Source organism: Poromitra crassiceps (assembly GCF_964638095.1).
Source record: "Poromitra crassiceps genome assembly, chromosome: 25".
Classification (NCBI taxonomy): domain Eukaryota; kingdom Metazoa; phylum Chordata; class Actinopteri; order Beryciformes; family Melamphaidae; genus Poromitra; species Poromitra crassiceps.
In genome coordinates this window covers 8,226,130-8,501,129 of record NC_139649.1, presented here as the reverse complement: position 1 = coordinate 8,501,129, position 275,000 = coordinate 8,226,130, and the positions used below count along the sequence as shown (strand labels likewise).

At 44.0% G+C, this 275,000-nt stretch overlaps 12 protein-coding genes across 13 annotated transcripts in view; 4 read left to right on the top strand and 8 right to left on the bottom strand.

Moving 5' to 3' along the window:
* Positions 1–1,703: 1,703 nt before the first annotated feature.
* zmat1 (zinc finger matrin-type 1) lies at positions 1,704–8,677 on the bottom strand (the record flags this gene model as incomplete). Its single annotated transcript, XM_083661031.1, has 7 exons — positions 1,704–3,312; positions 3,477–3,567; positions 4,619–4,918; positions 5,156–5,294; positions 5,872–5,955; positions 6,068–6,174; positions 8,539–8,677. 7 exons carry the CDS (start codon positions 8,675–8,677, stop codon positions 2,322–2,324), a joined length of 1,851 nt encoding a protein of 616 aa, XP_083517157.1. The 3' UTR covers positions 1,704–2,321.
* Positions 8,678–9,622: 945 nt separating this feature from the next.
* gnrh2 (gonadotropin-releasing hormone 2) lies at positions 9,623–10,138 on the bottom strand (the record flags this gene model as incomplete). Its single annotated transcript, XM_083661123.1, has 3 exons — positions 9,623–9,661; positions 9,805–9,888; positions 10,004–10,138. The coding sequence occupies 3 exons, from the start codon at positions 10,136–10,138 to the stop codon at positions 9,623–9,625; spliced, it is 258 nt and encodes an 85-aa protein (XP_083517249.1).
* Positions 10,139–18,344: 8,206 nt separating this feature from the next.
* ptpra (protein tyrosine phosphatase receptor type A) lies at positions 18,345–36,402 on the bottom strand. Its single transcript, XM_083660672.1, has 20 exons — positions 36,316–36,402; positions 35,584–35,598; positions 32,708–32,804; positions 28,880–28,953; positions 28,142–28,278; positions 27,268–27,358; positions 26,621–26,697; positions 26,472–26,508; positions 26,249–26,346; positions 25,623–25,742; positions 24,124–24,290; positions 23,852–23,987; positions 23,570–23,719; positions 23,122–23,215; positions 22,909–22,985; positions 22,626–22,760; positions 21,712–21,837; positions 21,219–21,370; positions 20,500–20,635; positions 18,345–18,594 (listed from the first exon to the last, which is right to left on the bottom strand). The coding sequence occupies exons 3-20, from the start codon at positions 32,785–32,787 to the stop codon at positions 18,520–18,522; spliced, it is 1,962 nt and encodes a 653-aa protein (XP_083516798.1). The 5' UTR covers positions 32,788–32,804; positions 35,584–35,598; positions 36,316–36,402; the 3' UTR covers positions 18,345–18,519.
* Positions 36,403–52,963: 16,561 nt separating this feature from the next.
* idh3b (isocitrate dehydrogenase (NAD(+)) 3 non-catalytic subunit beta) lies at positions 52,964–64,292 on the bottom strand. Of its 2 annotated transcripts, none has more exons than XM_083660773.1 (11): positions 64,242–64,292; positions 63,079–63,252; positions 62,357–62,477; positions 61,852–61,912; positions 61,598–61,730; positions 60,389–60,522; positions 60,132–60,234; positions 58,960–59,106; positions 58,485–58,579; positions 58,227–58,287; positions 52,964–53,519 (listed from the first exon to the last, which is right to left on the bottom strand). In XM_083660773.1, the coding sequence occupies exons 1-11, from the start codon at positions 64,281–64,283 to the stop codon at positions 53,442–53,444; spliced, it is 1,149 nt and encodes a 382-aa protein (XP_083516899.1). In that variant the 5' UTR covers positions 64,284–64,292; the 3' UTR covers positions 52,964–53,441. The 2 variants fall into 2 exon arrangements, with proteins under 2 accessions (XP_083516899.1, XP_083516898.1); XM_083660772.1 differs by lacking the exon at positions 52,964–53,519 and adding an exon at positions 53,937–55,842.
* A 2,651-nt stretch (positions 64,293–66,943) lies between these two features.
* Positions 66,944–80,332, top strand: wdr1 (WD repeat domain 1). Its single transcript, XM_083661129.1, has 15 exons — positions 66,944–67,075; positions 68,173–68,294; positions 68,423–68,513; positions 68,604–68,751; positions 69,628–69,808; positions 72,146–72,223; positions 73,029–73,109; positions 74,311–74,544; positions 75,629–75,716; positions 76,275–76,431; positions 77,113–77,200; positions 77,389–77,499; positions 78,068–78,241; positions 78,399–78,543; positions 79,393–80,332. Exons 1-15 carry the CDS (start codon positions 67,060–67,062, stop codon positions 79,497–79,499), a joined length of 1,821 nt encoding a protein of 606 aa, XP_083517255.1. The 5' UTR covers positions 66,944–67,059; the 3' UTR covers positions 79,500–80,332.
* Positions 80,333–93,018: 12,686 nt separating this feature from the next.
* Positions 93,019–176,459, top strand: slc2a9l2 (solute carrier family 2 member 9, like 2; the record flags this gene model as incomplete). The annotated part of the gene is made up of 13 exons (XM_083661029.1): positions 93,019–93,037; positions 95,442–95,497; positions 96,213–96,317; positions 104,225–104,385; positions 112,247–112,371; positions 112,729–112,874; positions 127,496–127,628; positions 134,370–134,557; positions 138,494–138,604; positions 153,685–153,786; positions 154,369–154,444; positions 167,517–167,644; positions 176,208–176,459. The coding sequence occupies 13 exons, from the start codon at positions 93,019–93,021 to the stop codon at positions 176,457–176,459; spliced, it is 1,602 nt and encodes a 533-aa protein (XP_083517155.1).
* A 39,187-nt stretch (positions 176,460–215,646) lies between these two features.
* On the bottom strand, positions 215,647–217,035 carry drd5a (dopamine receptor D5a; the record flags this gene model as incomplete). Its single annotated transcript, XM_083660698.1, has 1 exon — positions 215,647–217,035. One exon carries the CDS (start codon positions 217,033–217,035, stop codon positions 215,647–215,649), a length of 1,389 nt encoding a protein of 462 aa, XP_083516824.1.
* Positions 217,036–223,441: 6,406 nt separating this feature from the next.
* otop1 (otopetrin 1) lies at positions 223,442–231,502 on the bottom strand (the record flags this gene model as incomplete). The annotated part of the gene is made up of 6 exons (XM_083661142.1): positions 230,989–231,502; positions 230,487–230,623; positions 230,061–230,119; positions 229,360–229,490; positions 225,464–226,371; positions 223,442–223,612 (listed from the first exon to the last, which is right to left on the bottom strand). Exons 1-6 carry the CDS (start codon positions 231,374–231,376, stop codon positions 223,442–223,444), a joined length of 1,794 nt encoding a protein of 597 aa, XP_083517268.1. The 5' UTR covers positions 231,377–231,502.
* A 2,427-nt stretch (positions 231,503–233,929) lies between these two features.
* Positions 233,930–241,666, bottom strand: tmem128 (transmembrane protein 128). Its single transcript, XM_083660690.1, has 5 exons — positions 241,521–241,666; positions 240,062–240,194; positions 239,661–239,822; positions 238,297–238,405; positions 233,930–238,042 (listed from the first exon to the last, which is right to left on the bottom strand). The coding sequence occupies exons 1-4, from the start codon at positions 241,618–241,620 to the stop codon at positions 238,306–238,308; spliced, it is 495 nt and encodes a 164-aa protein (XP_083516816.1). The 5' UTR covers positions 241,621–241,666; the 3' UTR covers positions 233,930–238,042; positions 238,297–238,305.
* A 4,163-nt stretch (positions 241,667–245,829) lies between these two features.
* On the bottom strand, positions 245,830–250,569 carry lyar (Ly1 antibody reactive homolog (mouse)). The gene is made up of 8 exons (XM_083660849.1): positions 250,074–250,569; positions 249,837–249,951; positions 249,391–249,498; positions 248,755–248,838; positions 247,363–247,708; positions 246,607–246,672; positions 246,328–246,413; positions 245,830–246,087 (listed from the first exon to the last, which is right to left on the bottom strand). The coding sequence occupies exons 1-8, from the start codon at positions 250,193–250,195 to the stop codon at positions 245,950–245,952; spliced, it is 1,065 nt and encodes a 354-aa protein (XP_083516975.1). The 5' UTR covers positions 250,196–250,569; the 3' UTR covers positions 245,830–245,949.
* Positions 250,570–250,849: 280 nt separating this feature from the next.
* zbtb49 (zinc finger and BTB domain containing 49) lies at positions 250,850–255,846 on the top strand. Its single transcript, XM_083660576.1, has 8 exons — positions 250,850–250,905; positions 251,410–251,605; positions 251,713–252,833; positions 252,947–252,993; positions 253,090–253,163; positions 253,345–253,427; positions 253,648–253,809; positions 254,700–255,846. The coding sequence occupies exons 2-8, from the start codon at positions 251,454–251,456 to the stop codon at positions 255,431–255,433; spliced, it is 2,373 nt and encodes a 790-aa protein (XP_083516702.1). The 5' UTR covers positions 250,850–250,905; positions 251,410–251,453; the 3' UTR covers positions 255,434–255,846.
* Positions 255,847–263,437: 7,591 nt separating this feature from the next.
* synpra (synaptoporin a) overlaps positions 263,438–275,000 on the top strand; it is a gene marked incomplete at both ends in the record, with an annotated part of 20,882 nt that continues 9,319 nt past the window's right edge. Inside the window, 2 exons of the mRNA XM_083660702.1 lie at positions 263,438–263,455; positions 263,585–263,650. Of these exons, the coding sequence (XP_083516828.1) occupies positions 263,438–263,455; positions 263,585–263,650 (84 nt within the window). The remainder of the gene's footprint in view (positions 263,456–263,584; positions 263,651–275,000) is intronic.

The following is a 275,000-nucleotide window of genomic DNA, read 5'->3' as shown; positions in this document are numbered from 1 at the left end:
CACAAAAGGTTGACATGCTGAGAAGCTGTTTGCCCTTTCATGTCTCAACTTTTATCACTCAATTTTGTTAAAACGTATTATTTTCAGACAAAACACTTTATTTTAGCACTTACTATATTTTAGCAATATACAACGTATATTGCAAATTTTAGTATTCATTTGGACCTGCTTCACAGTGGTTTAATAAGCAAATCCAATATACTGTAACTACAACTGAAAAGATTTTCATTTTGGTAGAATGTCTTCACCTTACAGCATGCAAGCCTACAGGACTCCAGTGTAGACTACATTAGCCGCACTGGGGATTGTCACTTCTCTCCTTTAGGTCTCCCCCTCCACCCCCTGCAATCAACACTGATCATTGTAAAGAAACAATGTTGATTGGCATGTATATCTAAGAATTCTGATCATTGATCTTGGACTCATGTTTAAGTTTCAAACAACACATGGTTCAGACATGTCTTCATGTCTTTTATCATCAGTGAGCTACACTGCTCTCTGTCATATTGGTTTGAATACTGTACTACCTGTTCTCCAGTTTCAACAAGCCACGGTATGAGTCTGGATCTGCACAATTCTGCTGCCAGCCGTGCCAGGATCCCATGAGATCAGATCAGCCTTATTTCAACTTCTCTATACTGGTTGCCGATCAGTTTTATAGCCGAGCTTATTTGAATAAATATGGAAATGTATGAATATGAAAGATATATGGATTTTAAGGACTATAGGCCCACCTGCTAGCTACATCTCAGATATTTGAACCCCCTTCTGAACACGGAGCACTGCCTGAGATAACAGAGGTCATAACAAAGTCTAAATACTGTGTCAATGTGCTGTATAAAATCCATAAGCACGTGAGTCTGGATGCATACTGAAATATTGCCATGGTCTAGTTTGCCGTTTGTGTTTTTGTTACAACTTGATTTCTAGTCTGTTTTAATATAAAGCAAGTTGAAGGCACTATGGATCCCCAGAAGCACCAAAATTAGTCAAACATTTACAGTCATATAGAGCTACATTATCGTAAAAAAAAGTGAAATTTCACTTTACATAAGTAATTACTGAAAGGTACTTGCTATTTTTATCTTCATTATATTGCAACAGAAGTAGGCAATGTTACTTTTGAAATAATTGATGCTTTTCAGTTGTATTGACATTAAATGCATGTGAACATGGATTTGTAAAGAGCTGTCCTCATTTTCTACTTTTGCACCTGTCTGACCCCAAACACAAATACATCCAAACATGCGCGCGTGCGCGTGCGCACACACACACACACACACGCACACACACACTACCACTGCACTGCAGATTACGTTTTTTTTCATGTTATGTACTGCAGTATGTGACAGCTCAGATTTGTTTCATTGCCAGCAATACTTTTGTCATTCCACTATATCCAACATACCAAAACTATTAACTGAGAGTAACTGAAATCAGCCCAACTTCTCCAATAACGTTACTTGACCCTGTGTGCCTATTAAGTGAAAGCACACATAGTTTCAGGAGAAAAGAAATGACTAAGCTTCTAACATCCATGGGCTTTCATTTGGCTCACTGATGCTCTGAATAAAGTTCAACAGCACCAACCACAGGCTGTGAAAGGGACCTCAACCTCTCAAATCATAGTCAGGAACACAGATGTATCATTCAAATAGTTTAACTTAAGAGGACTAAATCATTTCAAACAATAGGTTAGAACATGTGAAGACGTTTGGATATTACAACCAACCATTCCTAAGTGTGCGCAGGAATACAATCAAATACATTAACGAGTATCAAAGTGAAAAATAAAGCAGATAAATGTACATTTTAGGTTTGAATGGGAAATGTGATTGCCCTTCCCCTCAAACACACTGCTCAAATATGACAGAGAGATAAACTCCACCAAGGAGGTAATGTTTTCGGTGCAGTTTGTCTGTTTGTCAGCATGATTACGGAAAAACTGCCAGGCCGATTCTCATGAAAGTTCATGGAACGGTGTAGCATGGGCCAAGGAAGAACCCGCTAAAATGTGAAGTGGATCTGGATCTGACTCACATTTACATAATTATCATAGCATAGTGGAGTATTGGCCTTGGTGGAGGTGTGCGCCCTGCGAGTGTCCTTCCAGTTGCCTATAAAAACAAGTGAACTAAACATGGCTAGCCAGCTAGCATGCCTATGCAAAATAACACTGTTGGGTTATCAAGCTAGAGTTAAGATAGCTTTAACTGTTACTTGCCATGGGTTTATGTGGATTAACATTGGGTATGAGATATGCAATACGTAGGATTGTATCTATAGGCCTAAATGACAACAGTTAAGAAAGCCTCTTAAATTCACAAGCCCAGGATGGACTCATCCCACAGCCTCTCCTCTTCCGTCCTAGTGTCTACTTTCTCCTTCGTTTTCTTCTTCTCTTTCCTGTTTTTGCCTTTGGACGGCTTGGCCTGCTCTCCCTCCCCCTGCTGGATGTTACTCTCTGCCCGCATATGCACCTCAGTGCCTTCTCTTTTCTCCATCAGATCTTCTGGCTTTAAATCTTTCATTGCCCTTTCCCCATCTTCCTCCTCGCGGCATCTCTTCTCGGGTCTCCTCCCCTTGCCGTGACTTTTATGCCTTTTGCTCCTCCGCTCCTTTTCTGACTCGGCGTCCTCCTCTGTTCTTCTCCTCTCCTCCGAGTCGTCACCTCTAACCCCACTCTGTCGCTTTCCCCTCCTCTCCTCGCCCGAATCCTCCTCTCGCACCCTCCTCCCTCTCTCAGCCCTGTTCCTCCTGATCCTCCTCTTCCTCTCTCTGTGCCTGTGCTCGCTGTCGTCACTGTCGCTGCTACTGCTGTAGGAGGACGACGAAGGCCAGGATGAGGAGGAGCTAGTATAGGAGGAGGAGCTTGACTGGTTTCTGCGCCTCCTCTTCGCCATGGGTCGACCAGTGAACTGTGGCGAGCCGGCGCCGGCGACGGGCGCAGGAGGGAAGTTGTGCTCCCAGCCACAGGACATTCCTCTGTAGTTAGCTGGGTTGCCTTGATATGGAGGACGCCACCCTGCAGCGGGGTAGTAAGAACCAGGATGGGGGTGGTGAGGGGGTTTCGATGGGGGAGGAAGGTTGGGCCTAGATTGCTTCAGTTGCACACTGTCCGCCGTGCTGGTTCCTTCCTCTTCCTCACCCTCCATCTCTCTCTGGCCTTCCGTGTCTCTCTGAGGGAGAGCGTGGCTGGTGTTTGGGTTGATTCCGCGGGCCTTTTGGACCTGGACGTAATCGGCCAGTTCGTCTGCAAACGTGCTGTAGACCTTCTGCTGGGACTTGCACAGGTCAACGACCTTCTTCTCCCTGGTCAATAACAAACAATAATAACAACAACCGTGAAAAACAGCAATACATGTCAAGTTGTTGCAGTGTGTAGTGTTGCACAGACTGAATTCTGAAAGTGCTGTATGCATGATGGAACAGTAATAGGGTACTTGGTGTGTTTGTGGGAATTCTCCTGATCTTACTTAGTCTGGTGCTTGTTCCCCTGCATGTGGGCCTGGTACATCTCCACCGAGTCAAACTTCACACTACAAATTGGACAGGTCAGGGAGTTGTCTGCAAACAGGCACAGGGTGAGGTAGGGAGAGAAAACCAGCATAAAATGAAATAATGGTGAGAAATTCATGTAAATCCACTGCACATGTAATGCCTATTTAACTTAGCCTGTAAATTTCATGTACAATCAATGTAAACTCTTATTTGACTCCGACTGTAAATTCATGTAAATCCACTGCCTATTTAACGCCTATTTAACTCAGTCTGTAAATCTCATGTAAATTCAACGTAAATTCATATTTATTATCCACAGAACACTTCACCACTCATGTACATATTGTATATATTTACCCGATTTGATTGCACTTGCAACTTTGCGATTGTCTTTAGTTATCTTCCTACTTCCTTCTGTATATTGATGTGACCGCTACGCTGCATACAGACACTAAGACAAATTCCTCGTATGTAACTTGCATACTGTGGCAATAAAAGTGATTCTGATTCTGATTCTGAAATGACGTAATGGCTTACAACCATTCAGACATATGGCTCACTTTTACTTTTTTCCATATCAACTGTTGGAGAAAAATATAAGTTCCATGGGCATTTCCTAAGCTATAAGCTATAATTGCATACGCATAATTATGCTATGAGTTACCATGACATGACATCTCATACATATAGATTCACCCGGACTTCTCTCTTTTGCTGAAGCCTTGGACAGTGCATCGAGTTCCATAACAACTGATAACAGTTTCCCTGTCAGACTCAAGTGGACGCACACACATTTCCAAAGTTCATCCCCCTCCTCTCTGCTTTTCCTCCTTACAGTATAAAGCATATGTCAAACTGTCATGTATGACATATCAGAATGTATACATTGAGATTCAGTCTCTTCTATAACACAGTGTATAGGAGAATGTATGGTTATTAAATATACTTTTATAAGACATCTTTCTGGCTCCTGGTTTCGATTCATTTGGTTTATATCAGCTGTTATATATATTGCGGATGAGGAGTGGTAATTCCATTCTCTAACATCAACTAACGTCTAAATAATGGCTATAGCGTCAGTTCTGTAAGTGAACCAGGCGTAGCCACAGCTGTATACCTTGTTGGGCGTCCTCTCCCAGCTCTTTGAGCAGCTCCTGCCTGGCCTGGTTCCTTTGGTGTTTGCGTCCGTTGTAGTGCTGCAGAGCCATGTGGGGGTTGTTGAAGGAGGCGGCACACAGGGCACAGTACTTGTTCGGGTCCCTCAGATCCACCTCTGTGCTGGCCGTGATGCTGGTGGCTGCTGGCTCCGGGGGCTCCGTGTCGTCCTCTCTGGCTGATGACGTCTGATCAACATTAGTTGAGGCCTGGGCCAGGTTTGGTAAAGTAGGCATCTCAGCTCCCTTTCGATATGAGATGTCTAATCAATGAAAAGAAAGATGGTCAGTTAGAGGCACATGTATGCACGATGACCTGAAGCTTTACTAGAAGAGTAGAAGGGCAGCTATGCCTAACTTTGCCATCACGTGTGCTGCAACTATAGGGTGCATATAAGAATGGAAATATTGTATTGTTATAAAACGGAACAATAATGCAATATAATATGATTCAACTTCGACTATAAATCAGTTCAAATGATTTGTGAACCTGTACTTGCCTGTGGGCTGAAGGCCTTGTTTGCGCAGACTTTTGGCATGGACTTTGCCCTCGTAATGCGAGCGGGCCACCACTGGGGAACTGAACACCATGCTACACAGCTCACAGAAACGCTCCTTATCCACAGTCATCGCTCTCTGCTGAAAACATAGGCACAGCAAGAAGGGTTTGTCAACAGACTAATACATGATGCTTCCCGTCATCAAATATATAAACTGATGAGAATTAACAAGGTGCAAAAGAGGACATTAAGTTGAGTAATGTGGAAAAGAGGAAATTAAGTTGAGCAATGTGCCAACTAAGCCTCGTCTTCGGCCCACGACTCCCCTCCCACACACACACACACACACACACACACACACACACACACACACACACACACACAAACAAACAAACAAACAATGTATTGCAGTTCAACACCCTGGTGCTGGCCCACAGGGCTGCAGAGGCTCTGCACCTCCATACCTACACACCAGCCTGCACTCTGCGTTCTACTCCCTTCTAAGTTGCACCTGGTTCATTTTGTTTCTTTTGCAAATGCCTCTCTCTTACAAGATCATTATATGATGAGAGAGATCGGCACGAAGTACAGCACAAAGGCCCCTGATGCTGATCTGGTTTATATTGATTCTACTGTTCCACTCATATTGTAAGTTGTTCTGGATAAAGGGTGTCACCTAAATACCTCAGATGTAAAATCCCTAAATGAAAGCTAACCTGCGGGCCACTGGACTCTTTGTTCATCTTCTCGTCTCGCTTGGCCTGCAGGAACAGCTTGAGTTTCTGGGTGTGCTTCTTTCCCTACAGTCGCAGGATACAGGAGACGTTGTTATAAAGGATCCATCCACAGAAAATCAAGACAACTGTAACATAGCTCATGGTGAACAGTGAGTGCTCGGGAAGCAGCACGCACCTCATAGTGGGACAGCCTCTGAGATTCAAACAGCAGCACGGCGTCACACACATGGCAGTAGTCGTCAGTGAGGAGACCCTTCAGGAGCTGTTCCTTGCCCAGGGCTCCTGTGGTGGCAGAATATGCTGTGTCAGTCACCATTATGTCATACTGATTAAAATGTGAGATGAATATCTGTTAAATAGAACAAAGAATATACCACACAAACCAATTAGTAATTTAACACAATTCACAGAAATACATTTTATTTTGTACTTGGAAAGACGAGGGGTATAAAAATGAAATGCTACAATTTGTAGATTTGCACGGTTTGAATATGATTGAAGATTTTCTCCAACATGCATGTTCACTTACAGGCCAGGGATTCTGCACACAGCACAATAAAACACTGGGGAAAAACACTTCTCCCTCAAATAAATAATGTTAACTCCCTGTATTTTGGAAAATGCAGTAGACTATATGATTGTGATTGTCTTTTTTGATTAATTGTGCAAACCTATTCTGGGTTCCAGCGCCCAAACCAGGTGAAAATGATAAATCCAATTTAATTACAAGTTACATGATATCCGATGATCCGAAACAAGCCTCTCTCCCACTACAAAAAAAAAAAAAAAAAACCTTGCATGCTCGATTCCTAGGGTGGAGACTCTGGAGATGATGCTCCGTGGCTGCAGTTATGGAAATCACCTGCTCCGTGGGGTCGTAAAATCGTGACTAACAGACAGACCCACCTAGGCACTATCATGCAACTGTGAGCCATCGGCTCATACTACATCACAGTTGCTCGAGTGACATCACTGATGACATCAATCACAGTTGCTCGAGTGACCTCTCTGATGACATCACAATTACTCAAGTGACATCACTGATGACATCACTTCCGTCACAAATCGTGACTGACAACACCACAGACAGACACCACTTACTTAGCCAATTCTAACTAAGACTAGGACATTCAATCAATCAATTCATCAATGTTTGAGCCTTGATTTGTTTAGGCAGGTAGCATTTTTGCGGGCTAGTTTCCCAGATACTCATTGTGTTATTGATTAATGAACATGCTGTGTTGATGGTGACTGAGATTGATAATTTGTAACTTTGTAACTGGTAAGTGCCAAATTGGTGGGAATAAAAACAAACTTGTGAAACAGACTATGCAATCCTTTCAAGTATTAAACTATGCAAAATAATATTGGGAGTAATATTCTGAAAAGCCTATATAATGTTCTCACAGGTATTTCAGCTTAGCAGCTTCACCAATTTAATGCCGTGTAAAACTACATACCCTTCTATATGCAAGTACAATAATTGATTTATAGAAAAAAGTTAAAGATTGCCATTAAAGTATTTTGATTATTTGATTATAAATTACCAGAATTACCCTGTCTGACTATGCAATATATATATATTTCAAACAGTGTACAGTACTTACCAAATGATTATCACAGTAGTAGTTAACATGAGAACAGAGACTGAAGAGCTCTTTAAGTATGTGTACACCAATGACAATTAACAGACTATACAACAGTTTCAGAATGATTTAGATGCTTTTCAGCAGACTCAGGCTATTTTGCAATTTCAGGCTAAAGGAATAAAAGTTCTGATTTTCTATTATATTTTTTCTAGCATTAGGCCTAGATGTAGCTAAACTCATTGTTATGACGTAGATCTAAATTTTGAAAGCAAGCAAACACCATTGATATCTTAACAATGGTATGAATACCATTTTGAATACCATTTCTGTCATCCTACACACACCCATATTGGGAAGGGATATCAGCCTATAGTGAATTACAAAGTAAGGTTAGGTTAGTGAGTGAGGGGATTGCTGATTTATGACATTTGCTTCTAAGACCATACTGATTAATTTAAGACGGTTAAGCGGATGAGATCTGTCATCCCTGAAAAACAAAGCAACCCGTACAGATACTGACCAACCCTTTTTAGATTACTAATTTTGTGATTCCATAAGATATATCTCACTGAATAACAATGTAACTATATTGCCAATTAACTGCTTGGCACTTCCTGACTACCAGGCTAGACTACCCTGTATTGCCTGGCTACTATCCACCACCTGGTGTAAAGGTTTTACTTTACATGGTAATACCTGACTATTTTTGTGGCGCTGCCCTGGTACCCTCAGATGGGAGCTCAGCTGGCTATTTGGGGTGGGGACGGCAGAGATTAGCTTGCAAGCTACTTAGCAAATTGGCTAGCAGCTACTTCCGGGCCCGGATATTTTAATGTTTCCCCCTTCTAGTTTGGAGAAATAAACATTTTCGCGACTCGGGTACGCACGGACTTGTAAACAAATTCAACAACTCCTACAGCTAACTGACATTAGCGTATTAGCTAAGGAGCTAGCTAACTGGCTTGTGAGGTGGCTAGCCAGTTAGCTAGAAAGCTAACGTTAGCTTTGCTAGTTGGACAGCCAAACGACTGAATTTTCACGTTCCAGACACACTCACCTTCACTCTGAGCACTATCTATTTTAGTGTTTACTACTTTGTCAGCATCTGTTACAGAAGCCGCGTTAGGGGCACTAGCAGTGTTAATTTCAGCGTCTGACTCCGCAAATTGCGGAGTACAGACACTTCTGTCCTCCATCTTTTTCCTAGCTAGCTCAGCTCTGTGGGTGTGTGAGCATGCGCAGTTCTGACAATCGATAATGCGATATCATTGGCCAATGGCCAAGGTCAAGTGTAATCAAATGTCAATACATCAAATCAAAAAGCCCACACATTTTGACCATAATTCGGGGTTTTGGCCCCTAACTCATGCTCTTCTAATCTAAGTTTGTGTGTTTAGTTATTTCCCATTAGTTTTAGTTAATAAATTGTTTTATCTTTTACTTTGGTGTATGACTCCCCTCATTTGTTACAACCCAGCTCAAGGAAGTAACAAATAAGGGAAGCATACAACAAAGTAAACGTTAAATTAACAATAATTTATTAACTAGAGCTAAGGGAAAATAACTAGACAAGTTATACAATTTACAAACTACATTAAACAAACAAAACCGAAAGAAAGGTGCATCGGTGAGGAGGGAGAGAGGCCGAATGGTCTGAATGGCCCAGGTGCACCCAATCAGCCTAATCACGACTCAAGGGTCCTGCAAGACAGAGTCAGGAGAGTAGTCACAAAAGCTAACATCTTATCAGATGGGGGACGCTGGGATAAAATCTTATCAAATGGGGCTCTGTGGTCTAATTTGTGTCAGTTTAGGCCGGGGGTCCTTGACGTGAAAAAGTTTGAGAACCACTGTTATAGACATTTTTGACATTGACTCCACCCATTCAAATCAATTTAGGAGAACAAAAATGAAACATTGATAACAAAATAGATACTTTATTACAGGACATTATATTTGCAACATGTGTTTACTACAGCGAGCATCCATAATGCTGGAAAACATTTATTGACACAAATGAATCATCATAGACCAGATGAGAGGACCAAGACAAATTTGCCATAATATGAGACAAGGAAACTGATTAGGAGGATCCATCAAATCATTTGCACTTGGTAGAAAAGCAGTTGCGAGGAAGCCTGTCACTTTCTCTTCTGGAGCTCTCTGGCTAAGGCATCCAACTGTGAAGAGAGTTATAGAGTGCAGTGTAGAGTACAACATTAGATTGGGACGACAGACCGTACTCAATACAGTTACACTTATTGTTGTTAGAATGTTTGGTTGCTGACTGTAATATGGTTTATACTGGTATCGCTTCACTTACAAGAATGTTTCTGAGAATGCTCCTCCGCTGGGGTCTCAAGTAACTGCATTCCCCGGCCTCACACAACTTAATCTCCTCTGAAATCTGAGGGGAAAAAAAGGAGACGGAATGAAAACTCTTTATTCTAGAAAATGTATGATGTATGAATGTGTCTAAGAAAACGCTGCACACTGGCTCACACGGCGACGTTGGTCCTTACCTCTGAGGTGGCGAATGAATCCAGCTCCCTCTTGCCTCCAGGGTACCAACCATGAGACCAGTGCTGGGCGCTGGACAGCTGAGCCCCCGCACATAGGAGCAGGCCCAGCAGCAACACCAGCCGAGATACGCACATGATATTCCCACCTAGGCAGAGGGACACTTCAAGCATGAGACACATGTTGTAGAATGGATTTTAACAGATAAACAGTGAACCACTTGAGATTAGAAGTAATCTTAAATGATGTATTAACATATATCTCAGCCAAGAGATGCACTCATATATTCACGAATGGATACACAGGCTTACATACAATGAACAGAAAGTCTTATAGGACACACATCAGATTACATCTGTCAATTTTGTCATGGTAATTGAGCTGAGATACAACAATGCAATGATTCTTATTGTTTGGAAAAACATACTGATTGTGATATACTGCAATATATTGTATTTCTTGCTAATTATCTTACTTTTTTCTGTTTGACTGTAGTAAAAGACTAAAATAACTGATTCTCTTAGTGGATAAATTGCCAAAATCATTTATGAGTGAGAGGCCATGAATCAATGAGTTAACTGTATTCAAGGCAGTTTTGCATTTTCAAGATCTTTCATACAACACATGATCTTTCATTCATAACCTAAACAGAAAGTTTCCCCCCCACCTCTAAAGATACTAAATATGTTGAGACTCAGGTGTGGAACAAAGTGATTAGACCAAATGTTAAACTGCCGAACAATATTGAAGCCCAAAAATAAAGCCAATTTATATTGAAAACTACAGGTTTCAGCTTATACACAGGGATGCAAACTCATGGAGAGCGAACAAAGTGACAGACACCAGGGCAGACACAAAACCACTCAGAAATCATTCACTTACAGTAACTGCCCTATTTTTGGGATCAAAGCGGTGACTGTCACCTAAAAGTGACTAGTTTGCATCCCTGTAAAAGTAACATTCCCCCACTATGGAGCCCGTGGTTCCATTCCAATAGCAACACCATTGTCTCTAACATCTACTCTAATATCAACTACATGGATTTGATAGATGAATAGAATAGGCCTACAGTACAACTTTTTAAAATCTCAAGCGTCCTTACCTTAGTCCCAACTTCTGCTTGTCTCTGATAATTGTATGACTATAGGTGTCCCGAGGCTCACTTCACTTCTGTCTCTCAGCCGGTCTGTAGCCGAAGGTGTCTCACAGTTTATCAGTGTCGACGTCTCGTGATTTTCATGAGCCTCCTCATCCTCCATATATGTACCCTTCCATAATGCCCCCCTCTGCCCCTACGTCACCCTATCCTTCCATCCCTGCCCTGCCCATCGTTGACCCCTGTGGCCCTTTCATTCCCCATGGTGAAATGAGTGGTCTTGGGGCCAATCCCAATTATCATCTGCAAACAGCAGTGACACCCCTGACCCTTGGGATGCTCATCTCCTCACATGAGTCACCTCCCCCTCCCCTCCCAAACACTATCACCTCAACCGCTGGCCATACAATCAGATCCACGTCACAATAACTTTATTGGTATAGTGATAATACCCAGTATATTTAATATACAGTATACTTCTCAAAGAACATCACAGCACGCGGGCTTACTAAAACTTCTCAGCGGGCCTATCACATCTTAACATATATATATATATATATATATATATATATATATATATATATATATATATATATATATATATATATATATATAACTTTGTTCTCTCTCTTTCACAAAAAAAAAAAAAAAACTAAACTTGTACCACTGTTCCTTCAGAAGTTGTAGTTGTCATAGACTGTGCTCCATAGTTGATTGCTCTATTGCTGACAAAAAATGTGTTATTGTAAGTCGCTTTGGATAAAAGCGTCTGCCAAATGACGTAATGTAATGTAATGTAATTAACACATCTCAACAGATGTGCAGTGTGGGACTGGGACATCACCACATTCATTCTTCAGAGTAGAGGAAGTCCAAAGGGGGGTCACATTGTCAACTCAAAATTTTGACAGAAGACCTGACACTATTTGGGATGTGTCGTAAAGAATCGTATGAGGTTCGATTCTTGGGTGCAAACATGCACCAGTTCATAATAACAGTTGCAAATCCCAAGAGGCCAAATCTACAAGTGATACGCAGATCAATATGTCCTCCTTGTCCGAATGAATAGTTCCCATTTCCTCTCTTTTTGCACCTGTTGTGACATCACTCTGACCTGTCACACATCGTCCACGTCAGACCAGCTTAACCCCGTTGGTCAGGGCAACCCCCCGGAGCATCTGAAGACAAGGCGAGCAAACACACCGACTTCCTGGCCAGGCCACCGACGACATCCCTCTCAATTACGGGGTGACATACCGTGACAAGCATTTTCTGGTGTAGTTGCAGATGCGGGTCCAGTGCCCGTTCAAGAAGTGCTTGACAGGGTGGCACTGTTCTGGTCGACATTGCTGATCTGTCAGGGTCCAGAGTTCTGATACAGGCCCATTGGATGCAAAGGGATCGGTTGAGGCAAGATAACCCCCTACCCCCCCACTCCCTCCCTCCTCCTCCCAGACACATCTGTCAATGAGGTGAGAGAGTTTTAGAGCAAACAGCCTTTTGAGAAGTCAATGCATGAGCATTTTAAAATGGGCTGCCTTTGGCTTTTACACACTGATGCTGTCGTCATATTAGCCTCTTTATACTGTTTTGCCCAGCACACCTTTTTGGGAGATGCAACTCAATTGCATTTCATGCTATCAATGCTGCTCATGTTGGTTTGGTTGTGTGACAAAAACCCTTTGCTTTTCAGATTGGAATTCTACAACTATTGCAGTTAGCGCACACAGTTTTCGGAGCACAAGATAGCAAACTGGCAAACTTGGATAGCAAAGAAGGAACTCAAGTCAAAAAGCATGTTTTTCTTTCATTCATCAATGACCATGGCATATCTTGGAAGGTCAGCTGGCTAGCTAACTACATAGATAGCTAGGTTAGTATGGCTAGGTTGATCTCGGAAAGGTCAGTAATGCTAAACTAGCTAATAGAGTATGGCTAGATATATTTCTTTTCCCCCACAAGAGTGCTTGGTTTTATAATATTAGCTACATAATCCCTTATATTACCTCTTGTCTTTTTACCTGGGCGTCAGTGATTCTAATGTGACAGAAAAAGTCTTGGGTTGCAGCAGCTATATATCACCAAGAAATACTCCAATCTGCCTTTGTCTAGCAGCTGTATCACAGATGTGCAGTGAGTGCACACATTAATCATATTGTAATATCCTGTCATATTTTTTTTAACGTATAGCCTATTCCACTCAACTCAGCATGTTACAGTGATTGCACGTTTTTGTTGATAGAACTTCACAAGGATTTTAAACTCTAGCTGTGAAGCTCTTGTGTACATGCCAAACGAACCCTCTCTTTATGCCTCGTCTCTAAACGATGCATTATTTCATGAAAGAAAGAAGCTGATCGAATGTTTTCCTCACCCCCTGACTTTCCATCTTCTTGATGCACTGAACAGCAAGGCTATGAATTTCCTCAGTGGACCCTGGACATACAAAACAGAGAAATATCAATTCTACCATTAACAAAAATGTGTTCCATACACGTTCCTGTTCAGTTTTCCATTCGCACAACTGTTAACACCGAATGACTCCATGATTAATAATTGAGAGGTGACGTACAAAAGGCACGTCAATATTTAATAATTAAGGGGATGAGGGTTAAACACTGATTGAGGAGCCTTCCAAGACAGAGGCATGTCTGATGTGAGGGATGGGCAATTATTTTCAACCACTGTACCATTCGTCTTCATTGAGAAGAACCGCTATAATGAGCATCAGATGGTCACGATGACTTGAAACAAGCAAAGACAGCACATGGAGGCGTTTGACAATACTGGACCTCTGCCATGTTATCAGCGTGGACAGGCAAGATATATAGCACTCTCACTGTCACGCACACTCTGGCATAAAATATATAGACAGAGAAATGATAAAATCTCAAGCAACTTTATTAAGTTTGAACAGTATCTTGCTTAGAAAGGCCATTTGGCATTATATAATTATATATAATTTTATCATATATATAATTATATATACATATATTCAAATGTTGAATAACAAAACACTAGAAACAAACGGATGCAAATTAAAAAATAGGATTTGCTTAAGACAAGACCAAATTAAAAATGGCCAAAACATCTCTAAATACATTTCAAAATGGTCCCGATACAGTTCAATATACATCTTTAAAAAATAAAAGGGAGAAGAAAATAAAATAAAAATAAAAAGCAAGGCAGCAGACAGGAATAAAATATAAATAACCTTACAGTATGTACAAAGGGGGAGTGGGCAGTGACCACTGGAAAACTGGTCCAAGGGCAAAGTGAAAAGGAAAGGAGGTGGTGAGGAGTGAGGGGAAAGCAGTGAGAGTGCAGGTGGACATAAAAGACACATACGGTGGAGAGAAGAAGAGACTGGTTGAACCTTCTGAACCCTTCTTCTTCCTCCTCCAGCCTCCTCCTCTCTGGCTGTGGAGACTTGTATCAATGCTCATTCAAAACGATCTACTGGGGCGATGCTCACGGTTTTCAACAGGTAGCCAGGAGGAAAGGGCTTTAAAAAAACGGGGACACCTGGCCTCCCTTTGTGACAGTCGGTAAATGATGCAACCGTCATTTTTGTTCTGGGGCTAAAATAATCAGCCAATGAACATTTAGGGACCCACGATGGATTATTTGTCGTGGGTCCGGTATTCAAGTGAAATCAAATGGAATGAAACGAAGCCTTGACGTCGAGATGGAATGGAATTAGAAAGGGAACTGAACTCTGTGTCATTTTGAAGTAGAAGAAGAAAGCGGCGACTAGAGGGAATGTGAATGGAAGGATGATTGACCCAGTCTTGGCTTTGGCTTGCTTGATTTGCGATGTCACATAGAGGCTTTGTCATATAGGTCTGGATTGTGATGGTATAGAAAATGCATGTGGGTGGGGGCATAATGCATGGGAACCATCATCATATGCATCAACCATATAGCTAAAGGAAAGAGAATACAGTTAATTGAAAACCTACACGAGGCACTTTTCTTATTTAACTACCATAGCAAAATCATGGGTCTCACAGGTTGGCACAGTGTCATTTGTTTTGTCAAGGTGAGGCGGTGCCATTCACCAAACACACACAATACACCCATGCAATTTAAACATAACCCAGCTGATATTAATAGCCAAACAAAAAAAGCATGGCCGTGTCACCTCACTCTAGTGTGCACACCCACTACGCTCTGAGGACCAGATTGGTGACAAAATAATTCAGGAACAAAAATGGCACCTAACTAATAGTAGGCTATGGGCACTTGTGACGCTTTGGAATGAAGGTTGACCTGAAATGACAATGACAAATACAGTGACAGACAATTTTTTTTTCAGTGACTGGTCAAGTGAAATGTCCGCTACTCGTAGTCCCTGCGCTTTCAAAATGAAATGTCCGCTACTCGTAGTCCCTGCGCTTTCAAAATAAAGGGCTCAATCAAGAGGCCTACCCTGAGGCCATGAGAAGAGACCTGAAAGAGCTTCTGATATCAAGGCCATATTATCTGCGTGAGCTCTTCTCTCTTTTGGTTCCAATATTTCTAAAATGTCAAGGGCTTTTGTTTTGGTGCAAATAGTGCATGAGTGTTCAAACGATCAACATCAACCACAATTTCAGAAAATTAAGTATTTACTTCTGATGACTCTGTCCAATATGAATAACTTACAATTGATTGTACTCCATCCTTTAGTAGTAAAAGTAATATATGGGACCATTAGTGAGTGTGATGTAGGTGTCTGGTTTTCACTTGAAACATTATAGACGAGGGTTAAATTGCTTGTAAACTTCGAATCAGAAACTTCTTGTTGATGTCTGTATGGACATTCTGCTGAAATCCATATCGATGATGACACATCACAGGCCGTCATGTGATTTAAAGATGAACCAAAAATCAGTTTCTTTTTTTTACTCATCTAAAACCGTTTCACAGAAACCACGTTGGGGAGAGGTAATTGATATTCCAATACTGGTGGGAGTTAAAACGATCCGCAACGCAAGTCAACTCTGGAAATTAACTCAAGTTGAATTTGTTGAATTTGTAAATTGAAACAACCCGTCGTCAGTCATTTCCTGAGTTGAAATAGGACTGACCTTAAACCCTGCGGCTAACTGACATCATTTATCTTTCATTACAATCATAAAGGGCATGGCCTCAATGGTGGTCTCATCTAAAACACATGGTATATTTCAAGCCTGAGTGTCCTCATAGGACAGCCATGAGAGAGAAAAAAAAAATCACAGCAAACATTGCATGGCACACTTCCACGATTAAAGTAACAATGTATCCATTTTGAGGAATATCAAAGCAACAGCATTGTAATAAAAAAAATGAAACATTCTTCGGCATCAGTGATGTGATCGTGGTAGGAAAAAAAAGTGGAATCGTTGTTAATAAGAAAAAGAAAAGAAAAACACAATACAGCGTTGTGAGGTGAGGACAGTCTAAGAAAATAGGAAATAATTCATGCTGATTCTAAGGTAACCCATACAGAAAAGAAATGCATTTGAAGAAGGTTCTCACTACAATCTACAATACTGACATGTGCTGAATGTCCGTAAACAAAGCCTGAAACACACTGGGTATCAGAAATTGGTTTATTTCTATGATGCAATAACCTACTGGAATTCATTATGATTGTGTCATCTCTGCTTTGGCATGTCGACACGATCAACAGTGTTGTTGATACTGCAACCTAGTTTGAAATAAATAACATTTTAGAGGTTCAACCTAAAAGGTAGACCAATGCTATACCTACCAACCTATACCTTATTTCTTTTCTGTATGGGAGAGAAAAACTATTTACATAAATTTACTACTTTCCCATTTTCTTGTCGGAGTCCTGTACGCATTGGTGCAAGAAAGATATCGGCGGAGAGTAAAACAGGTGTGTTGCACTGGATGTCTAAACATGCTGGTTGGTGAATTTCTGATTGGATCCAGAAGCTGAACATCTAAGAGGGCTTTGGCACTCGGCAGAGATGAAACAGTGACGTCGCGCCGTGTCCCTCCGCGAGTTCATGCTGCAAATCAAACACACACTGGTGTGTCCCAAGATGTGTGTCTTGGGACCAGGAGCTACGTCACAGTGATCCTGATCTTCAATCATGGCTGACCTTTGAACCCCTGACCCTTGCGACTCAATAGGGGGCAGAGTCATTGAAGAGAGTCGCGCCGATGGAAGTCCAAAATGATTGATCGTCACGTGACTCTCGCAGCCATGAGCTCCATTCTAGCTAGTTCCTAGGATAGTTCCAGGAAGTATGTGGTGGGCCATTTGAATGCATCAAATAATGCTGATAATATACAATTTGATCCTTAAAGTCTTACCCCTTCAAAGTACATCACAAACGGCACATTCTGCTGCAACTCTAACTAGTGCTGCTTAATCCAGAACCTTACTTCCGGGAACTATCGCAAAGTAAAAAAAACTGGTCCATTGGAGTGAATGGAGATGACGCAACTCTTACTATCTGAATGGCTGTGAAATTCTGTCATCTACTCTCCCTCACGCCAGTTGAAACACAGGTGGGCAGCATAACCCGAGAGAAAACCAGTCTCCATTGATTGATCCCTGTGTGTTATATGGACACATTTCACCTGTTTCCACTGGCGTGAGGGTAATGACAAGAGTTTTTTTTTTTTTTTTTTGGTGAACTGTTCCTTTAAAGGGCTCGGCTGATGCATTCGACAAGTAAATACGACCGCTACTGTGTACAGAAAAATAGCTCTGCAGTCTGTGTGTGTGTGTGCGTGCACGCGTGTGTCTGTAGGAGTGTCTAAAAGCAATCCAGGCTGGCTCTGCAATATCGACTTCTGGATTCTGCTGACCAGTCACAAGAAGCTACAGCGTGGATCCGGAGAGGCCAACAACTTTTTAAGTCTCGGTCCTTAAAAAAAAATAAAAAAAAATAAACAAAAAACACAAAATAGCCCCAAGCACCATTCCCTCGACTCTGGATTTTTGACATTAGCCTCTAAAGCATTAGATTTTATATTCATATATATTTATATATATTTATATATACCAATAAAATACATTACAAATACCACCCTAAAATGTAGCCAAACTCAAAACTGTGTCTGAAACCAAAGTAAAAAGATGCAACGCAGTAAGTATATATACATTTGGGGGGGGGAAGCGATGGGAAGGGGGTGAAGGGCTGTATTAACAAGACCAATATTACAAAATATTCAAGAGGGCATCTCAGTTATTTCCTCTGTCCCGACTGCCCTTCGCTTTTCTCTGTGCAGAGAGCTCTGTTCCCTTTTCCGCCGGGCAGTTCACCCAATCCACGCATCAAGTTGCGATGAGTTCTATATCCATCGGATGGGAATATGCAGCCGTGTCCTTGTTAATGTATGCATGTGTGTGTGTGTGTGTGTGTGTGTGTGCGCGCGCACACGTGTGTGTTTTTGTGACGTCCCATCCATGGCAGGTCCCTACTTGAAGTTGGCGTAGTCAGAAAAGGCGTCGATATATTCCTGGACCACTTTGTAGCAGAACTCGTACTGCTCCTGAGGAGGGAGGGAGGGAGAGGACACACGGCTTCATCAATTTGCAAATGTAACAAATATGCACAACTATTTTATGCCATTGCAGTACTTTGTTATTTGCATTCACATCATTTTGCCAGAACCATGCCCCAAAAAAAGGTTTTTTTTGGGCCCCTGAGACCAAACGGCCCCCGAGTTGAAGGTGGACCTTATGCACTTCATGATGGCCCAAGCCAAGGTATAGGCTAACAGGAAATAATAGTGGAAAAAAAGCTAGCAGAAAACATCCTGGGTTGGGGATCTGGCTCCCGGCCTATGCTGTAATTGCACAACAATCTGTGACTGCAGTACAGCAGCCTCCGTTGAAACTGTTGCCTCACTGGCCCATTTATTCTGATACATTAAGATAGTTCTTAAAAAAATATTTTCCACTTACAAGTCAAACTTTTCAGGCACACAGCTGAATGCAGCATACACTACATTTGGAAGAAACTGCTGATTGTATTTCTCCGATCCAAGCAATTAAACTTCCGACTAGATGGCTTTACGAGAGAGCAAACCTCCCCCAGTGCTAAACGATTTCCCCAACTTGCTGCTACATGCGAAGGCATCATTCCTATCACTTAACATTTTAAGTTAACTCAATTTGTTGACCCTAAACATACCCATAGGTTTTGGAATGAAGCATCTATCATCATTAGTTTCATAGTTATTGCTAAAAAGCGCTGTTTATTGGTGGAAATCCTAGATCACCAGCAGAATTACACAGACACACACACAAATTGTTCCTTGACTCAAGGCCGATCTGTCCACCAAATTAAATGGAAATTGGTTCAGACATTTTTTGAGATATCCTGTTGACAAACAAACTAATAGGGCCGAAAACAAAGCCTCCTTGTGAAGTAATAAATCAAATCTGTTGTTGATCTCTAAAGCCAACCTACAACCAGCTGTTGCATATTAAGAGAAACAAGACTAGGTCAAACCTAGTATATGCTGGACGGTGTGTGATAACACTAAGGCCAGAGGCGATGCATTCACGTGCGTATCCTGCATCCGTTTTGAGCGTCGGTCGTGCATGGCCTATCAAAATTCAGCCCAATCCGACCTGGGATGTGGGCGTGAGGTGGTTTCCAGGACATTCCAGGTGGTCCCAGCACTGTACAATCTTCCCCCGGATCATAGCACACTGCCATGCAAATCTTCAGCCCAATCCGACTGGGGGTGTGGGCGTGTACACAGACATACATTTTATTATATAGATTAATAATAATTATTATTATTAATATTGTGTTAGTTATGGATGGAATTATATTGAAAATAAATGATCCTCCTTTTTGCTGGGGAGCCACTGCAAGCCTCTCAAATATTAGGTTTGGACCTAGTCTTGTTTCGGGAAGGGGGAAAAACAAGGAATTTCACGTCATTTGCCATTTGAGACGTAGCGTTTCAGAGGCTGCAACACACGAAGCAGCACCTAATTCCATAAAATATCCACCGTTACTGGATCGCCTGTCATTCCCAGTCATTTTGCATGCAGCGGAGAGCTCGCTGTCTTGCTATAGGGACATTTGCAGGTTATGATTGAAGCGTACGCACACGCACACTTGGAGAAAAAAGTGGCGGAGGATCGTGTGCGTGAGCAATTGTGCGCCGGTATGCATGCGCCCTTCTCTCTGTCGCTCTCTGTTCCCAACCAATCATCACGCGGACCAAGCTGCCAAGTGACAAAGCCACAGCTGGCCCGGCCGTCTCCATTGTTAGAAATGATTATTAAATGGTTCCGCTTGTTAATTCTAAGTTTGAGAGCAAATGTGAGTCAAACAAACGGTTCACTTGTTAAAACAGGAGGCCAACTGGGGCACGTCGACAAACCCAGGAATGATCCCTATAAATGCTCAGCGAGGCATGCGGAGTCCTCCTCACCAGTGTCTGCACCATGTGTGGTCTCTGCAATCTGAGGCTCTTGACTGTCTGGAAAACATCCAGGATGCCCTCCGCCTTCACGCGCTCCAGGACTGTGCTCAACGCACAGAAGGTCCCCGTCCGGCCTGCACCCGCACTGTACACACACACACACACACACACACACACACACATTATCCGTCATCATACATGAACGTACACAAATAACTGCATTGTTCGAGCACAAGAACAGCAAAGCACACAGAGAAAAAGCCCATAACGTTGCGTGTGCACCTTTGAAAAGAAGCTCGAGGCACGGCAGCAGTTCTGATAGCAGTTAGAATGTCTCAAGGAAGAAGAGAACAATTCTACTGAGCAGCGTCTTCCTGTGACTTAAATAGCCTCAACATTTCCCCCCACACACACACACACACACGCACACACCCACACAGTAGTTTCCCACAAGTACAAATACAACAATCCATGTCAGGTTCGGGTGAAGTCGGTAAGAATGCCCTTCCATGTCGAGTGTTTTTGTGGAGCGATTTTAGGGGGAAAACGCAGATCCATGACCCACCATCATTTAGGTTAAAACACATTTTCTCTTCCATCGGTAAACATAAGCAGCGATATAGTGGCTGGACCAGGCTGCATCTGCAGGCTTACCTGCAGTGCACAGTGATGGGGTGGTTGTCAGGCTTACCTGCAGTGCACAGTGATGGGGTGGTTGTCAGGCTTACCTGCAGTGCACAGTGATGGGGTGGTTGCCAGACTGCTGCTGTTGCTTTTGCACCGCGGCGATGATGTTGATCATGCCTTTGCCGTCCGTGGGGATGCCCACCTCGGGCCAGCCGTGGAAATGGAACTGACGCACCACCCGAGCCTTGTTCTCCTGGACGGATGGAGAGGGGTGAGGGGGCGAGGAGGAGAGATTGGTGTGAGCCGATTTGGGCTTTGAAAAGCACAATTTAAAATCGGTCTGATTTTATTTGAGCTAAGCCAACTCTTTCCAAGAGGAAGGGCGGGCGGTCTTTTACCCAGCCTTGAGGAGAGTGAGTTATGCCTAGAACATGTCTGCAGTGTAGGATTTCTACAAACTGTCCAATAAAAACATAACAATATTTACACTTGATAATTTGAGATAGGCATGTCTGAAAAGATGCGACTGATGTGGAATGGGACTGAAAGAAGTATATAAATTAATTTAAATGAGGATGGCTCATCCTTCCTTACCCTGTTGTTGGTGACCAGGAGGTCTCGCACCGTGTAGCTCTCGCTCTCCTCCTCTCGTTTCAGCTCGATGGAGATGTCCCCGTGCACCATCACTCCGTCACTGGGCCAGTACTGAGCACACTTCTCCTGCAGGAACCAGAGGAGGAGACGTGGAAAATCACGCAACGAGAGATGGTGAGATAAAATGACCGGATACTTTCGAGATCTCAAAGTCCAGATGGTCTGGAGTTTTACTGTGTGTAGGCCGAGGTGAGTTCAAATCCATTGACAATTGTCCAAACAATAGCGATGAGCAGGAAACGAATCATTAAATGCGATAACAAAGAAGAAGAATGACACTGAGGCCAGAGGTCACTTGCTGCAATAGTTTTCTGAACATCCCATTCGGACAATGAACAATGAGTGATTGGTATGAGTGTGCAGTGCTAACAAAGACAAAGGTACCACTTTGTTTGGATAGTCCGCCTACAGAGCATTTGTCACATTTCAACAGCTTATTAGTTGACATTCAACTGTTTCACTTTTGGCCAATACTAATCCCGAATCCCGACCATTTATTTTCCTCAGTGTGGTGTCGACTTCAGCCATTTGGGCCAACGGATGGACCAAAAATTATTTATGTGCAATACATTTTGCTCCATTAGAGAGATCTAATATCCATATATTATGTGAGGAAAAATGCATTGATTTCATGATATGTTACACTGAACTATTGTAGTATACCGAGTAAATTCTCCAATATCAATATTCTAATTTTAGCCAGTTATCAGCCGGATACCCGATACCAGTGTTGGTATCCATGCATCCCTAGAGCTGACGCACGCACGCACGCGCACACGCACGCGCACACACACACACACACACACATATACGTATGCACATACGTACGCACACACACAAACGAGCAAACCTACCTGCCCCCTCTCTTCTAGCTCAGTGAGCATGACTATGGAGCAGCTTCTCCATTCCCAGATCATCCTCCAGAAGTCCTCTATGGTGTGCTGCAGGGGGCCCTGGCTGGCCATGTACGAGTCCTTCTGACGGTAGCCCTGTGACCAGCAGGAGACAGGAGAAGGGACGGGAGGTATGGAAGATACAGAGAGAGAGCGGGCAAAGGAGATATTTTAACACCTAATGGATCGACTGCACGGCTAAAATAATCTGCTCTCGTCTATAGGAAGATGCGTTGTCACTCACATCGATGAACGAGGAGTTAACGTAATCCGTGTTCTCCTCTCCTCGTTTGACGGGAATGATCACTCTGTTGAACTCGTCTGCAGGAGAAAGGCGTTTGTTTAAGACAGAGGGTTGGCACAGAGAAACCTCCTGTGGAAGTTCATCAACATGGCATCGATCACTATGTGTGCACACAATCAGCACCTCAGTCACACCCACATCGGCACCACTCACATGGAATGATCTGCAGGACTCGGTTCTTCTTCATGTTGGCGGGCAGGTTGCCTGTTCGCATCTTGTCGTTCTGGATCTTGATGGATGTCAATTTCTAGAAGAAAAGGTTACGAAAGTCACTATAGATTTTGTTTACTTTGTATCACAAAAAAAGTAATATTTTGGACAATAGATGCATTTGTGGTTAAATGAATAAAAGACAATAATGGATGTTTGTTACTAGACTAGGTAGAAGACTAAAAGGTGAAACGGTTGATCCTGTGGAGTCAAGCCAAAAAGTACTCCGGCACGTGATCGGCAAAGGACAAAAAAGCTGGAAAATATATAGTGCAGAGCATGACTCATCATATTATGGACCTGCATGATTGACGTGATGTTCAGGTCGGAAAGCAGGATTTCCTGATTAATCAGGAAGAATCACATCTCCGAGTACTATCCACACACACACCTTGAATTCAGTCTCCAGCCCCCCACATCCCGCTGCAGGCGAGGGGGCGTAGAGTTTGGCCAGGTGGGTCTCCAGAGAGGTCACCTCCAGCTCCGTGTCTCCATACAGGTAGTGCTCTAACAACGCCTGGAAGATGAACACATACTGCATCTGTGGGAGGGAGGGAGGGAGGGAGGAGAACAAGAGAGATCATTACATTGAATGCATGACATTATGGCAGTGCTTAATGCTAAATCTGGTAAGTGAATGATGGCTTCAGTGCTGTGTGGACTGTGGACATACGTCCGTCTGCACCATCTGACAGCGCTGGGCTCTGATCCTGGTGACGAAGCCAAACACGTCCACCTTCCTCTCCGTGTTCATCATGTCCAACATGGCGTCGATCACGATGAAGGTCCCCGTCCGCCCCACGCCCGCACTGACCGGGGGGGGGAAGACAGAAAGAGGTGAGTGGTCCCACATGTATGACCACAGACACCACAAATACAGTGAGCCAGGTGGAGGAGGTTGTCTCACACACACACACACACACACACAGACAGACAGACACTTACCTGCAGTGGACCACGATGGGCCCGGCATACTGGGGGTTGCAGTTCTTGACCTTCTTCAGGAACTTGAGCATGCCGATGGGGGTGAAGGGCACCCCGAAGTCCGGCCAGCTGGTGAAGTGGAACTGGGTGACGAGCCTCTGGGGCTTCTTCCCCGACACATCGCCCACCTGCGGAGACGCGATCAAAGCAGCTGGTAGAACGACGGCGACTGGTCAAACAGTGATGTGTGGCTACTGGCTATTCATTTGGCTCACTAGACTTTATTTCATGTTTGAATAACGGCATGTCCACAATCCAAATCTGTTTGAATGCAGCCAGTGTCTGCAGTGTGTACACTTAACGCTCCACACTCCACCAGTGCTTCCTCTCTATTCACTCAGCAGCAGTGTTGCATCACCGCAGCAGGAACACTACCACCACTGCTAGAGGAAATGGGAAACTAAAGTAACAGTATAGTTTAGACCAGGGGTTTTCAAAGTCTGAGACTGTGGGCCTCCCCCCCAGACCAAGCTTGGAATAAGGAGCCCCCCCCCCCCCCTCGCTCGATTCCTGGACGCCAATGGGATCATGATTGTTATTTGATCCCATAGGCTCTCGGCGATTGAGCCAAGATAGCCTGATATTGCTATTTGACATGCTTTAAGGTCCTTACACACCGAGCACGTTTTTTTCGTGCGATTATTTCGCACGTCAATAATATCTTCCGAACCTATATCAGTCAATGCAACCGTACACACCAACGGCGAAGGTTCGCCGAGCATTATTGCGGTGTTTATTTTTTCGAACCACGTCGACTTTTCAGAAATTCGCTTCCGACGTGTACACATCTGTGGCTGTGATTGACAGGTGGGTCAAAACCCGCATCGCAATTTCGTGCCGTATATTCGCATCGCTCTTGATGTGTAAGGACCTTTAGACTACACCAAATAATTTACATAAAAAGGTCTGTCTGAAGGCATTTATTTGTTTGTTTCTGTCAAATTCCCAAATTCAAAAATCTCTTTAACCAAATCACACACATTTAGGCTATTCTATGAGATCTACTTTTAATAACGAATGTAATACTATATTGTCACTTCCATTCACTGAGCCTCCCCTGAAACTGCTTGCAGCCCCCCTGAGGAGACCTGCCTCCCACTTTGAAAACCTCTGGTTTAGACTGTAGAGACTGAATGATAGTATAGTTTATGTATGGTTTTTTATGCTGCTGGGTACCCCCATGTGAAATAATAAAGTATATCTGTCTGTCTGTTTGTCTAAGACACAAAAGTGTCATCCTCATGTTTTATATGTAATTTTCTGATAAAATAATACAAATTAAAACACATTTTAGCACTCTGGCCTGCACTAGTATGACTGGGACAAGTCAGATAATTTGCAGGAACTGCTGATTCTTCTGTCCTAAATGCTCCGTCACCTTTTGTGTCGTCCACATTTCTTCTGAGGTCAAAATGAGAGTTAGAGTTCGGACACTGAGTCACATGGGGGAGTAACGGTACCTGCTGGATGCAGAACTTGCGGATGGTGTAGTCCACCAGAACCATCATGTCCTCTACAGACACGCGGATGTTCCCGTATGTCCAACAGCCCTGGTCCGGCCAGTACTGGGCACACTTACACTGCAACACAGAGGGCGGTTTAGTCTGCGGAGTATACACAGGGAAATAACAGCATCGTTTTATTTCAGTTTTTGGAACTACAGGAAGAGAACAATTCAAAATGTAAATATTGAGAACCCTTAATTTGCGCCAATCTTTGACAGAATGAGCGAGGAGCAGAAAACTGATTAAGGCAAAGTTATGATCTGTGCAGTGGCCTGTGCCGAAACGTCAACCCTGCTCGCACTGGTCACCATACGAGGATTCACACTTGAGTTTAAAAAGTGGACTGCTCCACAAACTGTACAGATGACACATTAACTGACATGTGTTAATGATAAAACGAACACACTGAAAGGTTGAGATAGTTTACTCATGCTTTACAAACTGTGTCATCCAGTCTTTCCCTCTCAATTTTACACACAAAATCTACAGGCAGTACAACAAATACATATGTTTTGATACTGTCCATACATCCTACAGGGTATATAAACACAATCATCCATGCTCCCTGTAGGCTTTCCTACCTCTTTTCTCTCCTTCAGATTGGTCACCATGACGATGGTGGCTGTGTTCTGCTCCCAGATCATCCGCCAGTAGTCGTTTACCGTTTCCTCTTTCGGCCCTGACAAAAAGACAGACGAGACAGTTAATAACTAATTAGTTTAGTTATTTAACAACTAAGTAGTTTAGTTATTAAATGGTCTGAAACTAGAGCACACAATTTTTCCTATGCCGGTTTTTTTTTACCTTGAGCTGCAATAAACTTATTCTTCTCTTGGTAACCCTATGAATGAAAGAGGATAGGTGAACAAAGATGTACACCAAGAGTTAGTGAGTGGCACCATTTGGGCTCAAGCTAGCACACAGTGTGGAGAAGATGCTGTATTCATACTAACATTTATAAAGGAGGCGTTGATGAAGTCGGAGTCGGGCACTCCCTCCAGAGATGAGAGGTGCACCCTGGAATGATCATCTGAAAGAGAGTGTTTCATTTTTACGTCTCATTTTCTTTTATTTATTTATTTATTTAGGAAGACCAAGAGTAGATGTTGACATCTTTAGATATACAAGTTGTATAAGTAAATCTATATAAGATTATATGGAGATATGTTGACAGATGTCAAATGGACAGTATTTATAGAATTTGGTCTTCCATTGTGATAATTTGTAAAATAAAAATGAAATAATAATAATAATAATAATGTACCAGATAATATAATTACAGGACTAAGTGATTTTTATCAATGTGTCAATAAAAATACATTTGAAAAAATAATTGAAAGAAAGTGCATGAAAAATGGAGAGAGAAAGCAAAGGAGGAGGAGGATGTGATGAGATCTGGAATTTTAATCACACTTTGGAGAATAAGATTTTTTTTTTTAGTTATTCATCACATTCATAAACTATGATAAGCCTAAGTACACCTCTTTGTAAAGTGGCTTTTGCTGCCAACGACAGCGTTTGATGTTTGCTCTGAGGCCCACTGATAAGTGGTGGTAAATGGCTTAATTGGCTGATAAGCCGTATCAAGAGTGTCACTCACATGGCAGGATGTTGACGTATCTGTTCTTTTCCTTGTTCTCCTCCTTGGACGCAGCGTCACACGATGCCTGGATGGGGCAGACCGGCAGTGCCTGGACACACAGACCAAAACATCGAGATAAGCGCAGAGCGGAGATACGTCCGGCCGCCTCGGTCTGAGGCGAGGAGGGAGATCTGAGGTTCCTCAGATCTCTCCTTTTTGATCCTACGCATCATTTCCTCCTTCCTCCATCTTTCTTTCCTCCATGTGGGACTCATGCAGGTGCTGCAGAAATAGGCTGATTAACTGACAAATGGAATAGGGTGAGATATCGGTCCTTTTTACACCAAAGGACCACAATGGAAATAAGCCCTGGGCTGCTTTGTGTTATCCTTGACGGCTTGTACATATGCTTTTGTGTATGCTTATTTATTTTGCCTCCTTTGAGCTGATGAAATGTATACCTGTGGCATTTAAGACGTGTCAAATAAATTCATTCATTCAGACATGCCTTTATCCTAAGCAAGTTTAAAGAGTCTGGGAAGCTACTGATCGAGGTTGATGTTGTTCTGATTGGAGGTTTAGGGCCTTGATTGATTGTAATAAAAATAGAGTCCGCACACTGGCAGCTGCTCCCAAATATTTATTTGACCACAAAAAATTGTGACGTTTCGGGCAAAGCCCTTCCTCAGACAATTGATTGATTGTGTCTCATTTTGAATGTTATTTTTCTTGGTTTTGTCCACTAGACCACTTATTTACTAACCAGTTAGCTAGCTTGGAATCAAGAACTGGACATGCCTCGCTGCAAAGGTATGATACAACTATTCAGGTCTAGGGTGAATCTCAGGCTGACTGATATCACAGAGGGTGCGGGGGTATGCGTGCGCCATACATTAAACTCCTCCCTGAAGAGCTTGTTGTCGTCAGCCATGCGACGGTTCATCTCCTCCTCCAGCTTGTCGACAGGAAGGGGCGGGTACTTCCTGTTTGTGCTGGGCGAACGGGCCAATAGTGGCACACTCTGGAGTTCTGGAGCCAGCAAGCAGTCGGGGAAGGGAGGCAAAAGGAGAGGAAAGAGAGGAGGGAAGGAACGGGAGGAGAGAGATAGGTGGAGATACAAACATGAGGGGTGGGTGGGAGGTGAGAAAGTGAGAGTGAGAGAGAGAGAGACACACACACACACACACACACACACACACACACAGACAGACAGACAGACAGAGAGAGAGAGGGTGTCAAAGATCCACTACTAAATAGACTACTAGTAGATCTGATCATTCACTGTCTTTAAAGAAAATGCCCACCAGAGGGCGATATGGTCCAGCGCTGCCACATGCAGTATTGCTGCAGCTAACTTCAGCTGTGTTGGTTAGGTAATCAAACTGAACAAAAGCCTTCTGTCAACAGTCAACCAGTGATGTTATCATTTAGAAGAGCAAGATCAATCCAATCTTATCGGAAAGAAAAACCCCTGGTGTGACAAGTCGGATCAGGCCAGGCTGCGCTACAGAAGAACCGCACACACTTGTTGCTATGACGCAGAATAAACAAAAATGAGGAAATGCATGAATATGTACGGTCACATCTGCCCCGACACGCGTAATCACACCGACACACGTGGGTGTTTTACCTGTGTCATCTGATCTGCCGTTGGTCAGTCTGAAGGAGTTGGAATGGCTGCCCGCCTGCTTGTACTTTTTAAACCTGTCAACAGAGATGGGAAAAGTATAAAGTACACACATTCTTTACTTAAGTAGAAGTACAGTTACTTGTCTAAATGAAGACTCTGGTAAAAGTACTACTGATTCAACTTGTTTAATCAAGTAAAAGTACAAAATTACAAGCTCTGAAATGTAATCAAGTATAAAAGTGAAAAGTACTTCTCCCGGCTGTTTCTGTGCAAAGCTAACTGAACCTCACGTCATATTAAGATAAACAGAATTTCTGGGGTGGAGACTGGAGATGATGAACCGAGCACACACGGACACACTCCAAAGTAGTAGGATTGGCTACAGGTGGTGTCTGCTGATGATGTATAATCTCTGGTCCTGGATTTGTTTGAAACACAGTCACTGAAGAACTAAATCTAGGAAATGAAAATAAATAAACTGACTCCCTTCAAGCTTCAAATCGGTTTTGGTGGCGCACAAAGTCCATCATCAATTGTGTTAGTGGTAGGGAGTGGAGTTGGTTCAGGTGATGTGTGCCCAGCACTTGGCGGATCCGGATCCGACACACGTGGGGCCAGACTGCGAGGACATCTCCTGGCCTGCAGAAAGACACAGAGCGTTGGGATCCGCCCTCTGCTCCAGCTGTGCCTGCACTGTGGTCAACAGGGCGGGGTCAGCGCCATGGTCCAGCAGCAGCTGGACGAAGGCCGTGTTGCACCTGTAATGCAGCACCACCTCCAGCAGGAGAGAAGCCACGTCACGGGTCAGAACGCCAGTGGCCTGGAGCAGCAGGCGGAAGCAGTCCAGGTGGTTGCGTTCAGCACTGATGTAGAGAGGGGTGCCTGAGTCGTGTATGCTTCTGTTGGGGTCGGCTCCGGCTTCCAGGAGGACCCAGACACAGTCCAGGTGACCGTGGTACACGGCCCAGGTGAGAGGCGTAAAGACACCCTCATCAGCTAGGTCTGCCTTAGTCTCGGCTCCCAGACGTTTGATGAGCTGCGCCACCAAACGTCTGGGAATTTCACTGTCAGAAACTGTCTGTCCGAGCCCGGCGAGAACCGCCGGCAGCAGACACGCCTACATTTATTATTAGAATTTTATTTGGTAGCGGCAATGCCATTTATCATAGTCCTAACACAGAGCATGAAGCTGATATGCTCCAAACAAAATTTATAGCTGTGGTTTATTTTACAATCATTTTTCCTACCCGGAAGTGGTCCGCTTGATACTGTGAACTTGTGTGAAGTCATCAGCAGCTCTGTAACGTTAGCCTCGGGAGTCGGGTTTATCGCTGGGGGAAAGACCTCTAGCCGCCGGGGCCGGATGAAACACGTCCTATTAACAGGTTATGTTTGTTTCTAAGTGATTAATATGTTTCTCCGCAAATGCATTCTGCATGAGAACTGCCCCCAGAAAGCAGGCCCGCCCACAGCACTCATGATTGGTTCTCCGATGCAAGGCTTCCAACAGCGCCACCTAACGTTATGCAAAGATTTAAATAGTAATATTCTCAGTCTTACAGGAGTGAAACGGATTAAGACTGAGGGCTGAGTCTAGGTCTGCCTGGGCTCCCTGTGTGATCAGGTAGTCCACACAGGCAGCATGTCCCCACCAGGCTGCCAACACCAGAGGGGTCCAACAACACCCATAAAAACACTGCTCATTGATCTGCCTTCTGAAGTGGTCTTCCTGCAGCAGGCTCCTCAGGGTGTCCAGGTCTCCTGACCTGCCTTCTGAAGCGGTCTTCCTGCAGCAGGCTCCTCAGTGTGTCCAGGTCTCCTGCACTGATGGCATCGTGGAGCCGCCTGTCGTCATGCCCTGCTCCAACAGCCATTCCTTCAGATCTGTCACTGTGCCACACCCACTTGTATGCTATGTCTCAAACAGAAGACACTGCCAGGTGGGAAATGTTGAATTATCGTACCCGAGGGTCAAAATTATCGTTTTTGGAGGGAAATTATTCTACGTGTGCCTTCTTCTTTTTGGTGTTTTATGGCAGTTGGCATCCTCAATGTTGCAGTACCACCCTCTGACATCACTATTGCTTGAGGGACATCACTGATGACATCACAATTGCTCGAGTGACATCACTGATGACATCACAATTGCTCAAGTGACATCACTGATGACAACACAATCCCTATGACATCACCGATGATGTTACAAACAGACACAGCCCGCAAAATCGTGACTACCCACCGCCCGCCCACTTAGGCAATTTTAATTATGAAGATGATGAAGATGATCATGATGATGATTTAAACCTAATTTTTAAAATCACACCAAAACAACCTTCAACTTTCCATGTTAAATTAGGTGCTTTTTACTTTTAAAGTACATTTTACACCAGTAAGTACTAAAGGAACAGCAAAGCACTCTATGCATGTACCACTGAACTAAAATTACTTCGTCCTAGGGGACATGAATGCATGATTGGCTGCAAAGACGTTGTGAGAAGATGTCAGACAGACATAGGATTCATATTAATATTGATTACAACTAAGTGTCACAAGATGATCAAATTATCGTACATTTTGGGGAATTTGGCATTATTGATCGTACATCGTAGAGGGCAAAATTATCGTACAAATACGATAATCTATCTACGGTATATCAATTTGGCAATGTGGGCTCTGTTCTCTGTCTGTTCTGTTTACATTTTTGTCCGACTGATGAAGTAATCACTTCAGTGATGTCATAAATCACTGATGATGTCATAAGTGATGTCATCATCAGTGATACCACTTGAGTAATTGTGCATTGAGACACTCATAATGCACTTCACTTCACAGTCTTCAGCTTGGCCAGGTTTATTGGGAGAGCTTGGAAACTCAGAATGGATACAGTAAGTTGTTTATCTGAATATATGACTCTGTCTTGTTTATGTTTTGGTTGAACTTGTAACTTGCTTCTTAATTTGTTTGTATTGTTGGAAAGTACAGTAATACAGACATCTCTGCCTTTCAAACAACATGCAAAGACATTCAGTGTATGTTCTCACACAGATAGATACACACACACACACACAGTCACACACACCTTGCCCCAGTCTCCCAGCAGAATGTCAATCAATCATTGTAACAGCAGCACATTAGGCATTCGCCGCAGGGCTCTTTTTTTCCATTTCTCCAACTTTATTTTTGGCAAGTCTGCACAGTGTTGTGGCGCACGCATCCCTGGGTATGAGTCTGCACAGTGTTGTGGCGCACGCATCCCTGGGTATGGACTACAACTGATTTTTCTCCCCAATTGTACCCAATTTCCCCCCCCTGCGGCCCGGTCGCTGCTCCACCCTCTGCCGATCTGGGGAGAGCCGTAGACTAGCACCATGCTTCCCCGACACATGCGCAAGCCGCTTCTTCACCTGACAGCGGGTAGCTTCACCGACAGGACGTAGCACGCGGGAGGATCACGCACCAGTTCCCTTCCGCCCCGACCGACCAGAGGTCAGTCGACCGGGAACACAGACATACCCCTAATCTGGCTTCCCACCCGCGGACACAGCCAATCGTGCCTGTATGGACGCCCGACCAAGCCTGATGTAACACGGGGGCGCGAACCTGCGACCCTCGTGTTGGTAGGCAGGAAAACTACTAGAACTTATATTAATTATGAATCTGAAATGTGGATCGTTAGTTAATGAGACATCGATATCGGCCTTGGTTTGTCTTGAATTCGGACTTTGCTTCTGCTGCTGCAGTGACGAAGCTTCCCCACACACAGATCATTCAAGTTTCCCTCTCATCTCATTTCCATAATTATATGACATCGTCCAGACATTTCCCCACCTGAGCATGTAGAGGATGATGATGATGAAGACGATGACCAGCAGGGAGGACAGGGCCACCATCACCGCTATGATTGGCATCTCATCAGACGGGTTGTCTTCTTGGTCAGAGACAGAGAGAGAGAAGGGTGATTGGGGGGGGATTTAATGGTTTATACTGTAACGGAGCACAAAGCAGTCAGGTCAAATCACAAAGGTATCAGTAGTAGGGGGTGAGTAGTTTAGGGGGTGAGTAGTTGAGTACAGCGTTCATTGTACAAATGTGTAACACATTTTAGCAGATTTTTTTTTTTTATACAATATGTCTCTGAGCTGCAGAATGAATATTAGCAAAGTTGACAAAATACTGCGGTGCCCAATCTCAAAGGTCCAGCAGCTGTTCAATGTCCAGAAACCACAGAGTTTTCAAATTACGCCCAGTCAGACAGAACTTAAGACAGCTAGGCATATTTTTTTTTAATTTTGTAAAAACATCGCGATGTAGGTATGAAACAAAAAAGACTTCCAAGGTCATCAGGTGACCTCTGCTTCTGCCAACGAACGGCAGCGTGCGACGTTCTTCTCCGGCGGACCAGTAATGGTTTTCCATGTTAATATTTCATTGGCTGTGTGAGGAAAAAGGCTAAATGGAGATGGAGCGAGGGCGACAGGCTGTGTGCAGATACATCACTTTTTAACCGATAGGGTCAACCCTCTGCCTCCATCTGCTTATACCCAGCGCACGGCAACGCACGCAGTATGACAGCCATAAGACGCTACCCATGTGCGTTTGTGCTGTTAGTTGTGAAGTCAATGTGAATTATTCAGAATGTCAACATTACATACACTCTTGTCTTACTGGTCACGAAGAACCCAGAAACCATGGAGGCCTACAGATCTTTTTCCTTAGAGTAGCCCTGCTCATTGGTGACAGAGTCTTATGTGTCATGCACGGAGCCAAGGTGTGTAGGCATAGGCTTAATTAACATTATAAATTAGGGCATTAGATGGAGCAAAGTGATCAATTATTTGGGATACGATACAGCGGATTACAATGGCTGATCAATTGGTATACATTTCCACTGTGGTCACGAGCTACTGATTGCTAGTAGTCGTGGTTGTCCGGGTAACATTTCACTACTGTAGTTAGTTATAACAGTTAGATATAACACATGCCCAAACAGCAGCGTGCCATTTATGGAAAAGAAGCTGTCTGTCACATGGTTGTTGTTACTAGGGCTGCAACGAACGATTATTTTCATAATCGATTAATCAGTCGATTATTTTCTCGATTAATCGATTTGTTGTTTTGGTCTATATAATGTCAGAAAATGGTAGCAAATGACGATCAGTGTTGTTTCCCAAAGGCCAAGATGACGCTCTCAAATGTCTTGTTTTGTCCACAACTCAAAGATAATATCAGTTTACTGTCATGATACAGGAGTAAAGAAACCAGAAAATATTCACATTTAAGAAGCTGGAATTCGAGAATTTAGACCTTTTCTCTTAAAATTGCACTCAAAACGATGATCAAAATAGTTGTCGATTAATTTTTCGTCGATCGACTAATCGATTGATCGATTAAATCGTTGCAGCTCTCGTCGTTACATCGTTGGTGTTGAGAGGCGATGAAAAAAAAATGGTGCCGGCTGTGGATCTACTTTAAAAAGAAAATCGAGCTAGCTGTGGCATTCCGAAGCAAACATGCCGGCCGTTCCCAAAGAATGCATCATTTGACTGCATGCTCCCCGTGCGCTTTCTGAGCAAAGTCGTCTGGAATGCTGCCCGGTTATGTTGCATGTTTCACGCACAATTCCCAAGGAGTTTTCAGTGTTCTCGCTTGGACAATGTGCACATTGAGCAGCGCATCAGCACAACAGGCTGTGGGCATCATGAGGAACTGACGCAGCAGCAGTGACGGCTCTAATGCCATCGAGCACAGCTCATAGCTGGCCACAGAAGGTCCACACAAGACATCCAGCGGGAGACAATGGAGCAACTACATAACACCTATGAACTGACAAGAGATTATGTTATAGAATGGACTATATAGCGATGACGTCCCAATTGTTGCATTTTTGTTTTTTTTACCCGCAATGTATAGTGAGTGTTTGCCCCTCCATAGTTTCCCTAATCTTCTTCAAAATCCAATCTTATTGGAGGAAAAGGTCAAAGGGGAGGAGTCACCCGGGCCTTCTGATGAGTTTGAAAGCAAAGCTGAGACCAAGGACCAATGTTGCACATGGCAGCATTATATTAGACAAATTGAAAATGATGGAGTTATGTAGGACTGGACAATATATCGATATTAAATCGATATCGTGCTATGAGACTAGATATCGTCTGAGACTTGGGATATTGTAATATGGCATACGTGTTGTCTTTTCCTGGGTTTAAAGGCTGTATTACAGTAAAGTGATGTGATTTTCTCAACTTACCAGACTGTTCTAGCTGTTCCATTATTTGCCTTTACCCACTTAGTCATTATAGCCAGATTACTGATTTTTTTTTTTTAAATCTCATTGTGTCAATATTTTGTGAAAGCACCAATAGTCATCCCTACAATAGGTCGCCATGGTAAATAAGAATTTGTTCTTAATGACTTACCTGGTTAAATAAAAGGTTAAATAAATAAATAAATAAATAAATAAAACAATATTGTCGCAATATCGATATTGAGGTACTACTAGTATTTGGTAAAAAAATAAATAATTGGTATTTGATTTTGTCCAATGTCCATATCGCCCAACCCTTGAGTTATGATGACATTTGTGAAGTGAATGGTACAGCTCCCATGTTCCTTAGTGTGTCATAGACCTCCACTTTAAGTATGTGTTCAGAAACCTGGCTTGCATGCATACAAAACTCCTCAATAGAAACACAGTTTTGGTTTCTTACCTGGATCCTCATAACCTGTGAAAGAGATCAAAAGACCAGTGTTACAATCATGTTTATATATACACATAATAGCTCCACCAGATGCACTTTACATTGACTTGACATGGGTGCACAATGTAATCACAATGTAATCACAACAATGTAACAATGTAACAACAATGTAATCATAATCACTCTCACACAAGCGTGTATTATGATACTCGTGGGACCTTCACTGACACCATTGATTCTCCACTACATAGTACACACCAACCATAACCTAACCCTTAATTCTGACCTTAAAAAGGACAAATCCACCATAAAACACTGTTAAAAACACAGCTACTGGCCATGGCCCCTGCATTTCTGGGTCAAGTTTGCCGTTTGGTGTGTATGTCGGTGGAGGGCAAAATGATGAGTCTAGAAAGAAGCCCCCTGCTCTTTCATTCTGACTGACATCAAAAGGTGATATTTATGTTTGATGTTTTAGATCACTGAAAGATGTTCTGCTATCAAACTCCAGTTTGGCTTCTGGAAATATCTGAATGAGATTGCCCAGAAATGCAAGCTACATCGCCAAAAGCAGTTTTTTTTGGGGGGTGGATTTTTACTTTGAAGATGTGGGGGCTGGCAAAGATTCCTCTCTTTAGACAATTTTTCTCATATGTCTATCCCTGAGTTGACAGTATTGGGTCCTCATAAGTGTAGAAAAACTAGACACACACACACACACGCACACACATGCACGCTCACCCGGGGTGCTAGCGTCTGGTGTGTATTCTGTGGTGACCTCCAGGCGGTAGTCTGGGTCTGTCTCCTCATCAGTACTGGGGTCTGGAGTGGGCGTGTCAGGAGACGAGGCTTCCGTCCTGTTCTCCCCTCCTCCTCCTCCTCCCCTCGCCCTCCCCCCGCCCTGCGTGGTGGGGGGAGGGGGAGGCTCAGTGCCCGGTGGCACCTGAGGGCCATCGGTAGGGGGCGGGGGAGGAGGGAGGGGTGTCACGGTGGGACCCGCCGGCGGCACGACCGCCGGGGCGGTTGTTGTGGTCGTCGTCGCCGGGGGGGTTGGTGGCGGGGCGAGCGTTGTGGGCGGGTCTGTGGGGGCGGGCGCGGGCGCGACTGTGACGTTGAGGGAGGGAGCGATGGGAGGGTCCGTGGGTTTGACGGTGACGATTGGGGGGTCTGGAAAGAGGAAAGACAACATGGGGAATCCTTAGTGGGCCAAGGAGAGCATTTTACAATTTTAGACTTTGAGCATTCCAAAGTGCTGAAGGCATTCGATTTGAGTGGACGTGCTTCGTACTTGTGATGGGGGGAGGGTCCTGGGCAGAAGCCCCCAGGGCTAGACCAAGCAGCAGGAGCAGGGGAGACACACCCATTCTGCCCTGCAGGGAGGACACACAACACAAGGGACAAGATTTGTATTAGGCAAAGACAACGTCCAATCTCAATTAGATTAAGAAAAAGACAATTAACCCCCCCCCCCCAATAACAACAACAACAACAAACAAACAAACCAACCAGGGTTTGTCTATTTTATAATCAAATTATTTTTTAGCTGGGGAAGGGGGCAAATTTCAAAATGCAGGATGGCAGAGGGCCGACATTTGGCATGTAGCTTGTGTGTGTGTGTGTGTGTGTGTGTGTGTGTGTGTGGGGGGGGGGGGGGGGGGGTCAATTTCAATTGCAGTGTGGCAGAGGTAGATTAGGGTGTGATTTGCATATGTGGCACAGATTTGCATAATGTGGTTGCAGGCAGCTATTGCGAAATCGCCTATCTTGATCCCACATGCTCAATTATGGAAGGTAACACTTATAAATGTAGTTTTTAAATATAAATGGAGTACTTGCATAGTGTAGTTTGTATGTGTAGTTTGCATAGTGTAGTTTGTATGTGTAGTTTGTTTGTATAGTGTAGTTTGCATAGTGTATTTTGTATGTGTAGTTTGTACGTGTAGTTTGTATGTGTAGTTTGTACGTGTAGTTTGTATGTGTAGTTTGTATGTGTAGTTTGTATATGTAGTTTGTACGTGTAGTTTGTACGTGTAGTTTGTATGTGTAGTTTGCATGTGTAGTTTGTATGTGTAGTTTGCATGTGTACTTTGTGTAGTTTGTATGTGTAGTTTGTATGTGTAGTTTGTATGTGTAGTTTGCATGTGTACTTTGTGTAGTTTGCATGTGTACTTTGTGTAGTTTGTATGTGTACCGTAGTTTGTATGTGTGTAACGTACCTTAAGGAGCGAAGTTGGCATCAATCACTCATTCGCACAGCGTGGTCCTACACAGCAAACAGAAAAAAAGTCATTTAGTATCGGGGAAAGGTTCTAATTTTTTCTTCCGCTTCAACTTTTTATTCATCTTTATTGAAACGACTGGAAATTTGACAACAATATTTCCCGATCGCACCGTCTGTCCACCAAACTGTAAAGAACGTTGCTCAGTCAGTGCTCACTCTTTGTCTGTACTGTCCCTCATATCCAGGCGGTGCTCAGTCAGTATGGATATGAAGAATACAGGACAGTATTATTCAGAGACATGCTGAGGGCGAGCAGAATATAGATATGGTCCAAAAATCCATAGGAAGCAGGGAGAGATTGTGACGAAAAAGCAAGCTGCATAGAAAGCAGAGCATTTCCTTAAAGTCAAAAGAGGACGATCACATGTGTTTTTCTGGACTGGTTAAAGGAGACTGGAAAATATAAAGATACAAAGAAGAAAAAATGAAGAAAAAACACGTAATAACGTGTTATGCGTTTTGCTCCAAGTTTCTCCAACAACACTTCAGTTTGCGTTATTGAACACCCATCAGTGTTTCCGAACGCACCACCAAGGCCTAACAGAATTAGTGTCACACTGAAATTCCTGAAGTGACTGAATACATGAATCAGCGTTTAGCCTACTCTTCAGTCACCCACTGCCATGGTGAGGACTGAGGAGGCAGGACAGAGAGACTTGAGGAAAGAGTGAGGAAGGTGACATGGTGATGAGGCAGGACAGAGAGACTTGAGGAAAGAGTGAGGAAGGTGACATGGTGATGAGCCAGGACACAGAGACTTGAGGAAAGAGTGAGGAAGGTGACATGGTGATGATGAGGCAGGACAGAGAGACTTGAGGAAAGAGTGAGGAAGGTGACATGGTGATGAGGCAGGACAGAGAGACTTGAGGAAAGAGTGAGGAAGGTGACGTGGTGATGATGCAGGACAGAGAGACTTGAGGAAAGAGTGAGGAAGGTGACATGGTGATGAGGCAGGACAGAGAGACTTGAGGAAAGAGTGAGGAAGGTGACATGGTGATGAGGCAGGACAGAGAGACTTGAGGAAAGAGTGAGGAAGGTGACATGGTGATGAGGCAGGACAGAGAGACTTGAGGAAAGTGACATGGTGATGAGGCAGGACAGAGAGACTTGAGGAAAGAGTGAGGAAGGTGACATGGTGATGAGGCAGGACAGAGAGACTTGAGGAAAGAGTGAGGAAGGTGACATGGTGATGATGAGGCAGGACAGAGAGACTTGAGGACAGAGTGAGGAAGGTGATGAGGCAGGACAGAGAGACTTGAGGATGGCTGGGTGGTCTGTCAGTCTTTGGTGTAATCCCAGAAGCCACCGAGCCTGTCTCACTGTCTGAGCTGTGATAATCCCTGGGCCTAATTCCACGGTCCTCCTGACCCGGCCGGGAATAATCTGGCCCGTGTGGCTCTGCTCAGAGAGCGACTCCAGCGCTTCACAGAGCTAGCCACAGGAGCGCTAGCAGCTAGTAGCACACACACAAACTGCTGCTGTGCATCAGGGATTATTACATCAGGGGGCAGCGGACAAACTGGGCGCTGAAAGCCGTAACAGTGCCAGATGCCCCTCTCGTCTAAGGCACACTAACAAACATCGGCGGTTCTGAACGGTGCTGCTCGTTCATTCTGGTACTCGTATTCTGTTTTAGCGTGGTGCCGTTCTGCGTTGGTTGCAGCCTAAATTGGAGCAGGATCAGCAAGTTATATGATCGATGAGCAGAGCGTACCATTAACCTACAAAACAAACTGATGTTCTCCCTCTCTGTCACACATCCATTCACTCAACAAATGTCTGTTTCCAAAAATTAATTCAGAATGAGAGATTCTGAAAGTTAATGGCCCATGAAAAACCAAAGTATGTCTGACACAGAAGAAGATCGACGAAAGGCTAGATGTGTGTAACAATTTGAATATGGTAATTGAAATCTTTTTGCAGCAGCAAATCAGATTTTTGCTTTTAATAAAAGGTTTTTCCTTCTAATAATACACTACTGGAATATGAATATACATGTCTGCTGGTTCTTTTTTAAGAGCAAATAAAAGGCAGGATGTGTCTCTGTCCTATTCATCTAAATGAGACAGGATGGCCTCCCTTATTTGCGAGTGTCTCTATTTCCCTTATAGCAGACTAATTAACATGATTATGTCTGTGCCGAGCCGAAGACACAAAGATGAGGACACGGCTTATAGTTATACACATCCATGGCACTTTAATTTTCACAGCTTCCTAATGTGAATAAAATGGAGCCAATTCCATATCCCTGGCAAAAAATAAAATAAAACAAATACAATAAAAGTTAAGTGAAAACTAGGGTCAAAAAGACAGGGAGCCGGCCTGTTTCTCTGTAGCTGCAGAGTTGGTTCAGGCTCCAGGAAACTGGAGCACATTGCTTCCTTCCCCCGACGCCTGATCCCACAGACGCACCCCCCCCCCCCACCACCCAACAAATCGGCTAATCCAAGAATGACAGTGTGAACTTTGACCCCTACCTGTCCTGTGTGTGAGACCTGTCGCTGATCCTGCCCTTCAGTAAGAAGTAGTGACTCAGCAGCAATCACGTCGGATCGGACCTCAGTGATTGTTACCATTTGTTTGAATTGATTGACTCTGTCTCGGCCATCGATTAGGTTCAGTTGAGCTTGATAGTATACGTTTACTTGTCAGCAGGTTTGCAATTCTCATCATGATTTTTTTAATGGCCGTTCTTAATGAGGCGCGACTCATTGTTGTCAGACTCAGCATGTCATCTACTTGGGCTGTCCCTGAACCCAAGATCACTAGTCCCCGGGCGACCGGTCTGGAAAAATGCAGGGTTTTCCACCTGTCTTTAGGCCTACCTAGTCTCGGCTCCCAGACGTTTGGTGAGCTGCGCCACCAAACGTCTGGGAATTTCACTGTCAGAAACTGTCTCTTCGAGCCCGGCGAGAACCGCCGGCAGCAGACACGCCTACATTTATTATTAGAATTTTATTTGGTAGCGGCAATGGCATTTATCATAGTCCTAACACAGAGCATGAAGCTGATATGCTCCAAACAAAATTTATAGCTGTGGTTTATTTTACAATCATTTTTCCTACCCAGAAGTGGTCCGCTTGATACTGTGAGTCATCAGCAGGCTCTGTAACGTTAGCCTCGGGACTCGGGTTTATCGCTGGGGGAAAGACCTCTAGCCGCCGGGGCCGGATGAAACACGTCCTATTAACAGGTTATGTTTGTTTCTAAGTGATTAATATGTTTATCCGCAAATGCGACGATGTTTTGCGAGACACCGGTTCTGCATGAGAACTGCCCCCAGAAAGCAGCAACACTCATGATTGGTTCTCCGATGCAAGGCTTCCAACAGCGCCACCTAACGTTATGCAAAGATTTAAATAGTAATATTCTCAGTCTTACAGGAGTGAAACGGATTAAGACTGAGGGCTGAGTCTAAGGCCTACCCAACAAGTTGATCAACCAACTAAACTTCCTGCATATAGCTGTCCTTGTGCTTGTGGACGTGACATAGTTCAAGATTGTATTACAATGTTTACAATGATTACTGTTGTCTGTTTGGCTGTAATTCTCCCACACTGGACTTTCTGTCTGCCAGCTTGGCTTTCTTCTTCCTCTGTATGAGCAGTGAAAGTTACATTTCGCCCCTTGTGGTGTTAAATCATTTCAGCAAAGAAAATAAAAATTAGGAAATAGCACAAAATAACCTACATTGTGGATTAATCGGTATAGTTTGATCGATGGTGTTGGTGTGATTTGTTATGTTTTTTTTTGCACCCAAATTCCAACGTAGTTTCTACTGCAAATGGTAAAGAAACTGACACAATGGCAGAATATATGACTTATTTTGATCATGGGTTTCATAAAAGCAATAATCTTATCAGATGGCGGACCCTGGTAGCCTGGTATCCAGCCCCATATGAATCGCATGTTGTCATCACTCTTCATATGAAGGATTCATTGCGGCTGGTTATCAGGCTAGGATCCTGGGACAAAATCATATCATATGGGGGTGCGTCATGCGTGGTCTAATTTCGGTCACTTTAGGGGTCCTTGACGTGAAAAGCTTTGAGAGAGTACCCAAGTCACCACGAACGCAATGTCATTTTGGGCCTCCTAAAAAGCAGCAGTCTTTCAGTGTGCTTGTGTGTAGGTGTGTCAGGGTGTGCACTATATGCTGGTACAGGACATTATTAATTAATTATATTACATTCATAATTATTTATTATTAATTTACTGGGCGCAAGTGCTTTGACTTTTGCCACTCTTGGCTTCCGCGCTCCATCGGTGTCATTCACACCCAGCATGACACATGATGAATCACCACAAATAAATGGCTTATTATGACTGCTGTCTAGTTATTACAACCATGACTGTCAGCTGTCTGGCATGAACACTGAGCAGTTACCATCTGATAGGACTTTCCATCAGCATCCCAACTCCTGGTGGCTCTGATGAGGTTCTCGCAACAACAGAGAACAATTCCCCTCTTGCTCAAAATAGTTTCCCATTACAACAGCTTTGTTGACAGCAGAACCAAAGACATCTTCCTTTATTGAAAGAACAAAGAAATAAGCTCAACACGTTCAAATGATAAATACAGCAGCCCTGTGACCACCTTCTGTCCTATTCTGCAACAATCCAGGCTGCAGCTGTTAAGTTATCCTTTATTTATCCCCATGGGGAAATTCATCCTCTGCATTTGACCCATCCTCTACTAGGAACCTTCCTAGAACTAGGAGCAGTGGGGCAGCCGCAGTGCAGCGCCTGGGGACCAACTCCAGTTCTTTTTGCCAGTGCCTTGGTCAGGGGCACTGACAGGAGTATCAACACTAACATACATGTCTGTGATGGTGGGAGGAAACCGGAGCACCCGGAGAAAACCCACACGAACATGGGGAGAACATGCAAACTCCTCACAGAAAGGACCTGGGACGGAACAGGGTTCGAACCCGGGACCTTCTTGCTGTGAGGCAACGGTGCTAACCACTGAACCACCGTGCCGTGTGTTGTGATATAGGCAGGCATTAGGCAAATGTTCTAAGGAGAGTAGATATATTTTCAACATTTTCATCAGATCACGCTATCCCTCCAGAGGAAATAATGTGCACAGGCCAATCTATGAAGGTCCTAACGTGCTCAGAAGGTAGTCACGCTCTCCTGACGTGGGATGGTGTGGTGCAGCCATGTGGACATGTTTCGGATGAGGCAGAGCACTTTACAGCAGCCACAGCCAGGAGGAGCGTTCCTATGGCCACAGCCAGGAGGAGCGTTCCTATGGCCACGTGCAGCGCGACCACAGCTAGTTAGCGAGTATATTAGCAACACAGGCTATTCACAACAACAACAACAACACCAACATGACAACCAACACCTTGGCCAGAGGCCAGACACACAACAACAACAACATAGAGATGTGACATCATAGGGATGGTCTCTACTTTCTCTCTTTTCTCCTTCTAAGTATCCTCATTACAGGAGTTCCTATTAGAAGTCACTGCCTTGGCTTGGCATGACATGACAGTGAGATAACAATGACAACCTGAAAAGAGTACGACCACCACATCAGCCAATGTCCAGAGTAGGGATGTTCATTTTGAACAATTTCCATAATCGAAATTCGGGAAAATTAACGATCAATTATCGATAGCGTAATAATAATAATTTTATATATATATATTTCTTTTTACTCTGGTCTGGTAATAAGTTGCGCGTTCTCGGCCAGCTATAATGGAGATGCCGCTGTGTTAGTAAGAATATCAGACACTAGCGCTGTGGCCAGGTAAACAAACATGTCAGGTTACATGATGTAAGGCAATCGGCGTCTTCCAGCTTAGCTGACAGCAGAGTCAAACCCGCGGTAACGTTGACAACCGCAGTCAGTTTTGTTGGCACAAAGGCCCCCGCCCAGCCAGAAAACTAGAGACTATATGAAGCTCCACCTCACGTTAGTCGGCTGTGCGATGGAGTGGGGCGAGGAGGAACGAATTCCACCCAAGCCTAGCCCGCAAAAAAAAAAAAAAAAAATCCACGTGATCGAATTCATTCTTTAACGATCAATTATCGATTATCGATAATTGATGAACATCCCTAGTCCAGAGATCCTGTTCGCGCATGTGAGAAGTAAAACCACTTCAACACACTGCATCGTCCGTCCGTCGCCATCTGTCCGTCCGTCCGCAAGATATCTCAAAACGTTACGAAACTTTGTCTCACAGTAGGCCATGGGCCAACTTAGAAGTGATTAACTTTGCATGCCCACTGGCCGAAAGGGGGTGTGGCAATGGGCGTGGCCAATCACAAAAAGGTGATTAACGGAATTACGTAACACCACAAAACTTTGTAGAAAAGTTGCCGGAGGTACATGCACTCTACCTAGTGCAGTCTAGTTTAAAGCTACTTTATCCAACTCGATTTGATCAAAGACGCCAATTAGCAACGACCGGTACAAGGTAAAAAACCTCGCAAAATTGCGATAATGTTTTAAATTCAGTGAAAACAAAGGATAAATGATCATTCTCTCGCAACTTTGGCAAAATCTATACTTGTTCTCAGAAATAATAATACGTTGGAAGAGAGACAGATTTCAATTATAGTTGCAAAATTTGGTTTTGAGTTTTGAGGCCTTGGGGGTAGCAGCAATAATGTAATTCATTCATGGATACAGCGCTAAAAAAAATTCCATCAAATCATTTATTTCGGCAGCCACTTCATCTTCGTGGTAGAGAGCTAAAACACCTCCAACCAAATGAGGTGAGAAAACAAAATTGAAGCTGATGATAATCCTGCGTGTTGTACATTTCAGAGTGGACATGACTGTACTGTGCAGGTCTTCAAGCTGAATGTGCATGCAAAGAAAGTGGTGAGGTCCAGCCTGACCAATGAAGACATTGTGTTGTGCCTCGCCGCCTGTGGCCAAACGTAGAGAGACCACACACATAAGAGTGTAATCAAACAGTGTGTGAATGGGCTGGGCTGTTCCCACGCCATTTCATTCACACACGGTGAAAGCAACACTTATAGGTTAGAATAGAAAAGGAAGTCCAATTACATCGCCATGACGACCAAAAGACCAAAGATGCGAGATCAATGAAAGGTGCCACTTTATTACGGAGAAGTTCCCACACGACTCTATGATGGATTTTGTGCGGCGCTTTTCTATTTTGATGCAATATAGCCTAACGTATGTTTTCCGCACGGACGTGAATTTTAACGAATAGTTGTAATCGAATATGTATTTTTTTTCAACGGAGACCTCCGCGAGGATGAAAATACTTTATGATCAATACGCAACGTGAACCACAGGCTCTCCTGGAAATGTTGATCCCCATTAAATCACCCGCAGAAAACAGATCCATGCAGACTCCAGCATGCCCAATTAATTCACCTCTGCTGTGTCTCTTCTATTACCCGTCTACAGTTAGATACAAGACCTTCACAGAGGATTTATCACAGGGGTGGGCACATTCTTTTTCCAGAGGGCCATGCTGACTTACATCAAGTAAGCGAAGAAAGGGCCACACATTGGACTGATAAACTGCCAACACTCCTGATTTTCGTGGGGGGGGGTCTCTATTTTTAACCCTCTCTCCCGTTGTGATTGGTCGTTTCTCCTGTTAATCTCCTGATATCATCATAGTAGTGATACAAATCAAGTGGCTGTAGCGGATGAGATTTATTAACGTAATGCTGTCTTTTATTGACTTTTTGTGGGTTGTTTTGTTTTCCTCTGAGGACGTTGGGGGGCCGGATTGAGATGGTCCAGGGGCCGGGGCCGGCCCTGGGGCCGCATTTTGCCCATGTGTGATTTCTCATCATGCCATAACTGAAAATGTGGCCAGGTGATCAAACACACAGCAGAGGTCAATCTCGTATGCGGGAAGTTTCATTTGTTTCTATGGAGGAAAACATTTGAGTGTGAGAATGAATTCATGAGCAGCATGCAAAGTATTGCAAAGTTTAGACTACCCCATATTAGTCCTCAGCGACAGTTTTTTGGAGGCAAATCAGCGCTCAATTTGCTATAGCTGAACTACGGTATTCATATACGCGAGCCGAGCGCAGTGCCGATAAGTCACGGACACCTGACAGATATATCTAGTCTGCTAAATATCTGCTCGTGTCAGGAGGAGGAGCCATCAACGTGCTACAGCCAATGAGAGCGCAGTGAGGCAGACACACGGTCATCTGCAGCAGACTGCAGGCTGCAGGCAAGTGGTCTGACGGAGAAAGTATATTATGCAAAGTATGGAAATGTTAGGTTGACCAAGATCATTCAATTATAGGCTATTTGAAAATCAGAATAGTATTTGAGTTAGTAATAAAAACTGAACTCTGACTTTTGAACCGATTCTGTAGAACGGCCCATAATGTTGTGCAAGCGTGTGTTAAGTTTGTTTAGAAATCAAGCCGTGGAGCAGACGTGTGTGAGAGTGCGTTATCGGGGATTCTCCTGGTGAAATATCTTGTAATGTGTGATCCCCTGTCGCCACTCAGTCATATAGTGTGAAAACCAAAATGACACAAAGACTCCCGGTTACAACACAGCGAGCTGTGTACAGAACAGCGACTGACAACCGTCGGCCAGGTAGTCTGTCCCGCACCACAAGCATTGCAGGCAACGCGGTTATATCTTGGCGTTGTTATATCTTGATTTTTTTAAGAAAAGCAGCGTCAAATGAGGCTTTATAATATCAACCACCAAAACTGCAGCTGAATGTTCTTCTAAGTAATAACGCAGAAAAAAACAATTCTCTTGGTTCTCAGAGGGTTACCCCAGAACAGCCAGCGGGCGAGCTGTCCAGCCAACAGATAGAACCCCCCCCCCCCCCCCCCCCTGACAGGCCTAGCTGACGGCGGTTAGCATCGGGCCAGGAGAGATCTCACCCTCCATACAGTGAAAAACGTCCCCCTGGCTTTCCGCTAGGCACCCTGGCCCACTAGTGGTTGCAGCGAGCGCTAGATAATGCTTGTCTGTCTGTCTCCATTCATGGCATATTAATACAGTTTCTATGTCTTGGGGTAGGGGGGGGGGAGGGAGAGTGAGAGAGAGGGAGACAGGAATACTGTGTGAATGCTTCTCTTCATGGGAGACTGGAGTAGGCCTAAAACCAGGGCCGGCCAGGACTCTTGCTCTGAAACAGACCACAGATTATATGTCCCCAATGCCACATACAACAGCCGCAATCCTCTGGACTTCCCTTTCTGAGGGCTACTACTCCTGCCTGCCCTGCTGCTGCGGTTTCTCTTCCACGTTGGCTTCCAGGTTCATTCATGAGCTTGGTTGAGCCGGATGAGAAGACGAGATGAGAAGAAGCGTGGGATTAGCATGGCGGCTAATCGCACTAGCACGGGCGGGCGACCGCTATGTCTGTTATTAAGCCCGTGTATCGATGATGATGGTGGTGGTTGCATCCAGCTTCAAGGACCGAGAGAGAAGTCACTCACTCGTCTCAATGAGTGTGTGGAAGTGGTGAGTCAGTCAGTCAGCGAACCTCTGCTCTCTGTCTGACTTTATTGTGGGGTTTCTCACAGAGGATGCCAGGGGCCTCTCTCAAGTCTGCCCACATTAAGACACCAAAGAGGATGTGGAGGCGTTGGTTGCGGCCTCCCCACAGCAGCCGCTGTGACCCTGGGGTGTGGTGTGTGTGTGTGTGGGGGGGCCACACGGCCGGCTAAAAGGGCCACGAAACTCGACTCACTATTACTTTGTCAATCTATCGGTGTAGGAAATTAGCCAGGGGCGAGGGCAAAAATGCCCCAAGAAATCTCAGAATGCCCCTAAAAACTGTGATCGAGGGGCAAAGGTTGCCCCCAAGATTCAGATCCTTTTATATCCGTTCAATTCATCTTCATCAATTTCCATCTGTAACACATAATCAGCACCTGCAAGCTGGTTGCCAGAAGAAGATGAAGAACACACACAAAGTAACAGCGCTGTTGTTCCCACTACGCTTTAGCAACTTTATCCACTAATTACTTTTTTTAAGTGCCCCCAAAATTGTATAAATGCCCACATTTTTTAGACAGTGGGGGGGCAAAAGTCGCCCCCCAAATATTTTTCAAATTTCCTTCACCGTTGTTAATGGATATATCGGCCACTGAAACTTGGTTAGGAGGAGACAATTTTGCCTAGTCGTGAAGCCTGAGAATTCTCTTATTGCAAAAATATGTAGTAATTAATATCTCTCAACTTACAATAGCTGTGTTGTCTCTTATCTCCACTGAAGCTGACGTGTAGGTCCGGCATGCAGCAAACGCCGGCCCAAATCCCCCAAACTGCCACAACTTCTAATCTGTGCTTAGGGCCATTTGGCTCCTTTTGTAACAATAAGAAGCCAAACAAACGTTGGGTTCTTATATCTGCAGTGACCATCCCACTGCACTCGTCCCCTCCTCTTCCTCTGAAAGATAAGAAGCCCCGTCCAAGACAGCAGAGACAAGCAACTGAGACTCAACTGTCGTGTGACGGTGCGTTCCCCAGACTCCCTTGCTCTCTCTCGCCTGTCCGTTCTGAGCGGGCGCGTGGAAAGACTACTCAGGTTTGCTTACATGGTCATGGGCCACTTTCCCACTGCAGGGCCAAGGAGAGGGGCTTGTCAGCTGGAGAATCAGTGCCAAGGGCAAATATCAATATTTAGAACAGTGGCTCTCTCTCTCTCTCTCCTGCTTTTGAATCCGGGACCCAGATTTGACCCCGTCTACGGAGCCGGGAGCCATTGTATTCAATAACACGGCGTCAAAGTTCTCTAAGAGAAGGTTTTTTTTTTTTTACTTAAATAAAACAACAAAACGTGATTGAAATCATCTCCGTCAAATCATTTGATGACAATAGCTTAGACTTCTTTTGTCCCTGCCTGTAGTAGACAAACCGGTGTCTGGAAGTATCTTGAGACAAATCACTAGTTATGAGTATATAGAGGAGTGGCCTGTAGCATGGGTGTGGCTGTGGAGGTGGTAATATAGTGCTTGTCTCAAATCCACGTGCCCTTTAGCAAACATCCGACATCCCCTCAACAACTCCAACGTGTTGTGCTGTCACGCACCTTGTGGTAAAGGGTGATTTAAAACTCACGTCACCATGTCCATGAGACCTACTGACCTGGATCAGTGTTAGGCTGCAACCAAGACAAGATGAAACTTCTCTTACAAGCTCACATAGACTTTTACCACCAAGACTGCATGAGCCCTACAAGTCGTCAAGGAGTGATTATTTCTGAAGCCCTAAACTACCACACCACAGTATCCCACAGAAAGCAAACAACATGTAGTGTGCAGCATTGAAATGAAATCAAAACTACTTTTATCCATTTATGGATAATCATAACCATCAATCTTCCTATATGGGGAGGATGTATTGTAACGAGGATGATTTGAATGAATTACATAATTGCCATGACACATTTACAGAATGATTCGTTGAACAAAAGCAGGACGATCCTGTCATGTTCAGCCAATTAGGCAAGGTTTCTGATCTGTGAAAGTGTGAATGTTGCCTCAGACCACTTCATCATTTCCTGTATTGTGAAATAAACAAGACACCAACACCGACATAGCACACACGTGGCTGAAATCAAACTCCATAATTGTACATAATCCCCTCTAAATGTTGCTGTGTTCACCCTGACAGAGAGAATTACTGTGTTCTTCCACAGTCAAATATTTAGGTCTACAGGTGGAAACAAAAATACACCTCCTGCCTGCCCCACCCAAACAGCCGACTCATAATATTGTGTCAGCAGCACCCTGAAATTGTGAAATTTCCCCACAATGTGGAGGCGATTGAAAACATCCACCCATGAAAACATCAGACGAGTTGTTACCCACAAAGGCATTTTTTCAAGCAATGCTTTCCACTTATTTGAGAAACTAGGCCAATCACGAAAAGTGTGATGTCGTGAGAAAGAAATCAAGTCTTAACCGCCACATCGCTTTCAAGGTTCCACCAAACAGAAATAGGCCTAACGTTTCTCCTTAAAATAGGTTTTTGAGAAGACGATAATAGCTCTGCCTCTCTCCCTGTGATACGCTCAAAGCATGAACACGCAGAGACCTTTGGGCGAGATGGGAATTGCTCATCATCACAGCCAGAGGTGGTTTGGGGAGCAGCTTTGAGGGAAAGGAGCTTGACATGTCCAGGCCTGACAAGCGGAGGTCAAGGTAGTTCCTGCTGGCAGGCGGGGAGGAAGTGTCAAATAATTCATAGAGAAGGAGCAGCTTGCGCTTTTTGCACACGGACGGTCCTGACATGACATGACGACCTGGGCGAAGTGGAAAGTGCATTCTGGAAAGGGGTGGATATACTAGTGAGGCCATGTTGGATGTATGCAGCTGTGCAGCTGGTCCACCAGACGGGATGACTCAAGCTTCCAGGCAGACAAGAGCAGAGGCTCTCTTCAGTCCAGATAGGACATGCCACACACACTCCTGCCATGCCTCCTCCTCACAGTGTGTATGATGATGCTTCTTCTGTCTGATCGCACTTTTTAAGTGCTCCAACTAGCGCTCCTCTAGTCTAGTCTGGTCTATAGTCTCATCTTTGGTTTGAACAAAAGCTGTGAGTGTGAACATTGCATACTTTACTACTTTTTCTGTATCTAATCACCATTAGAAATGACAGAGCTGCAGCCTCCAAATCGGTGTTCAGAAGTTCTGCAAGATCAGTAAAACTTACAAAACTACATTATATGTCAGGCTGATGATTGGGGGGTGGGGGGGAGGGGGGACTCAACATCCTCAAGATGTGAATGGCATGCTTGGTTACACCCAGAATTCAGTAACGGCAGCAGAATGACAGCTTACTAATCATTTAAAAAAAAGATTAGAAGTTTGGCAGAGGTGGTAAATATGCATGCAGCACACCCATGAGACTTGTTAAGTTTGTCATAGAATAAAAAAGTGAGGAAAAACACAAGCCATCTGCTGTGGATTTGACGGGGGTAAGCTGTTCATGTTTTAGGGCGACCTAATTCCTGGTCTGGGGGTCGCATCATGAAGCCCCCCTGTTCCGACCTCGGCCCAGCAGGCAGGCAGGGTCGCTCCCCGGCCCACCCTCTCTAAACATGTAATAAACAAAGCGTTGATCCATAAAGTGGACTTTCCAGCGAGTCAGGAGGGACCTGGAACCCCCTTTTGTTGTTCCATTCAGTGCAACATCTGTGTTGGCTTCAACATATAGGGGAGTTAGAATCCCTCTCTGCCTTCTAGTCAATTATGTCGTCGCACTCATCCATATAACCCCCTTCTCCTGAGCCCCCTTCGCCAAAATCTCCCTCCCTGCCTCCGAGCTACTTCTGAAATGTTGGAACATTACCGGGGCCGTGGCTACTCCACTCCAGCTACAACCATTACACACACCGCCCTCCCCCTTGCTTGCTTGCTCTCTGGCTTTATCACCACTATGATCGGTACAAGGTAACGTCCCGTTACCCCCGCGAGAAAGTAGTGCTTGTTTGTGGTGGTGACACACAACGTTACACCAAAAAGGAAACATGCTACTACAGCAACATTGTTGTAACAAGTGTGTTGTGGGGCTTGCGCAACAAAAACACAAACTCACCGTAACTCCAGCAGCAGCGCCCAGGGGAAATCCTAGAGAAAATCACAGCGGTATAGCCAGGTAGGAATTTATGGTAGCGTTCTCTCTTCCACGTTTTTCAACCCCGGCCCCCTGTCTCTCCACACCCCAGGAGCAGTGTGTGTGAGCGGGGTGGGGGGACCTGGGTGATAGGAGGGAGACACACACACAGCCAATACTTCTTCGCAGTCTGTTTATCTACAAAAACTGGGAGAGTAGGGTCCCGCGGATAAATCCTTGATTTCCCCCAGATATATCGTCCCTACACACCGGAGTTTCTTCGTCTTCCTGGATGGTAAAATTCCCACGGTTTTATCCGCTGTATCCGGGCGCGTCGGCCGATTATTCTAGTCCGCCATGTTGTGTGTCTGCATAGGAAGAATGGGAAGCGAGCAGCAAATTCCCAGGCCAGGCCCCTTCTCCTCTTCTCCACTCTGTTTCCCCCATAGCCCGCAGCGACACCTGCTGGCCGTGCACAACTTTTAGAGCGACAGCCCTCCACCGACTGTGCCACACATTCACTGCAGAGCAGTGGTCTAGTTTGTATGGTTCCCAAACTGGGGTCCGGGGACCCTCAGGAGCCCTACATGGACCGCCAGGGGGTAAGGAGGAGTCAGTGTGATTTCATTATTTCACTCACCAGAGGTTAGCATAATTAATAGAGAAATAAAGGCTGTTTTGGTGGTTATCAACCCACCTGCAGTACAGTGTTATTGCTGTACTAAATAAATCATAACTAACAATGTTCTCTCTCTGGGCGTCTTCTCTGGGATATAATCTTATCAGATGGCATCTGTGGCCTAATGTGCATCTAGTTGGGGGTCCTTGTACAGTGATCTGATCTACGTAGTTTATTATGAATGGGACAGATTATTAGATTATTGTAGCCATGGATGAAAGGACCAAAGAAAATCATGGTGAATACCAATCTGACCAAAACATATACATGTCCAAGACAAGCTTTTGGTTTGAAACGTACACCAAAATAACTCTGAATAAGACAAATTGGTTCAAAAGGTAGAATCCTATTAGCCTCGTCAAAGACGAGGTTAATTTTACTATCATGTTAGCAATATTTTTTTTTACATTTGATTTTGGAATAAACTCTTCAAATGTTTAGTCTTGTCTCATCCTGAACAGAGACAAGTGCACAGGACTATTTGAATGGTGTGTAAGATCAGTAAAACATCATGTTGTGCATGCGTACTCAGAAGAGATCACATGACCTGTGTTGCTGCAGCATAACTTTTCATTTTGTTCATTTTCTTTACTTGAGTCCTTCTTCTCGAGGGGCTGGAGCCTCTCCCATACATCTGACTCGCATGTCTTAAGGACTGTGGGACAGTGGGCAAAAGTCAGAGCACCCAGAGAACATGCAAACTTCACACAGAACGGGCCTGTACCAGGAATCAGACCTGAATTCTTCCTATTGTGAGGCGAGAGTGCCATCTCAGTGCTGATAAGCTTTCCATAGCTCTATCATATCAGTTTGATGATATTAACATGCATGCAAAGATTTTCCACACGCTGTATCACATGCCATTTATTGCCCCTCATATACAGTATGAACAAGCAAAATGGCTAAAACCTTGAATAAATAACAATAAATATAACAAGTGCACACATCATGTCTTGACTGTTGATAAAGGTCCAGGCATAAAACTGTTCAGCAGAAAGTACAGTATTCTAGCACAGATTATGTGAGTGGCAGCAGGTGTGTACCAGTGTTACTGCATGGGGAAACATTCATATTTTGTGCTGATTATTAGACTTATGTCTTGAACTTCTCCTGTTTTTGTTTTTTTTGCCATAGTGTGTAGCAGGTCCCTCATTTGATATGGTGTGCTCAACTGTAAAGTAGTGTTTGTGTACTTTTACAGTTGTGCATGTCATCTGCATTCACTATGTTTGAGCATGGCGTGTAAGGGCAATATTTGTACGGACACTGTAGAGGCATCAGTTGGTTGAGAGGTAAATTAAAACGGAAGCGTGTGCGTTTGTCAGCTGCTGACAGATTTGCAGACACAATACTTAGACTGCCAGGTTAGCAATGACAGCCCGGGTAAACTCGTCACTTGTGGCATAGCCCCCCAGGTCTCCCGTGCGCACCTGTTGCAAACATAAGAACAGCATGTTACACATACACAGCTGCAGCAACACATGTCCCCACACACACACACACCATGTGCTAGTGTGTTAGAGAGCCTTTAAAAACTGAACTCACACAAATGACAGATACTACCAATAGGAAAAGACTGAGCTGTTATTTGATAACGCTCCTGTCCTTTTCCCTCAGCCTTGTCACATTTTACTAGTAGTCATAAATTTCAAGAGGAATTACTTGTCTCAATGAGAATCAAACCTTAGCACCAATTACTCACTTTAACCCAAACCAACCTATATTAATGGTGAACTGTCATCCCTGAAGCACATATTGCCGCATTCACAGATGGAGTGAAGTATTTTAAGGATATAGAAGAGAATAATACATTGTCCAGCACATACAACCATTCATATTTTATTCATTATTAGTATCCGACCATAACATCATTCGTTCAACAGTTAATAGGTCAAGACACTGACTGTAACATTCATAGAGTAATGTGTCATTTACAACCCAATACCACATCCCATTTTTGAATTTACAAACATGAATATTATATGACATCTCTATAAATGAAAACAAATATGTCCCCATTTGTAATCAAAAAGGTTTTCACTGGTAGTGGTAAATGCTCAACACAGAGACGGCTTTCAAAATATGAATGTGCCAAGGGTCAAAACAATAATTTTGGGGTAAATATATTACTTTATTTTCCATTATGGGTGGTTACCAATTGACCACTTTAAGGCACAAAAATAGAATAACTTAGGGACTGGCAGAACATTTTTCAAGGTCTATGGAATTAAGTTTGTGACAGAAATGCTGTCCTTCAGTCCATGTCCTATAAGGAGTCATCAAATTGTTGACATGACAAAAGGCTGAGACCTCGGTTAAGAATCCGCACTAATTTTATAATTCACTTTATTCCTATAATCTTGGATCATTGTTAAGATGATGTGCATTAACAACTCTCCCAAATCTAAAGGAGAAACAACAAAATACCAAGACACTAGCAAAAGGGAACTGCATTATCCAAGGTTGATATGAAGAAATCTGCGTCAGAATGTTGTTAAATGTAGCTCATTTTGATACAAAAACTCATTCAGTTCAAAAGTCAGACAGTGATTCACTGTCAATGGAGTAACGCCTCTTGCTGACATCAGATAGCTTTGGTTTTCCTGATTCTAGTTTTGACATAAGCTGTTCATGTTAAAATATTAACTGAATTATCCAATATAATTGAAAAACAAACAAAAACAAAAACATGAATGATTCTTGATTATGGAGGAGTTCCTTTACAATAAAGTAACATGAAATGGCATACTGTATAGGCTTTATTAGGACTAAATTTAATTTAGTATTTAGTAAATTCCTATTCACTCTTCTGAAATGGCTAAACGTGGTTGTATTTATACTGTTAAAGAGATGATTTGGAGGTCAGAAATGTTTTGCAATAGTTATCCCGGAGAAGTAAGAGTCAGAGCAGCAGTCAAGGTCTCTAGCTGGTTCGGTTGTAAGCGATGAAGCGAGAGAAGAGGAAAAATGTCAAGACAGCAGAGTGAAGCTGGTGATGGAGTTCAAGGCTTAAGAGAAGCAGATGAAAGTGCTGATAGGCAGACAAATAGGCTGCTTCAAAGATAGTTTTTTAGAATGCACTACAGTAAAAAATAATAATACAGGAGGTAGTCTGTATGGCCAACATGGCTAGAATATTTAGATATTGCAGCAAAAAGCCAGGAAAATAGGCAGGCAGAAAAAAATATATACCGGAATTGCTGAAAAGTCTTACATGTTAACAGATTTTTGGAATCATCGTCAGATCAGGAATCGAAACGTTGCTAAAGCATTGAACTTTAGTGCAACATTCTGTCTTGGGAGACATGGCGAAAGAAGAACGTGATTATAAACCCCAACGACTCAGACAGATGAAGAGTGAAGATGAGGAAGGAATGGCTGTCTGAGGAGAGGAGCCTCGTGAGTCGCCCATGTTTTTTTTAGTCAAGCACAAAACAAATCAACTGGATCTTTTGGGCAAACTCATTATAAAACATAACCAGTGTGGGATACAACAGGTGGTGTTTGTGAAAACAGTGTGGTGGATGGTGGTACATTTATCCAAGTGAAGTGGAGGTTATATGGGGGCTTAACATGTAGCAGCCAGTGCATGTTAAGCTGGCCGTCCACATTTAAGCAAATGTCAGCGAGCCGAGGGAGGGGTATGTCTGGGGGTCACACGTCTTAGTAAACAGGTCGGAGACGCAGGTTCTCCACAACGGCACGCACAAAGTCGCCGGTGGTGCAGTACCCGCCGAGGTCTCGCGTCCGCACCTGCGACACACACACACACACACACACACACACACACACAAACACACCACACGCATGCACACACACACACACACACACACACACACACACACACACACGCACAGGATAATAGGGTATATGGAGAGGAGGTGGTTAACGGGCGGAGAAGAGGGAGGGGGAGGGCATTTCAGACAACCAGCAGGCAAATTCTACTTCTAATTGACAAACATACGTTCAATAGGTTGACATTAGGGGTGCACCGATCGATCGGCAAGCAATCTGTATCGGCCGATTTTGACCTCAAATATGCGATCGGCGATCGGCCATTTTTTTATATTAATTTTTTTTACAAAAAAGCCCTATCACTAATCAGGCTTTCCAACGATATAAAATACAATGCCAATTGGTATTATTAAAGGGGAGAGATAATCGACCTAAAATAACGTTTCCAAACTTTCTTTGAGGAGTTTATATATCGGTGATCGGTCGATGATCGGTTGGGCAGATATTTCCCATAGGCGATCGGCAATCGGTGATCGGTGGCAAAAAACGTGATCGGTGCACCCCTAGTTGACATCCCACATTCGCACAATTGCTTAGCCACCTTTCCCCCCCCAGAGGATATCCAAAGACACTGCTGCCTCATTTGAAATGATGTCTTTCTCTAACTCTCAGTGACGACCAAAGAAGGAATCCTATCCCGAAGCCGACGCCGATATGCGATTTCGAGCGCGTTTTGGCCGACTCCATGTTAAGAGTTTTTGTCAGGGTAAGTATGCTAGTGTCAAAATGGGTCACTCGCAAAAAAGCAGTTAAGTCTGAGCTGGTTAAAAAAAGACAGTCGTTATGGTAACAGATCACACTTGCTGTGCAAAGCAAAGCAGGGAAGAGAAACATACCAGAGGAGCTAAGACACAGACACACACACTCAAGTGAGTAAACAAAGGCTCTCTAACACACGGCTGTTATGAGCTGCAGTTTTGGTTATGTGCATTTCATCCTAATGAATGACATTTGTGGGTGAAGAACTGCTGTTGGGATGTCATCATCTTGCTTATTGAAAGTTCCATAAGGAAACAAGTATCTTTCAGTGTCTCATTGATTCAAGTGCCAGACGTCCTTGTAGTTGATTGTTTAGGGTCACACATTCAAAAGTGAACTCTGATGAAATTTCTATTTTGTTCAATGCAGTTACTGACCCACAAAACAGATGAGCACTTAGAAACACAGGCTGACAGGATTATGGTATGTATGCGCCGCTTGGTTTCACTTATCCACATTCTGCTGAAATATAGAACCACAGAAATGTACTTTGATCTGCTTGGATCTATTCCTACTTGGTGTCAATCATCATACAAGGAATCTCTGTCGGTCTGTCTGTCCTTCGCATATCTCGAGAACCGTTCGTCCGACCGACTTCACGCTTGGCGGGTGAGTTGCTGGGGACCCGAGGAAGTGCAGTGTTGATTTGGTGCAATTTGGACACGAGACACATTCAATATAAATAAAGTTTGAACAAACAAGCGAACAGCGCCCCGTGTGTCGTCTTGACATTGTAATGACTAGTGCAGTGCCCGTTCAAAACTGTTCGCTCGTTTATTCATATTGAAACGTGTCGCGGGGCCAAATTGCACCAAATCCGACACTGCACTTCCTCGGGTCCCCAGCGGCGCACCCGCCAAGTGTAGTCGATCCGACAAACGGTTCTCCAGATATTGAAGGACAAACATACAATACACACATTATAGTATGACGAGTGTTGCAAGATTCCTTGCGGGCCATTCTCAAATGACAGACTTTCATTTGAACAGAAAACTGGCCAGCCAACTACAAGATTATTAGTTGAAATGGTCGCACTAATTTAAAGGAACACTCCGCCCATTTTCAACCAGCTTTGTATCATTAGAACATCAGTAGTATATCAGAAAACTGTAAACGGTTTTGAAGTCTGTCATTTAATTTGACAGTTATTGAGTGTTAAAGTATGGACCAGTGACATCACTGGTCCACACTAACTCAAATTAATAACTCATTAACTCAAATCAACTCTCAATAACTGTCAAACTAGATGAATGATGAATAGTTTGACAGTTATTGAGAGTTGATTTGAGTTAATGAGTTATTAATTTGAGTTAGTGTGGACCAGTGATGTCACTGGTCCACACTTTAACACTCAATAACTGTCAATTAAATGACAGACTTCAAAGCAGTTTACAGTTTTCTGATACACTACTGATGTTCTAATGATACAAAGCTGGTTGAAAATGGGCAGAGTGTTCCTTTAAGTTTTTTTTAAGCCATTATGATTTATTTTTAAACCATAACAGCTGAATCCTCAATATGATCAGCCTGAATCAGGAGGCTGGATGCACCAGTGGGAATAGCTGCTCCGACACACTTCTTACCTTGCCCTGTTTGATGACCCTCTTGACAGCATCTGACACCATGTGGGAGTGATATTCCAGGCTGCAACACAATAACAGCAACAAGTAAAACAAGGCCAAACGTGTCTGGTACATATGTCCACATTCAGACAGCAGGCACTTAAAGTCTCTTCTTCAAGCCTTCAGGGGTCTGCTTAGACCCGCGCAAAGGATTAGGCCGGGTGTGCGTAACAACAAATGTGCTGTACTTCCTTTACGAGACCAAAGAAGTCGACTCACTTGAGGTGCCTCAGCATGTTAGCAGCACTGAGCAGCATGGCCGTGGGGTTGGCGATGTTCCGGCCTACAGCCTGTGCGAAGGGGTGGCGCGCACCCTGAAGAGGAGAGAGAGAGAGAGAGAGAGAGAGAGAGAGATAGAGAATGAGAGAGAGAGAGTGAGAGAGAGAGAGAGAGAGAGAGAGAGAGAGAGAGAGGAAAGGAGGCAGGTGTAAGAATAACACTGTTGTCCTCTGCACCGCTGAGCCTCCTGGGAACGGCTCAGTAAATACTGATTTTTTTAATTTTTTATAACTTTGTTTATTCGTTTTTCTTAAGAAAATAAAGACATCACCAAGGGTTAGGGTTAGGTTGGTGGTGGTAAATGCTGAATTTCTGCAATGCACCATTACCATCTCCCGCCACTCATTCTCATCTACGCAGACGTCAATAAAACACAAAGAAAATAGAAATGCAAGAGAGGCGCGCAGAAACTCACCGTCTCAAAGACGGCATACTCGGCGCTGTAGCTCTCCCCGGGCACAACCCCTGCCCCTCCAACCAGACCTGCTGCCAGGTTGTCGATGATGTTTCCGTACAGGTTGGGCATCACCAGCACGTCAAACTGGTATGGGTTCTGGACCAGCTACGGCATCGAGAGAGGAAGAGGAAGAGCTGTTTTTAGATATCGGTTAAATAATGCAAAGGTGCAACAAGAAATGGAAAAGTGGGGCGAAAACCAATGAGCTGTATTTAGCCGAGATAGCTAGTAGATACTAGAATCATATTGAAAATAAAACTTTTAGTCGATTGCCCCCCGCCCCACCAAATTTCATTCATTAACTGGAATTAACACATTATTATGCCCACTGGCAGATGCAGACATAAATACAATGCTTTTCAAAATGTACACATTCACTGGACAAAATAAGAAAACTACTTCAACTTAGGTTATGTAGTAAAACATGCCATATATTCAAGCATCGAGCATTTGGGCATAATTAAAGCGTCATTTTATCAGCGTGTCATATCGCCAGAAATGTTCGTTTGGATGATATACCATTGACTGTATAGGTCAGTGGATGTCTGGATGATACCAATGGTGTGCCAATATCATTGTGCATCCCTAGCAAATATGCATTACATATGACACCAGATCATGTATTAGTGAAGGTATGGGTGAGTGAGTGATGTAAGGGATAATGTATACTGAGCCGGTGATTACTGTGGAAATAATTACCCACAGGTGAATGATTTAGCCCGACGCGCAGCGGAGGGCTTAATATTCACCTGAAGGTCATTATTTCCAGTAATCACCGGCTCAGTATACATTATCCCGCTTAGAACACGGCCTACAACTAAATCATTCAATAATCTGACAAAAATAATTATTCAAATAGATTTTTTAATAGCGTTTTCAACACAAAGCGGTTTCATTCGTAATTGGCACACAAGACACCACAGCTGCAACTGGTTGGCCTAATTAGTAGCGTCTGCGGACAAAATGCTCTTATCAACTGATTAATCCAGGTGTGGCAGAGCAGCGGTCGGTTGTCGAGAAATAATGACCGGTGAATATTGTTGATTGACCAATCAGAATCGAGTATTCGAGAGAGCCGTGTTCTAAGAACTGATAACGGTGGGAAAGGACAGCGGTGGAGCTGTGCATACCTGCATGCAACAGTTATCAATGATGATGTTCTCATATTTGATTTTGGGATACAGCTCTGCTATCTCGGCACAGCTCTGCAGAAAGAGCCCGTCGGCTAATTTCCTGTAATGAGAAAGGGCAATGAGGACAAGTGTTGCTATAATTGTAACAGAAATGACCCAAATGAATAAAACTGTTCAGAAATCCATGGCAACGATCGTGTTTGTGTAACAAATAAAGAGAACAAGCAAAGAGAGTGTTCCTGCCATCCACTCACATGATGTTGGCCTTGTGAACAGCGGTGACTTTGTTTCGCCCCTTCTTGGTGGCGTAGTCGAAGGCAAACTTGGCGATGCGCCGTGACTTCTCTCTGGTGATGATCTTCAAACATTCGATTACGCCCGGCACACTCTGAGGGGCAATGGAGAGGGCATGGGAATTTTAACAGAGCCATTTTCTATCAGTGCGTGTCTATAGTTTGGGAAAACTACAACAGATATTAAGTGTGGTCATGCTGCCGACAAACCTTCATATAAATCAAAGACTAGAAGATAGCCAAACAATCATGAGTCGTGATTACCAATGACTTCCCCCGACTAAGCAACAAGTACCCCAAATGCACAAAAATAAATCAATAAATCAATAAAACACACACACACACACACACACACACACACACACACATTCAAACAAAAGACACAGAGATGTTGGATGCAATGTGATTGCATTTTGAGAATATCTAACTTCCGTATCGTGACGTATTTCAAGTAAAACGGATATAGACACAAATATACGTTCATATATCTATGGCTAGACAGGCGTTGTGAGGAATTTGATTTGACCTTTGAAAAGTGGGCGTGCCTGGGATGAGAGGGACCGAGTGCGAGACGGGTGCCTTGCAGCATAGGGAGAACGGAGTCTGCTAAAGAATTTATTTTCCCAGACAAATCTGAAACTTACCAGTCACGTTTCAATAACAGTCTATGTTACAAACACAATATCATGTAAATCCAGGTTAAGGCGCCTGGCTGGCTCACTGCCAGCAGGGAACCGGCTTGCGGTTTTTCCCGGGCAGACAGCTTGCTGAGAAAGCCGAGTGCCGGCCGGGGGAACGAGCCGTGGGCCGGGACATCGTGAATAGAGTTTTTTCTGAAATGCGTTATAACGAGCCAACAACATAGGCCTTTGCCTCTACATTAAAGTAAGACATTGACCTTTTTCCCCCTTTCGTCTACTTTTGTGGGGACAGACAGACAGACCCTGTTCTAGACGGCTCGGCCACAGCCTGCGGCTACACTGTAAAAACACACCCTATACCACTGCGGTACCACCATCAGAGAGAGAAGTCTTTGTGTTGGTCCTTTGTTTATGCCGACCAAGCCCTGTGTGTTCATGGGAAATCTCTCAAAGCAAGTATCCATTTTCTTTTAATGTGGGGTTAAAACTGTAAATCCGCAGTCAGGTATTTGGCAGCGTCTTGGTTCACCTCGTGCTCCAGGGAGCTGTACTCTCCCTCGGTCTGCTCACGGATGATGACCAGGTCCAGGTTGTTGTGGCGAGTGCTGTAGCCCGGCAGGCTGTTCACATGAACCACATTGGCAAACAGGTCCAGTTTACGCCTGAGGCACAAAGGACACAGAGGGGGAGAAAACAAAAAAAATAAGACTCAAAACACAAACCTGCAGACTGAGGTGCAGCTGCACACGTCATCGACACACACAGCTATGGTTCCAGTTTTACCTCAGTCTCATCTCATATGACGCCAGCTCCCCTTTGAACTCCATGGGTGTGTGAATCTTTCCTAGAGAAGCAAACACACCAAAATCATATTAAGTATATTAAAAAAAACAATGTACCGGTAATTGAATTCCGATGTGTGTTAGTTCAGTCAAAGAATAAAAGCTCAATTCATCAACCTGCAGAAAAGCTGACATTGTAAAACAGCAGACAGCCTTTCTTTTTAATATACGGTAAAAGTGGCTTGTTACATCAATCCTCCTACCATCATCCACTGATCACTTAGCATTACACTTAGCATCACAAGAGCTGCCCCAGAGCAAACCTCTATCTATATTAAATGCATTTAAGCGTAAGAGTGCACTCAGTAACCACAGCCACCATCGGCGGGCCCGTGGGTGGGGTGGGGTGGAGGGGTGATGACGAGGCCTGCAGTCTTTTAACTCCGCCGACAGTACTGTATGTTCATTCGATGGAGGTGAGCTTGAGGAGACACAAAGGCAGCTACCTTTCATGGCCACCTTGTTGGTCTTCATAGAGGTCAACACCTCCTCCAGCTTCTCCTCACTGGCCATGTTCTGTACCTCACTCACGTGGAACTCCTCAAACTCCACTGGGACATCACCTGCCTGCAGACAGGGCGAACGGGGGAAAGAGGTCAGGATAGAGAAGAAACATCCAAATGACGAATCACAGGAAGGTCAGAACAGAAGTAAACATTACAAATAACCACTACAATTAGAATCATAAACGTACCTACCTGCCTATATTTTATATTTCAGCACATCTACCATATTTTTCACTTATTTAGGATTTTTGTACAAGGTTAATTAGCAAATTATTTCTGACTATGCTCTAATGACTATGTGGGAAAAGGAGAATAATAGAACGGCTAGAACAGTCTGGTAAGAACAATTACATCACTTTACTGTAATGCAGCCAGGAAAATACAACACTTATGCCATGCAGCATCACAATATCCAAAATCTCAGACAATATCTAGTCTCACCACGATATCAATATAATATTGCCAAGCCCTAAAAAGCAGCTGTCAGTTAATCTACTGTACCTATATTTGTTCTGGTAAAGGAAACATGTCAGTTTCCTCTCTGGAGGAGCTGTGATTTGGATGCTGATGCTGGTGGATGTTTTATGAAACAGTTCACACTACCTCATACAGTGTGTGTTATGTAGAAGAGAGAAAAGGCTCTGATGATGGTTAAGGAATACCTTGAACACATCCTTGACGGCCGTCATCAGCTCAGGTCCCACTCCGTCCCCTGGCACCATCGTGACCTTGAAGGTGGCATCTGCGCGAGCTGGGGGGGCTTCTGGGGCACGGAGACCAGCGGACACACTCAGTGGTCGAGAGGCCAGCTGCTGCCACCGAGGGCCGCTCAGGCCCTGAGGTCAGGAAGGAAAGGACACAGTCACAGGGCTATCTATTCAGGACAGTCCTGGAGGTAGTTCTTGCCTGACATCGCATGAGTTTGCAGATTTGTCAGGTTCCCAGGCTAGTTCTTTATGGGAATGGATGGACGTTGTTGGACTGTTTCTTTTTGTAGACGTTTTGCCAGGCTTCTGGTGGGTCATCATAAGGGCTGGGTATCAGCCACTGGGCAGAGAGGGGCGACAATCAGGGCACACAAGCTGGGAGTGGGAGCTATGTAAACGACGTGACAACTTGTCACGTCGAGTTATCAAAACGACAACACATACAGATGTCATGTCACCTAGACACCTACTATTTTAAAGGTCAGCGAGATTAATACAGCACATCTGAAGGAATGGACTGTCAGGTCTCTTATCTGAAGCCCGTTATTTCAAGACAGTTAAGTTTGTTGTTAGCCGCGAAACATGCTATGTTCTCTCATACAAGACAAAACGAGACGTTGAGAGAGGCTAGCTTGTGGCTGGCTTTCCGAATGTAGCGTTAGCAGTTAACGCAAAACTCACAACTGCGGCTGCCTCACCCAACAACCAACCAATCAATGTGAACTTGGGTCAACTGAGTTAGCCTAGCAAAGGTTACTTAGCTAGTTTAGCCAGCTAAAGTAGGTTAACTCACTGACTCTAAAGCTGTTTAATGTTGGTTATTGTCATTGGCTGACGTTAGCTAGGCTCTCTGGTCTCGGTCTTTCTTTTTAACGAGCTGGTCACAGCCACAGGAACACCGTGACAGTAGCTAGCACGCCTACCAGATAGCGTGATGCATGGGAAGCGGTAGAAGCTGAAGGATGGCTCATGCTAGTCTCAGCCAGCCTCTTCCCTGACCGTTCATTCTTTCATGCTATCATTGTGCTTGGCTTTATCAGTACAGTGACAACCACAAGCACCCCTTTACTCTAGACGTCTGTACAAAATAAGCTTGTAAGCATCCTCCAAACACTAACCTTGGTCAATGTTACCAAGCTTCTCCTCAAGGCGGCCGCCATCGTCGCACAAGGAACACAAGCAACAACAACTGAGTGTATTTCTTCTTCTGTGAATCAACGCGAAGTACAAAGCAATAGCGCCACCCGGTGGATATAATACGTCATGCAAGTAGGCAATGATTCAAGCACTCAGGACTGTCTCACCCACTGAGATATGATTGACCTGCTGAAGTGTCCCTGGAGGAGGGTGAGACCACTGAGATAAATATATATAATCATTGATTAAATATATTTATATATGATTATATATATTTAGTGGTCTCACCCTCCTCCAGGGACACTTCAGCAGGTCAGATGCTTGCCAACTGGTCCTCCAGTTGAAGTCTCTTTACTCACCAATGCTCCAAATGTCATATCACAGTCTATAAATCTGAAGCATGTATTGGAACATTATTCACTCTTGGACTGTGTTAGAGACTGGGACCTAGGAAACATTTCTGAGACAACAAGGTTAACAGGCCTTTATACTGGGGGAGTGAGTTTAACCACTGAGTTTAACCAACCAACTCGCTATCACTCAGTGCTTGGGACTCACAAGGACTCACAGTCATTTGGTTACACTTGCATCTATCACCTTTAACCAAAAGAAAGAATAGAAGTAGCGTTATATTTCATAATGATGCATGCATGCCTGATGCCTATATATGACTGTAATTTGTAACAGTGGAACTACTATGTTCAGAACCGTCATTCATACATTCTCTAATCATGTTATTGTAGACTAAATTAAATGCTGAAATTTGATTAATCCGTTTGTTGGGACCCCAGGGGACCCCCTCAAGGACCACTGGTGGTCCCCGGATCCCATGTTGAGAACCACTCGTGTAGGGAGGAAATGTTTCCAAATGGAGCTAAAGATGGAAATAAAGGATGGACATAGATATGCGGAACACACGCTGCAGCAAAACAGTGTGAGGAGGCTAAAAAGCTAAACCTGTTTTTCAAGTGTTTTGACTCATCACCAGTTTAGCACCTGATAGGACCACGCTTGCCTCCGCCCAACCACTCCCTATCCTGCTCATCCCAACCCCATCCCCTAATGACCCCCAGGCAGAGGCACCAGGCCCACATACAGTAGGTCAGATGTTGATGGATGACACCATACCTGCTCCACAGGGCATTCTTCCATCTGGACAGAAACATGGTGAGATGATATGACGACGCTCCTCTTGAGATGAGAGAGGGGGGGCGTCAGTGATGTATAGGATAGATAATCCCCCCATAGGGATTTCTACAGGAGCCATGGCGTTGGTGGTGATCAGGGGAGGGGGTGGGGCAAGACAACTGCTCCAGTGATGATGAACAGCAGCTGAGGATGATGGCACAAATGTGAGTAATGACATAGTAGCAAGGGCTCTATATACCAGCACCACCACCGCTTAGGTGATTGGCTCAGCAGATCAGGAGAGACAGATGTCCTTAGCTGATTGGATATTGGGAGGGGCAGTTGTGATGTCACTAGTGATGTCACTCGAGCAATTGTGATGTCATCAGTGATGTCACTCAAGCAATTGTGATGTCATCAGTGATGTCACTAAGGAGTTACACACCCTGAATGACGAGGGGCATGTACGCATGGGGTGCTCTAAACTATGCTGTGTAGAGGTTAGTCTTCCATGATTGAAATTCAGTCAAAGACCACACTTCAATCATGAGAGACTCGTAGGAAGTTTTAACAAGCTTTATTGAACAAATAACCAGTTTAAGTGTGGCGTATGGCTCCATGATATGACGACGCTCCTCTTGAGATGAGAGAGGGGGGGGTGTCAGTGATGTATAGGATAGATAATCCCCCAAAAGATCCAACCCCACCTGCTCGGAAACTCAGAATGATGCCGTTATCCTGGATTAGGCCTACTACTCATACATACATGATGGTAAGAGGCTCCGCCCACACTGTGATTGGCAGTTGATGTGTGGAAAAGGCCTTGCGGCACATTGCTGCCTCAGTTGGATGGTGTCATTCTAGACCTGGTTCTTCTTCTTTCAAGTTTCCGGTGTTTCTCACGCCTCCTCAATCTTGGCTGTTGTGCCTCGTCTCATGTTCCTCTGCTCCTCATCCCTCCTGAGCAACGTGCCTTCACCTTCGTGAAGGGGTCCTCTGTTAATAGAGATTTCAGGCCAGGGGTGGAAGCCATCGTCTGGTTCTACCACCAGTGATGTCACTAGACTAGAGCAATTGTGATGTCACTCGAGCAATATAAGTGATGTCAACAGTACTTAGTCATATTGCTTCAATATGACAAGGCGGCTCAGCTGAGCCTTGTATTGTAGATGTTGTCTTTGTGTGTCTTTGTGTGTTTTATCTGTTTTTTGTATGATATGGTGTTTAATAAAATGTATAAAAAAAAACAGTGATGTCATACATGTCTAGTTAGTTTCTCCAGAGTCATTAAGGATGCCAACTGCCATAAAACACCAAGAAGAAGAAGAAGTCTCCACCCTAGAAATGGACTGTCTGCTAGTGATTGTTGCTAGTGTAAATATCCCCACTCCTGCAGGCACCACCACTACACCACTGAACGGGCCTCATTTGCCTTGTTGGGCATTTAATTTGGCTATTCATGCTGCTAGCGTCATTTCCTCAATGGGCAAGTAGCGCAGGGCTAGTGGCTGTGACAGCCGCCGCGTAGCAGCTGAGTTGACTATATATGGGCAAAGCCAGGCAAAGCGAACGCTCCACTCGCTTCCGTGTTTGTGATCAGGAGTCCACAGCCGGGGAGGAATACACTTGTTTCATTCATTTGGAGGAGTAAGCACGTAAACAACAGGAAACATGTCATACGAACCAAGTAAGTCTATTCATTTGTGATGCTAATTGTTGCGAGAATATGCAATTCAACTTATTTGGGGGCAATATTACGGAGCAGATCGCGCTAGCTAGCCAGTTAACGTTAGCAGTGAACCAGCTTTGCTAACCCAAAACCTCGCCCATACATGATTTTGACATTTCAAAGGGGAAGAACAATGCAGACAGTGGCAACAATGTAACACGTCAAAAATGCTGTGCAGTCCAATCTGTCAAGTGTGGTTGTGGACAATTCTAAGGCTGGAAAATGCAATCTGGTACAAACTGTACCGTTTTTGACTAACGTTACATTGGTTAGCGTAGCCAGTCGAGCTATCATTACTCTTGGGAGGAAACTGCTTTGTATACAAAACCTTTATGGCATGCCCACTGCCCAGACAGTGATTTTCGCTGACAAGCATCAGTGTGGCAGGCAGCTAGAATACACAGTAACCCTTTATCAAGGCGGTGCTAACAGTGATTGAAGGTATTGAAATTGAGTTGGTGAACCGAGCTACGCTAGTATTAGATAAGAAATAGTACGTGATTTGACAGCCAAAGTGAATTCCATCTGTATAATAACCATTGTATATCATATTTTATACAGTCTATGGTAAGAAGTGCAGTATTTTGTTTTCTTTTGAAGAAAAAAGCATTTCCTGTTTATACTGCTATGATAACTATTTTGTACTGTGGTTTGGGAATTTGAACTTCGCCAGTAAGAACCATGGTAAGAACAGACACTAGGCAGTCTGGTCAGAATGGTGAGCTCATTGAGATGAGTTAGGCCCAGCAGTCAGCACATCGACATGTAGCAAATCCTCAGTAAAAAAAAAGTCCTCAGAAAGGCTAATTAAAGATGAAGTACTAGCTAGATTGCTCTGAGTTTGTATACTGGTAAATGAGTGCAAGTTGTGATTTGGCATGCGTTAGATGTTAGATGCTAGATGTTTTTCATTTTGGCCTCAAACAAACATCTACATTACACAATGGACAATGAATTTTAGATTGAAGTGTTTTAATTCAATGTACATTACATTATTGTGCTTGACAGTGATGTATCTCTGCATGACACCCTTCCTGTCATATCTACCTTTTTAGAACATGTATTCGCCAGTCTCCCGCAGATGGAGAGGGGAGTTGCCAAAGTGCTTGGCGGGGATCCCAAAGGCAACAACTTCCTCTATACCAACGGGAAGAGTGTTATCATCAGGAACATTGATGTAATTTTGATTTATGAAATACTTCAGTTAAAATACAATGCTGAATAACTTGATTTTAGTGGTCAATTTTCTTTGTGCCATATTGTCAGACAGAACTAGTGATGTGTCTTGTCTCGTATTTCTGACAGAACCCGGCTATAGCAGACATTTACACGGAGCATCCCCATCAAGTCACTGTTGCCAAGTATGCTCCCAGTGGATTCTACATTGCCTCTGGAGGTAAACTAGCTACTGATGCACTACAAATGCATGCTGTTTTCAGGATAGTGCTAACGCCGTACTAAACAAATGGTTTTTAAATCCCTTCAGATATCTCAGGAAAGATCCGTATCTGGGACACCACCCAGAAGGAGCACCTGCTCAAATATGAGTACCAGCCTTTCGGAGGCAAGATCAAGGACATTGCCTGGACGGAGGATAGCAAGAGGATTGCTGTGGTGGGGGAGGGACGAGAGAAGTGAGTCTCAAGGGTTCTCATACTAGCTGAAACTAGATGTTTTACCGGCTATTTAAGGAACTGAAACGGTCAGCTTCTCATGAGTCTCACACTGCCATCGCTCCAAGGCTGAATCCGAATAGTCACTCCTCAACTCCTTTTCCTACCTTTTCCTTGACCTCACCGGAAGTAAAACATGCAGTGTTTTTTTGTTGCCCCACGTAGGCTACATTATTAAGCTTATCTGGGGTCAATACGCCACTGGTGACCGAAACATTAATTTGTTAGCAAGTAGGAGGAGCTTAATGTAGCCTACGTGGGGAGGGGATAAACACTGCGTGTTTTACTTCTGGCGAGGTCAAGGAAAAGGTAGGAGAAGGAGTTAGGAGGAGTGACTATTCGGATGGAGCCCAAGTCTCAGGAGAGGCTCCTCCCACTGCAAGCAGTCATACTGATTAATGCAAATCTGGTCCAAGCTCTGCTTTTATATATTATGTATATATATATACATTATTTATATATTATGTATATATATATATTATTTATATATTATGTATTTTTCACACTCGGGTGATGTTTTGAGTGTCGTTATATCACAGTAATAAACGGCTAATTGTCCATATTTTCTTTATATACAATATGAACAAAGTGCTGTGTGGTTTTTTGAAAGATGCATGAGTCAGCATTGGTCAGTTACGGTATCAGAAGTCCTCCAGCTAACCACCTGCTTCACCCAATGTGTATCGACATAAAAGTAAACACACTTGAAATCAGGGAGGGAATTGGACATTGTATTGTCCATGAATGACATTGTACTAAATTTTCAAATCCTCTGCAGAAGTATTCTCTCACTGTGTTGACTGTAAGCATTAACATTGACATGTTTTGTCTGGTCAGGTTTGGGGCAGTGTTCTTATGGGACACTGGCTCCTCAGTGGGAGAAATAACCGGCCCCAGCAAAGTCATCAACAGCGTGGACCTCAAACAGACACGCCCTTACCGCCTCATCACCGGCAGTGACGACAACTCTGCCACCTTCTTCGAAGGGCCTCCCTTCAAGTTCAAATTCACATTGGAAGTGAGTTCCACAGATTCATACTTGGTGATTTTCTAAGGTGTTTAAACCGCTTTTGGAAAGTGGTGTTTGTGTTCAAACAAAGTACCTAGAACTAAGGCGCTGTTGTGTAATATTGGAGTAAACCCAGCAGACCAATCAAAGAGTAACTGTTCTCTTCAGCTTGTGGTTTAAAATAATGTAGACCGCCTGCAAATTTAGAAGCTTGTGGGGGAAGTGTTTCGGCCCTGCTGTTTAGTTTTTAGTGCCTCTGGGTCATTTCTCAAGTATTACACTCTGCTGGTCTTTTGACAGTGTAGCCTTGTTTGGCTGTTTCCAGATTACATAATTCACATCCCCCATGAATTCTCGTGTGTGAGCCAGATTCCTCAAAGTAGCCCTTCCGTCTTCAAACAATTTTTTTTTTAGCACTAAACCTAAATTTATGCCTTTGACTCAAAAACCCTCAAAATGCTCTGCAGCCGCTTCTATAGACGGTTTTCACCAGAGCGCAACCCCACAGCACTTCCTTTTTTCTCAGCATTCGGCAAATTGCAGAAATATTCACTCGACATCGTTACTTTTGTTTTCGCTGCTCAGCTGTATAGACGGTTTTCACGGAATGGTCAGTCCTGCACTTGAATGTTTTTTCTTCTTTTATGTCCATAGCAAACACTGCAACAGGAAGTGAGCGGGGGTTCAATTTAGAATGTTTTTGTTGTCAAGTTAAAACCGTCTATAAGGGACTGTGTGTATGAGCACGCGATGTGTGTGTGTACGAGATTTAGCCTAGACCCCTCCCACACATGCACACACATGCACACGGACGCACGCACGGGTCTGACCTGCAAAACCTGCAGCACTTACTTACTGTGTGTAATTTTTTAAGAATACACAGCGTGTCCAGACTTGGTTTTGCAATGCAGCAGGAGGCTATAGTTCACTGTGTGTGTGTGCATGCTTTGGTCCTTGTCCAAACACGTTCTAGTATAGACCTAGGCTATAACAATTACATAGGTGATTATATAAATGGCATACATTAGAATAGCCTATGCCAAACAGTTTAGGAAAAGACTAGGCCTACATTGTGGTTCATAGCATAATGCAACATTTTTTTGGTGTATGGTTATGGTGTAAATCAGCTTGTATGTGCTGCTGAGGGGAGCTTCCTCAAAATTGCGCACATTTTACAAAGCTAAGCTGTAAACTCCTGCTTCTCAAACCTAGTTCAAATCATGGTGATGATGACGCCTTATTTGGCTCATGAGTTTGACCGCATTGGTTTGGCTGCACCTTGACTCACACTGGAGTGAGCGGCCGATGTGCTGTTGTCAAATTAGACTTAATTGTTCCAATGGGGATTACATGTATTTATTTTTGCCTGAAACCTTGGAACAAAGCTGTTTTTGAACAATCTGCTCTCCCGGGAAATGTTTGATTGCAACTTTCTTAACAACCTCAATGAATTATGCATCTCAATCTCCTGAGTTTTTTTGTTACTACACTTAAGCCTTAAGAGCAAGCATAAAGACCTTACAACCTTGAACATGGAAGAATTTTGAATTTCTGGTTTCTGGTTTTTGTTTTTGAGGACGATTGAATATATTCATCTTTCTTCCACAACAACCCATTCAATGATTGCATTACATCTGATTAGACCTGACAAACCACTCCTAATCTCCGATGTGGCAGATAAAATAGCTGTCCCCACATACATGGAAAAACAACACCTGCAACTAGATGCAAGACTAGACTCGAGCGTTAGGCCCTCAGTGAATATAAGGTGAAACTCCTCAGGAAACCTTTTATACGGGAAAATAATGGAAGAAAAATTGGGCGGGTCATTTCAAAGCGGGATGAAAATGGGTACCAGGGCAAAACCCTAACATGGACAATGAGAGAAGAAAACAAATAAGACAAAGAGAAACCTGATGAGGCAGAAAGATGGATTTTGGCCAGCGCCGATGTTCACAAAAGCTAGGCCAGCGTTCACATAACCCTGCCAGGTAAAATCACTGCATGCAACAGGTGTCTGAAAGAGATGTGACACACAGACAGCTGCACTAAGCATGAACCCTACAGACAGCAGACAGGCAGTGAGTCTAATGATGCAGACAGACCCAAGAGACAGACCTACAGTAGACTGGGTTCCCAACAGCCATTTTTTTATACCTTCAAAGCTAAGGTAATTTAACTATGGTGGGAGAAGATAATGTCAGCCCACAAATAGGCTGGGCTAAGGTTGGTCATATGACAATGAACATAGATTGTTTTTAAGTTGGCTTGAGGTGTGCACATATGTTTCTTTTTGATTAACCCCCCCCATCCCATCCCGCTCTGTCTCCCTGTTGACTCCTAAAGGGCCACAGCCGATTTGTCAACTGCGTGCGTTTCTCTCCAGATGGAAACCAGTTTGCTACAGCCGGCGCTGATGGGCAAGTGAGTATAAAGTTCAAGGCCATGAGCTCAGAACCAGAACCAAGGAGGACTTGCACTATGACTGATATATCCTGTTTGACAGGGTCACCCTCAGCTGGTACCAGTCTAGGTTCTCCTGGAAGCCCGTGAGCTTGGTCTTAGGAATGCACCAATCAGACTCTTTATTACATAATGGTGCATGACAGTGGCACATCCTGTACAGCGAGCATAGCCAGGAAGATTTCGATATATAGCTCGGTGTTAAAGAAATAGTTATTGGAGCTCCATGTCATTGCTGGTCTAACCACGATTAAATAAACCTTTTGTATCCACATTTTAATGCACGTTACCGCTGTGCTTGATGACTGATGATGGAAATCTGGCAGCATAGGCTATATTTTCTGTCCAATACAAAACTGTAAATGTTCATCAACAGTTTGACTGATTATTGTGTTAATTTGTAAACTTCACTTTCAAATCGTGCTGTCATGAAGGAGCAAAATGAAATGACCAAGTCTCCCTCTGCTCCTGGTAGTTGGATAATTAAAACTGGAAAGGCAACTTAAAGAAGGGGGGGGGGGGCATTCTCCATTGTAAAAAATAATAAAGCCCATATTCAATTACTGTCCAATGACACATGAACACAAATAACTAATGTAAACCCATATTGTGATTGCACAGCTGGAACTGTGACCAGACAATTGTAATTGCTGGCTGGTTGATTGGTACATCCCTCAGGCCGTAGTAGTATTCCATTATTTGTTCATAAACAGTTGTAGTTGTACAAGCATCATCCACATCTTCCTAACTACTGTCGTTTCCACAGATCTTCCTCTATGATGGAAAGACTGGTGACAAGATAGGCTCCCTGGGTGGAGAGAAGGCCCACGATGGAGGAGTCTATGCTGTAAGTCAATGCATGTAGAGAGCTTTATTCCATGTAAAAAAAAAAACAAGCACAAGTTCACTATTATGCAAGGCAGCATGTGTGTTACTGATGACATCACTGATGATGTCATCTGGCTGCCAGCCACTGATGACGTCATTTGTCCTCTGGGTTGTGAGTCAGTTACACCCCATTTACACCTGTTTTTTAAATGCAACCTGTATCTGGATAAGTTGTCTGGATAATGGTTGCATTTGAAAACCAGGTGTAAAATATCTGAACACAATGTGAGCCAGACTACCTCCAGATTTGGTCAGGAAGTTCTATACACATCCTGCATTTATACCTTGTGTTGCGCATGCATTTTCCCTTATCCAGATAACATCCAGATAACTTATCCAGATCCAGGTCACATTTAAAAACCAGGTGTAAATAGAGCGTAAGTTAGCTTCAGACAGAGCCAGATTTAGGGCAGCCAGCTGCCAACTAGGCGGAAACATTATCCCGATAATAAATGATCAGATCTTGCCTTTGCGTTTACACCTGGTATTTTTAATGTGTTCTTGTTATGCTCATTGAGATCAGATCTCTGTCCTCCAGAGCAAAACCTGTGTGTGAGTAATTAGAGGTGACTGCAAATCTGTAGGTGGTGTTGACATGGCAGGTGTAAGATCGCCAGAGATCCTATTACTGTACCTGTCCTGTAGTTCAATAAACAGCTCAATAATCTCCCATTTCCAGTGAAATGGTCAAACGGGGGGGGGGGGGGTCGCAAACCGGAGCCTGTGTACAACATTTATTGAACGAGGCGAGTTATGGCTGTCATAGATTCCCTGCACGTGTGAAGGTTAAAATCTGCAAATTCTGCCCAGTTTTATTAACTACAGTTATTAATCTTCTGAAATATAGACTCTTTGGTTCATGTCAACGTTGCCATCTCGTTCATGTTGTGAATGCCTGATGTGTTAAAGCGGCTGGACATGTGACAGCCTCTCCCATCCTCATCTGATGAACCGCTGCTATCTTATGTACTATCTTAAGCACGTTGTACAGATTGTGTTTACACCTAGGTTCCATCCACCTAAGATCCAAACACGATGCAATGATTTCCCATAGCATTGGTCTTTCTGTTGTTTGAGTGACACATCTCAATCTTACGATACCATGGCTTATACACACTAAACTTGCAACCAACGTTCACATTCCTCCCTGCATCCTGCAGGTCAGCTGGAGCGCAGACAGCTCCCGCCTGATGTCCGCCTCAGGGGACAAGACGGTGAAGCTGTGGGACGTGGGCGCGGGTACGGCCGTCACCACCTTCAACCTGGGTGCTGATGTCATGGACCAGCAGCTGGGCTGCCTGTGGCAGAACGACCACCTCCTCAGCGTCTCCCTGTCAGGATACATCAACTACCTGGACGTGAACAACCCCGACCGGCCCCTACGCACCCTCAAGGTCAGCTGTTAGGGGTTTGAGGAAACTATTCCTGGATATTGTGATTATAGCTCCTTTTTACTCATAAAGCCTTGTATTCGATCAATCTGGGAAGCCAGAGTCTTATCAGTCTGACTAATAATAAGACTCTGGGACAGACGGTCGATATTTCTGCGTTTCTGCTCTAGAGCGGACGTCCCGCCCATTCCTTCATTGTTTACAGTCCGACGTCTCATATACAGCTATTTTTTATTATTATCATTATTATTATTATTATTGTTATTATTAGCCGAAATGTCATCTAAACCTAAAACACCTACAATCAATCAGCTCCATCCTCACGTCAATTGGACTGTAAACAATAACCGGGCAGCACGGAAATGGAAGTCTTGGCGCGGACGTCCACTATACAGCGAAACCCTGAAATATCTGCTGTCTGTCCCAGAGTCTCATTAGTCGTCAAACTGATAGACTCTGGGTTCCCAGATTGGATTGCAGTTGACTTGAGTTTCAAGGAAACCTGCTGATATTTAAGTAAGGGAAAATGTACAGCCAGCCGTGAAAGGACTTAATTGGCAATAATGACATTATCCCGCTTGTTACATGGCTACCTACCAAAGGCATTAAACATTTGATAACTGCATTGATTTTAAAATTATTTTATAATTAGCAAAAATTACTGGCAAGCTTCTGCCAAACAAAAGTACTAGCAGAACTGCAACCATAGCAACATCTGAATCAGTGCTCTGCTATTCAGAAATAACCTCCTGTCCCTCAAAATGCAGTTTATATAAGTCTGACCCGGCTACCAGTTGATCTGATGTGAAATTGCGATGCATTATTTGTCACAGGGAGAAGGAAATTGGACAGGATATGGCTGTCGTTGTTGCACAAGTGCCTCTCTCAGTAGCTTCCAAAAATATTGCTGGACTGTGTGGCATTTTTGACAGGAACTGTTATGCTGCCAAATCTCCCAAGTGAAGGGGGTTGGGGGTGGGTAGAGGGCTGCGATCGGTCACATTTTGGCATTCTCCAAAAATGACAATAGGTTGTTGTTGTTTGCCGGCTAGTCCTGTTTGAAAACGTGTCATTCTTCGTCCTACAGGGTCACAGCAAATCCATCCAGTGTCTGACGGTTCACAAAAGTGAAGTGCGAACCAACATCTATTCAGGGAGCCACGACGGACACATCAATATCCTTTCACTGCTGAAGTCATCCCATGAATAATCCTGGGTGCCATGACTAACCCTGGGTGCCATGACTAACCCTGGGTGCCATGACTAACCCTGGGTGCCATGACTAACCCTGGGTGCCATGACTAACCCTGGGTGCCACGACTAACCCTGGGTGCCACGACTAACCATGGGTGCCACGAATAACCCTGGGTGCCACGACTAACCCTGGGTGCCACGACTAACCCTGGGTGCCACGACTAACCCTGGGTGCCACGACTAACCCTGGGTCACTGACTGGCACAGAAGAGCAAGCGCCCCTTTTTATATGCAGATTACCCTTTTCATTTAGAGGCACTTTAGCGGAATTGACACTCTGTAGTTGTTTTGTAGTCTGTAGTCTGCCAAATATGTTAACATTACATAATATTATACACAAGTAATATAATATCCCTTCATGTGATGCTTTCGTTTTCTTGTAATCTGCTCTTCAGAATTCTTCGCGGAAACGGTTTATTTGTGTTTCCTCATCCTCAGTCCGTCTCTATAATGGAATGACTCCTTAACCGTCCCTTCACCTTACTGGGATGCAGAAACCGGGGAGAGCAACGACTTCTTGGGGAAGGGCCACAGCAACCAGGTGAGCAAGATGGTGGTGGACGAAGCCGAGCAGCTGGTGACCTGCAGCATGGACGACACCGTGCGCTACATCAACCTCAACAAGAAGGAGTACAGGTGGGGCCATTGCACGCTACTTCGGGGGAAAGCTCTGAGATAGATTGGGGGGGGGGGGGGGGGGACGTGTTATGATGGTGGTATGAAATTGTAATTGAAATTGAAATAATGGAGGTCGCCCTATTCATCGGATTAGCAGATTCAGGCTTAGAATTAGAGCTTTGTTATGACAACTGTGTAATGGGGTGGATGTGCTGGTTATGCCTTTTTTTTTCCCCAAACACATTTCTATTCAAATGAAAACAGTCCAACAACGACATAAATACATACTGGACATTAAGTAATTAACATACAACCAAAAGAAAGAAATCCAACCATAAAACCCAAAAGTAACCAGAAGCAAGGCAACAACAAAAAAGGAAAAGGAGCCCCCCCCCCCCCCACACACATTATGATTATGTTCTGTCATGTGGAAAATAATTAATTGTCCGTGAACACTGCTGCCATCTCCCACTGAACACCAACTGCACATTTTAACCACTGGAGGGCGATCTGAGATGGTTTAGTGAAATGAAGGCCATTGGAGCATTTGGGGCTAAAATGTTGCCAATATGATCGGCATTGTTTCACACAAAAAGGTTTCGCCTGGAGTTACTTTCTAAAATCCCATAATTGGTCCACCTCTATCTTGATACAATGCTGATTTATCACAGAACTAACTCTTAACTGCTGCTTTTGCAGTGCGTCTGACGTGGTGAAGATGGATGTGCAGCCTAAATGTGTGTCAGTAGCATCGGGGGGGCTGACACTGGCTGTGTGCATTGACCAGGTAACGATCCGTCAGCTGAGCTAATTGCTTCGTTCAGCCTTCCCTTTGACACATTGTAGCATTTGTGATGTCATGATCCATTTTTTACTTTATTTCATTTGGCAGAAATGTCGGGTTGTCTTGTGGTCCTGGCACATGTTATGTGGATATTTCAGTTGACACCATTTCTTGTCTCCTGTTTCACCCAGGTCGTGTTGATGAAGGACAAGAGGAAGGTGTTCACATTGGACAAACTGGGCTATGAGCCCGAGGCTGGGGCTATCCACCCCGGGGGCAGCACGGCCGCTGTGGGGGGAGCAGTAAGTGGACATTAGACCAGATTCACTCGCCAAACATCAGCTGCAGTCAGCTTAGCTCTGTCTCAGGAAATACTTCCCACAGTCCAGGGGGGGAAATATCTTTTATCTGAGTTTTATCATCCAGTTAAGGCGAGACACCCCAGGTGAAAAAGGTTGAAACGGCCATTTTCACTTTCTCATCCTCTGGCCCAAAAATCTCCACTTCAATAAGACTTAAATAACCTTTTGTTCCTAAAAACATGGCATTTTTTTTAAATGACTGTTGACAGTATCTTCTGATTTATAGAGTGATAAAACAAGATCTAAAATTCCCTCTGTAGCAACCTTTGGCACTAATGTCAAAGCGAAACAAGAATTTTGAAACCTAGCTTAGATAATGCCTCATTTGCATATTTAAACATACATTTCAAAAAACTTGTTATACAAATAAATATTGTCTTAATTGTCATTAATTAACTGGGGAAGTGCCATGGTGGTAGTTATAAAAAAATAATTACCCTATTCAGCCATTGCAGGACCAGTTGTAATTTGGTTCCGTGTTTCATCCCTTGCCTTTCCTCCTCCTCAGGATGGGAAGATCCATCTTTACTCTGTTCAGAGCAACACTCTAAAGGAAGAGGGTGATGCTCTGGAGGTTAGCGGGCCGGTCACAGACATGGCCTATTCCAACGATGGAGCCTATCTCGCCGTCACAGACGAGAAGAAGGTCGTCACAGTCTTCACTGTGGCAGACAGCTACTCGGTAAACACTCTTCTCTCCCATAAGTCTTGTTTGCGGGGGGAAGCATTCTTTAACATGCCGTGTGGAGCCAGCCTTAGGAAATGGAAGTTCCTTTGTTGTAAAATACAGTAAACCTCTTCTTGTCTTTTATTCCTCATGAAATGTTCTCCTCCCCCAGGTCAAAAATCAGTTCTACGGGCACCATGCGAAAATAGTGACCGTGGCCTGGGCACCTGATAACGAGCACTTTGCCACTGGTGGGATGGACATGTTGGTGTACATCTGGACAGTCAGTGATTCAGAGAAGAGGATTAAGATCCCAGGTAGGTCATATAAGTGCACAATCCACTCGTACTCTGTCTGCACATATACACAAATGTACTTGGAGTTTCCTCAGTGTGAGCTATGTACATGATTCCCTTTTTAATAGTATCCAGAAATGCAAAAAAATCAACAGGTTTTAAAGCCCATGGAAACCCAAATCCACAATAACCTTCTATCTGTGTAATTTAGGGTCTTATGTACATAATAGTAAGCATCAAAAAGTATTACAAATAAGTTTAAGGGGCACCGGGGACACTTGAGCAGACACAGATATGCCCCCACAGTTTCAGAGGAGATAATACTGCTTAGTTTTTCATGATTTTTGCAATCTAATTTGATATACTTGGCGACATTTTTAATTATTCAAATTTGGCTTGGTGGTTAAATAACAATTTTTTCTGTGGAGTGACAAACTCAAAATTGTTACTGGACCAGCCGTCCTGCGGGGGTCATAAGATGGAAAGGTCAGGTCAGTCAGTCATTTAGTGGGTTTAGTGGGGAAAATGGGCGTAGCTACGGATAGGGAGGTGGTAGAGAGCAAGAATTTGAGGCGTGGGTAGGGTTAGTCACTAGGGAGATATGGGTGGCGTTTGGGTCGGGCGAGTGAACATAGGGGCCATAGGGATAGGAAGGTGCGAGAGAGTCAGCATTCGAGGCGTGGGTAGGATTAGTGGCTCGGGGGTTACATGGGTGGTGTTTGGGGGCGCGGGGCGCTGTGGTCTACTCTAAAGGGTCTGCGCTTGTTGGTTTCCAGGGGCTTTAAGGTGTACTCAGTCAGCTCATGGTGGATGCTTTGCCTCCTTGTAAGACGTCTCGTGAGCAGTGTGTGTTTCACTCTTTGCCTGCAGATACCCACAGGTTGCACCACGTCAGCGCTCTGGCCTGGATAGACGAGCACACCTTAGTCACCGCCTCCCACGATGCCAGTGTCAAGCAGTGGACTGTTAAATACTGAGCGGCAGACACACACACACATCCATAGGGACAAGGACTACTGTAGAACTCGCTCTCTTCTTTCTTATACTATATTTTCAGTATCTAAAGATGGTCTCTGCTGTGGGGAACCCCTGAATTGTAAATGGTCATAATGGCAGGGAAACGCTCCTATCAAGAAAGATATCAAAGACGTGTTTATTTTGATGCTAACAACCTCGACTTACACAGGAACAAAGAGAAATGAAAAGTACCATGTAAAGAAAGTGCTTTCTCATCTTTATGGGCTTTTATGGAAGCAGAACAATACTTGCAAGCTCAACATTCCATAGGTAATAGCCTTCTGTCAGTTCAAACTGAAACGCTTTACGCTTGTGTGACTGTTTGGGCTCCATACATCCTAACTCAATGGGTGAACCAAAAGTGATTTTATCAGCTTGTTTGAAAATAATGAAACTTTTTGGTTACATTCCTGAAGTGTCACACGCAAATTGGTCCTAACTGCACTTTCCTGTCAACTTCTGTTTTCTGCACGGGCGGATGTGATGTTTCAAGGGGGTGGGTGTAATACTGTAATACTTTGTCTTCGGCGCCATACTTCTGTCTTTTGTCATCCAGAATACTTCCGGGTGGACTGGGGAGCAATAATGGGTAACGGAAAAAAAACAAAAATAATATCTCTATACAATCCAAATGCTGTGTATTCAATCAAGCGCCAGTGTTGTTGCCGTGTTTTTGTTTGGCCCACTATTCTTGTCTCACTTTTTATTACTTGTTTTGATGCATCGCCTTCCCACAGGTGGTAATGATTCATAATATTAATAATGATAATAAAGAACTTTTTATGCATTTTCCCATTCATGTATGTTTGCACTCTTTCTGCTTGTCCAATGCATGCTGTTGTGCAAATTGTCCAGCAGCTATTCTGAACGGGCCACGTCAATTGGTTTTTCTCTCTCTGAAACGGGAAAATGAAAAGAAAAAAACGGATCATGGTTTTGTTTTTCCGGTTTTTAGTTGGTGTTAAAAAAGGGAAACTTTATTTTATTACTATTCATACTGTATGAGCGCGGGATAATAAAAGTTGAGACAAAAAGTATGATCCAAATGATGTGCTAATGACGATTTCAAAAGCTCATGTTTGTCCCCCTGTAAGGTACGGTTTAGGTCGGAGGTCAATATTGTGGGAGTACAGTCAGTTTCTGCTATAAACAGGAGCCGACTTCAGAATCAGGGTATAGGTAAGAGTGTACAAGGCATCTCTGTTGCTTTAAAAAATAATCTGAGATCACACTAATAATGTTAAATGGGCACTAACACTTCACTACTTTAAAATCTACATTATAATATTACCCTTAAAGTAGAAACCAAACCAGGCAAATGGAAGAGTGCAGCAAAGTAGCTTCTCTCAGCTGAAGAGATGGTGGTGTCCTTCAGTAACATTCCACACCACAGCCCCAAACAATTTTGGTTCATGTGTCCAGCCTCACAAAATTGAGTTAGCCAGCTCGTCCTCATGTGATAACGATGAATCAGTCATATGCCTGCAGTTATTTTGGTGGGCAGTCTGCAAGAGAAGTCTGAACAGCGAGGGTCCTGAGAGACAGCAGCTGGTGAGTTTTCCTTCTCAAACTGATTTTTAAAGAAGACATTAGTCATATTTTTCTCCCATTTTCTCCTCCAATTGTAGCCTACTTGACCACTTTCCCCTGCTGTCCCGGTCGGTCATTGCTCCACCCCCTCTGTAGATCTGGGGTTGAGCCGTAGACTAGCACATGCTTCCTCTGTTACATGTGCAGTCACCAGCCATTACTTTTCACCTGACAGCGAGGTGTTTCACCAGCAAGACATAGCAGCATGTGGGAGGATCACAAACTTTATGCATTTTGCTATGAATATGAATTCACAGTGAGGTGAGGAGGACACCAGACCAGCTGTGAGAGTCTGATATCAGTCCTGGCTTAGGACAATTAAAGAGAAGAACTTTGTAAGAGCAGAGAGACTGCATCAGAGTCACTGCAATAGAACTACTAGTAGTTGAAGGCATTTTATTGTTGATCAATCTTAACGAATGAAAGTCAAAACTGGGCTCATGGAATCATGTTAGAAACTATTGGCTCTATCAGATAGGTCTGATGTTGTGGCTGTTCATTTGGTCCCAGAAGAGTTTGAATTTCCATCCAAAGGTTCGCTGACTAGTGTGTACTCAGTCAAAGCGACTACAGTAGTGTGTACTCAGTCAATGCACAACAAACAGCTGTCTGCGGCCGCCATGTGAGGTGAGGACACCAGCACTGTCACACTGATATCAGTTCTTAGGACAAAGGGAAGAACTTTGTAATGGCAGAAACCAACTGTATCAGAGTCACTTTAATAGCTACTAGTTTCACAGAGCTGAATGGCCCATGGACCTCACATACAGTGGAAGCGATAGTGTGAGACATTAGACCGTTAACTACGAATATCACTCTACATGATATATATATATATATACCGGTATATATGTATATATATATATATATAAATATTATATAATATATATTTAACCCAGTCTGTAAATCTCATGTAAATTCAACGTAAATTCATATTTATTATCCACAGAACACTTGTACTCATGTACATATTGTATATATTTACTCGATTTGATTGCAGTGATTGTCTTTAGTTATCTTCCTACTTCTTATCTCTGTATATTGATGTGACCGCTACGCTGCATACAGACACTAAGACAAATTCCTCGTATGTAACTTGCATACTGTGGCAATAAAAGTGATTCTGATTCTGATTCTGATATATATATATATATTTAGGAATGAGGCCCCCTGTGCCTGAAGTAGAAAACATTTTACCAACCTAAATCCATTCCAAATGATTAATAATCCATCTTGAACAGGCAAAAATGTATTTATATTTATATTAAATTCAGTGTCAGGTTAGGGAGTTGCTGCCTGGGCAGCATCTAATCAGGGCTGTATCCTCAACCCCACCGTCCCCCCGCCCATCTCTCAAAAGTCATGTCCCATTGGGCAATCAACTGAGATATTTTGAGCCAGACTGGTGTTATGAATCGGCATGTCCATCTGTGACACTGGCCACAGTTACAAAATGAGCCATAAACGTGAATGTTTAGCTAAAGCTTTCATCAGTGTTTGCCCTTCGGGTGTTATGTGAATTTCGTTACATACTGCATGTGGCAATAAACCTATTTCTCTCATCCACAATATTCCAACTGGTTTGTTACAATCTGCCTGTGGATTCCCTCCCCACTGTATTCTCTATACAGAATGGGGGAACATACTAGTGTTTCCTAGAGTCCAGGGCTGAAAAAAAGGCATCCCAAAGGGGGTGCTCAAATGACAACGCTGGCCTTCATTATTGGGCCATATCTCTTTTCCCATGGCAGCTTCAATTCCAAAGGTTTGTTCATGCCAGGTTTCACGATGCAGACCACGTTGTGCTGCTCTCTTCCCCAGCCATGTGCTACTACAGCTATCATAGTGACACTATGTCATGTTTTTAGTCAGAGGTCAGGTGCTATGTGTTTATGTCAGGTGGTGTGGCTCACATGTCAGAAATAGCCAGGATTCACAATTTCACATGTCGGTGCAGAATCAAATAGCTCCCATACAGTATTGATAAAGATATGATTAATTTGAAGCCAAGATAGAGTAAAGCAGGCATTGATCAGTAAACAAGCTGCCCGAGGAGAGTTTTTTTTTTTTTACTGGAAATTAGTTCATAACCTCTTGCACTGCTGTTATATAACAAGCTATAGTCTGTCCACTATAGGTCCACCAGGAGCATGTTACAGAACATGACTTCTTAGAATGGTGACTTTTTGACAGGACAGGAGTGTGCAGTACTGCACGTATACGGGATGACAGCATTTTGCTAACCCCCCCCCCCCCCCCCCCCCCCCCGACAAGCTGGAATAGTTTGCTCTGTGTTGCAGTTTCTGTGATCTGAAGAGATTTTCTGGGTGTAAGCTGCCCGGTACTATTGAGGAAAGGGGGTGTTCCTTATGCATACCAGGGACTAAAAGGAATGTAGCTGAACAATGGAACAGCATGCATTATTTGGAAGGGCACTTTTCCATAACTTTTTTAAAGTAGGGGGAAATTAGGTTTACCATTTCAGCTCTTCAATGACATTATGCCCCTGATATAATACACTATCCGAGGTAAGTAGTAGCATTCCTTTATTATGGCTTACTGTAGTGATGATGATCATAGATACACAACTATTGTCTGCATGTCTCATTGGAAGATTACAGAGTTTTTCCAGAGTATAAAGGCATTTTCTTGTTGATGAAGCTTATCTGACCTCCCTCTTGAATCACCATGCACGGCCCTGTTGTATGGAATTGGACACTGGTTTCATGGAGTCATGTTAGAAAAACATTATTATTCTATCACACAGGCCTGATGTTTTGGCTCTGTTCATTTTGTCCCCTAAGAGTTTGAATTTCATTCAAAGGTTTTCATAATTGCCACACCCAGTAGTTTCCCCACATATTCGGCACACAGTGTGCACCATTTGTGAGAGGCTACTACATCAACATTTAGATAATCTTCTCTTTCTCTTTTCCAATTATCCAAGGCAGAAGGTGTTATGAGAGGGAACTTGTGAAATAAAGACCCTATAGAGTCATATTGCAGCACAGCACTGTTTTTCAGCTCCCTGCACGTGGGCAACATCTGGCCTGTGAATGACAGGGTGTGATTCTTTCCATTGTGCACTAAGTGAAGGTATAAAGATGCTCAAATTGTCACCCCTATTTTGGGTGAAAATGAAATAGAATCCATAAAAGTAGCCTTCAGGTGCAAATGGAGATATTGGCTTTTGCAAATTAATTCTTCAATTTGTTAATTAATGTATTATGATCACGGTGATTATGGCAGGTGGACATTTGGCAGTGCCTTTGGTATTAGTATTGTCTTGTTTTATTACTCGGAAGTTGATCAATAAAGCATGCTATTAGGCCTACATAATTTATGTGTCATACGGCCAAAGCTATGGAGTTAATGTTTACCTAGTCTCTTTATAGGTCGTGCAGTGCTGTTGCACACGTGGTGAACAGAGCGGCTCACCACAGGTCACCTCTACAGACTGCACTTGAGCAGCCTACAAGACAGTCTAGCCTACTTGGCAGCCTACTTCTTGACTGTAGCCAAGTTCATATATGCCTGATCAGGTCAGACTGTCTCCATTAGTCCAGGCATTTTCCCCACAAAATTTGGGTCAACCTCTCACTAATTGCAGCAAAACCAAGCTCAATGAATTCTGTCCTCAATATGTTCTACATGAGAGATTTTTTGAAAATGGGAAGTTTTGAAAATTACCTAAATATGAGCCTACCAAAACAGACACTACAGGTGAATAGGGTATAACATTTTAATTAATAAATATCACCATGAAACTTCCCCAGTTGATTAGGACATGTACTAGACACCATCAAAGACATGGATGTATTGTTAGCCAATGTTAGGGTTAATAATCCTGTCAGTGCCCCTGACCAAGGCAATGGCAAAAGAACTGGAGTTGGTCCCCGGGCGCTGCACTGCAGCCTCCCACACTGCTCCTATAGTTCTAGGAAGGTTCCTAGTAGAGGATGGGTCAAATGCAGAGGATGAATTTCCCCATGGGGATAAATAATAAAGGATAACTTAACTTAACCTGGTTCTATGACAGCTTTAAAATGCATTTTGTGGTTTCCATTATCGAAAATCTTTGAAGTAATGGGGGACTTGATTCGGCACCCGATTCAGAGAATCACCCAGGTAGCACAGTTGGATAGCTACGCTACGTCAGACAGCCCCTAAATACAGCCAGCTACAGAGGGAGTGGTAGCCTATCAAGTTCGTGTGTCCCCGAGTGACTGACGTGCACACATGTGCCCACAGAGAGACGGTGTGTGCGTGTGTGCGTGTGTGTGTGTGCGTGTGCGTGTGCGTGTGCGTGTGCGTGTGTGTGTGTGTGTGTGTGTGTCTGTGCGCGCGCAGCATGTCTTCGAAAATAAACTCCAAGTTAATGTTTGTCAGTTTCACTTAGGTTATCTCTCAGTCTGCCACTGTCAGTGTCACACCCGGCCACAATTCTTATTGGACACAGAACCTGTGGGTGAGTAACAATATCAAACTCAAACGGACAAAAAAAACGAATTTGAAACTAGGGGCTTAATTTGTCTTCATTTGTACCTGAACTTTATCTGTGTTAGTTGACCTTGACTCAAACGACGTGCAAGGCAAGTTGAAGTCTGTTGATGACTGGAGATACTGAGACGCCATGAGTTTGTTTTCATTGTCTGGGTGAAGTTTGCTAACTAGCATTGTGAGATTTACTGCTATCATTCTGTGTTGTGATACTGTGTGTAGTGTTACACGTTTAGTTGTTGCTGCACTATTTTATTTTATTTATTTATTTATTCGTTTATTGAACAGGGACAAATGCATTGAACATTATTTCATATGACCTACAAAACAGATGTCATGCATACAGGTTTCTAGCCGAGGCTAATTTGCAACCCCTGTCCCTGACTTCGTATGAGTCAAGAAAGCAAGAAGCCAAGGAGGGATTTTGATTGATTGATTGATTGATTTATTTGGTGAATGTCAACAATGATACAGGGAATACAAACAATCACCGAGGATAAAAACACAATAAAGCCACTGGCTTATTTCCATTGCGGTCCTCAAACAAAACAACATCAAGGACAAAAAGCCTCCCCTTTCTTTTGTTACACGTTATGTTGTGGACTGGACTGTGGAGCTTGACAGTGACAGCATGTTGTAAATATGACTGTGACATTACATACTTGATTATGTGCAGGTGTGTTTATTTTTGCTGGTATCTGGGGAAATAAAACGTGTTAGCCTGATAGGGAGTGAATGATTGATAGCTTAGTCATAGGTGATTATAGGTGGATCCCCACCAGTTACTTCAGTATGTTTGGGTAAAGAAGTTAGCATCACTCTCATATCTGGTGCAGGCACGTGCAGAGGATGTAAGGGGCAGGGGCCCAAATTCATAAAAGGGCACGCCAGTGAACTTAGCAAATTGTTAAATAAATATGACTACTTTTGTGACACTGTTAAAGAGATATTAAAATGTATGTATTTAATCTAGCCTCGACACGAGACTCAGCCTTCTTCATTCTTTCTCGAAGCAGCACCACATGGCGTTGCAGACTCCGCTAAAAATGGCCCGCTACACGTTTAGCAATCACAATAAAAGCGTACTTGCCTGACACACAAGGTTGTTGTCCGTAGCAACGGACAATTAGTGTTTTTTCATTGGTCTTTTTTTATTTTGATTGAAAATGGCCTTTGTTGTTTTCTACTTCCCTGCTGGGAAACGGCACCATCTCTGCTGTGTCTATGGGTGGAAACCTGTAATTACACATCCGGAAGTACAGAAAATACAGGCTCTGGGCTGGCATGATTACAACGGCTCGGTATTGGAATCTATGGAATATTTAGGAACACCAATTGTCCGTTGCGACGGACATCAACCTTGTATCGTGATAGGCTATGTTACATCGTATCGTGATAGGCTACATATCGTATTGTTACACCCCTAGCTATATACCTATGTATTCGTCTGGATACAGTTTCTGAATACCAGAAGCTCCGCTGTAGCTTAATAAAAACTGGGTTTGCGAGAGCTCCTCAAACACGGATCTGCACTGTGTTTTTGGGAGAAAAAAGGGGGATAGGAGGGCAAAACGGCAGGGGCTCAAGGCCTGAGGTTTATCTGATTCTGTGCATGTGGCTGACCTGGTGTGAACCTACCATGTGCCTGACCTGGTGTGACTGTGACCCCACATACCCTCCACCTACCTACCATGTGCCTGACCTGGTGTGACTGTGACCCCACATACCCTCCACCTACCTACCATGTGCCTGACCTGGTGTGACTGTGACCCCACATACCCTCCACCTACCTACCATGTGCCTGACCTGGTGTGACTGTGACCCCACATACTCTCCACCTACCTACCATGTGCCTGACCTGGTGTGACTGTGACCCCACATACCCTCCACCTACCTACCATGTGCCTGACCTGGTGTGACTGTGACCCCACATACCCTCCACCTACCTACCATGTGCCTGACCTGGTGTGACTGTGACCCCACATACCCTCCACCTACCTACCATGTGCCTGACCTGGTGTGACTGTGACCCCACATACCCTCCACCTACCTACCATGTGCCTGACCTGGTGTGACTGTGACCCCACATACTCTCCACCTACCTACCATGTGCCTGACCTGGTGTGACTGTGACCCCACATACCCTCCACCTACCTACCATGTGCCTGACCTGGTGTGACTGTGACCTCACATACCCTCCACCTACCTACCATGTGCCTGACCTGGTGTGACTGTGACCCCACATACCCTCCACCTACCTACCATGTGCCTGACCTGGTGTGACTGTGACCCCACATACTCTCCACCTACCTACCATGTGCCTGACCTGGTGTGACTGTGACCCCACATACCCTCCACCTACCTACTGTGGAATAAAATTGCAGGTATAAACCTAAAGGACCTGTCCTAATTGCACAAAGGCAAAGCCACAAAGAAGGCCCTTGCCGACCCTAGTCACCCCCTGTTCAGTGAGTTCATCATCTTCCATCTGGTTGCAGATATTCTGCAAAGATGCAGGACAGTCAAACAAATTCAACAATTATTTGTCCCTGCTGCCATTGGCCTTTTAAATAACATGATGTAATTGTATGTTTTTTTCTTTCTTTTTTGTACGTTTGTGTGTTGATTGTTGCCTACGGCAGTGCCCCTCTGGGATACTAAAGTTGACCTTGACCTTGGATCTGCTTTGGCCTGATAATGTGAATGGGAAACAGCAAAGGAAACATTTGAAGGCTTAAAGAAAACAAAAGACCGTGAGAGTGTGAATTCATTAATCAGTGAACAAAGTCAACTCCAAATGACATGCTTTCTGTGTTTTGCCCCTAACCCCTGCATTAGATTAGATTTTTTTTTTTTTTTTTTTTATTGAGTTGAGGCAGGGCCACACTGGAAGACAGGGGCCACATGTGGCCTGCAGACTGCCAGTTGCTCATCTCTGATGTAAAGCATGGTGCTCTGTTGAAACATTGTAAATATAGATTATGTAATACTGTTTGCACTGTTTCAAGAGTGACGCTGACTCTCAAGCTTCCCACTTTGCAGATAGGCCGATAGGCTAGTTATCTTTTAAAACAACAGACACGATCATGGTCTGGTCCTAATCAATAACTATTTCCGATAAGTTATAACCACCGGAAAAACTGGTTTCCTCTGCAACCTAGACAAACACCAAAAATGTTGACTTTTTGATGCACTATACTCCGCATATTTTCCTACCATGATGATTGTATGCTGACACATAGGATTGGGTACCATTCACATTTGAACTGAAATCGGTACTGGTTCTGGTACCTGAAATTCGGTACGGGTACCCCAATAGTACCTTTTTTCGGTACATTACTCTCTCCGTAATTACAAACATGTAATTTCAGTTGTAAAAAAAAAAAAGTCCAAACTTATCAATTTCAACATTGTTATTTCTTTAGAACATTGTACACACAGTCTGAGAGCTTTATGATAAATATACAAGGCCATGAAGCGTCTTGTTCAACACCCTCCTTTTATTATTCTACAAGAGCAAACCTAACGTTCCTGTCACCTTCCTCCTTAAAGAGTGTGAGGTATTTTTTTTATGAATTTACATTTTGGGCTCATGATTCATACGAAAATACCCCAAAACACGAAATTTTTGATTGATTTATTGATTTTTTACAGAAAAGGCTAGCATTCTAAATGGACGTTGAACATCTGTGACATCACTTGTTGATGGATGTTCTGCTGGGGCCCATGGATGTATAGACAAGTTTCCTGGGCACTTCCGGTTTGCTTCCGGACTCGGCCGCGAGATGTCTGTCTCTTCCGGTGTTTGTGAATACAGAGAAGCGTAGCGTACTAGCGTAGTAGCCATAGCGACCGCCGAAAAAATGCAAACTTGGTATCATTCTCCGAGTCTCCTGTCTGACGAAAGAGTGTCTATCCCACACCCGTTGACAGTGGACACATGGGAAGATAATGTGTAAATGGGGCAGACATCACAGGTTCCATTTGAGGAACAGTGCCCCCTGCAGTTTACAAAAACAAGTATAAATGCAGCTATGTGTAATTTAACCCTCCCCCCTCCACCAATCTCATTGCTATATATCCCTCCCACTGACATATTAATGCAATGCGGTCTCCAACCTGCACCATGCTCTTTAACGTAAGAGGAGAAAAGGTTGGAAACAGTATGGTAATGGGAGTTTGCTTTAAAGAAAATGATTGTTTGACTAATACTACTATGACCATTGGGCCAAACCATAATTATTGCACTCTACATTATTGTCAACCCTTTGATTCTTATGGTGACCACTAGGTGGCAGGCTCACTCTATTCCCATGTTATCCGGCTCTGTTCCCCCATAAGCTCCCGGCGCCAGTTGTGTAAAACCTGACTTCAGATGAACTGCATATTATCTAGCTGTATGTAGGTGAGATTTCAAGAAAAGTGGAGTTTTGCGCACCTTGAAAACCAACCAGATTAATTTTATTGTAACCTCCGTCTTGCTTATACATTTCTCAGTGCAAATCCCTAACTTTCGACCAAGTTTTGGTCTTCCTGTATCCGAACATATCGGCAGTACTGTTTCCTCTTCACTGGATGTTTCACTCTGTGCTTTCTGTTTGAAACTCCACTTCCCCTCACCCCTCTCTTCCCCTGTGCCATGTGCTTGCTGTGTGCTATCTGCATGAGTGATCACATAATGGCCCTCTCATTTCAGCATGCTGAAGAGTTCAGATGGACAAGCCAGGGGAGGACCAAAGAGTCGAAACAACTAATCACCACAAGAAGATGTGTGCCTCCGGAAAAGACTCAGAAAAGGTTGGTCTCTTTGTGTGTGTGTGTGTGTGTGTGTGTGTGTGTGTGTGTGTGTGTGTGTGTGTGTGTGTGTGTGTGTGCGTGTGTGCCTGAGTCAGTGACATCACTATTCATGTCCTTTGTTCATTCTTAGGAACACTGGCTGAACTTGCGCAGTTTGCATGTGAAGTGACGTCAGAGTCCTGTGGGTCCATTTGATGATGCCTATAGAAAGCCTGAGGGCGAGCCAGAGCAGGGACATTCTTTTGCACATGCTGTATGTATGTACATTACAGCTATACTGTGTGCTGGCTTCACCGCTGCTGCCACATAATATGATATCTTTGAAATTTGATTGGTTTATTATAGGGATTTACGATATATCGGCAATCATATCGGTATCGGCCGATGTTAGTCATTTTTTAACATATCGACATCAGTCCGATGTTACAATGTTAATAGTTTATAGTATAGTTAATAGTTAATAGCTTTTGCAAATGTTTTGGGAAGAAAGAAATGCATTTACATATTCGAATGCACAGTGTTTACATGTGTTTTTCTCAGTATGTGCAACATTTGATTATCATAGAAATGTGGTTTTATACAGATCATATTGACATCGGTAAATATCGGTTATCGGCCATAACAGCAATGTTAATATCGGTTATCGGCCAATATTTTCATATGGGTGCGTGCGTGCATCCCTAGTTTATTATCTTGTAGTCCTGTCCTGATATGTAGGTCATGGCTGTGGTTTATTGTCTGTGTTATCTGGCTGTTATCTCATACATTTGCACTTCACTCAAGATTTGCATTTGTAACTAACATACAATACAAACTTCTGTTCTCAATGAGAGAAAAGAGGTCATAAGGCATTGTTTGTATGAGGGAAAAGGTTTGAAAATCACCTAAATATATGATCCTAACAAAACGTGCCTGTCCCTCTCTTTTTTTTAAACAATGTAATTCTATGGGAGGACAGTTCAAACCATGCCCCATTCAGGTCATCACTTTTAATACTTTATTACTCTTATTCAGCTTTTTGATACCTTTTGTACTTTTTGAGATATCCGTTTTTTTCAACCTTTATAAGCCTACAGTTCGTGATGTCACAACTCACTCTAGCAGACTGTATAGGCTGTAGGATTGTCACGATACTAGAATTTCTAACTTCAATACCGATACCCAGGAAAACATCGATACTCGATAGTCGATACCATTTTTGATACCACTGGGGGGATGACAATACATAAGGAGGCATACAAATAAATGAAGTCAGATGGACGAACAGATACACACTTCTCCATAATCTAGGTCTGATAAAACTAATTAAAAAAATTGCACTTACACAGCAGATTAGCCCTGCTCTAGTCATCAGCCTATCAGGACACATTTGAGCTTGTTGAAGCAACAGATACCTGATAGGGAGGGAAAAATCACTAGTATGTTTGATTTTTCATTAAGAGAAAGCACTGTTGCTATCGACACTGTTGCAAATGACTATTGTATCCATTTAAAAAATAAATATATACTTGTCAATACTATTGACACTTTTGACAACCTTAATAGACTGTACTTTTTACTAACTTCACACATTTTAAAATTGTGACAGTTCACACAACTTGAACACTGCATACAGTATGTATTATACATGAAACCTTCAGTTACTTCTGCTCTCACACACAATGTCAATATACTTTTATATTTTTCAAACCTCCTTGAGTGCCTGGACCTGGATTTTTTATGCCTTTTGGTTATTAGTCTTTCTCTCCATTTGAATCATATTCCCTACCAAGAGCACCGCTGGTTTGAGGGACTCCAGCAGCACTCCTGCCACCTCTCTCTCTCTCTCTCTCATACTGTATAAGCCTCTCTCTCTCTCTCATACTGTATACGCCTCTCTCTCTCTCTCATACTGTATAAGCGATGATGTGATGTATAGTTCTTGAAATATTAATGTTTGTTTGACACTAGTGTTCCACTCTTATTTCACACTTTCTGCTGCTCTTCAGGTCCAGAGATATGCTTTCTCGTATGGACAGTCGCACAGAAATGACAGACGCAGAATCGTGACGAGAATATGTTTGGAGCTTTTATACACTGCAGGTTTCTCCTTGCAGACTGATCGTTATTTTGAAAAACCTTTTGTGCACATAATTAGAAATGTTGGGATGTGCACGGCCAGGTGAAAACCTGCCGCAGGGACCTTACGGCTATGGCAACCATAAATTGCGCTTTCCACATGCAGCTCTTCTGCTTATTTCACTCTTCTCCATTTCAAAATGTCTTTTACATATTCATACCTTTTTACTTCTTTGTATTATTACATTTTAGTAAATTTTTTACATTAATACTTGTCACTGCCTTCCTACTCAATACTACTATACCTTCAATCTTTTCACACCAGCCTTCCTAGTTCCTACAGTACACTTCCTACCACCAAAATATTTGTATACCTTTGTTTATGACTTCTTAGTATTATTACATTTTAGTATATTTCTGACATTACCTACTCTTCATACTCCTTGTACCCTTCACCTCTTACAAACTAGCCTTTCTACTAACTGATAGCAGGGAGAAAGACATGCAGGCAGGGAGAGAGAGAGACAGGGAGACATGCCAGACAGACAGGCAGGTAGGTAGGGAGACAGATGCCAGATGCAGGGAGAGAGACAGACAGTCAGGCAGGGAGACAGATGCCAGATGCAGGGTGAGAGACAGACAGGGAGACAGACAAACAGGCAGGGAGACAGATGCCAGAAGCAGGGAGAGAGACAGACAGTCAGGCAGGGAGACAGATGCCAGAAGCAGGGAGAGAGACAGACAGTCAGGCAGGGAGACAGATGCCAGAAGCAGGGAGAGAGACAGACAGGGAGGCAGGGAGACAGATGCCAGATGCAGGGAGAGAGACAGACAGTCAGACAGACAGACAGGGAGACAGATGCCAGATGCAGGGAGGGAGACAGACAGGGAGGCAGGGAGACAGATTCCAGAGATGCAGGGAGAGAGACAGACAGTCAGGCAGGGAGACAGATGCCAGAAGCAGGGAGAGAGACAGACAGGCAGGCAGGGAGACAGATGCCAGATGCAGGGAGAGAGACAGACAGGCAGGGAGACAGATGCCAGATGCAGGGAGAGAGACAGACAGGCAGGGAGACAGATGTCAGATGCAGGGAGAGAGACAGACAGGCAGGGAGACAGATGCCAGAGATGCAGGGAGAGAGACAGTCAGGCAGGGAGACAGATGCCAGAAGCAGGGAGAGAGACAGACAGTCAGGCAGGGAGACAGATGCCAGAAGCAGGGAGAGAGACAGACAGTCAGGCAGGGAGACAGATGCCAGAAGCAGGGAGAGAGACAGACAGTCAGGCAGGGAGACAGATGCCAGATGCAGGGAGAGAGACAGACAGTCAGGCAGGGAGACAGATGCCAGAAGCAGGGAGAGAGACAGACAGTCAGGCAGGGAGACAGATGCCAGAGATGCAGGGAGAGAGAGACAGACATTTCCTGGACAGCTTTGTAAACAACTTAAATTGGTGAAACTTCCATTGGTGTGAGTCCTGGTCCTGCTGAGCCTGCAGGAAAGCTATTTCCACAGAGCCATCTCAGAGATAGTAATGATCTAACGGATGCTATTTCAGCAACCCGCTGAGAAGTCAGCACATGATATTAGCACATATGAGTGTGTCTCTTCAACTTTTCAGAGCTGTGGCTCGTTTCAGTGAGACATAGCAATCTCAACTCGCCACATTTAAGTTTAGATAAAAACAAATATATATATTTCATGTAATACCAGGGATCAGTGTGGCGTCACTTGCCACCCAGAAATGCGGATCCCCGCGGCAGTTAATAGTATGAGTTGTGTCAAACAAACGTTAACATCTCCAAAACTAGACATCACATCGCTTATATTTTGACATTCTGAGTGAGAGCAGAAGTAGCTCAAGAGTTTGATGTATAATATATGCATGTCGTGTTAAAGTTGTGTGAACTGTCGCAGTTTTTAAAATGTAAACAGAGTTCACTGGCTAGAGTCAGACACTCACGCCTCGCGCCACTTGTGCTCCATAGGGTTCCATTGCCGCTGCCACCCAGTGACGCGGTTTGTTTACCAAAATGCTGCTCGGCTGATCCCTCATATTATCATACATTATGATCATGTTATGCAGGTATGCTGGAATGTTTTAACCTGGAGCATACGCATGACCGATGACCCTGCAATGAGCGGTGCTTGCATTACGTTTTCTGCCCCAGTAAAAAATAAAAAATAATAAACTTAATGAACCACATGAACATATTTTATGCATCTGGTCAGTTGTCACCCACTTACAGTAGACATCCTACTATAAAACGAGAAAAACCGTCCGTCCTTCTATCGACTATCGGCATCCGTTTTTCTCAACAGGTTGGTCCATCAATCTGAAACGGCACACGAGCATTGGCATAGGCAGGGACTGACAGGGCAGAGTTTCCCATTTTCCAAAATGTGAGCTGTTTACGAGAGTTTTTGGCAAGTGCGCACAGAGTTGTGGCGTGTGCATCCATCTATGTAATTTAAATGGTCTTGGCTGACAGCACTTCCAAGAGGGATTTCTCCTATCGCTGTAATGCAATTTCAAAGTTATTGTAGCCACAGAGACAGCAGCACCTCCAGACAGCTGTGATATCATCTCATCAACACAACTTTGAACTTTCATATCAAGTGGAGAGAGAGGCTCTTCCCCCTCCGTTTGCATAGATCTGCATTACGTAGACACGTCAGCTTTAGGGGACGCATATGAACCAGCAGAGCAAATGAACCCGGCATTTGCCTCAACAACACACAACACAGATGTGACTTCTTTCACTTTTGCCTTACTACCTTTTAGCACATTTTAGCATGTGTAGGAGCTGCTATCCTCACCTCCCTTCTTTAACCTCTTCTTTTGTGTATTCCTCTTCTTCCTCTCCATCCTTTGTGCTTCATCTACACGTCCTCCTTCATTTCCTCCTCTAATCTCCCCTTACGTCTGTGTGTCTCCCCTGTCTTGCTTTGTCCCAGGAGGAGGCTCGTCTGGTTCAGCCCTGCCTCTAGGCCGGTGTCCGGCCTTTGCCCTAGTAGTGTAACTGTAAGGTGTAGAGTGATGCTCTACTTACAAAGGTTATTTGTCCTCCACTTTACTCTGTACAAGACACAGGAGAATGTCGACTGCCTCTAGACTGAATCCAGATCGATGTCAGGGAGGTGGTTCATCATGGGAATAGTCCTTTTACTGTGCTTTACTATGAACTTGACAGATTTCTTTTAAAAGGATGGCTTTACCGGTAATCAACCCACTCGTATCATATATAATCTCGGTAATGTAAGCACATGGGCAGTGCTTTACCTTCTCTCTCTGTTTACCTCACGGAGAAAAATGCTCCTGCTGCTGCCTGCAGAAACTCCGCCCCCACCAGCTGCAAGTCATTAAGGCTTGTTAAGGCTCTCCATGTGATTCTCCGTGGATGTGCGCATACTTAAAAAATAAAAATAAACAATAACAGCCGCCCTCGGAGCAGATTCTGCCCCTCCAGAACTTCTGCAGCTCCGTTGTGACACGTTTTACGTCACAATGCATCACAACGGAGCGCTTTGCCAGAGGAGGAAATGGGAGATCTCCGTGAGGAAAACAGAGAGAGAGAAGGTAAACACTGACCATGTGCTTATATTACCGAGATGATTAATGATACAAAGTGGGTTGATTACCGGTAAAGCCACCTTTTAATTCCCCCATAACAAAGCCTCTAACATGTCTGTGTTTGTTTGTTTGTACGTACATGTGTGCTCTTTCAGCAGCAGCCAATCACAGCCTGTCTGGTGAGCGCAGCCTTCTTCAGTGCCCTGGGCTCATCTTATCTGTATGGCTACAACCTGTCAGTGGTCAACGCTCCTGCTCTGGTGAGTCACACTATAGAGTGCCACAGGAATGAGTGCGCCAAACATGGCTGCCAACACTTCCAGCTGGTAGGTGTAAAAAGGCAATGGGATTTTCCTATGGAATTTCGGTTAAATGCATGAAATAAGTCAGGCCTGTGGTTACAGTGGCGTGCACAGACATTTTGGGGGGAAGTGAAAAAAGGGGACCCCTCTCATAATTATTTATAATATATATATACTGTGGTGTCCCTGGGTGCTCACGTCCTTCCAATTTACATGTAAAAAAAATGCTATGGCAATAAAGACGACAGATTTTTCATGGACTTATTGTTAAAGTAGGTACAGGCTCAACACACATACTACAGAAACATGTAAGACAATGTATTACATTGCATTACATTACGTCATTTAGCAGCCACTTTTATCCAAAGCGACTTACAAAAGTACATTTTGTCAACAGTAGTGAAATCAACTGTGCAACACAGTCTGCTTCAACCAAGACCTTTTCAAAGGAACATGCAGCATTTGTCAATACTTGAAGGAATAAGTAGCATTAGTAAGTTTTTTTTTTTAGAAGGATGCTTAGTTCAAGAAGACTCCAGGTGTCGCCTGAAAAGGTGTGTTTTTACAGTCTTCGCTAAAAGATGGGCAGTGATGTGATTCGGCCATCCGAATCACTTTAAAATCAGACAGGCATGCCTGGTTGGTGATATTCACTCTCTTGCTCTGCCACCAGTGAGCCCATAGAACGCTTTTCAAAGAGCCTGCCTGCAGTGGTCAGAATGACCTTCCACAGAGTCAGACAGAGTAGTGATTTTGGAGAGCTTTGAATGAATGGTAATGTCCCACTAGTCTCAGAACCTGTTGGCACTTCTTTAGACTGAAGGGAGCACTATGGGAAATAGATATTTGATTCTTAATTATTGGACCACCCTGGTCATCCTCACCTCCTCTCTTCACACAGAGGGCTATTATCACTTTCTTTAGAAGTTTCACCATAGCCCAAGGACAGTATCTTTCCCTACCTCCCAGTCTTTCTTTCTACCTCCGCTCCGTCTCTCTGTCATATCTATCACATTTTCCTTGACAAATTAAAAAAAAACTATGCAGAAACCCCTATGCCACTGTGTCACGGCAACCTTTGATCATGTGACTCATAGATATCAGAGTCTTTTTGTCGTTGATGCACATGACATGAGCAAAAACAAACAGAAATCTGGAGGCATAAACCTCATGGTAGCACATCCCACAGCCTAATCATCATCATACCGTTTAGTTATTCAGATGTTTTCTAAGCAGCAGTGAGCCTACAGTATCAGATGAGCCATGAGATAGTGTCGAAGATGAATTTGTGAAGCATCATTGCATCAAAGCGTTCCTCTAACGAGAAACGCACAGCTACCAGAAAATAGAAGAGAACGCTTCAACCCGAGTGTTTCCTCTATTCATTGCACATTATGGACAATCTTGCACAATGCAGCGTTAAGATGAAAGTCACATTAGTAAATAGAACATATGGAGATGTATTAAGTTACTAGAGGATTCATTCATCTTGATATTGATGGGATTAGTATAAAGTGGGCATGTCTGTAAAGGGGAGACTCATGGGTACCCATAGAACCCATTCTCATTCAGATATTGTTAGGGAATGGAATTTCACCATTCCTCATCCGCATTATAATGATTCAAACAGATTATATAAACCAAATGAATGAAACCAAGAGCCAGAAAGATGTCTTATGAAAGTATATTTAAAACCATACATTCTCTGTCAATATGTATTGTCAGAGGCAGATGAGGAATGGTGAAATTCCATTCCCTAACAGATATCTTGGGGTAAGAGATCAAGGGGCCTCTTTGAAAATGGCCAGGTCAGTTTTTCCTTCGCCAAAATTGTGCCTACATTTGAAGCATTTTTTAACCCCCTTACCCACAAGGGAGCATGACATAGCTGGTACCAATGTATGCATTAGGCATTCTAGTTTCAGAGGATATCAGTATATTCATGGTAGCTTTAAAAATGGGTCCAATAGAACTTCTATAACACAGGGGACTTATCCTTCAGAGGGCAAAAGGGCAGGTGCTTGGGCACCACCTGCAGGTCTATCTGTGCATGACGTCTCTGTGTGGTTAACACAAGCTCATGAAGCAGCAACGTTTGTGTTCAGCAAGATCATCTTCACAAAGGAGGACCACTTTTATGACTTTTGAAGCCCGCGTTTTCTGAAAATCCTGTAAAAAAAAACACATTTACGCTTCAAAAGTCATACAAGTGTTGCTCAACAACAGCGGGGGGAAAAAGGGGGGGGGGGGGGGAGTTGTCAGACTAGATTAGATTGCTCACCCATCTGTTACACAGGGCCATTACATTATGCTGCAATTGGATATGGCTCAGTAATTGTTACCTTTGTGTTGTGAAGGAAAATCAGAGTTCAGATTTCATGTCAAAATCAATACCGAAACTCCTTTGTTGCATGAGCAGCTGAGGTTTGATTCATTGCTGTTCATGTGTTACTGTGATTTCACATTTAGCTTCAGGGTGGGAAGAGGGAAATGCACTCAAAGTGAATACCTGTTCAATGGGTGGACAGTGCTGCCAGGAGGACATCGCCCCCCTATGAGAAGACATGAGAAAATGTGCTCAATCCAGCGTGGCAAGAGGCACTGTCTGGCACAGAGCCTGGAAGTTTTTAGCGGCGGTAATTCGTCCTTGATTGAAACAACAGTGAAATGAATGGCCTGTTCAATAGGCGTGATGTGATGTATCACTTGTTGAGAGGCTGTGCTGGTTCCTGACAGAAACACTGCGTGTAACAAGTAATTGGATGCCCTGCAGGGGACAAACACGACAAACCTTTCCGCAGCGGCTACTACTACCTGTACAAATACAGGAAATGTCTGTGAAATGCAGAAAGAGAATTGCAAAATCTTTCATTGAAACTGACTGATGGTTAATAGTTTCGTAAGTCATTCAAGGAAAACTCATCTTAACCATTGACACCACTTCACTCAGAGGTTCTACTTGATGCAGTAATTGGCAAGATACGCAGTGAACGCAGGCACGTCAGACACCCGTTACTACAGTATAATAATCTGAAAAAGAGAAAGGTTTCTAGGATTTTTTAGATGTGCTGTGCCCAGGCGACAACTCCCACACACACACAAGGACAGTGGGAAATGCATGATTGATAATATTTTGAGGACAATTTTTGTATTATTTCATTTCTTGCCAATTTTGTTTGACTTAATTTGATGTAATAATGGAATGAGAGAGGGTGAAGTCACAGTATGGAGCGTGGGGGAAAGAGAGTGGCTCTCTAAAAGATCTGAAACATTGCCATGAATTTAGCAGGGATGAAATTCTTCCCCGGTTCCTCCCAAACATGTGAAGGTTTTACATCTCATTGTTAGTTAGAACAATGGCCCAAGTGTCTCGTTTGAATTCGCACCAGACTGTATCTCATAGATGACAGAGGGCTTTCATATCGAAGCGTTTCACAAGCTGTGTTGTTGCTCGTCACAATAAAGAGCCTGTGTGTCAAAACACCTACTGAGAGAGAATTATGTGACACCCGAAAAGTGACTTTGACATAATAAATAATAATAATAATACATCGGATTTATATAGGGCTTTTCCAAGTGCTCAAAGACGCTTCACAATACAAAACAATACAATACAATAACTTAAGAATAGAGAAGAAAATAAAGAAAATAAATAAAAGGTGAGAGAGGAAGGGTAAAAGGACATGCAGATTGTCCTCAAGCTAGCTGCTGCACTGTGCTGAATTAAATAATACAGTGAGGCAAAAGCTTCAAACGCCTTTGCCTCCATACACACGCACACACACACGCACACACACACACACACACACACACACACACACACACACACACATACGCACACACACAGACACAGACACACACACTTTGTTGTTGTTGTTGTTGTTGTTGCTGCTGGAACCGTCGGAGAGTAATTTGTTGGACAAAGTGAGAACAGTCACAGAACAGTGGGGTTCCTCTTTTAATTAGGTCTTGTGTGGGCCAGCCAACCACAGATCAACTGTAATTAGTGATGGAGATTCAGTCAACAGGAGGGAGATTGAAACTTGGGAAAGTGAAGAAACCTAACTGCATTGTTCTGGGTTCTGATTGGTAATTCTGTGATCTCCAGGTCCAGTTCTTGCTGTAATGCTGTGCTATCGTAGGGTGCAGTAGTAGAGGACAGCAGCATAAACTGTCATACAGTATTTGTGATGGAGGTTTCCTGTAATAAAATAGACTTGGGGGGACCGGGCGTTTGGGGCGGCCGCCCCTAGACTCTGGAATACACTTCCCCCGGTCCTGAGATCGGCTGCCTCCCTCAACCTGTTCAAGGGACACCTGAAGACGCACTCATTCAAGCAGGCGTTTGAGCAGTCTTAGGCCGATCATCACCTCACTGTCTTCTTGTACTTGGTTTTATGTTTGCATGTTGTTTTTAAGATTTGATCCTACTTTTGCTCTGTAAGCCCACCATTTTATGTTACTATTATGCCCTAGTGCCATGTAGGCCTATAATGTTTTTGACTGACATATTATGTACAGCGCTCTGTGCATTCGTGCTGGGAGGGGTGCTTTAGAAATAAACTTTTACTTACTTACTTACTTACTTGGAGAAAAGAGTTGTCTTTCCGTCGCTTTAATTGTTTGCAAACAAGGCACAAAGCAGAAGTTTTCCCTCAGTATTAAAGATCTGACTGGGAAAGTTGGCTGGACCACATTCATCTGAAGTGCTAAGATAAGAGTTTTGGTGTGTCTCACAAAGGACAAGAGATCCTCAAGGCCATTTTCCCAATTACAGTAGGCAGAAACTCCTTTCAACTGAGAAATTACATTATGCTTGGTAGAATAGTAAGGTTCCACAGATAAGGAATTTCTTGTGTTAAGGAGGACCAATTAAACTAGCCACTATCTTTTTCAGGTCAGGACAAAATCATGATAGAAATGCTGATCAGCTGAGTTCAGGAGGAGGTAGTGGGTTTGTGTGGGAGGGGGGGGGGGTGTTTGGTGGAAGGGGTTTCCGGGCCTAATTTTGTATAGTATTCTATGAATCAAGTGAAACAGGAGGTGAGGCTCACATGACCCAAACATGCAGTAGTTTGACACTGAAAGCTTGGTGGAAAGTAAGGGTGCAGAGGTCAGAGGTCAGACTGCTGGATGGACGTATAGGTTCGCCTTCAGCTCCCAGGGTCAATTCTGCTGTGAGTGAATCTTTCATTTTCAGCCAAACTTGTCCTTATTTAACCATCTTTCTCAGCACAGTCCATCCTGTTCTGTTCCTCATAGTAGCTCTGGAAAGTTGGGGGGAAACAAAAGCAAGGTCAAATGGGGTCACGCTCTACCAATCAACATCATCATTGGTAAGCAGCAAATAGGGCTAGACTTTAATGTGAACTATCCCTTTAAATTTTGACCAAAGCTAAACGGTTGTATGAGAACAACCCATACAGTATACTGTATAATCCATTCTATATCACTGGGGTCCTGTATAGTGGGTAAAGAGTAGCAGCCACTTTTATATTTTCATCACGTTTTGTCTACTTTCAAATCACTCGATGTTAGTCTCGTCTTTAGCCTTCGATTGGATATGAAAACTTAGTTATAGTCAGGGTCAGCATGGTGGATCAATAGGTAGATCAATAGCACATGACCTCACAGCAAGAAGGACCTGGCCCTGGCTCTTTCTGTGCGTGCGGTGTTTGTTTGCATGTTCTCTTGTGTTCGCCTGGGTTTCCTCCAGGTGCTCCGGTTTCCTCCCACAACCCGACGACAAACAAGTCAGGTAATTGGACACTCTAAATTCCACATAGGTATGAGTGTGAGTGTGAGTGATTGTCTGTCTATTGGTGTTAGCCCTGTGATGTGGCCTGGTGACCTGTCCAGGTGCTTCCCTGCCTTGTGCCCAATGCATGCTGATAGGCTCCAGCCCCCCGAGACACTGGAAAGCGTTAAGCAGGTAGATGCAGTGAATTAATGCGTTGTAGTTGAAGAGGAATGGATTGCACTGTTTCCCCTAGAACATTTTTCAGGCCTGGAGGGATTTCGAAACGTACCCCGACCGCAACGGTGGGGCCCTCGCTGGACGCTAAACTTTTAGCTAACCTGGTTGCATCTATGTTCGCAATGGCATCCCAAGTATCATCATACTATTATGGGATGCGATGAGAACAGTTGTATTATGGGATGTGCGTTTCCCAGGCAACGACACACGTTGACACGTTTTGGAACAGCGCTGCACGCTGGCGCAATGCTCCTAAAAGCAAATGCTTATTGTTTTGAATGATTTGGCATCTTCTATTACTGTCAACACTGTCAACAACAGTATTGTTGTATTCTAATAATATGCCATAAAGGTTTATTGAAATTTTGGGGAAGCAGATTTTTTTTTTTTCTGGCCTGGCGGGGTGCCGTTGGCCTGGCGGGCCCGCCAGGCCTGTACAATGGTAGGGGAAACACTGGATTGAGAGACTGGATTCCCTGGGCTGCCATTTGGATAGGCTGCTCACTGCTCTACTACTGTGTGTCTAGTACAGGCTTAGAGACCACAGTTAGAAATGAGTGGCTGATCCCATCCCTATCTAGCTGTGTTCCATAATCAGCTATTGTTACCGTATAGCTGAAGCCCTCAGAGGAGGAGATGATTTTATGTTTTCTGGTGACTGTTTTTAATTCTCATGATCTAAAGACAACATTCAGGTATCCTGAAATTAAATGCAATACCTTTTAAGACCTTTTCAACATATTTTAAGACCTCTTAACCTCGCCATTTTCATCACATCAGCGACAACCTTATCTCAATCCTCTTCACTTACTTACTAGTAACTTACAGTTACTATTGATTTTGAGATTGCAAAACTAAACAGTCTTTCCGTTAACTTCTATGGACCACTGTTTCAATACAACAGAATTCAGATAGGATGAGAGTGAACAAAGCTCAAAAGAATAAATAAAACCCTTCTTGTGATAGCAGAAAGAACAGGTACGGGAGGGGGTAGAGTGAGTGAGGGGAGCTTGTTCGCTAGTTAATTGATCACGGAATGCTAAAATGGGTCGCCAAACATAGCCTACTTTGGTGGCCGTTAATATACCCGGGCGGCCTGCCCAAGTAAAGTCTGTGTGGGAAACACTACATGGAGTGACTAACCCAAAGGCAAGGTTTATTAAAAGTAATAACTGTAACACGATAAATAAAGGAGGAGCAAAATGGGGGCAAGAAAATAAATTCACACAAATTTTTAGCACCCAAACTCTTTGGGCAAATAGCCTGTGGAAAAAAAATGCTACAAAATGTAATAGCTCATAAAATGGCGATGACTACTTTTTAATACTTTTAATACTTTTTAAGGGCCTTAATTATCTCCGCCAAGGAGCTTATGTTTTTGGTGCCGTTTGTCTGTCTGTTATCAGGATTACGGAAAAACTACTGAGCCAATTTTCATGAAACTTGGTGGGAGGGTGTAGCAGGGGCCAAGGAAGAACCCATTCAATTTGGACCGAAACGTCTGATACCATCCAATAAAAAATATTGTATATATATAAATATTAAATATTATATATATATAATATTATTATTATTAATACTTCTTATTTATATATAAATAAGAAGAAGGTGAGACAGTGTGCGGGAGCTTCTTTATTCTCTTGGCAATCTGGGCACCCAGAGTCTCTCAGTCTGACGACTAATGTGACTCTGGGACAGACGGCTGATATTTCTGGGTTTGCGCTGTATAGTAGACTTCTGCTTGCGTGCGCAACACACTACTTTTTCATGGTTGTCCTTATATAGTTTATGTTGTGATCCGAACCCCTAGACTGGGTTGTAACATTTAATATTTTGTAAATGCTCAGTATGAAAGGTGACACACTCTCTTGTCTCTCCTGCCATGCAGTACATAAAAGCCTTCTACAACAAGACATGGATAGAAAGATATGGGGAGCCTGTGGGAGCAGAGACAGCCACCCTCCTGTGGTCCATCACAGTCTCCATATTTGCCATCGGGGGCCTTCTCGGAACGCTCGGCGTCTCTTTAATCATCAAAGCACTTGGAAGGTAAGGAGACTCATTCCAGTGCAAAGATGACTCGTTTTGATACCTGTTGCAGCATGCAAGCAAGCACTGTCTGTCTGTCTGTCTGTCTGTCTGTCTGTCTGTCTGTCTGTCTGTCTGTCTGTCTGTCTGTCTGTCTGTCTGTCTGTCAGTCAGTCTGTGTGTGTGCCACCTGCTGGATGCTGTGGGTAGTGTTATCACTAATTGATGATACCCGTTGGAGCCATTGACTGTACATATAGCTTGGAGCATGCAATCACGATGTGTGTGTGTGTGTGTCACCTGCTGGCTGCTATGGGTAGTGCTATGCCTGTGCGTGTGTGGGTGTCACCTGCTGGTTGCTGTGGGTAATGCTATAACTAATTTGTGTGCGTGTGTGTGTGTGTCACCTGCTGGCTGTGGTGGGTAGTGCTATGACTAATTAGCCGTTTTTTTACCATTTTAATCGGCCATAATGGTCAAAAAACAAAAACCGGGCCCTGTCAGCGTCTGCTCGGCACCTCCGCGGAAAGTGCAACAGAGAGGATACATACAGACATATACATACGTACGTTTGCTCTTCCATGTGTTGGGTGATGTCTGCGTTGCTCATAATCAAGTTAGTTAGTAAATCTTGTTCCATGTCTGTTTCTCTCTGTCCAGGCTCACTTCAAAGGCATGGCGCAATTCACCTTCATACCTACTTACATAAGTTGTTTCACGTTTCAGTGACGACTGTGTCCATTGAGTTCCTGAGGCTGGCTAGAAGAACTACATCTGTATTTTCTGTCTTGAAGCGGCGGAGAAGCTTCCGTTCCATAATTATATACTGCAACCTCTAAGCCCACCTTGTCAATCTCGATTCATTTCATTGATCTCATTCATTCATCATTTCATTTACCTCTTGGAGTTTCTCCCTCTCCTCCCTGTCAATCTGTCAAGATCCATCTATCTCTTGTCCCTGCATCATGTCATCCCTCCAGCTTTTCTCTCTCAGACTCCATCTCTCCATCTCTTTAGCCTCGCCACTCTAAGCATTCAGGATGCACACAGCATCCATATATGTGGCTTCATATAGCACAGAGGAGGAAGAGGCAGGGATTCTGAGTGGGGTGAGGTCCTAACCCCACTGACAATCCATGCACTCTTAGGCAGGCAGTGAAGGTTTATTTTACATTAATGAATGCATGCACCATCGGCTCTCTGGTGTCTTCCTCCAGGTTCTGTCTCTCTGTCAGTGGCTGCTTGTTGTTGCTACCAGCTACATTATGCTACAGCTAAATATGCCTCTATTCTGCATTGACACCAGGAGAGCTTGACTGAAAATCCACTAATTCCTAATTACATTTCCCACCGAATTGTCATGGGCTTTCATGCGTTATTCATATGATATTCTTTGTGTGTGGAATGAATACATCAGTGCTGCGCTAGCTAGACCCAAGAGAAGAGCCATATCAAAATACGCACTATTTGTGTTGGCTTTCCTTTGCCTCTCGCTGCAAAGTTGGAAAAACTGGAGAGCATAAAACAAAATTTAACGCAATGTGTTAGATTTGCGCCGGCTCGATTTCTAGGGTGGAGACTCTGGAAAAGATGCGCAGTGGGTGCGCAGTTTGTATGAGTACAGGATTACAGCTCCCTCTGTTGTCTGTTATTCCCTCCTCATCACCTTCAATAAGTACTTTCACGCTGCTGGCTCGCTTTCCCCTGGAGAAGGCTGTGTAGAGCTGGGCATGAGCAAACACTGGCTCAGCTGAGGGAGTGTAGATGCCAGGACATTACAGTTCCAATTTTTCTTCACTGGCTTCCATTTAGTTACCAAATAGATGTTAATGTGCTGCTGCTAGTCTACAAATCACTGAATGGCTTAGGCCTGGAATATATTTTGGATATGCTTGAGGAGTATATACACCAAGGAGGGCCCTTAGGTCCTTAGATCCATGGACTCAGGTGGTCAGCTAGTACAGCCCAGAGAGTCCAAACTAAACATGGTGAAGCAGCATTTACATGTAGCTGTTATGTTATGGTCCTGGAACAAACTGCCAGAAGATCTTAGATCAAATGTAGCAATTTTTAAATCCAGGTTAAAAACATTTATCTTTTCATGTGACTGTGATTGAGTGGTACGTTTTTGTTCTATTTAATTTACTTTGATTCTTCCCTTTATCTCAACTATATTGCTCTATTCTTAACTACTATTTTTATATATTTTGTTTGTAGTATTTTCCTTTAATAGACCAAATCACCGTGACGTCACCATGTAAACAAATTTACTTCCGGGTACCACTTGGGGAAGGCGGCAGGTTTAAATGTGCGTGTTGTCAAATAAATGCTGTCAAACCCTCTCGTTGTTTTCGGCCGACTACTTTCAATTTAAATGGTTAAACGTTTGGTAAACATGCTTGTCCGACGTATCTAGCCTTTCTTCTGTGTTTGTTTTATGTAGTGTTAGCTAGCTAATAACGTTTGTTTGTCTGTCAAACTCGCTGTTTTTTTGCAGACTCGTTAACGTTACAGACAGAGCTACCGACGCCACGTTAATTTAATTTAGCGTCAAGTCTACTCTGGTCTGGTCCAACAGGTAAATAAGCTAGTCTGGTCTCCACTAACATTAGTGAAAGTGTTGTTATGAATGATATTAAACAACAACACAACATGGACGAACCATTTTTGTCTTCTTTGTCTGTTTTTGTCTTCAACACGTCAGTTTGTGCCGTTCACCGCCATTATAATGTGTGGACCCAGGGGTACCCGGAAGTAAATGTAAACATCCCGCTGATTTGGTCTATTGTGTGTGTGTGTGTGTGTGTGTGTGTGTGTGTGTGTGTGTGTGTGTGTGTGTGTGTGTGTATATGTATGTATGTACAGTACAGTATATATGTGTGTGAATTTGTACAGTGTATGCATGTATATATATTTATATAGATGTTCCTCTGATTTTATGGAGAGCACACTGAATTGCCTCTTTGTATGACGTTTGGTATATAAATAACCTTGCCTTGCCTCAGACCCACTGGAGAGGCAAATGCAGGAACGTGGTCTTTGTAGTCCACTGCGATTCTAACAACTGCTCCACTGTGTTGACAATTGTCTCCTAGTGCCGAGTGTGCCGACACTGGGGGACCCACAGCCATAATGATGCACTATGATTTGATTCTCCCCGGTGTCTGCCCGGTGTCTCCCCGGTGTCTGCCCTGATTTAGCGACTGCTGTCGCGGTCCTAATGTGGACTCTGTGGCATATTGACACCGCAGTGCAAACAGCCCTTGTTTTCCCCCATCCATCCCCGTGCCCCCATACAGCCCAGCTGAAGGCTGCTCTGGCCAAGTGCTCGCAGTGAAGCTGAAGTTCGGCTGTCTCACTGTTGCATAAGATGTATACTGTATCTCCAACTCCAACGCTTGAGACTTTCGGGAGAATGAAGATTATGTGCACCTCAAACTTATAATTGTCTCGTCTGAGTCACTCCCAGGGGAACAACACAGAAATCTATAGTCAGGGCTCCAGCCTGCGACCAAAATAGGTACAACCTAATTTTTTGAGAGTTTGCGAGAGTTAAGATTTCACGTGGTCGCATTCGAGTGAATGCATGATCATGATTTATTTAGGCTGTTTTTGTATTGCTGTTCGCCATTGTGGTTGAAAGTAGAGCGCAGGACTGTTTTCTTAATCCCTCTCCGCCTGCTCCTGCAAGATTTGCGTCCCGCGAGACCCCGCAAATAGCGAATGGAAATACCTGAAAAGGCCTGAACGCGATCCCTGGTGTTCAGGCCCGTAGCTACCATTGAGGACACCGAGGTCTTGACCTCTGTATTTTTTATTTTTTATTTTTTTTTAGAAAAATAGCCCCGGCCCCCAAATCTATTCATCTGTCATTGATGTTTTAAAGCCCTCATAAATAACATGATACAGTTGATCAGAAATGCAACAATTTGCTTCCTCTCTGTGTGCTATAGAAGGAAGAGACATTACTCACCACAACGTTCAAATTTTGCATTGGGGCTAGATTGGGGCTAGACTTTGGGGACACTTCTATTGAAGTGAATGGGTAAGTAACTCCCCTGTAAGTGATGTTTGTGTAGATGGGCCATTGTATTTAATTGAGCAGTATTCTGCCATGTGACATGTATGCAGAATATATATGATGTCGGGAGACATTTAGTTTTTGTATCATTGTAAAACAACAGCACAGTAAAGAGGATATTAATCTAACATGATGTCTGTAGTTCTTTATAGATCTAGCCTCTTAATTTTGCTCTCAAAGTGCACCAGATTGAAAAAATGGACAAAATTTTCTAACAGAAAGGCCCCCGCGATAAAATGACCTCTGTATTTCTCAAACCCTGGCTACAGGCCTGCTGGTGTTGTCACACAAGGCAGTCCAGAGAGCTGCCGTTTTTCCTCTTCCTCCTCTTGTGTGTGTTGTGACTGTTGTTGGGCCCACATTTCTATCAGAGAAGAAGAATCACTCCATAGTAAACGAGGAGAGAGTGAAATCCCGGGGGACCCGCAGTTTATTTTTTGACCACCTGCTCCCGCCTGCAGCAAAGTTAAAACCGCCTGCTCCCGCAGGATTTGCATTAGGTCCTGTGGATCGGGGATGCGCCACCAACCCAGTCGGGATGTGACCTAAAAAGTTTGGGAACCGCTGCTCGAGTTGAAAGTAGTACTTTCTCTTCTTTACTGGCTCACTTGGTCTCTGCGTATACCTGCACGTTCAACATCAATCAGAATATAAAAAAATGCCCCATAAAATGGCCTCCATCAGAACCAAATGAAATTTCGTTCCGTTTGAAAGGGGTGGAATAACCCGTTCATAATCCAGTCAATGGCTACAATTTTGTCACTTTTGTAAACACTAATTCCGAGGCGAGCGCTTTCTTTATCTCACCTCTGCGCATGCTCGCACATTTAACGCAAGTAACGTCAATTACGTTACCCTTTTCTCCGTGAGGAGGATTAAAATGGGCGTGCTTGTAATTTACTCCGGGTTGCTCATGGTGTGTGTGTATTGTTCTGTGTTTTCATGCAAGGGGCTCCCCCGCTCCCCAGAATTGCACGCTTGTAGGCGATCTTCGATGTTTGTTCCTTGTTGCACCTGATTGGACGAACAACAGCATTCATCCAATCAGGGCCACAGATTGCCCTGATTTGACGAACGTCTGAACAGCGTCTTTATGTCGGGGAAAAAAACATGGAGGCAAATTTGAAACTTTCTCTTCAATAATATATTACTTTATGCAAATGAGGAGCGCCCCACAAAGCATTGCATGGCTGCCTCCAATACACAAGTGCCTTGGGTCTTCTGGATTCCCCCTTCAGAGCCTGGCTGCCACCTACCAGAGCCCAAACATCAAACCGCCAAACCAGAAACAGTACCCGACTCGACACATGCCCAAAACAAGAACAAAAAGATATGAAAAATCACCCATCCCATTCCTCACATCTCTCCTGAATGCCAAATAATATAAAATGAACAGCCCTACCCATCACTGCCATAGACTGTTGATCAAATACAGAAGATTAACCAATTTATCATTGTTTTATTCTAAATTGTGGTTTTTCATATTTTTATGTTGTACTCCATTGATTTGATCCATTGTAAATATTCTCGTATTTCAGTTACATAAACTGCAGAGAATATTCATTAAAGAAAATTGAAAACTTGAAACTTGAAACAATGAATGCCTGGGAAGTGTGTAAAAATCCAGAGAAGTGGACACGCAACATCGAGCTTGATGTAGGCGGCGCCGTGCAGTCTGTTTTTATATCAAGCCCTGACTCCACCTCTCCGGGCCAGTTTCGGTTTACAGCGGTGACAATTACAACAATTATATAATAGGCTAGACTCTGCGGGACATATCTCTGACATCCCTGGGCTAGAAGATGACCTACTTTGTTAGCCACTGCTGCAAATTAAGACTATCCATCCCTGGAAGTGAGTTTCATAGACATTGGAAAAATACTTACAGTATATAACGAGTTTTAAGGCTTGGTGTGCTTTATTGGTTTAATTTATTTTTCAACCCACCAATTCTTTTTCATGTGGCTTAGAACCGTGAAAGCAAAAAACAAAAAAAACTATAATCGTCTAGGTTTGACATGATTTGATAGATTACTGAGGCTCTATCTGGGTTCCTTATTATCATCTGCAGATAAAGATTTTTGGTGCAATTCAAGTTGAGAGTTTGAGCGAAGTTGAAACTTTTAAGCCAGAAAGTGTAATCAAGTCCCTGATCATTTTTTCTGCAAATGACCCAAAGATGGCAGGATAATTCTGTTATGCAAAGAAGGGCATATTGGATCATAAATGCTTTGGGTGGAGGTGGATTCAGTGGTTTGCCAACTTATTGTGCACCCTGAGTTCCAAGGTTGTGATGAATTTCTCAGGTTTAGGGCTGGCTGCTTTCCAGGTGTTATTACATTACAACCGAGGCACGGTGCAGGACTACCACCTCTCGCCTCCTGTTTCCCCCAGGGGCAACGCTCTCAAATATTACCTCGGTACTCAGAAATAATCATAGAATCCATTATCCAGTAATGACGAGGTCGAGGATGTCACTCTCGGAGCAGGAGGAGACTTCTGAAGCCTTTATTTAAGATTAACCTTGGATCTCTGTTGATTTGGCTCAAACGTATTATTCATCTTCCCTCGAAATCCTTTCTAATGGATTTGAAGCAAGGATGTTTTTTGAAGTGCCATCCTTCACACTCAGTTACTCACACACACACGCATGCACGCTCGCACGCACGCACGCACACACACACACACACACACACACACACACACACACACACACACACACACACACACACACACACACACACACACACACACACACACACAGTGAGTGTAGAGATCTCTCTGGATGCTAGGCCCTGAGACCCGACCCGGGACCCATTTTATTGTGATCAAGCGGGTCCTGGTCAAGTCCCATTTCTGATACGACGCGTCCCGGGTCTGTTTATCATTATGTGTAATACCCGAGTGGATCTGTGAAGACCCATGATCAGCACTGATCATGAGAGAAAAGCATGGAAGCGCTGTGTAACTCACGTGAGGCTTGAGTCGGATCTGGATCCGCTCCAACATTTGTTGGGTTCTCCCTTGGCCCATGTTACACCTTCCACGAAGCTTCAGGGAAATCAGACCGGTAGTTTTTCCATAATCCTGTTGATAGACAAACAGACAGCGCCGACCTCCGTTGCAGCACCAGGAAAACATTTTCCAGTTCTAATGCTTGTAAGTGAATTGGATGGACTTGACAAAGCAATTGAAAAATATCGCCACAACAAACCAGGGGTAATCTATTCAATTTAAAATCAAAGCAACAAACAAAGTAACAAAGTTGTGGTTCACTCGCTACACGGAGGGAATTGCCGTATGATTTGGCTCTGACCTGGAAACTTAAAACACTGTGATTCTGCAGAACATTACTAGGAATTTTATGCAAACAATTTCCTGCTCATCTGTCACTTGCATGCACGTAAAATAGGCTTGACATAATTGGTATGTCAAACTTGATATTTTGCTGTGTTTTCCTCTCGAATGTCCTCATCATTTTTGCCTTTCTTGACAAATTGATATTTTGTATACATTGATATAGCTACAGTTCGTAATAAATACAGTAATACATCTTTCAGCAGACAGACAGTGATGATGAATGTTAACACTAACACTAACTGAATCTTTCTTTCTTTATTGAATGATGATAAATTATATAATATATATATATAATATATATATAGAAAAATACACGAGATTTACAAGAGACACATTGTAACTTCTGCAGTGCTGGTTTGAAAGTGGCCTTTTGCTGACATTCTACACTCTACTTCCCCTCTTCGCTGTTTCCCAACTATCTCTTTCAACTCTTGGCTGTAGAAAGGGCACCTTGCTGCTGAATAATGGCTTTGCAGTAATAGCTGCTCTGCTGCTGACCCTGGGGGAGAAGGCAGGATCTTTTGAGATGCTCATTGTTGGTCGTCTTATAATGGGGGTGGACTCTGGTAAGCGCTTCTTTTACTTGGCCGGAGGAATCTGCCCATTGTCCTGCTCTGCTAACAATAGTCACCTGGAGATGCGCAAAACTCTGAATGACTCATGCGATCAAGTTAGCAGCATTGGCTGCATGATTGAATCAGTGCCAATCATTGCACGTCATGTACCTGTACTAACATCACCATAGTCTGCAGTGCCATTGCCAGCCAGTACATTTTAACTTATCTTGACTAGATAAGTAGAATTCAAATCAACCTAGAGGATTATTTGAGCACAAATTAAAACCCTATCAGTCCAGATTTCATGTATAGTTTCAAATCTATTTATAACAATTCTATGCATATCTTTTTTTTTTTTTTTTACAGGTATAGCTCTCAGTGCCCTCCCCATGTATCTAGGAGAAATTTCCCCAAGACATATCAGAGGCTCCATTGGTCAGTTTAACGCTATCCTGATCTGCTTGGGAGTGTTCACTGGACAAGTCCTGGGGCTGCCCGAGCTGCTGGGCCAGGTCAGTGCTGCTGGGTTTTGTATGCACTCAACACATTACAGTGACTACACATTGTATTTAAGGCGGGAGGGGGGGGGGGGTGGGGGGATACAGTATGTAATGTGACCATATAATCTGTTTCTCCTATCTTTCTTCTCACACTTGACAACAATACAGAAATGCCAAATTAAAAATAATAATAAGATGAACTAAAAAACAACAACAACAACAACTATAATACAGTGACGTATGAAGATTCCAGCTTGAGCTTGTCTGAGACTGGTGCTTGCACTTAATGATTTCACATCACTACTAGCAGGCTGACAAGACTTTCCCCATCAGCACCATGTCTCAGCACCATATCCCTCCCCACTTCAGTAATGAGTTCACGTTTTCACCCTACAGAGTATTTGATTGCTTCTGTCTGTCCCCTGTTTCTCAGTCAGGCGTCACGTTGAATTCTCAATCACATCCAGGCCTCCTGCTGTGACTCTCTCCCAGCAGGGGATGCTCTACCCATCTATACACATGATTATTCATGATTCTCACAGTTAACAGTTATGGCTGAAAACAGACGTTAGCCCCAAGGCACAGATGCCTTGCAAGCCAAATTCAGTGTTGTGGACAGACAACCAATGACGAGTACAAACACTCTACGCCTGGCGCATGCTGTTGACTTGGATTGCTCTGTAGCTCATTGCTTACTTTGGCTCTTGATTAAAGGTACTATGTGAAGAAAGATTGAGTCAACACAGTTCTCAATCCCAGGTCGTCACATACTGACGCTTTGAGTTGGTGCGTCGGACCAGACCACCAACCCAAAGCGTCAGTATCTGATGACCTGGGAATAAGAACGGTGTTGACGACTCAATCCTTCTCCAAAACCACATATATACAGTAGTACCTTTAACAGCTGAACGTAGTGCCTCTAAAGTCCTTTCTCAAATTCATGGCATGCACCCCCCATTCCTTCTTTTGCCGATTGTGCATGTTCAGAAAGTGTAAGAACTTTACTCCCATGGTAATGATGTGACTCATGACCTGAATGCCTTCTTGTGTTCCTGTCGCTATTATATCGGGGCTAGACCAAATGGATATGTTAAGCGGAAAATATACTTCTGCGTCCGCCTCGACTTGGAGCCTTGCGGGCGGCAGCCAGTCCTGTATACTCGAATGGCAGGGGTCACAGGGGAGTCCCCAGCAAAATGAGTAAAATTGTGTGATTTCACTAGGATTTCAATGACTACAAGTTAGTCCAAGGAGAGAATGTAGTGCATATACTTGGTAATAGCTTTCACACTCTGCTGTTATCTCCCCATCTACTTTATATTATATTCGCGCTGTTCATTTGCGTCGAGTCACATTTTTGAGGAGCTGCACGCAGGCTGCGGCGGCAGGCTCACCAACCGCGGCGCACCCCTCGGCACATTCGGCGAGGGGTTTGACGCGGAAGTATGCAGGGTTCGAGTTATAGTCAGATAGCTATGGGGTCCCCCTAAACCGGAAAAAAAATTGGCCGTTTTTTCCTCAAATTGTGGCCGTTTGAAGCCAGATTTAGACAAATATCTAATTTTAAATTAACATTAGGTTTAGACTGTTGTGTGATGTTATTATTCAGTCTGACTCTTAACCATCAATTTGTTCCTTTTCTCACTCATCTCCGCTCCGATAGCTATATAATATATATATATATATATAATTTGATTTAACTCTGTCTCTGCACTTATAAATCAAAAATTACAAACATAAATACATAATGCTTATATACATACATATCCATACATACAGGTCTTCTGGACTATGGGGTCCCAGACTCTATCTATGGGGTCCAAGATCCCATAGGTCCCCCCATAACTCGAACCCTGGAAGTATGTAAAGCCTTTTACTAATTCATACACTGCAAGGGGAAACAGTTTGTGGTGATAACAGATGCCTTGTGTGGGAGGCTGATTGTTTCTAGGTGGCTGTGGGAGCCAGTGTGGTATACTGTAGGCTAGTGTTAAATGAAACTGACAGGTTATTTAACACACAAACAACACACCACACATAACATGCAGGTGCAATATTGTAGTCTGTTACAGTATCCAGTATGTCCACAAGTGAACTGTTTAAACAGAGTGCTCTTCAGATAGATCCTGTTTATTTATAAGAAACATATTAGGAAGGAACATATGAAGATAATTAAATGTAGGCCTGTAATATGCAATTTTCTGACACTAGGGGTCCTACAATAAAAATGGTAACAAAAACTTTGACGTCATGAAGTAGCGTGGAATCAGGCGCGTTGTTGTCTTCACCGCCATTGCGTTTTAATTTAGGTTAGGATCCCTTCAGTGTTCGTTGTTCAGGATGTTTTTACTGGGAGCCGATACCCGCAGGCGTCTCCTCCTCTCCAAAAACAAATAGACTCTGTAATTAAAACCGGTAAAAACGCTGAATAAAGCAGTTTCACATTAAAAATCACTGTTTCTCCAACGCAGTTTGGCGGACGGGCCTGCTAGCTGCATTGTCGCTATGAAGTTAGCTCAGCCTGTTTCGAGGTGCGCAGCTTGTTTAGGTTAGGATTGCTTCAGTGTTCACTCACAAGGTTTGTACCGCAAGCCGGATTATAGTTGAGGTCCCCTCCTCTCCAAAAACAAATGGTAATTAAAATGGGTAAAAAAAACAATGAATAAAGCAGTTAGTTAAAACGTTGTTTTTCCAAGGCAGTTCGGCCGACAAAAGACATCAGCGAGGCAAGCTATTGGCTCGGCTTCTCTAATAACTTAAAGGGACACTCCACCAAAAAACTATGCTGATTTATTTTGCACATGATCTCACACATATTTGAAAACTGCAAGCAGTTTTGCAGGTGTTCATTTGTTTTGAGAGTTATTGAGAGTTGATTTGAATTAAGTTGTGGACCAGTGATGTCATTTGTGCATGAATGACTGTGGTCCACAACGTTTTTCTGTGAAGTGCTCCTTTATTGACTGTGATGAGGATTGAAGGAAAGATCTACAAAGTATCTGGAATGCTCTGGAGACCATGTTCATTGTTGAGTGAATGAGAACACCAAGACTTTGATTAGATGAAGTTCTTTGTTTATGTCTCTTTGTCTCTTCCAGTGCCGTACAACTGGAGTTCATTAGGTCGGATGAAGAAAAGGATTTAATTAACAGATTTAGTGGTATCGATTATTTTCTCGGGACAGCTCATCTTGAGAGGTGAGGAGGAAATGCCAGTTGATTTTGACAGTATCTGATGTTAGGTCAAGGTTTTTTACCATGGTGGTTCAGATTAGAAAGGATGAGCATGTTGCAATCCCAGAGCTGATGTGATCGTAGCACAAAGACACATAATAGCCTGATACACTTCAGAAACACTGGTACTGGCAGATAGATCAGTCTCCATATCGTTTGACCTTTCATACTGTCAAAAAGATGGATGATTGCATTCTATTTGGAATCTTAAAGGAGGACTTACCCCCTAGATATGTATTAGAACAGTGATTTGAAAATACCTATGGAAAAAACCAAGAAATGACATATGCTCTTGTCTATACTGGACTCTTTGGCTGTGTTCGAGTCGAGATTCTTTTTCGGAAATCGACGCCATTACAGTTTGCCTACTGCCTCAAAAATAATTTATTTGAGAGGGGCAATATCTCTATAAATATCAACAACTAGCCAACGCTGTTGGTCTGTATGGAAACAGAAAATCTGAAAATGGTTTTAAGTTATATCAATTTGGTAATTCAGTGGCGAACTAGAAATTTAATTATTTTTCTGCATGTATCTCTATGGAAACTACTCAAACTACGTTACGGGAGCAAAGTGACATGGGCTCGTTAACAGCAGCACACCCACAATAGGACAAACCTCTCGCTCTGGGGTAACACAATGCGAGATTTCTCCACGTAATTCCCTCGTCTAACTAGAGATAAACCGCGCAATGAAATCCGTTTTTAATTTGCGTTTTGGGGCTTTTCGTGATTCTTGTTGAAAGTTACAGCATGACAGCAGCATTTTTCCTCTCAGGGCGCAGGAGAGGCAGCGCAGAGCTCTTCTCCTCTTCAAAGCCCCCGCCTCTCACTGCCCGCGCGTCCCCGCGGCGCTGCCTGAGCACACAGCAGCTCGTGCTCGCACACAGCGAGTCAACCCCCCCCCCCCCCCCCAGTTCCCAGTCGCTCTACTCTGCTGACATTTCCTCTCCCGTTTGACTGGCCGAGAGAAAGTGCTTCCAAGTCGGACTGATAGCCGCGGAAATGTCAGACTGTGCTCTCTCTGCTCTGGCCGAGTCCGAGAGAGCCCAGCTCTGCTGCGCGCGCCCCCGGAGCTTGGAGCTAGTGCATGAGGTTTACAGTACGACTCTCTCCCGCTCGCTCCCGCCTGCCTGCCTGGGCTGGAGACAGCTGCTTCCAACTCGGACTGATAATATATACATCATCATTCGAGCTTATCCAGGTAAGATATTAATAAAGTAGTGACACATTCAGCGGGAAACTAACTATAATTAAGACATGTGCCAACTTTGACGACGTTTGGTTCAGTATTTTAAGAGCAAACTTCAACAGGAATAGGCTTGGAGTTCTGAGGAGCCGAAAGGGTACAGGGGGGGTAGGGGAGTAATTATCTTGAAATCCCATAGTCTTTGGGGACAACCTGACGTCAGGTTGTACCAAATCTCCCATTAATTTGAGAGAAAAAAAAAAAGCAGTGTTCGACCTTTAGAGGGCGCTTATGCCAGATATGCTGCTGAAAAATGATACAAATGGTCAAATGGCAACAGTTTGGTGTCAAATGTGGAAATTCTGACCAGAATTCTTCACACATCACCCCCAAAGTCATATATATTGGTTAAAAGCTGAAAAAAAGTGTTTTGGAGGTAAGTTCTCCTTTAAGCTGTCTAATAACATGAGTTATATTCCACAGTGCATTTGGTCACATTCAATGTTTTAAGAGTAGTATCATATTTATATTAACGAGTGAATGTCTTATTGAGTATAACACTCCCCTTTTTGTGTTAGAGTGTTTCAAAGTACATCACAAAAGGTCCATGCTGCTGCAACTCCACAGCTCTGCTTAATCCAGAACCTTACTTCCTGGAACTACTGTATTGCGAGCTAAAAAAAACTGGTCCATTGGAGTGATTGGAGATGACGCAACTCTATTATCTCTATGGGCTCTGGTCTTTTCTATCATCTATTTTACTCTAAACTGACAAGTTATGTAAAAATTTGAAAATAAAAAAATAGAGTTGCTATGAAAGGTGAAATTAACTATATAGGCCGAAACCGTGTTTCGATCCATTCTGTAAACATGCTTAAACACTGTTACAAAGTAGGGCATTTTAACATGGGGATGAACGGGAACGACTCCCTTCCGGGTCCAGCTTCAAGTGGCCATTCGAGGGACTACAGCTTTCAGGATCACTTCTGCAGCTTCTTCTGTAAAACCCCGAGCTAGCCCCGTGGTGTTTTTAAGCAGTGCAGGCAGAAATCAATATGATTTGGATTTCAATTGATCATTTAAACATCAAGTCCCCTGGTCCTTGGTGTTAGATATATTTGACCAAGTTGAGTGAACATGCGCTTTGTTTGTTTTAATAAGGATTGACTGATGCCATCCATCATTCCAACCTCCAGACCACCTTCATAAATATCATTTTGTTGTATATGTGAGTAAATAGCCAATGTCTATTCATCATATCTGCTGTTTGCTGCCCTTCAGGCACATTGTTTTTGACAAGAACATCACAGACATCACATGTGATGATAATGGCACCAATGTGTTTGCTGGCTTTTTGCTGTGCGATTCAAACAGGCTATTATGGGAGCCAATCTATGATGTCGGTGTGTGGTGGGGGGTGCAAATGGTGATAAGCTTTGATGATAATAATCACTCTAACCTTCATGCGTGACCACTAACCTTGTCCCAGCAGGGGGACCTGTTTATTCCAGCTTTACAGCAGGAACAAGCCTTTAGCCAGTCTATCAATGAACTCCCCCTTAGAGACTGACCTCATCAGCATTCCTCTAATGCAACGTGCACCAGTAAGACTACAATCACCTGCCTTAATGGACCTTTATCATGACTCCATTCTCCTTCACTGTCGACTTTGGCCTCAGTGGTTTGTTAGAGTACAAAGGTCAGTAATCATCAGTGGGGTGTCTTCTGGGTAATGGTTCCCCAACTGCAATTCATTTGTCCACACTCGGTATTAGACACCTGTAGCTACTGTGTGTGTGTGTGTGTGTGTGTGTGTGTGTGTCTGTCTGTCTGTCTGTGTGTGTGTCGCTGCTTTCGCCGCTTTCAGACATGCCTTGGAATTCGGGAGTTATCTAGAGGGCATCCGGATGGCGGTGTATGTATGAACACATTTTGGTGAGCTATGCACGCTCCCGCGACCCTCCTATTCTCCTGAGGTAAGACAACCTCGAGCCCTAGTATCAGGGGCGGATTGTCCCCCCCCCCCTCCTCCAGTGCTCCGTGAAGTATAGCCAGCTCAGTGAGTGCATGAGGAGAGGAGAGACAGAAAGCCAGTGTGACAGATTATTATTATATAAATAGTCGATGTGAATGAGCGAGCAAAAAAAACATCATGCCGTTTCAGTTTTTCCAAATGAAGCTCGAACCTGCTCCGTGTGCGTCAGCCAACAGGCTACGTGTTGCTGGATTGAAACGCTCATGGCTTTGATCTTATTTCATTTCTGCATAGCTTCGCACAACACACACATTTAATGAGCATTTTTGGACGCGAGGGTCGTCCTGCTTCCCAGTATTGGACATCGCTAGGTAGGGTATCTGGATCTGGTTGCGTTCATGTTCACGTTTACACAGCGTTTGTGAAGATTCACGTGCAGAACCGCAAATTCCAAGTAACGTCAAGTCAGGCAGTATAAAACGGAAACCTCCGGGTATAACCTTCGCAATAATGGTAATTAAATGAAGCAAATGCACGTGTAATATTTTTTTGTGTGTGTTATCCGAAAGATACACAACAGAGATAAACTGGAAGAATATCTGCTCCCTTCGAAAAGTCAATTTTAACCCGTAGTGAGTCGACCGTTCTGATTTCTTGTTACTAAGTTGTACTAAGTAACATTGATTTTATTTTGAAGGTAAAAACGTCTAGCTTCCTGTATTCTGTATAATTCTAGTAGGATTGACACATTTTAGGACTGAAGATAGCAAAGGCCTGTTTTCTTTGTAGCGCTTGAGACTCGAGGAAATCAATGCATCTGGGCGTGAGTTGTAGGGTTGTTTAATTAATTACTAACGTTATGCGCAAAAAGATTATATGCCGTGAACGTTAGGCAGTTATCGCCCATTATGTATTTTTAGCAACTTCTTTTCAGACTCTGCATGTCGTGATAGTTTGTTGAATGTCAATGCGATTCACTTAAGGCTATGCTCAGACAGTGAAGTGCAGCTGTGTGGTCAGTTTTCACAACTCCCCATTGTGTGGTCATGTCCAAATTCCCCCCACCCCCGCCCCCTCTCTACTTTACACCTGGAGGTGCTCCACATGTATGAAAGCAACATGCCTCATGTCTGAAAGGTTACACTTCACCTATCCCCCGGGTCAGTCTCAGGTCAAGCAATCCTGACCTGACCCGGAGTTCATGTGTCTGAGCTCTTTGCACTCCTGAACATACTAATGCTGTAAGCCTCTGGGAGAAAAGCCATTCACAATCAGAATCAGAATCACTTTTATTGCCACAGTATGCAAGTTACATACGAGGAATTTGTCTTAGTGTCTGTATGCAGCGTAGCGGTCACATCAATATACAGAGATAAGAAGTAGGAAGATAACTAAAGACAATCGCAAAGTTGCAAGTGCAATCAAATCGAGTAAATATATACAATATGTACATAAGTGGTGAAGTGTTCTGTGGATGATAAGTATGAATTTACATTGGTTTTACATGAGATTTACAGACTGAGTTAAATAGACATTAAATAGGCAGTGGATTTACATGAATTTAGAGTCGGAGTTAAATAAGAGTTTACATTGAATGTACATGTACATGAAATTTACAGGCTAAGTTAAATAGGCATTAATGTGCAGGGAATTTACATGAATTTACAGTCCCAGTTAGACAGGCATTAAATTAGATGACAAGCTGTCAATCATAATGAGGGACACGAACCACAAAGTTTCTACCTGCATGGTTTCATAATGTATCCCTGGCTTTTCAGACATTCCTTCCTGTTAGGCTTCGTCAAACGTGTGGGTTTAGTTACTCTTTAAACGAGTCAATGAGGCGGTCTTTATAATGTGACAGCTCACACTCACTCTGCTGATCAGTTATTCCACTGCGGCTGCTGTCTGTCACTCAAAGATTTCTTTGCAGATCATGATTTGCTCGTGGTGAGTTTTTTTTGTGGCGCTTTGCCTTCTGTCTGGTTTCCAAGATGTCATGCTGTGAGCTGAAGGAACCCGTATACAGACCCTGAAATAATAATGCCAGTCCACGCTCCATCGCCAAGGAGCCAGCTGTGTTTGTGCTGCCCGTCCTGCAGCTGCCCCCGCCACTGCTGCCTGTGACTTACAGGAAGTTAAGAAGCCAGAGTCCAAACTTGTATAACTTTGGCCCGACAGCCTCAGTCGTGAACGCCGGCTTCCAAGCCTTGAAAACCTTGATCCTGTCTTCATCCTAAGACAACAGCAGTAGCCAGCAGCACACTTCAAAATTGAAGTCAGTCAAGGTGCAGGGCCAAGGTAGAAACGTACAGAAAAGAACAACTGTCTCCATCCTGCCTGCTCCGTCTCTAGCAGCTGTGGCTCATTAGAGACCAGGGCATTCCCTTCATAGGGGCCGTTTGTTCAATGCTGTTAGTGACGAGTCCATGGCCGTACGACCATTGAGGCCACCATTGAGGTTTGGACCTCTGTATTTTTTCCGACGTAAAAAAATAATAATTCACAAACAAGAATGAAAGAATGTGTTGAAGGCAGAGAGACATGATATGAGAGAGAGGGAGCGGGTTACGGAAAGCAGATAGACACAGAAAAGGAGGCTGAGAGAAAGAGCACAGGAGACACAGGGAAAAGAGAGAGAGAGAGGGGGGGAGCACAGGAGACAGGGAAAAGAGAGAGAGAGAGAGGGAGCACGGGAGACACAGGGAAAAGAGAGAGAGAGAGAGACGGGGAGCACAGGAGACACAGGGAAAAGAGAGAGAGGGAGCACAGGAGACACAGGGAAAAGAGAGAGAGAGACGGGGAGCACAGGAGACAGGGAAAAGAGAGAGAGAGAGAGACGGGGAGCACAGGAGACACAGGGAAAAGAGAGAGAGAGAGAGGGAGCACAGGAAATAGGGAAAAGAGAGAGAGAGAGGGAGCAGAGGAGACACAGGGAAAAGAGAGAGAGAGAGAGGGAGCACAGGAAATAGGGAAAAGAGAGAGAGAGAGGGAGCAGAGGAGACACAGGGAAAAGAGAGAGAGGGAGCACAGGAAATAGGGAAAAGAGAGAGAGAGACGGGGAGCACAGGAGACAGGGAAAAGAGAGAGAGGGAGCACAGGAGACACAGGGAAAAGAGAGAGAGAGAGAGAGAGCACAGGAAATAGGCAAAAGATAATGATACAAAACAAGCAAAGCTATACTGGAGGAGACCAGGTTAAAGCTGTCAGCTAAATAATGTGAGTCAGTGAGTCTACACGGACAAGGTTACTACCCTCTCTTTGGATGAACACATACACACACACACACACACACACACACACACACACACACACACACTCTCTCTCTCTCTCTCTCTCTCTCTCTCTGTCTGTCTCTCTCTCTCTCTCTCTCTCTCTCTCTCTCTCTCTCTCTCCCTGATTGCATCTTGTCCATGTCTGCAATCATTCCATTTTAAATGAGCCATAAACAGGCAAAAGGCCGAGCTGCCAGTAAGCAGAACAGTTCTGGAGTTATGTTTAAAGGAAGGATACAACTATGCCTCATTAAAAACCTTTAAGTCTGTGTAAATTAAATGTACAGAAAGCTCAAATAAAATAAAGAATGCAAAACAAAAAATACACATTTGAGTGCTTAACAAGCATACAGTAATCAACTTGTTTCATGTAAACCTGGACACATTTGAATAAAAATATTGATATTGGTTGCAAGTGTATCAATAATGTATCGCAAGAGGAAGTATCACGATATCATGCCAGTGTATCTCTCTCTCTCTCTCTCTCTCTCTCTTCTAAACACACGTACACACAAACCACAGGGAGCTACGTGCAGATGTATTTCTGTGTTTAATTACTTGTTTAGATATGTAGTTGTATTACTGTGCGTGCTATCATATTATGAGAGCAGTATTTTTTCTTTGATTCTGCTGAACAGCATGCAGAGGTGCCACAAACATCAAAATGAAACAGATGGAGAATAATTGAGCGTGTGCTGTGCATGCTGTCATTGAAGCCAGAATCAATTCCTACCATGCATGCAGGCATTGTGCTTTATTTGGAATTAGTACAATGAAACATCAAAGTATAATTATTTACTATAGCCACAGAATAGTAATTAGGTGCCATGGGGTGTAACATTTCTGTAAGCAAAAACCAAAGTGCTACCATACCTGAAACACATACAACTATCAAACCTGCGGTCAAATTCCAGGGGTGTGTTAGCGCTCTTCCTTTTAATTTGTGAATTCCAGAGGAAAATTGCCCGTTCCCCAAATGGTGAGGCTCGCCTCAACATATTAAGAAGGAGAAAGCACACACCAACAGGGGGCCAACCGTCAATTTGCTCTCCTAAAGCTGCAGGTACACTAGACCAGTGGTTCTCAAATTGGGGTCCGGGGACCCCCAGGGGTCCATGGCACTTTGCCAGCGGGTCCGCAAAACGTTTGCACACAACTTTTTTTGTGTGCAAAAGCTTCATAGTTCAACGAAAATATGTTATGCTTTAAATCTAAAATGGTTCATGGATTACATTCTAATCTGACAAACCTATCAATTTAAATGTCAAGCACGTTACCGTGGAAACAAGCCGAGCCCAAAATCACAAATCAGAACGAGGGGGGTCCCCGGTATATTTTCTATCTTATAAGGGGTCCTTGGCTGAAAAACATTTGAGAACCTCTGCACTAGACAACTTTGAAAATCTTATCAGATTGTGAAAAGACTGGAGAGTTTATACTACATGACTTTTTCATTAAGATGTTTTATCACGACTGAAAAACTCACTGAAATACATTACACGACTGGAGTCACAGATGAAAATACACTACCCGACTGTGCGCCCAGCAAACTCTCGTCAAAACGAATGATACGTTACTTGCTACGTTCCTAAGCCTGTCAGTTGGAGCATGCACAGTAAGCAGTCTAGTCAGACAGATTCAGGAAGTGAACTGCACAGTAGAGCCGCACAAGACGGTCTGGCGTAAACATGTCAAATCAAAACTGCCAAATCAAAATAAAGCTCTTTCAAGTTATAAGACGGTGGTGTCTTTATTGAAGAACCCACAGTTTCCAGCAAAAGCTAGACAATTTTAGTTTCAAAATAAAAGCGCGAATGTATTACTGCATGACTCACTACGGGTTAAATTTGACTTTTCGAAGCCACATTATGTTAATTCAAAACAGGTTTCTATGCAAATGTGTTCTTTATTTCATCTTTGGTATACTTGGGGTATTTCGGATCACACACACACGCACACACACACACACTGAATAAAAATTCCATCCAGCAGAAAAATGTATTCCTTACATGCAGGTATAGATAAAGAGTTGATGCATATTTCTTCTGATCCCGGCGGGTTTCCAGCGATATAGTATTCCAGAGGCTGAGGTTGTGGTGACGTGATGTTTTTACCAACCAGGCTCTCGTCTTTCGGGAAGTTAAAATGGCAAGAAATGCGTGAAGCTCACAGGGAAGGGCAGGTCCTGTTCTTCCCAGATTAGCCAAGCGTTATCTCTGCAGACTGCTGGGGGTCACAGGCCACACAGAAACCATTGAACGCTCCTCATTCCATCACCATTTCACACCATTTCTCTGCCTGTTTCATGGTCATTCCTCTGCTTGCATGGCCAGTGGTCATCCTGTGTGTCTTATTAGCAGTCAACAGAGGAGCTGAGCCATTCTTTTCTTCATCTATTATTTCAGGTTGCCACATGCATCACTGGCTTGGTCATAAATACCTCTTATTTACTTTAATAAATACTTTAAAATAAATAAAATAATAATAAAATAAATACTTTTTTTTTTTTTTTACTTGAATTACTGCTGTATTCCACTGGAATACACAATTTCCTGGTCTCTCTTACTCTTTGACAGGTAATGAACGACGACACCAAACTCTTAACATTCCTCTCGCGTGATTGGACTCCCATTTTCACACTTTGTCATCTTGAACGGAACACGTCGTGGTAAATCAGGCCCCGTCATCCATTAAGCACGAATGATTAACGTTGAGTGACAGCCAATTAAATGTCACCACCGCCTGCTGTGGGCTTAGAGATTGATAGTTAATTGTTGCCGCTTGTGCTCCAGTAAAGATGAGCAAGAAGCAGTTTGTGGATAAAGTCATTAGGACTGAGCTAACACAGATAATATTAGCTTGTAGAAGTGGACACACCAAAGATGCGGTCCTCCTCCTGACAATTCCCTGTCATGTATCTGAGATGTTACTCACCCCCCGCCCCCCCCCTCCTCCCCCTCTGGCTTTGTGGAGACTTCGAGCAACAACATTAAATCCTGTTGAAAGACTTCTGTTGCGTTCCTCTCAGCCTCAGGCAGCAACGACCACTTTCACCCCTTGCTTTTGTTCAGTAGCATGTCAGTGTTCACCCTCCATCCTCTGCATTTCCACAGGAGATAACTGAGAAGGAAAGCTGCAAGGTACATAGAATAAATACAGCAATAAATTAGCATTGAGATTGAGGTAAATTTGACTTTCTCCTTGCACTCCCATCTCTCTCATGCCTCAGCTGTAGTGCAATCCATTTGGCTGTTCTGTTTGGTTGAAATGATTAACACTCCTATAGCCGAGGTTTCTCAGCTGATATGTGTTTTCTCACCGGTCGCATGGTGAGATGAAGGCCCAGGAGGGAGACACGCCTGGTGGCTCGCTGGGCTTGCCCCACTTAAAAACCTCTATTGGTAGAGCAAATTCATGCATACATGTGTGCATAATGTAAACAGTGCCCGAGATCGTGTGTGTGTGTGTGTGTGTGTGTGTGTGTGTGTGTGTGTAGCACTGCTTTCCCACTCCCAACAGTCCAACTCCTTCATTCCTGCACTTAAGTTGCCACTATATCTGTTGTGAATTGTGATGCTGTAATGTAAATATATTCAAATAAAGCCATTGTAGTATATTAATACATTAATCAACAACAAACACATTTGCGTTTTAAAATACACTTTTAATGACAACAAAATTCTAAATTTGACAGCCTCATTAAAGCAAACTGCGATTCTACTGGAGTGCTTGATTTAATTGACTTTCATTCAAATGGCCACTCTGGTCTTGTCGACAACGGGCTAAATCAATAAAAGAAAGAAAATAAATTCCCCAGCCTTTTCGTCACTACGTATACAGTGAGCTCATTAGTTTGGATATTGAAACAGTGTTTGATGTTTGGATCTATACTTTCATTTCCTTGAATAGTTTTGGCACCATGACATTTGGGATGATATACTGTACTGTCGTTCTTAAAGTGATGGAGGCATTCCCTCCACATCAAAGTAGTACGAGTAGTCTCAAGATTGTGGGAGTGTATTAGTTGAAGGCTTTGATCAATATAATTACCCTCTGCACATAAAAGGGCTTTGTGTGCCTTTACTCTTGGACGTCAGAAATCCATTTCGATGTGGTTGTTGCCGCATCATCCTCTGTTGACAGTGTAATGGCGGGTCAGTGACCTTCTCCTTCACCGGGACTGACTGTTTGTCACACACTGCTCTTAGCCGCAGGCTTAGTCATCAGCTCATGACAACGACGACTACCCTGTTTTTGTGATGCTCACAAGGCATGCAAGGCCATCCCCCCAGCCACTCCCCCTACCCACCCTGACCCTGACCCACCCACATCCCCCCAGCTACTCCCCCTACCCACCCTGACCCTGACCCACCCACATCCCCCCAGCCACTCCCCCTACCCACCCTGACCCTGACCCACCCACATCCCCCCAGCTACTCCCCCTACCCACCCTGACCCTGACCCACCCACATCCCCCCAGCTACTCCCCCTACCCACCCTGACCCACCCACATCCCCCCAGCCACTCCCCCTACCCACCCTGACCCTGACCCACCCACATCCCCCCAGCTACTCCCCCTACCCACCCTGACCCTGACCCACCCACATCCCCCCAGCCACTCCCCCTACCCACCCTGACCCTGACCCACCCACATCCCCCCAGCCACTCCCCCTACCCACCCTGACCCTGACCCACCCACATCCCCCCAGCCACTCCCCCTACACACCCTGACCCTGACCCACCCACATCCCCCCAGCCACTCGCCCTACCCACCCTGACCCTGACCCACCCACATCCCCCCAGCCACTCCCCCTACCCACCCTGACCCTGACCCACCCACATCCCCCCAGCCACTCCCCCTACCCACCCTGACCCTGACCCACCCACATCCCCCCAGCCACTCCCCCTACCCACCCTGACCCTGACAAATTTAGTTTTTTTCCATTAATGTTTTGACTGCAGGAGTCCAGGTGGAACTTCCTGTTTGCCTTCCTGGCGTTTCCTGCGCTGCTGCAGCTGTGTGTGCTGCCCTTCCTCCCCGAGAGTCCTCGCTACCTGCTGATGGAGAAGAGGGACGAGGCTGGAGCAGAGAGAGGTATTTCATACACTGACAGAGGCACGCGTGCGTCCGTGTCACACACATGTGCACGCACGTACGCACACACACACACACACACACACACACACACACACACACACACACACACACACACACACACACACACACACACACACACACACACACACACACACACACACACACACACACACACACAACTTCACACATTCACTCAGTTAAGCCTGTGCATACATGCTGCAGCACAAGGGTTCTTAGGTCTTAAACACACTTAGGGCCCTATCTTCGTACGGCGCTATTGTTTGCGCTGCCGTTTGCGCGCCTCTTATTGCTATCTTCCCAGCGTCTTAAGCTATCGTCTGCCTCCACCATTAAGTTTTGTGCTGGGATCTAAGCGCAGACACAGGTGTAGGCGTGGCCCAGGCGTGTCCGTGGGCCTCTAGCCTATCATCTGCCTCCCGCAAGTGTCATTGTGCGCTCTGGCGAAGATACCGTCGCTATGTTCCGAGCGTAAACACAGGTTTGGGCGTTGCCCGTGCCAAAATAGGTGTTCCAGCGCAATGTGTTAGAAAAAACAGCCTTCGGGGCTCTCAATTTTAACGCCACCAAATAGCTGGTCTTAGCGCAAAAAAACCCACTACGCCAGGCGTACGCCTGAGCACACAGTATTCTCCGCGCAGTGCAGGAAATCCTCACTTTGCGCACGCAGACACTCTTCCCTCCTCAGAATGCCACGTTGATTTTCAACTATAGCCTACATTGCAGAAAAAACACACCTTGATTTTAAAATGAGAATTTGTTTGTCATGGTTTTGTGCCAAAAAGTGATTTGTGTTTTGAATTGGATTACCAGGGGAACAAGGGTCTGGCGGGGGCGGGCGGGAGTCTGTGTGTAGCCCAGGGAGGGGTGCGCATGGGTTCGGCTAGTGTGCCGGGTCCTGGAGGGGGGTCCCCCCCGGAGAAGGTGGGAGCTCGGCCGGGTAGGCAGGCTGGGTGTTGGGGGTGTGTCGGTGCACAGGGTGAGTAGAGGCACTGAGACAGCGCTGTGCGCGGTCCCGCGGATCGAAATCAGTTTCTGGCAGCAAATCACTTTTTGACACAACACCGGCCAGTAGGCTATAGTATACAGTAACCTCTCTCCCTGCAATTGCACCATGCAACAATAGCTTAACCCGAGTGGACAATTCTGGTATAGACTATTGAAATAGGCTAGAATTAAAATCTCACACATCCCTACTCTATTAAAGAAACAAATATTTTCAAATGTGTATGTTATAGCCTATAATGAGCGAAACGACTAATTAATACTAATTACTAATTACTCATTACAAAAACATCAATTTTCGTTACGAATCTGAACTGGTTCATCCTCCAATTCTCTCCCTCTCTCTTCCCTCTCTCGTTCTCGCCCCCCCCCCCCTCTCTCTCTCTCTCTCTCTCTCTCCCTCTCTCTTTTCTCTCTCTCTCTCACTCTGTCACTCTGCTTGCACTCAGCAAGAAAGAAGCTGCTGTCACAGACGTGATGGCGGCGACACTGTGGCTTTTAAGGGGAGTGATCTCACAATTGTGAATACTGTTTTGGCCATAAACTTGCCTATATGAGGTTTGCGTCGAGATGACGTGAAGTACAGCGAAAATAACGCAAAATTACCGCCGTTGCGAAGATATTATAAACTTTTTGAGAACCATTTTGGTTCTTTAAAACATCAAATCCCCACTCTTAGGGCTAATGTCCACCAGCTTCAGAACAGATGCGGTATGGCTCTGGTACGGCTGTGAACATACCCACACTCATGTCTCATCACTGACCAAAATGTAAAAAAAGAAAGACAAAAATAATTCAATGTTTTTTTTTAAGTTTTAGTCCGAGTGAAATGTTCTATGGTCTCTCCCGATTCTAAATATATCTGAACCGTTTGGTTTGAACAAGTACAACTATTTTTATAAGCATTTTATGAAATGTCTATGGGAAAATAAATAGCGGATGACAATCTCTGGCACAGTGCTGAAGCAGGAAGTAGGCGGTCACTTTGCCTCTCTATAAAATACATCCTGCTGTGCCAGTAGGAGAAACGGCCTGGGAAAGAGGGTTAGTTCACACTACATGTTTTACTGCAATACAGGGCTATGTCAGATATGCCTAACATGAAGTTTGATCAGTGGAGTGCCTGTGGAGGTTTTGAGCCCTGCCCCCTGCTGTCTTTCATGTCTACAGCCATGCATTATATATGGGTTCCCGCCGAGGGTGCGGTTGCATGTGCTCTTTTTGAAATGGAACATCCGCTGGTTGCGTTTCCTTCAGAAAGTTGGGCAAGAGTTAAAGCTTCAACTTCTTGGACTGAAGCATTCTTTTGACAGAATGGGACTTTTAATGTTTGAGTCCCGGGGTGCCCCAGTGGATCACCTGGTACCACTAAGGCTTAGCCAGTGGTTTTCAAACGTTCTGTGCCTGAGGCACACCAAAGGGCAAGACAAAATCTCAAGGCACACCTATATATCTGTGCAGAATAGCCTCTATTACTTGTGTTATCACTCTTATCACTTTTGTATGTTTTATTTATTTATTTACTAATGCCAAATAAAATTTAACAAACAACTACCGTATATTACTTGTGAAATACTTATGAGCAAAATTATTCAGGAATTAATTAGAAACTTTGTAAAATGCAACACACACACTTTTTATATAGTTTTAGGCTATATTTGCAATAATAATGTATGGTTGTCACAAAATCTCAAGGCACACCATTTGGGAACCACTGGCTTAGCCCTTCCCGTGGCCGGCCCGGGTTCAAATTCAACCCGTGGGCCTTTATTGCACATGTCATCGCTTCCCAACTTTAGCTGTCTACCTACTTTCCTATCAAATGAAGGTGAAAAATGCCCCAAAAAATCTTTAATGTTGGAGTCATTCACATCCAAATAAGTTTAGGTTTCTGAACAAATTGAGTGTGATTTCATAAATTTTTGGCATTAACGATTTAACAAATAACATTAAAAGGATACGCCAACTTTTCGGGAGTTTCGCTCATTTGCCATATCCCCCATACATAACCAAGAGCATAGTAACACTAATTTAAACACTTATCGTCGTACAGGCACTATCGCTTATGCACCGGTTTGTGCGCCTATCTTCCCTGCCTCTTAAGGCAGGGAAGATAGCAGTCCACCAAGTGCAAGTGCCAATTTGCGTTCCAGGTGTTATGTCGAGTTTTGCACCCCCACCGCCAAACGCATCCCCAGCTCACGGGAGCATATTATAATGATTTATACAGAAACGTAACTGTTTAAAAATGATATAATTGTCTGGGTAGACTTGACCTCCCTCTTTTTAAGTTAAAACAGCCCCAAAATACGGTGGGGATGCAATTCTCGGCGGGGGTGCGGAACTCGGAACGGCGCAGGCGCAAATTGGAGAAGCGTGTCAAGTCATCTGCGCACGGCGCAAATGGGATTTGGGCGGTTTTAACCACCAGAATTATTCACAGGTGTGGCCTGGAAATGCCTGGGCGTTACATCAATCAAACAATCAGATTCCCGTCTCTTAGTCCCTTTAATACAGTTTTGTGCGAGGCATGCAATATGCTGTAATTCTCCCCATGCGTAATTTGGATAAGCCTATCTCACAACAACACCATCACATCATATACCTGTTAAAGACATCTGTGATTTGATGCAATTCGCGTTCTTTTGTTGACTGGAAAATAGAAACGTGTTTGCAAACGGGGAAACAGGGACATTTGATTGCCAATAATATTGCAGATCATCAGGCCTTGCAAAGACCATTCTGCAAGGCACTGTACAAATTTTGTCATAATCATTTGTTTTACAGTATCATGCAATTTTACAGAATTAGCCAAATCTAAATAATTAAAATCCTGGTCCGCATGGACTTTAAACTAGGTGCTCGCTTGAGCACAGATTGTCATTACAAGTAGGATTTGCATCTTTCCCTCAGACAGACGGCTTCTCATGGCTGTTGTAATTTTGTTCTGAAGGCTGAACCGGCCGGCGCTCTGCGGCTCTGTTGGAAGTGATCAGAAGTCGACAAGACTCTGAACCTCGGATTTCCCGATCCTGCATGTACTCACCTCACCAGGAGGAAATCCCACAGCGCTCCTTCTGCGCCCTGGAGCGCAGCTGCTGTACCCACAGATGCGCTGCTCCAAGCTGCAGAAGGGAGAAATGTTCCAGCGAGAAAGTGGTGCTGCCGCGCTAGTAATTCCAGTCTCCAGACTGTCAAAATGATGGATGGCATTCAGATGTTCCTGTCAGTGTAAAAAAATAAAAATCGTCAAAAAACATTAAATATTTAACGCGACCACTGTGTCTGGGATCTACATGCATTTCAGGTGTTCTCATCTATAGTGCAAAATCTATACCAAGAGTTGTGACATTCTAAGGAGTTTTTGAAAAGCCTGATATTCTAACCAGCTCAGTGGCCTTGTGGTCTGAGTGTCCGCCCTGAGACTGGGAGGTCGTGAGTTCGATCCCTGGCCGAGTCATGCCAAAGACTATAAAAATGGGACCTATTTGCCTCCCTGCTTGGCACTCAGCATCAAAGGGTTGGAATTGGGGGGTTAAATCACCATATGATTCCCGAGCGCGGCGCACGCTGCCGCTCACCGCTCCCCCAGGGGATGGGTCAAATGCGGAGAACAAATTTCACACATTGTGTGTGACAATCAGTGGACCTTTACTTTACTTCTGTATACGGTATATATTTTCTTCTTGTTGCATGTGTTTTCCCGAGTTGTCAAGTCTGAGTGGTCAAGGCGTCGGGTTTCTTCTGGTGTGGATTTGAATTCAACTTTGGACAAGCATTTTTTGATACTCAGTTTCTCTATGATTCCAGACTTTTCATACACACCACAATTTCTTCTGCTGTTGACTTACCATCAAATATGCTGTTCTATTTTGTGTGCAGTGAACAACAGCTCTTTGGCAGAATTAATGTGCAGGAATGCATGTGTGAGCCACCAAAACAGGATTGAATTGAAGAAGGATCAGCTGCACATTAACCCTCTCTCAATCCCTGCCAGGCGCTCTTCAAAGGCTGGCTTTATGGCACCTGTCTCATGGAGGGGTTTTCTACAAGGACTGTCTGTTCTCTATAAAGCCCTTTGTTGTGCCATATCCTTCCTCCTCGGGGCACTGCGAAAGCTCAGGTACCAACAAGGTGCTGCGGAGCCCTGCTGTCATCTCGCATGAAATGCAAAATAGGGTGACAATGTCACTTGTTAGACAGCCCACCATGGGCTCATAAATATCAATATCATATCACGCCACCGACTTTGACAGCCACCACGTGATGTTGGATTAGAGCAGCTTTTCATATTTTACATCAGCAGGGAGGAACAATGGAAACCTCATCTACATATGCAAATTTAGACCATAATTAAAGTGTTGTTCTGTTGAGGCGAGGTTACATGGTGGGGCTCTTGTTGAAGTAACTAAGTTTAACGGCACATATTGAAGCTGATTTCAACATTCAAGATATTTATTGTCACTCCGTTGTACAAGTACACACGTGTGAAATTCTTATAGGGGCTCCATTACGCCAAAGCCGCGCTGAAGCCACGCAGTTTAATTCCGGAGTCCTTGTTAACAGGTGAGAGCATTCACACCAGCCGGCGCACGCCACGCCGCGCTGAAGCCATCGTTCAGGATTCAGTCCTATTTTCCAGGCGTGACGCGTGAAGCTCGAAGCTGCCAGGCATAAATTCAATGGGAGATGTGGGTGGGTTCAAGGCACGCCGAGCAAGACGCTGGGGTAAAAAAGACTGATCCTGGTGTGAACGGTTAAGCGTCAGTTCAGCTTGAGCCTGCCTCAAGCTTCAGTTCTGCCTACTGTATGTTCTGCCTATGGTGTGAACAAAGGCTAAGGCAAACAGTGGGCGGAGCTATAGAATAGCAAATAAAATAATCATAATAATAATAATCATAATCAAATAAAATAAAATAGAATAAATAATAAAAATAGAACCACTTGTCAGTGGAAGGTGCAGTCGGGGCAAGTTGTGCAGCGGCAATGTGCACACGGCAATACAACAGATTTATTGCATTCAGTCATAGTGTGCGTGTGTGTGTGTGTGTGTGTGTGTACGTACGCGCGTGCATGTGTGTGTGTCTCATTCTGGTGTGAAGTCAAATAATATAAGTATTATACTTGAATATTGGGGGGGATGTGTCCTTTATCACGCCCTTTTATACCTTAGCTTCTGTAATGACACTGTATACAAGAAGTAACACAAATTGAATGGAATAACAATTGGCACAATTTAGCATCACTCCATCCGTGGCTGTACCCCATCTAGCCACAACCCAAGTAAGCCTGCCTCCACAGGTGCAACACGACGCACATGGGCCTGGACAGGTTCTCTTGGCAGACAACTCTCTCTCTCTTTCTTTCTTTCTCTCCCTCTCTCTCTCCTGTGATTTAACTCTCTCTCTTTTATAGCCATAGTGATGAAGTTAGCCAGTGATGTAATGACTACAGTATGAAACAGTAAGGTTCTCCTTCCCTGTGTAGTCTATGGGGTATTTCTCTCTCTCTCTCTCTCTCTCTCTCTCGCTCTCTCTCTCTCTCTGTCTCTCTCTCTCTCTCTGTCTCTCTCTCTCTCTCTCGGTCTCGATGTTGACTATAGTTGACTGTTAACTCAACAGTTCCTTGTGTGTGTGTGTGTGTGTGTGTGTGTGTGTGTGTGTGTGTGTGTGTGTGTGTGTGTGTGTGCGTGTGCGTGCGCGCCGCGTGTGTTAGCCTTCCAGAGATTCCTGGGGAAGAAGGATGTGTCGAAGGAGATGGAAGAGGTCCATGCGGAGGCTCGAGTCCAGAACAACCTGCAGACCGTCTCTGTGTTAGAGCTGATAAAGACCCCGGCCATTCGCTGGCAGCTCATCACCATTATCATCACCATGGCCTGCTATCAGCTCTGTGGTCTCAACGCTGTAAGTTGCAGCTGTTATATCACTGAAATCACTTCAGTTGTCCCGTAGAATCCTATATTCTGGAAGCTTATGCCATCAATTCATCAAATCAATTCGCAAATAGAGTAACCAATACACTCTTGTCATAAATTCACATTTGAAGTAATTCATTAAATACCCCCTGTTGCACAACCTAGATTTCATCTACAACAAATTGTTAATAGCTGAATACTTAATGGTGTGTTTAGGGCTTATAATAATAAGCAATTTCATTCTGCACAACTGATCTTGGTGGAGAACTTGAGCTCAGAATGAGGAGTGGACAGTGTTGTCACAGGTTGCTGGAGCTGCTCTACTACACAAGCACAGTGAGAACTTTCTGGTCCATATTTGTCACATTAAATGAGCTACCTACCCCATGCCTTGTGTCATACTGACAGTTCTTCTGTCTAGAGGTGCCTCTTAACAACACCTTTTCACATTGTCCTTCCATGAACCAAAGGCTTCTATGAATCAAGCGCAAAAGCACTTGTAACTTAGCCATTTGCCCCTGCCCCAGTTATCACAGCCATTGCTCCTCCGCTCTGTTGATCTGGGGAGAGTGTAGACTCTCACATGCCTCCTCTGATGCATGTGGAGTCGCCAGCCGCTCCTTTCCCCATGACAGCGAGGGGTTTCACCGGCAGGATGTAGCGCGTGGGAGGATCACGATATTCCCCCCAGTTCCCCCCCCCCCCCCCCCCCCCCCTCCCCCCGAACAGGCACCCCGGCCGACCAGATGAGGCGCTAGTGCAGTGACCAGGACACATACCCTTAATCCAGCTTCCCACCCGCAGAGATATAGCCAATTGTGCCTGTATGGACGCCTGACTGAGCCACAAAGTTGTGGCCCTCATGTTGGTAGCGAGGGAATCTACCCCTGCACCGCCCGGGTGCCCTACCTAGATGGCTTTTGACAAGCATTCTCTTTTGTTGATGCTGGAGTGTTATTAACATGATGCACTGTATGTAAGATTTAGGGCAATTGAATTAATTGCATTTTGAATTATTTTTGCCAGGACCAATACCAAAGAAGAGGCACAAAATGTACTTCCATTTACTTCAGAAATGTCTGTGAATAATTTCCAGAGTGGTTCAGAGATAAACAGCTTAATGCAATTAAGAGGTTAATATCTACAATTATAGCATGACGAGATGAGAGCAAGACTACAAACGAGGGACAACATGCATGAAGGAAAATCAGAGAAGAACACATGCACTAACATTTAAATCTGGAAAGGGACTGACATGCGTTTCCTTTCGACATGGAGATTTTGACTATAGATGAGTGTTTTATTTAAAGATCAAACTGGCAGATAATGAAAGCGATATTAGGTTTATGACTGCAGTAAACCTAATATTGACTGACTATAATACTCCTGTCTGTCAGGCTGAATGAGGAAGACAATCATTCAGAAACCCTTTCATTTGGGATTTTTATGTATCAGTCACATTTATTTTAATGCAGCTAAATTGGTTACTGGGATTGCAGAGAACAGGCCTGCTATTGTGTGGCATCAATGTACAGCATGTTTCACATATTCATTGGTATACTTAGCTGGTACCTTTATCCTTATTTACCCATGTTGGATTCCTTTCCTCCACTTCATGTGGAGGGAATGATAACTGCCAATTCAGAAACATTGAATTGAAGTCATACAGTATACTGAAAATTCAACAGTCCCCATCACCCAAACCAATCCCATTTTTCCATTTGAAGTGTGGCAATCAGAGATAACATGTTCCATCAGTATTCTGAATGAATATTATCCATGTGTAGCCTAATGAATGTGTAATGGATGATTTTCCTGCATGATATTAGCCTGAGGGATTTGGAGATGAAAATGCTACAGTATTAGTATGTGTGGTAGGATGACAGCTTCTTCAGAACGGAGCTATATGTGCCAGGATGACCCAAGAATAGCTTAATTAGAATAGGACCAAGGGGACCACGGATGTTGGCAGTCCAATGTTAAAGGATGTTTGCAGTCCAATTAGCATAAAACGTATTTCTTACCAGTTTAGTAGAAAGTAGGGCTGGGCGATATGGTTGAAATCAATATCATAATAGTCACAAGGGTTTTTCTCTATCAATATGTATCACAATATTGTTTATGTATCCAAGATCACATTAAATAGTTACATAAATGTTCATCGCATTGACCCGAGTAGTAATGCTAGGTGTGATGTCAAACAAAACATAAATCTTCAAATAATAATCCTACCATACCTAATTGTATATGTTTATAAGTCAACAATTCTTGTCATCATCAATTTCAACAGCAGAAATCTGTCACAATATTAAAATATATTCATGTCATCACAATATGATTCCACTGAAAGATGGTAAATGATAATATTGAATTATCACCCAGCCCTAGTAGAACGACAGGAGATTGTGCCATTAAACGAGATTATTGGTATTATTTAGTTATACCACCATTTACTTCTGTCTGTCTGGTTAACCTTTCCCCCAATCATTTTGCCATGCATTGAAAAATGATTGATGATGATATTTACATACAACACCAGCAAGAATAATATAAAGGACAGACTCTCGACGATTGGCACAAACTAAAAAACAATAACAGCAGGCAGGTGAGAGAGTTCATATTACAGGGAAAAGGCAGTTTCAACCTCTTGTTCTTTTTTAATTTACAAATATAATTCATGAGTAAAAGTGCCAACAGCATGCTCAAATCATAAATCAAGCTGACATATTTGGCTGCATGCAGTGCGCATGCTAATGGGTTTTTAGCTTGTCTCAGAAAGTCACTATTTAAATAGTTTCAACATTTAATCCACATTCATATTCAGGATTAGTATAATGGGAAAAAACAATATTTGTCGTCAATTTCTATGGGGGTTCTTCACATCCTTTCCATTGATATACGTCAGGACTTTCCATTGGATTTCACAGCTCATCTCAATTATCATATATCTGCACATGACTGCACATGATTTCCCTGTTCTATTGAAAAATTGAAAATAAAATATATATATTTTGTTTTGCATATTTCCATCCAGATAGATTTGGAGTTCCTTATTTTTAATGGCCTTTATTTACCGCCCTATGGCCATCAAAGTCATCAAATGGCCCCAATGGCAATATCACAGTCTAATAAAAATGACTTTGTAATGTTTCAGTTGTGCCGCTATGAAACTTAGCCTGCTGACTCTGTGTTGATAGCTCGGAAATATGACTGGAAATAGTGTCAGAGTTCCAGGACTAAAACCTGTCATTGTTCAGATTCAGAATATGAAGCCTATTCATGTTTTGCATGAAGGCATAGGGGAGAGGAGAGAGAGAGAGAGAGAAAGAAAAATGACAATAATGTCTGAAATAATTTCCCATCTAAGCTCCTGTTTTAACAGTGGGACTTTTCAAACTCGCTTTCTCTCCTTCGTATTAATATTCATGCCTGCGTCTTTCTTTCTGTTCTCTATCTCTGCCCACTGAAGCTTGATGTTCTCATTGTGATTTTAATTTGGTGAAACCCACAGAGGGCTCCCATCCACCGTTTGAAATGTTTAAAGTTGGGATTTGGCGGTTATGTGTCTGGGTAAAGGTTGTGAGTCGGTGATCCGGCTAAATGTTTTAACATTTGTTGCAGTTGGATCCTGATTAAACGTTAAAAACAGCATTTAATTTGAGCTTACGCCTCCCACTGTGATGCAAAGAAGAAACAAGAAACTGAATTCAGCATGAAATCTACCTGGATTAAATGTGATAAGAACATGCATCTTATAAAGTGAATAAAATGTTGTCAAGCCCTAAATCCAGCAAGTCCAGGCTTATATTGAAATGTTTATGAATATGCATCATGTATAGATGTAACTGTACGCAGATTAATGTAACACATTATGAAAGACTGAGACTTACAAGATGGTGACATTTGATTTGGCATTTTCTCATAGATCTGGTACTACACCAATGGGATCCTACGGGAGGCGGGCTTTGCTGAGAACATTCTCCCCTACATAACATTGAGCACAGGGGGCATAGAGACTTTGGCTGCTATCGTTTCAGTGAGTATTGCTACTTTCAATCACCCAAACATGGCTGGTTTACAGTCCATCCACCTGCCAACTGTTGATATGAATAATGACATGACAGTTTTTGTTTTCCTTCACTGGTGGCCAATATCTTGCTCATCATCAAAGAGATACTGTAACATACATGCAGGTGCTTACAGAAGTAATTGATCTAAAAACACAACTTTTGTTCTTTTTACTTTTGCCATTCCTCTAAATTGCCCTGTGCTGAATTTCTATCAAGATGGTGCATTTTCTCTTCATTGCTAATGTTTCTTCCTCTTTCACCTTGAAGATGCTCTTTATCCTCCCTCAGTCTTCTTCACCTTCTTATTGTCCTACACTCTGCACATCTTGTCACTGGTCAGTTGGTGCCGTCACCAAAGCACCTGAAAGTAGTTCCTACTGTTCTGAATCTTAGCTGTAGTCTGTTATTCGCCCTACTGCCAAACTGACCCCAAGGGACTATACTATCATCTTCACCTTCAAATGTTAAGCATTGAGTAATGACCATACAGTTTCTTTTTGCTGTCTAGAGTACTGAGGAACAGCTCAACTTGACCTGAACCACAACTTATAGAACAGGGGTGGGCAACTGGCGGCCCCCGACCTCACTCAGTGTGGCCCCTGGGTCAATTAAACAAAATAAAATAATACAAGGCAGACGGACATTTTTGGTTCGGTTTGGTTAGGTTAGGTTAGACCACCCAAATCTGTGTTTTTATTTTACTGTACATCCCAGAACATGGCGCTAATGGTGTTAGCATTGTCCATCCACATACTGTTTAACATTAGCATTTGAGCTAACGCTATTGTAACAAACTATATCCAGGATGCACATTGCACATGCAACATTACTAATCTGATTAATATGACATATTTGGGTGATGTACCCCATCACATTGCTGTAGCTGGCTGTTTTAAAGCTAGAGCAAAGTTTTGCTGTCATCTGAATGGAAGAATTACTAAATTTGAATATGAAAAATATAAATGGTGGTATAATAAACTTTGATTACCAGTCCTTTTCATCAGATTAGTAGCCATAATTGGGAATGATGGTGTTACAGTAGGCTACAGGTGGAAGTGCACGGTCACAATCTGGCAGCGAGGATATCTTTTTGTGGCCCTCTCTCTATCATCAAAGTTGCCCATCCCTGTTATAGAGAAAACTCTTCCATGCTGAGTTTAATTTGATCTCCATAACTCTCTCTCCTGCGTGGGTACAGCGTGAAAAAGAGATAGTCTGGCAAGCGACACTACTGCATTTGTGACTGTCATACGCTTTATTTAAAACATTTGTCGTCTTTGCCAGAGATCTGGAATAAATGGCATTTCCATGCGATGCAACATAAAAGCACTCCATAAAGGGCATGTGTATATATATATACAATCATCAAGCAGGCTGGTGGATCAAAGAGATGAGTACCACTGCACTTCACACAGTGGGCTTACCTACCTTCCACATTTTCCCTCTATTGAATTGCCAGTGAGCCAGAAAAGCTGAGTAGATGAGATTACACTTCTCCAAATATGAGAGCAGTGAGAATGCGTAGCGGGGTGTAATATACCGTAGTGTTTTCATTTCAATTCACACTGTTTTTCCCCATCATGTCTTCCTTTCCCCAATATACAGTAATAGATAAGTAATAGAGAACATCAGCATGTGCATTCTATTCGCGAGAGCGGGCGAGTGCTGCTGCACTATCCTTAACTGAAGCTTTGACCCAGGTCCTCTCAGGGTAACTGAAGCTTTGACCCAGGTCCTCTCAGGGTAACTGAAGCTTTGACCCAGGTCCTCTTGGGGTAAAGGAGTCAATAGTTTTGCCGCGTGCAATTTAAATCCTCTTAACTGTTGCTGTAGGTGTGCTGACCTAATCCCGAGATCAATAGCGTGCTGCCTTTAGTAAGGGCACCATGCTATTATTGATTTGGATTACTTTGTACTAGCACTGCGTGGGCTCAGAGCTGTGTGTTATATTCGCTCACATTTCTCTAGGCCCTTAACCCTGTAAGACCCGCTGTTGCAGAATTACAACATTTTTTATTTGATCTAAAAAAAGGTATAAATGTTTGTTTTTTGTGTGTGTCCCCCCCCCCCCTTATAAACATAGTCATTGGGTCCTATTGTTCAGTCTAACAATGCTATTGGATAGGACATTTGTATATAAGTCCTGCCCACAAGGTCATGATGTATCACAACTTCCAGAACTTGGCTGAGAATTAACCACCCTTTGTTTCATTGGACTGGGTTTATCAATCCTAAGTAAGTAAAATGCCTTAAAAAAATTTGGGGGATCAGTAAAATGACTAGAACATGTACTGTACATATGTTGTTATTGTGAAATACATTCCCGTTCACTTTCACACAACTAAATCCACATACTGCTGGGATACATTTTAGATGCTCAGTACATTGAGGGCACAAACACCCAGAAGGAAGAATTGATGTGCCTCTAACCAGTGTCATTTTTCAAAGAAGAAAGTGGTACAGAACGCTGTGGCATATCCACTCTGAAGATCCATTTATCTCCATTTACTTACTGTCTTAATGGCTGCAATCCAGTTCTGCGATCCCACTCGTTGAAGAGAAGTAAAGCTGATCTTTGATCTGCTGCCATAGGCCGTATAAATATATGGACGTAGCTACTGTAGTGACGTCACCCATTGGTTTTTGGAATCGCATTTTGAAGCCTTGAGGTTCAAGATTCAAGATTCAAGATTCAAGATTTTTATTGTCACTCCATGGTACAAGTATCACGTGTGAAATTCTTGTGCTGTGGACTCCGTTTACGACATAGTACAAATAGGCAACAAGCAATGAGCAATAGGCAATAAGAAATAGGCATCAATAAGCAATACTAAGCAGCAATAGGCAATGAGGCAGAATAGCGATAAGACAAGTCAGTGGCATATTCATTGCACATAGGTGCACATGTCATGTGCATACGTTAGACATGTTCGGACATTTTAATTTGACGTATTTGACATACAGTGCAAATAGCATGTACCTTATTAAACATACAATTAAACATTAGGCATTGTGCATACGTTAGACGTGTTCAGACATTTTAAATTCGACGTAATTGACATACAGGTGCAAATAGCATGTACCTTGTTAGACATACAATTAAACATTAGGCATACATAATGGTAGCAGCTGCAGTACGGTACGGTACGACTACTACACTATTTGTGTATGTTAAGGAGTCTCGTGGCCTGCGGGAAGAAACTGTTCCTCAAGCGATTTGTGCGTGCTTTTGGAACCCTGTATCTCCTCCCTGAGGGTAGCAGGGAGAACAGGCTGTTGTGGGGATGGTTTGTGTCTTTGATGATCTTCAGGGACCTCCTGAGGCACCGCTGGTTATACAGTTCATGCAGTTCTGGCAACTCGTCTCCTGTTACGTGCTGGGCCGCGCGCCTCACCCTCCGTAGCGCCCTGCGGTCCATGGTGGTACAGTTCCCGTACCAGGCGGTGAAGCAGCCAGTCAGCAGGCTTTCAATGGTGCCTCTGTAGAAGTCCCTGAGGATTTCTTTCCTTAGCCCAAACTTCTTCAGGCGCCTGAGTCCGTGTATTCGCTGTTGGGCCTTTTTGACAACAGTGGCGGTGTGGCCGGCCCAGGTCAGGTCCTGGTGGATGTTGACTCCCAGGTACTTGAAGCTGTCCACCCTTTCCACCACTGTGCCGTTGATGGTGATTGGGGGGTGTGTGCCCCCCCCTCTCCTGTAGTCCACAATGATCTCCTTGGTCTTGGAGACGTTCAGAGAGAGGTGGTTGTCCTGGCACCATTGTTCCAGGACCCTCACCTCCTCTCTGTAGGCCGTCTCGTCGCCCCCCGAGATCAGCCCCACGACTGCTGTGTCGTCTGCAAACTTCACGATGGTGTTTGAAGTTTGAGTCGCCACGCAGTCGTGGGTGTAGAGGTCGTACCAGAAGGGGCTGGAGACGCACCCCTGGGGCGCTCCTATGCTGATGGTCAGCGGGGAGGAGGTGAGGTTGCCCACCCTCACCACCTGGCGGCGGTCTGTCAGGAAGTCCAGGATCCAGTCGCACATCGCTGTGTTTAGTCCCAGATCCCTGAGTTTGCTTACCAGCCTGGAGGGTACTATGGTTGGCATTTTCACCGTCACCGTCGTGGTTATTTGGAGCCAGAAGTGACGAGAATTTGACCGAGAAGAGCCACAGCGCGGCCTGCTATTGGTCCGCGATTGGTGAGCTGCGCGATCACTGGACAGGCGACCTGTCAATCATGCCCCAAAACACAAAATGAACATCATGCTGTATTGAAGAAGACTTGAAACTAGCGATTGAGTCCATAAACGTACTGTATTAGGAAAGTGTTTATTGAGGCCATAAATCAAGTGAGAAGTACAACCATTTCACGTCCATGTACCGTAACCGGACTTCTTTTTGCAGCCAGTGGAGTCGGCCCCCCTGCAGGCCATTCGAAAGAATGCAGATTTAAGTTACTTCTGCATAAATGGAGCTAGCCCACTGTCTGCTGCAGTGAGGAGGGCCCACTGACAGTGTTACAGGCAATGTACACCAGCTGTGTTATGCTATGCTATGTTACATGCGGGCGATACATGCGGTACGGAAAAATTACGCACCTGTTCTATTTTTGTCAGATCCCGCATACGTCGGGCAGATTACATGAGTGTGGGTCTGTTTGCAGCCGTACCGGAGCCGTACCACATCTGTTCCGGAGGCGGTGTACATTAATTAGCCCTTAGACACCATGTCAGACACCTTGTCTAACTGACTTCAAACACAGTCTCTGCCTTCAAACACAGCAGGAACTTTCTAGCCCCACACTCATCTGATCTAAGCCCCTTCCTGCCGTTAATACAGTACATGCCACCATCGTTCTGGCAGTGATCATAAGGCACAGGCTGTTAAGAGGCATGCACAAATAAACCAGAAGCCATCAAAGACATCACTTGTCTTGGAATGTGAGTCTTCTGTAATGTCAACATATATTTTCCTGGTGTCATTTGCACAGTAGCATGATGGATTATAGGATTGGTATTTTCAGTGACAAATATCTTTAAAGAAAAACGTATATCACTAAAAATATTACTTTTGTTTAGATATACAGTACCTAATCATGCTCGATTTGTGCAGCCATTGTAATGGGATCTGAGCCACTGGCAGAAAAATTCAAATACGTATATACAAGGCAGCCCTTTTACTCGGGAAAATCCAGAATATTTTAGCCTTCTTTTTGAATGGGATGTGAGTTTTACACATCTACTGTACCTTAATATTTCAAGTGAAAAATGTACCATCTTTTAGTTTAGTTTAGTTTATTTGATGACTAATACATCACATCTTTAAAAAGAACTGGCAAGGATAACACAAAGTCACAGACTTATTTCCATTGTGGTCCAGGGTCGTTGATATCTTGACAGCAAAGATGGCAAAAGTCCGATGGCCAGACAATAACCATCAATAAACGAACCATAAAAGCTAGAGATCACAACACTAGACGGCTTTCAATAATTACAATACACAGAATACAAATGAAACAACAACAGTACTAGGAATGATTTTTGTTATTGAAAGGCTATCATTACGATTCCTATACTTTTTCTACACATAGTGCTTGATTCTCTTCCCTACATTGGCAATGCCATCAAACCATCAGAATTTAGTGGAACCTCCTCTCAAATACCAAAGCTCCAAAATCTATAGAGAAAAATCTATACTACTAGGAGCACAATGAAAGATGGATATGTCACGGGTTTCAAATATTCATAACCCTTGCTCTCAAATGAAACACTACAGCTGGCTCAGAAATGTGACTTCGTTCACTGGGGTAGCAAACATAGGTGCAGGAGAAGATAGTAAGTATTCTAATGAAATCCCCCAAATCCAGTGATTTCTCTTTTCAAAGGCACACATGTAATGCACTGCAGGGGGCAATTAGTTGTGGCTCTAACCTTATCCCTTTAGTAACACAATTCATACCAACACACTGACAGTAGGTTCTTGCGTATGGGGGCTTTTCATGCCCCGCTACAGGGAGAGAGACATCCTTGGCGGAAAGCTTAGTATATGCAGGGGGGCAGCGCACCTGGCAAATCTGCTCATTTCTCTATATTGAAAATCTGGAGGAAAAGATTAGTGGCTTGTTTACTTTGTGCAGTTTGCTCTTGATGAGTTTTGGGAGCAGATTGTAGAACCAGGCTTCACGTGCACCCTGAAGACGCCATCTTACTTTCCCAGCATTGCTCTCTAGGGAAATCAAGGTTTTCTTCGGGGTTGCTAATGTGACAAAGAAGAGAGAAGAGATGACAGCTGTTGTGCTGAAAATGAGAATATCATGCGATCCATATTCTGTATCGGAAGTAGCAATATTGGGTATCCCCTGAAAAATGACAAGAAGACAAGAGAAAAAAGGGAGGAAGGTGTAATTGCTGTTTGAGAGTTGAAATCTTTCACTGTGCCATGGGGGTTACAATAACTGCATGTGAAAGCAATACAAATGTGTTTTACCAGCTCTTTTTTTCCTACTTGGATTATGTCAGTACTGGTACTGGAGAAAATGTAAACAAACTAGGCATCTCGCGCGCTCGACCCGTAGCTCAGCCTCGCCTGCCCTATTGGCGCGTGCGGGTGTGTGTGTGTGTGTGTGTGTGTGTGTGTGTGTGCTAGAAAATACCTCTATGTGCTATCAGTCACGAAGTCTTCGTGACTGATAGCTAAGCACATAGACGTCACGTGGAGGCTGGGTTTACCCAGGCTAGAAAATAGCTGTCAGGTGAAGGCAGTGGCAGCTGACCAATAGAGGGCGATAGTGTGCCGCCCTCTATCAGCACATGGGGGTGGGGGATGAATATCGTAGTCTGGCCAGCTGCAGTGTCAAGTCGTGTCCTGTGGAGTACAGAGTCTGACTCTGTACAGTCCCTTTAGACTTTAGTGCAACTTAAGGTCTGATAAAAAAAATTGCACCGACCGCTCTCATTTACTTTCACTATCAGCAGTTCTCCCGAGCTGCTCCAGAGTAAAACTATTTTTATAAGCGTTTTAACGAAATGTAGATGGAAAAAAGAATGGCGGACGAATGGCTCTGGTGCGTATGCCTAAACCGGAAGTGGGCGTGACTTTGGCTCTCTAATCTCTATGGAGCGCAGTGGCCATGAGCGGAGGAGTGGAGAGAACGGATAGCTCTGTGGGCGAAGAGCAGAAGTTCTCACCACTCCGCTCACATGCTCTGAACTCCACTGACAGGGCTGCAGACAGAGGGAAGGTGAGGGTGACCACATGCTCTGAACTCCACTGACAGGGCTGCAGACAGAGGGAAGGTAAGGGTGACCACATGCTCTGAACTCCACTGACAGGGCTGCAGACAGAGGGAAGGTGAGGGTGACCACATGCTCTGAACTCCACTGACAGGGCTGCAGACAGAGGGAAGGTGAGGGTGACCACATGCTCTGATCATGATTATAAGAATGTGAAAAAGTCTTTGGCAATTAGACTCCATTGTGATGCAATCATGATTATAAAGGGGGTAGTGAAGCCGAGAGTAGAATAGGATATCCCCCTATGGAGTCTAGACACTGGTGGTGGTGGTGGTGGTGGTGGTGACAAGAATGCTGAGATCTGGATTGACGAGAAGAGTAGAGGGCTTCTGGTGATCTCAGGGCGTTGAAGTGATGAACTGGAGGTGAAAGGGGTGGAGGGTCGCTACGATTTGCACTGAAATGACAGCAAAGAGGAGAACAGATTTTAAAATTGACAGCTAAGATGTGATTGGCTGATAGGAAATTGTGGCGAAATCTGATTGGTTTAACAAAAGAGCAAACGCCCCTAATCAGCTGATACAAGCAGGAGAGCGTGGAAGAGAGAGGGAAAGGAATGAATGAGTAACATAGATAGTCTTGCTGACTGAAATTGTGCTAAGCTTTGTCTTCACATGCTCCCACCCTCACCACAAACACGACCACTGATTGTTCCTGCGTATAATTGACCTCGCAAAGGCTGTTTCTTATCTTAGCCATTTCTTTGAAAGATGATGCTTTTTAAAAACAAAAATACAATGCTCATGGATAACTTGAAATAACTTTGAACTGTATCAGGCATGACATGTTATAAGTGCATGCTATTAGTGACAAAACAACATTTCAAATGCAGTATATGAATCTAGCATTTCTATTCAATTAGCTCTTGGTAATGTGGAATCACCTTGGAAGGAGGGGAGCTCTAATGAATTAATCAGGTACTCCGGCAGCCCATGGAAGAATGATTTATGGAATTGCTATGTTGATAATGAACATTTCTCATTAGCCTCTTATACATGCCACCACGCTTGTCTATTTGAATAAAGCCAAGAAACAAGAGCAAGACACGTTTAATATCTCTCACATGCAAAATATTGTTCCCTGACCTCCCAGTGCCAATTTTCCATTACCCTACTGTGCCATCGCCTTTCACTGTAGTTGTACCTATTCACGAGTTTCATGGTGAGACAGTGGGCGCTTCCATGACACCCTCCCTCCCTGTTTCCAGCTGCTGTTTGCCTGTTTCCGCCCAGGACCGTTCATAGCGAAAGAGACTGAAAATAATCATAATAATTGTTGTGACCTACCTATGTTTTGTAATGGAGCCCCCCAGCATAATAATTATTTGTATAATTGTACAACGGAGTGACAATATCTTGAATCTTGAAAGAGAGAGACCGCTAAAGCTCCGTTCAATGACCAAATATAAGAGTTCCGGTTTGGACGTTCCTTCAAAATAAAAGCGGCCGCTATGCAACCACATACTATTTTTTTTTAGCAATTTCTGCTCAAATAAGCCCATACAGTACCAGTGAATTGACATTCACCTCGTTTTTGTAAAATATCGCCGCTATACAACCACACAACGTTACTATTTTAGCCATTTCGGATTAAATAAGCCATACGTTCCCACTCTTTGACAGCGGCGCGCACCTCCTTGCTAGTGACATTTTTTTTAAACAGGAAGTCGACAAACCGGCTACCGCTGAGAATCATGGGAAACTATCTATCTCACATGAATCATGGAGTCAGCGTATGCCATCCCACATTACATCAGACATATCGGGCCATGCCGTCACCCTCTGCAGCCCTTTGGCAAATGAAAGTGTAAACACAAACACATTATTACCAGACATAATAACCGCTGACCTTCTGGGAGGGCAGGAGCAGAACAAATGTATACCCGAATTGTCTTTTTTAAATGAGAACATTGATGTCATTTAGAGTTATAGGCCATTTACTTCTGCCTGTGTCTAGTTTCCATTTCCCCCATCACTTAGCATTGCATGATGTAGGCTATTCCATTGTCCCATTTACTTGTTTTTCCAGTGTCTTTTTAAAGTACAAACTTTATGGTATCGAAACCTGGCTAGGAATTAACGGCTGTCTGGACTAACAACGACGCCGGAAATAAAAAGACGTGGATGTGCCAATAAAGTTTGTAAGGTGACTTTCTTTTTCGACTATTTCCTGTGGACACTTGCATTTCTTGTGTTGTGTCAGGTGATTGACAGGAAGCAGAGCAAAGCATAATGCATGCACTGATAGAAAAACACTCGGCACAATGAAATAACAATAAAAATAGAAACGTTGACAAAACAAAATGTAGGCTTTGTGTTTACTGTGATGGATTCTCTAGCTCAAGGCAGTTTTCAAGTACAAAAAAGCAGGTAGCAATTATGGCTTCTTCTGAAGAGAGGAAAACATCAGCATAAATATCTCAAGCTATACGGTGCTTGTGATGCAGCCCGGCTGGTTTTCAACCAACCTCAATTTCTCTCACATCACTCCTCTCTTCCAGTCGCTGCACTGGCTTCCCATCTCGGCACGCATCAAATTCAAGACACTGGTACTCACTGGTGCAGTACACCCGACTGCTCCTCCCTATCTGCAATCTATGGTCAGGTCAGGTATCAAACCTCGCATCGCTCCCTCCGCTCCTCCACCCTTGCAGATTACATTGCCCCTCCATCACTACGTCACGTGGACTCAAAAGTTGTTCATCCCGGTCGCGCAGGACGGCCGAATCACTGCCCATCTTTCGGCGGAGACTAAAAACCAAAAACACACCTTTTCAGCCTACACCTGGACCCTTCTTGACCATCCTTCTAAAAAATAAAAATAAAATGGCACTACTAACTAATGCTACTTATTCCTTCAAGTATTGACAAATGCTGCATACCGGTATTCCTTCTAAAAGGTCTTGGTTGATGTAGACTGTGTTCCACAGTTGATTGCACAACTGTTGATAAAATGTACTTTAGAGCCAAAGTCGACGTCACTTCCTTCTTCACCATGCGCACCAAGATATTTCATCCGTCATTTATTTTCCCATACACATTTTGTAAAATGTTTATAAAAAATAGTTTTACTTAGTCAAACCAAATGATTCAGCCATAACAGCTAAAACCAAAACAAACAAAAAACGTTAACGTGTTTAGATCTGCATCTTTTTATTTTATTTTTATTCTTATTAATTTAGGTTTTGGTCCGAGTGAAATGTCCTATGGTCTCTCCTGATTCTAAATATAGCTGAATCGTTTGGTTTGTCTAAGTAAAACTATTTTGACAAGCAATTTACAAAATGCCTATGGGAAAATAAAGGGTAGATGAAAAATCTCTTGGTGTGCATGCTGAAACTGGAAGTGCCGTTGACTTTGGCTCTGTATTGTAAGTGGCTTTGGATAAAAGCGTCTGCTAAATGACATAATGTAATGCAAATGTGATGTGATGGAGGGTGGGGATATAAGTGGAGAGCTATGCGTCATTACCAATCACAGAGACAGAGCACTTAATGAGCCGTAGTTTTGCCAGTGGCCAAAACGACTACGTACGTACGTGTGTGTGTGTGTGGGTGTGTGTGTGTGTGTGTGTGTGTATATATGTGTGTGTGTGTGTGTGTGTGTGTGTGTGCGTGCGTACGTGTGTTAGTGTATGTATGTATGTATGTATGTGTGTGTGTGTGTGTTTATGTATGTGTGTGTGTGTGTGTGTGTGTGTGTGTGTGTGTGTGTGTGTGTGTATGTAGGTGTGTGTGTGTGTGTGTGTGTGTGTGTGTGTGTGTGTGTGTGTGTGTCTATGTATGTATGTGTGTGTGTGTGTGTGTGTGTGTGTGTGTGTGTGTGTGTGTGTGTGTGTGTGTGTGTGTGTGTGTGTGTGTGTGTGTGTGTAGTTTCTGTCAATGTGTGTGGTTGTCTGATTGCTGCAGTATGGCGAGTGTCAGGCACAGAAAAAGCTCTGTGGCTTCAGGGAGAAGTGGGATGAGAGCAGTGCTGCTCCAGTCCTCATGTAGGTCCAGATGGACTGGGATTCAGACAGAGTCCCTACTCTGGTACTCTGGTCCCTACCCTGGTACATGACTGACAGTCAGGCTTGGGAAGTAACTGATTACATTTAATCCGGTTACTGTAATCAGGATACAAAAAGGTAACTGTAATCCCTTACAGTTACAGAAAAAACATGTACTCAAGATTCCAGTTACATTTAGTAAAAATGTTGATTACTTAGCAGGATTACAATTTAAAATGCATTTATTGTATATTCTATTTATTGTATATTATGTATTTATCCAAGTGGCTCTGCACTGTAAATATGGACTCTTCCTGTCTACTTTATGTTTGATATCATATGGTGGAAATAAATAAAACCTAAAACCTCAGAGGGAGAAAAAAAACAATTGAAAAAACACAATTGTCTCTTAAAAAGGACCAGTGCACCCAAAGAATAAATGACTAGAAACCAGATAATATCAGTGCACTGTAATCCAAAGATGGAAATATTATTGTTATTGTATTATTGAATGAGAAACAGGCGACACTAGCTAGATTGGCTGAATGCCAGCTGTAACCAACACATAAGGTCTGACATGAATATTATAGAGCTGTTTTTTGGGGGGAAATGTCCTCCTGAGGAGCATGCTTCCTGACTCCAGTAGACAAATGCAGGAAATGTGTTAAAAAATAATCCAAAAGTAATAGAAAGTAATCAGTTACATTACTTTTATATTGTGATACTTGGATTACGTTACTAATTACATTTTTTAACAGGTAATTAGTAACTGTATCGGATTACAATTACAGTGACCCTCCCAACCCTGCTGACAGCCTCATACAACATTTGCGCGCACACACCCTCTCTCTCTCTCTCTCTCTCTCTCTCTCTCTCTCTCTCTCTCACACACACACACACACACACACACACACACACACACTGTGGCGATCGCCCAAAATATTAATCATTTATGAGCACACGCACGCACGCACGCACGCACGCACGCGCACACACACACACACACACACACACACACACACACACACACACACACACACACACACACACACACACACACACACACACACACACAGTAGCTACAGGTGAATACCCAGTGTGGACAAATGAATGCTTTTAGAGGCATGCCAAATCTGAAGCATGTGAACTACAACATAACCTGGATAACCACAAAATGGTGTGAATAAAGAATGAGATTGGAAAGGTCTGTCATGGCCACCCATTCTTCATCACATTTCCATGGGGTGAGGTAGAGTAACACCTCCCCCACTAAACCATTCACACACGCACGCACGCACACGCACACACACACACACACACACACACACACACACACACACACACACACACACACACACACACACACACACACACACACACACACACACACACACACACACACACACACACACACAGGAAAACACTGTTTACTATCTTTCTCCACCTGCTGTGCCCACTCGGGAATCCATTGGTACATATACAGTATGTGATTGGTACAGGGATACACAGGTCTACTGTACAAATACCAGCAACCTTTCCTTCCACAACCTCATCAAATCCCACTGATAAGGTGAGGGGAAGGCAGCACCATGAACGCTTTCATGTCCACTCGGCTTGCCTCTGCCCTACAGCCATGGGGGGAAGATGCCCCCAAGCTTTGGCTAGGCCATTGCTTGCGGCTCATTCTGGACTTGAGTGAGTGTGTGTGTGTGAGTGTGTCTCCATCTCAAGTCCCTCTCCGTTGGTGACCCCTGACACCTGGGTGGAGAGCAAGCTTGTGGATTATTTATGGCCCATTTGAAATAAGGCGTGTGTGTGTGTGTGTGTGTGTGTGTGTGTGTGTGTGTGTGTGTGTGTGTGTGTCTCTGTGTGTGTGTGTGTGTGTGTGTGTGTGTGTGTGTGTGTGTGTCTCTGTGTGTGTGTGTGTGTGTGTGTGTGTGTGTGTGTGTGTGTGTGTGTGTGTGCGTGTGTGTGTGTGTGTGTGTCAGATGATGCTTTTTTATATTTTTTTATTCAAGAAACAAATTTATTTTTTTCCACAAATATCGACAAGCATTTTTGTTTTTTTCCCACCCACCCCTATACTGCCAACACATAAATAATTTCTGAAAAACCTATCTACACAGGGAATACTACTGGCAAGATGAATAATACAATACAATACAATAGATCAGTGGTTCCCAACCGGTGGTACGCGTACCGTAGGTGGTACTTGCGACCCCTGCTGGTGGTACTTGGAAGGCTCTGTGAAAATTAAAAAAAAAAAAAAAAAAAAAAAAAAAATTTTTAGTTTTTTAGTTTTTGTGCAAAATCCATGGTGGTCATTAGTAGTAGTTTTCAAACATGTGAAAGTGAAATAATAATAATAATTATTAATATTATTGGCAGTGTTTCTCAAGGTAGGTGGTACTTGCGCCCCCCCTGCTGGTGGTACTTGATCCCTGGAATCCCAATGTTTAAATTATGAAGTGGATCAAAACGGGAGGGAATCGTAAAAGAGCTGTAGTAGAGGAGAGCAGCAACGATGAAGCACAAGGAGGTGAAGACAGCAGTCAACCCAGCACAAGTGCAGCTGCTGCAGGTTGCACATAGGCTGCAGGTTGGAATAAATTTGCCTCCTGCGTGAACTGTGCATAGCTGAATACAGGCCCGTAGCTACCATTGAGGACACCGAGGTCATGACCTCGGTATTTTCCACACCAAATTTTTTTTTTTTTTTTTTTTTTTTTAAATAGCCCTGGTCCCCAGATCTATTAATCTGTCATTGATGTTTTAATGCGACAGTTGATCGGAAATGCAACAATTTGCTTCCTCTCTGTGTGCTATAGAAGAGAGATAACTCACAACATTCAGATTTTGCATTGAGGCTAGATTGGGGCTAGACTTTGGGGACAGTTCTATTGAAGTGAATGGGTAAGTAACTCCCCTGTAAGTGATGTTTGTGTAGATGGGCCATTGTATTTAATTGAGCAGTATTCTGCCATGTGACCTGTATGCAGAATATAAATTATATCATATGGGGAGACATTTATTTTTTGTATCATTTTAAAGCAACAGCACAGTAAAGAGGATATTAATCTAACATGATGTATGTAGTTCTTTATAGATCTAGCCTCTTCATTTTGCTCTCAAAGTGCACCAGATTGAAGCATTTTACTTTAAAATGGACAAAATTTTCTATCCGGGGGTGCACAGCCCCCCCTGGTCCCCCCACGCCGCGCTAAAATGACCTCGGTATTTCTCAAACTCTGGCTACGGGCCTGGCTGAATAGACTGTATTTTAACGTCGGTCATATGGTGGTACTTGGAGAGCCAACTACTTTCTCAGGTGGTACTTGGTGTAAAAAGGTTGGGAACCACTGCAATAGATGATGCATTTTAAAACACCAACAGACCCCACTTTATTACAGTACAGCAGTATTTCCAGGTGGTATAGGGGAAGGTTAAGTAAATATATCTTTGGATTTGCAGGTTATAGATATTATTTTAATTTTTTTAATTTCTTCTTGGATGGGCTTGAATCTGGCCTTTGTTGTGCCATCCTCCTCTCTCTTCCTCCTTTACTGTCTGTCATCACTGTACTATCTAGTAACACAGAAAATACGTCAAAAAATAATCTTTAACTTCTTTTATGAAACTTCATCTTCATGTTTCATCTGCTACGGGAAAATAATTGGAAATGTTGTAAGAACAGGTCTGTATTCACACATGAATGGTCTAATTTGTGAGCCAGAAACGCTTGGAAAAACCTGCTGACCTAAGGCTGTTGTCTGTCCCGCCCCCAGGGCTTAGTGATCGAACGAATCGGGAGGAGGCCCCTCCTCATATTTGGTTTCTCTGCCATGGCCGTGTGCTTCGCTCTTCTCACCGTGTTTCTCAATTTCCAGGTAAGCCACCATTTTGAATGACCTGGTTCCAGGCATAAGTGAAGTGGTATCATTATACTGTACACGTTGGTGCTGCTCAGTGCGGTTCCGTTCAATTATGGCCCAGACTACCATCAGGATTTAAGTGCTGAGGAAATGAGGTTAGCACACACATCTCTGCAAAATGTTATTTCTGGTGACAGAAAGTAGAAAAACACACTTAATAACACTTAATTGTGCTCACATTATGACAGTAAATGCAGTCAACCTTATTTTGAGCACCATTCCAAATGATCAATATACTTCTTGTGCTGATCAGAAATACTTAATATTCCACCATAGTCCCCAATGCATACAAAAAATGAAATCCAATCTATTCATAAATACATTGATTATGCCATCCAATATTATTTTGGCAGGCAGTTGACTCACTGAACCAAAAGTAAACAAGAAATTGAGTTCTCTTTCTCTCTCTCTCTCTCTCTCTCTCTCTCACACACGCACACACACACACACGCACACACACACACACTCACTCACGCACGCACGCACTCACTCACTCACTCACTCACTCACTCACTCACTCACTCACTCACATCTCAGGACAGAGTGTCATGGATGCCCTACCTCAGTTACATCTGTATTCTGGCTGTGATTGCCTCATTTTGCTCCGGACCAGGTAAATATGCTAACCTTCTATATAGTATGGTATGGATTATAAGGGATGAGGTGATTACATTTTTATATGACTTTTTTTATTGCAATAGACTGAATTTCAATATCGTCCACCCCTAATGGATTAAAAATGTCTCTTTCTGTCTTAGACAGATAGAGCTCTATTGGCATTGCTTCCGGACTACCTAAAGGAATAGTTCACCACAAAATGGAAATTCTGTCATCATCATCTACTCACCCTCATGTCAAATGAAACACAGGTGAAATCTGTTAGTCCAAATTCCCAACAAACAGGAAAGTTGCCAGCACAACTTTGTAGCAGCCTTCTCCAAAACAACTCAATGGGGATCTGTTCTGTGGAGCAGTAGTTTTTAAACTTTTTGCACCCGAGGCACACCAAAGGGAAAGACAGAATCTGAAGGCACACCTACTGTACTATTCATGCAAAATGGCCTCTATAACAACTGTTATCACACAGTGTTCGCACATTCAAGCCTCTCTTTAATTCCATTATTTGTTGCAAGTCAATCAGCTGTAGTTAAAATGTGCTTTAAATTATGATGTAGGTCTTTTTGGAACTCTGAAAAACTGCTCCCCACTGACTTCAGTTGTTTTGGGAGAAGGCTGCTATGGAGTTGTGGTGGCAGCCTCCCTGTGTGTTATATGAACAAACCTCACCTGTGTTTCACCTGGCGTGAAGGTGAGTATAGATGATGACATCATTTCAATTTTTTGGGTGAACTATTCCTTGAAGCAATTGGAGTAACCAGCCATCCAGCCTGTCTGTGATCACAATGGCAGGTGCTACCCTATTAGCATACTAAATAGCAGCCAGGCTGAGCTGCTAGGCTATATATAGCGTATGCCACTGCAAATGGACGGGGAACAGTGAGTGTGTGCACAATGGGCCTTTCGTGGAAGGTTGACTTTGAGTTTCAAGGTGAGACTATCGCTGCCTGTCAGCACACATGTACATTCGTTTTGAATAGCAATGTCCCCAGGGAATCCCAGTTAATCCCAACAGTCACGCAATAAAGTGCCCCGGGATGTCAGCATAGGCTGAGAACAGTGGAATAGCAGACAGTGTGGGAATACGAAGGCTCTTCACGCTCATGACAACCAAAGTGCTGGCACAGCAAGGATGTTCATTTGACCTTTACTATAGCAGTGGTTCTCAAAATGGGGGTCCGGGGACCCCCAGGGGTCCTTAAGGGGGGGTCCCCAGCCAAAAGGGGGGCAATTAATTTTCGCTATAATTCCATTCATAAGTAACACAATGACTATTTTGGTCATGGGTTTTATACACTTTCTGTAATAAAACATCTAAAAGCATCAATCTTATTATCATATTGGGGACCGTGGGACATAATCCTATCAAATGGGGGTCCGTGGTCTAATCTTTGTCAGTTTAGGGGTCCCTCGTGAAAACATTTGAGAACCACTTTATTAGGGTTCTTGACATTAAAGCAGAAGGGAGAAGGAAAGGGCTGTAGTTTGGAGTTCAGTGCCTTGCTCAGAGGCACTTCTGTGGTCGCTGCAGAGGGAGGAGAGAGAATTTCTCATTGACTTCCACTGCACAGCTGTATGATTTATGGCCTAGCCAATGAAATGAGGCGAGAGAGAGAAAGAGAAGAAAATTCACATGAGGCGTGACCCCGCCCCTGCTTTGTGCTACAATTTGCTCTGAAGTCATTTCACTGTGAAACACTGGCCTAGAAACACTGGCCCAGATATCTCAAAAAGAAGGGGGGGGGGGGGGGGGGGGGAGTTTATATGAGCTTCTATTGGCCCAATTCCACAGCAGCTAGTAGCGCGGTCCCGCTCCGCTCGACTCGACTTTTGGTCTCATCCCACCGTCAAAAACCGGCCCAGCTCGGTTTGATTTGAGGCCGAGTCGTGCTACTTTTGGTCCCTGTCTCGTCGGGGTACTTCGGGCTGGCGAGTAGGTCCCAAATGGTGACGTAAAACTCTGATGGCTACTGATTGGTCAGAGAGAATCGTGTTTACTCTGTCTACTGACTGTCAATGCAATGCTGGCGGCTGCATACCAGTTTAGTGGTCTTACCTTATCTTCTGTTATGTATATTTCCATCAGTATTTTGTGTCGCTGCCTTCACCTCCGGTGAAATAAAATCGTGGCGGGTGTTCAATTGTCTGAGAAAAAAGTCCGCTGCTCGCTCAGGGAGCTCTGTAGCTGAGAGGAGGCTGCAGCGCTCCGCTAGGCCGCAGCGGGTGTTTGGAAGCCCCGGTCTTGCCTGGTGAGAGGCTGCGGGGTAGAGGCTTCACTCTGTTGCGCCTCTCCCGTCCCCGCACAGCGCAAGGCATGCCTGTGATATCATTCTCTTGGCCGATTGTCACATTTGCCCATGTACACTGTAGGTCATTTAGAGGCACCAGTATTTCATAAACAGTTTAAAAGTTCTGTGGATGGATTTAATTGTAACGTTATGTTATAGCCGAAGGACAGATATGCGGTCGCTATTTTTAGACGACCAGCTGTGGGCGGGGGTGGGTGGGGGCAGATCGAGCGCCGGTCGAAGCAAAACATCCATCGAGTAGAGACGAGTGGAGCCGAGTGGGGACGAGCTGTGCAGGGCTGTTAAGTGTGGTGGGATTGAGCCATATGAGAGATGAGATGTGGGCGGTTTTTATTTTTGATGTGATAAATTACAATTTGGCGATGTCTGTAAGCGCCCCGTGTTCAATCAGCGCTAATTCCTTCTTATGGTATAGCCTACACCAGTGATACTCAACTTGCGGCCCGCCGGCGCCCCCTGTGTGGCCCGCGATGGAATTGTATTTTTTTTTTTTTTTACAGTGCACCTGAACGCAACATGCAAGATACCCGCTGAATAAGTGTCCAAATGTTCATGTCATTCTGGCCAATAATCCACTTCGGTTATAGCATTTCAGTCTGGAATATGGAATATCTTTCAATAATCTATGATTTAGCTGCTACCCAGGCACTTATGCAGGCTATGTACTTAACCTAACTAACTTAACCAAACTAACTATCCGGTGTGCACAACATTGTCCGACTAAACTCCGGCTGACACCCCAAAAACCTACAGTCCGCTACAGAAAAATGTATATTGATTGTTTATTAACTGGCCCCTGGCCTTCTATCATTTGACGAAAGTGGCCCCCGGGCAAAGCAAGTTGAGTATCCCTGGCCTACACTGTGTAACCGAAATCAGAGGACCAAAGTGGACGTAATTTCCTGCCTTTCTCTGTGTACCAGCATCTGAAAAAATATGAATGGCGAGATTTTTTGATCCCGTTTGAATTTTGCCACGGGGGAACACATGTACATTTTGTCAATTTAAAAGATAACTTTGCACGTCAAGAAAGTCGCACTTTGTCCTGAAACTGAAACGTAAGGTTTCGTTTTAGTCAATCGACTACATCTCTCGTGTCGCACAATATACGTCACACCATCAACAACATGGACCGGCGGGAGAGACGTCACTTATGCAACTGGTTGTGCGTAGATCTTTGTGATTGATAACTTTTTTTTACCACAAACTTCCAACTTTCTTCACTTGCAAAGTTATCTTTTACATTGACAAACACGATATGTGTACCCCGTGGCACAATTAAAACGGGATCAGAAAAGTATCGTCTCTCGCCGTTCACCGCTGGTACACAGAGAAAGGGCGGGAAGTGACGTTCACTTTGGCTCTCTATTGGAATGAATGAGCGGCCATTTTCCTTTCAGTCGCCAGTGCTTATAGGCTGAGGCCACGTCTCGTCATAGATGCTGGTTTAGCTGGCTCAGCCTGGCTGGGGGCGTGGTCAGGGTGGGGTAAAAACCCCCGTTCTATCCATTCAGCAAAGTTAGAATTTAGCTGATAGCCCAGCCCAGGCAGACACGATCGGGGATTTAACCACCGCAGTAAACGCACATCTGAGCAGACGTCTTGTGTTCTGCTCTAGAACCCCCAAACCTGTAGTTTAGAGCCGCAGCACCGTCTTTTGGTGAGTCAGCCCATGAGATATATGGGCGGTTTTACCCCACTCGCGCGCCAGCCGTTTAACATTTTGTGGGCGTTCCCAGACTGTCTCTATAGAACCTCCTTGGTGTGCAGAGACAGTTCAGCCTGCTGAAACACACAGGCCACATTCACTTTATCGGTTCAGAAGCGTTTCAGCGTGGCTGCAGATAAGTCCTTCCCAAGTCATGCTCGCAGCACACAGACACACTGCCTTGCCTATCATATATTTCTATAATCTTTCAGGCATTTACTATAGGATAACGGCTATAGTGCGCGTTTCTCCTCCAGCAGTGGCATGGTATGGGGAAAAACATGGCAGCCCTAATACAGTAGATACACATTGTTCATTGATGGGGAAGTGATGGTTGTTCCCTGCTGACTCAAACTGAAGCTTATTGTCCTGATGTAAATTGTGCATCAGTGAAATATTGTGCATGACTGTTATCCAGGCAGACCACAAGATACAATGCTCCGCCTGGCTTTATATTTTCCTATTGCTGTTCTCATTACATTTTCCATCAACAAGAAAGTCCCACAATGAATCGATATGGGCTAAGCGATTCAAGAGGCAGCTTGAATTTTTATCCTTTCCCAGCAGAGTATTTGTTCATTTTGTGTTGTGGTCTCTCAGTCACTTCATAGTAAAGTGTGTGACGCGGAGAGTAATCGAAAGCTTTCTGCATAAGAGGCCTGCAATTATCTTTGAAGAGATGTGCTTCGCCTGATGTGCTTCACCGTGGGTCAAATGACGACGTTCTGTAAAGATCCATTAACCGTTGAACATGTAGTGGTCCTTGTTTCCTAATAACGATCTCTCAGAGGTGAAGAGTTTTTTGTACCTTAAAGCCTCTTCAAAATGGAAGGTGAAGTGTTAACTGGGTTTCATACTAATGGGATTCATAAAACAGTTTTATATTGGGCAGATACATCAAAGAGGCTACTAACCATATGCTTAGAATCACCACAGAGACATTATGTAAATTGCAAACGCTTACAGCCAACTATGATCTCATTTAATGCAATAATGCATACAGTGTGTCCATGCGTTTAATGTTAACGTTTGTCTTCTTGGTTGCTCCAGATACTTGGCCTTGAGCAAAGAATTATACCGTAACTAGCCTCAGATCTGGGAATGATGATTTTTTTTGTCCCCCCCCCATGGTTACAACTGTTAAAATGCATACAGTACAGGTAGTTTATCATATATTTATCAAAACTTAAAATAACAAATTTCCTTTTTTATTTTCGACACTAGAGTGTGGCTGTAGTGTAGCAGCCTATGTCATGTAATGCGAATAATTTCAGACATGTAGCCGAAGAAATCAATTTCTTTTTAACAACAGTGGAGTTGTACTCTGCTCCTCTGTGGGTATGCATGCACGTGTGCATGTTAAATGTCTGTCAACATTGTGTGTGTGCGTGCATGCGTACGTACGTGTGTACGTGTGTGTGTGTGTGTGTGTGTGTGTGTGTTGTGTGTGTGATCGGCGCACACGCGGGAAGGACATATTCTGTCAGTGTGCTATGATTTTGCGATTATGTAATTAGTTTTATTTATAGTGTGTGTGCACCCTTTGTTAGATAATACCACAAGCCTCCATCTGTAAACAGGGGAGCTGAGCACTACTGTACCTACTGTCAACTGACTCAACTACTGTCTTTTCCTTTATCTATGCTCGTCATGTTTGATCTACGCTGGTGTTTACCATGCTTGTTGTTTTTATCTGACTATGATCTTTTAGAATGTTATGTTCTTTTATGTATGGCAACCTTGGATGTTTTGAAAGATGCCTCCAAATAAAATGTGTGTACTACCCATACATACACAGCTAAAGCTCCTAGAAAATCCTCCCCTTATTAGAGAGAATCAAAAATACCAAACAGGTGCAGCAGTCATTTTGATTGAGTAAAACTCCTCCAGATGTTGACATTTTAATTTACATATTGATGTAAATTTAAATGTCACTGTATCAGATGGATACAAATGTGTTTAAAATGTCAGGTTTCACCTAGCAAGTCCTGTAACATAAGTGTAACCGATTGAATGTGAGCCCTCGTGCGTCCCGAGTGGTAGCGAGTAAGTTGGTTAAACTCACTCCCCCAGTATGAATGAATGAATGAATGAATGAATATTTTATTTTCGTGTCAGGACAATTACATGACCCATCCCACATGGGATTATCAGACACATCAACATTCAATATTTAACAAAACATAACATTCTGGTATGTTACCCAACCAGAAGCTTTCAGTGCAGCCCAAATTAGAGAGTATATATACATGCAGACATAATGGCCCCTATCGTTGCATCGGCGCAGTTTCTAGGCCGAGCGGCAGGCGCAGATCAAAGCAGTGGGCGTGGAAAGGCGCACTTGATATCGTCGTGCTGGCGCTAGATGCAGCCCAAAGCATTACAACCACGCCTTTTAGGCGTAAAATTATGCACCGTCATGCTCATTGGATAAGTGCAATAAACGAATCGCACGCTTGCCTTTTTAGCTCCAATTCCAGTGATCCCGCAAAACCAGACGAAAGCCAAACGCTCTGCCCCCCCCCCCCCTCCCTTCATCCAGCCTGTCTGTCTGCATTATAGGCTATTATTCCATATTATTATGCTTCTCAAACCAATCTAACTGCAGTTTCAATACTGCAAGCATGTAAATACGCTACACTATAGCAAGATCAAAGTGAAAATAATGTTCTATGCATCAGCTAGAAAAATATAGCCTATTAGATTGGTGAAAGTTTGTCCAGAAAGATATCATTTTCTCTCGCCTGCTGCAGGAAGGATGATGCACATAAATATACCCTACATTATGTCAAGTCATTGCATAAATGTGTTTTTATTGTCAAACTAAATGTGAAATAGGGCCAAGTTATTGGAGGGACATCACAGTATAGCAGATGCCATTAGAAGCGCGTTCCGCTGTTACTTCTCTAAATCACGTTAACTCGACAAGGGGTATATATAGGCCCAGGAGGACATATATGTTTCACTTAGGGTGGTGTTTTAATTTCGATGATTTATTTGGTCCAATATTGAAATGTTCTACAATTGCAGGCTGTGTTACCATTACACATTATTTTAGATCGACCTTTTATATCTATTTCGCCTCATTTGGTTGCTATTTAGTAGCGAAATTTAGTACCCAATTGCATGCTGGGGCATTCACAGGCAGTCAGAGAGAGACAGTCGTATTGTGCCTGTCAGACTGCCTGCAGCCTCAAAGCGGTACGGACGGAGTTGTTTTACCCAGGCTGGAAGCGTTGTCACACAGGCTTGTGACAGTAACTCAACGCGGAAGGATTTATTTCACAATAAACTGGTAAACGCACACCAATGCCTGCTCCTGTCAGTAGGAGAGAGGGAGAGAGTGACACAGAGAAGGGTGACAGAGGAGAGAGGGGACGGACTGGCCCATTGAATAGGCCTGCTTTTCAAAGGCGCAAGGCGCTAAATTAACGGCAGGTCGGAAGATAGGAGTACGCCGGTATTTAGCGCCGACACGCCCACTTTGGCGCATTCAGGGACTCCGCCACGCCCATTCGGCCTAAAGCGCATTTGGCAGCCTAAAGCCTATTGCTATTTTCCCGAAACAGGCGCTAGGCACGTTTTTTTGCGGTTAAGGCCCGTAATAGCGCCGATGGCCTGTGGGAGAATAGGGCCCAATATGCCTATACATATACATATGAATGCCCGTTAACCAGCTCCGCCAACCCCAGGGGGGGTAGCTCTCTTGGGGTTGCGGTTAGCGCGTGCAGTGTGCACTTTGCAGGCGGGTGATCGCTGGTTTGAATCCTGCCTGCATCCCTAGTCAATCCCTTAACATGGGTTGCTGCCAGAACTGTCAACACAACGCAGGTTACATATTGCATACTTAAAGCATCAGAAGAAGTATTTATTTGATCAAAGTACATTTACTAACTTGGATTTATAGTCAACATTCATGCACAGAATGACAAATGTAATGATGTCACCATTAAACAATCAAATTTATATTAATTTGATGTGATAATTCTCGTCACTGCACATTTGGGAGCGCACACACTTGTCATGAAGCATCAGAGGGCAGTGACTATGTTTGAGGCTAATGATATTAAACCCGTTTCATTTAATCAGCGTGGAAATCTGCATCATCTTCTACTCTGAGGCGATGTAAACCTGACATGAAACATGACATGGAGCATGTTTTTTTTTTGTTTTCTTTTGCTACCGCACATTGTATTGTCCGGTGAATAAATACTTGTCCTAACATTATGTAGTAGAGGAGGAATCTCAGTGATCAAGTAGGAGTGATGAGCTGGTTGTCAGCCATGTGTGAGACAACCGAAGCTGAAAGCAACGTTGGCATCTGGAGGGGGCCTCTGGTGCTGCCTTGTCACTGCTGTGCCATCATCTATGACTCAGTGCCTCGGGCGAAAACACAGCGAGGCTCTGGCATCATCGCTACAGTGGACTTGACCCCTGAATCATGTGATGTCTCCGACAGCACGACGCCGAGCGGGGACTCTTGTCACAAATCGGTTGACAAGATAAAGGATCGCTGTTTATATTTCAGTCTAAAGGAAGGGAGGAAGGGAAACCGGCATTCTCCTGGCCTCCCCGTGGCACATGATAGGACATTCTCCTGGCCTCCCATGGCACATGATAGGACATTCTCCTGGCCTCCCCGTGGCACTGGGACCACCACTGATCTTGACAGCACTGTGGTTTCTCTCACCCCCTGATGATTCAACGCGTGCTGTCTCCTCTCTGGGGCCCTGCAGAAACATGCTGGCACCATAACATACATACAGTACATCGTCAAATTAGTGCACGGGCACAGAGCACGGCATAGCCCTTTGAGAGCGTAACTCAAAGGCCGTACAAATAAACCTGACTTGACATGGGACGCGGCAACAAGAGGATTAACATGGATGATGAGCATGCTGATCTTGTGGGATGAATGTTTCTCGTGGGTGTGGGTGCACAGAAAACCTTCTACTCCGCAGACGAGCGTGGATATCACTGTGTGTATGAGCTGTGTCACGCTTAACACTAGAAGGACCAGAATTCCATAACTACTAGAACGACCGTAAAGTGGTCGTTTTCACCACTAGATTCCAAACTCTATCATCTCTCATGATAGATACCCAATTGAGAGATTAATGCATTCATTGTGTTAAGATAGCTTTTGAAAAGACGGAAAAACACCAAAATGTGCATTTTAACCAGACGGAAAAACACACCAAAATGTGCATTTTAACCAGTTTAAATAAGTGGCAGATGTGCATTTTAACAAGTTTAAAGAAGTGTCAGAATTCCATAACTACTAGAATGGCCGTGAGTGGTCATTGATCCATTGTAGTGAGTGAGTGAGTTTTAAGGTAACACAGCACCTGATTATATCCATAGACATTTCATAAAATGCCTATAAAAATAGTTCTACTAGGGCAAACCAAGCGATTCAGCTATATTTAGAATCAGGAGAGACGATAGAACATTTCACCTGGACAAATCGACCGACTTTACTTTACTTTATTTTAATCTTTTTTTGGTCAGAGTGAAATGTTCTATAGTCTCTCCTGATTCTTAATATAGTAGAAGTGGTGGTGACTTTGGCTCTTTATTCTAGCTGAGAAAAATGAATAAAATAAATTCTGGCCTCTTCTTTTTTTTCTTTTCTTTTTTTTTAAGTTTGCCGGCCGGTGGCAGGTGAGGCAAAAATAAAATAAAAAAATCTGACATTGGATGCACATATCCTGAGTAGTGGCCGTTGCGGTCTGGTTATTTTCAGAACTTGTAAAGTAACTGACTGTTACTGACTGTAAATTCACGTCTGGCTCATTACTGTCTCTCAAACTGTTGCTTAGTCACCTCACCACACCATTCTTTGCACCTGTTGGCAAACAAAAAGAGCAAAAGTCTTCACACAATGTGGGAGCTGTAGGACAGTAAGCATTTGCTGCAGTGCGACATTGGCTACATTTAATAGTAATGTGATTTTATGACAAATATACGCAGATACAAATTATATCTTTGAATGTGGAACATCTTGGTAGTTAATCTGTCTATGAACTCTATCATTAATAAGGACTACTACGACATGAATTCAGAAAAGGTTGTTAATTGCCCCCCTCATTTCTTCCAAAAGAGTGTTGTTATACTCAGTGGCGTGCCGTCCATAAGGTGAACTAGGCAAATGCTAGGGGCGCTTGAGCCGTTAGGGGCGCCAGAGAGGGTAATTTTTTTTTTTTTTTTTTTTTTTTACAAATACTTTTTCATGATAATACGCCTACTATTATTTTACAATAGTAGACAAAAAATAAGCACAACAACGTCTTAAGTCTTTAAATGATAGTGAAATCATTTTTCAAAATCTGGCTTTCTGGCCGCCTGGGCTGCAGCACTTTCACCATGGTCCCTAATCCATACCACCCCACCCCCTGCGCGGCCGCGCCCCCTTCTACCTGCTCGGAGCTTTTTCCCAGAGTGGGGGAAGGGAGCTGGAAGGTGGGTGCTGAGGGTGCTGCAGCACCCCCTGGTGGCAAGAAATGGGATTTTCGAAATTGTTGGATTTGGCTGTCTTGTGTTTATACCACCACCAACAAGATGCATTAAAAAACAGTTTGTGCTTCCCAGCTCTAAACTTATTTCATACGCTCTCTCTTCAAAAGTGTTTGATTTTCATCATAATCTGGTTTTCCATAATAATAATAATAAGTTCAGTGTTTATGCCTGTGTTGCTGTCTGTTGTAGTGTAAAACGACTAAAGGGAGAGCAGGTGCTTACATGAAAGTGAGTGAGAAAAGGAGAAGATACTGAATAATGACATCACAACAGTATAATCCTAATGTTAATTTAAAATTAAATATTCTTCTAAATATGGATGAAAGTCCAAAAAACGTCAATTTTTCTTCGGCGCTGCCCTCGAGGGCAGCGCCGAGAGTCCCTTCCTTACAGCACCCACCACCTAAAAGTACTTCCAGCGCCACTGGGGAAGGGCGATTATGAGCCTGCACTGCAGTGGTGGAATTAGCTGCGATATAAGTTTTATTATATTTTCTTTGGGGGAGGGGGGAGGCGGGGGCACCAACAAAAATCTTGCCTAGGGCACCAACTTGGTCAGGCATGCCACTGGTTATACTAGTGTGCCTCACAGCCATCGGAGCACATCATCGTTCACAAATATTCCTCTAGTTATGACACAGTATTCACACAGTATTCGTGCAACACAGAAATTCAATGACATCAAATGGATTATTACATTATCATGCATATTGCATGCATGATTTTCTACAAATCTCTGTAAAATCCTGCTGAGGACAGAGACCCTGATTAGGCCACCATCGTTCACATGCAATACACGTCCAGGGCAGGCAGTACTTACACTAAACCTAAGCATAATGCTATCATCATCAATCATGATCCCAATAGGCATCCAGGAATTGAGCAAAACGAAGCAAGTGAACTTTCTCTGAGGGGAGGCCCACAGTCTCAGACTTTGAAACCCGATGCTGTAGAAGAGCATGCTTCTTTAACTTACAGTACTGCTGCTCATATATACTCATCGATTATATATCTACACTAGTTATTGTTCATACATTTCCATGCTAATCTCACAATATTGACCAATTGATTTTCCTTGGTGTGATGCCAATCTATAATGATCCATACTGGGACTCTTCTGATTCCAACAGGCTGAAAATTCATAGAAATATATATTTTATATACAATTTTCTGTCCCTCCATTATAGAAAATGTACAAATGAATAACTGAATATGCCTTTTGACACAGAAGGAACAATCATAAAGGCATTTACAGTATCTGGTTTAGATGAAGTGACCCTGTTGTAAATCATACAAATACTATGGAATATCACCTGCATCTTCGTCATGCAGCATGCCTTGTGACGGCTACAGTATTTTGATGATAATAATAATCATCATCATAATCTCTATTGAGTTGGTAATAATCTGTCTTCTGTCAAGATGAATTACTACCTTCACATTTGAACTCAATGGGGCCAGGCCTCCTAATTCTGACGTCATCATCCATCAAAGCATCCAAATATGACTGTATCTTGCAAGTTTGGAAATGCTGGCTGCACATTGTACTCATTGATTGTAGTGGGGGATAGGCCAGAGGTCCACGGGGGCCACCACCGTCTACACCAGGGGAGTCAAACTCAATTTCACCCCGGGCCACATCAGCATTATGGTTGCCCTCAAAGGGTCCGGTTGTAAATATAAACACGATATAAATGTATTCATTGCTAGAGCTTTTGGTCTGACAGTGTGTGCTGCTAACCAGCATAACATAAGCTTTATATATAATATAATTGTATTTTGCTATGTTTCTTTTGTTTTGTTCTGGAGTAAAATAAACCTGTATTTTGAGTTAGGGATTAAGAAACGTAAAAAAAGTATTAAAAAAAACATATATTCCAAAGATTTCAATGTAATCAAATAGATTGCTGATTGTATCTTCAAAGACACCATGAAATTGTAATCTGAGCTCCGTTCTTGATTATTTCACCCAGACCCATGAGAGTTCTTACGCTGACACACTACGTTACTGCATGCTGCAGAGCTCTCTCTGGGTCTGATACACTACGTTACTGCATGCTGCAGAGCTCTCTCTGGGTCTGGGACACTTTCTCTCAGCCGGCTGGTTATGGGAGGGAACCGTTCACTTGGCCAGTAATATGCCAGTGGTGGATTCAGTCCTCCCCAATCAGTAACGACTTTGCGATCAGACGACACGGGAGGCGCAGCCCATTTTTCAAACCGCTCTCTCATTGGTGCTACGACCTGTCACTCATTCAATTTCAACCCGCCTTCAAAAACCAGCAGTGGCTGCGAAGTGGCACAGACTCATTATGTAGTATGCGGAGTGCAGCGATTCAATGTAATATTTGAGTCTGGGGAGAAGAGACTAACCAACTGATTACAGTACAACGTATCTGGTGGGGGGAGCAGGAAAACACAAAGAAGAAGCAGTGATGAAATACAGTTGAATTCAGCTCAAACAGATGATATCAGATGGCTTGTTTGTGTTGCTGTTGCTGATGGTCTGTCTCTCCTCTCCGTCGTGTCAGGTGGGATCCCGTTCGTCCTGACCGGGGAGCTGTTTGAACAGTCCTACCGGCCTGCCGCCTTCATGATCGCTGGTACCGTCAACTGGCTGTCCAACTTCGCAGTGGGCCTCCTGTTTCCCTTCATTCAGGTGAGTTAGCTAGTGTGTACGTGAGGGCATTCACAACTATTGCATTTTAGTAGTCATGGACTACTCCCAAGAAGTAGTCGACTAGTCACGGGAGAGAAATATATTTAAAAAAAACAAAGTTAGACACCCATGTTCTTCTATAAAAGCCAAAGGGATTTGAGCCAGGTAATGTGATGCATGATTTCATTGTCGAAAAGTTATTTTTAAATTTAGTCACATCGCTCATTTCCGTGTGTGTGTGTGTGTGTGTGTGTGTGCGTGTGCGTGTGCGTGTGCGCGTGTGTGTGTGTGTGTGTGTGTGTGTGTGTGTGTGTGTGTGTGCGCGTGTGACAGCATCTGTTCCCCCAGGCCCCAGGCCTGCTCTGTACCAGTCATTATTATTCTCTCTATTCATTCCAGGAATCTGTGTGTCCTTCGCATATCTCGAGAACCATTCGTCCAATCAACTTCACACTTGGCGGGTGTGTTGCTGCGGGCCCGAGAGAGTGCATTACAGAGACACTGCGGAGCGCGTCATCATTCAGAAACCACGTCCAAAACGGGGGAAAACACAAACTCCCGTCCAATCCTGGGGTTCTCCTATGTCGCGTGCATGGTCGGGTGTTACACACAAAGATCATATATACGGAAGATGAACACTCCAACTTAACTCATTGACAGCAACATCCACATTTTTCTTCCGCCAATTCTCAATGGCTTCCTTGTTTTGCTCGGGAGTACAAAAATACTTTAATTGGCGATTTTTTTACATTTGTTGTCTGTCCCGCCCACCACACAACAGCTTTTAGCTATGTTTAATTCAAGGAATATGACGCTGGTGTGTGGAAGTGAACGGAGAGCTTTCCCCCGTGATGGGCGTGGCCTATTTCATGCAGTGTCTCTATCGAATTTCCTGCAATTTGGACAATATTAACCCTTAGTGGTCGACTGACGTGCCGGCGCATCCAAATCACGTGGCTAGTTGAGCATTATTGCATTAAACAACTCACAGGGGAAGTAGGGGCGTCACACTCCGTGCTAGTTTTTGTTTGAGGCGAATTGACCAAGCAGAAATATCATAATCCCAAGTTGAGAAGAAAGAAAAATGGTTGCCTACCTGCGTGCCGCTGCCTGGCGCCATGCCAGCCTCGAGTGCCTCTCTGCCCGCTAGACTGCAGGCAGAGCGGAGCGGTCTAGCTCCAGCGCTGTCAATTTGCCGGAGCTCAAACACCCATCGATGTGTGAATGGGGGGAGGGGAACGGACACTGCACGACTCCTTCATAAATGATAAATGCTCCTTAAGGAGTCAGATCGATTTTTCATGAATATTCTTGCTTCTTGCCTTCATGTATGTCAATGACCACTCCTCTTATTTGATAGAAGTCTTGTTTGTACAGAGTGGCACATGTCTAAGCCTGATGAAGACTGCTGGCTTTTATGGCCATGTGCTCATTACTGAAACTTTGTTTTTGACTGAGGAATGTGATGGACAGGATGCTAGCTCATTGGAGGGGAAAGAGTGTGCATGTGTGAATGCTGTGAATGTGTGTACAAGGCAATCTGTTTAAAACAAGCCCTACTGAAAGGTTTTGCTGTGTATTGGATTTGTAAATCGATGCACTCTTTCAGATCCAGGCAGAGATCTTTACATGTAAATGACTAAATTCTGCTTTGACAGTACTATTTTGTCATGTGCATGTGTACATGTCATCTACATGATATGTACACATCAGATGATGAATGGTGTGCCATACACATGTAAAGGCATTCAGTGACAGGCAATTACCACCCTATATGGTAAATATGACCATCTTATGCATACGTTGACCTATAGTTTAGACCTACTAACACTCTATGTATCTACTACAGGTAAGTGGTGAATGGCCATATGCAGGATTATTGGATTTTGAGCGAGGAGAAATCAATGTGACATCTTAGCTTATAGGTTTGCTTTTCTAAACTGCCCACGTTCTCCTTCTCTCTCTCTCTCTCTCTCTCTCTCTCTCTCTCTCTCTCTCTCTCTCTCTCTCTCTCGCACGCGCAAGGTTTCGTCATGTCTTCTTCTTCTCCTTTGTGCCTCTGCAGCACACTCACAACTCTCTCCCAAGGAGAGAGCTACGTCGTTTGCTAAGTAGATGTAAATTCATCTGCCACTTTCCTCTGACCTCTCTCACATATTATTCAAGTCACCAGAACTCTTTTGAGCTCTCTCTCTCTTTCTGTCTCTTTCTCTCTCCCCCATATGTTAATCTTCCAAGGTCAGCAATAAAATAGTTTGGAGGTAAGTTGCCTCCATGTCCGTTGGTCGGCTGATCAGCTGGTGAGGCTTTTCCCACTGTGATCAACCAAAGATCTTGTGCGTGTATTGGTTTATAATGGGTATAGCACAATGGATAACGACAAAATTTATTATACCTAATTTGTTGCTATATATTTGTTATTCTCACCATATAAGCAAGCACTGATAAACATTTTATGCATTTCCCCAATATAACGATAAGGTAATTATTACACTGTTTAAGCAAAGCCTCTGGAAAAGAGAAAGGTTAAATGCAAATTTTGGATGGATTTTTTACATTTTACATGAGAGAGAAATAGGCCTACTGTCTGCCTTCTAATTGCCCTCTGTGGTGAGGACATAGTTCAGCTCTGCTTCTTTTCTTTGTGGTAGAACTTTGCCCTCGGTTTAAAATGTGACTTTCATAATGTTCCACTTGTCCCCCTCATTAGATCCTAATGGCATTCGACATTTAAACACGATTCTCTCTGACCAATCAGTAGTCTTCCAGTGTTTCACGTCACCATATGGTACCGGCTCCACCAGCCCTGGAACCACGATGGAGGTGGTACTAAAAAAAAGTATAGTTAGCTTGCTTCAGCCCGGAATTTGGCCACTGGAAAACAAAAAATGCGAGTAGAGCCTAGCCGAGCCGATACCGGCGGTCGAAATGCGCCACTAGTGTGGATGTCATCAGGAAGGCCCCAGAGCGGCCCGTGTGTGGAGAACCACATCTAAAGAGTGTGAAGAGAATCCACAGGACTCTAATTACACACTTCCACCATTCTCTCTCTCCGGAGACACTTTCCCAGGCTTGGATTATTATATTAAGTTTTTGTCAGAAAAATGGTGTGTGTGTGTGTGTGTGTGTGTGTGTGTGTGTGTGTGTGTGTGTGTGTGTGTGTGTGTGTGTGTGTGTGTGTGTGTGTGTGTGTGTGTGTGTGTGTGTGTGTGTGTGTGTGTGTGTGTGTGTGTGTGTGTGTGTGTGTGTGTGCGTGTGCGTGTCAGTGTAAGTGTAAGTGTGTGATTGCATGTGTCATTGACAGATAACACTACAGAAAGAGAGAGAGAGAGAAAGAGATCTGATGTGTTGATAAGATAGATGACTCCCTCGGTTTGATGGATGCACAATGAGATCGGTGGCGATATGAGGTCAGCCAATAGAGACACTGCCTCAGAAACCACGCCCAAAACGGGGGAAAACACAAACTCCCGTCCAATCCTGGCGTTCCTCCTATGTCGCGTGCATGGTCGGGTGTTGGACAAAAAGATCGTATATACGGAAGATGAACACTCCAACTTACTTCATACAGCAAGATCCACATTTTTCTTCTCGCCAATTCTCAATGGCTTCCTTGTTTTCCTCGAGAGTACAAAAAAACTTTAACTGGCGATTTTTTTTTTACATTTGTTGTCTGTGCAGCCCCACCACACGACAGCTTTTAGCTATGTTTAATTCAAGGAAAATGACGCTGGTGTGTGGAAATGAACGGAGCTTTTCCCCCGTGATGGGGGCGTGGCCTATTTCATGCAGTGTCTCTATTGAAGGGCAGGTGAAAATGGATCTGAATATATAATTAGACAGATAATAGAGGGCACAGAGCAGCAGTGGGCGTAGCAGCAATACCACAGAGACCTGTAGAAATGGATTTGGAGAGGCAGAATGAAGAGCAAGGGAGATAAGGCCAACCGAGGCTAGGAAGGAGAGGACAAGTGTGAGACAGGAACTGACAGAGGGTTATTTCTAACCAGCCAGTGGCACAAATATTGCAGCGTTGGTGAGGCTGGGGCTTGGCTGGACCCGTGTGGGCATCAAGATCCCTGTACTGACTCAGTGCCTGAGCCCCCGAACCCAGCTGGGAACCCTGTTAGGAACATGGTACCCTTGCATCGTCCTTACCTCCATGACAGACAGGGCAACCCGAAGGTGTCACTTGGGGTTCAGCCATGTTGATATATTTCAAAGAAAAGATTTGACAGACAGGCTTGTGATGGCGAAAGGAATTGCAATTCTGGCTTATTAGGAGTTCATCTCAGTTGATATTCCAGACATCCTCATATCACCCTTGAAACTTAGCGACTATGTCGGCTTACTGGCTTCTTCTACATTATTATTACTTCTGGCTCGCTAAGAAAGTCTCATCTCAATACAACACTGTGTAGTGGCTACTGCAGTGCACTACAACATAAGAAATTAACATATTGGGATGATCTGATGTGTGTTAATGCATAGATGAATGTGCCTGCCCTGGAGACATTGTTAGCAATTATGTAATGAGCAGCTTTTGCAGTTAACCTTTGCCACTAACTGCATATTGGTGTATGGATGACGTATTGCTGCTTTTAAATAGCATGGGGCTACTGTATAGCAACATGCTAGAGCTGTTTTGACTTGTGCAAAAACTAACGAGCCATGAGACTCACTCACAGTAACCTCATTAATATAGTGTGTGTCTGTGTGTGTGTGTGTGTGTGTGTGTGTGTGTGTGTGTGTGTTTGCGTGTGCATGCGTTTTCCAGCGGTTCCTACAGCAATAAGCTGGTTCCAGCATGGTCAGTGAAGACAGCGACTTAGCCCCATTATTTCCATTACTGTTCTGATTTCAATAAATCCTCAAAATGCTCCATGTCCCCCACCAATAACTAACTATGATCCACAGCTGCCATGCAAAACAATGATCTGTCTTGAGACACTTAAGCCAAATTTATGCTTTGTCTGCCGACACTTTTGAAACGGTCACCGACAGAAATGAGGACTTGAGTCGACACTTTCAAGTGTCGGCGAGCAGTGTCTGCTACCTAGTGAAATGTCTAGTGTCGCTGACTATGTCATAGTATCGCGCAAGTCTGATTGGCTATACACAGCACGCTCTTGACTTCCTTGTTTTGGTTTTCACTCGATTGAAATTAATGAACGTGTCCCCGCTATTTTTATCAGCCTGTAGCTGTTGCCTTGTGTAATGGCTAATGGGGATCCTAATAAACTAAACTAAACTAAACTGTCCTTGATGTATGACTTCGTGAAAATCACAAAGAACGAGAGAGGAGGTGAGTTGTGTGTCGTTTACATGCGGCTGCAGCCAAGTATGTTACATCTTGCCTCCGAGGTGGTTTCTCACTGTGTGTTCCTCTTCTCTTGGCTGTCTGCTTATAGCGTTCGAGTGTCACGTGACCGTTGAACCGAGGCGAACGTTCACTGAAGTATAAACGCAACACCATGAGCGACACTTTATTTTTCGTCTTCGACCATGTGCTGATGAGCGACACTTTCTAAGTATAAATTAAGCTTTAGGCTCGCGGGATGTGACAGCATGGACCCGGGATGTGACAGCGTGGACACACACCATGAATTCTGTGAAGAGCTCGTTTGTACAGTTTCAGTCAGGCCCCCTTAATCTTGTGTACAGCTCACTCATGCGTGCATCATGTTCAGTGTCCTTGAGCATGCCTCCCACTGAGACGCGTCAAGCCTGAGCATCGTCTGTGCCAGCCCCGCCCCCAACACATGCAAATACAACCCCCCCTCCCCCCAGCCCCGCCCCCAACACATGCAAATACAACCCCCCCTCCCCCCAGCCCCGCCCCCCAACACATGCAAATACAACCCCCCCTCCCCCATCACAAGGATGGGATTATGTATTGCACCAGAAACAGTTGACCGTGACAGAATATTCCCCAGCAAAGGCCAGTTCGCTTTGCACCAGGATATCTTTTGTACATCTCCGTCAAAGGTTATTTCCACAGTCCGGCGTCTGGGTAGTGTAGCGGTAGATTCCCTGCCTACCGACACGAGGTTCGTAGGTTCACCACGATGGTCGGGCGTCCATACAGGCACGATTGGCTGTGTCTGCGGGTGGTAAGCCAGATTAGGGGTATGTGTCCTCCTCGTCGCTGTACTAGCGTCTCCTCTGGTCGGTCGGAGCGCGTGTTCGGGGCGGAAGGGAACTGGTGGGAATAGTGTGATCCTTCCCCCACCGCTGTCAGGTGAAAAGAAGCGGCTGGCAACTACGCATGTGTTGGAGGAAGCATGGTGCTAGTCTGCGGCTCTTCCCAGATCGGCAGAAGGTGGAGCAGCGACCGGGACAGCAGGGGGGGGGAATTGGCCAAGGGAGAAAATGAAAAAAATAAAATCAGAAAAAAATAATAATAATAAGGTATGTCCACAGTGGGTTTGTTTGAATATCCCTCTCTCCTCTCTCCTTTTGCGTCAAGTCCCCATCACATACAGCAGCTATATACAGGTATTAACACTTTTCTCCATGTCACCTCTCTCTAGGTACCGCATGCAAGTGTGTGTTTTGAGTATGAGGGAATATTGTGTGTGTGTGTGTGTGTGTGTGTGTGTGTGTGTGTGTGTGTGTGTGTGTGTGTGCGCGTGCGTGTGCGTGCGTGTGTGAGTGTCTGTATGGCCACTTAGGGGGCATTTGTGTGCATGCGTAAGTGTGTGTGCCAACCGAGCCCAGCTGAGCCAGCACAGCAGATCAAAAGCTTATCCACGCCTCAAAGAATTGACTTTGTCATTCTCCTCAGTCCAGGCGGCTTGCAAAAATTTGATTAATGACAGAAGAGGAGGACGTAGAAATGTCAGTTTCCACCATAAGTCATCTCCTAAGATAATGCTAACTGGGTAAGAAAGGCTTTGTTTTCAGAGGAACTTGCTAACTTTGCAGATGAGCATTACATCACAGAAGCAGCTTTGAAACTGGGTCAGGCCCGTCTGCACGATGCTCTGCTTTTTGTGCTGACATTCAAAACACACAAACAGCAGTGGTGATGTAACAGCAGAGATCAAAGCGGTAAGTAGTTCTTCATTGAGGTCATGGTTGTTTGGGCGCTGCATTTCTACAGCAATACCAGGTACTGTACATAGTGCCACGTTTGAATCCCATCCCCTCATGAGCAAGGCATTATTGCTCATGGGGGCGGCTGTAGCTCGGGAGGTAGAGCAGGTCGTCCACTAATTGCTTTGGATGAAATAGGTCGGTGGTTTGATTCCCGGCTCCTCCAGTCTGCATGTCGAAGTGTCCTTGGGCAAGACACTGAACCCCAAGTTGTTCCCGTTGGCCTGTGCCAGCACCCTGCGTGGTAGCCTGCTGCCATCGGTGTATGAATGGGTGAATGTACCTACTGATTGTAAAGCACTTTGGATAAAAGCGCTATATAAATGCAGGCCATGCTCATATGCACACTGGGGGGGGGGGGGGGGGCAGGCAAGTTTCTGTGTCTTAGACAAAATCTCTTTCTCTCTTGTTCTGTCCCCCTCTGTCACACACAATCTTTCTCTCTATCTCTATCTCTCTCTCTCTCTCTCTTTTGTTCTGTCCCCCTCTGTCACACACAATCTTTCTCTCTTTCTCTCTCTCTGTCTCTAAATCTCCCCCTGTGGGTAATCAGTCAGTGTGTATTTTTAAATCTGTCTCTGTCTAATCTCTATGATTGCATAGCACACCGGACAAGGTCAGCTTTCATATTACAGCCTATTTTCAACTTTTTATATATAAATAAATGGACCCCTCTGCCCTGGAAAAAAATAAATAAATCCAAGAGCCCCCAACACTTGTTACTCATAAATAACACAGGCAAATGTCACTTTAATGGCAGGTACAGTAATAGCAGTATGTGACAGGATACTGTAGACAGGTAGCACAGACTGTGTGTCTCTGCTGTGGGTTAAGAGTTTAGGATGGCTGGAAAAATGAGCTGACTTAGGTCTGCGAAAGAGAGATAATGGTGTGGAAAGAGAGGAATAGCTGTATTTGACTCAGGCATATAATTCAGTGTGGTTACCAGGATTTTGAAATGAATTACATTGTGTGATGCAAACTGATTTGATGAAAAAGCATAGTCATGTCTTATCCTTGGTGTCTTTTGATGAAACAAATGTCTTTTTCCTTTTTCCATATCCTGTGTTTCAACCAAAATTAATAGGATATCAGTCTACTGTAACTCACTGGTTCTCAAACTTTTTCATGTCAAGGCCCCCTAAACGGACACAAATGACTGTAGATCGCGGACTCCCATTTGATAAGATTTTGTCCCAGGGTCGCCCATCTGATAAGATTTTTTTGCTTTCAGATATTTTATTACAGAAAGTCTATGAAACCCATCACCAAAACAGTCATACATTCTGTCAGTGTGTTACTTATGAGTGGAATTATAGTGACAATACATTATTTTGATTTATTCATTATTCCCCTTTTTGGCGGGGACCCCCTAGAACCCCCCGAAGGACCCCGGGGGGTCTCCGGAGACACCACTTTGAGAACGACTGGCCTAACTCCTACAAATGTGTTTGTGTCTGTGCAGGAGGCGCTGCAGACCTTCTGCTTCCTGGTGTTCACAGTGGTCTGCGTTGTGGGAGCTGTCTACCTCTACGTCATCCTCCCTGAGACCAAAAATAAGACCTTTATGGACATCAGCCAAAGCTTTGCCAAGATGAACAAAATCCCTGTCCCCGGCCCTGCCCACGAGATGGAGCTGGTTCTCCCCTTCAAGCCTGACAAGGAAGTGACCAATGGAAAAGCAGCTCGTGTCCTCGAGATGGAGAGCTCCTTCTAACTGAAAACACACTAATGGACCCTTTTCACGGGGGCCATTTTGTCGAAAAGGCAGAATAAACACAGGTGCAAGCAAAACACTAATGAGGGTTTCCAAATGCCAATCATGGAAGTTTGAAACCCTCATTAGTGTTTTGCTTGCACCTGTGTTTACCCTGCCTTTTTGACACAAAATGGCCCCCGTAAGAAGGGTCCATTATCCAGGGGCAGGGTTGAAATAAAACCTTAGGTATTAGTTATTTGTACATATTTATTTAATGACTGATCAATGAAATGAAATGTAATTCCCCACTTTTGGGGAGCTTCATGGTATTTTGTATGTGTTTTGTATGACTAATTTTGTAGGAAATAATACAGTATTTCAATTTACAATGTTGGTGTATGTCTCTTATTACAATGGAAACTGCCAACTAGATTTCATGTGGCATTTTACTCAATAGACAACTGAATCTGCACAAATTTGTTTTAGTTTTAGGAGGTCATTCCATAAATGACACATACATGTTAATAATGTGGGTGTGGTGGAGGGCTCGCACGATTTGTGTACGAAATATTGAACGAACTGAAACATTTTTGCTTCGTAAGCTTTAGTCCTAGAGATGTACCTGAACAACTGGACACTGATTGATTTCAACCAAACAAGCTGTCGTAGTGTGCAAACTCTTCTCAACTCTGTCACAGAGACAGGCACAAGTGTGGCATTGGATAGCAGTCACAGTTTGCTCCACAGCAGGGTGTACTCAACATTTCAACATCTACTGCCTAAGGAATGAAGGGCAAATTACCCAGAGCCGTGCATAATATAGGAGATTTGCGACATCTCCATTCACTCCAATGGACCACTTTCCAGGAGTTCCAGGATGTAAGGTCCTGGATTAAGCAGCACTGTCGAGTTGCAGCAAAATGGACAGCTTCTGTTGTACTTTGAAATTTTTGTTGTTTTTTAATCAAATTGTACATTATCAGCTTTATTTTACCATTCAAAAGTAGCGCGAGACCCCTTCCTGGCTGCTCATTGGCTAATAAGTCACGCATTTTGGTCCTCCGCTGACGCCACTCTCTCTCTAGACTAGAGGACACTAAAATTACCCCTCCAACACACACATTGTTACAACGACGCATGTACATGCCATGCCATGCTGTGATAATGTGATGTCCAAACATTGCAGAGGGAGAGTTGGTGACGTTGAATAGCTACACACTCATTTTCTGTTTCATTTCTGATCAGATCCCCTGAGTTAGCCTTCCACATAGTACATTTGTTGGCCGACCAAGCTGGCACAGGAGTGACGGTGGACATAATTGGAACTGTCATCTCTCATAGCTCTGTTTCAGCACGCTACTCTTGGGGAGTCACATTGCAGCATTAGTTAAGAGGGTGATTGACAGGAAGGTTGTCTTGGTGGAGAATAATTGTTTTGGCTTGAAAGCCATAACTACTGTATGTTTGCTAAGATGTAGTAATGCTTTGTTTTTGCTAAATTACTGATTGTGCAACCTCTTAAACATCCTCTCAGGAAGTGTTGTTCAATTAACTCACCATTATGCAAAGTAGGTACTGGGAGGAAATTAAAACAAGCATCTGGCCCTCTCCTAATTAAAAGTTATCAAGAGGTTAGCAGAGAAAACAAGATTATTTAATTTAATTTCAAATCTTCCCCGCCTTTTCAATTGAACACTTTGCTGCGACAGAACAGCACTCAAGCTGTAATAACACTGCCAATATGAAGATCACAACCCACGATTGCTTTTCCTGTCTGGCAAGATTTCTATCAGGCCAACAACAACTGTGTCTTTTGTCAGGGTGAGATCGTCTGATAGGACACCAGAAATTCAGAGAAAGGGGCACAGTTAAATTGTCCGACCCGCAATCTCTGAATAGATTTCAAATATAAAGGACCAAAATGCTGTGAATGTGTGATAAAAGTTGGCAGGGCCTTGCTTGCATCTGTCGGTCAGGTAGGACTAGCAGACATCTTCTATCTGTTCCCATGTCTGTTGTCTGTTCTGTGTTGCTTCAGCGATGAACTGCTCCGTCTGCCTCAGCACACACTGGGCTGTGATAACCAAACAGGTGTCTCTATTCAGGTCACAATTCAGAAAGCTGCCTGGCTGAATGGAACAACACACGTGGCCATGAAAAGTACAATCTATCAGAATGAAGCACTATTTGTCTATTTTCCCTTTATGCTCCATAATGTTTGTTCCCTCACTGGTGTATAAAGCGAAGGTGAACGCCGTTACATCACACAGTTCAGAAGATGCAGCAGGTGTGATTGAAGCAATCTGTCTTCACCACCTTCAGCTCCATCCTTTTTGTAAGTATCTCATCTACTTGCCCGGATGGGTAAAGTATTTTCCTGGCATTTTATGTTACAGAAACAGCTGCAAATTAATATTGACCTGTTGCGTGCAAACAGACCTCCCACGTCAGGGGGGAGCTCCATATGGTGCTACATCACTCTTCTGCTCCTCTGCCTGCTGGATAGAGTGAGATCTGATCATTTGGCTCTTAGCTCCGGGGGCGTCTAACCTTGGTGAAGAGTTTCGACCGCACTATGGCGACCGTAGCTTCCAGGCCTTTCTTGATATTTGCACTTTATAACAAACTGATATTTGGCTAAAGGGCTCTTCTGTTGGCAGCTCCATTAGGAGGCCCGCCCGAAGCGCCTGCTTTCTCCTTCAGTCCCAGTCTCCCAGAGTCATTTACTACAAGTGAGCTCAAGTACTTTACTTCAGACACCGTCGGCTGAACAATAAAGTGTCTCCGAGGTTGGTTTGTTGTGTGTGATTACGCATATTACTTCACTGGAGAATACATTTGGAATATTCAGAGCATGACCTTTGCTTTGCTGGAGTTTGTCTGCAACAAGAAGTTCTAATGAGCGCTATTATTGACTCTTTCTACCGTCGGCTCTGATAGCAAGATACACTTTCCCCCACAAATTGGGAACCTTTGGTCAGTCATCAGAAACTTCACTCACTCCCTCATTCCCATTGCGCCGGCTGACGCATATAGGGCAGCAACAAAGTCTCTCCACTTTTGTCTGTCTTTGGCCTTTTTCTCTATGGTTCCCCCGCTTTGTTGGTGGTGTTGTAGTTCTTTTTCTCTATGGTTCTCCAGACTCCAGCTTTGTTGGTGGTGTTGTAATTCTTTTTCAACTGTCCTGCACCATGTTATTTTGGGCCTCCCTCTCCTTCGTTTGCCCTCTGCGGTCCAGTGTAATGCAACTTTGGGAAACGCTGTTGTTTCCATTCTGAGCACGTGTCCAATACAGGTCCACCGGCCGTCTCTGTAATGTTGTGTATAGATTCAGTCCTGCTCAGTGATTCTGAGAAGGTTGTTGTTGGAGATGGTGTGTTTGGCCAGAAGATGTGCATGATTTTTCGTATAGGCATGATGTATGGAAGGTAGATCATTTATGGATGTCATGTTCTGTCCAACATTCTGCTCCATAGAGTAGCGTTGAAAGTACACAGCTTTGGTAGATTCAGAGTTTGGTTTTGGAGCTGTATTGGTTGGATTTCCAGATTTGTTTTAGTTTTGTGAATGTTGCACGTGCTTTATTTATCCTCTTGTGAATGTCTTTGCCCCTATCGTGGCAAATGGTGCTTCCAAGGTACATGAAATTACGGGTGTTTTCTATAACCTGTTTTTTTTATTGTTTGTTTATTATTATTATTATTATCATCATCATCATCATTATTATTATTTGGTGTATTGATGTTGATTGGCATGACTGGTTTTATTGCAGTTGTTCACCAGCCCAACTTGTTGTCCATAGGACTGGAGTCTTGCTGTTTTTTTTCCCTGTACTGTAAGTGTCTCAAAGTCATCTTCAGAAACTTAGTGAAGCATATTTACGCTGAGATGAATAACTTGTCATGTGACTAGCATTATGATAAACTGGCTTGCTTTTGATGGTCTCATGAGCACCTCACGCTGTGCAGTGATGTGTGATGCAGTGGGAATTAATGACTCTTCGGTCTCATCATCTCAATTAAATTCTCATGCCTTGCTTCTTCTTACAGACTTTACTCACTAATTGTGAGCTGTTTTAACTGGATGTCTCTTGGAAGTGTGGGTCTATCTCTGCTTTCTTTCACAATGGTGTTCCTCATATATAACACTGTGGTTGCAGACACACACTCACCATTAAAAACACATAGAGCAGTGTTTACTATGGAGTGGGGGGGGGGGGATGTCTGTCTCTGCTGGGCCCCTGCATACAAAGTGCTGTATATATTTGTATGTTTATTATACTGGGGCCCAGGGCAAGATGACATTTTTCATATTTGAATGCAAGAACTGAGACAACAAAAGAGCAGGAGAGCATGTAAACAGACGAGTCAGAAAACTGCATCGCTAATCATGTCAAATGTCAAGTCAAGTCAAGTCAAGTTTATTTGTATAGCACATTTCATACACAGAGGCAATTCAAAGTGCTTCACATAAAATGGTTGACAGGAAAATAAAAGAATAAAAGAAGAGAATAAAATGGACATTTAAAAGCATCACAACAAAACTTTAAAAAAGAGTATAAAAAGTAAGCAATTAAGCAACAGGCGCAGCAGTTACAAAAAGAGCTAAAAACGTATAGAGGACTCATTGGGTTTGCATAATAGAATAAATCAATTTATCTATATTGAGTCCCCCGACATCATGACTATATAAGAAACATGACTACACACACATAAAACTCAGGTCTGGGTACGGTGTCCTCTTTTCCTCTATACTGCAGTTTGGACGCCAAGCATACCCCCGCTTGTACCTTGCGTCATCTGTTGCCCGTCGACAAACAGGCCGTTTTTTCTCTCTAAACCTTGCGTAAAACGAGTACGGCTCTAGTAAGCTCCCCTTATGCGTGCGTCCCTCCTGACGCATCACCTCACCTGACCCATCACCTCACGCATCAGATATACTCACTGAGAGTATATCCGTAACCATCCCCCAGACCTGCAGCGCAACACTCAGCTCTGGGAACGGTGTCCTCTTTTGTCATTGAAATAACAGTAGCGTACCCCTGGCAAGATACTGTTTTCAAAAAAGCTTGTGGAGCTCAAATAGCCTCTGGGAGCCCTTATGTAAAATCAAGTGTTTATACTGTCAAACAAAAGATCACAAAAATGGGCCAGATCGTGATAGGAGGAAGCTTTTTTGAGGAATAACTCAAGTTTACTCCAGAAATATCCCCACATCTGATTAAATCATTGTCATGCCAAATAATGCTGCTGTTAGGGTGTGATTATGAGACCATTTACACCTGGCATTAACATGCGTTTTCTGCCATCAGATTGCAATCAGATTGTGCTTGACCACATTAGCCTGATTTCATTTACACCCGCCGTTAACATGCATTTTGGGTGATCAGATTGCAATCTGATGGCAATTTGATCACCCAAAATGGGTGTCCTCTCAATCCGCATACAGTTGCTGTATCCAGATTGAGAGGACACAATTGCATTTACACTTGTGTTCAATGTGGTCACAATGCATCCCTGACCCACCTCCAGAGATGGTTTGGTCGATCAGATTGCAATCCATCTTCAATGTGTCTTGGGGGCGTTTACACCTGTGCTTTCAAGTGGTCAAGCACAATCTGATTGCAATCTGATGGCAGAAAACGCATGTTAATGCCAGGTGTACAGTAAATGGCCTCAGTGATTCATCAAGCTGAAGTTTTTGTTCTTATCTTTGTATTTTCTTGATCACGTGTGAGGAACCAGACCGTTTTGGGTGGAAGGAAGGTAAACATGCAAAAATGCAACATGCAATTTCACCCCTGATACTTGTACTACGGAGTGACAATAAAAATAAAAAAATCTTGAATCATGCGCCTTTAGACTCAGTGATCATGAACTCTATTCGCACCTTGGGCTAATTCTGGCCTCAGGCCCAAACCTGCATAGCCTCAACCTTAACTCGAATACCTAGTCAACGCCTAGCCTTGATCCTTGAACCTAACCTGACTGTTTAAAAAAAGGTAAATGTTTCAAGTTGTTCTCCAAGACAGCCAGCTGCTACACTAACCAAGTAATGTTCTCACTTCTGTATTTGGCATGCTATTGTTTTGTTCTTGTGCTGGTGACATCCTCATCATGACCATAGGCACCTACTGTACAGTACTCTATTATGCAAATGAGGCAGATTTCCCTCCTCTTTAAATGAGGGGGAGGGATTTCTCAGCTCAAAGTAGGTCAGTGGGATTAAAGACACAGTGCACCTGTGACTGCATCACCTGTGGTGTCAAATAGATAATTAGGGTAATACCTGCCCCTCCAGTGCCCCCAGTGACTTGCACTGGGAGTGCGGCTGCTGTCTGTGACACAGAGGCAGTGGGGTGCAACGTGAACACGAACCTCTTAACAACTGGCAGAATGATATAAATGTGCAGTGGCACGAATGGTAGAGCGATATCAGGACGTCACATTCAGTATAAGGTGAAGGTTACAGCGGGGGACATAGAATGCACAGTAGACTTTGCCTATCCCTTAAAATATATAGTCTAGATGTCACTGAATGACTGTGAGTGCCGAGTCGTAGCGAGTAGGTTGGTTAAACTCACTCCCTTGTACAAAGGCCCGTTAATCAGCTCCGCTGCAAGTGCCGTCAACACAAGTATGGAATTATTTATCTATCTAAATGCATACAGTATGATATTTAGATAGGCAAATAATTCCATACACAACGCAGGTTACATTGGTGTCGTGACCCGGATGCCCGGTGGGTGTGGAGTGAGTTTAGGGGGGGTGAGTGTTACCGAATGACTGTGAGTCCTCGTGAGTCCCGGGTGGTAGCGAGTAAGTTGGTTAAACTCAAGTGCTGCAAAGTGTCGTCAACACAACGAGGGTTACATAGAAAAATACAACACTATTGTGCGTTCAGCTAGTGTAATGATATCATGGGATTATACTGTAACACTGGGAAGGATGGAAATTCATGGCCTCAGATCTGAGCTTTGTAGTTCCTGAGCCTATAAAGTGCTGTCTGTACAGGAATCACATGTGATATCAGATCGCTCTCTGCGATTACAGTCAAAATGTAAAAACGTGGCTATATGCCAAGCTGCAGTTCAGATTGTTATCTCTGATAACACCTTCGGAAAATGGACATTTTTTTCCTGTCCTTTTTCCACTGCCATCCGTCTCTCCATCTCACTCTGCCCGTTGCAATAACTCACTGTCATCGCTGTGTCAATAAGTCAACGTTGTCTCCAAGCTGCACAACTGACAGGACCATCGCGCTGGATTCATTAAGAAATGACAGAATGACGTGTGTGTGTGTGTGTGTGTGTGTGTGTGTGTGTGTGTGTGTGTGGGTGTGTGTGTTTGGGTGTGTGTGTGTGTGTTTAGGTGTGTGGGTGGGTAGGTTGCGTGTGTGTGTGTGTGTGTGTGTGTGTGTGTGTGTGTGTGTGTGTGTGTTTAGGTGTGTGGGTGTGTGTGTGTGTGTGTGTTTGGGTGTGTGTGTGTGTGTGTGTTTAGGTGTGTGGGTGGGTAGGTTGCGCGCTGTGTGTCCTTTGCAGTGAGGCAGGTACTGGTGAGTTGTGGCACAGTATTTCGGATATGGATTGCAGCAGTGACCTCACTGTCGCCCCTCAACACATTGTCAAAACCAATGACAGCCTTGCTAACGCTCCGAACTCACACTGTGAAAGATGCCTGGAGCTCACATCGCTCACAACAACGGGTTTCTCAGTAGCAAGTGGACTCCCGTTGGTGTGATTCAACCTGAGTAACAGGATTATGCAGACACACTAGACATGGACTGAATTTCAACCACATTTCTTTTTTTTCCCATTTTGCCCTTATAGGACAGTATTATATGCAGATTATATATATATATACTGTATATTCATGCGAAGGACTAGCCTTTGTGGTGCGCGTGCTACCAAGGGAGCCCCAAGCACATTTCTAATGGTACAATTATTTGAAAGAAATCACCATAATGGGATACATTTAGATTAGAGGAAAGAAAGGAGCAATAGGCTACAGACAGAGATCACAGGATATAAAGTGCAGCCAGGAATCAAGACCTGGCTGTCTGCAAGGTAAACCCACATTCAGTTTTTACCATCATGTGACTGAAAGTCAAACACATTTCTTGTTTTAGTTTTAGTTTTAGTTTTAGTTTTAGTTTTAGTTCTTCTTCTTCTTCTTCTTCTTCTTCTTCTTCTTCTTCTTCTTCTTCTTCTTCTTCTTCTTCTTCTTCTTCTTCTTCTTCTTCTTCTTCTTCTTCTTCTTCTTCTTGTTCTTTGATCAAATTTCAAAATGCAAATCTAATATTTGGTCATCTATTAGGCTACTCCATATGGAACACAACTATTTTCAAATCTCTACAAATGAATGTGATACACTTAGAGCTGTATTTAGAAGTGGTCTGGGGCTGCCACTGCGAGCCATTTGGTGCCTTTGCACCGAAACAGAAATCTGTGTTTTCATTCATTGTGAGTTCATGTTGGTGAAGAGAGAGCCGGGGCTACAGAGCAAAGCTCTCGATTCACCAGTCAATCTTTGTGTCCGACCCTCACCTATGTCATGAGCCATGTTCAGACTAGGAGGCCAAATCTGATTTGTGAACTTTAGTGACCTATTAATGACTTTATCCAGATTGGTTTTATGAGTCTGGACGCTCCAAGTCTGATTTGTGTCACTTGTCCCAAACCACATATAGAGGTAGTTTCCAATCTGCTTTCGACTGATGTGACTTCAGTGCGGACGCGCAGATCCACCAAATCTGATTTGAACGTCACTCGCAACTCGTCATCAAATGCTTCTGCGCAGGAAAACCACGTCACCAACGTACGTATTTACTGACGCCCACGTCGTTACCATAGCAACCCATGCAGATAGGCTGTTTAGGTCTGGACACACAGATCCGACTTGAGAATCAGATTTGTGGCAGCGCGGACACACTCCCAAATCAGATTTGGGAAACGAATCAAGATAATGATGATTAATGACTTTATCAGCAAATCAGATTTGCCTGTAATGTGAACATGGCCTTAGTGACCGAAAGAATGAGAACATTAGGTTCCTCCCCAGTGTGGCTGGCTTCAAAGTCTGTGATGGGTGAGGAGTTCAGTGATCCGGGAAGAGCTGCTGCTGTAACACACTGACAGGAGGAGGTTGATGAGGCGCTCTTGATGAGGTGAGGGCACCACCGGGCCGCCTCCCTTGGGAGGAGATCTTGGACACACTGGAGGGAAGACACCTCCCAGGTGGACGTCGTTGGGGGGAAGGAGCTTCTTGAACTGTTACCATGGCGACCCTGACCTGGATAAATAGCTAGAAAATGGAGGGATGGTGGATGGATCTTCGGGGACAATTTCATTAGGGTTTAAATGCATACCTGCCACTGGTACTGTAATATTTGGAAAATGTCAAATGCGTCATTAAGTATGTGGTCTCACTAATGGTTCAATGGAACGTCTCCCACCAAGTAGAGATTGTGAAAAGGTCAAGAGCAGGAGAAGGCAGTGAAACATGGAATGTATTCAGTAATGGCTTTGAGTTGGATGGTGAATGGATAATGTACCTTATTTGGAGAACAGAGTTTGCATTTGATGTTTATTGAGTTTAAAATGAGCTGTTACATGATCTCTGGTATCTTGCGTATGAATTTGAAAGTGTTAAAAAGATCTAGTACTGAAACATGAAATGAGAGAGTCGTCTCATGATTGGACCGATGCTTCTCGCCTTCTCCCTATGCTCAAATTTTCATCGCCTGTGATGTCATAAATTCACTGATGATGTCATCATCAGTGATGTCATACACAGGCATTGGGACATCACTGATGATGTCATCAGTGACACACACACACACACACACACACACACACACACACACACACACACACACACACACACACACACACACACACAAGAGAGACTGAGGTAGAGGGAGAGAGAGGGGGGAGAGAGAGGAGAGGGAGAGAGAGAGGGATAAATTGACAGAGAGAGAGACTATATATTATTCATTCAACACATTTTGAATACATTTTCTTTTCCACACCTTAATCACTATGAAAAGGTGTGAATGCTTATTTTTCAGATGGCTTCCATGGCTTCCTAACAGTAGCAAGTTCCCAAGGTCCTGCCATAGCAAGAGAGAGGTGGCGCTTGCAGCACTCAGTGGTTTAATTGGCTCTCAGTGATCATCAATGTGATTATTTATATGAAAGGTCACTCAATAACCACACAAAGTCACTAATTGTACATTCTGCAGTGATATGATTTGCAGGCAGATGCATGTAGGTCACTGTATGGTTGCAATAATGGGAGCGAAAAATACTGTTCATCTGTTGGAAAAGGTTTCAAATGACAGTGAGCATCTGTACAGCTGCTGATTGCAGCAGTTAGTGTGACACCAGGCCACATCTTTACATCCAGCTCTCTATAAATAGACTGGCTGATGTTCCCCCGCATTCCCCGCTCATCAATTCCAAATGCATTCTCATTATTATCGAGGCGGAAGATACTGTTGTGTGCAAGCTATTTTCACTCAAGACTTTAGAATAGTTTCTATCAGTTTGAGTTGTCCAATGTGAAACTTGTCGATTTCTCCGATTCCAACAGATGGGCGTTGTTTTATTATTGTGTTTGTGTGATTATTATTTATTTATTTCATTGTTTTTACACTTTTTCTCCTAATTGTAGGCCCACATGGCCAATTTCCCCTGCCTAAGCGGTCCCTGTCGCTGCTCCACCCCCTCGGCCAATCTGGGGAGGGAGGATAGACTCTCACATGCCTCCTCCGATGCATGTGGAGTTGCCAGCCGCTTCTTTTCACCTGACAGCGAGGGGTTTCACTGGGAGGACCTAGCGCGTGGGAGGATCACGCTATTCCCCCCCAGTTCCCCAGCTGAACAGAGGAGGCACTAGTGCAGCGACCAGGACACATCCTGGCTTGTCCGGCTTCCCACCCGCAGACACGGCCAATTGTGCCTGTATGGACTTCCGATCAAGCCGGAGGTAGCACGCGTGCGAACCTGCGGCCCTCGTGTTGGTGGTGATGGAATAGACCGCTACACCACCCAGGCACCCCTGGAATATCAATTCTAATGGTTTTCGTCCCTTTCAGATGGCTCGACAGATGATCTTCGTTTTTGTTTTGGTAGGATTGTTTGTAATTGTACACAATTGATTAAATAACTGTTTCTGATAAGGTCCATGTGTTTACTTGTAAAGAAAAAGAAATCTATGTCTTAATCAATCACTAATCCTTCTTTGCTCCTGTCCTTCTGATTCTAGATGGCATGGCGGCAAAGCACAGCAACAATTTTTAAGTGTTTTTATAACTGCAGTGCAATTTCTCCAAAAGAATAACAGCATCTCTGAAAATGGATCTTGCCCCAAGTTGTCTATCAGTTTGCTGCAGGGGTTCCTTCCCCTGAGATTGCTTTTTTCCTATCTCTGATTGTGTTTCATGGGAGCAGATCTTGTGATCGCCTGCAGTTTTCTTTATTCAAACCTTTCAGAAAGGACCTTTTTCTCTCTTTGTCTTCTGTAGACATAGGGCCCTATCGTCCCACTGGCCTTAAATTAGCGCTTAGCGCCAGACGCAGCCTACATTAGTGGGCGTGGACCGGCGCAGTGCCTATTTTCGTGTTGGCGCTACACGCGGCCTTAAGCATTATAACCACACCTTTTAAGTGTAGAATTATTCACACCATGCTCATTGGAGAAGTGCAGTAAACGAATCACAATGTCCCTTTCATGTTCCATTCCACGGAGCGATCCAATCCGGTCAGAAAAGCCCCACCAAAGCGTTCTGAGCTCCCCCCTCCCTCTTTCATCCCCATCTGTCTCCATATATATTATTCCATATTATTATGCTTCTCAAACCAATCTCACTGCAGTTTAAATACAGCAAGCATGTAAATACGCTACACTATAACAAGATCAAAGTGAAAAGAATGTGCTAAACGCATCGGCTAGAAAAATATAGCCTATCCCTGGATGTCATGATGAGATTAGATTGGTGAAAGTTTGGGCAGAATGATATCATTTTCTCTCACTACCTTTTCTTCTCCCCCACTGCACAGGTAGGATGACGCAACAGCCTCTGAATGACAGGGGCTCAAAACTATGGTATAACAACTTTTTTTTCATCGGTCATTGTGCATGTCTGACACGCAAGAGAGAGGGGGAGAGAGTGTGAGATCGTCAGAGGAGAGCTGCGCGTAATTACGCAGAGTAATATCCCTGGCGCACTGAATAAGGCCTGGTTTTGAAAAGCGCTAAGCGCTAAATTAACGCCAGGGGGGAAGATAGCGTTAAGCCGGTATTTAAGGCCGAAACGCCCATTCTGGCGTATTCTGGCACTGCGCCACGCCTCTTCGGCGTAAAGCGCATTTCGGGGCCTAAAAACATGATGCTATGTTCCCGAGGCAGGCGCAAAGCGTGTTTTTTTGCGTTTAACGCCAGTTTAGCGCCTAAGGCCAGTGGGAAGAAAGTCCGGTAACCCTTTATTTTACAGGTACCCTAGTTACATATGAACTATTTGTAATTACACATGAACACCAAATGTAATTACACAGTAATTACCAATAGTTATAAATTACGTTCATATGTAGTTACATTGTAACAGACCTGTAAAATGGAGTGAGTCTGTTCAACTGTAGTTCATATGTAGTTACATTGTAACAGGCCTGTAAAATGGAGTGAGTCTGTTCAACTGTAGTTCATATGTAGTTACATTGTAACAGACCTGTAAAATGAAGTGAGTCTGTTCAACTGTAGTTCATATGTAGTTACATTGTAACAGACCTGTAAAGTGGAGTGAGACCATTCAACTGTAGTTCATATGTAGTTACATGGTACCGGACCTGTAAAGTGGAGTGAGACTGTTCAACTGTAGTTGATATGTAGTTACATGGTACCGGACCTGTAAAGTGGAGTGAGTCTTTTCAACTGTGGGTCATATGTAGTTACATGGTACCGGACCTGTAAAGAAGCTCCGGGCTGGGACAGAGATTGCTAAAACCCAGTGGTGGATTCGAACCACTGAACTTCTGATTGCAAAGCAAGCGGCTTTAACCACTCAGCCACGAGGGCTTTCCAAATTTCATGGTGGAGATTAAGAGGATAACTGTATGTCAGTCAGATGTAGTTGCTGTCACTTCATAGCTTTGTTATTATACACAGAGACTTGGGGGAAAATATTGATACTTTATTTAGTTGTAGGTATGATTTTGTCCAGAATTCCAATACAAAAATTATAATAAGTATTGTGTATATATATATATATATATATATAGTATAAGTATTGTAGATATAGAGGTAACAGTGAAACTATAATCAAAATAGCCATTCTTCTACATTCTAATTCTTAGCTTATTGTAAATGAGTCATTTCCCCATCAATTTCCCAATTTCTCAATTTGTTGGGGACCCAGTCGAAGCCCCTCAAAGACCCCTTTGGTCAGCAGACCCCCGGATCATCTCTCCCCAAAGTCTATACCCCCCCCAAGTCTATAAATCCCCTATTTGCTAAATAAATTGTATGCACTGTGCTCTAGAAACATTTAGTTATATTTAAAGATTTTAAATAAAAAAATACATTCTAATAATTTTCTGAATTGTGGTGTAAATAGTCCCATGAGCCATTTACAGCTCATGGGGGGGGGGGGGGGGGGGGTTCTTTACAGGTCCGGTACCATGTAACTACAGTTAAATAGACTCACTCCACTTTACAGGTCCGGTACCATGTAACTAAATATGAACTACAGTTGAATAGACTCACTCCACTTTACAGGTCCGTTACAATGTAACTACATATGAACTACAGTTGAATAGACTCACTCCACTTTACAGGTCTGTTACCATGTAACTACATATGAACTACAGTTGAATATACTCACTCCACTTTACAGGTCCGGTACCATGTAACTACATATGAACTACAGTTGAATAGACTCACTCCACTTTACAGGTCTGTTACCATGTAACTACATATGAACTACAGTTGAACAGACTCACTCCATTTTACAGGTCTGTTACAATGTAACTACATATGAACATCATTTATAACTATTGGTAATTACTGTGTAATTACATTTGGTGTTCATGTGTAATTACAAATAGTTCATATGTAACTAGGGTACCTGTAAAATAAAGGGTTACCGAAAGTCCAATAGTCTGCTGTAGACATAGATTGTTGCACAAACATGCGATGAATGTGTCATGCGTGTGTGCATGTGTGCATACGTGCATTACCGACTTCCTCAAGACGAGACATTACTCTCTCTTTCTCTCTACTACGCCTTTGGCTCAGCTGCCTGTCTGTGCAGACCAAGGGAAGCTGGGGGCGGGGCCACACCCCCTTTCCTTGTGGCCTCGAGCCAGTCTCCCCAAAATCTCAGTACAAACATAGAGGTGCACACAAATCCCGCCACACACATCCCTCCACAAACACACAAAGTCACTTCTAGAAGCGGCTGCACTGCTTAAAAACAAAAGCTACCTGACAGTGAAACACCGCTTAAAAACAACACCTGACAGTGAAACACCGTAACCATCTCTTTGCGGTGATCATCTCTTTGCAAAAGCAGTTCATTGAGTTGGTGGATGAAGCAAAACTTTTCATTTGGCAAATTTTCCCTCCTCATACATTTCATGCAGGAAAAGTTGATTGTTCTCCTCCAGAATACAGATTCTGAAAGGCGGGCCTCTCCTGAGAAAGATTGCGCTGTCTGCATTCTGTAGGGCGTGCACAATTCTGGCTGCACACAGAAGAAATGTTTTAGTTGAAGTTGTCTGACTAAATCTGAAGAGTGTAAACCAGTGATGAATATTAAATGAAGGGAAACTTTGCAAAGGGTTGTGGCTTTGTTCTGACAGAGAGATAATAGGACGTGCATGTCTTTGCAGCGGAAGGCGGAAAAGAGGTATAGCCCTGCTAATACTAGCTCGACAGGAGAGAAACCAAGTAAATAGAACATATCAAAACCAACCTTAGGTTTCCATAAATAAACAAGACTCCCAATTTAACTATTTTTGCACTAAGGTGATTGACTAAGGTAATTCCCCAATTTTGGAAATCAGCCTATGGTCTACCTCTGTTAAAAGGGTGGGGGGGGGGGGCACTTCTTTAAATTATTATAGAGTCTATAATAATTTATAGACCCATCTCTAAGTTGTCAGCTCTGTCCAAGATTCTTGAACAGCTCGTAAGTGAGCAGTTAAAGGAGTTTCTAGATAAGCATGACATTCTTTCCAAACATCAGTCTGGCTTCAGAAAGCAACATAGCACTATTACGGCGTCGTTAAAGGTGGTGAACGATATCATTGGCATTTTGGATAGGAAGCAGAGCTGTGCAGCTGTTGTTTTGTCTGTACCTTTTTATGCAGCTGTCTTAATTGGCCAGGTCTCCCTTGTAAAAGAGATCTTTGATCTCAATGGGATTAACCTGGTTAAAAAGGAGGCTCTGGTCCGAATCCGACACGAGGTCCTTTGCCCCTCTCTCCATCCTCACCTTTCCTGTCTGTCTACTGTCCTATCTAAATAAAGGCAGAAATGCCCCCCAACAATCATCTAAAAAAAAAGACTGCAGGATATTTACTGAAGATTTTCAGGCTCTCAAGTCCAGTAAAGAACTTCCTAATTGTGAACAGTGTTGGGCAAATTACTTTCAAAACGTAATATACTACATATTACTAGTTACTTTAATTTGAAAGTAATAAGTTACTTTACAATATTACTGTCTGTGTAGAGTAACTTGTTACTTATTACACTACTTTTGCATTACTTTCACCAAAACAGCAGCAGCAGCAGAATGACATCACCGCCCCGGAACCATCCCGGAAAATAATTTAAACCACCTTGAAGTCAGTGTAAACAATCCAAAATTCTAAATGTTATTCTTTCCCTTTGTTATTGTCATCTATAGTGGTTATTTGCATAAAAACACACGGTTTGATTAGGAAATGATTGTATCTTTATTTAAATAGGTGCTTTGACTAAAAGAAAAACTCAATTTGTAACTTGAGTTACTTGACAAAGTAACTGGTATAATATTACTGAAATCCTATAAGTAATAAGTTATATTACTGAGTTACTGCTAAAAGTAATATATTACATGTAATATGTTACTTTTGTAATTACCCCCAACACTGATTGTGAAGTGCAACTTTATTTTTCAAATCACACACTCATATTCCTCTCTTATCTCCTTCTCGTCAGACCTACTTCAACAGTCCCAGATCAAGGCTTAAAGCTACAATATGAAAACGTTGTGTTTTATAGTGTTCTATAGCTCACTCAGATAAACATATGGATGATGTGTGATGTTCAACAGTTGTTTGTTCAATCCCTGCCTCAGGCAGCACCAGTGATGCTATCTCTTATCATCATCAGTAGTTTGAACACTGATAGAAATAAGCTGATGTAAGAGTCTAGTCAGTCTCTGACTCTAGCTCAGTCAGATAAACAGCTGCTCACTTGTTCAGTTCCAACCAATGGAATTCTTATTATATATATTTCTCTCTTTATGCTCTTTGTTGTTGTCAGTGTGAACACAGTGTGTATAATTCAGAAGGTGACTCTAAAACAGCTCATAGCTCAGCAGGATCAATTGCTGTGTCTGTGTCGCTACCTGACAGGTGGGCTATTGTTTCGATTCCCGATGGAGGAGACATATTACAGCACTGCCCTGTCTTTAACGTCACCAGCGACCGGCTTTAATATCCTCAGATTAATTAGAAGTGTAATAAAAACTAAAAGAAGATTGTTACGCCTATTTCCATGTTTTAAATACAAATAACTTTGCTGCCTAAAAAACACAGATGAAAGTTCAGTCTTTCTGCGTAGCTTGTATATTTCCTAAACTACATTTCTCCCAGGGTAGCTTTGCTGTAGTTTCAATTACTTCCATGGTGAAGTAGCTGGTAGCTTCCTAAGCTATGCTTTCAAAGTAGCTTCCCCAACGCTGGCAAATTGATGAATCCATATGAGCCAATCCATATTTCACACCCGAAGCAGGTTCCTCCCACGGAGGCTTAGATCAGAAGAGCTCAGAGATGAGAACATCATTTAGTGGCTAATTTATGAAATATCGATTGATTTTGAATGACACAGCTTCGAATGAGAATAAAATGGGCCTGCGGGTATGAAGAGGAGCCCCACTGCGACAGACCAAAGGCTTCAAAGTGCTTAGAAAGAGGACAGAAACTAGCCTCCAGCATCCAAAAAGAGCTGTCATATTGATGGACTGTGTGCAGACAAAATGTTCAGACTGAAAAATTCCCTATAGCCTCTCCAGTTTCCTGGCACTGAACTGGGTAAAAGTACAGGGTGGCTCCAGTCACCAGTCTTTTCTATGTTGGAACTTGCACCAGAGGCTTCAGGTTCCAGCCTTTTCATCTGGTGAGCTGTGCTCCTGTAGCCTGCATTGTGTAGCTGGGGATCGAACCGAGAATCTCCAGCATGGGAGGTGGCCGCTCTAACTTAGCTTGTTAGCTAAAGCTACAGCTGGTTTGGCACGTTGCCGACATACAGCCAATTATTAGAACGTGTGACATTGAGGCACCATCTGCACGTGCAGAAGCACGAACATACCAGGCCGAAGACATTTGGTACATATACCTCCATGTCTCTTGACGTCTCAGAGAGTGTGGTTTTTAGGCTACTTACTGCAGAGCACTACCACTGGCTAGCATTACATGTGCACACATCTGTCTGTAGAAGATGATAAGCCAGGGATTTAGGCCATGGTTTTCTAGGTTATACCTAAAAGCCATCTGCCCGTCTAAAAAACGGAGTGTCTGTCTGATGATCTGAAACATTCGGTCAGAAATCAGTGATGATGTGACGAAAACTCTATCAGCCGGACAAGGAAAGAAGCCCCATCTGCACAAAAAATAACAAGCTGGGTGTTGTGAGTTCTCTCATGCTGTGTATGGCAGCTCTCTGTGGGTTAGAAGGTTACACCCACAATGTCACTCATCCCCCTCCCTGATTGGCAATTGGAGGCCAATTGGAGGCAGGTGTGATCCCAGGCCAGTCCAATATCTAGCTCTCACACAGAGCTGAGAACTCTCTGCCTCCCAACTCATTTTTCTCGCCATGCGTCCCTGACATGTAAGCCTTATTTCTGTTTATGCACATTTCATTTGTTGTAATATGTTGAGCTAATTATTTAATCCAGCTGGTAATAGTTTGATTTGTCATTTTTATATTCACTTTGTATTATTGACTTTGGCTTGTACTGACTGTCTTGTTTGCACTGCAGAAAACCGTGGCTTGGATGGGAGAACAAAAATAAATCTCTGCTGATGCAACTTCATGAACATTGTCTCAATGCCTCGTTAATTTGAGACCCTCGGGCGGTCAGCCAACTTCAAAACCAGAGAAGAAGTGTAATACTGGGGCATTCTGCTAACTATCCAAAGACCGTTCTACAGCTCACTCCTGGAGTTAACTCTTTGAATTAACTCATAGTGACAAACGGCCACCCTCGGGGCAGCGAAGAATGGAGCTATTAAAAAGCTGTGGGCCTATCAAAGAGGCAGTGCTAAATGAGACCCATCATGAGGTCGTGCCACAGTGTGGAGGGAATTGCTTCATTATGGGACTGCTGCAACTCTCTCTCTCTCTGGGTGTACGAGGGGAACCTAGACTCATGCATTAATAACGACACTGTATGAAATCATAAACGTATTCAAAAGGAAAATGAAACTAATGATAACTGTAGTGTGTGATGGCAAAAACTCCTGAAATGCTCTGCTGATCCATCAATAATGAGATATCCGTTTCAAGTGTATTTAGGAAGTTTTTATTCTATATTAAACATCTGTGCACAGAGGTCTCCCCCGACCACGTTGTCAGACAGGAGCCCCGAATCATCGTTTACAACACGTCATATACTGAAACTATAACACCCGCCCCCCACCCTGGAGGGCAGTACTTTTCCACTTCATTCAACCTCTCTCCAACTCAGTATCTTTCCATGACGTCAGTAGTCAATCTAATGTTCACTAGACACAACACTCCAGTCTACCCACCCAAAACAAGATACATGTTCTCCCTGCACAGGAATATTCTGCAATGATGAAGAGCATAGTTAACAAAATACATCTTAGAAGGGCCATAGTTCATAAGCAATCAATCAATAAGCACTCAATCAATAATTTGCTATCACAATTGCCAAGTATTTTAATCCGTTTTCTGCATTCTTTGTCCTTCTGGTCTTGTTAATGCCCTTGATGTTTTTCCATGCAGCATGTTTTACGTTAGGTATTGCTCATGTGTTCATTTAGAGACCTACCTACTCATTTAGACTACCAGTGGAAATCTACATGAGAGAGTTTGATTAGAACTTAAATTCACAGCTGCTTTTTTGTCCCTCAAGCTGCTTCATTGCATCATAACGTCTGGAGAAGAGTCCCATTAGACACTGGGATTACAACGGGGCAGAGCAAACTTTCACAAAAATGGGTCGTGGATCATGATAGATCAACGATAATCATATGTTATGATTTTTCATACATTTCTGAGGTAATGCCCATGCTTCTCACTGACGGCTCACCCACATGTTGGATGACCAAAATGCCATCTGCTTCTTTACGCGCACACCCACACACACACACACACTCACTCATGCACGCACACGACCGAATGCATGAGCTCCTCCTGCCGGAGATAACAATGAATCCACACAAACAATTCTCCATGTGCAAATCTATCAATTACTGCTGGAACTATGGCAGAAACAAAATCCTTTCAGCGTGTTTCTCCAAGCATTTGAAGGCTTTGACACATACATATTCACACAAACACATCCCCTGCTGTGTTCCCTCTGCTGCATGCCTGCGTCCATACATAGAGAGATGGACAGGTGTCTCTACAGCTAGGTTCATTCTGAAAACACATTTTCCCCTTTCGTCGTCCTGCACCCAGGTACCCGTTAGCTGTTTTGACCCTGCATAGTGAACACAGTACACCTACTATAGATTTGCATTAGCAATTAATTTCCACCCCAGGGCCAGTGGCAACATCATGAGGGACACCCATACTCACTGTGAACGCTGTTGCGAACTGTATGCACTCACCTAATTTATTTTTCCTTCGGCTTTTCAGAGCACTTTGCTACCCTCGCTTGGGCCAAACAGCGCTAGTCTTACAGTAATAGCCAGATGTCACTTAAACACCAGTGCACTGATAAAATTCCAATTTGCATCATCTGTGGGAGCCTATTTATAAAAAAAAAAAAATCAACGCATAGACTTACAGTTCTCCTTAGCAGGCGCTGCTATAGAGAGCCGCAGGAACGAGTCCGGAAATCATCGATGCTAACACTTCTGGTTCTTCACTGTTTTCGCCTATGGGAGTTTTGAATGGGTTTTTGGCGCAATGCTTCTAATAAGGTCTCTGGGCAACGCAAGATTAATCAAATGCGAACCAGTGTTTAGTAATATCATCTTCACACGAGGACCACTTTTATGAGTTTTGAAGCTTTTACGTGCCGTTAAAAGGGCAGCTAGCTAGCAAACGGCTAAATGAGACTACACTGTTGAGTCGACGTGGATATATACGTCAATAACGTCATCACTTCAAAGGACGAACACGGAAATTATCTTCCCTCACCTGGTTCAGCCCCGTTCAGCCCGGGGTAATCAGTGCACACATCAACAACAGGTTGAGTGCTGACGTGACGTGGAAGCCTGTGCGACAGTGTGTAGTTCTGGATTAGCTTAGCTCGAGCTTTTTACTTCTAGGGCTTGCATTTACGCTACAAAACTCATGAAAGTGGTCCTCATGTGTGAAGATTATCCGACTGAACTGAACTCTGGTTCGCGTTTGATTAAACTTGCGTTGCTCAGAGACCAAGCATCGCGGCAAAAACCCATTCAAAGCAAGAAACAGTGAAGAACCAGGAAGTCCGGGACTTCCGCGTTCTGACTACAAAAATACGTCATCCCTGGGGCTCTCTATTGTGTTGACAGTCCGCACTGCAACCCCTGTTAGGGGGTCGCCCAGCGGTGGAGACGGGATTTGATCAAAGTGCACGTGCTATCCACAGTGAGCTATAGCTCCCTTGGTGGAGCTGCTCAACAGGCCTTTATGAGTTTAACCAACAACTCGCTACCACTCGGGACTCACGATCGGACTGATTCACTCGCTTACATAGCAGGCAACTCTCCAGGACACAAAGAATATTATTCTATATGCCATAAGTCATTGCATGGATTTCAAGGTGAGCACAAGCGCGCTTCATTCACATTCAGTGGATTAGAATGTAGATTAACAAGCGGCATATGTCACATGCAGCAGCACAGCAGGACAGATCTCACCCAACAGCGTGGAAAAACACCACGTCGTCAAAGAAGAGCATTGTGGAATTTTGCTTTCTCACATTCCCAAAGAAAACGATGACGCAGGAACAGCTAACACACATAGCAACAGTCACTGGACGTGTTGTTGCTATTCTCGTATTATTATTTTTTTCTTTAACTGAACTATCCTCTCCTCTGCTCCGCTGAAGCATGTGACCATCGATGCAGTTAAATACCTTGCTGGTGTACCTGCCTTTATAATGGTCGCCCAATAGAAACTTCTTCACTTGGCAAGCAGAGATTCATGTCCCTCAGGGTGGTTGACTTACGGGGGAAATATCTCCACCAGCCGTGCACCTTGTGTGCATTTCTCTGCCTAAAGGAAGGAGCGATAATGAGCACGAGTTCCATGTTATCTTTCTGATGCTAAAAAGAAGCAAACACAGCACTTCGATGTGCTTGAACCAGAGCAGAGATGCTGCAGTACTTCAATCCAGAATGGCTTGGCTTCTTCACTGGGTGTGATCATGTTCAGTCATCTGGTGTGCCACAGGACTTGTGTGGGGATTTATTTGAGTCTCAAGTCCTGGTGACATCCGGTGACTAATGAGACGTTTCAATGACCCTCCGGTTTTCAGAGATGTCGTGTGTCTCATCCACGCAGACAATTATTTGGATTGACTACAGCACCACACACACACACACACACACACACACACACACACACACACACACACACACACACACACACACACACACACACACACACACACACACACACACACACACACACACACACACACACACACACACACACCTACACACACACACACACACACACACACACACACACACACACACACACACACACACACACACACACACACACACACACACACACAGTTGGCTTTTTCATCAAACTTTGCCTCGATACTTTTTTCTACCTTTGTTAAATTGTCAGACTCTGCCTGTGGTTATGGTACAATGATTCATTGTGGTGAGGTCCAGGGGAGTCCACATATTGATTCTCCCTTCGCCGGGTCCTTCTTCTTTTTAACTTTGAGAATTGATCTGACCATTGAGCCTGGGGTGTCCTGTCCTGCCTTCTCTCTTCTTCTTTGTCTCATCCACAAGATGCCATCACACAACCCTTTTGTTCAGTTATCAGTCCTGCCTGCGGTGCTATGTGGGTCAGGGCAGAGTCGTATATATATAAGAGTCGCGACATCTCCATTCAGTCCAATGGACCAGTTTTTTACTCTCAAGAGTTCCAGGAAGTAAGGTTCTGGATTAAGCAGCACTGTCGAGTTGCAGCAAAATGGACAGTTTGTGTTGTACTTTGAATTTTTTTTTTTTTTTTTTTTAATCAAATTGTACATTACAGCTTTATTTTAGCATTCAAAAGTAGCGCAAGACCCCTTCCTGGCTGTTCATTGGCTAATGAGTCACGCATTCTGTTCCTCCGCTGACACCGCTCTCTCTAAATTGCTCTGGGTCAGGGTTACTCACTAGACCTGTTTGGTTGCCTAGGCCGCCGTCTGACCTTTACAGTGGGCTTTTGGGAAAAGAATATGCTTCTGCGAGGGTAATTTGAGCGGTGCGTCCCCTATAGCCTGTTACCAGTAACTCAAGACTGCAGGATGTTGAGGTGAAATGACTACCGTGCCGACAGAGAACTCTGTTGGCTTAAAGCTCTGCTTTAACCAATGTCCTCCTTTTGGTGAGACGGAAAATGACGCTGCCTCTCTGGTTCGTTTCTACAAATTCACCATGAGAGATGCTTCAAAGCCAATGGACAGGATGTTGCATGAAATTACATCATCAAGTCAATACAAGTCAGTGGGAAAACTATGCATTATGTATAGTTTGGTAGTCAAGCAATCATTTTTGGAGCATGACATGATTGAAAGCTGGCTTGAGGCAGCTTGATGGGCCTTGATGTTGATGTTTGGCAGGAGAAGCCAATGATTTATGTGGCGGTATAGTCGAGCGTAGCCATTTGAAAATGTCACTATCATAGTCTCTGGTCTATGCTAATACATTATAGACTGTTCTGCCTTGAGGTTAAGACCATGAAGCGGCATTTTGAAAAACACTATATAGCCTATCAGAAACACTACAGGTATGACTCGTGTACTCACCACGCGATGAAATAATACTCCATACTACAGTAGTTATGGGAAACTGTCATTTTCGATGTAACTCCATAGCGAGAACTAACAAAGAGGGTTCCCTCTGTAACCAAAGTTACTCCCTCTTTTGCCTGACGCACATGCGCTGTACTGATGACTGCACACAGCGCATGCCTGTCAGGCAAACAAGGAAGTAACTTTGGTTAGAGAGGGAACCCTCTTTGTTAGTTCTCGCTATGGATTTACGCCGAAAATTTCCTTTCCCCGTAACTTTGGATTATTTCATCGTGTGATGAGTACACAACTCACAACATGTACAGTACATATGAGTTTTTCTATCACTGTTGGAATGTGTATTTTGGGCGACTGAACGGGGGTAGGCAGCGGTACCATAGACTAGCCTGGGTAAACCCATCCCCCACGTGACCTGCTCTCAGACCTGTTCTCAGTCACTATGTGACTGGGAACTGAGAGAGCAGGTCACGTGGTGGCTGGGTTTACCTAGGCTAACCATAGACTGCCATTGTAGTGCTAAGCTAATTAGCAGTGTGGCCTGTACCACAGTTTGTACTGCATGCACAGTCAAGATAAAGGCATGTAGATTTTACTTTTACTATCAGCAATTTGGCAAATAGGCGAATCTCCAGAAATGTTGGCGTATCCCTTTAAGGATTGCATAAGAATTTTGAATGGCCCTTATCAGTCACTTCCCTTGTAAAAGTAGACAATGGTGATGGACCCCTCGAGACTGCAAACACAGATCATGTGGAGCTGAGTGAGTGAGCTAATGTGACATGACATGTCACCTAACCACCCATCTACAGCAACTGCAAACCAATCAGTTTGCTGCTGTTTTCACTGACCTCTGCTTTCGACCTTGTCTCAAACCCAAATAAGATTTGCATTTCAGGCAGCATTTGTAGGTAGGAAGTCATTTTCAGGTTAGGCCACAGTCTCATTTTGACAGATGTTGAAGGGAGCATTAGGCTACGGTTGTTCTCAGGCTGAGTTGGACATCCCGTTGAGTTGGACATCCCACAATACCTTGCAACATCAGCGAAGGAGCGAACAAACTTCCTCGACATCAACAATCCTCCTAAACAAAAGTAATGGCGGACAGAAGTCCCCGCTTCAACAAAAAGTTTTCCAAAATGAACCTATGACTGTAAAAAATAAAATACATTTAAAATTTTTAGGTAACAATTGTCGTCACGGAAACTTATTTTTCTTTCTGGAATGCAGTTGAGTACTTTCACTCAACTGGACTGGCATAGTTTAGTAACAATAACAACATTACTGCAGCAGTGTCTATTTCAGGTTAGTTTGATAAATTAACTGGCTGTGCAGTATCGATGGTATAAAAAGTACATTGTTTATTTTTCATAACCAACAAGTACACAAAGCTAGGAGGCATATCTCTATCATTTAATCGGTTTTGAAAAAGCCGTCTGATCGTACTGGCTGTTGGCAGACTTGCCTAGGAAAGTTGTCTATCTCAAACCATTTATTTATCTATCAATAAGGGGGGGATTCCCAATTGACTGTTCCCAGTCAAGGTTCCTTGTTAGGTACAGTATGAAGGAAGAAGGAAGCTACCTTCTGAATGAGACAGAGGTGGTTACCAATAGCCCTGAAGGTCAAAGAATATGGAGTGATCGAGAAGCCACCACATTGGTTTGACCAGGGGATCATTCAATGTATTGATTATGTCTGGAGGTTGAGTTTGTGGTTGAGTGACTGATTTATAATGATGGATTTCACCCAGCATAAAATCCAAAAACATTGTTTTCTTTTGTAAGTAAATCCATTAGTAAATCCATAGAGATTCAAACTAATCAGCCAACATGATCCCTTGGTCAATCTTCTTCCAATCAACAGCAAATAATGATCTTGTTTTGTCAAGGCAAAAGCAATAATGCATTAGCATGGACTAATAAGCGACCAGTTCCTTTACTGGTGAATGCTGGCACTTGTGACTTCACAAGGCAAAAGTATTTGATATCAAATTCAAGATAAAATAATCACAGTTTCCCATTAAGGCTTAGTTGTGCCACATCACATGCATTCGATTTGCACCTTGTTCCTTGTGACTGATAGCCTGGTAACCCAGCCGGTGTGAGTTCACGTGACCGGCTGGTTTGCCAGCTGGTTTGGCAGGCTATGTGACTGACGCTTCTGTTATCAAGGACCTTTACGAGTACATTAGCAGGTGTTCATTTCGCCGACGAAAACTATGACGAAAAATGTTCGTTGACTACCTATTTTCACTGAAAAACTAAAACTATGAAGGGTACAAATGACTAAAATGTGACTAAAACTAATAAGCATTTTAGTCTAAAGAAGACTAAAACTAAATCTGAAATAGCTGCCAAAATTAACACTGATGGGAGAGTCTAGGCTAGAGCTATCAAACTGGTAACGGCTCATGCACACCATGAAACGCTCTGCGGCATGCCTCCTGTGAAAGCCTCTTTGACGCTGCATCTTGATAGGCTGTCTTGCTCTATTTCCACGTCTGATTGGTCCATTTCAACCTCGCGCCCCCTGCCGCAGGAACCGCCCAGCGTTTCGCTGTCGCAGACTAGAGGCGGCTTGTCCCTGAGCGGGTTAACGCTCGAAGGGCGGGACTAGGGCGGGACCTTTCGTTAAGCTACCCAATGACAGCTCTTCCTACACATTTCCTCCCCCCACCCTTCTGTGTACATCTACCTGAAAACGTTTCTACAGCTCCAAGCTGGAAGCTGGTTTCCACGGCCACAAAATGCTGGGGCACAGCGGAAAAGCGATTTTGCCATTGTAGGTGTGCACGAGCCGTGAGGAATCTGGATATTACACAAGTAAAAGTGTTAAGAGTTAAATGTTGCTTTACGAATTTCAACACTTGATACAACCTGTTAACCTTGATTCCAATTTCCAATGCCTCTGTTGGCCTAACTGAATTCGTTTTAAAGACAGAAAACATTTTGACTAGAAGTAATGACTAAAAGTTGACTAAAATGTTATGACTTTTCGTCGACTAAAACGTTTTGCGTTGTCGTCGACTGAAACTAGACTAAAACTATCAAGGATAGAAATGACTAAAATGTGAAAACTAATGAGCGTTTTCGTCCAAAGACTAAGACTTAAGACTAAATCTAAAATAGCTGCCAAAATTAACACTGTACATTAGTCAGTGTTGTACGCCGGGTCATCTTCACATAATTACAGGCTGAAGGAAATGGGATCTGTTTGCACACGTGCTTGAACTAGAGCTCACACACACACACACACACACGCACGCACGCGCGCACACACACACACACACACACACACACACACACACACACACACACACACACACAGGAGCGAGGTGTCATGTTATGTCACTGTGCAGCCATAGTGTATCTCTTGGGGATTGCTCTCGAGGGCAGGAGTCTCCCTAATTACAATAGAGAGGCAAAGTGACCGCCTACTTCCTGCTTCAGCACTGTACCAGAGATTTTCATCCGCCATTTATTTTCCCATAGACATTTCATAAAATGCTTATAAAAATAGTGAAACAAAAGGATCTGGAGCACACGGTCAAAGTTAGGCAATTTAATAGGTCGGTGCAAACAAAGACTAACGTTTCGACACACACAGGTGTCTTCTGAAGAAGTATCACAAATGTATCACAAATGATCAAACCCTCTTAGGGATATTATGGGCCCTGTTATGGGCATATACAGTGTTGGGCTCTCTGACCAACAAGATCTTGATCAATAAGATACACTTGCGTGACCTTGAAAACCTCAGCTTTTGTCTAAAGAAACTATTGAAGATGATTGGACTGAACCTGGGAGAATTGCCAAAATATGACATCATGATAATATGCTGATTGATTGTAAGGTACTGGAAAAGAACAATAGAATGTGAACAGTAAACAACAACAAAGAACTGTAATTTATCAGCCCAGACACACCAGTGGTGTTAACGCAGCAGGCACTCAGGTATAAATGCAAGAATATTATCCTCACATCCTACAGCACGTCAAAAAGTAAATCACGTGATCAAGAGATGTTTGATCCTGAAGAGAGTATTTGGACCGTGTAGCCTAAATGCTAAAGCAAATTTGACACTTATAATTCAATTTGTGTCATATTTCTTCTCATCATTTCCCTTTGATTTCATCCCTGACCTTCAGCAAATGTAGCCTTAGCTTTTAGCATTAGCAGAAATCCTTCTTGCTCAGTCATTTCACTCATGGACAAAAGTGTCATCTAAATGGATAAGAAAATGGCATGTGCCCTTGAGAAATATTACCCTTTGACATTTGGTCAATAACAATCAGTTTAGCTAAACCCGACCCAGGTTTGGAAATGGGAATTTGATCAATCAGAAAAGCAGATGATTCAATTTCACTGCCAGAAATCGGCGGCTGATAAGATCCAGCAGAGAGAGAGTTAATGTTAATGATAGGAAGCTAATTTGCCCTCTTTCTTCCTCTCATTATTTTATTGATTATAAGGCACACTGACTTTGCATCCTGTAGCTGTAGGCTGTTTTATTGGGTGTGACTGCTATTTGCTACATCTTTGTCTTTTGTCTTTGTAACATCGCCAACCCACTTTATCACACCAGAGTTCTGCACGGCTACAGTTTTGCAAACCCGCCTGGACCCAGGATAATTTGCTTTTGTTTTTTTTACAACCTGGACCTTATTTTTTATCTTATTTTATTTTAAACTAGTCACCCAGAACAGAAATGTATGCCGTATTTAGCTAGAATGTGTCGCGCAACGGCCTGGAACAGAGGCTGATAGGGCATGTGGCAACCGTGCATGTACGTCCTTTAAAAAGCGTATTTTCTGCGACGCTCTTATTCTTATTATATCATAGAGACAGAACTGGGAGCGCCTCTATTGATCTCCATCTGCCTGCTGATCCCAGATCAGGACTGAATGTGGGACCTGAGTCTTGCAGGAGTGTTGCAGCCTGTTTCACAGTTGCCCAGTTGAAGCTCAATACTGCACCAATTTCTAAAACTGATGTCCCAATTTGCAACCAATCACTTACACACAAAGTTAGGAAAATAGGGTCCAGGTTGAAAAATACAGAAATTCTCCTTTAATGGGGAAATAGATCATTTGCCAGTAGACCAGAGGACAGCACATGAAAAAGTTACAACCACACTGTGTATGAGCCTACCAGAATACATTCCCATTGAGAAAACACACACGCACACTCTCACACGCACGCACGCACGCATGCACGCACGCACGCACACACACAGCCACTGTCTGGTGGCAGTCCTCAAATCCACCTCGATATGACGGATAGCTGGTGATGATTTACGTTTTCACCAAATCAAGCAACAAATCTAACAAAATAATATATAATATTATGTGAGATGTAAATAATATGAAACATGCAAAAAACACAAAACCCTATAAGTCAATTAGCGGTAGGCAAAACTGGAATAGGTTAATATATATATAATATATATTCAAAAGACTCAATACGGGAGGAGGGGAAATGCACACGAGTATTTCCATCCATTAACGGGGAAACCCATAGGGATGGGGAATTGATCTGGTACAGCTGTCTAAACTTACAACATAATAATTAAAATAGATTGGATTTATAATAGTACTTTCCAAGGCACCCAAAGGTCCCCTTGACACCCCCCCCCCACAGTCTCTCTGTCTATTGTTGTTGGGTGTTACAACAATACAACAAGGATTGCTCCCTGTGGGTCTCTCGATTCACTCCCTAATCCCGCAGGACCAAATATATTATTTATATTCCACACCATGGATTTTTCAATTCTTTTTTTTTTTTTACTTACTATCTTCGCCACATTCTTGGAGATATTGTAAGGAATTTCACAACAGTCTATCTCGGTCTCTTGAGTTTCAGACCAATTCCAATCAATCTCCAGTCTCCAGTCAATGGAAGTAATTAGGGACTATAATACACATCACCCAAACCATTCATGACTCTTACACACTGGGCAGTGTTTGAGACACCAGTTCATTATGAGACAATAATTTTCTCATAATCACCTCGTATATCAGCATATTATTATCTGGCATTGCAAAAGATGTTTTGTTAGACCGTGATTGGATGCTGGATTATCTCACCCCTCAGGATTTATAAACAAAGGGATCATTCAACCAGTTCAGCTCCCATAGGATAAAATGTATTTCCCACCATGAAATGCATGTGTCTGATTTATTTGCTGGTTCAAAAAAGCGGTAGATAATAATTGGTTCATCACAAAACAGATGCTCTATCGGTGTGACTTAAGATCCCTTATGCACATGTATACTGTACATTGTATGGTTGTTACAGCGGTGGAGCTGCTGCTGGCTGATAATGAAGTAATTAACTATACGTGAGACTGAGCGACAATGAGCAACAACTGTATCAGGAAAGTGTTTTCACAGCACACAGTCAGTCTGCACTGCACCAAACACCTTTTGCTCAGAGTGATTGCTCAGTAGTTCAATAGACCATCATGTTCTCAGCTTTGTTGACAACTTGATTGTAATGGCCTACATGGGCACATATGTTTTATGTTTTATCTAAAAATGGAATAGAATCAGGCTGAGGAGATGTGGCTGCATTCAGCCCCACTTGCTGATATGGAGCCCATGGATTGGAACATAATTATGTTTGGGCTATTCAAACTCGGATTGGAATCATTTCCATTTCAGGCACCCATTTGCTTGCCTGAGAGCTCATGCTGGGGTAGAATCCATGCTGTATGAAAGATTAATAAAGGTTAGCATGATCTACCTGATTTTTCTTCCTCCAATAACCTATTACCCAGTGGTACCACTAGTGATGTAGAGCACGGCTCTGTGTTGTTGTTGTTGTTTGTAATCCCCATTCATTTTTCATGAATTTCATTCACATGGAATTGAAGATTAAAAGTAATTAGGATTTAAGAAATTCATTTTTCAAAAAATACTAATGAACCTTGTAAATAAACAGACTATTTAACATGAAGTGAGCGTGATGATGCGGTAACTTCACCATTATGCACATTCTAATTGGAGCCAAGCTGAAGCTATATTAATATGGGATTTTTCCAATTCTTAGTTGAGATCCTGCACAAAAGAAAACATGGATTTAGGCATTCAACAGCACAAGCTAGATGGGGGTCAGGACTTTGTGCTGGTGGGAGGCTCAGGATAATATTGACGTCAATATGAGAATAGTTTTGGCAGAACAAAAGAGGCGGACTTGTTAGGAGCACCAGTGGGATTTGACAGTGCAGACAGTGTTTTCAGTTATTTGTCACAAAGAGAATTGCAGAGAAGAGATAAAACTTCCCCTGAAAGCAATTATTTACTTGCATTGTAGTTAGGAGACATTAGAAGACTTCACTTCCTGAGGAATGTAGACTCTCAATTGTCTGGGAGCTGAGACGATGAGGAATGTGATGAGTATAAAGGGTGGAGGATCTCATACTAAATTAGCTTAGGGCAAAACTCATCATGACAGTAAACAATGAAGAAAGCTATGAACAGCTAATCATATTTTCCTGAAGTTTGTGGCAATAAACTGATTTTCCAGCAGTCTAGTCTGTCTAGGCGTGTCTTGTTTTGTTTATTTATATTGCCCTTTATCACGGTCAAGTCTCAAATGGCTTTTACCATCATGTATATATCTCCTCACCATATAGCCTAGGTGTTATAAATACTTCATATTTGTTTACTACATACATTTCAATCATGAGAGACCAGTGGGTAAAATTGAACAAGCCAGCTTTATTCATGAATGGCATGGCACCTAATTTTGGCGTAATGACTCCATGATGAGATGCCGCTCCTCTTGTGGTGAGAGAGGAGGGCATCTGCTACGAAAACCCCCGACCGGGCTTGGCCTCAGTGTCACAGCCGGTGCTGGATGGTGCCACACCGGCTTACTTTGGCGCGCTCAGTCTCTTCGGCGACTTACGAGAGAATTGACTGCTGTGATGTGTCACGTACATACCGTGTGTGTGTGCGTGTGTGTGTGTGTGTGTGTGTGTGTGTGTGTGTGTGTGTGTGCGTGCGTGTGCGTGTGCGTGTGCGTGTGAGTGAGTGTGTGTGCGTGTGCGTGTGCGTGTGCGTGTGCGCGTGTGCGTGTGCGTGTGTGTGTATGTGTGTGTGTGTGTGTGTGGGCATATATAATGCAAGGCACCTGTTTGGTGCTTCATGTTTGATTTATTAGTTGTGGACATCTAAAGGCAAATTCCAAGTATTGTCAAATGTGTATTTTATTATTTACCTGCACTCACACAAGTCATTTATTAGCTGTGATCGGTCGGTTGGTTGGTTGGTCACCACCCTATAGCGGGCACAGTTTTCGCCCTATGAGGCTGGAATTTGGCATGGAGGTCAAGTATGTGTGTGAAGGGGTGTGTTTGTGTTCATGTCAATTGGCTAAAAGGGGTTCGTTTGGTTTCAGCTTTGAGGGAACACGTGTTCACGCTCATACTGTCACAACACCATCATCACACAGGTCATAAATCGTGCAAGTGAGCATCAATGGCTCATTTGTTTGTAGCACGGTAATGATCAGTCCGTGATGGGATGGCGTTCCTCTCACGCCTGCTGCTATGCACTAATGAGTTTATGATAATGAAACATTGTCCTACATGGCAGTGGCTCCGCATGTGTGTGTGTGTGTGTGTGTGTGTGTGTGTGTGTGTGTGTGTGTGTGTGTGCGTGTGTGTGTGTGTGTGTGTGTGTGTGTGTGTGTGTGTGTGTGTGTGTGTGTGTGTGTGTGTGTGTGCGCGCGCGCTGTGACATGGAGTGGATGGCCTCTCTGTGACAGGGAGCCCCAAGGCGTTTCCTTTGACAAGACGGTGGCTGACCTCACGTGACCTTTTTAGGAACAACAGCATTCTGGGTAATCTTTCATTTGAAATCATCCAAGATTATAATAAAAGCAAAGCATGATTTAATCCGTTTCTCTAGTTTAGTTTATTTTATTATTATTACATTTTTCAACATCATGCAAGATCACCATGTGATATAAAGAACATAGAAACCTGTTCCCAATCACTCATATCCCTCACCTGCCAGCCCACCTCTTTACCAAACCTCAACTTGAGCATCCCAGTCCTGAGCACAGAAAACCTACACAACACGGGTTTGAGTAAAAGATCATTTTTGTTCATTAAAGAAAAACTTTCAATTTTTTCAAGATTTCGCATACAAATGTCGGATTCCCCACGATAAATGATGAGGTTAACGAAATCAAATAAAACCAATTACGTTCATAATTGCCCTGAGTTAATAGATGTCAAGATGAGGAATGTCCCAGAGCCAGAAAAATGTGACCTGCGCATAACTTTGTGAACTCTACTTTCCTGTGGAAAGTGGCAATCCATTATCACTGTCTGATCAGTGACAGACGAAGTTCTCCTGAAGATTTATCACCATAGGAAGTGTCAAGGATGCTGACCAAGAGCTTTCCCAAACGTACCAAGAGAGCCTCGGACCAGGTTAATGAATGTATAGAGATGGAGTGGACCAATGACCTTCAGGGAAAGTGAACCCCAATCTCGCTCCTTATACAAAACCGCAGAGGATAAGTCAAAAGCTCAAACTGTGTCAGAGACGGGAGGTGGATGTTATAGCAGATATACAAGAAAGAAGGAGTTTCAAAAAGCAAAACCTCTGAGTTTCAGCTTGTTAATAGTCACTGCATCACTAGACTGCAAAGTGCATCACTAGACTGCAAAGTCACTGCAGCACTAGAAGAAAAGTAAAGTAACTTCTCACAAGATGGAGTCTCTATTGTGCGTGTTTTTATTACCATAGGAAGATATTTTTTCACGTTCATAAATAATCATCCCCACCCAATCATTACATTTTTTAGTGTAGCAGTTAATGTGATGCCTTCTGTCCCGCCTCCACTTCCAACATCTCCTCCACCTATAGCTTGCAGGCTCTCTCTTCTCTCTGGGAGTCAGCCTACCAGCTGCTCGTCATTGTCTCACTTGCCGCTCATCAACCCACAGTATATCTTCCCTGGTTTGCCACCCACTTGTCACCTGCCCATCAGTCAGTCACTATGCTTTGTGCCACTCTAGTGCTATCAGCGTTTGGTTCATTGCCTGGCTTAACTCGTCTCTCTCAGTGTCCTTGCAGTTCCCGTCAGCCTGACTCCGGCTCCTGTCTCCTGCCTCCAGCACCAGTCTCACCTCATCAGACTTCCACACTGGTGCAGCGCCTCTCTCCCCGCTCTTGGAACCTGCTGCTCAGCCTGGCTTCCCGGCGCCCTTGTCCTGCCTGACCCTGCTTCGAGCCAAAGCCTCAACTCCTGGTTCTCTGCTGCATGCTAAGCACTCACTCCCACTCCCTGCTCTAGAATAAGCTAGCATTGACTTCTACTATGGCCTCTTGTGTTAGTTTGTGTTCTGCACTTGGCTTCGCCCGCTTGGCCATAACAGTTGCACTCCTCCATGTTGGAGGTGAAGTAAGCAGCCTCTCCTGTCCCTGAGATGAGAGGAATCACTTGAAGATAAAGACAGGAAGAAGCATGGGTATAGGTTTGGTTTGAAAATTGTGTGTGTGTGTGTGGGGGGGGGCACGTTTGTGTGCTTTTATAAATGGGAATGCATGTATTTGTGGGTGTGCTTGCGTGTGTGTGTGTGTGTGTGTGTGTGTGTGTGTGTGTGTGTGTGTGTGTGTGTGTGTGTAGGTGGAACGAGTGATGGAGGTATTTTGACAAATGTGTCTTGACGGATGGTGTAACCCCCTAAAGCCTGCCTCCACCCGCTCTGCAGCCCTCCTGTCATGGCTGGATGTCCGAGCCAAAGCACCACCTGCCATATCAGCTCCACACTGCGAGGTCACAACAGAGAGGACGAGTAAAGACGCCGTCCCCCCGCGGACGATGCAGGCACCCTTTGGGCCGATCCATACCAGGATGCAGCATCCTGCCAGGTTGAATCAGAATCAGATCAGCTGTGTCTGAGATTTCACCTGGGAGTTCACTTTTCTGGACAGACGGACACAGCCTGATCCAGAGGATGAGAAACGTGTGTGTGTGGGGGGGCCCCCCACACACACACACACACGTTTCTCCCCCCCCCCCCCCCCCCCCCCACTGGGGGGGGGGGGGGGTTTCTCAAGCCAGTCTATCTCTTCCACAACCTTCGAATGCTCCAGACTAGAGACAGTCTGTACTTCAGCCCATTAAAATGTGGACAGAGGAAGTTGTCATCTTCCAAAGAAAAACCCCCGCTTCAGACCTGAAGGAAGTCTGATGGTATTCGACCAATCACGAATCTCAGAAATATAACCGAGACAGGTGATTGGAGGAGGTGAGCGGATATCCCGCCTCATTTTGACCGGACATCCTGCCTTATTTTTTGACCGACTTTGAGAGCTGTGAAGTACAGACGGGTAGACAGGAGCCATCGCATCTGTCTTGAGAGAATGGGGGGTGGGTGGGAGGTGGGTGGGATACGTCATATAGTCTATAAGAGCCTGCGGAAGACAGTTATAAAGTAGAGACCATCTTGCGATGGGATCACACCAGCCGTGACGGCTGTGACTTCAAACAAATGTGTGCCAGGGGTGTCAATTGGGGGTGGGAGGCAATGTGCGGCAATGTCACAGCCATTTTTGTGGGTGTGACATTTTGTGACTGCATCTTGCAAAATCTGTCCACAGACTACAAGGTGTCTCCAGTATCAGATTTAGCCTTGATCACTCACACACACACACACACACACACACACACACACACACACACACACACACACACACACACACACACACACACACACACACACACACACACACACACACACACACACACTCTCTCTCTCTCTCTCTCACACACACACACACACACACACACACACACACACACACACACACACACACACACACACACACACACACACACACACACACACACACACACACACACACACACACACACACACACACACACACAGTTTGGAGGTGTATTAGCATGACTGGGAAGTCAGTGTTGAGTTAGAAAGGGAAATGTTTTAAAAACTAGAGGAGGAAACTCTCAAATCTGCATCATTCTTGTGTTTTGGGAGCCCATAATGTCACTGTTCACTACAAGATCAATAAGATACTAACGCATTCCGTTTCTCTCAGCATCACAGCATTTTATTAGACAGATGGTGACATATTTCACTGTTGAAAGGACAGTATAGTATACAGTACATTCAGCTCAGCTCATCTGTACAGTACAAAGTCAGAGTGGTGCGGGAGAAGTGATGCACGTGGAGGCTTTCCATAACAACAATTCCTCTACGTCACAAAATGCTGTAATAGTGTGTGGACTATTGATTTACTCCTTCATATCTTTGGGAATCTGGGACAGTCTATTTAAACTAACGTTGGAATGTTGTGATTCATTCATTTTAGTTCAGTAAGTTGACTGTGATTGATAAAGTCGAACTAATAGGTATTTGTCCTCATTGTAAAAAATAGGGCGTTCCATTGATTCTTGTCAAAAAATAATCTCCAATTTCTTCATTATAAATATTTGGCCTCTGGCCATCTGAGCCCATGTCAAACTGCATATAGTCAGTGGTGCAGAGTAGGAGGGGCTGGATGTGTTGGTGTGGGTGCTGTGGAGAGTAGGTGGGGCTGGATGTGTTGGTGTGGGTGCAGTGGAGAGTAGGTGGGGCTGGATGTGTTGTGTGGGTGCAGTGGAGAGTAGGTGGGGCTGGATGTGTTGGTGTGGGTGCAGTGGAGAGTAGGTGGGGCTGGATGTGTTGGTGTGGGTGCAGTGGAGAGTAGGTGGGGCTGGATGTGTTGGTGTGGGTGCAGTGGAGAGTAGGTGGGGCTGGATGTGTTGTGTGGGTGCAGTGGAGAGTAGGTGGGGCTGGATGTGTTGTGTGGGTGCAGTGGAGAGTAGGTGGGGCTGGATGTGTCGGTGTGGGTGCAGTGGAGAGTAGGTGGGGCTGGATGTGTTGTGTGGGTGCAGTGGAGAGTAGGTGGGGCTGGATGTGTCGGTGTGGGTGCAGTGGAGAGTAGGTGGGGCTGGATGTGTTGTGTGGGTGCAGTGGAGAGTAGGAGGGGCTGGATGTGTCGGTGTGGGTGCAGTGGAGAGTAGGTGGGGCTGGATGTGTTGTGTGGGTGCAGTGGAGAGTAGGTGGGGCTGGATGTGTCGTGTGGGTGCAGTGGAGAGTAGGTGGGGCTGGATGTGTTGGTGCAGTGGAGAGTATAGGTGGGGCTGGATGTGTTGTGTGGGTGCAGTGGAGAGTAGGTGGGGCTGGATGTGTTGGTGTGGGTGCAGTGGAGAGTAGGTAGGGCTCGATGTGTTGGTGTGGGTGCAGTGGAGAGTAGGTGGGGCTGGATGTGTTGGTGTGGGTGCAGTGGAGAAAGGTGGGGCTGGATGTGTCGTGTGGGTGCAGTGGAGAAAGGTGGGGCTGGATGTGTCGTGTGGGTGCAGTGGAGAGTAGGTGGGGCTGGATGTGTTGGTGTGGGTGCAGTGGAGAAAGGTGGGGCTGGATGTGTCGTGTGGGTGCAGTGGAGCGTAGGTGGGGCTGGATGTGTCGTGTGGGTGCAGTGGAGAGTAGGTGGGGCTGGATGTGTTGGTGTGGGTGCAGTGGAGAGTAGGTGGGGCTGGATGTGTCGTGTGGGTGCAGTGGAGAGTAGGTGGGGCTGGATGTGTTGGTGTGGGTGCAGTGGAGAGTAGGTGGGGCTGGATGTGTCGTGTGGGTGCAGTGGAGAGTAGGAGGGGCTGGATGTGTTGGTGTGGGTGCAGTGGAGAGTAGGTGGGGCTGGATGTGTCGTGTGGGTGCAGTGGAGAGTAGGAGGGGCTGGATGTGTCGTGTGGGTGCAGTGGAGAGTAGGAGGGGCTGGATGTGTCGTGTGGGTGCAGTGGAGAGTAGGAGGGGCTGGATGTGTTGGTGTGGGTGCAGTGGAGAGTAGGTGGGGCTGGATGTGTCGTGTGGGTGCAGTGGAGAGTAGGAGGGGCTGGATGTGTTGGTGTGGGTGCAGTGGAGAGTAGGTGGGGCTGGATGTGTCGTGTGGGGGCAGTGGAGAGTAGGAGGGGCTGGATTTGTTGGTGTGGGTGCAGTGGAGAGTAGGTGGGGCTGGATGTGTTGGTGTGGGTGCAGTGGAGAAACACTTTAATACTGTATTTTGGCATAAACCATTAATTAAATGGCATTGCGGCACATTCCCTTCTTGTCTCTAAACAGCTTTGCGCTCTCTTTAAAATATGCTATAAGGCGTTGAAATGACTGCGTTTGAATAAATGTAATGTGGTTGCACTGGTAAGGCAGCTTTCATGTTCAATAGAAAGCTGGGCACTGTATGAGGTTATTAAGCAGCAAGAGGTTCCCTATCTCAGTGTGATTAATATTTGATATTGACATTTTGTCCCAGAGTCCCCCATCTGATCATATTTCTGCTTTTAGATGATTCATTATAGAAAGTACCCATGCCCATGGCGAAAATAGTCATACATTCTGTCATTGTGTTTCTTATGGATGGAATTATAGTGAACATAAATGATTCCCCGTTTTACTGGGGACCCCCTGGAACCCCCTGAAGGACCCCTGGGGGGTCCCCGGACCCCACTTTAAGAACCACATGCCCTAGCTGAATTGTCAGCGAGTCTTTGGAAACATTTTCTCTCCAAGTGGATGGGCATGAGACACCGACGCTCTGAGTAAAGCTTTTGTTCGAGTTAACTCTTTGAAACAACAGTTCCAAATATACAGAAGCTATAACGTTTGAACAAATGAACACAGACTTCACTGTCACATAATTAAACACCAGTACAGAACTTTTTTTTTAAGAACGGGACAACATCACATCTCGAATATGAAGCAAAGCGGTGGCCTGGTGGTCAGAGAGGCCATCCACAACCAGGCGAGCTGTGTCGGCACACAAGTGTCCTTGAGCAAGTCACTCAATCCTCCTAACGGCTGCAGGGCGCGCTGCGCTGTCGCTGACCCTGACCTCCATGTGTAGGGGAGGAGGTCAAAAAAAGGTAACACTTTATAATAACTCATCTATAAGCTACTCAAGCAGTTAGTTAATGATGAATTGAACATTAATTACATATTACTTCTATTATAGATGTTAGAATCGGATTAGTCCATCATTATTACTCAACATTTCAACATGTTCAACAGTTCAACATTTATATCTGATTTATAAGTCAGGAATACAAATATCTTCATTTCATGCTGGTAAAATTCACACTTAGACATGTAGCCTACAAACTTGCATAAGTTGTAATAGTGTTAACTGATTATTTACTCATGTTTTATAAATGATTTGTTACTACTATCATGTTGTAAATACAATATGAATATATGATTAAATACTTAGCTATTTATAAACTTGTTGCAGCACCTAATCTAAAGTAGCAACTTATTCCAGTCTAAGTATTAATAGTAGTACCAGGATGGCCTAGAAATGTGTATTTGGTGGGTGGGTGTATAGTACAGTACAGTACAGTACAGTACAGTACAGTACAGTACATCAAGTACAATTTTCAACAATGTTTTAAACATGACATGTAGAATGCCATGTAGTGTGAGTTTTACCAGCATCAGCTAATGGTTTACAAATTACTCATACGACATTTTTATTCCTTGGTTAGAATTCAGAAATGTTAAACTAATATGAGTTGATGAAATAATCATATTCTTATAGGCTATATTAATAAGTAGGCTAATTAATGTTTAATTCGTCATAATTGTAAATGGCTTATAGACATGTATTATAAAGTTACCAGTACGCAGTACCACTATCACATGATTAGGCTATCATATCCCTTTACGCACGAGAGATGATGATACAAGTGGGGAGTCAGTGTAATCCATTGGGTGTGAACGGTGACGTCCTGTCAAGACTGATGTTTGGCTCGCAGTCGTCCAAGTCACAAACCGAGTCGGTGGCGTTTTCGTTGTTGTGAGAAAACTGCGATATCCTGTCAAACGTATCCTCGCGCTCAATACATTCGACCACATTGGGCATCATGTTAACGCAGGCGTTCACGATTTCCTTGTGGATGTGGGTGTCTTGGTTATATGAGACCAGCTCGTTGCTGATGTTAACAGTTTCTACCGGCGTGTTGGAGCAGAAGTGGCGACACCCCAAGAGGCTGGCGAAGGCCTTCCTGAACTCGGCGTTGAAGGCGTAAATGACGGGGTTCAGGGAGGAGTTGGTCCAGCCGAACCACACGAAGATGTCGAAAGTCGTCTCGCTGACGCACGGCAAACCCGCGTCCCGGTCCGTCGCCGGTCTGTCGCAGAACGGGACCATACAGTTTAGGATAAAGAAAGGTAACCAGCAGCACACAAAGACTCCCATAATCACCGACAGAGTTTTTAATACTTTGGTTTCCCGTCTAATCGACGTTTTCAGCGTGGTGTGGTGTTGGCACTCGAGTCTGTTGGTCCTGCAACTTTGCGCGTGTTCCGCCGCTCTCTCCAGGGAGGCTATTCTTCCAATTTGTATCTGTGCAATCCGGTATATTCTAGTATAAGTCACAATCATAATTGCTACGGGAATATAGAAACTTATCAATGACGACGATATGGCGTACTCTCTGTTGAGGCTCGAGTCACAACTTTCCTCCATCTGGCCACTGAGGGAAGAGTTGTGCGCCCCAGCCGTCGCGTCACCGCTGGCTTTGTGCCAGTTTAGTTGCACTGGGATGAATGAAATGAGCACAGACAGCGTCCAAGTGATGCTAATCATAACAAAGGCGGCTCGCTGTGTCATTTTCCTCTCATAGCGGAAGGGGCTCGAAATGGCCCAGTATCTATCCACGCTGATGATGCAGAGGTTGAGGATGGACGCGGTGGAGCACATAATGTCAAAAGCTACCCAGACGTTACAGAAGGTGCCAAACGGCCAATATCCCGCCACCTCGGCCACGGCTTTCCACGGCATTACCAGGACGGCCACGAATAAATCAGACAGAGCCAGGGACACGATGAAGAAGTTGGTGACTTTGGTGCGCAGGTGGCGAAAGCGCAGCACCGCGGAGCAGACCATGATGTTCCCCAGCAGTGTCCACAGGATGAGCAGGGACAGTAGGCAGCCCGTCACGGTGCGGACGAGCAGCTCCTTCCTCCCGGCAGATGTCGCCTCCGTTTCGGTGCTGTTCCACATCATCTCTCCGAGGAGGGGTCCCGGACCGGAATCACTCCTGCGCACCGATGCTGAGAGGAACTTGGTTGGGTTCTCCATCTGCCTCCTCCTCAAGTAAAACTGCAGTCCGATGGAGGGGCGCAGTTGTCAGAGACTCGCCGTGTCGTCCCCATTGACCCGCTCCTCGGCTGCCACTCTGATGTGGTGGTGTGGAAAACAAACAGAAAGAGAGAATCGAGCGCGTTAACGAGGCTGAGCCGAGCAACGTGTCAGGTGCGCTGACTCGGTGCTGAAGCGCAGCGCGCACTGGCGAGCGCATGTTGCAGCCTGTCCGGGTCGGTCTTCTGACCTGCCCCGGCTAAACTGATGCAGCCTCTAAAGAAGCTCTTGGTCCGAGGTATCCTGAGTGGGTGAGCGCGGTGTGAGAGAGGAGGGAGCCTATATAGAGCGATGAGCCAACACAATAACTCACGCCTGGGCGCATACACAATCGCGCCTCCTTTTGTGCGTGGGTTTACGCACAAACATTGCACCACATTAGAAACGGGGATGTATGCTTGCATGTGAGGAAGTCCTCAAGTTCGACCACCTGGATGTTGCTTGATCACAATTAAACGATTCGTCCACGTCCACTTAATAAAGAAGGAACTGTTTGTGCGCTCTCCAGTGCGCACAATCACCTCTATCACACATCACTCACCATCACTGTAGTGCGGTGACAGTATTGACAAACATAAGGATGATAGCCTACTGGATTAAACTGTTCACTATTAAACAGCAACTTCACCATTGCAGACAAAATAAATAGCCGAACAGATGTGCGTTCATGATTCCAGTAGGCCTACCCTCCTGGTAGCTGCGCTGACAGAACTGTCCGTGGTGCTGAAAAAGGAAAGATAACTTTCCTCAACGTGCAGCACCTTTTTCCTCATAATCTCAATATTCTCAATTTGAATGATCAGAAACTCCATCTGAAAAAATACATCACTGGATTTATTATGACCATGTCTGGTCATAAGAGAGTGTTGCCATAGCCTACGAGCCTTTTATTCACACATCTGCCACACACCTGAAACCTAGTGGAAGTGAAGTAACCAGGAATGTAGTGGAGAGTGAAACCAGCAAAACTGAGTTTAGACTCTTTATCCTGATATAAAGCTTAATAAATTCATATAGCATATGAATTATATAGCATATGAATTTATAGGCTACAACATTTCAAAATTATGCATTGCTATGTTAGGCTGAGGCCTTTTTTTTTTTTTTTTTTTACACTGGTGGCTGTTCATCTCATGTCATGTCAACTGCGCTTTGGTGTTTTCTGCCACGACATGAAAGTAACATAGGTGAGTCACATTCACATTCACACTCTCGCTCTGCGACGTCTGCCTGTGCCCAACAAGAATCACCGTTTCCGGAAACGTCACGGATATTTTTAGACTTGTCTGCATGCCTGTCAAATCGTTTTGACAGAGTTGTGTCAAAGGGAGGCAACTAGTCTACTCTCAAGATGTCATGTCAGAGTCACCCTGCATAATATTATGTGGCTTTAATGATTAAAGCCATTAAAGTTTAATGGCTTATAATATAAGCCGCATGCTTATCAGATAGGCTATCTTGATCTTTGAAAAGTGACACCATGAACATAAAACTGAAGAATACGATTTTAGAATTTTGCCATACCTTTGTCTCGACATTATTTAGCTATATTCTTTACAATGAGATCTTTATTTTTTATATGTATTCATATTAAAGCCACAAACTTCAGCCATGAATTTACAATTAATTAAATTGTTTTGGAATCAAACGAAATATTCAAATATGTATTACAGGTCAAGCCCATTACGTTTTAAATTCTTTTTGTGTGTGTTTCTATTAGCTTTATTTTTTATTTTTATGAAAATATATTAGTGAAAAGTGAAGACACAATAATACAAGCTGATTCTGAATAGTACAGAAGCAATGGAGTAAAATCGGGAGCGCCTCAAACAAGTCTAAAACTTAAATACTTGGCGCCATCGTGTGGCACTATGGGGTACTGCACTTGTTGCCTGGTCAGTATGTAATAACCTGGTAATAACCAAGACTCCAAGCTTAGAGGCAGAGAGAAAGAGGAGTTTTGCCACAAGTCCTCATTATGTCCCTTTTGTAAACTGGTGACTGCACATCCTGCTTTTGTGGCAGGTGGCATGATCATATATAGCAAATGCACACCGGATGAAAAAGGAAAACTATTTTTTTATTTCATTATATGAGCACCACATTCATTAGAATTTCACAAAAATCGCGTCACAGTGTCTGTATGATGACTTTTGATCGGCATGGCGATATTTACAAAGATTTTAGTATTGCAGGCAAGCATTGACCACAAGTTGGCACACTGAGAACACATACAGTAGATAGCACCAGGTTGAGAACTTGCTGAATGTCAGACTAAACCTAATACATTGATTTCACATAAAATTGTACAGTACAGTGTTGTGATCGACACATTATGGACTGTACTGTATCATGAGAAATATGACTGAACAGTTCTCTCCAGGTTAAAACTACATTTTTGACCTGTCCTGATCAAAGGCTGATCCAATCAGGAGCCCCGTCCTCACATCCTGAGATCATTCAGAGAGCCAGACTGAATCTAATCAGCACCAAGATGCTGATTAAATCATCCCTCAGGTGACTTCACACCTCTGAATGGTTCAAAGCACAGCTCACCACGGGTGGGGTCGCTCCCTCCCAGTCCCCAGACTGAAAGGAGCCGGGCCACCCCCCCCTCGAGGGATCGGGGGGGCCCTAAGGACACTTCCTCCCTCTTAGCAAAAGAGGGTTCGGTCGAACCTTCTAACCAGACGCCATTGGCCAATCAGGTGTACGCCCACGTCCACCGATTGGTCGAACTACCACAACAAAACCGCTGCACACAGCAGAGTTCAGCAGTCTACAGTAAGAGTCTCAACTAAGCTTTCGTGCGTAGCGGAAGGGCTGGAGGAGCCAGGAAGCCAGCTCCCCTCCCCCGCTCGCTGCACCCCCTGCGCTGCAACAAAGGCCTGACCAGGGCCTCAGAAGGAACCAGGCCTCACTCAGAAAACGCCTACCAAAGGCCAGCCGTAAGTCCCACGAGACATAGCATGCTTACACTGAGATAGTTATACTTAATCTCAGTTTAATTTAAGTCGGTTTAGCGTTATAAGTCGCAGGGAAAAACCTCCTTACGCTTCCAGACTTACCACAGCCTGGCATAACGCCAGCTGTTGACCAAGCTTCCAGGCAAGAACGCCTGACTGACGACCCTCCCCGCGCACCGCACGTGCAGGAGAAGAAGAAGAACGCCACACCGCAGCAGGGCAAACCAACGGCTGCAGAAAGACACACCGTGGCCCCAGTCGCAGAACCCACAGCCGACGAAGGACGCAGAAGACCCACCGTGGCTGGCATCCAGCCACAGCCGCAGCACTCCGTCGACTCAACGAGCAGAGAGACTGCACGTCAACCCCCAGGCACGTCAACCCCCATCAGACGTCCGCTGCACGCTTCCCCAGGCCAGGGTGAACCGCGCTGCAGGCCATCGCCATCCGCTCCACGGCAACCCCAGAGGCGCGTGCAGAGCAACTCTCCCTACTCGCTCTCCCTCTCGGAGCGAGACCCACGTGAGAGTTTATGGTTTAATGGTTCTGGGCAGAGTTAGGGGTTAAAATGCATTACCATGTATGTGTTGATTACAGTATCCTGTATGTTGACGTGACTGTTAGCGATCTGTGAGAATTGAGGCCACCAGCGTGTTCTCTCTCTCCCCTGCTCTCCCTCTCTCTCTCTCCCCGTCGATCCCCCTCTCAGTCCTTCCTCAAAATTGACAAAACCGCCATTTTGAAAAGGAGGCGGTCTACACACGATCAGCCCGCCTCTCAGCCAATCCTGTGATTACATCACAGAGACAGCCATCAGCGGGCCACTCCTCCCTCTCTCCCTCCTTCTCTTCCCCTAAAGCACACGCACACACACACACACACACACACACACACACACACACACACACACCCTAACACACACACACACACAATTGATGATGTTTATTCACATTAGGTATTAGCTATAGATGTGGTAGAGTATTAGTCATAAAAGTAAATGTGATGAACTGATATTTTAATCATTATGTTAATGTCAATTGATATTATGATTTATTAAATCTTTTTATTACATAATGCTATGAATCTTGGTGGTTATTCATGAGGTATTTTATCTGTGGAAATCTGTGACAGAAGCTTACGAACTTTGACCTTCAATTAACTGTACAATGTACATTATATCACTATGAGACTGATATGACAATTTGGTTTGGTGTCTAATCTAGTCATAACTGACTTTTAGACAGGTCTGTAGCCTTAACTACAGTGGTGCCCCGAATCTTACAGAGAATACAATATTTTCTGTCAAATATAATAAATTTATGAATATTAATAATTCATAATTATTAATAATCATATTTCATAACCAAACCAGCTCCTGCGAGCACAACAACAGCTATCTTTCTGTATATTATCCCAAAGTTAAACCAGTAATTTCACAGACTGGGATAATTGTTAATGCTGATCCTTCAGGTGTAAACTTACAACCTCTGGTCTGGTATAAGATCGGCAGACCATTCATGTCAACTTTGTAACACTTCTGTTTTTGACCCAGTATATAAAAGTCCCTGGAAACCAGAAATAATTTTGTATTATTTAGCATTTTGAGTTAATCACATCACAGGAACCTATGTTAATAAGCCACCAGCCAAATTTGAACGATGATGAATGTCGCAAAGTATATACATTTAGGTTTGACAGTCATGGCAAAAGTCATGAGAATCAATTATATTTTAGAGTGTATTTTCTCCCGCGGACTGTGTGGGCGTGTCCCGTCTGCAGCAGAGGAGACCTGCTGGAGGAGACCTGCTCGGAGGAGACCTCTCTCTCCGTTAACGGAGAGAGGAGAGAGAGAAGGAAAGAGAGATAGAGTGTGTGTGTGTTCGCGCGTTGCTCGACGCATAGCACAGACGGAGAGGGTTTACAGAGAGGAAGAGATCTCTGCGCTGCGAGTGCACAGCGCTACTGTGTGTGTCAGTGTGTGTGTGCGCGCGCGCGTGCGTGCGTGCATGCGTGTGTGTGATTTGATTAAATCTTATGACGTGATAAGATCCTGCATTTTAGCACCGCGCGCACCGCTCTCTTCAATGAGGAAATGGAAATCCAGACCTTGTAGAAAAGTGGCGATTTTAAGGCTTTGGGTTGAAAGTAATGGCTCATACTTTCTGAGCCACACAATTACTCACATAAGACCCTAAATAACATAGTTAGAACGTTTTTGTGGATTTTGGTTTCCAGGGACTTTAACTCAGTCTTGATACCTGCCCAATGTCAATTTCAGCAGATTCTCACTTTTAACAATACAAGGCACCGGTTTTGAACAATAATAAATCAGTGTTTCCCTTTGTAGTAACTCTGCGTTAGGACTGTGTAAGAGTTTTCTTTGGCAGGAAATGTGTTAGGTCTGTCTACTTCTCAACACAGTGGGGGTACAGATCACATGAGTACGGCATTATGAAAACAGTACGATCTAATAGCAGGATGTTGAACATAACCTCTCTCTTGACTTGAACAGAGACCCATCAGCATACAATGAGGACATTGACAATATTGATGAACCTTCATTTACTGAGAGGCAGATGCTAGATGTGTAACGCACAGTTCTGAGAACTATAGTCCAATACATAAAGAATATTCAAAATATAGTGCTGTGCTAAGCTGGTCACTAGCTTAGTAGCTCAAGTGTTGCATAACATTCCACTGAACTACTTGAACTACTAACTGAAGTAAATGAGAACATTATCCATACACTCTATGCACATTTCAAATACAAATAAAATAAAATAGGCAAGAACATTCAAGGAGTATAACGTTTCACTTCTGGCTCTCTGAAATACAGTACTATTGCGTTTAGATGATTGAAACTAAGAGGTGTTTCAGTGGTTTGACAGTAATATTCGAATGTTTAACTCAGGATTTGGTAATCAGGTGCATAGTCTATTATGGAGTATACTTTCAGTCATTCAAATTAAACAGTTCAAGCTTGGTTCTTTTACTACATTATTACAAATTGTGCATGTAAGATACAGTGTATACATTTTACATGATGCACCAGTCAGGAAACTGAGAAAACCTACTGAAATGTGACTACAATGCAAAGTGTAGGAAAGGCCCTCTTTAAACTGAATTAACACCAAAGGCACCTTTCAACAACGTTATGTTTTATCAAGGTATTTCTTCAGAGGAAGTTGGCTAATAGGTTCATCTTCCTCTGTGAGCCCTACGCTGAGGGATCTGCATTTTGTTGCTCTCCACAGCTTGCTCTAGAGTCTGTTCGAGTTTGACCCAGAGTGCCTCCTGCGCTGTGAGAGACTTGCGGGAGCCGGTGGCGACAAGTGTTCTTGTGCGTGTTATCTAGCTCTGTCAGATCCTCTGCTCTTTGGTCAGACCCGGCGGAACACCTCAAAGAGGGAAGCGACGGAGTGCATGCGGTAGAAAAGGTTCAGGGGAACAGCGAAATTGAGAACTGTGGTCCATATGCCGAAGCCGAATGTCTCCTGTTCCAATCCGTTGTCGTACTGCGGCCTGCAGCCAAAGGCAGGGAGGATCCACAGCTGAAAGAAAGAAACATGAAATGGTTAAAACCCTCAATTGGTCATTTCAGTTTGGTGGCCATTGCTGAAACACTGTTGTGCTGCTACTGGCTTTGTTTACATAGTGATTTATTGCCCTATAAACCGACACAATGTGACAGTTTGATTTTACAATCCCAATTCATGATAGACGGCACTTCCTCTATGTCTTGAGTGGAGGACACGATCATACCAGCCCTGCTGCAGGAGAAGCTCTCCCAGCTGGGTCTGCAGATGGACCACAGACTTCCTGACTGACAGCAAGCAGCACGTGGGGCTGGGAAAGTACATGACTCCCGGTCTATCAGCACTGGTGCCGCCCAGGGTGGTGTCCTCTCTCCATACTTCTTCTCCCTGTACATAAAGAGCTGCACCTCGCGGATGACACCGCCCTCATAGGGCTCATCTCAGATGGAGACGAGTCTGAATACAGGCAGGAGGTCGACCATCTGGTGACTTGGTGCAGTCAAAACAACCTGGTGCCAAATGCTCAAAAGACAGTGGAGATGATTGCGGATTACAGGAGGAACACAGTCACACCCTCCCCCATCACCCTGGGTGACTCCCCAGTCTAGACTGTGGAGTCCTTCCACTTCCTGGGAACCATCATCAGCCAGCACCTGAAATGGGAGCTGAACATCAGAGCTCTCACCAAGAAGGCACAAGAGAGGATGTACTTTGTGCGGCACCTGAAGAAATTCAAAGTGCCAAAGGTAACGATGGTGCACTTCTACACCTCCATCGTTGAGTCCATCCTCACCTCCTCCATCACCGTCTGGTACTCTGCTACCACTCTCAAGGACACCAACAGCCTGCAGCGCATCATCCGCTGTGCTGAGAAGGTGATCGGATGCAACCTGCCATCCCTTCAGGACCTGCAAACCGCCAGGATGTTGAAGCGGTCTCGTAAAATCATGGCCGATCCCTCCCACCCCGGTCACAAATTCTTCAAAATACTCCTCCTCGGCACAAGACGGAGGTCTGTCAAGACCAAAACCTTTTGCCACAAGAACAGCTTCTTCCCAACTGCCATCGGCCTCATCAACAGGGCCCGAAAGCCCCCTCTACCAAGGACCCTACCCCCCACTACCCCCTGAACACAGTTGAATCCCCCCACTGACATGAGCACCCCCCCCCCCCCCCCCCCAAAAAAAAACCCCCATCACTTTACAGCAACAGGACTACACTCGTTACATCAAAGTATTATAGCTGCTACTTCTTCCAGAACTTTCTACTCCATTAGATCACTCTTGTTAACTACATTGTGCACCGTTATATTTAACTTGGACTGTAAATCCATATTTAATGCCTACTTAACACTCTGGTGTATGCTGGTGTATATATTGTATTGGACTGCAATGTTGTGATTTTGTCTTTTAGATATTTTTCCTATTTTCCTTTTATCTCTGAATATTGATATGACCGCTATGCTGCATACTTACACTAAGACAAATTCCTCGTATGTAATCTTGCATAAAATTATTGTGGCAATAAAAGTGATTCTGATTCTGAGATAGGGGTAAATGCTTCATTGGGGTCATCAGGTGGGCACCCTGATGACTCCAAACAGACTATTCTACAAAGTCAAAGACTTCACAAACATATTTGAATACCTGAAATTTGAATGTCCAAATCAAAGGTGGATTCTATCTTTACGTGAGGGCAGACAGTTACAGTATATGCTTATTATGTTATATGCTTCAAATATTTGACTGTCATTACCTGGGACATTAACACAACAGAAGATACATTCCATCTAAAGAGCTACATTTTAATAGTCAGAAACAACTACATCTAAGAGAAAGTATTTGTTTAATAAGTCTGAATGCTCACCGAGATGTTGCACATTATGAGGAAGACAGCAACGTTTTTCAGGATTTGCCTCTTCACAGTCGGAGGTTCCACAACCTTGTTCCCCACAGGCAGAGGCACCTCAGAAGGTTTCCTCGGACACCTGTACACCTGTCCGCTTTCCTCCTGCTCAGTCTCCATGGTGACACAGGGCCTGTCTGGGGTCTCATAGGCTCGGTTGATGATGCCGTTGTATGGGGGTGCCAAAGATGAAGCCACAGAGAAGATTTCTGGAGTGGCCGGTAATTCAGCGTCCTCCCTCTCTGCGTCGTCCCGCTGGCGGTACAGGGACTCTATGATGAAGAGGTTCTGGACACACTTCTCCAAGACAATGAGCAGAGAGTAGATGAAGTTTGTCCAACGGTAAGGCGGGCTGCTGTTCGTGCCCAGTACAGCCACTATGCTGCACCAGGACATGAGCCAGGAGCCCACGGAGGAGCCAAACAGCAGCTCTGTGTCCAGCTGCCGTGACGGGTTCTTGGAGGTGTCCATCGGCATGTGGTCCACGCGGTAGATGAGCAGACCTGAAGCCCCGGCGGAGCACATGAACACCAGCATGACGATGCCATAGCAGTAGAACATGGAGATGGCTGACTGACGCATCTGGAGAGACTCCTCTACATGGATGATGTAGACCACCAGGACCCCGATGGTGCTGGCCAGGGCGACCAGGCCCAGGATCGGGCCTAGGATCAGGCCGTGGGTTTTTGTCGGTGGCCTCTTCCAGTTTGAGGAAAGGTCAATGGTCCGTCCAATGTTCTTCCACATGACGAAGAGCATGGCAGAGACAAAGATGTGGTACTCGATGTTGAAGGGATAGAGATAGTAGAGGCTGTTGGAGAACATGGTGCAAGCGCTGGTGGTGCAGTTACAGTGAGGCTCTGAATGCACTGCAACAGAAATCAAAAACACATCATGCAAAAGGTTTGACAGATTAGAAACACGGAAAACATACCACTTTTTCAAGCTATCCTTTAACACCATATGCATTTTAAGGCTGGATTAACAAAATCAGCTCCATTTATACCTATATATATATATTGGTAAAAAGAAGTACAAGAAACCACAATAAATGATTTCTGAAAACTTAAGAAGTAAAGACCCCTCAGACAAATTCCAATGCACTTGGATCAAGCAATCTGAATGCCAAAAATGCTATTGATTTGTGTCAATATTCTATTTCCGAGTGAGAGGAGAATTTGATGGATTCTGTCTTGTCAACACTCCAGAGTGTGCAGGTCAAATGGAAATATATTGCACTTTAGAGTAACAGTATTGACCAGGCTGGCATGAATGAAATGAAATGTGTATAATGATGTAATTTCATATTAACGGGTTTTGATCTCATATGAATGCATTGGAGATCTTGAAACTGCACTATTTTAGTGATGAAATGTTAATTTCTGTAAAGTCAAATTTATATCACAAGTACACAGCAGGCATTCAAGAAGATACTATGGCCAATCTGGCTATTAAACTCGCTCTCCAACAACACCAGGTATGCATCTTCAATACCAGCATGAAGACTGTCCTGCTCTATCTATGCTTCTGAGACGTGGCCCTCACAATCAAGATACAGGTGTTTGTCAACAATGCCTATGCTACATCCTAAAGCTACGGTGGCCCATCAAAACCACAAATGAGAAACTACATGAGCGATACCAACCAGGAAGACACAGCTACCACAATGAAAAGACGTAAGCTGGCAGGAAGCAAGAAGAGAGTGAGATGTTTGAACTCTGGTGGACACCCTATGCCCCCCTTGACTATGAAGAGGTTTATGTAAGGGATAATGTATAGTGAGGCGGTGATTACGGGGGAAATAATGACCGACAGGTGAATGATTGAGCCCGACGCGCAGCGGAGGGCTTAATGATTCACCTGAAGGTCATTATTTCCCAGTAATCACCGCCTCACTATACATTATCCCGCTTAGAACACGGCCTACAACTAAATCATTCAATAATCTGACAAAAATAATTATTCAAATAGATTTTTTAATAGCGTTTTCAACGACAAAGCGGTTTCATTCGTAATTGGCACACAAGACACCACAGCTGCAACTGGTTGGCCTAATTAGTAGTGTCTGCTGACAAAAGGCTCTTATCAACTGATTAATCCAGGTGTGGCAGAGCAGCGGTCGGTTGTCGAGAAATAATGACCGGTGAATCTTGTTGATTGACCAATCAGAATCGAGTATTCAAGAGAGCCGTGTTCTAAAGTCTAGTAAGTCACACCTGGGAGCTGCCCAGTACAACTATAGTCTTTTACTGTTGGGCACTGAGCAACCCCCAGTTGGAGTCCAGTGCTTTGGTCAAGGGCACCTCAAGGGGAGAGCATCACAATGTGGATCAGAACCAGACCAGAACATTATTTGAAGCTAGAGACTATTTCTCTGTGGTGGTCCTGCCCTCACTATTTCTCTGTGGTGGTCCTGCCCTCACTATTTCTCTGTGGTGGTCCTTCCCTCACTATTTCTCTGTGGTGGTCCTTCCCTCACTATTTCTGTGGTGGTCCTGCCCTCACTATTTCTCTGTGGTGGTCCTTCCCTCACGCTACAGTCACAGTTATGTAAGAGAGTGGCTTCTAACACAGGGCCTGTGTTTAGTCACTTTCTTTCAAAGGGTTTTTGCATTTGTGAAGACTTTTCATTTTGAAGCAACTACTTTATTGAGCCTTTTACCCCCTTCCGAAAACAACATAGAGTATATTTAAGATGAGCAGCAAAGTGGTAAATTGATGTGTTTTGACATGTGTTTTGACCTCACAACTTTCATGCAGAAATGCTATCAATCATGTTTCTTAAAAGAAAAAGAAAAAGAAGAAAAGTAGTAAGAAGGAGGCTATGGTTGTCCTTAATGCACAACAAAGCTCCATGATCAACTTTCTATCTAATCCTAATGTGTTTAATGTGGCTGGTCAATATCCATTAGCTCAGTGGTTCTCAAATGGCGGTCCAGGGACCCCCAGGGGTCCTTGAGGGGGCTCCAGGGGGTCCCCAGCCAAAAGGGGGGTAATTTTAGCTATAAACCCATTCATAAGTAACACAATGACTATTTTGGTCATGGATTTTAACACTTTCTGTAATAGAACATCTAAAAGCATCAATCTTATTATGATATGGGGGACCGTGGGACAAAATCCTATCAAATGGGGGTCCGTGGTCTAATCTTTGTCAGTTTAAGGGGTCTCCCTCATGTGAAAAGATTTGAGAACCACTGCATTAGCTCACTAAATTACAATTGCATTTTAAGACGTTGATAAGATAATGTGCTTTTTGTACTTGCTCACTCCTTGTGAAGCACACTGAAACGCATGCTATGGTAATGCTGTTGCCCTAGAGATCATCTCAACAAAACCCTACGGTGTAGCCACCACCACCACCCACCCCACCCCCCACCCCACCCACCCCCAAAGGGCACCACTATGGTCCTGCACCCTTTAATTAAAAAGGGAACAACAGCCAGGGTGCAGCCAGCCTCACAGTCAGCCGGATATGAGGAGGAGCAGGCGAACCCCCCAACCCCTGACTTAGATGTATCAGTTACTGTAATTGCAGCGCCCTTGGGAGTAGGCAGCCTGGGACAAAGCCGTCTGAGGTCAAGCGGGGGGTTGCCAAGGCGGGTGGTGCTGGTCGGGAGTGTGGGGAACGGGATGTGGGTGGGGGGCTTAGTGCTAGCAACGCTGTGTGTCTCCTGAAACCTAATAGAGAGACGTTCGACACAAACAAGACCCGCTGGGCTGCCTAGCTAACCTAATGCTTCCCCTCGCAACCCTCCTCTCCTTCCCTTTTCTTTCATCCATTGAAGCCAGCTCTCAAGTGGACTATTGTACTTTTCTTCTAGGTACAAGCCAGCAATCGACCCCTTGGCCCCTACCTATGGTGAGGTTTCCGTAGCCCAGAGCAGAGAGCCTCTTCTTGTGGTTGTTCAAGAAGTGCTCTGCCTCTGACATCACACCATTGCCCCACAGGAGAAGGTTGGTAAACACTGCATGGATCACACCAAATCTGAGGAGACAAACAGTTGAAACGATTGCTTAGTGACCCTTATAGTGTATAGAAATGGCCGGCTAATAACATTTGACAGTTTTTTGCTACATGTTGTGTGTCTGTGCGCGTGTAAGCACAGCACACACACACACACACACACACACACACACACACACACACACACACACACACGTGAACGAATGTGTAACACATTTCACATCATGCCTGTTTATTAACTGCTGATACTCCTGGCTGTGATCAAAACATATTTGCTGCTTCAGGGACCATGATGGAAATAGGTGTTTACACTTTTCATGTCATCCCATGGATTCTGTTATTCTTTATCAAAAATAAATTCAAAAAGTGTTATATATAAATAAATATAATTTATATATATATATATATATATATAAATAAATAAATATAAATGAAATTGTTTACACTTTTCATGTCATCCCATGGATGTTGTTATTCTTTATCCAAATAAATTAAATCAATCAATCAATCAGTCATTTTATGGGTGCAACAATACTGTATGAGAACCAAAATGTACATTCATCAAATTCTAATGTCACATATTTCACATACCTCTCAAATGTTTCAAATGTCTTGATGACATCCTTGATGTGAAACCAGAGAAAATGCACCTAAGCAGAACCCCAAAACAGAAATCAACAAAACCACACACTTAAAAGTTCAGTAAAAACAAAAAGTTATCCAGAATATAGTTTATCGAAAAGCATCTTCTATAAAAACTGCAAAAATGCATTGAGTGGGAGTTGTTTAAACCCTTTTACCAGAAGGATTACCCATGTCATATGCAGTTACACTCACAGAACATGGACAATGATAGGACTATATTGTTGCAGCAACTCTCTATACTTGCCTGAACAACAAAGAGCACATTATTCAAAGACCTACCTGGTTAAGTGGTGCACAGAAAAAAGACACAGTGTCTAACACTGAGTGAAAGATTATCACTTTATTGAAATTAAAGTTGGGTTGTAAACTTACCTGTGCTATGGTGTGCGTTGCATGGATAACAGGATATACCCCAAGCACAGCCGACACACAAGACTGGTAGCCCACATAATACCCAATACGGAAAGCATCCATGATCAGTGACAGGAGTGCAAGAATAGTCAAACCACCTACCAAGAAAAAATGTCGAAATAAAGCTTAGTGAAACCAAATAATTTGTAATACAATACATGTAATATAATAAGTTATACATTAAGTTTTGGTTTCACTATATGGCAAGGCAAGTCTAGTGTTTTGTTTCTTTACATTTATAAACCATATTTATATTTCACGAGAATAATTGTAAATGTGTATATACTGGATATATATTTTTCTACAGAAATACTAGTTGATACTGTAAATCTGTAATATCCAAACAGACGGACCAGAATGACATCATTTTACGCATTTGCTTTGCTGCATATCATTTTGACCATTTTACGCATTTGCTGCTGTGCGTAATGTTGCGCCAATGCCCTCAATCTTACAGACTCACCTCTTATCCAGCATGTGGTGGCGTGGACATCTTTCTCGGTCTGTCGGTTCTTCTGCCTGTCCCTCATCAGGATGTACCACATCATCCAGATCAGCTGGAGGACCATGAGGCAGGTGATGAAAGACAGCAGATGCGCTTCCTTGACAGAGGGGCCATGGTGCGCAATGGCCAGCATCAACGCCGCCCCGATCAGCAGCACATTGGTCCCATACTGGCCACTGAGGATCTCCGCGTTCTTCCTCGGATAGTCTCCTGACAAGTTGAATTTGAGCTTGGTGAAAACCTTCTTTTCGTGCTCGGAGCTGGACGACGAGGAGGAACTGTGGCAATACTTGTTCAAACACATAATATCCAGGCCGCTGTGCTCCACCATGGTGGGCGAAATCATGTATAAAAATCGCAGTCCCAAGAGAGGAGTATAGTCAATGCCGTGCGCTATAAGTGCATTTGAGGGAGGCCAAGTGCGTAACCTGTTGCTACAAGGTGGGGATTCAGACGGATAGGTACCGTGCCAAACATGCTCATTCAATCTGCAAGGTCCGGCTCAGTGGTCACGCATAGTTTCAATGTCCGGCCTTACAGAGGATGGATTTGATAGATGCCATTGTCATCTTGTAACACTGAAACTAAAATATCTCTGTGTATAACTCGCTCGCTGAGTCACTGAAAATGGGAGATTGCGTTTCAGCCTGTGGTGATCCCAGACCGCCGTCTTCTTGAAACTCCCATATGTTTCAGAGAAATCACTGGGCTTGCTGTGCCAACCATTCACTGTATAAAGAAGCAAAAACCCTAAGCGTCGAATTATCCACAATAAAAAGGAGAAAAAAACGAGTTCCACTCAAATCCACCTCTTCAATAGCTGCCAACCAGTCTTTCAAAGTCTGCTGAAATCCTCTCCGGGTGGCTATCAAGTGTTGTTAGGCATAGGCCTATGTAAGATGAAAAGCAAGATGACATTTCACGAAGTTTTTTTTTTTTTTTACAGGTGTGAGTTGGAGGCAAGTGGTCTATGCTGACAAGCGCTCCAAATCCACGTCTCACATGTATTTTCACTTGCGTTGTTGTGGTTAAAAAGTGTTCTTCTCAAGGGCGGAAGGGGAAAAAAAGAATCAAATTTCAATAGTCCAATTCACAATGGCTTTTTGTGAGTGGCTCATGGACGAGAACATTTTAGGCCGTCGGCACATGAGAGATTGCATGGATGATATGATTATCCAACATCTGGTTTAACGTAGGCAGGCTATAGCCTAGCCTGTTGAGTGTAGTCAGCATAACAATAGTGGGCCTGCTGATAACATTAGATGGAGAGCTGATTGGTGTGATATGAATTAAGGGGAGGAGGCAGGGGCAATCAATAGGTTAACTCAAACTGATAATGGCACTGGTAACTCAACCTTCGGATCAATATTTTATTTAAAAAAAATATTGCTCTATTATGAACTGTTCAATTAAAAAGTGAAACACAATTAGTGAAATTGATAGGCCTAAGGGCTTCACAATGGCTCCCATTCTGTCTACAGTCTTCTCATTCGCTCAGGACTTCTGAGAAAGCTGCGGGCACGCTCCAAAGCACCTTGGACCCCAAATCCACCTTTCAAAATGTTGCTTTCCAATTTGTAGCCCTATTTATTTTTAGGCCTATATATCTTTACTATAACATGATGCAAAAACTAACAGTAGCCTAATCATACTGTGTAGGTCGGCCAATGGCTGTTTATTACAAAACGCGGGTGTGGAAATGCAGTGTTATGCTCGGCCTACATAATGCGTTCCTAGCAAACAAGGCCCATATATCGTCGGGGAAACCGTGACGATTGGCATGATTAAAAGGGGTTGGGCCCTCCAAACGTTTTCCATTGATGTGTGTCTGCATTGTCTAACAAGTTATTGAACAGCAGCTCCCCAGGTAATGGTATCGGTTTCTTAATCACTGAGAATGTGTGATAAATAAAAGTCAGATCCATTCGTTATCGAGGCACGTTATCATTATCAAGATGATCGATTGATGCATGTTAATTAGCATTTAAGTCTTGATTGGATTGTGAGTGCTCTTTTTTAAATACTGTGTATCTTTTTTACTTGATGCTCAATGATTGCCAAACTGATAATTGATGACCACTTCACCTGATGAGTTCATTCATGCAAATTTGTCAGGACAATGCAGTGGAATTAACAGCTGGCTGTTTGTCCATGCCGCTCTGTCCCAATGAGAAAAACACTACACTATTTCTACATTGTGTCTGTAGTGAGTTTATAGCGACCTTATAGGCCTACTTATTTTTATGCCTTATGAATATTGTATATTGATAGGGCTCTCAGCGTGAAGCCTGGGAAATAACTAGGGGGTCTTGAACAGCAAAAGGCAGTGGCATTCTAAGCTTTTTTTTTCTTTTTATCTCAGTGAGATTAAATAAAGATTGAATAAATAAATAATGTGAGTCAGATTTAAAGAACAATCTAAAATGTAGTTGTAGCCACATGGATTAAGGATCAACAAATAATTACACTGTATTTCCCACCCACTATAGACCCTTTTCACGGGGGCCATTTTGTGTCGAAAAGGCAGGGTAAACACAGGTGCAATCAAAACACTAATGAGGGTTTCCAACTTCCATGATTGGAATTTGGAAACGTTTTGCTTGCACCTGTGTTTACCCTGCCTTTCCGACACAAAATGCCCCCGTGAAAAGGGTATATTGTTTACAAACAGATACAGGTAGGCTATATAGGTCTATACCTTAACTTATACAGCCTAAAAAAAATCCATGTCACATTGACTGCACATCCGATCAAAGTCAGACAATTCTCAGTGGGGGGGGGGGGGGGGGGGGGGGGGGGATCTCACACACGCACACACAAGCATCATTCAACAGGGGGCGCCAAACTATGATTAGGAGATATTTGTTCATGAAAATGCAACATTACCATTCTATTTGGACAATTTTATTGCAAATTACTCAACTGTTAGTGTAAATTGAGCTTTATAGACATAGACATAGGCATACATGTTCAGTAGCACCTCACAAGTTTCAAACGAAAAACTAAACCACGTAAATATTTCTACTAACCTCCAGCAGTCTCAATAAAAATAATTCATGATACAGTAACAATAATTTCCCATTTGGTGGATGCTTTTATCCAAAGCGATGTACAAATGAGATTTTTATACAACACAAGCAAGGATCTATTCAGGAGAGAACATTAAGTGCCATAAAGCAACGCTCTGGTACAGCAGGACATAGGGGCTACCAGGCAGTGCATAGCATATAGGCAATCAATGCATAGAGTGGATAGAGGCAGATACAAATATATATAAAAAAAATGGATTAGACAATCCATCAAGTGAGGTGTTCACTAAAGAGCTGGGTCTCTAGCCTTTTCTTAAATGAGAGGAACTGTGTGGATCGAATGGAGTTTGGTAACTCATTCCACCACCTATAGCAACTACAAAAGAGACGAGTCTGGCTAGAGAGACTTTAGGGCCTTGTTGTGATGGCGCAGTTCCTAGGCAGAGCGAAGTGGGCAGGAGGGAGCGTAAACCTGAATCAGGGGAGTTTAGGTAGGTATAGGAGCAGTTTTGGTTGCAGCTTTGCAGGCGAGCATCAAGGACTTAAACTTGATGCGAGCAGTAACTGGGAGCCAGTGGAGGGATGTGAACAGCGGAGCGACGTGCTCTTCTGGACTGGTTGAAGACCAGACGTGCCGCCGCGTTCTGGATCATCTGCAGACGTTTGAGCGTACATGTCACTGCCAGTAAGGACTTGCAGTAGTCAAGGCGTAATATTACAAGCGCCTGTACTAGAAGTTGTGCTGCATGTTGTCGTTGAGACAGGTATGGGTCTGATCCTCCTGATGTTGTACAGGGCAAACCAGCATGACCGAGCAACAGAAGCTATATGTTCCTTAAAGGTTAGTTGGTCATCAATCATGACACCGAAGTTTCTGGCACATTTTGTGGGAATGAGCTGAGCTGATTTGGAGTTGTTGTTGTAGAGGGATTGATGAGGAGGAGCTCAGTCTTTGACAGATCAAGGTGGTGGCGTTCCTTCATCCATGCTGAGATATCGGCGAGGCATGCCGATATCCGTCCCGAGACCGTGGGGTCATCTGATCTGGCAGGAACGATAGGAGGAGCTGGTATATCATCCGCATATGAATGATATGAGAAGCCATGTGAGTGGATGACTGCACTGCACCAAATGAGGTGGTCTAATGTATATTGAGAAGAGAAGGGGTCCAAGCGCTGTGGTTAGGGTTAGAGTGGGTTTTAGACACTTCCCCTCTCCAAAACGCTCCCTGAGAGGAAGGACCCAAACCAGTGGAGAGAGCAGATCCTGAGGAGCCAAGCTCAGTGATTGTGGAGAGGAGGGTTTGGAGGTTAGCCGTGTCAAAGGCAGCCATTAGGTCAAGCAACATTAGAACAGAGGAGTGCCCGTCAGCTCAGCATTTGGAAGCCAGACTGGTTAGGAGGATCATACAGGTTGATCTCAGAAATGAATTCAGAGACTTGATTAAAGACGGTGCACTCAAGCGTCTCAGAAAAAGCAAGGCGAGGAGTGAAACGGGCTTGTATTTTTCAATCTGAAGTGGGTTGAGTGCAGCTTTCTTCAGCAGCAGGTTAACCTGGGCTTGCTTAAAAACAGTGGGGAACACACCTGTTGTGAGGAGTCGATGAGTGTGACTGCAGGGATGTGCGTGGGTGAAATGGCCTGCAGGAGGTTGGAGGTTATGGGGTCCAACAGACAGGTAAAGGGACAAGAGTCAAGCAGTGGTTTAGAGACTTCCTCCGTAAGATGGGGAAATGGGAGGAGTGAGGGCCTGGGTGCAGCATACTGATTTGGTCAGGCACAGAGAACCGATTACTGAAGCAGAAACCTTATCAGTAAAGAAGGGTGCGAACAGGTCGGCAGTGAGCAAAGTTGAAAGTGGAGGTGGTGGAGGGTTGAGGAGAGAGTTAAAAGCGGAAACTAATTTCAGAGTGTCTTTGGCGCATGCTGATTTTCTCCTGATAGTAAGTGGTCTTGGCACTTTTTAGATGGGAGGAGAATACAGATAGGAGACTGATAGTCACCGAGGTCAGTGGGATCTCTGGATTTGCGCCATTTCCTCTCAGCAGCTCTTGAGCCCCGCCCGCTGGTCACCGATGACACCGGTGAGCCGTGGACTGGGGGGGGGGCAGGGGGTTTGGATGAGAGTGGGCAGATATTGTTTAGAGGCGGCTAGCGAGGAGCAGAGTGTGTCTGTGGCCTCGTCGACATGGAGTGAGGAGAATTCAGTATCCATTATATTACCATGCCCCCCCTGGTAGCCGAGACCCTCGTTGGAGAGCCGAGCTGGCGTGAGCGACCGGAGGTTTCATCTGAAGGAGACCGTTTGTGGCGGGAACGTGAGGACGTTCCGGTAATGGCAACCGCTCAGACGACTATCATATTCTGTTTGAATGTAAGCATAATGAATTATTAGAGAAAGGTATTTGCCAAAGGATTATTTAAACCAAACATCTATGTTTAAATAAATGGTGTTATTATAATCAGATAAGCCAAAATGTATTTGTAAATTCTGTGCGTTTTTGAAGAATGCCCTTCCTTTGTTCAAGTAACATTCGTTGTACTTTAGCCATGCCGTGTGCTATCATTTTGTTATTAAGTTGTTTGTGCTCCATGAGATCATGGTCTTCAGTCCCATGAGATCATGGTCTTGAGTCACATGAGATCATGGTCTTGAGTCACACAAATGGATGAATGAAGGAAATCATGAACTGAATAAAAAAAGTGGTCTGAAAGATGTAAGAAGGTGACAGTCAGATTGTGCCATGGAGCCGTCTCAAATCACAACCAGCTCGAGTGTATTGCCCACTTTCCTTGTGGTCCAGTGAGGACAGGAGTGAAAGGAAGTCAGCCGCTTGGGCTTTGTCAAGATGGATATTCATATCCCCCCACATGACACGCAGTGGGGTGCCATCTTCAGGAAGAGCCAGTACAACTACAAAGTGCCCCAGTAGCCCTGGTGGGAGATATATGACAACCACAAATAGTTTGAGAGGAGCAGTAACCATGATTGCACGGTATTCAAAGGATGAATTATTGCTTAGACGAGAAAGCGTAGTTAATTTCCAGTTTTTGGAAAATACGGGCACCAGTGCCATCTTCTCCAACACCCAATGGAACACGTTGTGTGGGAGAAAGTAGAGTCAGCTGAAAGCGCAGCTGGTGTGGCCGCGTTTTCTGGACCGATCCAGGTTCCGCTCAGGGCTCGTACACGTGAATGTCAGATAGGCTTGCAAGTGCTTGGATACATTGTTTTTATTTACAGCAGACCGTTCCATAAGCCAAAGGGAAAAGCAGAGGAAGTAGCCGAGACTTTTCTGAGAGAGCAGAGGATGTGTTTGTTTTTGCTCTCGATGACAGGGTGATATTGGTTATATAATATTATACAATACGAGAGAATACTGATCAAAGCCCATGTGTCATCCTGTCCACAGAGAAGCCGAGTTGTATCAAGTTCTGCCCACACCCTGTATTTAGTGACACTTCAGCTGCAATCACTGGTGCATCTTCTTCACTGACATTTAGTCAGTTTTGGATTCATTGGTCAAGGACAAGAAGTTTATTATTACACATTTTTAGGAGGAGGGGGGGCATTTTGGCCTTATTGGATATAGGTTGACAGGAAAAGGAGAGAGAGAGAGGGAATGTGGCAACGGCCAAGGGTCGGATTGAAACCCGGGCCAGCCACGGAGGGACTAACCCTTTGTGGTACGTACGCACTCTGCCAGGTGAGCCACTTGGGCGCTCCATGAAAGTTTATTTTTTTAATAAAAAGTTAACACATTTTACAGATCATGATCAGAAGCCTTTACATTCTGCAGCACAAAAGCTTTCTATGTAACAAATAAAATTGCCTCTGAAAACAAATACAAATAAATTAAGAATTTCGGTCGTTTTTATGAATACAAATATAAACAGTGGAATACTTCTCCTAAAAACAACTATTATTAATTGATTAAGACAAAAGTCAATCACATAGCGGTCAACAGGGCCAGCCAATGGAGCTGCAAAACAAAAGCAGATAGGTACATTTGTGACTCGTCATTGTAACGTATAAAGCATCAGTGTTTATAAATAAAGTGCAAAATATGTAATGCATGCTTATATGACATAAGAAAAAAGACATGAAATGCAAAGTTATTTATTAATTCAATAAATAACCTTGCAATAAGAAAAAGGGTACCATAATATTCGATTGAAAATTCAAACATATATCACAACACAGTCGAACTGCGTTCCGTCAGAACTCGGGCCTCACCTGTCGACTTCAGCCAAGCAGAGAGATGAGCATGACCACGCCCATGAACTGGGTGAAGAGGATGAATGGAGTGAAGAAGGACCACACCGGCCACAGTGCTATGTTAAAACTGTAAAGGAAGGACAAACAGTCCATCAGGATGTGTGTCAATAAAATCACTTGCACAAATACAGAAAGGTTATATTGTCAATGACAGTGGAAATATTTGGGGCCCAAAAATAAAATTTTAAGATGAAAAAATTTGTATTATTTGAACATCACGGCTCAAACAAAAGGTAAATGGGCTATGAATGGACAAACGTTGATATCTAAGATGCCAGAGCTGAAATAGGCAGCATCAGCCAGCCAGAAACAACATATTAGTGACCTAGATAACAATAATAGGGCAACTTGAAGTCCCATATGATTAAGTGATGAAAGTTATTGCTCATTCTGCCCCTAATCCACCACAGACAATATCACAGCGATAAAATAATGAAATAGACTGTGGTGAAAAACTCAGATCTTGTAATGCAATAGATGAACAACAAAAATCCATTTGAAAATGTCTCTTACCTCATCAGTCTTTTCTGATCTTCTTTGATATAAGGAGAAATTAATGGCGGATTTGAGATGTGCAGTATTGCAATACTAGATCTGAATTGTTCGGTTAGAGATGTCAGTTCAGGAGACATTCCATACTGGCCAACACTGTCTAGAGACAGATAAGTGTCTTTTCTTTCTATGCCTCAGATAAATGAAATGAAGCATTTGGCAAGTTTGTTGTGAACACAAGGACTATTCGAGTAAGGCAAATGGCTTGAATCAAGCATACACTGCAAGAAGAACAGATATGCCTGGTGACTTTAGTGGACCTTTCAAAACCTAACCGCATTACCCTGCTCTTGTGCTTTCTTTGAAAACTGAAAAGAAACTGTCCTGCAATGTATCTCTACCATTAGGAACTGGGAAGTATGACGGCATGTTAAAGGTAGGGATGGGTATCGTTTAATATTTTTCGATACGGTGCTAAAACGATACTTCTAAAACAGTACCGGTGCATAAACGGTGCCTGAAACAGTACTTTAAAAAAAGGTTAAAGCATATTTAAACCTATTTTTTATTTAAAGAGGCTGTTGAGAGGATTTCAAACAATAATTGTATGTGTTATGCCCTAGAATGTTAGTGAAGGTGCGTGCAGCGCCCGTTTCGGAGCACCGGAGGGCGGATCTTTCACTCAGCAGCTCGGGGCATGGCATCTAAATGAGGCACCTAAATCTGGTTTGCAATTCGGTACCGGTAGTATTGGTTGTAAAAGTACCGGTACATATTGGTACCTTGTTTCGGTACCCAACCCTAGTTAAAGGTCAAATGCTTTGGTTTACCTGCAAGATGCTGCGATGAAGGCCGCTGTGGTGACGGGAGGGATGGCAGGGTATTCTTGGTCGTAGTGCTGGATGCCTTTGAACCACTCCAGGTACACAATGCAAAACATGGCCAGAGACAGGCAGATTACAAGGAGGACCGAACCCACATTGAACCACCAGCTGGAAAAAGACATGGGAGGGACGACAACAGCAAAATGGGATGTTAAATTGTGTATACAGTGCAACTATTTAGTTTAAATCTATGGGTTTATTTATGTGAATTTGCATGAAACGTGTTGCTTTCACTGGTGAGACCATGCAGCAACTGTTTATCGTCAGCGATGCCACAGAAACAGAAAGAAGTAAATTGTCCCCCCCCCCCCATGATGAAGGTTTCATGACAATTCAAGGAAGAACACCTTTTGATGTCATCGTTCTCCATGATGACATGCAGGAAGTCCACGTAGTATGTCACAGCTACAGACGCCACAATCCAGAAGACGGAGTGTTTGTTAATGCGAGGGAGAGGCTTCGCGTCCTTCTCCTCTTGGCCTGAAAGATCAAGGAAAAGCAAAATACGTTTGGATGCTAAGAATGGGTCTGTCACTCTACTACAGTATGGCTCTAACATTCCATGATAACATAACATTAAATCATAACCGTCTAAATCACAGGCATATTCACATATATCTGTGAAGAGCTTGATTTGAAGGTGAAAACTTCATTTTTGAAATCTTCCACACAGTGAATATGACTTTCAGGATTTACCAGCCAGCCACTGTGGTCAACGGACACAAATGTTTCCTACTCTGATGATTTCCAGTTGCTTCGATTTTTGCCTATCTAGCAAAGGAGTGGTACCATTTAATTCAATTGTACCACACTGCACGAACACAAAGAAAATTCAATACCAGGTAACGTATGAGAATGATCTTGCCTTAACAGAATGTGCTCAATCCCCACTTTTCAGGTTTAAGGAGCTTTTGGGATGAAACAGATAGGTTTCTTTGAGATAAGCTTACTGCTGTGAGAGCTATTAATGTCTATAATTTAGTGGTTGATTAAACATATCAAAGCCAGTTGTTGGCTGGTGAAGTGCTTCAGCAAGCGGGTCTGTCCTCCTAGGTAAAGTTCATGATGAACTCCACGCCCTGCACACACGTCTTTAATCAAAATGTGGCGTCCAGTCCATAGCTCTTGATATACTATAGCCTTGGCCTGCATTTGCCAGAAAGGCCACTTAAGGAATCCTCTAATTGGAATATGGAAATCTGTTAATTTAAATCCCTGCAACATGGCCATCAATAAAAAAGGGATGACCATTCAGCAAATGTTGGGTCTGCTGCAGTTATTGTGCGTATCAATTGACACTGGCAGAGATGACTCTTTTTGGATGGGCTAGTGGAGTATAGTTCGCCTGTATCATGTTGCTTGCAGTGCTGACACAGCGTTTGCACACAGTCAAAACAATCCAGAATTGCTGGATCCCTGCCAGTAAGGGCCTCACGATTAGACAATTGTCTACTGTACAAGCTGCCACTGAGCCCCTCAGTCTGAAACCTAGCATTCACATATCAACACGTTTCTGCAGTGTCAAGTCGTCATCTGGATAGTTCTGGACATCGGCTATCTCGTTTTTTGTGTGAAATGAGAATGCCAAGTTGCTAAACGGGCGGCTACCCCGCAAGTGGAATCCAGACAGGTCACTTCACACATGCAAAACACACTTCTTTTCCTAGCATGAAAGTGTAAAAACTGGATTTAGCCTAGTACCTAACTAAACCGAGACGAAAGTGCCAGCACAAAACGCTTGCGCCATGTCAAAGCAATGTTGAGTTACCTTGCTAACACTGTAACGTTAGGTTTTTAAACGCTTACTCTTTTCATCGTGGTCGCCCGATGACGCTCCTTGCATAAGAAATTCAGCATTACTCTTAAATCTATTTCTCAAAGTTGCAAGCTCATTGTCGTTAAGCATTTCGTTGACGCGATCCTTCCTTACAGCAGTCTTGCACGGCTGCTAAAACAAAACACTTCCTGACTGTAAAGCGAGTCTCCAACTTATGACGCATATTTCAATCGACTGTTGTAGTTTTCGAATGTCTGGCGTGCTCTGAAGTCGGTTTGTGTAGTAACGTGTTCAGTTTATAATCGTGATCAGTTTATAATCATATTATATAGACCGTAAATGAGCGTTAGACCTGGTCATTGGTGCGCCCTACACCTATGTTAGTGGTAGAGTGTGGGTCTGGGGATCCCCAGGGGTCCTTGAGGGGGTTTACAGGGGGTCCCCAGTAAAAAAAAAAAAAGAGATAAATTATATTTTCACTATAATTCCAACATAAGTAACACAGCGACAGAATGTATGACTATTTTGGCCATGGGTTTCATACACTTTCAAAAATCTTATCAGATGGGGGACCCTGGGACAAAATCTTATTGTGTGTGTCCATGGTAACTCCAATTTGTGTCAGTTTAGGGGTCCTTGGCGTGAAAAAGTTTGAGAACCACTGGCCTATAACATTGTAACATTATAAGAGCATATAGGCTTACTGAATCAAATCACTGGTCCAAAGCAAATTAAAATGGTGACTAATGCCGTAGACCTAGTTAAGCCCAAAAAGCAGGTTTTGCAACAACATCAGCGTGATTTTCACTTACATTGTAAAGGTGACTCATAAAACCATGCCCAGTGCATTGCATAATGCATTGCTTTGAATCAGTCGTCTTGAGGCTATTAGCAAAATGAAAATGTGTTTTGGATGCATGTGTAGCCTACATACAGGCCATCTTGTAACCACAGCATCACATGGACTGGATCAACTGGAGAAAAAGGAGGCCACAGTATCAAATTGCAAGGTTACTGAGGAGTTTTCCATGTCTGACAGGGCACATTACTGGTACTGGAAATCTCCCCAAGCAGGGAAACATGCACATCTCTCATAAACTATGCAGAATGCAATGTAATAGAAGGATAGAAGCTTATCTTCATTGTATACATTTACACACTGTTGGCAAGGACTGGGCATTACAGAAACTTTAGTCCTGTTTCTCTGCCAAATTGGAAACTATTAATGAGACAAAAAACAGGGAAGGTGTAGAGCAGAAAATGGATTTATACCATGCGATTAGTTGAAATTGCTCTGCTGTCAACAGCAGTGAGTAGTCTGCACTTTTCTCTTACTAATTAGGTTTTAAGCCGTGACACAAGTACATCAATGATAAACTGATAAGAGTATTACAAAGAACAGTTTCACTTCCATCTTCCAACTAATAGCAGATCTTCATAAGACGGGCTGTGTAAACAAAAAGATAAAAGTCCAGTTCTCTCCCAATTGCATTAAGGATCTTACAGCATCCTTTCACCATTGTTTCGTTATGTCAATCAGTAATTAGGGAGGTCATCTTTTAATTACCTGCCACTTGGAGGTAGAATCCCATACTCTCAATAAATACCCTGAAATCTCCTCTTCTTCTGGTAAGAAAGCAGTGAAACTACAGGTCCAAATCAAGCTCTAACTTACTGAACATACAGTACCTGCTCTGAGACATTAACAGACGGGGTCCACCCGCTATGCCGACCACCCGCAATGCCGACCTTAGGTTTAGGCGTGGGGGTGGGAGAGGTTAGGTTTTGGGTTAGGGTCTGGGGGAGGTTAGGTTTAGGCATGGCATGGGGGAGGTTAGGTTTGGCGTGGGGGCTGGGAGAGGTTAGGTTTTGGGTTAGGGTCTGGGGGAGGTTAGGTTTAGGCATGGGGGGAGGTTAGGTTTGGCGTGGGGGCTGGGAGAGGTTAGCTCCACCGACACGCTGCACGCCGCCTCGCTCAGCTGGTTCTGCTTGTGGGCTATCGGCATTGCGACCTGTCGGCACTGCGGCCTGTCGGCACATAGACGCGGCACCTAACAGACATGGTGAAAATCATTGTTTGCAGAGGGAAGTTCTCTTCAGCTGTTACACATAGCTAAATTAAAATGTTTACCATTATATTGAACTGATGTTATCCTTTCAATTAAAATGACCAGTCAATGTTGCCTATATGGAGGTGAGGATTAATTTACTTTTTAGTGCCCCATGGTCTATAGAGCAGTGGTTCTCAACCTTTTTGAGCCGTGACCCCCAAAAACCTTTAGGCTGGGGTTCGTGCCCCCCGGTGCCCCCCTTCCTGCCACTGCCCAACCTAACCAACGACTTCCCAGTGCGCCCGCATTCACACATCACACACTGACTGAAATCTTTTTTTATACAATTTATAGTTTATCAAGCTTTAGGTCCCGATCCCCAGGTTGAGAACCACTGGTCTAGAGGTTTTTCCACCATGCAAATATTGAATCCCTTGCATTTATTTTAAAAATTTGGGGCATGAAAATGCTAAAATACTCTAAAATACTCAGCACCAACTATCAGTTATCAAAAATCCATATCAGTCAAAGCCCAATATGTATCTAGTGATCTATGAAACTGGCTTGTCTTCCCACTGTGGACCATCACGGAGACATGCCCATTTGTATTGTTCCAATTAGAATCCCCCTTACAGTTCTCTCCAGTGTGTTATTTCTTATTTCCATGCCTTTTGTATATTTTCTCTGGTCCTTAGCACCCAGCCAGGTTTGTATGCCTTGAGTAAAGAGTGTAAACCTACTGTCCACTTGTGTCTTCTGTATTTTACACACAAGAAGTTACAGCAACATAGGTGTTGCAGCTATTTTGCATCCATGTGCATTTGTTTTCTGCAGATGCAACAGATGAATGTTACTTCAGACGTGCGATGCTGCTATTCATTGCATATGCTATATATATATATATATATATATATACATACTATTATTACAAGTGTGTTAGGGAGTAGTCAGAAGAGTCAGATGGGAAATGCCTAGCCATGTCTCCCCCATATAATCAACAAAACTACAAAAGACCACAATAATCAAGTCAGCTATTTACCTATAGTGCAGCTTGAAAAGAACAACAACCAGGTAGCCATGTCTGCAGCGGGGGGGGAAAGGATAAAGATAGAATTACTATACAGTGCAGATATAGTGGGCAACTGGGCATACACTTCCTCCTCCTATATCTAATGCCAGAGATACAATGTTGATCTGGCAATCCAGATTTGTTTTGAAAAAAAGACAGACTTTACAGTGAGGTCTGGCCTGAAACAAATAAAAGTCATCTCAAGTCCCACTGTGGGCCAGAAAACACAATTTTAATACTAGCAAACTTGAGTAACAGCTTCACTAATACCCAAAGTATGCACTATACTATTACAGGTAAGCAGTGTGATGAATGAGTATCAGTGTTAAAACCTGCTGGGATTAGCAGAGCTTCATAAAGCTGGGCAGATTTCCTCCTGTAGCCGTGTGTGTGTGTGTGTGTGTGTGTGTGTGTGTGTGTGTGTGTGTGTGTGTGTACAGGGTAAAGAGGCTGCTCATTCTGGCGGTGGAAAATCAGACAGCATTAAAACTTCACCTGAGGCTGACACCAAGCGTCCTGCTTCTATGGAGCTTCTGTGTCCCTGGCCAAGTGAACCCCGTTCGGGGTGCCGAGGAATGTGCATTAGCCCGGTCCCGTGTGAGAGTCAAATTCACCTCGGGTGCACCTCTCCCCCCTTCCCTTCCCCCATTCCAACATCCAATCCCACAGATAAGGTGCCGTTTCCCAGCCTTACCATGGGGCTTGGAATGTGAAACGGAGCTGCAAATCTGACCACAATTGGCATATTATACATATAAAAGTGACACATTTGAGGGTAATTTGGGCAAACTCTTTGTCTTGCTGACTCTGGGCCCACTGCAACGAGGAAAACACAACTGAAAATACAATGAATGGGTCGCTCACCGCTTCCGAGGGATTTTATACTATGCAGCACTCTTCCCATAATAACATCTCTGTTCACCTGATGGGACACTTCTGCATCGAATGAAATCCCTGCACCTGTGAGAGTCTTATGCAATATCGCAAAGTATATCTGCCCAATCATTCCAAGACCACAAACATTATTGACAGAGATTCACAGTGAATGCATAGTATTCAATATCTTCAGATGATCGCCAATACTTGACACTTGGAAGCAGCCAGCAAAGAGGCCTTCATGCACAAATAGACTTGTTTTCACAGCCATTTTTCTATTATATAATGTATATATATAATCTCTTAAAATAATATACAGGATACGGGTCAGAATAAGATGATTTAATCTTCGAGATTATGTAATCTGTACAAAAACATCCAATAAAGACGACAGACATTGGCTTTCGAAAATTTAAGTCTATGTGCAACGTGAATTTCAACATAGTGGCACGAAAGAAACGCCTATTTCACAAGTCGAACCTTTTCTTTCAAAACCTTAAACTTGGGATTGCCATTGATCTTCTTGTTGAAAAGTGCAAGCAACGCCTCCTCCGATTTAAAATTACCAGCACCACTGAATGAGTAGTAAGCTGCCAAAACCTGTGAAAGAGAAAAAAATCTCTTGACATGGTTTCACCAGAGCCCAGTCCAATATTTAAATGTTTAGCATACACAATATTATTATTAGAACGGTAGGCTAGGTTTGGAGGTGAAATGGAGTGTTGTATAAAAACACACACCTGAAGACTCGGGTAAACACTGACTGAGCAAAATGTGACATCTAAGTTAAGTAAGATGCACTAATGGTGCAAAGTGAGTAGATGAACCAGAATGCCTCACCTTCTTCCTGAGTTTCTTCACTGAAAGTTCCTGCTCGGGCGATTGTCTCAGGACGGCCTTGATCGTTCCCTTCCAGTTGAATTTGCCTGCGAGTCATAAGAGACAAAATCATAAATTAGCTCCAAGCATGGAATACATGAACTGAGGGGTCATTACTCATCAGCATCCCACTGTCGGCAAGGGAGACAACACTGACCCCTGGTGGCTTGACTTTCAATGCCATCCCTTATCTAAAAAGATGCCAACCAGCCGTGTGCCCATTGAGAAAAGCATGCATACCTTTGGGGGCTGCTGGTTCCTCAGTCTCCTCTGTCACGGACTCCTCAGCGGCGTCCATTTGGTCCTCTGCAAGAAAGAGGATCAAATGGGTATATACATCATCTAAGAAATGTAATATAGTTAAACCCGTATTAAACAAAAATGAGCGCGGTAGAGAAAAATGCATTAATATAAGTCCCATTGATCTATTCTTATGGGGAAACCAAATTGATTTTCCCATGGACTCATTCATTGAAATGAGCCGGGAATTACAACATTGCAAAGCTAATGAATATCAATATTGGAGAATCCAGAACATTTGAAAAGATTATAACAAAGTAAAGGGTTTGTTTGGCACGTGCAGTAGACAACGAATCAGAATGTGAAGAGATCCAAGTCATACATATTCTTGTGATTCACCCTGTACCAGCCTGCACCCAGGAGAGTGGCACTGCTGTGCACAGGGCTTTCCTCAGCTGTTAGATCAAGTCATACCTCAAGAAAATTGCAGTAGACTTCTAACTCAGGGATGCAAACTCACCAGAGTGGAAAAAGGTGACAGATACCAAGGCAGACACAAGACCACTCAAAATCATTAAATTAAGTGCCCTATTTTGGGATCAAAAAGGCGACTGTCACCTAAAAGGTGACTAGTTTGCATCCCTGCTAACTGTTCGTGAATAATTTAACAATTAAAACAAATCAATAAAACCCTCAGTTAGCAGATTGTGAACTAGTGGAAACTGAATAGCAATGAAGAATAAAGCATAGGCAGACCTTCAGAACATTCCTTGCTTTTCTTCCTTTTCTTTGTGGAGGTCAGGTCTCCAGCGCTGTGCCCATTCTGCTCTCCGTTTCCATTCTCATCACAGCGCCTCTTTCTCTTTTTGTCCTTTCTCGTCTTGGTGCAGGTCTGCTCGTCCTCCGGCTCCTCTGTGGCACTCTTTGCAGCCACTTTTGGAACTTTCCCACTCTTCTTCTGACGGGCTTCTTTACGCTCCTTCTTGTTCAGCTTCTTCTTAGCGGCTGGTTCCTCTGAGCCATTCTGCTCTTGACTTCCTTTAGCCGCCATGGTAACTTCAGCTACCCTCTCTTCAGTCTGCTTGGAGGCCTCTGCTGCACCCTGTCAAGATTATAAGCAGATAATGAAAGTCAGACAGATTAGAAGACAAATGACTGCTGCACCCACTTAGAATAAGAGCATATTGTCAGGTTCTTCCCTCATCTCATCATGTACACCTCAACTTACAAACATGCATGCTATTCATAATTTCAGTTGGTTTACATATCAGTGGTAAGTGGTACAAAATGTGCTCACTTTGTGGCTGTCTGCAATACATGTCAGAGGTATCCCTATTAATGTCCATTCATCATCCAATACTTAAGAGTATTCTGCTTGTGTATGCATTACTATTCCATCATAACCAAGTCTAGACTAGGGCCACCAATATTGTGCAGCATGGCAACTTTTGTTAATAAAGGTTGTGAATTTGGACTGACTTCTGCTACCCTTGGTGGGTAATATTAAACCAACATTAGCAGTAGGTGGTATCAACATTTTTATCCCTTTAATTAAGCCTTCCCCAAATTTTACCCCAATATACGGTATTACCGTCTGATTAAAAACCACGTAAAAAATGTGCACAGTGGCTCAGGAGAAGCTGTCACATGACGTGCGATTATGGTTGCTTCGCTCTCTTCTAAATAGTAGTCTTTTTTGACAGGTTATTTATTTGACAAATTGCACGTTTATACAAAGTTGTCGTGACATCACTTTTATAGCATCTTCAACCACACAGACAGTGGTGCTGGACAAACACTATGGTGTTTATCAAATATTGGGCACAATGCACAGCAGATTTTTTATGACAGTAATGAAATGGATACCTTTTCTATTTTCAAATACCCAGGTATAAGGTATTACCTTATTACCGCCCAACCCTAACCAACATTATCATTTAGATACAGGGGAAGGCCCACTGTATTGTCTCAATTGTTCAATTGATATATATCTCTACTGAGATGAGAAATCAAGTATTTGCTGCATGTTTTGGATTAATTTTGCAGTCACTGTCAGTTTCATTTCAAAGATTCTGCTTCGGCCATTGATGGAACTCCAGTTCTGAGGTAGAGGGACAAACAGACACTTAAACAGATGGACTAATTTACATTGTTGGTGGCAGCGGAGAAGATGTCCCACACTTGGTCATGTAGACTGGAGTTGAAAATTTTGAGACTGTTCTTCATCCAGTTCTGGAGGAGACATAGGAGAAGTGAGGATAAAAACATATTAAATTGCAAGCCTGTTACACCCGCCTTCAAAAAGAAAACACCCAACTAGGGCTGGGCAATACAACAAAAAAAAATATTGATATAAAATCTTTCATATCAGTCGATATCGATAATTATTGATCATTTTTACTTATCTATTTTTAATAAAAACCATGAGAAAAAGGTTACATTTAACCACTTTATTTTGAACCGTCTTATTTATCAAGGCACACAGGTAATCATTTTAATGTTAACACAACAATTACAAACACACAAGTTGAGTGTTGCTCGTTTGGGAACTTTAGGATTTGCTTGTTTGATTGACTGTTTGAGTGTCTCTCGTAATTCGCTCCATTATCAAGGGGCATATCGATATATATTGAACTATTTTCTTATTGTATTGATGAATTGTCTATCGTCGATATTTCTATGGATTTATCGCCCAGCCCTACGCCCAACAAACACAATCATTCATCAGGTAGTCTGATCAGAAACGTATCAAATTTATGGGACTGGTTTAAAGGGAATACCAACCTGAAACTTAGCCTTCTTTCTTGGGACATTATCATACGAAGTGACTTGATTGAGCACATCCTTCAGCTTTGCACTGATACCTGGTTTGTTCAAGGCTTCGTTGATTCTCTTAGAGGAGAGGATACCAGATTAGTAAAATTCACATTCCTAAGACATACAGGACAATATCATGCAATGAGGAAAAACTGTGTGGGCATAATTTATTGTCATTTAGGGTGAACTTTATTGGGCCAAAACCCATTTACAATAACAGTGAGTTTTGTGTTAACTTTTCGCATCACCATGCAATTTTGATTTAGAAAGATTGAGTGAGAGAGAACTCTCTCTCTCTCTCTCTCTCTCTCTCTCTCTCTCTCTCTCTCTCTCTCTCTCTCTCTCTCTCTCTCTCTCTCTCTCTCTCTCTCTCTCTCTCTCTCTCTCTCTCTCTCTCTCTCTCTCTCTCACACCTCAATCCATTGCTGTTGTTTCACATCCCCTTTCTTTGACTTGGCCTCATAGCCTTTGCCTCCATACTTTTGATCCTCACTGATGCATTTGATGTGATCCTTGTAGTCATTGCCCCTGTGTCACAAAGAAATAAATGCAAAAACACAGTTACAGTTTAGCAAAGTTTGCAGTTATATTAGGGTTAAAAAGTTCACGTTAGGTCAACTAAAGAGAGAACACAGTCACACACTCATTACCAGAAGTCTTTTCCGCAGTCTATGCAGGACAGCACCTGGCACCCCCGGCACATGTTCACATGCTTATCGACTTGAGCTTTCTTCAGGGATTCACCGCATGCGTTGCAGGTAAAGAACACCATTCTGATACCTTTGGCTAGACAATAATGCTAACTTTAAAACAATTTGACGTTGGGGCACACGCAAGTGGAGATATTCCACATACGACTTCGAGACCAGGCACAGCTAAATCACTAAACCGGAAGTACAATTGTGGGAGATTGTTGCTCCTCAGTTCACGGAGATCACAGCGTGGATGGCTAAAGCTAGCCAGCTAGCCAACGTTAGCTAAAGCCAGCAACTGGCAAACGGTAGCTGGAAGCAGCAATGGACTGGTAACGTAACGTTAGCAGTAGCAGTAGCGTTAAATAAAGTGGTGGGTCACGATGTTAGACTTGCTTTGCTCCGAAACGACATACGAAACCGAACCTGCTCTACTCCATCCGTGCCCGTGCAAAAGTTTTCAAAACACACGTGACCACGCTAGGACTTGCTGTAGCTGTGTATTATTTATCTTCCGTGTGCAAACACAACTAAAGATTAGTTCCGACCACGGTAGATTCGTCTTTTACAATCGACTTTTTATTTTGTTTTATACTAAGTATTATTATGGATATTTTCAGTAAATCCAGTTCGGTGTGTTACCAATTCATGTTTGATTAGATCACAATTTAAATCTGTCTTCCACATTTTGCTCCGTGTTTAGGCTGCGTACCAGGAACAGGAAGTGAGGTAACGTTAGAGGTTCAACAACACAGATCATTCGGAAAAGTGACCATAATCCAAATAAAAGGTAAATTGCTGGGATGGTTGCGGGTTGTGGACAGTGCAGTCACGCAGCTACTGCATTGCTTTTACGGCATGTCTGTGCGGCTGTTGAAATGTGTATGCATAACATTTGATGATTCAATTCAATTCAAATTATTTGTCCACAATGTGGGAAATTTGTCTTCGGTCGGCTTCACAGGTTTGCTTGTGTACAGAGAGGAATACATTACATTTCAACATGGGAGACAAACACATTACATTTCAACAAACACCAGGGTACACAGTACAGAACACAGGGATTGACAGGATGGAAACATAATACAACATGGAACAGGGACACACATACAGGCAGTGATAACGGACATGGTTCTTATGTGGATGGGGTTTATGAATTTGGTATGAAGGATTTTTTGTAGATGTTTTTGGTTGCAGCGGGGACTCTGTAGCGTCTTCCTGAGGGCAGTTTTGTGAACTCTGAGATGATTCATGTGTAACATTTGCATTTTTCCATTCTACATATATCCCATAGTTGTTTTGATGGCTGGAGTTTGGTGGATCAGCAGCTGAGCGACCATGGACACACTGTCCAGCCACAGCTCATACCTGCTGCAGCAGTTGCAGGAGCAGAGGATCCAGGGCCTGCTCTGTGACTGCATGCTGGTGGTCAAAGGTGTCTGCTTCAAAGCCCACAAAAATGTCTTGGCTGCATTCAGCTCGTATTTCAGGTGCCTTTAAAGATGTATACCATATTATGTCATTGTAGAACAACATCACAGAATATGTGGCTTTTTTTCTCTCTGAAGATTTTTTTTAACAGCATTGATCTTTCCAGGTCTTTGTTCCAAAATTCCCCCAGTCAGAAGAATGATGTGTTCAACTTGGTTATCCAGGATGTCAGTGGCATCGGACAAATATTGGACTATATGTACACCTCCCATCTGGACGTCAACCAAGATAACGTACAAGCGTTCCTGGACATTGCCCAGTGTTTGCAGGTTCCCAACGTCCAGAGCTTGTGTAATGCTTTTCTCAAGCCCTGTCCTCCTCCAGTGGAAACCCCATCTTTCTCTTTGCCAAGTGTCCTGACCTCAGAACACGACTGCCTCCTGGGAAGCAGCCTTCCTCATGACGTGGACCTCCACTGTCCCCCGTCTGAAGCCCAGAGGCCTGGCTTCAGCAGTGACCTGGACCACTCCAAAAGGCTGCCTGTTTCTCATAGTGGCTCAAACTGCGAGACACCCGGCGGCACCCAGGCACCAGTAGAGAAACCGCTAGTCCACGGCTACAAGCTCCGTAACTTCTACAGCAAGCAGTACTTCAAACAAAGCGCAGTGGAGACTAACAATGCGTCCTCAAATCAGGGCCCAAGCCCTTTGGTGTTGGCAGTAGATCAGCAGTGTTACCTCGGGGTCAGCCAGGGAGGCAGCCATACCCCCGTCTGCTCAGGAAACTCAGCGCAGCCTAACCCTCCCTGCTCTTCGACACCGGCTGAAAAGAACGCCGGCTCTTCGTTATCACCCTCGGAAACTTTAACCACTCCCAACGTTGACCCGGAAGACTTGCTCAACACGCTGATGCGGCCGAAGAAGACGGTGTACCTGAAGAAGTACAACTACCTACGGTCTCAGAAGGCTTTGGAGGAGATGTGCGCTGAACACGTCAGCGAACCAGTCCTTTGTTGTCCCAAAGAGAGCCACCAGGAAGAGTCTTTAGTCCAGGCCGAGGCACCAGAAGCTCCTGTTGACAGCCTGACCGAGGGTAGGGAGGAGGCCCCTGAGACGACAGCAGACACCCAGCTTCCCAGTCCCGCACCCGCGGACCAAGAGGAACAAGACCCGAAGACCGTGTCAGAGGCACCGCCGCCGACAGGACACAAGCAGTACTGCTGCGAGGTGTGTGGAAAGATCTGTAAGCACCCGAGCAACCTGGAGCTTCACAAGCGCTTGCATACTGGTATTTCCTTCTCTTGCATCATAAGCACCAACGATATACATTTTCAGGGGTTTTGTTGTTTTCATGGTGATATTTCCCTCCCGGAAACAAATCATGTACAATGTGTTTTGCAGGAGAGAAGCCCTATCACTGTAACGTTTGCGGGAAAAACTTTGCACAGGTAAGGCCTGGTGTGCCATTACTGACGTGTCACCGTTATTCTCATAGGTTCAGAATCAGATTGTATTCACGTGTTACTGCTTTGTTTTTTTTGCAGTCTGGGAATTTACAGACACATCTGCGGCGACATTCTGGAGATAAACGATACATCTGTGAGTTATGTGGAAAACGGTAAAGTACCCCTCCCCCCTTTCGTTGTTTATTTTACATTTGAGGATGTTTGTCAGTTTATTGGATGTGTTTGTGTCTGCCTTTTTTACACATTGAACATTTGTAGATGTATTAAAAAGGCAAAAAGTGTTTCATTGTTTCTCTAGTAGTCAGTTATGGAATGTTCACCTGTGATCTCCAGCTTTGCTGCAGCAGGCGATGCTGCGCGGCACATTGTGGTCCACACAGGAGGGAGGCCACACCTGTGCGATATATGTGGCCGAGGTATGTGATGGCTCTAAACGGAAACGATCGTGTTCATCATACTCATCTTAATCGATTAATCCCAATCCTCAAGTGTTAGCCATTAATCTATCATTAATATACAAATTTCTTAATCTACAATCCAACGTCTACAAATGATTGATCCCTGCGTGAAGTAGTGGCGGCGTACTTCATGGCCCTGCTGTGTTAACTCACCATTCCTGTCATGTTGATTGCCCAGAGTTTAGCAGATTCAGCAATCTCAAGGAGCACAAGAAGACTCACGCCACAGACAAGATGTTCACCTGTGACCAGTGTGAGAAGTCCTTCAACACGCGCAGGAAGCTGCTGAAGCACAAGGTCCGCCACGCTGCGGAAAAAACACACCGCTGTGACACTTGTGGTAAGGAGTCTCTATTCCTGTCTAGATAGGTTATCCACCTTGTGTTTTAGTATTAACTGAATCCACCACAGGCGTAGACACGTGCAGGACTTGTCTGGCACTTGACTTGAATTGAACTTCACACCATGAAGATATAGCAGAATATGCACATCAGTCCGGACTCCGGACCGCAGTTTGCCATTGGTCTATTATTTCATTAACCTTTCCCAAGCATAAGGCTATCCGATGTCAACATCCACCTCCTTATGCCTATAAAGCCTTGTGTTTTGGGGTTGTTTCAGTTGATTCAGATTATTCTGTCATTCAATAAGAACCACACACCGCAGTTTGCACTGAAACCCACATATCAGTGTCTTGGAGCAGTTATTTGGTGCATACCCAACTTTGAATGGCATTGTTCTCACCTGCTCAAACAAACCATACTAAGGGAGTACTAGGGATGTAACAATATCCCACAGTTTTAAAGTATACTGAAATATCAAGCAGCCACAGTGAGCTTTCCCTGTAACACCGTGCAACACCGTGCAATATGCAATGTGCAATATGCAATATGCAATGTGCAATATGCACCGCACCCCACTACAAATAAGTTCATAATGGAGGACCGGACTTTGTGTAAACGTTCTCCTATTAGTTTAAGTTTCAGCTCAATAAATGAATGTTTTTCTTCAAAGCAAAATACTTGTTTCCCGCCCCCCCGATGGGCCATATTATGTTTAATTAAAAGGGGGGACAAAATTAATACAGTGATACCGTACCGTACCATACCATACCGTACTGTGAAATTTCAGATCGTTACATCCCTAAAATGCTACACAACCAATTTTATTTAATTTGATCTAATGCATGCACAGTATTTTACTCTCAATATGTCATTTAACTCAATGTAGGGAAGTGCTTCAGCGAGTCAGGAGACCTGCTGCGTCACGTGCGTTCACACACCGGTGAGAGACCCTACCTCTGTATCTGTGGCAAGAGTTTCACCCGCTCTTCCGTGCTGAGGAAGCACAGCAGCAAGTCCTGCAAGGGGGCTCCGGACGACAGCCCCCTCACAGACAGCTCGGACCAGCCCAGCGGCTCGGACGGAGCAGCCTCGTTCCCCAAACCCGTCGGCCACGGCGAACCTCCGGCATCCTGCGGTGAGCAGCCTTTCCCCAGTATGATGCCCCACGCCGGGCTGGAGAAGGCCTCGCCTCCCCCTCCTCACCCCTCGCCACCACATGTAGAGACTCCACCTCCCAGCATGCACCTGAGCCCCGCATCCACCCCCACCTCCCTCCCAGAGCTGCGCTCACTGGTGCCCCATCACCTCCTCTCTTCCAGCCACCAGGAGAGGAGTCCAGCCCTGAACGCTCCGGACCACATGAAGTTGGCCAAACCGCACATGGCTCAGGAGGAGGTGGTGTACGGTCCCTATGTGGAGAACGGGGCGGAGGAGATGGGGGGAGGTCTGGTGGGGAGGCCCTACCTGCCTCCAACGGACAGTCACTGTAGCTCCCTTCCAGCATCTAATCGGCCCAATAGCAGCTTCTACAGGTCCAGTGACGGCCAGTTCATCTCCAGCGTATCTCTGTGGGGTCTGGCAATGAAAACTCTGCAGAATGACAATGACATGGAACAGTGAACAGCTGGATTATGTTCAGATGAGCACAATATAGCCTGTTCAGGGGACTTTTTCCACTGATATTTACTCAGTATTTTGAAAATTATATGACGGTGAGGGTTGCTGCCTGGTACATTATTGGCTGAAATCCAATATGGTAGTTCTTATGATAAACACAAAAACAACAGTATGAATCATGTATTACTGAGGGCCAAATGTGACACTAGTCAATATCAAAGTAAGTGCTTCCTACTAAATCAAATCCATGATTTAGCTGTATTTGCCCTTCTTAAACATGGGTCACCATCACCAGGAAGTCAGTCAGTTATGAATTATCCAGAAAAATGTTACCTTCACAGCAAATTGAAGTGTAAATTGCACTCAGGAATTTTTCAGTTTGCATTGCACACTGCGCTTTATAATATAAAAAAATGCAAACCTATTTTGAACTAGGATTTTCAAATATGTATGTACAATATTAATGTAAACAGAATAAAATATGCATATTCTGTTTCATTTGTATGACATTGGTATTTCTTGTGGAGTATATGGCTTTTTGCATCATTTTGTATTTTGCATATTGATGACACAAGTGGGCATGCTTTCTCAAGATGTTTAAAACTCATCATTTGGAGTTAATTTCCCATCCTTTGGCTTCTCAATTAACAGCTCATAATTAAGCAGCATGGCAGGACTACACTGCCATGCAGTACTTAATGGGTAAATGATCTACACATGTTTGAAACATGAGTCATTACAATTTAAATTAACATATCAATTAATTGTCTTATTTATGTACTGTAACTAGCGGAATACCCATCCCTGTGTGACAGGCCATTTAGTCAGGCCTGTGCTCCTCCACTCCATTAGTAGCTAACGAATTGAGCTCTCCATGGTGCTGAACCCGTATTGACAAATTTTGGCCACTAATTTGCCATTTTTGCCCCATTTAGTGTGCCCTAATTACCTAATTCAAAAATCCGGCTCCGTTAGGTCACCCGCAGGGGTGCTCTTTACACTTCCTGAAAGATTCAGCGTGATCACATGTAAAATGGCATACAGCTGTGGCCGAACACACACACAGACAAGATATGTCACATGCTTATTATTAGAGGATGTATTGGATGTAATTTAATGTCGACATCATTTCAGCTTTATATTAACCATGTTGGCAGTTACAGTCACAATCAGTTAACCCAGCGGATTAACCATGCGTTCAATAATTGAGATTCAGTGGCCACAATATTCTGGTTGTCTCAGGGGGGCTCATCCAGGTGCTGTACAACATGGCTCTGTACTTTTTGCAACTCAATTTCCAGATCATGGCTCATTGGGAGTGCAACCCACTAATTGGATTGGATGAATCCACAGCGTCCACTGTGTCCCCGGCGGTGGTTTACTGAGGGAAAACAAATCCAGGCAAGTATTAGTATCTCATCAAATAGACTACAGGGGGAGCCAGAAACCAGATGCTACACTGTATGATGTAATGTATGGGAAATAATTGGCAGTTTGTCTCAGAAACTGAATAGTATCAAACTGGGCTTAATCAGCTTGGATCTGTTGAAAATACAGTATAGCTCAAAACAGTTGATCTTCAAATTCAGCCCTTGCTCCATCCATACATGCACACTTTTTATGTGAAACCAAAATGTGCCTAGTGTAATGCAAAGTATTGACATAATAATATTCTGTAATGCCTATCCGCTCTGGCCAAGTGCCTCAAGGTATGAACATTGCTCATTGGCTTGATGTATTTTTTATGGATATCGAGTAGGCTATGCTGATGATATAGTCATCACCATGAATATGCTCTGCAACGCGAACACATCCAGTGAACATTGTTTGTGCACCACTGCTGCTGAATGGGAGAGTTGCAAACTGCAACTGTCTGAAGAGAAAAGCGTTCACAGCCAGATAAGCAGCTGATAATTGGCCATCATTGTCACACAACATACAGGACCATTACTCCATGCTCGCCGGATTAGTTGCCTAGCAACGCATAGTATAAGGCTGTGTTGTCATGGCGTTCATTCTCCTTGGGTGCCCTTAGACTGCAATGATGGACAAGAGTCAGGAATTCTGGGTAGGAGAGGATACCTGACCCTGGTGCTTTACCGTGAAGTAGGGCTGGGCAATATATCAATATTATAAGACTAGATATCATCTTAGATTTTGGATATCGTAATATCCTGATATGGCGTAAGTGTTGTCCTTTCCTGGTTTTAAAGACTGCATTAAAGTAAAGTGATGCCATATTCTGAAATTACCAGACTGTTCTAGCAGTTCTAATATTTTCCCTTACCAACTGAGTCATTATATCCACATTACTGATGATTATAAAAAAAATCTCATCGTGTCAATATTTTGTGGAAGCACAGTTTGATTTTGTCCATATCGCCCAGCCCTACCCTAAAGGGAATGTGGCTGGCTGCACCCTCATCTGCGCCTTTTGCATGATGTAGAGCTGTTGGCACGCAATAGGAGTTTCAAACCAATTTGACATTGAAGAGTCTTTTCTTAGGCTTGATGTTCTAACTGGCTGGTGTGCGGGTTCCTTTTCCTCTTTGATTGTGTTTGAGCCAAAGTCCTCTGCAGTGCCTTAGTCAACACAGGCACAGTATCAAGCATCTATTCACAATTTTATGATGCTTCGAAAGAGCACTGAGCAGAACTTCCTTAGATAAATACAATTAAAAGCAAAAATATCTAGCAGTGTGCTGTGTTTCACTTTGACACATGCACTACAAGGGAGGCTATATTATATTATAATATAAGATGCATTACATATTTATTCTGTATTTATTACTGTACATATTCACAGCTGCTACTATATCACCAGGCTGAGTGACTTTGAGGTTATATTGTCTCTTCCTATACAGTATGACCCCCCCTTCTCTGTGTGTCTCCCTCTCTCTCTCTCTCTCTCTCTCTCTCTCTCTCTCCCCATCATGCTAAAGTTAATCCTGATTATGTACACTGTCTAACTGCTGCAGAATGAGACCAGGGCTAATGCCATGATTTTACCCAGAAACATTTCACTTTATTATTTCCAATGCTTGTCTTTTGTTTCAGTATCTAATCATGTCTCCTTGCTTTGTGTTCCCAATCTGATTGGGAACTGCCATCTGACAAAGGTGAAGGGAAGCTAATCATTTCTGTCCTGGTGAGGAATTCCTGGCAGGAATATCCTTTCACCTTGTTTGTCCCTACAGAAACCTCACATTCAACCACCTTGTCCATCATCTGCACCACCACCATCCAGGTGCCGTTCTTGAGAGTACCGCCAGGACCTGCTTGTAGGTTCCTAAGCAGCATGAGTGGAGCTCCTACATTCAGTTTGGTGGCATGGTCAGGCACTCCAGAGGCGTCGGTGAGTTTGTCAGCTGTCAGCTGAAAAGAAGCTGTTCTTTTCGCCAGGGAACTCATCTAAGCACATGTTGGTGTGTTTGATGTCCTTGTTCAGAGGAGTGTACAGTATATAGTGCCTTTCAGAAGGTTGTCTTTGTCACACATCCATTTTAGGAAGGTCTCAGAAACCAGAGTCTTCAGATCCTTCACCAAGTACCCTGGAGGAATCCTGACCTGACCTGAACTTCACGTTTCCCATGTAGAATTTTGCCTTCCCCCAAATCAATAAGACAGCTGGAGAACTCCTTTTCAGCCTTGTCTGTCCTCATGTTGACATTCAGTTTGTGCTCCTGCAGGACATGATAGGGCAATTTCTTTTATTTTTTTAGCAACAGATTCATTAATTCTAGACCTCCCTCTGGCATATTTTGGAAGCGATCGGAGGCTGAGCAATGGTGCGCTTTGCAAATATGGACAGACGGCTCTCCAATTATAGTAGTAGGATGTCAGGCCCCGCAGAAATAGAACACAAGCTTAGATTGGCTAATGCCCGTTTGGTGGGTGGCATGGGTGTGTGTGTGTGTGCGTGTGTGTGTGTGCGTGTGTGTGTGTGTGTGTGTGTGTGTGTGTGTGTGTGTGTGTGTGTGTGTGTGTGTGTGTGTGTGTGTGTGTGTGTGTGTGTGTGTGTGTGTGTGTGTGTGAGAGTGTGTGCGCCCTGTTTGGCACACTGTCAGTGGCTGGCATATTCTGGCCTTGGATAAATCCCAGAAACCAAACCAAGGCTGACAGCTAATTGCAACGGTGCAGTCCTTGATTCCCGTTAAGACGTTATTGGTGTTCCAACATAGGATCCCTCAAAGATATTTTTGCCTATTCATGCTCCCACGACTGATCTGGAAATCTGTCCATTACAGTTTGCCTGCCACAGATGTGTTTGTTGTTGTTGTTGTTGTTGTTGTTATTATTGATGTGGTTGTTTATTATTATTATTCTGATTATTATGATTGATGATGATGATGATGATGATGATGATGATTATTATCCAATCTATCCCTTCCACAACACAGTACTCATTTCAGCCCTTCAAACTGCATTGAGCAGCAGAAGATGTGGACGTGCCGTGGCACTGGCTCCAGCTCAGCAGTGATTGCTGTGAGAGTTGTGGCGTGTAGTAGCATTGTTGGATGAGATGGATAAGTGGCTGACCTAGTCTCTCTGCTATAAGTCCTCAGTGTGTCGCAAATATGAAAGAGGCTTAAGCGGAGGAGAAGAATGGCGATTGTTCCTACTGTGGCTCTGCTGTCTGCCTACTCTCTCTCACTCTCTCTCTCACAAAAACACACACACACACACACACACACACACACACACACACACACTCCTCTCTGTTCCTTCTCTGCCCCCCGATGCTCAAGTAGCACCAGCTTAACTCCATCTGTTGAAGTGGCCTCTCAGGGTGCCACTACGCAGGTGCTACAGCACCGATCTGTTCACACGACTCGAGTGTTCCTCAGTTCATGTGAGCTCTTCACCAATCTCACGATTTGTATTTGTATTTGTATTTATTGATTTATTTGAGGGACAGTGCACATTAATTAACATGACTGTAAACATGCCAGTGTTAGCCAAACGGCTAATTTTCAACTGATGTCCCTTGGCCAGAACTTAAGATAGCCAAGCGATCGGTGCCGTTTCATTGTGTATTTGAATATCTGGCTATTCTAATGATGTATATAGCTGCATTATAATGCACGCACAAATACCAGTTAGCACACATGCACACAGACAGTATAGTTTCCCCTCTTTTTCCTCCCTGCTTATTATCTACTGTTCTGCTCTCTCCCATAGGCAACTCTCTCTCTCACACACACACACACACACACACACACACACACACACACACACACACACACACACACACACACACACACACACACACACACACACACACACACACACACACACACAGGGCCTCAGCTACTGTACCCTGGTGTGTTGCTCTCTGTGTCTTGCAGTACATTTACACTTCTTTGAGATGCATTTGGACACCTGTCAGTGTGTGTGTGTGCGTGTGTGTGCGTGTGTGTGTGTGTGTGTGTGCGTGTGCGGGTGACAGCCAGGTTATTCTCTGTGTCTTGCAGTACATTTACACTTCTTTGAGATGCATTTGGACACCTGTCAGTGTGTGTGTGTGCGTGCGTGTGTGTGTGTGTGTGTGTGTGTGTGTGTGTGTGTGTGTGTGTGTGTGTGTGTGTGCGTGTGTGTGTGTGCGTGCGTGTGTGTGCGTGCGTGTGTGTGTGTGTGCGGGTGACAGCCAGGTTATTCTCTGTGTTGCTCCCCTCAGGCGAGGAGTTGATGTTGTTTCAGCACATACACATTGCCTCCCTCTAACCTCGAGAGAAAACAGGAGAGGGAGGAGCCGAGTCAGTTTTGCTGCCATATAAATGTATCCACATTCAGGCATTTTGAAACCCTTCTCCAAATGTTACAAGTAACACACTGAGGGGAACATGTGGAGTACAGAGATGATTGGCTACATCTGGGATCCCTTCAGGTGCTTTGTATCTATTTGCAGACTCTTTTTTCCCAGCATCCTTAGGGGTGTGCTGAGCAGTGGCTTGAGCTGCTTGAAACAGCCAAATAGCCACATCAACACACAATGGAACAGTCACAGGCGCAAAGTCGTTATGCGGATTGGAATCACAGTTGATGCACAACAGTAGGCTATAATTGGAATCAGTCTCAATTCTAATAATCACTTGTAATTGTGAATGAATGATATTTGTGCAGTCACTTTGAGTGTAGATCATGGACAGCACCACCAGCTCCCTTGACTGTGGGAAGACTGTGATCCTGCCTGCATTCTAGCCACAGTCCACTCTGCATATTCCTGCATGATCTCAAACTGAACAGTCACATCAACCCCCCCCCCCCCCCCCCCCCCTTCCGTGAAAAGCCAGTTGTGTCTCAGCTCGTTATCTGAAACCGATCCTAACTAAGTGGATAAAGTACACATGAGAGACTCCGCTCTTCTTGCTCGGATCCTTTTGATTTCCTGTGGTGAAAATATTAGCCAATCAGATCTAACGATTCACTAATCGCATGGACAGAGCCCTTCAGGCGGGGAGTGAGTGTGTGGGTGTGTGTGTGTCTGTGTGTCTGTGTGTGTGTATGTGTGTGTGTGTGTGTGTGTGTGTGTGTGTGTGTGTGTGTGTGTGTGTGAGTGACAGAGAGAGTGACAACAAAAGAGCGAGGGGGAAGGAACGATAGGGGAGATGTCAAATTAGCCACGATGTCAGAACAGTTTGCACTTGGCTGTAATTGTCATCAGTATAGCAGACTCAGAAAAGCCCCTGCAGTCTCTCTCTCTCTCTCTCTCTCTCTCTCTCTCTCTCTCTCTCTCTCTCCAGACTAGGCTGTAAATGAAACAGGACATAGAAAAACTGCTGGAGTTAATGTATGCCTCTGTCCGTGGTGCTGAAACCTCTCTCTCTTTCTCTCTCTCTCCCCCCTCCCTCGGCAATCTAATTATGACACATTTCTCCAGCTCTTTGTCTGGCTATAAGAACACCAATCAAACAATGAAGGATCATCACTTCAATAAGGGAAAAACAACAAAAACCAGTAGCTATGATGTGTGTGTGTGTGTGTGTGTGTGTGTGTGTGTGTGTGTGTGTGTGTGTGTGTGTGTGTGTGTGTGTGTGTGTGTGTGAGAGAGAGTGATCCAGATCTCCCAGATCTCCTTTAGCCTACATCACCACGTTTACATCACCGTCCCATATGTTTACGACGATGGGTGTATATTACCTTCAGAAACAAGAACACATTCTTTGAGGCCATAGTTTGAGGCTAATGGTAGAATTATTAGCTAGCCTACTTGTGTGCAGTCACCTCCAAAATAGGTTAGGCTACTGTGGAAGTAGTTCGCGCGTGCACAAACACACACACACACACACACACACACACACACACACACACACACACACACAAACAAACAAACACTCACACACAAACAAACAAACATTTGACTGGGTTTACCAAAATGCTGCTCAGCTGATCCCTCGTAATGCTCGTATTGTATAAAAAATAGGCCTAATTAAAGCCATAGGCCTACGTGTTGATCAACACAGTCTAATAAAGTAGGCTAAATAAAGATAGGCTATCTAAAAGATATTAGCCTACAGGTGCAAATTTTGGGCAGCCACTCTATTTTAAGTGGTTTGGAAACGAAAGACAATCACCGAAGTCCATTGTTTGTTACCCTACAACTGCACATAGGCTACCAGATAATTTGTTTTGTTTTGTTTTATTTTATTTTGCTTTCTTCTATCACCATAAAACACTGGGTAGAAAAAAAACATAGCCTAATGTAGGCTAGTAGTAGCCTACCCTATAAGAGCCGAGGCAGAGGCACGATAGACAAACAACCAGGATCCAGAAAATAACAAATCATGATCAAATTAAGGAAGGCGTCGCTCCTCCTCATGGAAGCCAATCCCCGCCTGTCTCCATGGCAATTTATTTTTCCCAACAAATCCGAAGAGGACTCGGGTTTTTTCGTACGGAGTCGGAATTACAGCCTACAGCTCCGTTACGCGCGACACATCAATCGGGTCTTGGCTTTTGAAATTGTTTACATCCAGTCAAACAAGTCGGAAAGAAAGTGCCGTTGAAATGGACACCGCTAATCAGGTCAGTAGGCTAACGTTACACAAGGGAGTTTGTTCTCAGAGCTGCGTGCAGTTCTCTGTTAAATTGGCCGCATTTGGTTAGCTAATTGATCATAGAAAAATATCTTTATCTCCCTCTGTCTTTATGCAGCTCGCATCTGTGGGAACATTCCAAGTGCTCAAATTACCTCTGGGATTTATCCGTGTTTTGGAGTGGGTAAGTTGGAAGTTTGCTTTCTGCATAACACATAACTTTATGCACCAAATGAATTATAGGCTGCATGATGTAGGATGTGTTCTGCGAGTTTGGGGGTCCGTGCGTTTGTGCAGTGCGCTATTTAGTGCGTTATTTACAAAGCGTTGAACCCCCGGTGGGTTCAATATAACAGACTCATGGTGATTGACTAAATTGAGTGGGAAATAAAACGACTTTATGAATTCCTGTAGCACTCTTTACCTTACCTTAATTAGTAGCCTATTTACCCACTTTATAGCCTATTTGGCATCCATTGTATTTTTGTTTCTTTTTCACATAATACTGAATGTGATGCTGCATGAGGGACACCACATCATCAACCAGCGCGGCAATGATCCGTTTTATCCATGATAAATCCATGTTTGTTTTTTTGTTTTTTTAAGATTTCTTTTATTTATTTATTTCATTTTTGCCTTTATTCGTGACCAAATGACTCAAGTTTATGTAATGGACTACTGGCCTATATGCCAGTGTAAACCGTTCCAGTATGGGTCTTGTCTGTGGATATGTTGTGCCAGTCCTCTAAAATTTAAGAAATGCCGCATTTTACTCCAAGTCAATTGTAACAGGAACCAACAAAGACTAGCTCTCTGACTGAATTACCTCTTTCACTCTTGGGTGTCGTTTGTAGTTCTATTTCCCTCGTTTATTTTACAGTGCTCAGTAGCCCAAGGACAAAAAGAGATAAGTGATTTTTCTTTGATGTGAGTTTAGAGAAATTACTGTTGCCATGAGGGTATTCAGCTAATACACATTTGGTGTGTGTGTGTGTGTGTGTGTGTGTGTGTGTGTGTGTGTGTGTGTGTGTGCGTGCGTGTGTGTGTGTGTGTGTGTGTGTGTGTGTGTGTGTGTGTGTGTGTGTGTGTGTGTGTGCGCGTGCGCTTTCCACACTTGTGTTTATATTTCTCACTTTTACAAATGCCATGGAGTTGCTCGTTGCTGAGTCATAAAATAAACATAATTTTTATGGCCATGCATAAAGGAGTGAATCTTGCTCAAAGGCACTTGCGTCAGACACACGTGGCATTTTGGCAGAGATAAGGCAGATCTCTATCAGGGAGGTGAGTGAGTGAGTGAGTGAGTGAGTGAGTGAGTGAGTGAGTGAGTGCGTCCCATCGGCTGTTTGTGCGTGACCAGATTCACTGTGATATTTGTGGGCCAGAGCCAAAGAACAGGCAGCTGATCCCAAAGCACCATCTGTATGATGAAGATAACACTCAGCACTCAGTCACAGCTCTGTGCGTGTGTGCGTGTGTGTGCGTGTGTGTGTGTGTGTGTGTGTGAGGTGTGGGGAGAAGTGTGTGTGGGGATTGGCGACGTGTGATTGTATGAGCATGACTGTGCCATCCAGTGCATCCGGTGTCATCTATTGATTCATTGATAATGTAGTAGTGACTGACTTATTCTATTTTGCAATTTGTAATAATCATATACAATCTAAATTAAAAAAAAAAATTTAACACACAACTGTCAGGGTAAAATTAATTGATTGACTGCTTATTGATTGATTGTTGATCATTGTAGACTCTGTTTAATTATGACAATCAATCAATAAGCAGTCAATCAATTAATTTTACCCTGACACAACCCCCCCCCCCCCCCCCCCCCCCCCACACACACACACACACACCAACCGCAACGAAATGCGCTACACTTATTATGAATGTGACCTTTGCTATATCTCAAGTGAAGGAAACTTTTCCAACTATCCCTCCGGTGGAGGCTTATGAAAATGCAAACAATTCAAATCGTGACCCAGGTATTCTGATTTATTCAAGAACACAGATGGGTCCCCAACAGTGGCATGGCATGGTGTGGTGTGTGAGGCGGTGGGTATGGTGCTGTAGGGGAGGTGGTATAGTGCAGTGAGTCACACCATCCTGATAGTTAAGTATAATGCTAAATAGCCAGAAAAGGAGGCGGAGCCATCTCCATAATATAGCCTCAACTACACCACTGGTCCCAGAATGATCTCATCACAAGATAGCTTTCCACTTTAGATTGACGAGCATAAAGCCTTTTTTATTCTCTCCGGTCTTTTAAGGCGACCATTCAAACAGCGACCTCCTCCTGGACGTAAACATTTGGAGTTGAGCTTAGATTGGAGTTGACACGGCAGTCAATTAAGAGTCAGTAAAACCGTGAAAACAACGTCAGCCATGTTTCTTCTTTCTGTGGATGTACAACAATCATGCTTAGACAGACGTGATTGCTTTGCATATTAGGACACCAATAGGAACACATGGTTGTCAGTTAGGTTTGTTTACATGCCCCCAGGAATTAGAGGCATTTGTTTAGATAGGGAATGACATTTACTGAACCTTTGTATATAGCTGAATGGTCATGTGGACACATAGAGAAGGTCATTTAAAGGTTATATGCCGACTTCAGTCCAGACAGCTGCAGTAGACCAGTGGGTTTCCTCCAGAAGAGATGTCACTATGCTGGGTCTGTGCAAGGATAAGGCGAATTCATAATCAGCCATGTCTGTGGGAGATTCTAGAGGATGGTGTACAGCTCTCTCCCTCTGTGTGTGTGTGTGTGTGTGTGTGTATGTGTGTGTGTGTGTGTGTGAGAGAGAGAGAGAGAGAGAGAGAGAGAGAGAGTGAGTGAGTGAGTGTGTGTGTGTGTGTGTGTGTGTGTGTGTGTGTGTGTGTGTGTGTGTGTGTGTGTGCGCGCGCCCTGTTTGGCACACTGTCAGTGGCTGGCATATTCTGCTCCACTCCTCCATCGAGCAACTCATGCAGAAGCTGTCCTTTGAGATGTGCCCAAACTCTTCATTGCATGTGTGGGTGTGTTATGTGTCTTTATGTAAGTGTGCCTGTGTTTGTGTGTGTGTGTGTGTGTGTGTGTGTGTGTGTGTGCGCGTGCGTTTGCGTGTGTGCATGAGAGAGAGTGATGCAAAGAGAAAGAGAGAGCAAAATTGCACAGCCGATTGAGCGCATGACGCAAATATACACTTTTTCTTGTGCGCTAAACTAAAGCATCACCGTGGCCTTGGTGTCGTCACACACAGGCCAATAGACCCTTCTCACGGTGGCTATTTTGTGTCGAAAAGGCAGGGTAAACACAGGTGCAAGCAAAACACTAATGAGGGTTTCCAACTTGATTGGAATTTGGAAACCCTCATTAGTGTTTTTCTGCCTTGCACCTGTGTTTATTCTGCCTTTTCGACACAAAATGGCCCCTGTAAAAAGGGTCTATTCTGCCACTGCTCTATCCACTCCATTAGCCTATTTCACTTCCTACCCAATTCACCCATTTTGTGTCTAAAAGGCAGGAAGGAACACAGGTGCAAGCAGAACACTAATGAGGGTTTCCAGCTTCCAATCCATTTAGGTGTTCCAGTGCCGGGGCCATAATTAGAGCTGCAACTATTAATCGATTAGTCGATCGGCAGAAAATCTATTGACAACTATTTTGATAATTGATTAATCATTTTGGAATCTCCATAACATGGAGATTCATGACACAAATCAACACGCAAACACAAAAACATAGACAAACACACACACACACACACACACACACACACAGACACACACACACATTGGGGTTGTATTTACAGTCCCGTTGGTAAATGCAGTGACAGTCACCGCGGGGCACAGCTAGGGGCCGGGCTCCAGCGAGGTCACCTGACCAAGTAGCCATGGAAACCCCACAGGGAGAAGAGGAGCACCAAGAAGAGACACTGTTACGAAAATAAATGGAGATTTTCTGCCTGCTTGTGGTCAGTCAAGCTTACACAGAGAGAGAGAGGGGGCAGAGAGAGAGAGAGGGCAGAGAGAGAAAGAGAGAGAGGGGGGGCAGAGAGAGAGAGAGAGGGCAGAGAGAGGGCAGAGAGAGAGAGAGAGGGGGGGGCAGAGAGAGGGCAGAGAGAGAGAGAGAGAGGGGGCAGAGGGAGAGGGCAGAGAGAGAGAGAGGGGGGGGCAGAGGGAGAGAGAGAGGGGGGGGCAGAGAGAGAGAGAAAGGGCAGAGAGAGAGAGAGAGGGCAGAGGGATGGATGGATGGATGTGGCCTGTCTGGGGCACAGAGTGCTGCCTGGGCAGGAGGGATCAGACGCCACTAAATGAGCTTGTGATTTTGTCCTGTGCTGCTGCCCGTGCTTCTAGTTCCTTTGTGAAGCCTGTAATATACAGTCAGGGAAGGAGGATTTCTTTCTGACTAATATAGCGGTTGAGATCTGTTTCTTGGAGGATTACCTCCAGGTCCACATCTATGTGACGAGTAGCAGCAACATCTGTTTGTCGTCATTATTAAAGGTGTAAATATGGCCGGCTCTCCGTATTTTACCCTGTTCTTTCTTCTGCTCTTTTCTGAAACCACATATCTTCAAAAGTCAACTTTTCTTTGCATGACCACCATTGCATTTTTGAGCCTTTTTGATCCACAGAAGACAATGAAGTCACTCAATTTAAGTAAAAACATGACAATCACCAGAACGTGGCATAATGATGTTTTCAAATGGCAGTGATAGGAGGGTGAAGCCCTCCACCTCCACTTCAAGTGTGCATCTGTCTGCTGCCCTGTTGTTGCTGTTTCTGATATGCATGCAACGTTTTGTTTTGTGCATAACTAGTTGCTGTAAAATTGTTTATGTTAGCACACTAGCGGAGTGTTAGCAGTGGGAGCCACAGACACACTGTGTGTGTGTGTGTGTGTGTGTGTGTGTGTGTGTATTGTGGCTAATGCCTCTGGCTGAGTGGAGCAACGGGGATATTTTTACCCTACGCACATACATACACATTACGTGCACATTTACACACATACTACACTCATTACTGTACATGCACACACAACCATGTCCTCAAACACATGCAGATTAACACACGTGCATGCACACACAGGCACATAAAAGTATAGTCATGCATGTATCTATCTATACTATAATTGCGGTAGCGTCTGTCTCTCTGTCTCTCTCTCTATCTCTCTCTGTCCTTTGCGTATCTCGAGAACCGTTCAATATTTGAACATTTGTGTTCAATTCTGCGCTCCTTCAAGCCCCAGCTGATCTGGGCAGGTCGTTCTGTGACAGTAAGTGAGAAAAGTAAACATTCCTGTGAGTAGGGTCGTTGAGAGTGAATGGTCAAGAATGAGAGGGGGCTAAAGTAAACATTGGGGAGAGAGCAGAATGAAAGGAGCAGAGAATAGTAGGAGAACATGTATTTGTAAGCTGAATAAGCAGCATTAATATTCAAGTCTGTCATGAATAAAATCAAGGGGAAATAATCAGTAGAGCTCAGTGATCTTAGTGTATCTCGAGAACCGTTGGTCCGATAGGCTTCAAGCTTGGGGAGTGCGCTAAGGGAGACCTGACGGAGTGCAGTGCCCTGTTTTCGTGCAATTCAGCACAGTGCCACCTACTGGCAACAAAAAAATTGGTTTATCTCAAGAACCGTTCGTTCAAAGGGGCTGTTCCTCCCAGTCAGGCAGGCAGGCAGGCAGAGGGGCTGAACATGTGAGTACTAACATTTTGTACTCCTGAAGGAGCCACTTGACACCACCGCAATTCCTATCAGCTTGAATAGAGCAGGTGGATGGTGTGTGTGTGTGTGTGTGTGTGTGTGTGTGTGTGTGTGTGTGTGTGTGTGTGTGTGTGTGTGTGTGTGTGTGTGTGTGTGTGTGCGTGTGCGTGCGTGCGTGCGCATGTGTGTGTGTGTGTGTGTGTGGGGGGGGGGGGGGGGGGTGCACGGCATCTGTGGGAAGGTTCACGAAAATGTCAAGTGCAGCTCTTCAGTGAATGCACCTTTTAGCTTGTCACTTGCCACTTTCACTATCTATCTATCTATCTATCTCTCTATCTATCTGTCTGTCTGTATGTCTGTCTGTCTGTCTGTCTGTCTGTCTATCTATCTATGCATCTGTCTATCTATCTATCTGTCTGCCTGTCTATCTATCTATCTATCTATCCATCTGTCTATCTATCTATCTATCTATCTATCTATCTATCTATCTATCTATCTCTCTATCTATCTCTCTATCTATCTGTCTGTCTGTCTGTCTGTCTGTCTGTCTGTCTGTCTGTCTGTCTGTCTGTCTGTCTGTCTGTCTATCTATCACCTCAGACCGCTTCCCTGCATTCTTTTCCACATCAATTTAATTCACACATCACACACATCAGTCTGCAGTCAACAACAAACCTTATGTTTTCATCTGTTTGCTTTAAAGGTGCACTTCACTGAAACCCAATGCTGATTTATTTTGCACATGATATCACACGTCTGAAAACTGTAAACACTTTTGCAGGCATTGTTTAGTTTGACAGTTATTGAGAGTTGGCTTGAGTCAAGTTGTGGACCATTGATGTCATTCATGCACAAGTGACATCACAGTTCCACAACCAAACTCAAATCAACTCTCAATAACTGTCAAAGTAAACAAATACCTCTAAAACGGTTTATAGTTTTTTACGTGTAAATCTACCTTTACATGCATTTAAAAGCAAACAGTAGTCCTTTACTCTCGTGCTCTTATAACCCATGTAGGTCAGTGGAGAAGAGGGCATACCCGGATCTCTGTCTCTCTCTCTCTCCCTCCCTCTCTCTCTCTCTCTCTCTCTCTCTCTCTCTCTCTCTCTCTCTCTCTCTCTCCCTCTCCCTCTCTCTCTCTCTTTCTCTCCCTCTCTCGCTCTGCTTCTTCCCTGAGGAGCCCAGCTGGGAGAGGCAGATAAACACATGGGGGTGCGGGGGCTTAGCATCCACCCCTCCCTCCACAATGCCACGCTCTCCTGTTCAAAGGCCCCAGCCACAAACGAGAGGGGCTAAAAACCCAAGCCGAAAATCATAGGGAGAGGAGGCAGCTGCAGGAGCGAGAGAGATACATAGACAGAGAGAGAGAGAGAGAGAGAGAGAGAGAGAGAGAGAGAGACAAGGAAAGGGGCGTGCCTATGGGAGGGTTGTGATAATTGGTAGGGAGTATTTATCCTCTCCCTCTCTCTCCCGCTCACTTTTTCAATCTCCTTCCATTTGTGTGTGTAGATAAGCGCACGGTTTTCACGCACAATAATTTAGTTACGTGTGACTTCACACTGGAGTGTGTAAAAAACATGCAGATGTGTGAGCACTTCCTTGTGTGTGTGTGTGTGTGTGTGTGTGTGTGTGTGTGTGTGTGTGTGTGTGTGTGTGTGTGTGTGTGTGTGTGTGTGTGTGTGTGTGTGCGCGCGAGTGTGTGTGTTTGTGTGTGTGCGTGCGCACGGGGGCGTGTGTGTGTGTGTGCGTGTGCGTGCGCGCGCGCGTGTGTCCTAGGACACCTCGGAAAGCACAAGAGGCTAAAGGGGGGGAATGACTAAAGGACACTCGAGTAGAAGAGTTCCCTGCAGTGGTCCCAGCTGTGCGCCAAAGCCCGGGCAAGCAGCATGTATCCTCCACCTGAGGCCAGGGGCTGCAGCATGTAGCCTCCACCTGAGGCCAGAGGCTGCACCATGTAGCCTCCACCTGAGGCCAGGGGCTGCAGCATGTAGCCTCCACCTGAGGCCAGGGGCTGCAGCATGTAGCCTCCACCTGAGGCCAGGGGCTGCAGCATGTAGCCTCCACCTGAGGCCAGAGGCTGCAGCATGTAGCCTCCACCTGAGGCCAGGGGCTGCAGCATGTAGCCTCCACCTGAGGCCAGGGGCAAGCAGCATGTAGCCTCCACCTGAGGCCAGGAGCTGCAGCATGTAGCCTCCACCTGAGGCCAGGGGCTGCAGCATGTATCCTCCACCTGAGGCCAGGGGCTGCAGCATGTAGCCTCCACCTGAGGCCAGGGGCTGCAGCATGTAGCCTCCACCTGAGGCCAGGGGCTGCAGCATGTATCCTCCACCTGAGGCCAGGGGCTGCAGCATGTAGCCTCCACCTGAGGCCAGGGGCTGCAGCATGTATCCTCCACCTGAGGCCAGGGGCTGCAGCATGTATCCTCCACCTGAGGCCAGGGGCTGCAGCATGTAGCCTCCACCTGAGGCCAGGGGCTGCAGCATGTATCCTCCACCTGAGGCCAGGGGCTGCAGCATGTAGCCTCCACCTGAGGCCAGGGGCTGCAGCATGTATCCTCCACCTGAGGCCAGGGGCTGCAGCATGTATCCTCCACCTGAGGCCAGGAGCTGCAGCATGTAGCCTCCACCTGAGGCCAGGGGCTGCAGCATGTATCCTCCACCTGAGGCCAGGGGCTGCAGCATGTAGCCTCCACCTGAGGCCAGAGGCTGCAGCATGTAGCCTCCACCTGAGGCCAGGGGCTGCAGCATGTAGCCTCCACCTGAGGCCAGGGGCTGCAGCATGTATCCTCCACCTGAGGCCAGGGGCTGCAGCATGTATCCTCCACCTGAGGCCAGGGGCTGCAGCATGCAGCCCCTGGCCTCAGGTGGAGGATACATGCTGCAGCATGTAGCCTCCACCTGAGGCCAGGGGCTGCAGCATGTAGCCTCCACCTGAGGCCAGGGGCTGCAGCATGTAGCCTCCACCTGAGGCCAGGGGCTGCAGCATGTAGCCTCCACCTGAGGCCAGGAGCTGCAGCATGTAGCCTCCACCTGAGGCCAGGGGCTGCAGCATGTAGCCTCCACCTGAGGCCAGGGGCTGCAGCATGTAGCCTCCACCTGAGGCCAGGAGCTGCAGCATGTAGCCTCCACCTGAGGCCAGGGGCTGCAGCATGTAGCCTCCACCTGAGGCCAGGGGCTGCAGCATGTAGCCTCCACCTGAGGCCAGGGGCTGCAGCATGTAGCCTCCACCTGAGGCCAGGAGCTGCAGCATGTAGCCTCCACCTGAGGCCAGGAGCTGCAGCATGTAGCCTCCACCTGAGGCCAGGGGCTGCAGCATGTAGCCTCCACCTGAGGCCAGGGGCTGCAGCATGTAGCCTCCACCTGAGGCCAGGGGCTGCAGCATGTAGCCTCCACCTGAGGCCAGGAGCTGCAGCATGTAGCCTCCACCTGAGGCCAGGGGCTGCAGCATGTAGCCTCCACCTGAGGCCAGGGGCTGCAGCATGTAGCCTCCACCTGAGGCCAGGGGCTGCAGCATGTAGCCTCCACCTGAGGCCAGGGGCTGCAGCATGTAGCCTCCACCTGAGGCCAGGGGCTGCAGCATGTAGCCTCCACCTGAGGCCAGGGGCAAGCAGCATGTAGCCTCCACCTGAGGCCAGGGGCAAGCAGCATGTAGCCTCCACCTGAGGCCAGGGGCTGCAGCATGTAGCCTCCACCTGAGGCCAGGGGCTGCAGCATGTAGCCTCCACCTGAGGCCAGAGGCTGCAGCATGTAGCCTCCACCTGAGGCCAGGGGCTGCAGCATGTAGCCTCCACCTGAGGCCAGGGGCTGCAGCATGTAGCCTCCACCTGAGGCCAGGGGCTGCCGCGGAACAGCGGACATCCAAAACCCTGGCTTCCTCACCCGCTGTTTGGCTTTGATTAGGGCTTACTTAGCTCAGCCAGGCCTGTGTGACCTAGATTAGCCTGGCAAAGCCTAGTTGATGTGCTGATGTCCGAAGCAAGCTGTGCACTGTGGTCATGCAGGCAGCGCCGCAGCATTCCACAGCAGCATCCATGTGGAGTCACTTCCACTGAGAGCAAACAAGCTACGCAAAAGATTCATCACTTGACAAGAGTCGAGATACTGATTCCTTTATTAATATCTTGGTCAAAATCTCGTCGCTTGTGTGTGTGTGTGTGTGTGTGTGTGTGTGTGTGTGTGTGTGTGTGTGTGTGTGTGTGTGTGTGTGTGTGTGTGTGTGTGTGTGTCTATGTGTGTGTGTGTGTGGGTGGGTCTTTGTCTGTCTGTCTGTTGAGCGTGTGTCTTTGCACAGGACTGCCACTTCCCTTTATTAGCTATGACAGGGCTATGATGTAACAACCAAACTCAACCAACCATTACCTCGACCTGCCCAATTCTTACAAAACTCTCTTGTGACTCAAGGCCATCCCCCCTCAGAGTGCCTGACTGCGCCTGAGAAGCTCTGTTTTGAATCATACCTTACTGTGGCTCAGCGTGATAGACTTATACTCTATCCTGGCCCAGCAAAACCAGCCTAGTTTGGCTTGAACGTTGCATTCATCAGAAGAAGAAAAAAAACAAGCCTTTACTGCTGCTGGAGGTACATCAGGCATTCCCTCAGTGTCTGCTTTCAGCCACAAGGTGGCATAAATCACCTGATAATGCTTTTCAAATAGTGAACTCGGGGAGTATAGCTTCATGATACTGTAAGTCAGTGCTTCTGCACCCCCTCATCCATTATCCAGGTCCCTCACCTTCCCCAGGCTATTTGTCTCCCCTGAATATTAATGTTGCTTTCTATAATTATCCTGATGATGATGATGATGATGTCTGCATGATCCCACAAAAGAAAGAAAGATGTCATACAGTTCTAGATGGTTTGGCCAGGGCTGAATTTTGGTCCCAGTTCTGGCCTGCCATAGCTAAAACTTGCAGGTCAGCCACCATCATTAGACTCATTAGGTCTTGTTTAGACCAAACATGACAATAACTTTTATACATTCTCTGTGGCTCAAGGCTCGCTCCCTCACTCACTCACTCACTCACTCACTCACTCACTCACTCACTCACTCACTCACTCAGTCATGGACATTTAAGGTCCTTGCACATAGAGTCCGTTTTTTCGTCCGAAATTGACGCACGGAAAAAATAAAAATACGACCTCATTTGTGTCAATCATCATTGACACACCGAGTCCGACAATTACGTCCGTCATTTAAGTTTTCGGACGAGGTTCGATTTTCTGCGTTTTTCCGCATCCATGAAATCGTTTTGACAGGTGTTTGACCACCCAGAGCTGCCGTAGTGTTGCTATTCACAATGAAAAATGGCGTCTGAGAAGTTAATTCAGTTCGTCTCCCAGCACAAAGCATTTTATGGCAAAGCAGGAATACAGAGATTCGGAATTAAAAGACAGAATGTGCCGGGTGATTGCAGACCAGCTTGGAATGCGGGACGCGGTGTGTGTGTGTGTGTGTGTATGGGGAAGAGGGGGGGGGGGAGAGACAGAGAGCCACACAGACACACTGCCAGTTGTGGATCAATAGGATCGCGGTAGTTTTCTTTTCGTTGCGAATCTTCGCAACGAATATTGGATAATTAACGCATCGGACTCAGTGGGCAAGGTATCTGTGCGTGACGTTTTTTTCCCGGATGACGGATTAAAAAAACGGAGCGAACAATTCGGACTCTGTGTGCAAGGACCTTTAGCGAGTTTGGTATAGCTAGGGATAGGAAGGTGATAGAGAGTCGGGAGTCAATGGGGTGGGTAGGTGGAGTGGCTAGGATGGAAAAGGGGCCATAGCTAGGGATAGGAAGGTGATAGAGAGTGGGGATTTGAGGGGTGGGTATAGGTGGAGTGGCTAG

Excerpts from the sequence above, each read along its gene's own strand:
- tmem128 (XM_083660690.1), bottom strand. The coding sequence starts at position 241,620 with ATGCTTAACGACAATGAGCTTGCAACTTTGAGAAATAGATTTAAGAGT. Across the intron at positions 239,823-240,061 it reads GAGAACGATGACATCAAAAG|CTGGTGGTTCAATGTGGGTT; the intron begins GTGTTCTTCCTT and ends GTCTTTTTCCAG. Across the intron at positions 238,406-239,660 it reads TTCATCGCAGCATCTTGCAG|TTTTAACATAGCACTGTGGC; the intron begins GTAAACCAAAGC and ends CTTCCTTTACAG.
- idh3b (XM_083660772.1), bottom strand. The coding sequence starts at position 64,283 with ATGGCGGCCGCCTTGAGGAGAAGCTTGGTAACATTGACCAAG. Across the intron at positions 61,913-62,356 it reads CAACAAGGTGGCCATGAAAG|GAAAGATTCACACACCCATG; the intron begins GTAGCTGCCTTT and ends TTGCTTCTCTAG. Across the intron at positions 60,235-60,388 it reads GTTCACAAGGCCAACATCAT|GAAATTAGCCGACGGGCTCT; the intron begins GTGAGTGGATGG and ends TTCTCATTACAG.
- ptpra (XM_083660672.1), bottom strand. The coding sequence starts at position 32,787 with ATGCCAATCATAGCGGTGATGGTGGCCCTGTCCTCCCTGCTGGTCATC. Across the intron at positions 28,954-32,707 it reads ATCATCCTCTACATGCTCAG|GTTTAAAAAGTACAAGCAGG; the intron begins GTGGGGAAATGT and ends CTCTGTTGACAG. Across the intron at positions 26,698-27,267 it reads ATACGTCAACATCCTGCCAT|ATGATCATTCCAGGGTGCAC; the intron begins GTGAGTGACACT and ends ACTCTCTTTCAG.
- wdr1 (XM_083661129.1), top strand. Across the intron at positions 68,295-68,422 it reads TTATCATCAGGAACATTGAT|AACCCGGCTATAGCAGACAT; the intron begins GTAATTTTGATT and ends TATTTCTGACAG. Across the intron at positions 72,224-73,028 it reads CAGCCGGCGCTGATGGGCAA|ATCTTCCTCTATGATGGAAA; the intron begins GTGAGTATAAAG and ends TCGTTTCCACAG.
- zbtb49 (XM_083660576.1), top strand. The coding sequence starts at position 251,454 with ATGGACACACTGTCCAGCCACAGCTCATACCTGCTGCAGCAGTTGCAG. Across the intron at positions 251,606-251,712 it reads GCATTCAGCTCGTATTTCAG|GTCTTTGTTCCAAAATTCCC; the intron begins GTGCCTTTAAAG and ends TGATCTTTCCAG. Across the intron at positions 253,810-254,699 it reads ACACCGCTGTGACACTTGTG|GGAAGTGCTTCAGCGAGTCA; the intron begins GTAAGGAGTCTC and ends AACTCAATGTAG.
- lyar (XM_083660849.1), bottom strand. The coding sequence starts at position 250,195 with ATGGTGTTCTTTACCTGCAACGCATGCGGTGAATCCCTGAAGAAAGCT. Across the intron at positions 249,499-249,836 it reads AACAACAGCAATGGATTGAG|AGAATCAACGAAGCCTTGAA; the intron begins GTGTGAGAGAGA and ends CTCTCCTCTAAG. Across the intron at positions 246,414-246,606 it reads GGAACCAGCAGCCCCCAAAG|GCAAATTCAACTGGAAGGGA; the intron begins GTATGCATGCTT and ends TATGACTCGCAG.